This window comes from Syngnathus typhle, linkage group LG10 (assembly GCF_033458585.1).
Source record: "Syngnathus typhle isolate RoL2023-S1 ecotype Sweden linkage group LG10, RoL_Styp_1.0, whole genome shotgun sequence".
In the NCBI taxonomy this organism is placed as follows: Eukaryota; Metazoa; Chordata; class Actinopteri; order Syngnathiformes; family Syngnathidae; genus Syngnathus; species Syngnathus typhle.
This window is the reverse complement of record NC_083747.1, coordinates 1423631-1653309: the sequence shown is the minus strand read 5'-3', so window position 1 is coordinate 1653309 and position 229679 is coordinate 1423631. Positions and strand designations below refer to the sequence as shown.

At 46.3% G+C, this 229679-nt stretch overlaps 16 protein-coding genes and 4 long non-coding RNA genes across 30 annotated transcripts; 9 read left to right on the top strand and 11 right to left on the bottom strand.

Moving 5' to 3' along the window:
- Nucleotides 1-1122: 1122 nt before the first annotated feature.
- Nucleotides 1123-8955, bottom strand: prdm1a (PR domain containing 1a, with ZNF domain). The gene is made up of 7 exons (XM_061289798.1): nucleotides 8732-8955; nucleotides 6698-7018; nucleotides 6100-6219; nucleotides 5449-5701; nucleotides 3420-4318; nucleotides 3214-3342; nucleotides 1123-3139 (listed from the first exon to the last, which is right to left on the bottom strand). The coding sequence occupies exons 1-7, from the start codon at nucleotides 8756-8758 to the stop codon at nucleotides 2687-2689; spliced, it is 2202 nt and encodes a 733-aa protein (XP_061145782.1). The 5' UTR covers nucleotides 8759-8955; the 3' UTR covers nucleotides 1123-2686.
- Nucleotides 8956-22044: 13089 nt separating this feature from the next.
- Nucleotides 22045-41807, bottom strand: LOC133160523 (uncharacterized). Its single transcript, XR_009715918.1, has 3 exons — nucleotides 41429-41807; nucleotides 27803-27910; nucleotides 22045-22150 (listed from the first exon to the last, which is right to left on the bottom strand). It is a non-coding gene; the product is annotated as an uncharacterized LOC133160523 (long non-coding RNA).
- Nucleotides 29628-32951, top strand: LOC133161015 (uncharacterized). Its single transcript, XR_009715985.1, has 2 exons — nucleotides 29628-31068; nucleotides 31619-32951. It is a non-coding gene; the product is annotated as an uncharacterized LOC133161015 (long non-coding RNA).
- Nucleotides 41808-43899: 2092 nt separating the features above from the next.
- On the bottom strand, nucleotides 43900-51720 carry tlr18 (toll-like receptor 18). Its single transcript, XM_061289039.1, has 7 exons — nucleotides 51564-51720; nucleotides 48720-49718; nucleotides 47460-48642; nucleotides 46596-47004; nucleotides 44727-44857; nucleotides 44185-44355; nucleotides 43900-44112 (listed from the first exon to the last, which is right to left on the bottom strand). Exons 2-7 carry the CDS (start codon nucleotides 49706-49708, stop codon nucleotides 43963-43965), a joined length of 3033 nt encoding a protein of 1010 aa, XP_061145023.1. The 5' UTR covers nucleotides 49709-49718; nucleotides 51564-51720; the 3' UTR covers nucleotides 43900-43962.
- A 2180-nt stretch (nucleotides 51721-53900) lies between these two features.
- si:ch211-113g11.6 (uncharacterized protein LOC559008 homolog) lies at nucleotides 53901-65876 on the bottom strand. The gene is made up of 14 exons (XM_061288240.1): nucleotides 65617-65876; nucleotides 63792-63931; nucleotides 63179-63241; nucleotides 62575-62670; nucleotides 62387-62492; nucleotides 61351-61458; nucleotides 61152-61291; nucleotides 60905-61083; nucleotides 60710-60818; nucleotides 60440-60647; nucleotides 58803-58918; nucleotides 58416-58588; nucleotides 58182-58237; nucleotides 53901-57319 (listed from the first exon to the last, which is right to left on the bottom strand). Exons 1-14 carry the CDS (start codon nucleotides 65726-65728, stop codon nucleotides 56973-56975), a joined length of 1953 nt encoding a protein of 650 aa, XP_061144224.1. The 5' UTR covers nucleotides 65729-65876; the 3' UTR covers nucleotides 53901-56972.
- Nucleotides 65877-67962: 2086 nt separating this feature from the next.
- On the bottom strand, nucleotides 67963-74203 carry lingo4b (leucine rich repeat and Ig domain containing 4b). Of its 2 annotated transcripts, none has more exons than XM_061288234.1 (3): nucleotides 73985-74203; nucleotides 70791-70887; nucleotides 67963-70719 (listed from the first exon to the last, which is right to left on the bottom strand). In XM_061288234.1, the coding sequence occupies exon 3, from the start codon at nucleotides 70705-70707 to the stop codon at nucleotides 68893-68895; it is 1815 nt and encodes a 604-aa protein (XP_061144218.1). In that variant the 5' UTR covers nucleotides 70708-70719; nucleotides 70791-70887; nucleotides 73985-74203; the 3' UTR covers nucleotides 67963-68892. The 2 variants fall into 2 exon arrangements, with proteins under 2 accessions (XP_061144218.1, XP_061144219.1); XM_061288235.1 differs by lacking the exon at nucleotides 73985-74203 and adding an exon at nucleotides 71615-71724.
- A 56-nt stretch (nucleotides 74204-74259) lies between these two features.
- LOC133160524 (uncharacterized) lies at nucleotides 74260-79581 on the bottom strand. The gene is made up of 3 exons (XR_009715919.1): nucleotides 79269-79581; nucleotides 74884-75313; nucleotides 74260-74434 (listed from the first exon to the last, which is right to left on the bottom strand). It is a non-coding gene; the product is annotated as an uncharacterized LOC133160524 (long non-coding RNA).
- On the top strand, nucleotides 78913-81964 carry ctsk (cathepsin K). Its single transcript, XM_061288238.1, has 8 exons — nucleotides 78913-79076; nucleotides 79561-79687; nucleotides 80223-80345; nucleotides 80417-80569; nucleotides 80815-81033; nucleotides 81116-81281; nucleotides 81350-81458; nucleotides 81542-81964. Exons 2-8 carry the CDS (start codon nucleotides 79562-79564, stop codon nucleotides 81639-81641), a joined length of 996 nt encoding a protein of 331 aa, XP_061144222.1. The 5' UTR covers nucleotides 78913-79076; nucleotide 79561; the 3' UTR covers nucleotides 81642-81964.
- Nucleotides 81965-82053: 89 nt separating this feature from the next.
- ctss2.1 (cathepsin S, ortholog2, tandem duplicate 1) lies at nucleotides 82054-84293 on the top strand. 2 transcript variants are annotated; one of them, XM_061288237.1, is made up of 8 exons: nucleotides 82054-82259; nucleotides 82573-82703; nucleotides 82766-82888; nucleotides 82953-83080; nucleotides 83154-83391; nucleotides 83552-83717; nucleotides 83797-83899; nucleotides 84074-84293. In XM_061288237.1, the coding sequence occupies exons 1-8, from the start codon at nucleotides 82247-82249 to the stop codon at nucleotides 84171-84173; spliced, it is 1002 nt and encodes a 333-aa protein (XP_061144221.1). In that variant the 5' UTR covers nucleotides 82054-82246; the 3' UTR covers nucleotides 84174-84293. The 2 variants fall into 2 exon arrangements, with proteins under 2 accessions (XP_061144221.1, XP_061144220.1); XM_061288236.1 differs by having other exon boundaries at nucleotides 82057-82259; nucleotides 82953-83105; nucleotides 83167-83391.
- Nucleotides 84294-88468: 4175 nt separating this feature from the next.
- Nucleotides 88469-92125, bottom strand: onecutl (one cut domain, family member, like). The gene is made up of 2 exons (XM_061290159.1): nucleotides 91117-92125; nucleotides 88469-88779 (listed from the first exon to the last, which is right to left on the bottom strand). Exons 1-2 carry the CDS (start codon nucleotides 92123-92125, stop codon nucleotides 88469-88471), a joined length of 1320 nt encoding a protein of 439 aa, XP_061146143.1.
- Nucleotides 92126-109844: 17719 nt separating this feature from the next.
- On the bottom strand, nucleotides 109845-113692 carry hormad1 (HORMA domain containing 1). Its single transcript, XM_061289212.1, has 15 exons — nucleotides 112986-113692; nucleotides 112615-112759; nucleotides 112465-112528; nucleotides 112345-112381; nucleotides 112215-112235; nucleotides 112107-112133; nucleotides 111969-112036; nucleotides 111740-111888; nucleotides 111497-111654; nucleotides 111354-111422; nucleotides 111219-111276; nucleotides 110925-110974; nucleotides 110613-110699; nucleotides 110191-110247; nucleotides 109845-110123 (listed from the first exon to the last, which is right to left on the bottom strand). The coding sequence occupies exons 1-15, from the start codon at nucleotides 113016-113018 to the stop codon at nucleotides 110043-110045; spliced, it is 1104 nt and encodes a 367-aa protein (XP_061145196.1). The 5' UTR covers nucleotides 113019-113692; the 3' UTR covers nucleotides 109845-110042.
- A 15-nt stretch (nucleotides 113693-113707) lies between these two features.
- Nucleotides 113708-115491, top strand: ensab (endosulfine alpha b). The gene is made up of 3 exons (XM_061289213.1): nucleotides 113708-113902; nucleotides 115056-115178; nucleotides 115272-115491. Exons 1-3 carry the CDS (start codon nucleotides 113846-113848, stop codon nucleotides 115440-115442), a joined length of 351 nt encoding a protein of 116 aa, XP_061145197.1. The 5' UTR covers nucleotides 113708-113845; the 3' UTR covers nucleotides 115443-115491.
- Nucleotides 115492-118896: 3405 nt separating this feature from the next.
- On the top strand, nucleotides 118897-122790 carry mcl1b (MCL1 apoptosis regulator, BCL2 family member b). Its single transcript, XM_061289260.1, has 3 exons — nucleotides 118897-119479; nucleotides 120051-120301; nucleotides 120444-122790. The coding sequence occupies exons 1-3, from the start codon at nucleotides 119041-119043 to the stop codon at nucleotides 120558-120560; spliced, it is 807 nt and encodes a 268-aa protein (XP_061145244.1). The 5' UTR covers nucleotides 118897-119040; the 3' UTR covers nucleotides 120561-122790.
- Nucleotides 122791-125352: 2562 nt separating this feature from the next.
- Nucleotides 125353-143532, top strand: tmod4 (tropomodulin 4 (muscle)). Of its 4 annotated transcripts, XM_061289256.1 has the most exons (13): nucleotides 125354-125468; nucleotides 128219-128328; nucleotides 137080-137152; nucleotides 138391-138487; nucleotides 139637-139817; nucleotides 140264-140420; nucleotides 140510-140629; nucleotides 142129-142221; nucleotides 142296-142426; nucleotides 142493-142600; nucleotides 142674-142817; nucleotides 142879-143023; nucleotides 143386-143532. In XM_061289256.1, the coding sequence occupies exons 5-13, from the start codon at nucleotides 139716-139718 to the stop codon at nucleotides 143406-143408; spliced, it is 1023 nt and encodes a 340-aa protein (XP_061145240.1). In that variant the 5' UTR covers nucleotides 125354-125468; nucleotides 128219-128328; nucleotides 137080-137152; nucleotides 138391-138487; nucleotides 139637-139715; the 3' UTR covers nucleotides 143409-143532. The 4 variants fall into 4 exon arrangements, with proteins under 4 accessions (XP_061145242.1, XP_061145240.1, XP_061145243.1 ...); XM_061289258.1 differs by lacking the exon at nucleotides 138391-138487 and having other exon boundaries at nucleotides 125353-125468; XM_061289257.1 differs by lacking the exons at nucleotides 125354-125468; nucleotides 128219-128328 and adding an exon at nucleotides 136654-136931.
- A 481-nt stretch (nucleotides 143533-144013) lies between these two features.
- Nucleotides 144014-146000, bottom strand: scnm1 (sodium channel modifier 1). The gene is made up of 8 exons (XM_061289261.1): nucleotides 145691-146000; nucleotides 145450-145520; nucleotides 145291-145379; nucleotides 145113-145207; nucleotides 144946-145049; nucleotides 144778-144872; nucleotides 144565-144685; nucleotides 144014-144503 (listed from the first exon to the last, which is right to left on the bottom strand). Exons 1-8 carry the CDS (start codon nucleotides 145739-145741, stop codon nucleotides 144389-144391), a joined length of 741 nt encoding a protein of 246 aa, XP_061145245.1. The 5' UTR covers nucleotides 145742-146000; the 3' UTR covers nucleotides 144014-144388.
- Nucleotides 145385-147713, top strand: lysmd1 (LysM, putative peptidoglycan-binding, domain containing 1). 2 transcript variants are annotated; one of them, XM_061289263.1, is made up of 4 exons: nucleotides 145385-145561; nucleotides 146227-146555; nucleotides 146748-147019; nucleotides 147195-147713. In XM_061289263.1, exons 2-4 carry the CDS (start codon nucleotides 146373-146375, stop codon nucleotides 147349-147351), a joined length of 612 nt encoding a protein of 203 aa, XP_061145247.1. In that variant the 5' UTR covers nucleotides 145385-145561; nucleotides 146227-146372; the 3' UTR covers nucleotides 147352-147713. The 2 variants fall into 2 exon arrangements, with proteins under 2 accessions (XP_061145247.1, XP_061145248.1); XM_061289264.1 differs by lacking the exon at nucleotides 145385-145561 and having other exon boundaries at nucleotides 146023-146555.
- Nucleotides 147714-147841: 128 nt separating this feature from the next.
- Nucleotides 147842-148868, bottom strand: tnfaip8l2b (tumor necrosis factor, alpha-induced protein 8-like 2b). The gene is made up of 2 exons (XM_061289265.1): nucleotides 148551-148868; nucleotides 147842-148472 (listed from the first exon to the last, which is right to left on the bottom strand). Exons 1-2 carry the CDS (start codon nucleotides 148866-148868, stop codon nucleotides 148230-148232), a joined length of 561 nt encoding a protein of 186 aa, XP_061145249.1. The 3' UTR covers nucleotides 147842-148229.
- A 4761-nt stretch (nucleotides 148869-153629) lies between these two features.
- LOC133160991 (soluble guanylate cyclase 88E-like) lies at nucleotides 153630-158446 on the bottom strand. Of its 2 annotated transcripts, none has more exons than XM_061289146.1 (17): nucleotides 158246-158446; nucleotides 157885-158065; nucleotides 157688-157820; nucleotides 157382-157556; nucleotides 157223-157314; nucleotides 156786-157043; nucleotides 156562-156706; nucleotides 156314-156436; nucleotides 156128-156248; nucleotides 155926-156055; nucleotides 155718-155864; nucleotides 155454-155600; nucleotides 155218-155374; nucleotides 154837-154946; nucleotides 154662-154751; nucleotides 154475-154590; nucleotides 153630-154317 (listed from the first exon to the last, which is right to left on the bottom strand). In XM_061289146.1, exons 1-17 carry the CDS (start codon nucleotides 158403-158405, stop codon nucleotides 153954-153956), a joined length of 2649 nt encoding a protein of 882 aa, XP_061145130.1. In that variant the 5' UTR covers nucleotides 158406-158446; the 3' UTR covers nucleotides 153630-153953. The 2 variants fall into 2 exon arrangements, with proteins under 2 accessions (XP_061145130.1, XP_061145131.1); XM_061289147.1 differs by having other exon boundaries at nucleotides 157885-158089; nucleotides 158153-158384.
- Nucleotides 158447-163099: 4653 nt separating this feature from the next.
- On the top strand, nucleotides 163100-164036 carry LOC133160920 (uncharacterized). Its single transcript, XR_009715970.1, has 3 exons — nucleotides 163100-163274; nucleotides 163390-163465; nucleotides 163993-164036. It is a non-coding gene; the product is annotated as an uncharacterized LOC133160920 (long non-coding RNA).
- A 251-nt stretch (nucleotides 164037-164287) lies between these two features.
- sema6e (sema domain, transmembrane domain (TM), and cytoplasmic domain, (semaphorin) 6E) lies at nucleotides 164288-228079 on the top strand. 4 transcript variants are annotated; one of them, XM_061289034.1, is made up of 22 exons: nucleotides 164288-164346; nucleotides 171382-171474; nucleotides 189471-189558; nucleotides 205841-205905; nucleotides 212708-212922; nucleotides 214980-215094; nucleotides 215361-215418; nucleotides 215861-215917; nucleotides 215998-216099; nucleotides 216163-216253; nucleotides 216321-216443; nucleotides 216528-216616; nucleotides 216698-216915; nucleotides 217042-217173; nucleotides 217331-217486; nucleotides 217874-218050; nucleotides 218160-218294; nucleotides 218675-218752; nucleotides 220014-220072; nucleotides 220689-220739; nucleotides 222259-222399; nucleotides 225887-228079. In XM_061289034.1, the coding sequence occupies exons 5-22, from the start codon at nucleotides 212754-212756 to the stop codon at nucleotides 227107-227109; spliced, it is 3174 nt and encodes a 1057-aa protein (XP_061145018.1). In that variant the 5' UTR covers nucleotides 164288-164346; nucleotides 171382-171474; nucleotides 189471-189558; nucleotides 205841-205905; nucleotides 212708-212753; the 3' UTR covers nucleotides 227110-228079. The 4 variants fall into 4 exon arrangements, with proteins under 4 accessions (XP_061145018.1, XP_061145016.1, XP_061145017.1 ...); XM_061289032.1 differs by lacking the exons at nucleotides 164288-164346; nucleotides 171382-171474 and adding an exon at nucleotides 181151-181414; XM_061289033.1 differs by lacking the exons at nucleotides 164288-164346; nucleotides 171382-171474; nucleotides 205841-205905 and adding an exon at nucleotides 181151-181414.
- The last annotated feature ends 1600 nt before the right edge of the window (nucleotides 228080-229679 follow it).

Sequence of the window (229679 nt, the reverse complement as noted above, 5' to 3'; positions counted from 1 at the left end):
GCGCTCGGGGGCCTTGGGGGAGGTCATTACTTGATGATTGGCTCCTCAAACAACTAGTCTTGCTTCCTTACACTGAGTAAGGACGGGATGAGGATGAGGATGATGATTCAGCCTTCATCCCGTCCGCCGGACCTCCGCGACGACTTCCATCGTATTTACCGTAAAAATACCTTAGGGGGGGGTGAGTAGGCTGGAAATCCCTCCTGGAAAAGTACATGTGTGGACATGATGTGGCATTTTTGGACATTTAAGGATTTATCCCAAAAGTTGTTTTGAGAGTAAATGTAGCTAAGCCAGCTCTGAGTCTGCTTGCTGACATTTGGAGAAGCAGGTCAAGTTGTAGCCAAAAGTCATCTGGGATACGTTGGGGCGACTGTGTAAGAGGAGAGGCGGTTGTCAGGTAAAGTTGCGTATGCCGTCCGGCGGCATGATGAAAGCGCTCGGTCGCGGCAGGCCTCGGGAGGTCCGTGTTCCATTTCCTGCCGGACGCCAGAGCAACATAAACGTTGACGACTTTCTTCTTCCTGCCTCGTCATAAAAAAAAAAAAAAAGAAGTCAATTGTGAAGACGAGCGACAGCAAATGCGAGCAGTCAGCAAAGCGAGGACAGCTGCTACTTATTATTATTCCCACTCGACTATTATTAGCTTGTCCGAGACTCACATGTTGCCATATATGCGTGATACTTTTTTTTTTTTCTTCAATATTTGTATGTGGAAATAACAATGGTCAAAAGATACTTTTTATTCAAAGATGGCTAAAGTTATTTTGAACTCAGATTTAGAAACTTAAGTTTTTGATGTTTTAGTTTTTAAATTGGACCTGCTTGCGCAATATGGATTATACCATGTGTTGTAATTTGTAGTGATGATGTTTTAAAAAACAAAAAAGTCCAACTAACCTGCAGCTCATAAAAATGTCTAAATATATATATTATTATTATATTATATACATATATTGAGAGTAATCCGCCCACTGTGGAAAATGTATAATTTGGCTAATAAAACTACAATTGAAAAAATAGATATAAATGTGTTTATTCAAATTTCTCAGGGAGAAATTCTGCTGTGTACCTTTTTTTTTTCCTTTTCTTCTTGTAGACGTCAATAACAACATGCCAGGGTTTGGATTAAAAGCAGTGAACATTTATAATAATTCTCATCATAATTTACACATTTGGACATTTTTGCACATAAATAAAACAATCTGTAAACCAACCAGCATGTAAACACAGAGACACACACACACACACGCGCACACTGAGTTTGTGGAGTTAAAGCTCACGAAGAACAGACGAGACACTTTTTGGTCAAGAGGAAGATGAGAAAGTGGGCGGGGCCAGTGCATAAGAAATGTGCTTGAGGGAGGGGCCAGGATTAAACAACGAAAAGTCCCTTGATTTCTTCTTCACATTCTTCCCGCTTTAGGCGTTTGCAGTTTGGAAGTCCTGTCAACTTTGGTTTGGAGTGTCACATACGGACAGTGGTGTATTAAGAATACAATAAAAATATTGATTTCTTTCAACAAAAAAAAAAACGTGAACCAAAATGAGAATTTCAAATAAACGAGAAAAATACATTTTGTATTCATCTTGAAAAGTAAAATGAAAAAAAAAATCACATTTAGAACAAAATTTCACTAAGATTTTAAAAATTTAGAATTTGGAGACAAAAAAACTAAATAATTGAAAAATACAAAGAAAAAAACAAAAAGAACACGATAAAACTCAAAATGAACAAATGTGAAAATTAAAATAGAATTGCTAGAAAATAGCCAAACCAAATTTTGAAAACAAAAATAAAATTAAGAGTTAGTATTAAATTTTTTAAAATGAAATTCATTTTTAAAAAATCCCTTCTTATAGTTCTGCAGTTTGGGAGTCCCGTCAACTTTGGTTTGGAGTGTCACAGACCGTATTCATTCAATTTAAAAAACATTTTTGTAAGGTAAAATTGAAGTGAAATGTGAATATTACAAATATGAAATGGAAACAACCCATGACAAACATAAAACTTAAAAGCAACACAACGTGAAAGGACGTCTTGTGTTTGGAAGTCTGGTCAACTTTGGTTCCGAGTGTCCCGTCCGTCTTACTGAAAATGTCCTGACAAGTAAAATAAGTCCAATGAAATACCCTAAGATTCATATGAAGAATACAATAAATAAAATAAAATCCAAGTCCCTTCTTCACATTCTTCCTGCTTTTTGCTTTCCGGAGGTCCATGCAGTCAACTTTGGTTTGGAGAGTCACATCCACATCCCTGACAGTGTCATCGTTATCAAAAAACACAAACAAAACAAAATGACAAAACAGGTGCTACATGTTGCCAAGCTGCGCTCCACTTCCGTTTCTTCTTCTTCTTCAAGTAGCCGAAGAGTAAATAAATAGAAAAAAAGGTTTTGTCTTCAGCCTTTCCCTTGACACACACACACGTTCACATGCACTCTGAGGTAACTGTTGCGACGCACACACTCGCCCTTTCTTCCTGTCGTTTCGATTAAGTAGTAAAGGGACACAGTCAGATTGTGGAATCATTCTTGTAAACCCTGAAGAATGTTCTGGAAACATCATCACCAGCTAATAAATTAAAGTGTGGAAATGGGGACCTTAGTAGGGTGATTGTCAAATTTGAGCCCTGAGTAGCAAGTCCCTGAAGTCGGTACCCCTTCCACCCTCCCTCCCTCCCTCAAGGGTCCGCCTCCTGCTTGACGGCAAGTTCGCACCGCACCTTAATAACCGAGGTCTGGCGCCACGCCGTTCCCAGAACCTGCTTCTCTAGGATGGCGTCCAACTCGGCTCCGCCTCGGAGCCTCTCCAGTTGCTCGGCGTGCTCGCTCATATCGAAGCGTTCGATTTCCTCGTTGGCGCGTTGGACCTCGTCTGCGGCGGCGGGGTGGGGGGCGTCGACTGGGCAGTAGCCCTTGAGGTGGAGGCGCAGGCTGCACAGGTGGATGTAGTGACGGTGGCACTGCGGGCACTTGTGTGGGCGCTCACGGGAATGCAGGCGCTTGTGGAGCTTGAGGTGCACAAACTGCGTGAACTTGGCCGGACACAGCTTGCAGTGGTACGGCTTCTCGCCCGAGTGAAGGCGCAGGTGTGTCTTCAGGTTGCTGGTGCTGCTGAAGCGCTTGTGGCACACCTGACACACAAACCCATATAAGCCCCCCTGATATAAGGCTCGCCCTCACCCCCAAACGCTGCCGAAAGCCTCACCTGGCACTCGTGCGGCTTCTCTCCTGTGTGGACCAGGTAGTGTTTCTGCAGGTGGGCCAGCTGCGTGAAGCCCTTGTTGCATGTCTGACACTTGAACGGTCGCTCGCCGCTGTGGACGCGGAGATGGACCTGCGCCAAAGTAAAGCGGTGGTCAGATAATCCTTTCTGAGAATAGTGACCATCCTGAGAGTCATTGGGGTCCTTACCTTGAGATTGGAAAGCTGTCCAAAGGTCTTGGTACAGACGTTGCATTCATATTTGATCTTCCCGTTGTGCTTCTGGAGTGGGTAGGGCAAGGCCTTGTAGCCGGCGGAGCCGACACCCCGCTTCATCTTCACCAGGTTCACTGCTTCCTCATCTGAGTCGCACATCTTGACGGGGGACCGTTCGCCGGGTACCCCTGCGGTGGGGGATCCGCTGGACGGGGAGTGGTGCCCGGCGTAAGGACGGTGCACAGCTGCCTTGTCCTTAAGGGATGCGGTGGCTGAGAAGGCGCTAGTGGGCGCTGGTAGGATGAAGTCCCGTGGGGGGTGGCCGGCCTCAGACATCACAAAGCGACGCCCGGCTGCGTCCGAGGGCAGGAGCGGAACATGGGGCGGCAGATAAAGCGGGTATATCCTGGGGTAGACGCCGCCCCCGGGTATTGGGTAGTGATGTGGCAGGAGGTAGCGAGAGTAGGACGCCCCTGGGGGGTAGAAAGGCGATAGCGGAGCGGCGGGTAACGGCGAGTAGTTGTGGTATGACCCGAGTCCCCCCGGGTAGAAGGGTGCAGACGGGCTTCCCTGGGGGCTGCTCTCCGGGCTGCTCCTCGCCGACGGGCTGGGCGTGGCTGACGATTGGTCGCCGGGGGAACGGGGGTAACCCAGAGTGCCCACCTTGAGGAAGTCCTCCGGGTGCCCCCTAAGGGCTGGGTAGAGGGCGCGCGGGTACAAGGGACGCTCTGGGCTGTAGGCGCATCGTGGGCGTGGGCAGCTGGGCTCTCTTTTGGGGACGTCCCGTAGTATGGAAAGGACACTGTGCTCTCGCCTGGGGGGCTGAGGGGTGACGGTGGGCGAAGGCGAGGGGTCCGACGCCTGATGCTGCTTCACCTCCAACAGTGACTGCTCTGCAAGGACAGGAAAAGTCAAATCAATAGAGGTCTTGACGGATGTTTACTTTTGGGGAGATAAACGTGCATTAGCGTTCTCAAAGTGACACGCGCTTGACGGACGAGGTGAGGATCCGGACAGGAAGTTAGGGGTGTATATGTGCGTGTGTATGTGTTACACATTTTGTTACCAGTGAATGAGGTAAACACACTAAGGTGCGGGCAGACAAAAAACACTTTAGCGCCACTTTGTATTAGCGTTACTGCTTAACTTTATTAGCTTTGTACAAGCTAAAACCGCTCGACGTTAGCTAACACTGGTTTTACACCGCAATGCTGTTTTACTGCTGTTTTGGCTAACGTTGCTTTAACGCTGCCGTATATGCGCTAGCACTTTGTTAGTGAACACTGCTTTTACTGATGCTTTCTTTATATTAGCTAAGGCTGCTCTCTCTCTCTGTCACACACATTCTGGTGAGATGAAAGCAAGGATTAGCAGCCCAAACTCTTAAAAGCTAAGACATGTCATCTCTCTGCTAAATGGCCGCCATCTATTATGTGTGATACAATGTGTGTGTTACCCCCACCAACACACACACACACACACACACGAGTGAGTGAATGAGTAGTAAGGCGTCGGTGAGTAAACATGGAGGTTATCAGTTAGCCTTCCTCCTCATCCTCCTCACAAACCTAAACAAACATGGCCGCCATCTTGGAGATTTCAATCTGTCAGCAGCTCAGACAGGAAGTTCAAGAGAAGGGGAAAGGTGGGGAGGGCGCAATGGGGGCCTTGGGGGGGGGGCTCCCTTCTGTTCTTTTTAAGTGACACACACACACACAAAGCTGGATGGTGTGTTTAAGTACTAACACTACAAAGACGCTAAGAGGAGAAAGTGCCATCACACACTTGTACATATGTGTGAGTGTGTGACAAATGGCTACTTTGGGGTCATTAACCTGCCCCAAAATGCTGCTTTTTAATAGCTTAGACTATCTTATGCTGTTTTTATGTTGATGTTTTTTCTTTCCTGCCAGTTTATAATCGCTAATGCTACATTAAGGTAGGTCAATATCAGCTAAAGCTGCTAGCGAAGGCTGTGCGTGTATCTTAAAGTTGTGAGCCAATCACGCGCTACTTTACTTACTGAGCTTCTGCATCATGAGTTCCCCGGATGGCGGGTAGTGTAGTCTACGAGCGTAGTCGAGGCAGTACCACACCAGGAGCTCTGCGCCGGCCGGCACGGGCCTGACAGTGTAGAAATAAACGTCCAGGCCGTTCTGGCAAGCCGCCACATTCTGCTCGGCCGCCGAGTGGGCCGGGTTGACGTAGCGCATCCAATTGGAGCGAGACTCGTCGAGCCCGTCCACGAAATGGTGGAAGTCGCCATCGGCGTATATCTGAAGGCAGAAACAAAAAGACGTGATTAGCTTTGTGTTCACTACAGTTGCTAAAAAAAACTTTTCTAGTACTTTATTTGAGGTCAAACTACAAATATCGGCAAACATTTACATTTAATGACCGCTTTTACTGTGTTGTCCACAAAATGGTGGAAGTACCAACACGCTTAGCATCATGACACACGAAGAGCGGGATGGAGGGGGGGGTTACTTCCTGGACGTGACAAAGTGGGTCAGCCCATCACTGTTGCGGACTTACGGGAAGCTTCCTGTGACATCACTTCTTCCCCCTCTCGCTTTCTCACACGAGCCGGAGTTACTTACACTTCCGGTGACAAAGGCGCTGATGTCACAGGAAGTGGTCCCCCCCCAGAGTCCCTTCGCACACATGCACTCACCCGCCAGAAGTACTTGCGGTTGGCGTCCTTGGGCACGCTGTCGTTTGTGTAGATTTGCCCTACCAAGGGTCCGAAGCGGGTCCCCTTGGGGATGTACTCTCGGCTGCACACGCCTACAACCTGCACACGAAGCCAAAGTACTTTTTAGTCGAGTGGGCAAATAAAAGGAAACAAAACAAGTCTGTTCTTCAATGTCATGAAATCGATTACAATTTGACTATTAGCCTGGATATCTATTCGCCACGGTCATGACGGTTTTAACGCAATCATTCCAATCCGCCGGACTTTCCCTTCTTGTTTGCTATCACTTCTCAGCTTCCTGCGGATAACAAACACCCTGATGAAATAATCCATACCGTCACACTTTTTGACTGCAAGGGGGGTGTCGATTTATGCAATCGAGATAACTTCTGTTATTGGCAAAAAAGTCTTGTGAATGAGTGTGAAGGATTGGTTGAGGATTGATCGGCTCCCTCTATTGGCGGAAGGAAGTATTGTAGCTAGCCTGACTCCTTCCATTCATGCTTCTTTTTTATTAGCTAGCGCTACTTCGGAAGGCTGCTTTACGTTAGCTAATATGTGTGCGCTCGTGTCTTACCTCTTTTCCGTCCGCTGTGTGTTTGAACATGAGGTTCCGGGGCAACGAGGCTTGTGCCCTGACGCTAGTACTTTTCGCGGCGTGAGGGTCCGCCTCCGGCCCCGCCTCCCACATGGTATCCTTGACAATGTACGTGCACTTCTCCTCAAACTCGGCCTCGGTCCAGCGAGTCATGTCGGCCTGGTCTGTTGTATTTGCCGTGTCCATGTCCGTGTCTGGCTGGACGCCGTCTGAGGCCATCTTGGCGGCGTGGTGAGCGTCGTCCTGCTCCATGGTGTGCACCTCCTCACTGGTCAACATGGCCGAGCTTTGAGAGGTCGCCTGAGAAATGCACAAGGTTTAGTTTGACTATGACGAATAGCAACAAATTGTCCGTTTTAAGAATAAATAAAAATAAATACATCTGTAGTTCTCTTTGAAAGACATAACAATGAGTGATGATTTTTTCGGGCCGATGACGACAATGCAGTCGATGACTTTCAAGTGAGTCAGACACGTGAAGAAGACGGAGGAAGTAAGGAAGTCAAGAGCAAAGGAAGTGCCTCTGACGGAGTCTGACTAAATTTGGAAGGCCGGCAATTCAGTAGCGGCGGTGGGAGCACAAACAACACTCAGGAACGAAATACAAGTCAATCTGCGTTTTACCTCGTTTTTCTCAAAGCACTCGAAATGGGGAACAAATATCAAACAAAATATGACTTTGAGTTGTTTTTAACTCATATTGCATCAGCCCAAGATGCAAAAAAGCAAAATAAGAAAAACTCCATTTGAATGTCAAAATGTCATTATGAAGTTAAAATGCATACAGCACAGCATTACAATATACCAAGTTTAATAGAAAATATTACACGGTTATTTTAAAGTCAATTTACGAATGAGTTCTGAATTCATTCTTGCGTGCGTGGAAAAAGTCTAATGACATAATGGGATGCTAAAACGAATCAAGCTGCTCTATTTGAAGTGGCTCGACATAAAAACATTCAAATTCAAACCTTAATCACACGAAAGTTTCCTTTTTTTTTTTTACTTCCTATTTTTGTCTTTGTGTCAGTCAGAGTGCACACTTTTGTCTTTGCACGAAATCCTACACAAAGGATTTCGTAAAATATTAGGCGGCTGAATTCCAAATTTCAAAATACTAAATTAGGCCATTTCCCTGGAATTTTGAGCTCTTTTAAAACATTGTAACAAATTCACACAATTCTCCATTTCAGCAGTCCTCAATAATGCATTAGTTGTTTATTCAAAAGTCCATTTTAAAGATTAAAAAGCAAACCTTTTCTTGTTCATTTTGTTCGAAGCCAAAAGTAAGCAGTGCACAATTGCCACTGTTGAACTTCAAAAAAATTCTCAAGTACACTCTGTGAATAAAAGGACTTGTAAACACAGCATAAAGTCACAATAAAGTCTTGAAACTAAATATTCATTTTTTTCTTGCCCTTATTGTGTATTTTCTCAGCAGTTCACACAAATTTAGTTAAGCTGACACAAAGCGTAAAATAAGACAAAACTTTTTAGGCCTCCTGAATCTAATTTTGTGTACTTTTACAGCTTTATACATTTTTCTTGTCTACAAATAATAAATTACCGCTTGAATTTTAAATGAGGGAAAAGTCAAATGCAAGCTTAAAAGGCATTTTTAAGCAAAAAAACACATTTAATTCACTTTTTCTTCCTCCATGTAGTATTACAATTTGACACTTTACGCTTGTCCATAACTCATAATTCATATAAACCTTTAAAGCATGTTTCCCTTTAAACATCCAAACACTAAATATTCATTTGTGAATTCCCAATTTCCTCAGCAGTGAACACACATTTCTTGTCAAAAAAAAAATTAAAATCCAATTCAAGCCTTAAAAACTCTCAAGTAGACTTCTGCCTAAACATCCAAAACCAAAACGCACTTTTCAAACAATCCCCCAAAGTCCAATTCAATTCTTAAACTTATTCTTATTTTTGCACATTTTGCTCCACGCCAAGAATAAAACATGCGCAAAAGTCCAACCATTAAAAAGCGCTAAAAGTATTCACCATATGGTTTTGGTCCCATCCACACATAAGGACGTCTGGTCCGGGCCTCTCAGTCCGTGCGAGTGTGTGGCGTGGGGGGGACAGGTGCACGCCGTCCTCTCGTGGCTGTGGTACTCCGCGCTCGTCCTCGCGTGCGTGCGTTTGTGCACGCGTGTGTGTGTTGCCGTCGGCGCGCCGCCTTGGAGTGTGCGAGACAAGGCGACAGACTCCTGCTATGTTGCGAAGAGGGCCGGCTCGCTGGAGCGGGGCCACGCCTCCTCAGAGGCCTGACCACGCCCCTTAGAGATTGGGCCGCGCCCCCCTCTATTTTAGGTCACGCCCCCTGGTCCACAAAACATGTCAACATGTAAATGAGTTGTTTGCGAGGAAGATGTTAAATGCAATTTTAGAAGAGTTTATTTTTTATTTAATTTTTTATTAATCCGTCCTTGCTTTTTATGTAAAGTAGTGATTTGGGGGTTTTAATTGAAGTGATTGTTTCACGTTTAATTTCTGTTTTTTCTAATTTACTGCATCAGTCCGCCCTTTTTATTATTTTATTCCTGATTTTTTAATTTCTGTCATTTTTTATTGTAATTTATTCATTTATTATTTGCTAGCATGTCTTTTTTAGTTTTCCATTGTTTTATTTATTATTTATTGTGGTATATTATCTTGTTGATTTTATGTCATTAGTTTACAATTGCTAGTTTTTATTTGATTATTTTATTTTATTTTACTTTGTGTGCGTGTTTTCAAGTCCTCTTCAAAAAGATGAGCAACTAGTGTGTGTGTGTGTGTGTGTTAGGGAAGCGTTGAGTCACACGCGCTGTCACAGGAAGTCCCTTTCTTCCCGAGGAAAGCTCACGCACGCGTACACGCATGTTACAACACACACACGCACACCGTTTTAGAGGCTGCCTGTAGGGGGCAGCACTGGTCCTCAGCGCTTTTCTTTCTTCCACATCATGCATAATCTCACTTTATCGTGCATGTTTTATTGTAGTTGACTTCGTCTCCTGCACTTTCTCCGCTTTTTTCCGTCATAGTATTCGCAAAAAATGCTTGGGTTGTGTTATATGCATTCAAAACAAGTCATTTGACCCCCCCCCCCAAAAAAATGCATGTGTGAAAATAGCATTACTCCATAAATGTCCGTCTCTTTAAAAAAAGACATCAATATAATTTGAGATCATCATCAAAGTTTGAAAGAAAATGAACATTTGATTATCTTTCTTACATCCTTACCGTCATCCAGAATATTTTGATGATGAAAATGAGGATCATTTCAAACATCACCTAAAAATGCACAAAAAATAATTCATTCATTCATGCTTCTACCAAAAAGTTTTCTTTCAAAAGTCAAACCTAAACCTTTTTACATCATTTATTCCGCACAACACATGCTCCCAAACACACACCATGTTCAGGTTCCTCCTCAAAGCAGATGACACATGAACGCATGAACATGCCATGCACATGGAAAATCAGCATGCAAAATAGAAGCGGAAATGGAAACCAGAACTCGGCCCAAAAAATAGAAAGGACACACTCATGCGAAAGAGTAAAAATAAAAACGTATGCGTGTGATGAAACGCGGCCATGAGAAGAAGAAAACAATTATAGCGAAAAAGAAGAAGACATAGTCAAGCTCTTCTTCCTCCTCCTCTTCCTCCCTGGCTGGTGACAGAGGGTCTGACCACATCAATGGCTGCCTACTGCTTCCTGCCCCAACATACACACACACTTACAGATGTGTCCACAGCTGTCAGCCAGCAGGCCGCTAGCATGTTGGCTAATGCTAACATATACCCAAACTGTATGTACAGTCATCCCTCGCTATAATGCGGTTCCATTTCGGTGCCGTCACCATATCGAGCAAAATATACTTCCCATCACGCAGTGTAGCTTTAGCCTTTAGCTATCACATGCTAACACATGCATCATCCATCCGTTAACTGTAAATAATAATTCTGCAAATCACCAAAGTGTATTGAACAGAAATAATACCAAAAGAAGTGAATTGGCCCTTTGGGAGGGTGAGGGGTCGGGTAGCTGGGGGGCACACAAACAATCCCCCAAAAAGTTTTTTTGTTTGAGATGCATGCCTGCAGGACATGATGAGAGAAGCGCTGTATATTCTACATGTAGCTAAGTAAGGACTAAGACTAAATTATAAACTAAACATTCAAATAAAATAAAGCAAAACTTGTCCAAAAATAAACACTTGAATTAAATAATAATTTACACAAGAATTCTAATAATATCGTAATTAAAAAAAAAAGCAAGGGGGCGAGTGAGAGAGAGCGAAAGCCATAGCGCAACTTTCGTCCTCTCGTCTCCTTTCACCCCCCACCGACTGCGCCCCCCCCCCTTTCAGGTGATCTGCTGAGTCCCAAACATGTTAATTGCAGCCCAGAGGCCATTTGATGCCACGCCAAATCACTGCGAAGGCTCAGCCATTGTCCAACTCTTCCTTTGTGTATTTGTGCGTGAGTGAGGCCCAAATTCACTTGGTGCGCGCCGGACCCTCCGAGTGTGTGGATACAAGGAGTTAATCCCTCAATGGAGAAGCCATTAGAGAGAGTTAAGCAGGTTAGAGCGACCATGATCCCCCCCCCACCCCACCCCTCTCAGCCTCGTGGCGAGCGCCCGACTCGGGACTTCCCGAAAACCAATGGCGTCTTGGAGATTGGTGGGGGGTGGGGGTTAGGATCCTACCCCCCTCTTCCTAATCTGGCCAATCCACCCAACAGATGGCACAAACTTGAGCAAAACTCACAGCAGACACAAACAGGCCCCCACCACCTCACTGATTCAAGTCCCCAATTAGGATCTCGAGCTAATCGGCGTCCTCAGCACGCAACAACCACACACACGCACGCACTTCGTTAAAAAGCAACATGCACACTTCCTGTGCGAGGGTCAAGTCAGGTGATTTGTCCACGGTCGACATCGCGCTGATGAACATTAGCCACGTAATAATGTTAGCAATAGCTGAAAAACATGCTAAGGCACTAAAATACATTGTTGAAAGATAATAAACGGACTAATACCGAAGCCACCATGTTCTGTTAACAAAACACGATAGCCGTTAGCATGCTAACGAGTGTCTTAACAATCATATAGCTTGCGAACACGCTGTTTTTAGCCTTTAGCTGTCAAGATTTTCAGAGAAATCGGAATCATCTACTGAAGCTCTGCAGTTGAATGAAACCTTTTACACTATGGCCCTTTTAAACCAAAACCAGATTAAAAACAGAGCGCTAGATGTGACGGCAATGATTTCCTGGAGCTAATATTCCATTAGTGTTTTTTTGGCTATGGTCGTGCAACCCGGTCATCACAACAGTCATGGCTGCGTCACACGTGCGCGCCCGTGGACAGATCCCAACAAGGAAACGCCAACGCTCCTCTCTCCGCACTTTAGCGCAGACAAAACAGACACTTCCCACACACACACGCACGTACCGCAAGCACGTAAACATGTTCCAGTAAATAACCTGCGCTGACTCATTGCACACACACTGACACACACACACACAAAGCAAGTTTTTATATTGGGTGTCAATTCTAAACAGATTTGTCGCTATCAAATCAAAATATAACAATCGAAATTGATTCACACACACACGTTCGTGTGTGCCTTTAAGAGGCGTGGTCTCCCGAGTGACATTTTACGTATTCACTTCACGCGAGAAGCTGGCTTGTAACTCGAATTTCGGGCTCGCAACACGAAGCGAAAAAAAAATCAATCTGCCGACGTTTCATCTTTGTGGGCGTGTACGTTTATTTACTTGCATAGATAATTTTTTTTGTGTATTTATAATATTCCGATGTGTCTTTCATGATTATTCCTCCTTGTCACTTTATTTACGTTGCTTGTGTTCCGCCGCATTAAGTGCTCTTCCTGTGTGTGTGTGTGTGTGTGTGTGTGTGTGTGTGTGTGTGTGTGTGTGTGTGTGTGTGCGCAGATTGACTGAGTGGTCATTAGGAGGTTAAATGGGGCCCGTTGTCCAGGCGGCGTGCTGATTAGGCTCGGATGGGGTCGGGGCTGCCGGGCACCTGCCACAATGGGCGCGGGTCTCATCCATCAGCGCTGACCCCCCGGCCATTGCGGTTGATCCCGCCCCGGACAGCGTGCACGCCCTCGAGATGGGTTCGGGGGGGGGGGGGGGGGGCGCCTTCACCCACCCAGGAACTGACCAGTACGCTTAATAACTTTCAACACCAGTAGAACCCCCCCTCCCTCCCCACTTGGCGCCAGGATTAGCCACACTGGCCTCTCCTTGTTTGGTGACCCCGACAAATGACCCAAATTGGGTTCAATATTGCTGTTATTGCTTTTTCTTTCCTCGTCTGGGAGGAGCCCAACAGACAATGACGATCGCATGTTGACTCGTTCACACTTAAATGCAAGTGAATGAAGACTTCAAATATTGAAGATTCAACTGAAGCGCCCAAGAACCTTTATTCCAGCGGTTCAACCAAGGGTCCTCAACCCTACAGGTCCAGAATCAGCATGACCTAGCGACCTGCAGGCCACGCTGCCCCTTGGCGCCACTTAGCAGGGGTAAAGAAGAAAATGCTGAGCACGGCAGTTTCCTCGACCTGGACCTGATTTGAAAATATCACTTTTAAGATTCATCTTAATGAGATTGAGAACAAAACACATCCATTGTACTCTTTGTCACAAGTAGCTACGATGCTAGCTAGCTAGCAAGCGGCAACACGACACGTGAAGAAAATGTACGACACATGGCACAAGCATCATCCCAAACGTGTCGTTGGCATCAAGCCGTGAGCTCCAGACAAAACACTCGCCAGAAAAATCAATAGCGACATAATCAGAACCCCCCGCCCCCCCCTAAATCCCCACCACCAGCACCCCAAGCTGTTAGCCACAAGCCAGATTAATAAAAAGTATTAATAACAAAACATACAAATTAAACATGTGCTCACTATATGACACAGTTGGGCCAAAAGACAGTGGGGGGCCCCAGTTTGGGTTGGGGGTGCGTGAAAAACTCGCAGTTATCATGAGGACAGAAAGACCTTTGGATATGTGTGTGTCAGGGGAATCACACAAAGACACAATCACGCACGTTTGGTATTGCTAACCCGCTGACCTGCTAGCCTTGAAAAGTGAAATGACTTTACTACTCTTTCACCTTTTTACCCTCAGATTGCTTCATTGTCGCCTCCTCGTCTTTATTACCACTCTGTACCACACTGTGTGTGTGTGTGTGTAGCACATTACACAACAAGGTTAGTGACTTTCTTCTCCCCAAGGCCGACGCTTATTTTTAGTCCCGAAAGAGAGTCCTATAAACACACACCCTCTATAACACCTGCTTGATAACAAAAATGACACAACAGGAGATAACGCACAACAACGCAAGAAAGTGGGGCTGTGTTTGTGTGTGCGTGAGATGAAGTGGGACACTTGTGAGCACAAAGATATTCGACCTGTGTGTCCATGTTACCGCCCAAGTGTAAATAATCTCTTGTCTGTGAGGCAGGCTGGAAATTTTACTGAACTACATTGGCATTAGTTTTGGCGTACTAGTTAGCATTAATTTGATGATTCTTTATAAAATAAAAGTAATAAAAAAGCAGACCCGAACACCAGTTTCATCCATCACCAGGAAATTGTCCATCAAAACATGGAGAAGGACCTATGCGTAAACTTGAACAGGAAGTCAGCCATTTTGTTTTTAAGAAGCCATTTTAGGGACATTTTGTAAATTTGAAAAAAACATGACCAGTCTGGGGTTGAAACTGTCCACTGGTGCTAATATGATTTATTTTTATTTTTTAAATGTGGAAACCCCGACCGATTCTCTTGTCACCTGCCGAGCCAGCCGCTCAGACATTTACGGTCAGGTCAAACTTGATTTATTTCATGTTTGTTTACTTCTTTGAAACCAATCCAAGGACCAGACCTGTTGGTTCGCTCCACACCTGATGTAAATGATTGTGTTGAGATTCAAACAAAAGAACACAACAAGGAACGTATCTTTAAAAAGCATCAAAAAGGTCAACAAACCCTGATGATGTCATCAAACCTATTGTGTTACGTTCAAATCTCCCATCAGCTCATAAGCTCCGCCCTGATTGGACGCCCTCCTTTTGGAATTGGAAATGCCCAACAATCGCGGAGTGGACTGGCTAACATTGTAGCACTGATACACAAACACACACGCACAAACTAACCGTACTGCGGCGCGTGTCGGCTACAGCAGGAAGAACTTTGGCTTCTGTCCTATCCTATTGGCAGTCTTCCAAGCCAGACACACACACACACATGCAAAACCACCCAGCCAGATTGAGGGAAGCCTTTATCTGAGGCTTGGCGCTAAACTGAATGCTCATGTGTGTGTGTCTGTGTGTACGTGGTCGGAGAGAGTGGGCAATAAGGAGGTAAAGTTGAAGCACAATCCAACAGGAGAGAGTAAACACTGATAAATCCCAGCTGTTATATATGACTGTGTGTGTGCGTGCGTGCGTTCATTATCGTGCACACACCCATGCACACTAAAACACTTCCGAGCCCCCCCTGAAACCTTTCCATCACATCCATCGTCCCACACACACTTCCACTACTTTGATGAGGTGAGTTTGTGCATGTGTGTGTGTGTGTGCGTAGGGGGGGGGACCCTGATCTGTTTTGCGTAAAGATCAGACGAAGGGGTCTCTTGGGCAAGACGGAAGTGGAAGCCACACAGCTTGAACAAGAGAGAACAACATGCTAACATAGCCTAGCGTCGAGACATTCCATTTTCGAATCCCATTAACAGATCCGATTCCAGATTTGCGCCAAATGTTCTTCCCCGGGGGTGTCCCGATACTTTTGTTCGCACATTTGTATGACGTATTCGATATGCAAATAAGCCAAAGGACCTAACTTGTTGATTTGTTGTCTTCCTGTACCCCCACGCTGGAGGCCTGTCGCCACGGCAACCGGCCTGGTGACACATCCCGCCGTCTGGCCTGTGGTTTCCTCTCAAGTGGTCAACATTAATGCCCCCTCCTCACACACACACATTTTAAAATCTCTCTTACACACACGGTAAAGACATACACAGTATCAAGGTGAATCATTCACACGCACACACATTAACACACACAACAGATGTAAACGCACACAACTCCGGATCGAGCCGAATCCTTCTCACACACACACATGGGCACACACATGGGCAAACAGCTGCTTGCAACATGCAGAGGCAGGCAGTCTGCAGAGCACTTCCTCCTCAACACGTTTTATTCATTTGGGCTTCATTCAAGCCGACAGAGCACTTTCACTACACACACACGCATGCACGCACAGAGCCACAACAACACAATCGCTCAGCAAAGCAGATATCCATGACCCAGCACACTTGGGACTCACTGACGCTCTGTAAATATTTACAGGAAGTAGACGGGTCCATTGGAGACGGATCGTCCTCGGACCCCTCCCCAAACACACACTTTAAGACCCCCGGACACACACTCACACAGCCTCATCTCCGGTCTTTCCGATGTACCACCGGGATAGATGGATCAATCATGAACACACACACGTACACACACAAACACACACACAGGAGCGGACAAGGCGTTGATGTGATACCCCTCTGGATGACCCTTCACCTTACCCCTGAGATTCCGGCCAATCACGGGTCACCCTGGCTCGTGACCAAACTCGGAGTTGTTAATGAACAAGTTGCAAGTGAGCACGCTTAATTGCACACATACTGTAGGTACGCACATATTGATAAATACAAGTAGACACTCTTGACCGATACACACACATACATGTAAATATATGCACATAGATACCATATATACAAACATTTACACGTACACGTACACACACGCACTTCCGTGACTGCTTCATCACGCTGACCTCACGGCAACCTCCGACGTCAGCTCTGACCTCAGGCTACGCGTCCTCCTCCTCCTTCTCTTCCTTCTCCTCCTCCTTCACCTCTTCTCATCTTCACAGATGTGTCCAACAACGAGGCGCTCTAAAGCCATTGGCCGGACCTGTTAGGCATTAACTTGACTTTGGGCTTTTTTGTCCAAATAGTGCCAGCAAAGTAAAAACAGCGGCACACTCATCTTCCATTGATTTTGGTGTCATGAAAATGATGCCGAGTCCAACAAAAACAACAACTGCAAATAATTGTGTCTTGTCTTTGTAGTTTTACTTTGACATCAAAACTTGAGCTCTGAGATTCATTCCTCCACCTCGCGCCAACTTGGCGGTCCGACCTGTTCAGTGGCGTCTTCGGAGAGGCCCGATATCCTTTTTACGAGCGTGTCGAAGCATTCCTCGGCGCTGTCAGACCGGATGTAACGCACCGCTAATTAAAGGGCGACGAGATACTGGAGGCTTTTCCAGCGCTCCTTCATTAACCCGGGCTGCTCAGGACAAATCAGGCTTGCAGAATAAAAAAATATTAGCCATGGCTCATTTGATGAGTGAGACACAAAACAACATGAGATTGTTCTTTAGCATTTGATGCCCCCCCCCCCTCCAAATTCCTCAATACACACTAGAGAGTCAACACAGGGAACCCCCCCGATTGAATCTTAACCACATTTGAGCTTATCAAGCACTTCCGTCAACAGTGGTAGCTGGCGCACACAAACTACTTCCCCTTTGGCTTCCTCTTCCTCCTGTCTTGTCATCAGCGCCATGGAGCCCCCACTTTACATTTCCACAGCAGTGGGCCGTTCTTATCTGAACTCTAACCTGCGATGGGCTCAGATAGCAGCCGGGGTTCACACTCAGACAGCTCGCGGTATTAGCGTTAGCATCAGCGGCTATTTTCTTGTAATGTTTTGTATCCTGGTGGAAATATTTGACTCACTAATGCTCCTAAAAAAAGTTACAAAAGAAAAAAAAAACCCACTGAATTAGGTTCTACCAACTGACAAGAAATCAGGTAGACGTTTCTAGTATGACACACTTACGGAAAAAGTCGGCCATTTTGTTTTGAATCTGTTTCGTTGAGCAAATTCAAGGGCTCGTATTCTTTGACAAACTCAACGCAAAATTTTATTTTCCTCTGTCATTTATGAAGTTTGTCTGTGTGAGAGTGTGTGTGTGTGTGCGTATGTTGTTATGTGTTAAGCAATACAGCAGGTCAAAGGGCGTGAGTGAGTGTGTGTTCATACCTGGAGGGTAATTACAAGCTAAGTGCACGGTCCGGACAAATTACAGAGGATCTCACACACATATGGACACGCACACTCACAATAGGAAGTATGTCACCAAAGTCCACGAGAAAGCGATAAGTGTAACACACACACACACAGTTTAGCTAGTTAATATTTAGTTACTCGTGAGACTGATGAGTTTAACGCAATGAAAAGTTGCACATGTGTGTGTATGAGTGATGCAAAATCACGTCGACACACATCCGCACGCAAACACAAAACACACACACACCGTTATTAACTGAGTTGAGACGCGAGCGGTCAATCACTGACAAAACACGCGCGCACACTTTATGGTGTTGGAACAAGGTGAGCTCTGTTTGCACACACAAACACACACGCGGTTTGTGAAACAGAAAGTATGAAGGCCAAGGGCTCGTGTCCTGCTGCACCTTTGAAAAATATGCTAGCAGGTCACGCACATCGTCATCCCACGTGACCACGTTTACAATTTTTCAGTAAAACTCCGATTTGGGAATCCGTTTACACAAATGCGTGTCTGGAACTTCATTTTGTTTTTCTTACACTTTTGGTGACTCCCTTTTGTCACTGTGTGTGGGTTGTGTGTGTATCTAGGGGGGGGGGGGGGCAGCTGAGGAGCCAAATTGATTCTAATTGGGAGAACACACAGATTGAGTGGGAGCGCCACCCACCATACACTAGTGCAGGTAATGACACACACACACACACAGTAGAAATAAGAGAGAGGAGACACCAAGTCTGGCTCCGTATTTAAACTTGCCGTGTTTGTCTTTCTCTTTCACTCGTCTTTATTGCTCTGCTGTTTATCTACAGAAGAGCAGACATGGCTACTCTCATTTAGTAGGGTTTTCCGTTTATAAAAAAAAAAAAAAGGAGCTCGAGTATCTTCAATTAGTGGCCAAATTGGTGACAGTTGTCTGGTTTAAAAGTTCAGAACGTTTACTCAGACATTTTTAGAAATTAATCGGAGGGCTGGCTATCCAGCATGAACATATGAATTTTATTAATAAAAATGTTCCAAATGAAAGAAACATGCTAGCTAGTGAGCTCCATTAGCTAGCTAGCAAGCTAATGGGGTTGAGTTCAGAGTGAGAGTGACAAAAGAGGTGCGAGCTTTTTAATAACACCTCTCACACGTCGAGAAATGCAGGGAGTGGTGTGTACGTGTGTGTGCACGCGTGTGTGTTTGTATATATATATATAAACACTGTACATTCACGTACGCGTGTGGTTTTGTTAGCGCGCGTGGCCGGGCGACGACCCGGCCGTGACCTTGCGGCTCTGTGTCGTCCGTACGAATGCTTTCAAGCTTCTTTGTTGCTACGTGTGTATTTGTGTGTGTGTGTGTTTGTGAAATCCAAGGCGTTTGAGTGATCCCAAGCGAGCGCTCATCACCGAGTTCACCTGTCGCGCGGCATGAAGCCCAAAGCAAGCAGGGTGGCAGCTGAAGAGGTCAAAGTGCGTCGCAGAGTGTGCGTGTGTTTATGCATGTGCGTGTTTGTGTCATCCATTGTTATTTTTCTCTCCTCTTTTCGAGACCGCTGGGTAACTCTAGCCTTTTTATAGGTGCTCTTTTGCCACACACACACACACACACGTACACACACACTGCTGTGTTACATAGCAGTGAAAGCTGCTGCTGTCCATCCTTAACCCCTTCCCCCTTTCCCTTGATCAGCCACACTATAGATCAGCTTTCACAAACACACACACGCGCACACACACTACACACACACACACACATCCATCCATCCATCCATCCATCCATCCATCCATCCATCCATCCATCCATCCATCCATCCATCCATCCATCCATCCATCCATCCATCCATCCATCCATCCATCCATCCACTTTTGACATTCCATTGGTCTTTCTTGCTTCACAGACACACAAATGCACAACCAGAGTGTGTGTGTGTGTGTGTGTGTGTACGTGTGTGTAACCCTTGTCTGGGCCTCTATTCTTGTCCTGTGGCAGGGTTCAAAGGTGACAGCATTTACAAGCTGCAACTGAATACACAAGTCAAGGTGAAGGGTGGGGTCGCGGCTTCTGATGTGTCTCGATTTATTTGAGTGAAATTGTGTCGTCGTGTGTGTGTGTGTGTGTGTGGCATTGTGATTGTGTGAAAGGGATGTGCAACTGTCAAATCACACGTATGAGTTTCTAGCTACAAATGTAAACACACACTTGTGACGGGCTCATCCTGGCCACGCTCCGGATCGATTCCCAGGGCAGCTGTTGTTCAGACAGGTGTGTGTGTGTGTGTGTGTGTTTGGATGAGGTTAAATATCGGAAACATGAACGAGTGTGCGTGTTTCATGTCAAGTGACCGAGCCAAATTCGTGATATTGTGTCAGCGGAAATCTGTGTGTGCTCACGTGTGTGTGTGTAAGTGACACATTACAACCTCATTAACACTTCATTTCTCCGCCACGCATACGAGCAGCACAGCGGTGGTACGACACACGCTGGCGGCGGGCGGGCCGCTACAGCTTGCTTGTTTTTCTGCTTCCTTTTCTTCGCCTTGTGCTTATAACGGACCGCGTATCTATTTCGTCCTGATCTTAAAACTAAAATGCTTCCCGTCTACTTGTTTTAACGCCAAATAAATGAAATCACCCATCAAAAACATCTCGCCTGTTTATTGAGGGACGGATGGATGGTCACGACGTGTTTATTTCGGACCAAAAGTACTGTTCTAAAATGTCGAAACTTAAGGCCGGTCGCCAGCGTGGCCGCTATACCCCGAGGCCGGAGAGGAAGTTCTTGGGCGGACAGTAGATGTTATCTGGCGGCGCGTCATGGGAAGAAAAAAGAAAAAAAAAAACTTTAGTCAGTCAGTCGGTCGCCTTCGGGACGAACACACAGGAAGGATGCCGTAAGTGGCCGTTTCCATGGAAACGGCGCCCGCGCCCTCACCCCGCCGCAAGTGAACTTTTTACCCTTGACGACGACAACGCCTTGACGGGCCCCGCCTGCCCCGCACCCCCGCCGGCGCCGCATGTGGTCCGAGCTCGAGAAAGTGGCGGACGTAAAAGCGCACTTCAAACGCACGTTGGCTTTCAGCGCATGACAAAACATTTCCTCGGCGGCAAAAAGCCGCTGATGGATGGAGCGTCCTGAAGGTTTATACGGGCCCAGTGTTTGGACTGCGGCCCCTTGTTAACGTCCTCTCGGCTACAAACACACTGACATGTGATTTATAGAAATGAGCCATTGGAGGAAACACAGCAGAATAAATCAAACGCACCCTTTGGAGTAAGTTCCTCCACACCAAATCGAAAAAGAAGAAAGTGTGCCAGACTGATGTGTTTCCCCCCCTTTTTTTTCCCCCTATGATCTTTAAAATATCTCCACTAAAAGCCTGGTGGTCCAAAAATGTCAAAAACAATCCGGTGAAGAACATTTTTGTATTTTATGAAGTAAAGCGCATGCTTCCACTGTGAACAAGTGGAGCCGCGAGATTGCTAACCAATCAACCTGATCGCTAGCTAGCTTACATAGCGAGCTAGCTAGCAAACATAGCGAGCACGCTAGGTAACATAGCGAGCAAGTTAGCTAACAGCGCGCTAGCTAGCTATACACAGCTTGATGGATTGATTGATTTTGTTACCATTTATATACTAATTATTCCATTTTAAAATGCTAAATTGACTTCTATTTTACCAATATTTATCATCGTATTAATGATAATGAATCAATTGTTTGAATATAAGAATTATTAATGGCATTATACTCTATACAATTTCAGTGAAGAAGGCTAAATCAATTCAAGAAATATTACAGGACACTTGATAATCTACTTAAGTAGAGATAATCTTTTTTGGAGGTTTTTCTGGAATCTTCTCTGACAAAACCAGGCCTGACGATAGCCGCTTAGCCCTTTGCCGCAATGTGCCCGCAGGTATTTGTGTACGTGTGAGAGATAGTGGTTGACCTTATAGGCTGACAAGTATTAGCAGGTTAATATCATCCGTAAGGTTGAGAAGGGTGACCTCAGTCACCCTGCAAACTGTCCACCGAACCTGATGACCCTCCCGGACCCTCGCCCCTTCCTCTCGAGATTACACAGAGTGGGCGGGACTTAGGTGATGAACTCTGAACCTTTTGGAAAGTAGAGAAATAAGAGAAATGTGTACGAAAAAACTACTCACAGGAAGCGCCGGAGATGATCAGAGGGGTCTTAGAGGCTCAGAGGGGATCAGGGGACGAGCCTCGTGAACCCATTGCGACCTTGGTTTGCCCTCCAAACCCAGAAGGGAAGAAAAAAAACTGTCACCAGTGATTCTTTATAGCTGTTATTTATTTTGAGCTTTATATTTCTAAAAAGCGGTGAGATATCACCCTGGCGTCACTTTGGAATCAGGTTCAGTCACACGCTGGTTTCTAACGCTGATGAAGTCGCTTCCTGTCACCAAAGGTCCTCGCAAAAACAGCACCGTGTGTCTTTGTGCACAAGTGTGTAAGTGTGTGTCCGGCAGGTTTAATCAGGGAAGGCCTTGTCCGGGATAAATTTGTGGCCCCCAGCCTCCTAATTCATCCCGGGCCCTGCTGCCCGGCCTTGGGCCACTAATGAAACTTGCCAAGGTTAACCAGAGCCACACACACATTCACACAAATACACACTCTCCTTCCTTGTTGCTAAATTACAAAGCACTGTTAGCCAACATGGCCTCATGCTCATGTTGATGGATCACTACACTTGTGTGTGTGTGTGTGTTTTCCCCCCCTGCTCAAGGACATTTATTATATTAGGGGTTTCACCGTCAACATGTTGTGAAAGTATTTTATAACGTCGGCCGATTTGAAAGTTTATGCTTTGACGTGGACAAACACATGCATGATGTCAACACCAATATTATATTACATGTAAATCGTTTGTGCATTGTGATTCAAACCTACGGTCCAATTGATTGTGCCGCTCCTTGTGCTGTACCAGCGTTGGCCACCGGGGGCAGTATAACACTGTCATGCAGGCACAAAACTGCTTCTTCTACTGTGACTCCGAAATATTCTAGATACTTTCGTTGTAGAAGATAAAGAATATACCTGTGAGTATTATTATACGGTCTGTTTACATGTCGCCCCATATTTGCTTTCAAATCATCGTTGCTTTTAAAACAGTGACCGTCGATGCTAACCCTTAGCATGTCTACCATCCAAGAATTTTACTACAAAATGAAATCTGTTCTAGTGAGAACAGCGAGCAATGAAGACATCTAGCGGAGGAGAGAGCGAGAAAGTCGACATTTCCCAAAGGGGTGCTGACGGACATCATTCAGACTTGATTAGCAACTGTCAGACGAGACTAATCAGTGCGTGTAAGATTTACTGCCGGGTTCAGAAGAGTTTCGGGCATGATCAGATGCCTAATCAAGCCTCGGGACACACACGGTCTGGTCTGGTTTAGCTCTGCATCCGTCCATGCTAACAGGTTGGCAGTTCAACCGCAGGTTATAGGTGAGGCGTAATATTTCCTCACAGACGTGACTTGGCGGTGACTGTTAGTCGGTTTGGCAACAAGGCCATCATTAACGGGCCGGAGACAGGTTTTTCCTGCCGGCGCCGGAGCCGCCGGGCCACGCCCCTGCTTAGTGTCCTCTCTTTCATCTCTTCGACTGATGGGAAATCCCCCGGTCAACCGACCCAACCTGTTGCTGAATCAGCGCTCAGGTAGTCCACGTCAATCTCACGTGGGACTTGAGTCATTGACGTAAACAATTCAGGTGACTCTGAGATCATGAAGACGTGGCGGGGTTTTTTTACCGTCACGTGGCCCTCCTCGTGGAGTCTCTGTTTTGGCTGACAGGTCATGCAAGGTGGAAGAGAATAAATAACCTGCTGGCACTTTCCAAGTATGAATGCAGGTTAGGAATTCCGGGGTTGTGCGTGTACCCCCCACTGAGTCCCTGAAACCAACCCTGAGGGGGGGGGCAAGCTGTTGCAATCCACCAGGGATGTTACGGAGCTAGTAAAAACACAGCAGATTGTTTTCGTCATTGTTTGGCTAAGCCACGCCCCTAAATGTAAACCGGCCAATCGGGCGGCAGTTTGTCGTACTCTGTGATACATACATGAGTCCATTTTAAAAGCTAACGTTGGATGCTCTCGTTGGAATCCGTCAGGAATCTCCAGGCAGCATGTTAGCTTCGTTGAATCTATTGGTCGAGGGTGGACCAAGAGTCAACTAGTAGTCTCTTGGGAGCGTAACATCTCCTTCAATGAAGAAGTTGGAATGTGAGACAGGCTGGCAGACGGCCACGGCCGAAGGCTTGACGCCTCCTGCCGTCTTTTCCGCCTGGCAGCGGGGAGAATTTACGCGCCTCCTCGGGGGTCCTCCTCCTCCTCCATATTGGCGCCGTGCCTCTGGCCGGCCGTAAAGCAGCAGCGGACTTTCCAGAGAGAGAGCGCAACATACGCCGCCTAGCCCCTCCCGACCTGCGACATATGTTTTACTGTCTGTCTGAGCGTTACGCGCACATACACACATGAGCACGGACGCACGGGCCTCCTGCTAACACCCCCTCGGGTCAAACAAATCCCTTTCAAATCTGGCCTGCAGCCGCTTCACGGGGGGTAAGGTGGGGTGGCGGTGAGCACGCCACTCACTGTGTGTTTGGGCATTCCTTGACGGTCATTTAAATCTGTCATGCTAATGTACTTAAAAAGTGCTTCCAAAATGGAAGTTTCTAATCATTGATATACTTTTTTTCTTATATACACTTGCTAAACCCCTGGAGAAGCAAATTACGGCTAAATTTCTGATGACGTTAAGCGATGCTACCATTGTGTAGCATTTGTAGCTCGATCTTTTGTCCTAGCTTGGCTACGCAAGGGTTCAAACGAGATCAAAGTTGGAAACACCCATCCTACAAGCTCTTGTTGTCTGAAGGAGGCCGCTGTCATTGCGACAAAAAGATTAGCTAGCTGCTCGTCTGCTAACGTTAAACGTCGCACCCGACGGATTTTGGGCTGCGGTCGATCTCGTCTCGTTTGTCCTTTTGCGCCATTTGAGCAGCTTAAGAGTCCGACAAACAAGGCGTGTTGTGCTTGTTTTACTGCCTGCGTTTCTAATCTGAGTCTAGCTAGCTGGTCCACGCGCAGACCGGATTAATTAGCTTGATCGGCAGCCCCTACTCCTGACAGAAGACCCCCAAAGTATAATCTTCTCGCAGATGTCTGTCTGCAATAACAACATACAATTCAATTACAGACTTTTTAATGTCATGTTAAAAAAAAAAAAACACAATAGCCAATTTTAAAATTTAAGGCGGGAATATTTTGCAGGCTAACGCAAATATTTGAATGAGATTGATTCCAAAATGAAAGTAAATGCTATAAAATTAGCTTAAAAAAAACTAAAGATGGCTTCCAAAACATCAATGATGGCTACTCAATGAAGTCAAAAGTCTTATTAAAGGTGTTTAGATAGATGAAAGAGGGCTGCTAAATGACAAAGCTGCCCATGCTAATGATGCTAATAACGTTGACTTTGAGGTGTGAGGCTTGAAAGGAAGTTTAGGCAAACGCTAACAGCGGCCCGTCGGCTTCCATTGTCCCGCCGCTCATTAATGCTAATGCTAGCTGTTTGCCCACAGCGGCAACGTAAACGAAGCTCAGAGTGAAGTGGATTGACCCGAGTGTGTGTTTGTGTCTGTCACTTTGATCACTTGTCAATATTTTGTGTTACGACATAGCGCTCGGTCGGAGGGCTTCATTTCAAACGCTTTCGTTCTCCCCTTTTTGCATGTCTTCATTTGCAGCATTCAAATGGCTTTTAAAGGACTGTTATGGAAATACATATTTTGATATTTTAGCAAATTCAGTTGTGGAGGAAAAAGGGTGTGGCGCTATATGCAAATGAAGCAGCAGTTCAAAGGGAAATAATTTGCAAACTTTGATTAAGATCGATTGCATCAAACGTGACCAAGTTATGCAGTCAAACAAACCCCAAAAAAATTCTGTGCCCTTTTAACTTCATTAACTTGTTTTACATGCAAATTTCAACTCAACAAGTTTTCAACTGCACACACAGACACACACAAACACACACAGTATTATGGGAGTTTTTCCAGGTGTGAACCATCACTTGTTAATTTTTTTCTTTTGCTAAAATTGAAATCTTGACCAAACTTACATTTGTCAGCGCTCAAACAAAGTTAATCGTGAAGATGCTCAATGAATTTTTTGTCTCAACTAGATTATCGTAAATCGAGGTAGCCCTAGCGAAACTTGCTGTCACTGTACTTCCTGTGACGGGGTGACGAGTCAAAGTCGGCGGCCCCCGACCGTAGACCCCGCCCCCCCTCTCCCCCACCGCGATGGCGGCTGACCTCTAATGATGATGGACGCTGCTGTGGCGGAGAATGGCGTCATTGTTCCAGGTGACATTCCTGACGGTCATTTGGGGCCGCCCCCTCCAGGATCCATCGAGGCCCCCCCCGAGTCACCCGCTACCACCGCCTCTTTCCATGACAAAGAAGCGGGTCACCTGACGGCCCGAATTGACCCGCTTCACTCGGCAGCCTCGCAGCTAAAGTAAACAAACTGTTCATTCGGGATGATTCGGCAGAACGTACAACGGCGCCGTATAAATTCCTAACCTGAAAGTCCTCCTCCCCCTCCCCCCCCCCACCCTTTTCCTTTCTTTACACCCATCCTTCACTTTAATACCACACCATCAAAAGTATTGGGACACCAACAGGAAGGCAAAATGAGCATTGTGTATTCCCCTAATCCACATTAAAATCCGCTCGTTTTACTAAAAGGAACATTTCAGGGAAGAGCGGTGAAGAAAGTGGTCCGTCCGGCAAGTGTGAAGAAGAAGAAGAATTTTGGAGGGAAGCCTGTCTCCATCAATGGAATCATTCAGGTTCTTATCAGGTGAGGTCACCCCCCCCATGTGACTACCTTCCCCGTTCACTGCCTTTTGTCCTCCCGACAATGTGGCCGTCAGAATGGGTGAGGAGGGCTGAATGAGGGTGAGGAAGGAGGGGGTTGTAAAAGAGGGAGAAAAATATGGTGTTGATCCCTCGTTCTTTACGGAGATGTGCTCCAGGTAAATAGAATAGCCCCTCCTTTTGCTTTGTTGTGGTCCCACAATGAGGAGGTTTGTGTGTGTGTGTGTGCGTGACCCCCTCACTCGACCATCCCAAAATGTTTGCATAAAGAAATTACGACCCAAAGGTGTTAAAGACCCCCAAATGTGCAAAGGTGAGAGCAAAACAGGACATGAACAAGACCCAACTTGAAGCAAAAAAAAAAAAAAAAAACGAGGGTTTGCAGCTCGTACAAGATAAGAATCGGACTCCAATCCATTTTTCCAGGTCATGGTGGATTTTCCTGAACAGTCCATGCAAATGACTCAGGATAACTTTCAAGTCATCAACCGTTAAGTATCATTTGAATGTTTTCTTATTCCAAAATGGAAAACTCCAAATGCGCTGAAAAAATCGGTCAAAAATGCACGATACAAAATTTCCAATCGATTTCCCTGTCTACAAATGACCGTTTATCCAATTTTAAAAACCAAAGTGAGAACTTCCAGCAACCTCCACGCAACGCACGCTGCCTGAGGTTAGCTTAACGGTTACCCGGGGAGGTTCACAGCTGTCGCGGCCCCGGGGAAGAGGCGTCGATGGGGGGGTCAGAGATGACTACCTGCAATCCCACCTGCTCCCCAGAAAACATCACAGAGTGAAAGGTGACGACAGCGGTCCGCCGTCCCGCACCGAGTGGCGACTTTGAACGCGACGCATTTTCCCTTGCTTATATTTTGCATGGTTCTCAAACCAAATGATCATCAGGCAAGAATATTTCCCAGATGCCTTTATGATATGGGCAAGTGTTCCACAGGAATGTTAAATGTGAAAGGGAAAGGTTCCATTAAAGCTCACCTGTTCTGACCCCTGCAGGCACTTTGGCTTCTTTTCATTCATTCCCTCTGTTTCTTCTTCTTCCCTCCATCAGCGGCCCGGGGCCACGCTTTGAACTCACGCCGTCCTCTGTGTGAGCGAGAGAGCGAGCGAGCGAGAGAGAGTAAAGGTTTGTTATATACGCCATTTGGCCTCAGGTGTTGGGCCGCCATTGTTTCGGCTTAATTAAAACTGGCATGGAAGTAAAGGCCTCTTTAGTGGGTACTGGATGAGTGTGTGTGTGTGTACGTGTGTGTGTGTGTGCGTGAGACATCCCTGCCAGCAATTCAGATCTTATCTCAGCTTTTGTCAAAGCACCTACTATTTGTGCGACCGTGTGTGTGTGTGTCCGCCATTGAATTTTATTTCCTGCTGTATAAAAGACAATCAGCATTCCCTCACACACACACACACAAGTTTTAAATGAGAGAACCTCAGCAACCTCATTTTGGCCGTTTCTTCTTCTTCCCAGAGAAGCTCAACAGCCAATCAGAGAAAAGCAAGAGCGCAAGAACCGGGTCAAGACGAAAATCCCAGCGCTCATAAAAGACAGAAGAAGAGGAAGCAAGAAAAAGAGAAGAAGACCAGAACAAGAAAAGACCAAGAAAGAATGAAGAAGTACGTACTGTCTGTACCGTCGTCTAGAAAGTGACTCAGGGACAAACAAAAAGTTCTGATTCACCAGGAACTGCCCAATATAGTTTGAATGTATGACGCGCGCACACCCAAGAATGGAGGCCAGGTAGCACACAACGCCACACACACACGCACACACACGGACGCACAATGTCAGAGAGCGAGAGAGTCGGTCCTGCTGGGCGGTGTAGACACAACCCCGCTGTGGCTCGGCTCGCTCACAATAGCATCAGCAGGGAGGACACGCCGCTAATCCCTGTTAGCATAACAATGCTACAGCGGCACACCTCAAGCCTTCAGCACACACACACAAATAGAAATACACACACTGTAAACCTGTAATTGGGCAGAAGGGGGGGGGAAAAAAAAGCACTCACACACACAATAAACACGCTGACACAAAGTGTGTGTTAGGGTTTACTACCTATTAGCTACCTGTTAGCTACCTGGCTTATTTGACATCCACAAGGCCGAAATGTAAACTTTGTTGTCGCAAAATATTTGAACGACTCATTCTTATCCCTATGAGATGTTGCCACGGTTACAAGGATGAGGGAGTGGCGTGGACGGAAAAGCGCAGAAAGCTCCGAGTGTACGTTTGCTCTGTGTTTACCTCCTAAAAGCTCGGGGAGGCTTTCATCTTAACCTGTCCCGTCACACCCACTACCCTAACAAGTGGCGTTATTTACGGCGGCTGTCTCGGAGTGGAGCACTTACGCATCTTCTGAGTCAGACGGGAGGCTCCAGAGGAGGAAGGTGTGCTCGTACGTTTCGTCATTTACCTGACGGAGTGCATCATTTACTTCAATTCATCTCACCGCTAATAATCTTCAAACACATGACGAGAACATTTCATCAAATGATGCGGCGGGTCAGATCTGGCGCCCGGCCGGGCCTTGAGTTTGACACCAGTACTTTACAAGAAGCGACTCGTTAGCATCATGCGTCTTGGCACGGATACAAAAATAGATCGTAAGAAACGATTTTTTTTCATTAGGATGTTAAGCGAAATGGAAACACATTGTATTTGTGTGTGTGTGTGGTGACAGTAATCTGATTACTTTAATCTGATTACAAGTGTAAGCAGTCAATGAGTTCCGCCCAAAAGTTGGCAGACGGGCAGGGTGACCTACACAAGGGCAGGGACGCTCGTTGGGGGGGGGGGGGGGGGTCTACGTTTTTGGCACGATTCGAACCACGACAAGCCGACAAATGTCACATGACAAGCGTTGCCGTGGTAATCTCCATTTTGTGACTTTTGTACTGCCGCACATTCTTGCTTAATGACTGCCGGCTAACTTTCCCGTCGATGTAAACACACCAACTTCACCTGGAGAAAACACACACATGTATGAAAACACACACAAACACACACACTTGCTCTCAAGCGTTATCCGTTTCAAGGCCGAACCGGCCGTAAATCTGCACTGACAGGACACACACACACACACAGACACACTCACACACATACGTGTATGTTTTTTTTTTCTAAAAATCGACTTGCTGCCTTTTGTCCGTTTTAAAAAAAACATTTTAATTTTCATGGACTTATTAAAAACCAGGACATCATTTCAAATTGGCAGTGTAGAAAATGCGCAAATGCGAATGAATTACGTTTGGGGCGTAATGTCCAAAAATGTCGATTATCGTTTTTAACGGGGATTCTACACGATTAATCCACGTACCAAAGATTTCAATTGTGACGATAATCGATTAGTTTTCCATCAGTTGATTAATTGGGTGCACCTCTAGTTTGGATGGAGCAATACATCGCTATCATGCCGATATCGTTTTTGGATTATCATCTCGGATCATCTTCATGCTGCTCAGGGGAAAAATCTTTCTTTCACTTTCTGCACGGCGAAGTCTTCTAAACATCTCCCAAGCAGCATGTAAAAATATCTCCACACTTTTTATGTGTCTGTTAACTGGCTGGGTGGGCGCTTTGATTGACAGCTCTGGCCGATTGCTCTCTTCCTCTTTGTTTTTTTCCTCTCGGGCTTCCACTTTTTATTTCCGACATTTTGTCGACTGGAAAAACAACGAGCCGGCGCAACAGTTGCCGCGGGACAAACGCCGTTAGCGTCCCGCCACGCAAAACTCACACGACCGGGTGGGCTGACGGCTCGGGTCATCACGACCCAAACTGTTTTATTGCGTGTAAACAATCCCACGTGTCAGCAAGAAATGGAAAAAGTTTTTTATTGTCTGGCTGTTATCATTTTGTATCATTTTCAGCTTCCCGTCAACTATTTTCGTACTCTTTAGCATATTTAAACCCTTGCTGCGTAAATATTTGTATACCGGCCCCATCTGATGTAAACTGTGCGTTGGCGCCGTAAACGGAACTTGAAGTGGGCTTTTATTTTGCTGGGAGATGCGTGGGAGGTTTATTTTGAAATGCTCCTCCGATGAACGCTAAATATTTGCGTCATCGCGCTCGTTGTCGTCGTCTTCGACTTTCCCTCTGTTGCCACCGCCGCCGCCGCCCGGCCAGGCCCTCAAAGGGCCGGCGTGTCAATCTTCAGACGGCCGCGCCGCTCTCCTTATGGGCCGACAACTGCGCTCGGGATCGCACGGCCCGCATTCTCGGCATTGTGGAGATGTTAAAGGTATATGCCGCTCTCTACACACACACACACACACACACACACACACACACACACACACTGGAGCCTCGTCTTGCTGTTCCACCTGGACTCATCTGCTTAGGAAGCTGAAACACACACCGCTGTGTTAAAATAACCACTTCTGTGTTATCATATGCCATGTGTGTGTGTGTGTGGTGTGTGAAGGCCAGACGTCACACACACACACACTTTTTGTAATCCCACACACAGTCTGAAGTCACAGCCTGAATAAGCACAGCGCGGCAGGCCTAGCGTTCAAAATGTCAGCGGGTCAAATACAGTAACACGCACACACACACACACGAGGCAACCTGAATCCAGCAGCATTGTCCTGGGGGGCTGACAAGATGCCAGCAGCTGAAGAAGAACAGAAGATGGACAATAGAGGAAGGAGTGAAAGGAGAGATGCTGGTTCTTTGCCAATTTAGGAAATGGTGGCAAGTTTGTGTGCGCGCGTCGATGATTTAAAAAAAAAATCAGCATATATGTTACGGCATTAATTAAAGATGCGCTATGTTTCCCGTATCGGCAGATCTTCCGTGTGCAGGAAGCGAAAGACAAGTGAGAGGCGTTACGTTTCACACCTGCAGGTGTCCAGTTTGAATTTTTCATGACGGCCTGCTGGAGCGACAACCGCAACGCAATGTCAGGCCATCGGCCAATCAGAACACACCATGAACTCTAAGCTTTTTTGAATGGGTTTAAATATTGACTGCATATGTTCATTGTAACACATTGACCTGCATCCACACACACACACACTTGTCATTTTTTCTGTCTGTTACCGATGGTGCTGATACTCTCTCCCTCTCTGGGTCACAGATAAAAGGCTTCAGGTAACCTAAGGACCTAAAGACACACACACACATACGCATACACACACGCACACAGTTCTCGTTAAAGAGTATCTTTGTCATGACACTGACTTGTATCTCATGTGAAATGGCTGAGTGAAGACTGAGCCATGTTACACTTTGAAGTCACACACACACACACACGCAAGTGCGTCTGCCGATGAAGAAAGTACGTCAGCATTACAACGTGAAAGGAGAAGTGTGTGTGTGTGTGCATGTTTAGTGTTGGTGTGTCGGGACGGCTCCAATGCATTTCCATGGAGACCAGTGAGTGAAAAAAACTCCCAGATTTAATCATAATCATTGCTGCAATGACACAAATGAAGTTGAAAAATGTTACGTGATGACGCAATGGTCAAATGTTGCACTTTCGTAGCTCAAAAGCAAAACATGAAGTTTAATGATAAAGAAACACAATATATGTGACTAAATATGCATTGTTGTAATTATTTGTACCCAGAATCACCTTTACTTTCTTTTTTTTTGCACTTTTTTTTTTTAAACAAGTCATTGCAATGCATATCCGGAGTTGCCTTTATATTGATGTTAAATTTTTCAGTCGAAATCGAATAGAAATGATCATCCACAAAGCAATGAAGTTGCTTTTATTATTTTATTTATTGTTATGTCATTGTCTGGAATATTTGTTTTTCTGATACGTCTCCAGGATACCTTAACTAAAGTTCAAACATTGCAAATGTTAATGCGTCTGCTCGTGCAATCTATTTTGAGCAAGTGAAAGATCCAAAGGACTTCTAATTTTTTTTTTCACGTCTGCTGCTATTCATAACTTTCTTTTATTGCCTTGACCGTTTTGCTCTAATTATCTCACTTCCTCGCCCTCATGTCGCCACGCTGACATTTGAGTGTGTGTGAGCTGACGCGTTTACTGGCGCCCCAAAATGTCCCACTTTGTTTTTCCTGCTTAGTCAGCATTGAAAGGCACAACACATCACTTCTCTCTGTTATTTCAATAATATAACATAGGAATAAAGAAATAGATGGACACAATACACTGTGTGTGCGGGTGTGGTGTATTTTGGGGGTCCCTTATGATGTGGCGAGCACATCCGGTAAAGTGTGTAGGAGGACAAATGAGAGGGCGTGTAGTAATTGGAAGTCAGAGCTCCTTTTTTCTTTCATTTTACACGCTTCTTTCTTTGACTTCACGTCTGCGCGTGCATGCGTGCGTGCGTGCGCGTGCACGCACACAGTCGCCCTTTGCACACTCAGAGTAAATGACAGGAAAAAAAAGTGAGAAGTCAACTGTGGAGTGAAGACAAAGCTGAAGTTCTCACTGAGGTTCGTCGCCCGACTCGCAGACAGACCACGCACACGCACGCGCGCACACACACGTGCACACGGGACTTCCTTCCCCCCCGTTTGACTGAATTTGCAAAAACCTTCACTTTCAACACACTTTCACTTCATCTTCCTGCAGATAAAAAAAAACACAACACAAAAGACCCACAAAAAAAACGTTGATTAAAAACGAAACTTTGGATTGGATAATATGAAAGTAATGAAGGTGAGGAACGAGAAGCCCCTGCACAGACGTGACGACATTTCGGCAAAAAAGTAAAGAACTGATGAGAATTTAAAAGGAACTCATGAGGAAGTGATTGACAAACGCTGTGAAAAGTGAATAGTGGGGTAAGCGAGTGAAGACGTGCCTGAGTGCGTGTGAAATGTTGCAACAAGTATAAACAAGTCAAAAACAAATGGAAACGTATTTATTTATACTGCTGTCTATTTATTTATTACGCGAAAATATTTATCTTACATCCTTAGTAATGACAAAACTTTCCAAATAATGTCGAGAGGATTATTCTAAAATCAAACTAAGATTTTTTTTTAAAGAAAATGAAAAACAGTCATAAACAATTTTAAAGAAACTAGAAAAAAAAGAGTGAAGGTCCCAATTAGCAACACGTTTAAAAATTGCAAAACCAAAGTAAAACAAAAAACACAATCAAGAAAGTAAACTATATATTTTAAAAAAAATGGCAAGAATCATAATGAAGAGTAAAAAAGTCAACAACCATGTTAAGAACCCAGTTAAAAAAACAACTTTTTTTTAAAAGGCGAAACCAGGTCGGAAGAATTAAGAACCAAGTCAGAAAAATAGGTAAAGAAAAAAAAAACTAAAAACAAAATAATAATAATAGGTGTGTGTTGTATAATTGTTATTGTAAATTGTGAAACACATCCGGGGTGAAAGGACACGAAAGGTGAATCGCGGGAAAAGGAAAAAAGATGGACGACGAGGTAGAAGATGGACGACGAGTTAGACGAGAAAGAAACATTCAAGTGGATACAGAAAGTGTAAGTTGGCGAAAGTATTCAGCAAAGATGCTTTTGGACATGTTGATTACGATAAAGTTGGTCGGTTGAGTGAACTAATCAGCGGAAGACATCACTGAGTGGAATTAGCGGCTAATGCTAGCGCACGAACGTTGCTAAGCAACTAGGGACAAGCTAACGCAATAAATAAGGCCTGTGTGGAGAAACGAAGTGCCATGGAAGAGAAGGAGCCAGCTGGAGTGGACCGTTTGAGATTTGGAGAACTTTGTCGAGTGCTTTGCTGACATCGCCTAGTGGGCTTTGGACCCGCCCCTTGCTGTCTGGACCACCGGAGTGAACTCGCATCATTGCAAGTAAGGTAAACAAAAGTTTATTTTTCCAGCAAGTGATGAAAGTTTTGAAATGATGTTTGATGAAATATTGAGAAGATGCATTCATAATAAATAGAGGGACTGTTTGGAAATTGAATTAAGCTTTGTAGAAGAAAATAGCTCGGGTTAGCCACCTCTCGCTACATTACGTAAGCTAGAGAGGCGGTACATCAAGAATAAATCACAAAAATAACAACGAGTAAATAAGTCAATGTTTTTATTCTGTATTGTTTTGTTTTGTTTTGACGGCGTTGACGCAGACTTACGAAAACGCCGCAAGCAGCGTTGGGAAGTGGGCCCGCTTGCCGCCTTTCGCGTGCGAAAAAGGAGGAAGTGCTTTTTGGGGGGTGACGTTATTTCTCCCGCAGACAAGCTGAAATAACCTTCAGTTTGTATTTTTGACGTTTTCTCTGGACCCAAAAAAGCAGAAGTGTGCGGCAAAACATTTTTGTGTGAGTCATGCTGGCACAGCGCTCTTCTTTTTGCTGTTTTATTCCCAGCACGGCCATGAGAGCTGAATTTCTTCTTGGGGGAAAGCGGGAAAACCCAGCCAATGTCCTGAACTGAAGCTAACATGCTAACATTTATTCGGAATTTGGCCAGAAAAACCAACAGGAGGGAATCCTAGATTCAAAACCAGAACCTCACCAGACGTGCTAGTTAGCCACTTTATTAATCTTCACATTATGAGTCACCGGTGCAGCTCAAGCACAGTTAGCTGCTAAATGAGCTAAATGCTAATGTCATAATCCCCCAGTGTTGAGTCACTGCACTCGGTTATCTTTGCCTAATCTGTGCCAATGAAATGTTGGTTGTGTGTCTGTCCGTGTGTGTGTTTGTAAAGTTGCCGATTGGGAAACAATCGTCGTAGATTGGCGATGTACGTTGGGTTTGCGTGATGAAATACGACAAGACTTTCCCATGATTCATTTCGATTCAATTAAGTTATTTTACAAGACGCTTCAGTCAACAGGTTGCTAAACTAGTTAGCAACGCTCTTACTGCAAAGACTCCTCTGTAAACAAAGAAGGACTTTTACGAGGCTAAAATGGACCGTTATTGTCCACGATGCGGAGGTTGGACACCACCGAGCAGCAGCCGTGTTCCGCGTCGGGGCCCGGTACCACCGCCCACTTACACACCAGATTGTTGCGGTGGGCACGTTTGAGGCTTCACAGCTCTTTGAAGGCCACCATTGATGTCGAATGGTTGCCAGACAACATGAGGAGAAGACGGCTGGTGGAGGATGAGGCGCCTTGTAGGACACGTCCAACCAGCACGAGCGGTGTGTGCTTGTGTGTGTGTGTGTTTGACTCGCATGTAGCGCCACAGGGGTCCTCGCTGTGGGCATGTGATGTGTGGGCAGTTTGTTCCTCAGGCCCGGAAGAAGCCGGCAGGAAGTGTGAAAGGTGGGAGTTGAGTTAAGGGAGCCCCCCCCCCCCCCCACCCTAACACACTTCTCACCACCTTTACCCCGCCACCCCCTCGTCTCTTGATAGCACCCTCGCACCATTGCGTGGTGAAGAGGGGGCTGCGAGACCACCCAGACAAACTTGTGCTAAATTGGAAGTCACATCAAAAGCTTGTTGATCTCGACAAAGTGAAAAGTCATGTCGCAACGGTCAGAATTTGAGGGAACGTTCTTTCGTGTCAGTCATCACGGTGGCCTATTGCTTAGCACGACAGCGTTCTGAGGTTCTGGGTCCGAAAACACCATAGTCGGATGGATTTTTCACGTCAACTTTTCCTCTTAACTATCTTCCTCATTAGTGTTGCGTCATGTGACCCGCTCTAAAAACAACGTTCTATATTGGACTTTCCGAGAGGAGGGGGGGGGGGGCTCGAACACAGAACTGGGAGGGCATGGATGACGGGCGGCGGGGAAAACTGATCAAAGCTGGAAAGAATCAGCGCGACCCAAATTAGAGACCAAGAGCGGAACCAAACGCTTGTTTCATGACAGACAGACAGAGACCGCACTCGTGTCATGTGACCATCACTCACAACAGTCAAGGAAGGCACACGCACACACATTCATGTCACCATTTATTATGGTTGACGCACAAATAACCGGCACATTTATCAAACATCAATCGGACTCTTGACATACTTAAAAAAAAAAAAAAAAACCCGAAAACGTTCCCGATCAATTTTTCCTGTTCCGAATGAAAATTTTAATGAAATAAGACCGTTTTCATGACAAATAAATATATTCATGTGTGCTGATGACCGCAAGCATTTCTAGGCTAAAATCTGATGAGACAAAAAATAAAGGAATAAAGGAAAAGAAAATATGTAGTCAATAAAATGTTGACCAGTCGACTAAGGTGCTCGCCCTTCGAGTCTCTCTCACCTGACTGTTGCCTGTACGGCCCTATTTTGAGTAGGACATGCGGAAGTAACGTTGCCGGGACTTTCCGCCGCTCGCACCCCTCCCCGAATCAGAACAGCGGTCAGCTGAGTCAGCAGGTTGCACTTGAGGTAGCCCCCACGTGGAAGGAACAAACCCCGCGGCCTTTACACAATCAGGAGGCCTTCGAACAGACGGTGGCGTCGCCAAGCGTTTACCCGCCGACGTGATTACGCAAGCCAGAACGTCTCCAAGTTGACTGACAGGCGGGAGCGGTCGCCGCGTCACCCTCCGACAAGCCAGAAAACACATTTGAAGTTTACGAGCGGCCGCGGCGGCCGCGTGTCACACTGACATCCAAACGTCTTGTTCGCATTAAGCGCAACGCTCGTCCCGTGCGAGAAGCTCCGAAATGAAAGCGCCGAGACGAAATGTCAAGAGAGTGAAAACAGGCACGCCAAACCGCCATTGTTCCCAAAATGAAAGACAACATGGCTTGAGGTTTGCTTTCCTCGCGGGACACCAAAGCGGTGGCGCGGACGCCATGCTAGCTCATGTCTTCCGGATGCGCCCATGTACCCACCATTTGCCTTTTGATCACTCGTTTGGAGTCCATTCCGATTTCGAGGCCTGCCACAAGTGTACCGGGGACACGCCAGTAGTACACACTCGCACTTCACACAATATTTGACATTAAACTGTTTAAGCGGTTAGTCCAAAGCCTTGATGTCGTTGTTACTTGCTAGTGCGAAGGCTAGAAACTAGTGATGGTTAAATGAAGTTTCAAATTTGCTTCATGATGCAGCTGTGGCACTTTTTTCAATGCTTAAAAACCTTTATGTAAACCAACAGTGCTGTCTAAAGAGGTAAAAAACACAACTGGTTCATGAAGCAATATTGAAGCTTCATTTTCTTGTCAAGCCTCACATGATCGCTTTAAGCTGATGTTTGAACAATGTTTACATTTCGGCAAAAAAATAAATAAATGGATGCTTACTAAAATTCAGCTAGGAGTGACCAAAAAAAGCACACATTGTCTTTTATTTATAAAAAACCCCGAGCGAGTCTTTTTGTGTCCTCACATAGACGGGGGTGAGTGAGAATAGGAATATTTTTAAAATCTTCTTTCAATAAGAATACTACATTGGGCGTTGACAATTGTTTTCAGCACAATAGGCCCGGAGAAAATTGTCTCAACAGAAAATTCTTAGCCCTATCACCCAAATTCTAATTTGGGAATTGTGCGGTTGGTATTGTCCTGCGGCGAATGGGGCGCGGCAGCTTTCGATTGTATCTCCCGGAGGGTGACTCAACTTGCGGCGCCACGCTCGACGAATGGAGGCTGAATTAAGTGTGATTAGCGCTTAGCCATACTTGCGTTCGCTAACAGGTTTTGGCGGCCAAAGGTGAGGCGGCGGCCTAGCGGGTGGGCGGGGTTCCAGAAGCTTGCGGCAACTCTTGTCTTACTTGGCTCAGTGACAACGCAAACGTGTAAAAATGAACTCCGTCTCTTTACTGACACCTACTGGTGAGAGCAAGTACTGACTTTAGAGGACAAATGGATTCTGCATGAACTTTCTGGCTAGCACAAATGATTTCCATTGACTTTGCCACTTTTGAGGTTCACGATTGTTGGGAAGTTTTACAAATTCCAAAACGATTTTATAACGATTGATGAAAGGTGTTTGGGCGTGGGCGATTTCATATTGTCAGCTTGACATTTCCTCATGGCGTGACAAAAATAAATCAAGATTGAAGGGATTAATCTTGTTGACAGGAGCACAAAAGTTGGGAGGTGTGCCAGACGGAGACAGTGCAAAACAGTCATTATGACATAAGGCATTGCGTAACTTGACGGTGACGCATCACCCGAAACATCTCAACCTTTTGGCACTTCAGTAAATAGTTCAGCATTCCCGACTCGTGCGGTTCTTCTTCGTTCTTTGCTCGGTCGTTTGATGTCGGCGTCAGTCCCGAAGTCGGCAGACAAACGTGGCGGGTCAAATTGACCCCGTTGTCTTGTGACACTCACACAATCATCAAAGCAGCCTGACTACAGGGCACGGGGAGACTTTTAAGTGCAGTTTACCTTCAGCGTCACTGACTGATCAGCTTCCTTAGCACTCACGCCACCGGAACCCAGCGCACACACACACAGACACACAATGCAACACCACCCACCATCACGAGTGATGTCATTCGAAAATCAGCCTGAGGCCTCAAAGTGTTAGTGATCTAAAATGCTCGCTTCCTCCACTCGTTGTCATGATGCTGATGATGATGTCTCGCTGGAGGAAGATGTTTCATCATCATCATCAGCAGCCTCACGGCGAGGAGGGAAAGTCAAAACAAACAGGAAGGAGGTCCGACATGTGAAAATCAGACTGGAAGTCAGGAGCGAAAACAACACGAGAGGAGTGGGACTTTGGTCATGTGACCGCAAGATGCTGCCCTGCTGCCACATGGCACACACACACACACACACACGGGAAGTTGACCAACAATTGGTTTTGCAATCGTTTAGCCACCGCACAAAATGCTAATCGCGAGCGTAAAACCAACCGGCGTCGGCTCGTCGGACATGTGAGATGTTCGCTTGTCCACTTGTGACTGCCATAAATTATATTACGGACATTTCTTGACTTACGAGTACGCCAACTTACAAATTTAAGGGGTCAGCCAAGATTTGAGTTACGAGTGATTTTCTGCTCTCATTTTTTAATCACAAGCCTTGGATGTGCGTGTGTGTGTGTTTGTGCGTGAGTTATGGCGTCCCCGCTACACGTGGACACCGACGTCGCTTTAAAGTCCATCTGGCGGCAGCCTTGACCTTCAAAGCCATGAATCCTTTTTTCACCGCGCTGCATATTTCCTGTTTACGCTCACCAACAAGGTCAGTAAACACAACACGGCTTCCCGGTCGCTATGGTGACCCTTGCCCCGCCCCCTGTTGAGGCTGTTCAGGTTCGATTTTCAAAAGCTCGTCGAGATGTAAGCGTTAATGACGTGCGCGATGCGTTCAGGTGCAGAAAAAAAATTCAGTCAAATTAGCATTCGTGGAGGGGCACGTAGGCGGTCATTAGCGTGAGGATGTTTGTGTGTCTGCAGGATCCTCCAGCGACAAAACACAAAAACCATAACAGTAACGCTAAGTGACTGTCTCCTCTCTTATTTATAGGACTGTTTATCACATACACACACACACACACACACACACACACAATGGGCTGCCAAATGTGAAAGTACTATTTTCAAATTTTATTTGCGTCGATATTCAAAATATAATGTAAAATAATATAAAATATAAATATTTTAAAAAAAAAGACATTATGGTCCCATTTGTCAATCCCGCTGCCCCTTATCAAGGTCTCACGTCGCTGGATGTCGTACACGTCGTCGGTCGTGCGTTTGTTTGTGGCGTGGAAATGAGCCGACCAATCATTTCCCAACATTGTGAGCGTTTAACTTTCACGTGCAAAGTGTGAGAACCGTGCGACACATGCACGAGGCGTCACAACACAATGCGTCCATTCAAGTGCCACATCCTTCCTTGCTTTTTTTTCTTTTCTTTTCCCTTGTTTTCATCAATGAATCCAGCACCTGCGCTACTGCACAATGACACACACACGCAGAAAGTGGCCACTGAGTCAAAACAGATTGTGTGAGTGTGTGTGTGTGTGCGCATATTTACAAAAGTACAAGGGATGATCAGAGAAATGTGAAATAAGGAGTCGTGCAATTCTTAAGAATGATTCGTAACAAATGTCAGAAGATGCGACTGCTTTTATGGAAGAAAATGTGTGTGTTTGTCTGCTGCTTGTGCGTGCGTGTTGTGTGGCTTTTTACGAGTGTGCAGCTGTTTGTGGTTGTGAATGTACAGTGAGTGTTTGTGTGATGTTTATGTTGTATGGTGCTCATTTGTGTACTGTGTTTTGATTAGTGTGTGGTTTGTGTGAGTGTGTATTGTTGGCACAAATGTTTGTGGGTCTGGACATTGCTGTGTGTTGTGTATCTGCTCGTGTGTGACTCTTTGTGTGTGTCTGTTTGTGTCAATGTGTGCATGTGTAGATTGACACATCTGTGTTTTGGACGTCGCTTATGTTTTGGTTCTTCAAGTGTTTGCTTTTTTGTATTTGTGTGTATTGATTATCATGTTTGTGCTGTGTTTGTCTGTTTTGGGGGGATATTGTGTGCGGGTGTGTGTGTCCGTGTGCGTGTCAGTACTCTGAGAATAACTCTGGAGCAGGAAGTCTAAATCTAGCCGAGACCGGGAAGAAAAGTGTGTGAGAGGAACAAACAAATGAGGAAATCCTCCATCCAACCCCCCTTACACACACACACACACACACACACACACACACACACACACACACACACACGGAAATGCAGATGGGGGCGCTGTCAGTCCGTAGCTCATTGAAATGTATTTGAATTGTGCAGTCGTGCCTTGAGATAAGAGTGACCTGCATTCGGAGTTGGCAGTCCGACTGGTACTTCCTCCTCGTCTTCTTCTTTTTCTTCTTCTTCTTCTTTTGTCATTTGTTCCAGAGCGCAGCTGCCGAGCAGACAGGAAACAGATGCTCACGGCGTCCGTCTTCCATTTCTCTTCCCCCCCCCCCTTCTTTCTCTCCACTTCCTCCTTTTCTCACCATTTTTCTCCCTCTCTTCCATCAGAAGACAAAATTTCAATAGCGTTCAACGCAACACGGCAGGCGCGGCAAACATGACGGCCCCGTCGTGGTCGCCATCTTGCTGTATTCGCCATTGCCTTCAAAGCCCCTCCGCCGAGTCGGCAGAAAAAGCAGAAGAAGAAAAAAAAACTTTCCAGCAACACATAGTAAACCTTGGAAGTGTGCGGAGGCCGGAGCCGGCGGGAGGCCCCGCCCCCTTTATTGCTGACCTCTGTCAGGGTTTTTTTTAACGGCGGCGTGGCCGGCCGGGTCACGGTCGGTCGGCCGGCCGGCCTCACAGGCCTTAACGACTTCCTCCCATCCCAATAAAGACGAGATGTGTCGTGATGAATGAGAGCGGCGCCGTTCGATGACCAGCAGGTAACCCCTGACACGGGAAAGATGAGCGCGATGACGACGGGAAGAAAAAAATGTAAAAAAAAAAATCCCTAATATCTGAGAAATAGCAGTTTTTATCCCCAAAAAGTATATATAATATATATATATATATTATAAATTATATAATATTATTATTATTATTATTATATTATATAATATATATAAAGCATAAGTAATATTTTTGTCTTGCATAAATATGAGTACTTTACTATTTATTTACTTTTATATCGTTTATCCCCACAAACACAAATATATCTTTTAATGCTCTCAAATGATTCATTTGACACTTTTGAAGGATGATGAGATGGATGGGCGTGGCCTACGGGGGTGTGACTTTGAGTGACAGACGGCATAATGTGGCGCCCGGTTAGCCTCCGTGTCCCCTCGTCAACTTCCCCTGCCCGGATCCCCTTTCTGGGGGTCACAGTTCACCCATCAGGATGCCCCTCGGTGCCTGATAATGCACACACTCCGTGTGTGTGTGTTGGGGGGGGGGGTTCGAACCCGTGCACTGTCAGCAGGGGTTGAGAGGCCTGACAGCCACCATCAGTCTTTGCCCGCACACACGCCGAGTTTGTGGAGCCTCGGGGGCTCGCTTGTCCTCGCGTTGGCCCGTCCGTCCGCCGAGCGCTTGCACTGATGACAGCTAGTTTAGTCAGGCTGCTTAGTTTCATTCATCAATCATTTCGTTTATTCAGCAGGAATAAGGCTTGTAGTTTGGAATTTTTCTGTTAGCTTTGTTTTTTTTATTAGTTTTTTTTTAATTTATGGAGTTTGACACTTTCACGAGTCGTTTGGTGAACATTTCTGACGCTCGCGTGCCGACATGACGCACCTCCGTACGTCGCCGTCGTACTCCCGACGTCAAAGATTTGCTAATAGTGGAAGTTGTAAAGTTGCGCGGTGTTTACGTGACGAAGACTCTCCGCTGTTAACCCTTCGCGGTCCGTCAAAGCCCCGGTCACTGTTTACGAAAGGTCGAGAAGAGGTCCAACTTTGAATTTTCAGATCTAGTATCAGGTCACAGCAAAGGCCAAGTCCACAATGAATGCGTGTGTTGATGACTTGGATGGAGTCTTGGTGAAGGAGTCCAGCTGCCGGCTGAGGAAACAGGAAGGAGGTTGACATCTGCGATAAGAACTCAATGTTGTCTTACGTTCGGGATTAGCGTTCACCCCTCCGGAGAAGGTTAATGGTCCGCACCAGCCGGCCGCATTCCTCCGCGGCGGACTTTGACGCAGCCTCACCTGTGTTTGGAGTTTTTTTTTTTTTTGGGCCAACCCGTAAGAGGGATTTACGTTTGGGCGGAGTGCAAACGGGACCCTCGGATAAGGAAGGCGCGAGGTAAACATTGACCCGAACGCTATCGCCGCCTTGTCCGCGTCCCATCTTTCACGGCGAGGGGAAAACTGTGCAAACAACTCCGATAACTCTCTTTCATAGTATCGTTCGATAACCGCCACATCCCTCCGGGCCTGACTGGTTTTTCCCCATTCTTCCACGCCATTTGATGATAAATTTGACACCTACAGCAAAAGATTTCAAAGATACTATATTTTGAAAAGAATGCTGCCAATATGGTGAGAGTAAACAAAGTCACGTGATGTCTGGTGCTCTGTTGAAATGGGGGGCCGGTTTGTTTACCACGTGAGACTGAGCGTGCCGACATGTCGGGACACAGGCCATCCTTTCGGCTTCTACACTTGACCGCGAAGCAGAAAACGTTGGTCTTTTTATAGACTGTGTCGCCATCTGCTGGTCAGTTGGTGTACTGCACACGCAAAGTACTCTGACTTTTCCTTTGCCAGTTTTTTTCCCCTCCTCATGCCATAGACACTGAAAAACTTCAGACGACTACAACTTCATCCAGTTTGAACATTTTTATTAGGATGCAGACAACATAACTTTCACAATGTCTATATTTTGATTTAATTCTTGCAGGTGCCTTCAAAGAATTCATTACAAGCCACAGTGAGCGCCGCAACCAGAACCACAAACTCCTGAAAGTCCAGCTGTTGGTCGCCGTTCTCATCCAGGTCAGACATAATCTTGTCAACGGCGGACGCGTCGCTGCAGCCCTGAAAAACAAAAAGCTGAACGCGACCGTTTTGTCTGATTGGAAGGGGGGGGGAAACAAAATGGCCACTTACGGACATGAAGTCGGTGAGCTCCTCCTGCAGGAGCGTCTTGAGCTCGGCTTTGCTCAGCTTGTGCTTGTCGCCCTCTTTAGACGAGTACGAGTGGAAGATGGTGATGAGACCCTCGATGGCCTTTTCCAACTGACGGCCCATTTTGTCAACACGCTCGGTACCTGCAACACACTAACGCACAATTTAACACAACTATAAAGACTGTGATGGGGGTGGGGGGAACTCACTGCAATCTTGCATCCTAAGCAGGACACATAATTTAAAAAAAAAAAACAACAACCGAGGTATCTTAAATCTATTTCGCCTTTTTCACACAACCACACGGCAATTTCATGCAGAGCACAAAATGGTTTCCAAGTAAATCTTCACATCCTCTCCTAGCTTTCGCCTCTTCACTTTTGGATGCGGTACGTATCCCAGGGGTCAAATCCTGCTCAGCCGTACTCCCTTTCACACTGGTACCACCCAGCCTCTGAAGCCGGGTCGCCATTATCAACCCCGTTCCGCGATACCTTTCAGAATCCGACGAAGTGTAATATTACCGCGACTGCATGCTTTTGCACAGCAACACAGCATCCTGCAATCAGATATTTACACATCAGCGCCGGCACCAAAAATCGGCCAATGGCGACAATTGTTTCCAAGCAGATGTCACGCCGCTTTCCGCCATTACCTTCGATTCAGGCGCCGTACTGCCTTGGCGACCGTTCAGCATTGGTTACCTTTCACATAAAAAAAAGCAGCACAGGGTAAAGTTGGCTTAAGCTTCCAATGAGATGCTTCTGTCCTAATAGGGATGGATGGATGGATGGATGGACGGAGCAGTATGAATGCTCCGATACTACGTCACCGATAACACTTTGTTATATGTATTGGAGCGAATGCCGTGTATTTGATTCAAATGAAATATTCATCACAACCGCAATCCGTAACAGCGTTATCACATATCTCTGTCAGAGAAAAAGAATCGTATTGTTCTTCTCACAGCAACAAAGCATTTTCTTCACCGGTTGGCACCGCGGGACACCCGAGAAGCTGCAACGCGGGGGGTTCGGAGTCATATCACCTCCAAATAAAAGAACGGAAAAAACACAGCAAAGTGAGCCAGCCTCACGCTGAGCAGCCGAGACACCCCCCTGAAGATCTGAATCCACTTTCAGCTCTCTACATATTTTATGAGGGTGCAGAGCACTGGTAGGAAATAAAGGAGAAATTCTTTAAGGAGGCTTAAGATGATTTTTTTTAATCGTCACTTTCAATGATCTCAAACGATGTCATCAGCATAAGAGTACCATTCGACAAAACCTAGAAGTGAGCTGACCTTTTGGAGGTTTTATCAGAGGCAAAGCAGAGACCTGACCACACCCGTCCGTGTGCAAGGTTTTTTTCAGGACATGATGTCACCGATTCAATTCTTACAGGTAGAGATGCGGAAAATATTATTCATTCCTTTGGGCTTTCAGTATATCAATCACAAGTTTTCATATTTTTAAGGATGACCCCGCTTCAAGTTTGAGAAGAAGACAAACATCCCCCCCCTGCCACAAGTTCATTAAATGGCCTTGAAATCTCTTACACACACACCACCTCAAATTAAACAACGGCACACTTTCAAAATGCCTCTTAAAATCTTATTTTCATCATGTTTCTTGAATACAAAGAGAAGCAAACTCACCTGACCACGAAGTTAACAAGCCCAAGTGTGTCCAGCTGGCATGTCATCACTTATGAGCGTTTCGACCTGCAACCTGATTCATCTTTTGAGTGACAACAGCGACCCCTCTGGTCACTGGTGGTATGACGCGTCAGTAAAGTAGCACGTGAATGAAAACGGGAGCACGATAGTTGGTTCGTTTTTATCGTATGAATAACCGCGTTGCAATTCCACATTTTTATTCAAGAAGACAGTAAAAAAATAAAATAACAAATGTCCAGCATTTTACAAATATTAACAGATGTAGAAGTATATTTTAATTCTGCTATGATCCGGAAGCGCCTGATAATTAATTATTTATATATATATATATATATATATCCTCCCGCCAGCCGCGGTGCTCAAAAAGCGTCATATATATATATATATATATATATATATATATATATATATATATATATATATATATATATATATATATATATATATATATATATATATATATATATATATATAAAATATGCATTTCTGATTCTGTATACAAAATACTTCAACAAAGGCAAGGCAATTAATACTTTTCATTTTTCTACCGGTAATAATAACGCCAGTTTATGAATGCAATTTAAGGAGCATGTAGCTTAAGCTGCAAATCTGTTGGCTTCACCAAGCGGGGGTCCAATCCTTTCAGCATCCCGGCATCATGTTCACGTCGGACCTTTTGTCTCCAGACGTTTAGGTTTACCGAGGGAAGTGCCTCACGCTACCACAGGGATTTGTCTTTCGTTAAACACTCCGTCTTTAATGTACTCCGCTTCTCCATCAGGATGGGCCACTTCCGGCTCCCTGACCTCCGTCGTCGACTGGCCCCCCACGGACCATTTCTTGCTTCGGACGCTATCTCTGGTGGGTCTGCCCAAGACGCTCCTCAACTGTGTCCAGAAGAAGGCCTGCTGATTAGCCTGCTGAGGCCACTCCAGGTAGGTCTTGGTGCTCAGCATCTTCTTCAGCTTGCAGTATTTGCTCGGCAAGGAGCTCGGGTCGATGGGCTCCTTCACCACCAGGATGACGTCGCTAAATGTTTTGCCCATGGCTCGCTGCTGAGCAAAGTACAGCTCGTAGTTGCACCACTCGCTGTTCACAAAGTTCCGCGACAGCACAAATATCACCTGCCCAGAGAAACGGGAACAAATCATTTATAAATCAAAAATTGTTTAGTATCCGTGGAAACTTTGCTTGCTAGTCTTAGGAGCAGACATATTAAAGTGGTGCCTTGAGATACGAGTTTAATTCACTCGTGTCTCAAATCATCTATCTGTATTGAAAGTTTTTTTTTTTTTGGTAAGAAAAATGCCACTCAATATGATATAAAGTCCTCTTGAGTTGTTACTTACAAAAGGGACGTAATAAAACTGCCCACTAGGTGGCGATGTTGCTCTAAGTTTATTTCAAACGAGAGGGGGAGACTCGCCATTCCTTCTCTGTGAAGTCAGCATAATGTGTCAAGACTTTATTTTATTTCACTTAAATTCAGTTAATGTTTTTTGCCATCCAATTCTCAAACTTTGAAACTGGTTTCGCTTTGAGGGCACACCAAAAAAAAAAGACAACATCTCAGCCTTACCTTGCGACTGCTCTCGATGTTCTCAATGATGTTGTCGATAATCCAGCGTCCCGGCATGAAGTCCCTCTCGTGTATGCACAGTCGGTAAGGGTTCCGGTTGGTCTCCAGGCACGGCAGCAGATGTTCCCTCACCCATTCGGCGTCCCAGTGGCTGTAAGATATGAAGGCGTGATAGGCGAAAGGTCCGGCTTCTCCGGCGGCTCGCTCCTTGTGTGCTCTGTATTTGGCTCTGATGATCTGATACGTGGCCTTGGTGTACCACGGCAAGTCAAAAATGTAGCAGGTAAGCATCAGGATGAGGATGACGGCCGCCGTGGTGGTCACGCTGATGATGATGACCAGTCTGACGTCGCACGCCACCTCGCTCGGGAGGTATTTGGATATGACCGTGTTGAGAAAAGGCTCCGGGTGGTAGCACTTGTAGTTCTCGGGCCAGTCCGTTAGGTTGACCCGTCCTTTGGCCTTGGTGTCCTCGATGAAAGCATGGAGCTCGCAGGTACAGTGGTACGGGTTGTTCCCAGCTCTCAGGTCAGAGAGTCCGGGCATGAGCTGGAATGATTCCACGCTGATGAGACCAAAAGAATTCCCGTCCAACGCCAACCTGAACAGCGACGGGCTCTCCCACTTGGACGGGATGAACTTGATTTTGTTGTCGCTCAAAAGCAACTCCTTCAGGTTGACGGCCTTCTCGAAGTACCTGACGTTCAGCTGGTCTAGGTTGCACGAGGACAGGTCCAGGAAGTGCACGGTGGTGGGCAGACAGTCGAGGCCTTCCGTGGTGAACTGGTTGTGGTGCGCGATGACCCTGGTGATGTTCTCTTGCCAGACGCAGCCTCGGCTGCTCTGGGCCGAGCCCATCTGGTTGCGACTGAAGTCCAACACTTGCAGCCGGCGGAACTGCCTGGTCAGCGCCGCCAAGTCTCTCAAGCTGACCAGCTCGTTGGTGCTCAGGTTGAAGGTGTGAAGGCTGCTCATGGAGCCCCTGTAGTCGCACAGCTGGTTGAAGACGTAGTCGTCCCGTAGGCGGTTGTTGGAGACGTCGAGGACCTCCACGCCGTTCATCTCCACCCAGGCGTCGCAAGGAACAGAGTTGAAGTAGACGTAGCCGATGGACAGGCGCCTGATGTTGTTGAACCAACTGAAGCGCCAGTCGAAACGCAGGATGTCGGGATTGCTGATGTACCTGAACGACATCGGGAACCGCACGCTTAGCGTTTTAGCCATCAACGAGTCGAGATTTGCCGAGCCGGCGCATCTTACCAGAGATCCAGCGTTTCCAGATGCAGGTTGGTGATGCTGGATTCGGCACCGCTGTCGGTGAACGTCGGCGAGCGTGCAAAGTCGATGTACTGGAAGCGGACCCTCTTGATGGGGGCCTCCTGCAGATTGGTCAGGGCCATCCTCAAGAGGTTCTCGTTGAACTTTCCTCTGTGGAAGACCAACTGGTAGGCCGCCACGCGGCTCAAGCCCTGGAAGATGTCTTCGTCTCCCGTGTAGTAGGAGAACTCAAAGAGGTTGCGGAATTGGATGCCGCCGAAGGTCTTGTTGGCGAGGTCTCGCAATATGTGACGGAGAGTGCCAGGCCGCTGGTCGACGGCCATGTCGAAGCCTATCTGGGCGGTCTGGAGAAGCCGCAGAGTTCCAGGCTCGTAGTAACTTAAATTGGAGGAGCATTTGATAGCGAAGGTGTGTAACTTGATGTTCTTCAGTGAGTCAAAGTCTTCCTTCTTCAAGCCCTCCACCAGAGGGCCACCCAAGGACAGAACCCGCAGTTTGGCCAGCCTTGAGAATCCCTCGGCTAACGTAGCGCGCTTGTAAAGGTTGTTGGACATGTAGAGAAACTTCAAGTTCGGCAGAGACGTCAGCACCGAGGCGGGAATCTCGCCCAGGGAGTTATTGAAGATGTTGAGATGTTCCAGCAGATCGTTGTTCCGGAACGCGTCGTCGTGGATACGCGAGATGTTGTTGAACTGCAGCTTGAGCACGCGGAGGCGAGGCACATGCGCAAAGTCCTCTTGACGGACGGCTTGGAGTCTATTGTAGGATAAGTCGATGTCCTCCAGTGTGGATGGGAAATATCTCCACGGGACGCTCTCCAGCTGGCCGCCCAGGCAATTTGCCACGCGGCCCCCGTCGGAGAAGCGGCAGGGTACGTCTCCCGTGGTGCCGGTTAGCGTCGATGGACTCTGGGTTGGTGACGCGTGTCCTCCGTTGAAGACGCCACTGAGGACGATGAAGGTCCACAACATTGTGACTCACCTGGAGATGTGCAGAAACGGCAATATAATATGATCTTATTAAATCGGGCCCCAAATGGATGGAAAGTGTGGAGAGTGTAATACGGAAAATCATTTCTAATCATCTCTGTTGGGCTAATTAATGTGTCATCAGAGAAAGTGTTGATTTGGAACCACCTCGAGTTGCCATGGTAACCCGCCTCATGTGTGCAATGCCCGTTGGCAAGATATGAGCTCTTGTTTATCCCGTTTCTTTTCCAACCACTTTCTGTTTTTGTCTCCGGCATTTCTCGACCACTTTGCCAGTTGGCACACATTTATCCACTTTGCTCGCGGCTGGAATCTTTCGCCACTCCTTGTCGAAACATTTATGTGCAATTAATCGAAATCCAATTATCATACTTCAAATAACCGTTAACGAGAAATATAAAGAATGGAAACATTATAGTTGGAATATTAAAAAAAACAAAATGGGTGTGTGGGGGGGGGGGGGGGGAATAATAGTTTTTGAAAAATAGACTGGAGAAGTATTTGGCCTTGGCCTGGTTTGTTATTAACTTGCACGGCAGCAGCAGCGGCAGCAAGAGTGATTCATCGGAAGGAAATTTGACGCCATTTATCAGAAGCGGGATTGGTCCGTCCTTACGTGAATGACACTTTGAAATTGCCGCACCTCCTTCAATGGAGTGGCAGCTTGCGAGAAACTAGGTCACATGGAGCATTGTGTTATTGTTTCCCGTCATGTGGCTCGTGCACTGTGGCGAAATGGTAGGTCATTAAGTTCACACTGAAGCTATAAAATGCTCCAGAGGAAATTATTTCCAATGGAACGACCCGGAAATGAGCTTTTGTGACGTTTTACTTCCTTTTACTTTTTTATTATTTATATATTCTTATATACTCTTATTATTTATCGTTTGCGCCTTCTTGTTTTTATGTTGTGTCGTTGACTCGTATGTCTATCGTGTAATATGTCTCGTCACCGCGGGATAGAGAAAACGTCATTTCGGTTTCTTTGTGTGTCTTGACGCGAAGAGATTGACAATAAAGCTGAGTTTGACTTTACGGTAGCACCACTAGAGGCCGCCAAAACGGACTGCTCCTTCTGAGGCACATAACGATAAAGATAATCAATGCCAAAATAATTGTTTCAAAAACCTGCTGTATTACGTGTGACCGTTTGAACTTTCTGCACAAGCAGCATTTGTGCTAGCTAACCTGCGCGTGATACCTAACAGCATCCTGTTTTGATGGCTGCTTATCTTAAGCACCATCTATAAGCAGACGGCAACTTGCAACGCCGCGTCGTCAGATCTTGTTATGATGTCAGGTTCGTTGAAATATTAGCGTGTCAGAGCTTATCTTTTCTTGAGGTTTAGCTTTAAATGTTTTTTTTTTTTTTTTTTGAATTGCTGCTGGCAACGTGCGAGTCGTGCTTGTTGCTCAATCCACCCGCCCAACGAATGATTGAAGTAGAGTTGACTCGGTCACAACCATTCATTCATTCATTTATTATTTATTTTGTTGTTGTTTTTTTCAAAATACTTACAACTTTCAGCTTCAAGATTTTACTCTAATATATATTATGTCTTTTCCTCAGACATTTTATTTTCCTTCTAATAAAAAAACCAAATATTTTCACAGCAGTTAAGCCAATAAAATAAACACTGGAAAAATTCATAGGAATGCCTAAGTCACTTATCAGTCATTTATTTTGGACTAGCCCCGTCCGTCTTTAAGCCGCGTTATGGCTTGGAGCCACCAGTTGTGCAACACTACTCCGACTCACATGTGCGTCCATCCATTCAACAACAACAACTCAAATGATGATCGAGTTGCAGTAATTCCCGTCTAAAGTTAAACTCACCTTCTCAGACTCGGTCGGTCAGTTGCTTTCTCTTTCTCCCTCAGCCGTGGTCGCTTGTTTGAATCGGGGCCGTGTGTCAGAGCAGTTTGTATCTATTGGCCGAGCTTACTCCCTTATGTCCTCATGCTCCCTCCTCTGCGTGTGTATTGTGTGTGTGTGCGTGTGTATTGTGTGTGTGTGTGTGTGTATTGTGTGTGTGGTGTTCAGGAATGAGGAACAGCCTCAAAAATGTGACTTGGTTTTTTTTTTTCCCTCGCTCTGCTGACTTTACACAGACAATTGAAAAGTAGAAGTATTGCCTTGCAACACCCAAACGTGCTTTATTTTTGCCATGATTCGATTTTGTAATGTATTAATCACAAAAGCACGAGGAAATTCTCTCCTTTACAACATTCCCAGTGAAACTTTCGGTTTGGTGAGGAAAAGACTAGACTGATTGACAGAATTAAAAAAAAAAAGCCTCGAATAATGTTATTACCGTAATTTTCGGACTATAAATTGCACCGGAGTATAAATCGCACCAGCCATAAAATGGCCAAAAAAGTGAAAAAAAAAACATATATATGTATGTAAGTCGCTCCTGAGTATAAGTCGCCCTCCCACCCAAACTATGAAAAAAACCCGCGATTTATAGTCCGAAAATTACGGTATGCTAAAATATATGCCGATGTGATTGTGCATTGCAGAATAATTAGTGAGCAGCGTTGTATGTATAATACTATGCACGCATTAATAAGAAATTTTTTTTGAACACAATCCATGGCGCAACAAATGTAGATTTACAGGCATATATTCTTTATCCTCTGCGAAGAACGGCTAATATTACCGCAGCTCATTTCATTGGGGAAAATAACAAATTTTGAGTTACAAGCACAGTCGCAGAACAAACGATACATCAACACTAGCCCTGATGACGCAGGCGTCCCGTTTTAACTTCTAGACGTTAGTTTTCCATGTGACTCATTTTGTTTCTCTCCCTATCAGTGACACACGTCTGCCAGGTTGTTTTGACATCCATCTTATCGTTATCAGTTTTGTCTCACGCATGCTCGGCTTACGTCTTCCATTGTTCTCATCTTTGTTTAGCTAACTCACCGGTTCCTATTGCAGTTTATGCAGCATCAGCATGGTCGATATGAATACAAGTCATCTCGTTGTGTTCGAGAAGAACCTTTGACATTCAACATGCACCGCACATTTCTTCATGAATATACTGTAGTCCGTACCGGAATCAAATATTTGGGGGCGGGTACTGGCGGGAAAGGTTGGGTGTGGATCATTAACCAGCCACGCTAAAGGTCAACGTGTTCTTCGTTCGGAGACGTCCGACCTTCATTGGCCTTTTCCTCCAGACTTGTTCACTTCAAACAAGCTCTTGTGTCGGAACCAAGAGTATTAAATGCGGGTCTGAGCAAAATGGCTCTGAAAATTGTATCATGTTTTTCTTGACAAACCGATAGCACAACATAGCAGAGCAGCCTCGTCGTACAGGGACATTCCTCTGAGGACAGAAATGTCGAAAATCTGGACCGAGAGGGTCATTAGTTTGAAAAGGTCGTGGAGAAAAATGTCCCATTAAAAAGGCCCTGTCTAAACAGAAGAATGGCTTTTTAAGTCCTAAAACCTGTCCCCCAAAGATTGCGACAGCAGGGCACAAAAAGTTGGTATGCAAAACGCTCATTTAGCAGCAACACCTGGCAGCAACAACAACCGACCTGTTGTCGGGCGGGCGACACACCTGATGGAAACAAAGACGAAGATTCACGCTCTACAATTTAGCCCTAATGAAGCCTTTTGAATTCATGTTAAGCAACATCAGGCACCTTCTCAAAGTGGAAAACAAATTCAATTGAGGATAAGTGCTTCTGTCCGTAAATAAATGAATAATAGATAAGATCGACGTGACTAATAGATAAGATCGACTCGTGGCGCAACCGCTTTTCAAAGCTCTTTGTCTTTTGAAAGTACCTTGAACTTTCCTTTGGCATTCGGATTGAGGTGATTCTTGCCAGCAGATGATGATGGAGCACCCCCGATGCGAGAAGCCTTTAACCATTTTGTAACCTTAGCAGTTGCCACACAGCACGTCGGCTTCACGCTGGCCGCGATCGTCACATGAGAAAATATCGATATTTGACCTTTCTAGAATAAAACTAAGTTACTGTTGTTGGGTAAGAGGGGAGATGATATGGGGCAGAAATTGGTTCCCAGTTTTAAAATCGAATGTTGTTCGAGCTCGCGAGCTATAGTTAGCGAAATAGCTAGCTAGCTGTAACTCAATATAGCTCCATCAATGGAAACGTAAAAAACGAAAGGTCACTTAAAGTTCTGGTGTTGTCAAGTAAAGAACATCTTTTTGTTTATAGTGTAGTCACATTTTATTAATTTTCACCGCACATGTCGAGGTTAACACATGTCAATAAGGATTTGTTACATGAATATCTATTGCACCAGATATGAGCTTTTAAAAATAATAGCATCATTAATATATTATGACGAACATGAGTACCGTAGAAAGAGTCGGACACAAAAAAAACAAGACAGCGGGCACGTTTCACGTACATCACTCGAGACCTCGGAGCAAAACGACAGCAAGCCACCTCATCCGCATAAACACGCCGCGAAAAGGAACGTAACAAAGATGGCGGGCCGGCAGCCATTTCAAGATGCTTGGAATCCAAATCTGACGCTAGCAGTAACCAAAGCAACACATGTGGTTGAGCGAATCCGTTTGTTGAGTTTGTATTTGGACCACACGCAGGTCCTGACGCGACTACTTGCAGCACTGAGGCTTCGTGGCTAGAAAGAAGCTTGTATCAAAAAGCTTAGGTTGAACTTAGTCGTCGGAGAGATACGTGACGCGGGTAGCCGGAGGTGGGAATAAGTTAAAAAGTCCAAAATAATTCTGAAATCTGAAACTCCACATTTGAAGTAAATCTCAAATTATTTTGGCAAAAATCGAGTTCATGAGGTGGCTGCCGCTGCACTGGTTAGTTGCCAGGTTTGTGCGCAGTACATACAAAAATTTACTTTTCTTGTCACATCATCACGAAATGCAGATTTCTTTAAAAAAAAAAAAAAAAACGTAAACAGACAAGACTTGTCAAGTCACGTAGTTCAAGTCGGTCATGAATACCAAGTTTAAGTCGAGTTTATCATATTTGGCCAGGCAAGTTCTAGAATTAGCAACTTAAAAACCCTGTAAAGTGAAAATAAATGTTGTTTAAATGTGACACAACTAAGAGGAATGTTATAAAAAAAAAAACCATGCCAAATTTTGATGATTTAAAACAAAAAGGATGTAAAATGAGAATTCAAAATGCATTTCTTCTGAATAAGCAAAATCTCACTCCGCCCAAAAATGCCTTCAATCTTGTCGAGAATCTTTTTTTAGTCGGGGGGCTTGTCAGTGACCTCACCTCCCTGCTCAGGAATTTAAATAATGACTCTGAGCTATAAATTGTAGCGTGCAGGAAAGATTTATGGAATGTAGGGAGAGCTAGCAAGCTAACAGTATGCTGTCATGCTAGCAAAAGCTGCCAGATAACCATTTAGGTAAACAAAGGTGCTTAAGCTTTTCCTGGGCACTGTTTTATCATTTAATTATAATTGACTATAATGCCCATAATCTAGTACTACTGTCTTTGCATGTTTGTAGCAATTCGGAAAAAAAAGATTTTATTTTTAAATTAGAGATACATTTCGGAATCCACTTTACAGGGTTTTTAAGTTTGACTCAAGTCATCAGACTCAAGTCCCCCCCCCCCCGAAGCCGGCAGCCATTTGATTGGATTAACACAGTTATGGTTTACATGCATTAAAAGGCAGAAAATGTTGAAGATGTTGGCTCAATGCAGCTTTTTACCATTCGACCTACTTTTAAACGCTTTCGATATCGTCGCCGCACCGCCAGCGAGCAAATACGGCCGTCTCAATTCGCACTGCTCGTAATCTCAAATAAATGTAGAGCGCGGCGAGCCGGCTCCTAATTAGCTATTAATGACAGCCGGGCCGCAGCGGACGACTCGACACGACCGAATGATAATTTGTCGGCGCTCTGGAGAACATTCTAATCCGCTACACGACTCTTCAGTCAGAGACGTAATGTTCTTTCAAGCTCAACGTAAAGTCGGAGACGAACGTACGTGAAGCTTCTGTCCAGGGACTAGCAAGTTTGTTTTTTTATCGCAGCTTTAAAACCAATAAGAGAAACTAACAGTTATATATCACATTCCAACGATGCCGTTTTAAAAAGAAACATCGAGACAAACGCTCACGTAAAGAGGCAGCAATGGTAGAAATCAGCACTGCAGGCAGCAATAAAATACGGAACATCACAAATCGAAACACAAGCCTTTGTTTTTTTTTTTCTCCTGGTAAAAATGTTGCCCTTGTAACGAGGTTTGCGTAAAATCACTATTTTCGACACCTTGATCGCATCTTTGCGTTCTTCATCTTAGTTTGAAAGGCTTCGGCGATGATCTTGTTCGACTTTGGCCAATCTGAAAAACGGACTTTTGGTTTTCGTCATCCATAGGCGCCTTTCTGCTCTTGCTAACTTTGCGAAGGCGTTTTCGCACTTGATGTAGTCAAAGCTGTGACCAAGGTGTCATATCTGATGGCGTCTTGTTAAAAAAGATGCCGCAAAAAAAAAAAAACGTCCTTGTCTGAAGAGGAGGTGCTGAGACACAGTGATGGTCGGCAACGAGCTCTCGCTCATCCTCGTGACTTCCTGTCCGAAAAATAGATGACTCTTCCTCCCAGCGATGTTGCCCGAGTCCCAGCGATCGCACTCTATTTGCACAGACTCCAAAATTGTGCTTAGGAGTTGATGTCCCAGAAGTATTAAAAACTTTTTCTTTTTCTTGAAAACTACCAATGAGATGTGATGCAAGATGTCTGATATAAGAGCAGTCGTAAAGCTTCACATATCCACAAAGAAGCACAATCTAAGTCAAAAGATCCAAAGAAACCATCGTAAAGAATCGGCCTGGCATTGATGTTTTCTTTTCAACCCCGTCGGATAGGTTTGGTTAGTGCGAGAGGGATGGTTCACAAAGAGTCATCATCGGCGCTGGTACTAAATGTAGGTGGGACCGCGTAGCGATTTAAAATCTCCAAGTCATTAGCAAAAAGCTGAATTTTAGATGATGTCACAAATGGGGACCCTCGTTTGAAGATGGAAGACAAATTCCATGTTCGAGTTTTGGGTACTGATTCGAACGTGACCAAATGGGGTTCCCCGACTTTTTCGGTCCGAGGATTCCTTCCGAAGATACACTCTCCCCAAAGGACCTTCTCATCATCCGAATGAAAGAAAACTACCATGCGTGATGTTTTGTGAGCCAAACCTCCCGTATATCCTGTTACTGGGAGTCATTAAGGATACGTGGTTAGCGCTAGCCACGGTTAATGAAGCCAAACGGCGGCCGCGGCCAGCAGCAGCGACGGCCCGACGGTCTTGGCCAGCGAGGCGGCCAGCAGCCGGCCGTGGTTGACCACCTTGAAGGAGATGACCTCCACCTTGAAGCCGTCCTCGGTGGCCATGCAACGGAAGACGCCGTCCCTCAGGGGCGTGTCCAGCGCCGGCCCCAGGACGCAGAAGTCGCCGGAGAAGAGGCAGGGGTAGTTCTTGACGCAGTTGTCCTTCTCCCAGCGGTAGGTGGCGTGGAAGGAACGCACCGGGCAGGGCAGGAAGATGGAGGTGTTGGAAGGCACCAACACTTCTTTGGGGGAGGTGCGACGCAGCTTGAGGGCTGTTGGAAGAAAGATGCTCTATGCTCACTTGTTAGCGATGGTTTAACCTATGAGTCATTGAGTGTGAAATCACCAGAGGTGGGTGGGAGTAAGAGTTTGTCAAGTTTCTCGGCTTAACCTTCGGAAAATCAAGCAAGTCGAGTCCCCGTTGAGTTTTAAGCAAGTCGTGGGAAGTCATGCCTAGGGTTGAATCGTAAATGAAAGAACGTGTGACGGAACTCATTTCGAATGACCATCCCTGAACTCCCTGACAGCTAAACACCGACGGAATGTCAACTAAAAAAACAACATTTGAGTCCTTATCACCTAAAAACAGAAGTAATATTTTCCTCTTTAGCTTGAGCAATGCTCTATTTGGAAGAACAGCTCATTAATTGCTTCGTCGTTTCTGAGCGGGCTTTTTTTGGGGGGGGCTAATAAAGTCATTGAGTTGAGGAAACGGCTGTAAAGCAATTAAAGCGCCTCGGCTGCATAAATACAAAGACTCCGAAAGTCACAGAGGCCGCACTGCGTCAATTTACAACCCGGGAGACCAAACACTATCAATAAAAGTGAGTTGTTAAACTGTAAAATCAGAACAACACGCTGTTTATGCGACAAAAAAATGCGGAGGGGTAAAAGACCGATTTCCGAGAAGTGACAACGCACGTCATTGATGTCAACGAGTCCACAGTGGCTTTCTATAGATGTGGAAAAACGAGCTGGCGGATGCTTGTCGCCAGTTGCGTTCTGGATTCCGAACTTGACCCGATCCCGCCTGCATGTTTTTCCGACTCAGCTCAATTATGTGATACTCATCTTTGGCCCGCCGGTTTAATTAAGATACAGAGAGAGCAGATAAAAAAAAAAAAAAGAGCTCACCAGCAGCCTCCCCGCAAACCGACGAATTGGATTGGTCCAGATTCTGAATCAGCGACCTGTTCCGAGAGAACACACAAAGGACAGATTGCTTTAAAAGGCTCTCGGAACGTAATTAGAAGCCTTGCGAGTGTTCTTTAGAAACAGCAAGACACTCCTAAATTGCTGCATGGACATTTTATGGAGGAAAAAGCGTTAAGGACCGAGCGCTGTATGGCTTTGAGTGTGCCGACATACCCAGACGTGACGTTATATCCCGGCGGGATGGCGATGCACCTCCTCCTGGCCTTGTCCCAGCCGCAATACGGATCCCGGGAGAGGATGCATTCGCGGCACGTGTCGCCGTAGCGACCGCAGTCGGCCAGCGGCAGTCGCTGGACCTCCATCGCCGTGGCAACGTACAAGTGACCCTACGGCGAAAGCGCGCCCACCTTTAACATCCAATGGCTTTGCAATTCATTGCTTTTTTTTTTCCAATCTAGCTAAGAGCCGTCTTGTTTTCAGACGGTCGTCTGGTTTTAGCGGCAGCTTTGTGAAATCTCGAACGGAATAGCAAGTAGCCTCATCCATCTCTGTAAGAGCATAAAATATTGATTCACAAGATAGCAGAGTGCCCCGACGTACCTTTTGGGGGTTGATGGCCATGTTGAGGACAGGCCCCTCATTGCGGAACATGGAGTACTGGGAGATGATAAACACCCCTTCGCTGCTATGAAGAACTTTGAGGACCTTTCCTTGTTCTGTTGGCGAAGAGAAAGCAGACGGAACTTTTGGAACATTTCCATTCGTAGGTGGAAGTGCACCTACGCGTTCACATTTTTACATCTAAATGTTCACCCAACCATCGAATAGTTTGCTAGCTCAAGGCTAAGACGTAACGCACAGCTAGCATACAGCGTACAACCGCTACGCTAACACCACCTGCCTGAAATGACACAACAGAGACCGAAATCGGCCTAGTTTCTCACAAAAAACGTAGATTAGAGCCGAAGCATTTGATTTGTAGCGGTCCGACGAATAATCCCAGAGGGAATATTTGTGTAATCTGTCCTTTTTTCTCCCCGTTGCTTCTTTCTTTCATTCGACAATGAGGCCTTTCATCACATTCCCAGCCTGAGCTGTCCTAACTTTTTTTTCTCCCTCAAACGTCAAAAACTCTTTTGATAAGGTTTTGGAACGCTCGTTTTATCCGCTTTTATTCTATTTCCGGCTCTGTTATCAAGATAGCGGATCAGTAGCAGCAGCAGCAGACGGGGGTGAAAACGGGTGACAGTGCAGAACTTCACTTGAGCTGCTGAGTGGACACATTGGGTTTAGTCCAGCAACGGTTTTTATTTGAAAGCTTGCACTCTTGGAGAAAAAGCCCAAAAGTTACATTGGGGGCTTTAGCTCGGGCGGCCACTTCAACTCTTTGAGAAATTCAAACGGCAACGGCGCTTTGGTCGTGACGATAATCTCGCATAGATTAGAAACAAACCTTTTCATATGGTTCTAAATCCTCCCGATGGCCCCCTTGTGGCCAACTCCTCCTCACTAAAACACTTTTCGATCTCTCTTTTGTGACCGTATATGCTTTTTGTAACGTCAGCAACATTTGGAGACAAACTGATTTCTTTTAGCCTCCGTCGTTAAACCGACCCGTAAAATTCGGTTCGACTGTGCGTGGACATGTCAAGAAGCTTTTTGAAAGTTTCGATTCTTGTCCTTCCCAGTCGCCCGTCGATGTCGATTGAATTTGGCGTCATCCCGTTTACGACGGTGTGACTTCTTGGCCGTCGATTCAATTTCTTGCACGTTGGGTCGTATCACTTGTTTTCCCCCATCAGATCGTCTCCCTCACTGCCACACTTCATTCCGCCGACAGCAAATTGTTTTCCCGTCGGCTATTTTTAGCCAGTCTCTCATATCGGACTGACGGCGCTGCGAAATTTGCTTGCAGACTCTTAAGCCGATAGATGTGACATCTCCCGTGTACACCAGAGCGGCGGGAGAGTCATGTGCACATACGACTTGTCATTGTTGCCATGGTGATCTCCCTCAGGCGCTAGGCAATTTTGTCGGTCCGTCTCAGAGCCGCCGCCGCGGCGGCTGCGTGACGTGCATGTTTGATCACGTCCAAATCAAATATCAGCTTGCTCGTGGTACAGAAAGATGATGAATGTCACGGACAAGAACTGACTTAAGAAGAACTCGCAAGAACTGCTTTGTTCTTCCCAAATCTAATTTTGTCTTGAGCGAGTCTAAACCGACACCAGCGTTACCTGTTCCAAGGTAAAGAACACTGTAGTGCTCATCGTTGACGGCCAGGACGATGTCGGCGACGGTGTGCGTGATTTGGTCGTCCGTCGGCAGGTCCAGCGGGGCCACGCCCACCGGCCGGATCACGTCTTCGATTTCCGGGTGGTATCGGATCACGCCCAGGTTTTTCAGGTCATTCTGGCTGGCTGCCGAGGAATTCTTTCGAACGCACTGCGAAGAGACCAAAACGGAATCGGAATCGACTCGCGAGTGCCGGAACCGCAGACGCTTACCATGCCGGGTCGATTTCCAATGAAGGAGTTGCTGTAGCCTTTCAGCTTGGACGTGGAGAAAGCCTGGTCGATGTCTTCTATGGAGTAGGCGCAGATCACAGTTCTGCCCCTGGAAGAGAAGGTCCAAAACACGCAAGACGGCCCGATTGACAGATGATCGAACGTACAAGAGATCGGATTCCCGTCGGTGCTCACCAGGCGTTGGAAAAGAGCCCGTACATTACGCCGGCCCGCTTGTCCTGTGCGGTCAGAACCACCGCCTGCTTCATGCTGTTGTACTGCTGCTGAGTGTTTCCGGCACCGCACATGACCCGCGCCTTCATGAAGGTGGTCCACGAGTCGGCCAGCAGGTGTTTGATCCCGCCCTCGTCCACCTGTAGAACAAGAACATTGATCCAAAAAATGTCTCCTCTTGACCCAAAAGGTCATTCCGGAATATTACCGTGCAGATACGTCCGATGCGAGCCCGGTATGGCTCCTCGTCCACTCGGGCGGTCTTGTTGATCTCGCTGAAGAAAAAATAGATCTCCTCCTTGTACTTGAGGGAAGACGGCATGATGGCGGCTCCGGCAAACTGAGGGTCTGAGATGATATAAACATCACACGCGGGATCTTGGACCAGCGCCTGTCCTCCTACTTACTCAGCAACCAAACATTTTCCGTCTTCAGGAGCTTCTGGGGCCCAAAGGTCCGACGTATGGAGCCGACGTGACCGCCCACCGCCGACATGGCCGAATACAGGCTCCCATCTGAGAGCAGAAGCGCATCAGCAGATAAGCAAAGGCCAAAATGGTGCCTGATGGATGATGGAGGGAAAATGTGGATGCAGAGACTCAACATTAAACACAGAAGCCCCCCGGGGGGCTTAACGCAGTAAAGATGAAGTAGATGAAGACGAAACACAGCCAGGCTGAAGAAGGCAGCAGCCACCGACACTCCTTTTCAGTTTCCATAGCGATCGTCACTAAACCAGAAATAATCCAGAAAGATCAAATGTCATCGAATTTGACCTAAACGCATGCCTCAAAAACTCACTGGGATCCCTATAGAGGGAAAATAAAGCTCTTCTAAATTCCACAGACTCGACTGAGGAGCTGAATTCATTGCGTTCTGTGACCAAGCTTGTAAATCAATCAGAATACCAAATCAATAATCCCCTTTGAGATGAATCGAAAAGAAATCCTCCAGACGTCTCTCCTCTGCATGCATATTTCATGCTTGATGTCAATGCTTTCATTTGACTTCTCCCGTCTTTCTGGCGTCTTCGCCTCCAGTCGGCCATTTTAAAAATGACTTGGAACTCGCGTCACCGCACTTTTTACAATCGTCCGGCCGATGAGACCACATGACACGCATCGTACAAAAATACGCTGGTGGTGTCATAGCGGTTAGCCTCGCTAGCATCTGGTTAGTCCTAAAATATTCATACCGGCGGCGAGGAACGAGGACAACGACGCAAAAGTGGAACTCGGTCTTCGTAGTGGACGAGCGTTCAAATCTCGTTCGGTTAATAAGATGAAAATGAGAAGCGAGGAAAGAAAAATACGTTGACCTTGCGAGACTGATGAGGAACATCTGCTCGTTATTCGCTCCAGCGGACGAACAGAAATGCTTTTCTACGCGGCTGTGACGTCGACGGCGTTCGCTCGCCGCTACGCCGCACACGGGTCGCTTTACCTGCGGGCAGGGTGATGGACTTCTGCGAAGGGTACGGCGGGGAGATGTCGGAGGGCGACCCGATGGGCCCCACGCCCTGGATGTCGCTCAGCACTGTGTCGTTAACCTGCGCGGACACGTTTGGCGTCATCGGCGGGTTGCGACAGAAATACAGCCAGACGTCCTCGGGAAATTCCCACGGCGCTTACCAGCATCCAGCAGCGGGGACTGCCGGCATTTGTCCCGCACACGATGAAGGTGTCGTTGACCTTCTCAATGACCGTGATGAAGTTGTCGCACTCCAGCTGCGAGGCAAACGGACGAACAGGAGTCAAAACAATGACGCCGAGTCTGAAGATAGGCCGGGATGCAAACATGAGGATGAGATCGGATGGACCTCCCTTTTCTTTGGAACTCGGCCATTTATTGTGAAATGGATTTTGGGTTCGACTCAAGCCGTCATCCTGAAGACAGACAGCGGGCCGGGCCGCCCCTCGTCTTCCCCCGACTCATCTCATCACAAAGCTGCAAATCACGCTTCGACACCTCCGCCGCCTCAGGCTGGATTTATTTCACTCGTTTCGCAAGAATCCAAATAACACGGTCAGCAAAGGATGCCCTCGCGAAAAGCGAGTTGAGAGCTTCGAAATAACACCAATGACATCATCGACTATCATTGCCTTGGTGTTGATGAGAAAAAAGCCCTCAGGTCCCGAAATGATCCATAGAGGTCATGACAAATGTGGTAGACTGGAAAGTTCTGATGATGAAGATGCACGTTGAAGCCTGGAGGAGAAGAGCGAGCGCTTTTACCTCAAGAGGCGCCGCCTTGGCCTTGCAGGTGTCGATGGCGGTCTGGTCCGACGGTGCCGGGATCTGTTGGAAGGGTTAGCGAAGTGCGCCGGTTAGCATCTGTGTGTGCTAATTGACGAGTATTACCGTATTTTCCGGACTATAAGGCACACCTAAAAACCTAAAATGTTCTCATAAGTGTGCCTTATAGTAGTCCGGTGCGCCTTATATACGGACCAAATTCCTAAATTGAAACTGGCCCGAATCATTGTGTCATGAAATCAATCATAAGTGGCCCGCTGAAGACTATGAATCATGAATCAAAAAGACTATGGATTATTATTTTGTGATTATAAACTGATTTGTTACGTCTGAAGTTGAAATAAAAAAGATAAAATGGAGAATGATTTGATTTGGATTAAAAATCTGACATGATGCATTAATGGTGCGCCTTATAGTCCGGAAAATACGGTAGTTGACCAAATTGTAAAATCGAGCTTCTGAACATCAAGCACTTCCCTCGTCGTACTCGTTAGCATGCCAATTCTTAGCGTGTTGGAATTGATTTCATATTTACAACATCATGAATCATGAATGAATAAATAAATAAATAAAAGTGTGCGCATTAGCTTACCTGCACGTCGCGTACGCCTCGGTTGCTAAAGGTGAGCACGTAGATGATGGCTTGGCCGCCCACGTAGAGCATGTCGCTGCCTTCCTGGTGATACATGCTAATGTAGTTCTCGGGTTTGTCAAAGTGGAAGCGAGACGGTTCTGTTGGGGGGGAGATAAATATTCAACGATCACTTGGAGCGCTATAAATGATGATTTGCCATTTACATGCTGAATAATTCCCCTTTTTGTAAATGAACCCTTGAAAGAAGATAAGCAGGAGAATGAATGTCGGGAGCTGTCATGATTGCCGTGCTCATTAAAAATGTACAATGGTACAATTGTGCCAGGTCCTTACCGAAATCTTTCAGCGCTTAATGAGATTCTCAAGGGGGGGGGGGGGGTTAATCAGCTAGGAGGGCTACAAAGACAAATATCTTTATAAGCAAGCCGTAATGTAACAAGGGAAATTCATCGTGGCCCAAACTTTTGGCCCAGAAATAGTTCAGCTATAGCATTTGCGAGTCCGACAAAAAACTCTGCAATAATATCGTTCCGTAAATGTGTCCATCAATATAATATATGATACGGACACATATGGTCCGATATGGATCATGTGTCCAGATAAACCAAAAAATAAGGCATGCTCAAATTAAATTATTAATCATCAAATTATCTTCCCCCATTAAAATGAATGCAAAAGCCATTCATCTGTTCCGGTCCCTTCAACCAACATTTTTTGGGCAGAGGATAAAGAATACATGCCTATGTGGATTGTGTCATTGTCTGCCTACATGTGTTGCCGCACCACTACACAATATATTGTATGTTTAAATTGAAGTGGGAATGGCAGTAAGCAGCTTAAAGCGAGCACTTAGTTTCTTTTTGGAAGAATTGTTCCTCCTGGTTTTCATAAAGCAATGCAAATATCCATCTGACCTGGTCGAGTGAGGACACGTGAGGACTTGACGCCTCTGTAAGCTCCTCACATCTCCTTCTAAATGCTTCACCTTGTCGTCTGCTGGAATTGTGCACTGTGTGTGTGTGTGTGCGCGCAAGCTCTGCATTGCAATGAATGTTGACCGCCTTGTACGTCGTCTTTCGTAGCGTATTTGTCTACGCTCATTTTAGGATTGGGGGAGGTAGATGATCCAGAAAATCCACATCCAGCCCACACACACACACACACCACCTCCATCAGACATTAGCAGGATGTGTGAGGTGTAAAAATGTGTGAGTGGAATAAATAACGACAAAGAGGACGGGAGGGGGGGGGGGGCTCCACACAATCCTTCTCCCCTCCTCCACGCACACGCTTAAACACACACGTGCACACACACACACAGATGGGCGTGCATGTGCATTTCGTGTTCTTTTATGGCTGGCGTTGGTTGCTGCAGCCGCCTCGCTGGTCCCCGCATTGCAGCCCCGCAAGGACGCGGTCGGGAACAGCGCGCCGCCTCCACACGGCCATATTTCACGTCAAGGGTGCAGCCTTTCGTGTGTGTGTGTGTGTGTGTGTGTGTGTGTGTGTGTGTGTGTGTGTGTGTGTGCACGCGCCTGTGATTGACAGGCGTCTCGGTGCGCTAATTGCGAAAGCGCGCACGAAGCAGCCCGCGTGCCGCTTGAGGTTGGCTCAGGCAAATCTTCACAATATTTCTCGCGTCACGTCGATATTGTTTTCTTTTTTTTCCTCCAGCATTTAATTAATTGAATTGACTTAGAAGCAGCTGGGGGAGGGGCCATGTTAAGAACTAATCCATTTGCCTCCCAAACTCATTTGGTGGATAAAATGATTCAAAAGTGGGATTAATGCTTTTCGATAAGAACAAGACAGCTGTGCTTACCGTGCACCACAAATTTCAGCCTGGCCGGCTTTGCCATCACAGCCGCGCCAAAAATCCCCGCCAGAAGGAGGAGGACGTGATGATGGAGTGCGGTCCGCATCTTCACGCTCATCGTCGATCAAAAGACACCTCCAAAAATGGAGAGGAATGATGAAAAAAATCAAAATCCCAGCCTTGGAATTGCTCCTCGGTGTTAGCTTCCTTCCTTTAGCGGCTCTGTCGCGTCCTCAGTGCCCGATGCTGCCGGCTGATGACTTGGATGAGTGGTGGCGAGATGAAGAAGAAGAAGCTCCACCTCGCAGAAGCTTGGCAACAATTGGCTGCACCACACGCACACACACATGCACACACTACCTGTTGATAAGCTTTTAATGCAAATCGCCTTAAAACGGCATCGAGAAAAACCTGCTTGTCATTTGCACATATTAAAAGTTTAGCTAATAATCATGTGGCGTATATATGCCTGCTAATGTAGATATAATTTTTTTTTCAACACTAACGGTGACGTCATAGCGGCGAGGTCGAATGCATCGTCAAAAGCATGCTATTGTGAATTAATTTATATTTTGCTGTTGTTGCAGTGACCAAATCAAACGTTTTCTTCTCCTGGAGGCTCTGCAACAAATCTGAGGAAGATCTCCTGACAGGTAGAACATATTTGGATTGTCATTATTATGGATGGACTATATAATTCATGTTTTAAAAAAAAAAAAAAAGGAGGGGGGTCTATGACCTCATTTGGGCTCATCATTGGATGTGATCATTTGAGCCACTAGATGGCAGCAGCATCAACATTATGATGAGTCCCTTTCCTCTGATTGGTTACTCAATTGGTTTTGCTCATTAGAAAAGAGTCATTTTGATTCCCAACCAAAGACGACACCATTTGAATGCTAAAGTGTGTTAGATCGTATTATTGGACAAATAATTAGTGCACGGATATGTACATTTATAATCACACACTTTTTGCATAGTGTACTTTCGATTTCTTCTTCTCACTTGTAATTCGGGTCTTCATTTGCAAATGGTCCCCGTGGCCGACCTGGGTGTGAGGTCTTGCGTGTAGCCACTCTGAAGGGGCCAAGGCCACTAAATCCAACCCTCGGACGCGCCGCCTCCAACGGGAGCTAGCGGTCGTATTAAAATAGGCAATTCACGCGGGCCGGGCCGGCAGACAGACCTATGGAACAGATTGAGACAGTTGAGAGGTAATCCAAAGGGTTTTAAATCCCCACTCCTGCACGTGATTATAGGATGTTTTTCATTTTTCTAGGTTATTACTGCCCGGGGCATGAACGTGCTCTCAGGCTGCTGCTGCTGCTGCTATCTCGAAATATGAGCTCAAAAGACAAAAATAGTCCTCAATAAACTTACTAATAGAATGTGACGAATCCAAACGTTTTTTTTGCTTCGGTTCAGTGGACTTTGTGCTGCTCTTTTTGGTATGAGCGCCTTGGTCACTAGAGGGCAGCACGCGGATATATTATTGCACATGGCTATTACCTGTCTACATGTGTTGCTCCATCGTTTGTGTTCCTATATCCGTCATCCCACCTTTTCACTAGCTCATCAATGATGTTTCCTATTATATGTTAGCATTAAGCTAGCAGACGCGACGTGTAAATCTCTCTGTCTAGTTTGACAGTGAAATGATCTTAACAGCTTGAAGTCTTGATACATATGAAGTATCTCTTTACATAACACATGAAACCTACGAGGTCTAAATTCCGTAAAGGTCCCCAAATGGTCTTGCATCCTTGCTGTTGTGCAGGCCACTTTGGCTCTCCGTTCCAAGTCCACCGAGTGCAGATTAAGTGCTTTGCTTATGTAAGCCGGTGTGCTTCCCTTTGTCACTAACAACAAAACAATCTCACCGCAGGAAGATTTGCTTTTAAGATGATTAGATCTGATTCTTTTTTTTTTTTTCCTTCCTATCTGCTGTCGGACAACAACGAGAAGACAAGGCAGGAAACGCACGTGTCAGATTGAAACATGAGACTTTAATAGCCATAAAGAGGGTTTCTTAAGGAAAAGCGACTTTTTAATGTTTTGTAGACTAATGATTGGGTGCCTTTTTTAGCCATCAAGTGTGAAATTGAAATTGAACAAGCAAGTGCAGGGTTGCCTTCAGATGCAACTTGAAGTATCCCAAATCATCTTTTTCCATTGAAATGAATAGAGAATACAATGAATCTGTTCCGGCCTGCCCCGAAAACTATTAAAAAAATGTCTCTTTTTAAATTGAAAAATCAAACTTTGATGTTATAAAAACATACAACAATGAGAAGTAAAAATAATTCTAATAAAAATAATGATTAAATCATAAAAATGCTGAACCATCTCTGCCGATTCCTTTATGGATTTTCACCACAACAATTCGAGAGGGCTTCCAATGAATTATACACTTGTGAAAAAAAAACACCACTTGTGGATTGTTAAAGCATTTAATAGTTGTCACACATCAAAAGTAATTGTCAGGCTGATAGCCTAATAGCATACAGTCTTTGCCTTTGCAGAATAAAATGACCTGGATGATCTACACTGACGTAAAACAAAACAATTTATAGCAAGCAGGGTAATAAAAGTAAAATACTGACGCACTCATGCTATTAGGCTAACCGGCACGCGCGCACTAAAGACCTTAATATTTACAAAATGGTCAAACTTCAGAGCATATTCTCGTCTACAGTGAAATAAGCGAGGCACGTATTCTCCAGTGTGGCGCAGGTACAAAAATAAAAAAAAGTATGAAAAAAGATCCTGACAAATCTGCTTAAGCTTCAAACGGTAAAGGGCACATTCTTATCTACAGGAAGCATCGGAGCCGCTGATCGACTCCACCTAGAGTATTTATGACTTTTTTCTTTTCTGGCTGCTGTTCACAGTGAGCGTGTCTATTCGTATTGGCAATGAAAGCATTACAAAATGGCCGCTGAAACAAGCACTTGAGAGCTTTTGTAGAGCCAGACACATTTGCTTCTGAATGTGTTTGCATGTCAGCGGAAAGAGAGAGTGGTCAAATGTTTATTGGTTAAAATGGAAACAAAAGAAATTAGTTTGCTTTTACAACCAAAGTGAATTTGTCACTTTTAGACTCATTTTCTCAACACTATGGCGATTAGGGATACACGAGTCGGTTGGTTGTTGCGTTTCATTTGTCGTAGCTTTCACCTGTGAGGAGTCGCTGGACCCAAAAGAACTCTTGCTCTTGAGTTAGGACAAGTCCAGGAAAGTGTCTCTGAAAGACGTCCTGAAACCGGTGAGGCTTGGCTGGCTTTAAATGAGTTTCATGGTGAACCTGCCGCCGTCGCCGCCGTCCCCTCCGCCGCCCATGGAGGAGCGAGGAACAAAGTCGATGGTGGCCGTGTGCTTGATCTGGCCTTTGCTCTGGCTCCAAAAGAACATGAAGATGAAGCAGATGGCCACCGAGCTGAGGAAGGACAGGAAACCCATGGTGGTGGCAATGATCAGCGTCTTGGCGTCAAAGGGGTACGGCTTGGCCTGTTGGGCCGAGGAGTTGGTGGCTTGAGGGATCAGGGGCTGTTCTAACCAGTCCTCCTCTGGGAAGAAGGGGATGGTCCGGTTACGCTGGCCCCCCTTCACGTAGAGGCCGACCGTGATGCTGTCGTTGCCGGCGGCGTTGCCCGCGAGGCACTGATAGGTGCCGCTGTCGTGGACCTGCGCGAACCGCACCTCCAGGGTACCGTTGGGCAAAGCTCTGATTCTTCCCGCTGGAGAAATCACGTTCCTGTGGGATGAGATCCAAGTGATGGACGGTGCCGGATCCCCATCCGCCTTGCAGGTGAAAAGAACGGTGGTGCCGTCCTCCACCCTGGCTTCCTGCGGCCTACGGTCCAGGATCCGAGCGGGCCGGCAGGTGAAGACCCTTGTCAGCTCCTTTTCGGAAAAGTCCCTAAATTCCCGCTGCTTGGCTGCGTCGTGGGACGAGCACGTGGGTTGCCGTCCGTCAAAGTTCAGGCGTAATCGCCGACGGACCACCCAGAGCAGACGGCAGTCGCAGGACAGGGGATTCCCATCCAACCTCAGCACCTGAAGGTTCCCCACCGAGTGCAAGGTGCTCTCCTCTAAAGTCGTCAGCTGGTTCGATGTCAAGTTGAGCATTCGCAGCGAGGCGAGACCCTTGAAGGCCCCCGGCTCTACTCGCAGCAGGTTCCCGCCGGCCAGATGTAACTCTTGGAGTCTTTGGAGGTCCCGTAACAGATTCCCATGAACAACAGTGATGGGGTTGTAGGACAGGTCCAGGAAACGCAGGTAGGCCAGGTGACGCAGAGCTGAGTACGGCACCGTGCTGAGGTTGCAGCTGCTGATGACCAGAGCGCTCAGGTTGAGTCCGCTCAAGCTGTTGCCGGCTACCGTGTCCAGCGAGGGCCAGTTGGCCAGGATCAGGGTGTGCAGCCGGTGCAGTCGGCGGAAAGCGTTGTTAGGCAGCGTCGTAACGGTGAGGCGCAGCATGCGGAGGTACGTGAGGCTCTGCAGGTGAGACAACGCCTCGGTGGGAATGGACGTCAAATTACTACGATTGATGTTGAGCTCCTGCAAACTCTCCAAACCAAAGAAAGCTCGCTGGGAAATGAACACCAAGTCGTTCTCGTCGGCGTCCAGCGTCTGCAGATTCACCGTCTCTCTGAAGGTGTAGTCCAGGAAAACCAGAATCTCATTATGGCTCAGGTCGAGATATCGTAGACCGGACAGGCCAGAGAAAACACCCACGGGGAGGATCTTGAGCCGATTATTCTTAATCCGAAGCGTCCTGAGATTCTGTAGCCCCTGAAAAGCTTCCACCTCAATCATGGAGATCATATTGTCACTGAGGTCCAGATCTTGAAGTTCATGGAGGCCAGAGAACTGGCGGCGCCCCACGGTCCGAATTTTGTTGTAGGTTAAATCCAAATGCTTCGTGTCGCTGGGAAAGCCCTCCGGGACGGAGTTCAGATGTTTGCCGGAGCAGATGACTTCCTTAGCGTCGGGCCGACACGAGCAGCGAGGAGGGCAGCTCCCTGCGGAGACGTCCAGTCCCACCTGGAGCAGGATGCCCCATGCCAGCCATCCACCCAGAGACTCGGCAAACATCTTACCCCCTTTCTGAAAAGACACAAAGAAAGGACGTCGTTTGGTTGCCGATGTACAAGTAGAATTTGGACGACGAACAGTACCGTGTCAGCGCCCGGGTGCAGAGGATCATAACCAGCACCGGTCAAGTTGGAGTCAATCTCGGGTCTGGCGGGTTCAGGTCATCCCAGCTAGCGTAGCCTAGAGCAAACAAAGAGAGACGTGCGTCGACAGTCAATTCACGAAACACTGAAGTTGCTTCTTTCATTAAAACATGAAATGCGCTAATGCTAAGTCGAAAAGATTGCAGCTCTGCTTAGCTTAGACATGAATTCAAAATGGCCGACACTTCAATATTAGCAATCTCCTGTTTCATTTTGATGGCTTTCAATGCTATCTCGCTTTTTAAATTTTTTTAATGAAGACACTTCATCTCGCCAAAAAGCCCCCTCGGAGGCGTCGATGTGAAACGGAGCCCGCGTTGCCGGCAAAAGCTGCAAGCGGCGCCTCCAAAGGTGCACATGAGGCCTCCACGGGACGCCTTGAGGCGAGCATCTGGCACTGGACCAGCCCGTATGAGTGTCATCTCGTTACATTTGGAAAGAGTTGAATCAAGGTTTGCATGCATGAGGCTTTTTTGAAACCCGATGCACAAAACAAAATCCCCATTGAAGACACCAGAGCACAAACTTTGCCTTTTGTCCTTTGTCCCCAACTCTGCGCCAGACATTCCCGCGGTCTCGAGTTGTGATCCGGTCTGATCCGGGCTAGTGAGAGACACGGGCTGGCAGGTGTGTGGCATCTCAACAACTGCCAATGACTGATTGGTGTCAAAGCCCCCCCCTCAAACTCACTATGCTGCCACCGGGGGTCACAACCCGCCATTTTGTCAAATCCCGCCGGCCGCTTCACGACTTCCTCTGCTGACCTGCCGTGCGACGAAGCCTTTCCGGCAACAGGTGCGTCGCAAACGTAGCCGCTTGCCCTCCGGAAAACGCCGACCCGACGGTTGTGTCTGTTGTGTGACACTTGTGATATATTTAGCCGATGGCGGTGAGAACAACAAGAGGCTCAAATCCCCAATTAAAGGAGACTCGCATGTACATTTTGCGTGCCTCTTTTTATGAGCTTGTGGCACCTGCCGCAGTGGGGGGGACCCCGGAGACCTGCAGCATGCAAGTAGCAAATATTTAAAAAAATTAAAAATTGTTGCCTGCAGAAATGAGCAGCTGCTTTATGAGCGTCACAAAAAGTCCCTTCCCTGGGGATGAACTTTTACCAGCCTGCTGCTTGATGTTACAAAACAGACACAAAGATCACGCCAAGTGCTGCATCAAGAAGAACCAAAAACCCAAACAGTCGCGTGAGAGCGCAACCGAGACGAGTCCCGTTTGAATCTGCTGCGTCAGCGATATTAATAATAGCCGGCATAAATGAGGCGAGGGATTTAGTCTCAGCGCAGCACCACCTCACAAATTAGGTCGTCGTGGCAAATTGACCCTTGCGTGAGGAAGGCGGCGGGCGGGCGGGCGGGCTTTCGCAGGCGAGCCCTGGCTCTTCATTTGAATTTGTTTCGTCGTTCTTCTCTAAGGAAGGAACTTTTGATTGACACATTAAGATTTCTTTTTTAAATCTGATTGGACAAAGCTGTCAACGGCAGTGGAAGCGTCTTGGCGTTACCACGGCAACGCGTGACGCTCCAATCTTTTTGAAAAAAAACAGATTAGGCCAACGTGCTTTTGCTTTTGTTTAATCATTTCACCGTATTGCTTTTTGGAGAGCCCTTCATAATCCTCTTAGCTGGTCGTTATTTGTGCGAAAAGGCCCAAATGGTGCCACCTCCTCGCCGCTATACGTCGATGACATCATCGCTGAATGCATGAACAAACAAAACCCCAGACCTTGGTTCAGCCATGTATTGGGGTTACCAGAAGATGCTATGCTAATCTTTGTTAGCCTGTCTATACTTTAACATTAAGCTCAGAGACTTTTGTTAGATCAAATTGCAGGATTTTGATGAGCACCGGCGGAGCTACTTTTTTTTTTTCCCTCGGGGGGGGGGGCCAAGCAAAGAAAATTTCTAGTTTTAAAAAGCCCTAAAAAAAATCTACAGAAAACGCTAATAAAGGTTTCTTATGGGGGATGTGAGGAAAAAGTAAAGAAAAGGAATCAGCTGCCTTGTCACGGTTCAAATATAAGCTTTCTACGGTGTCCCAAAAGTCCCAAAAGACTCCTGCTAATGATGATGCTTGGTCGCCAGCCAGACGCTCAATTTAATCAGAGCTTTTTATGCGCACAAAGCGTTTTCATGATTCATTTGGAGCATTAAAGTGTACATGAGGCGGAGGGGCGCTAATAGCTGCCAGGTTGCTAACGGCTTCCTTCGATCTGCCAATGACGAACGGCGACAACTTTGACTCCTTTCCTTGCTCGCATGCGTCACACCTCGCTCCGGGAAAAAAAAAAAAAAAGGTGACGTTAGCTCGATGATTACCTGACAAGAAGCTCTCGAAATCTGAACTTCCTCAATGAAAGAACTAGCGTAACTTGTTTTTTTGCACACCCTCGTTTTCGTACGATTCATCGAAAAAGGCGTAACTCGTTTCTCAAAACCGATTCACGTTCATGCAAAGTTGTGTAAGAAGAGGGCATCACATCAACACATACCGTAATTTTCGGACTATAAGTCGCACCGGAGTATAAGTCGCACCAGCCATAAAATGCCCAAAAAAGTGAAAAAAAACATATATATGTATATAAGTCGCTCCTGAGTATAAGTCGCCCCCCCCCCCCCCACCCAAACTATGAAAAAAAACGCGACTTATAGTCCGAAAATTACGGTGCATCCTGTGCGTTAAATGTCCATTCATCACTTAATTAGTCATTTATATTTATTTCTCACTATTTTCTGTATGCAAAATATAGTTCCTCTCTATAATCTCTTTTTTTTTTATTGACTGTGCTTTTCAATTCAATTAAGAGATTGATGCCAAAAAAAATAAAAATCGATATAACACCTGAAAATGAGATCTTTATTCCAGTTGCTTGCTAAATAAATTAAACTATCCGGATGATGTCATTGTTCAGCCAACCTTGAGAAGAACTATTTGGATTAAACCCAAAGTACATCAAGCGCTGTCCCAGTTCTGACTCAATCAAGCGTAACATGACCGACCGGCACGTCCATAAAGCTGATTTAGTAGAAACGCAAAATAACACAACACAAAGCTGTCTGCTGCATCAGCTGCGTGAAAACAATAACAACCGCCATAAAAAATAAAAAAGAAAGTCTACGTACCAGTTTGGACGAGCTTCCATGGCAGCTTCTTTCACCTCCACTTTCTTGTCTCTATGATGTCCACACGCGCCCCTCGTCCTGATTTACTTGACGGAACCTCCGAGAGTCGTCATGATTGGACCACGGCGAGAATCCAGGTCGACTTTGCCTGCGTGCGTGCGCCCGTGTGTGTGTGTGTGTGTGTGTGTGTGTGTGTGTGTGTGTGAGGGAGAGAAAGTTGCTGCCGCATCTTCATCCCCCTCCTCCTCCCTCCCTCCCTCCCGTTTGAGGCGGCAAGCACGTGATCCTTCCCGTCCGCCAATGGAGACACGTCATACGCTCGTAACACAACGGCGCTGTTTGGAATCAGCTTCCAAACTTCTGGCGAGGGAAATTCTCACGTCTGAATGTCAAAATAGTCCAGGTCCCTTAATCGCGAGGTGAAGCATCTCGTTCTTGGCCACCTGACACCTACGTGACGGGACACACATAATCAGAATATGGTTGGAAAAATCCCCAATCTCAGCTTTAAGAGGATTTGTTTGTTTTTTTGTGGATGTGGCGAGGTGCTTCATTGACTTCTTGGCCCGCAATGAGAGTTAGTCAATTGTAGAGATAGTTGCTGCAAAATTAGGGCGCGGGTCTTCGAGCATTCTATGAGGGCCTTCGTAAACACAGCAAATACGAAATCCAAACAGAATTATTGAAGCTTATGCATGTTATTTCTTATTCCACCACTAATGCTAAAAAAAAATGGTGCCGACCATAAATCATAATTAATCAGTGTTTTGATGCATTCGGGGCCGGTCGGGTCCAAATGCACTCTTGTGATTCTCCATTATTCGGGGGCTTTCAAATCCGGAGGGGCTTAATTAAATTCGGCAGAATTCAAAGTGAGCAACCGAGCGGTGATCTTTCACCTTTTCTGTCCGGATCTTCAAACAAACAGCAGTCAGCTCAACAGGGAGCCAATTAGTTTCAAAGTCAACACATACACACACATTGTGCACGCATCAGCATTGAGCTTCATGAAAGAAAATGTAGAATCTTCAACTAGGAAAGTCAAACTGATGGTTGAGCCTCAGGATCTCTTTTCTGCTTTGTAGACACAAAAGCAAGAATGGGCAACAGTCACCAAAAAAAGAAACACTCAGAGAAGCTGCTGTCGACCGCGGCTCACGCTCACGCGCAGACACTGAATGCCTGCCTCCGTTTTTAAAATGTCTTCTGGCATGTGCAGAGACATTTGCATGCTGAGAGTGAGTCCCGCATGCTGGTGGGCGGCTGTGGGGGTTGTGCACAAGGAGGTAACATCTGGCCATCCTGCTGCCATCTACAGGCTCCGCCTCCCTAAAGAAAGATGAATTACATGTAGGGATTAGATCCTGCCTCGTCCCTCAGCGTTTTATTCAAAGCTATTCGGCGATACGGCCTTGAAATATCTTTTTTTTTTTTTTCGGCAAACGCGATCTTTAATCAGTTTTAAAGTTCAATCATTTAATATCGTAAAATGAGAATGGCTCAAAGAGTAACGGCGTACTCCTGCCGGCTCTGACACACTCGTTCGTCAAGTAGAGGCGCACAGGTGAGGCTGGGCGACCTCGGTAAAATGTTTACGGCTTGGAAGCGCATACCTCGGGGTCAGAAATTTTCCGCGTGGGGATAAATCCCTGCTTTTGCAAGGTAATCTGTAAATGGGCACCATGGCTTACACCGGGCTCCCTTCTTGACTTTCGTTCCGCTCATATCGTCTAGTTCTTTCAAGGACTCGTTTCTTGTTGTTTTAAAAAAGAAAAAAAAAAGTTGTTAGCGGGTCAGGCGAGTCATTAAATGAAAAATGAACGCTTAGCCAAATGGCTACGTTAGCAACGCTGGCGTGCTTTTGTAAACAAGCTCCGCTCAGTTGGCAGCCATGTTGAAAGTGAAAGCACATCAGCCAACTTTCAAACCCCCAAAAATTCAATTGGAAAAATAAACAATCCATTGAGCAAGCCAAGATGGCCGCCGGCACATTTGGTGAAGCATGTGACCTTCAGAGCGTCACGTAAATCCCGTCATCATGAATGAAAGCCGGGGCGACGTTGAAAGTCGCAGCGCTAATACGCCAAGAAATGGACCTTTTAAATCCACGCTCGGGCCACAGCTGCCGCCGTCTCTAATGAGGCGACATGTCAAGCGCGCCGCCACAGACACACGTGTTTAATTCGTGCACGTCAGCGCTTTCACAGCTCTAAAAATATGAATTAAAGGCCAGGAGTGTAGCGTAGCCAGGCCGTGACGACTGCTAATCCGAGTCGGAGGCCGATCAGGGCGGATCGAGAGTCAGAAAAATTCTGAATGTGTGTCGCCAGCTTGTTTTGTGACTTGGCCGGGGCGTGATTAGCGGGGCTTTCTCTCTCTCTCTCTCTCTCTCTCTCTCTCTCTCTCTCTCTCTCTCTCTCTCTCTCTCTCTCTCCGGCCTCGGAATCCAAAGTAATCTCAGCAAACATGACGGCACATGTGCTCACCCACATGAAGCGATTAGACGCCAGGGAGCCCGAATGACTTTATTTTGTTCTTCCGCCGCTGTGGTACTCTGGTTCCGTCGTTGTTGTGAAGCCAGAAGATAAGATTGTAGCCGGAAAATATGCAGAGGTCAAAAGGTCACGGCAGGTGAAACTGAGGGGTCTGCCGACTGGTGGCGAGAAAGACAAACCATCCCAGAGTTGAAGTTGAAATTAGTTTTGTGACCTACTTTACGTTACGGGAACTTTGTGTGCCTATTATCTTCCCTCCAAAATGTCTGCCGCTCTCCACTGTATTTAAAAGCTTCTATTTTTGATGAGACCTGCCCTGAATCATTTCTGAGTGATGCACCAAGCTATAAAGCGAGGGAACTTCCCATGATGCATCTTTCTCCTCCTTTCCGTCTCACAGTTAATATTCTTTTAGTTACCGTAATTTTCAGACTATAAGTCGCACCGGAGTATAAATTGCACCCGCCATAAAATGCCCAAAAAAGTGAAAAAAAAAACATATGTATATAAGTCGCCCTCCCACCCAAACTATGAAAAAAAACGCGACTTATAGTCCGAAATTTACGGTAGTTAGTTCTGCGCGACTTCAAAACTGCTTCCCTTTATTTTTTGTCATCGTATTTTACTTGGTTTTGCATTCCTCCGACCTAACTTAACGCAACTAGCTTAGCTGCGCTGTTGTTAGCATTTAACCTGGATTGTCTGGATAGAAACTGACTCGACTTTTCCCATCAATGGTATTACATTCAAAAAGTCATTTGGATGTTTTTCCATTTTTTTTTGGGCGTAATTTCCCGTCGTACACAATCAGAGGTCAGGAGGTAAAAAAGGCCAGCGGCTGTAATCCGCCGAGGTCAAAACAAGCCTTAAACCCTCTTTGGTGTCTGCGCTTGTCGTTAATCTGGCGAGCGGGCAGCCGCTGAAAAGTGCTGTCGAAAAAAAGCTTCTCGGCAATAACGTCGCTCGTCTTACGTAAGGTCCCTGGCGACTGACTCCCCCTATAGATCGCTCTAGCTCGGGGAGAGCGAGTCCACTTGCTCAGCAACAGGAAGCTGATGATAAATTTCGTCTCATCTTATATAATACAAGTATAAAGTTTTTTGTTTTGTTTCTTTTAATAATTTGCGCCAAGGTTGCCATCCCGCCGCCTCTGCGGGCCGATCAGTCCGCCATCTCATCATCTTAAGTGCCGTCGCTTTGGGACGCGGAAAAGTAAATGAAAATGAAGCGTCATCAATCAAGAGCCAAAGCGAGCGCGGCGCTCCCGCGGGCGCCACTTAGCATCGTTATGCCACCGAGCTCCTTGGTGACCTTGAAAGGCGGGAAAGCTTCGTCATCACTTTTTAGCTCTAAAAGCATAGCGGCCATGTTGCCATAAATCTATATTTTTTAAAAAAGATATTTTGAAGAGAGCAGAAATACATTTTCAACAGTAAATGAGGCATGAGAACAAAGTCGTATTGTTTTATGAGATTTATCAAAGGCGCCGTGAAAGAACAAGTGTACCTAATAAAATGCCCTGCCCCAGTTTTGCTTGGCTCGGTGTGTCAGCTCTCACATGACCGAGACGGTCTCCTTTTTCTATATATTTAGACATGTTCGCGTACAAATCAGGCATGTGACTACCGCCATGAGGAAGAACTAGCGTGTGGCCTTCATTTTGTCTCCATTCTATAAATGTGCTTGTTTCCATTTTGTGATGACCACCTGAGGAAATGTGTCACTTGATGTTTTTTCATCATCGGCACGCTAACGTTCACGGGACACTTCATTAGGTACGTTGAGATCCGATGCAAAGATTCAGCCGTCGTTTGACGATGGCATCAAATTCGTCCCACCGCACCATTTTTACAGATTTGCAACAAAATTAGTACCGTAATTTTCGGACTATAAGTCGCACCGGAGTATAAGTCGCACCAGCCATAAAAAAACATATATATGTATATAAGTCGCTCTTGAGTATAAGTCGCCCCCCACCCCCACCCCCCACCCAAACTATGAAAAAAAACGCGACTTATAGTCCGAAAATTACGGTAGATATGTCTATCATAACAGAACGCATGAAAAAGTCTCTCAAGCCAATCCGGAAAACTGAACAAGAAGCCAGACATTTTGTTTTTGAAGCGGACATTTTAAGCAAATCTCTCTGGGTTTGTTTCATCTTCCACAAGATCTCAGTCCTGTCCGTGTGCTACAAAACTCAAGGTACTATGAATTTCAATTTGTCTGGAAAAAAAACGATTGCTTATTGATAGTTCATGGAGCGCAATGAACCCGTGATACAGCGAGGCAACAATTGATGATGTCATACATCCCAAACATCCTCAAAGTATGATGTTCTCTTATTTCAACCCTTCCTGTGTTTTTTTCCAGCTCGTCAGCAAACGTTGTTTATAATGAAGCACGCTGGCCCTCCGAGTGAAACCAGATGTCCTCGTCTCACAACTCCTCCCAACTCCCCGGACCCCAAACTCCTTTTGTACTTCCTCAAAAATTCCTCTACATATAAACCAGACGCTGACCTACTTGCACATTGGACCCGCCCGGCGTCAAAACAGAACCACTTGAACGGAATCTGACCAACTTCTGGACTTTAGGTATGGCAACTTTTATGTTTGTACGTTTGACTTTCTGCTCTGCGAATGTTGTTTTGCTTTTAATTAGCACCACATTTCGGAAGTAGAAGAACCAAAGGGAAAACAAAATAGACTCGGTTAAAAAAGTGCTGATTCAGCTTCTGTATTCAAACTAAAGTAAAAAAAATAGACAAAACTTCAAAATATACTTACGTTCAAAAGAAAAAAGAAAACATTTTTTTTGAGTGGCGCCAGACGACCTAAAAATGTATCCTCCTTGTTGGTTGCCATGGATACAGCCACCCCGGTTTATACAAGCAATAAGACCCGCGGGCAAAATCCTACAACAAAATATGAGCTAGTAAAGAATGAGAATTTCTAACCAACTTGAGGTCGACAAAAAACAAAGAACCGAACTGACTTCAAGTATGCTAGCAAGAAAATGACAGACGGAATGCAAATGATGCTAACAAGCATTCTGATGGGGCATTTTTGCTTTGTGCAGGATGTGGCAGCGTTGCCTGAGCGTGTTTTTGCTGGCCGCCTCGGCTCTGGCCCGCCTGGATCAGGTGACCCTGGACAACCAATGGGAGCAGTGGAAGATCACGCACCGGCGGGAATACAACGGCTTGGTCAGTGTGTTTGTATTCCGGCTTCCTCTTTGAACAATTGTTCCCAAAGTTTCAAAATTCCAGGGCCGTGCTTAAGGTGTGGCCAACAAAGTTGCATCATTAGCGAGCTAATATTTTTGAAGCGTCATTTTCATTGTCAATCATGGATTTCAAGTACTGATTAGGGTTTTAAACTGGGCTTGAGCTTTACCTTTCTAAAATGGCTGCTGATGTCTACTACCTGGTGTGGTTTAGCGAGAGTCCCAAAGTCACACAGGCTTGGTCTTTATTTGCCGTGTTTTGCGCTACTAAAGAGGGAGGATGTCCCGAGACTGCGATGTGATCTGCTTTTAATCGTCCTGATTAAAAAAATCCAGGCTGCGCCATCAAGCAGTCATTTGGGGCTAATTAAAATGTCAATTTGACCCATTTGCCCAGATGGATGACTTTCAATTTGTCTGCTCCTCTCTTAGTCTGCTGAGTCTTAGAAGCAATGAGCAAGTCGCTTTTTTTTCCCATCTATATATATACTTTGTGTCCTCTTCCTCTCGACCAGGATGAGGAGGGCATCCGGCGGGCCATCTGGGAGAAGAACGCGCTGATGATCGAGGCTCACAACCAGGAGGCGGCGCTGGGCCTGCACTCGTACGAGCTGGGAATGAACCACCTGGGAGATATGGTGAGAAATGAAATATTTATAGATCGATATAGATCAGAGCCGCAAGACGCCAGAATGCGCTGTGCTTGCAGACGTCGGAGGAAGTGGTGGAGAAGATGATGGGCTTGGAGATGCCCATGACTCGGGAACGGGGATTCACTATGAGCCCCGAGGCGAAGACCGTCCCGCTGCCCAAGTCGGTGGACTACCGCAAGATGGGCATGGTGACGTCGGTCAAAGACCAGGTGTGTCATCTTCACAAGTCACGGTCGTCATTCAACACACACCATAATGACAACATGAACTTTTTTTTTTTTTTTGGAGATGAAATTTAGGTTTTAGGTTTTTTGTCATCATGAAAAAACGTCTCTGAATAAGCAACATTCAAAAAGCTTCACATAATCCAAGCCCAATATTAAAAGGGAGGAAATACTGACACCTACTGGACAAGTAGAAGAATGCACTTAACAAATCAAATTTCTTTGCTCAGGGTACATGCGGCTCGTGCTGGGCCTTCAGCTCGGCGGGGGCCTTGGAGGGTCAGCTGGCCAAGACCACGGGAGAACTGAGAGACCTTAGTCCTCAGAACCTGGTGGACTGCGTGACAGAGAACAGCGGCTGCGGAGGAGGTTACATGACCAACGCCTTCAAGTACGTCAGGGACAATGGCGGCATCGACTCGGAGGAGGCCTACCCTTACGTGGCACAGGTGACCTTCCGGAGTGGCGACAACTATCTTCTCAATGCTGGACATCTTGAGATCTTTTTTCCTCTGCGCCGTCCCCCCGCAGGCGCAGATGTGCCGCTACAACTCGTCGGCCGAAGCCGCCGAGTGCCGCAGCTACAAGGAAATTCCCGAAGGCGACGAGCACGCCCTGGCCGTGGCGCTCTTCAAGGTCGGCCCTATCGCTGTAGGCATCGACGCCTCCCAGGGGACCTTCCAGTTCTACCAGAGAGGTCAGTGAACGCCAGCCACATCGGAATCCCAACCTGGTCGCTTCAAGCCGTCCTTGTCACATGACCAGGCATTTACTACGACTCCAACTGCAACAAAGACGACGTCAACCACGCCGTGCTGGCGGTGGGCTACGGCGTGACGGCCCGGGGCAAGAAGTTCTGGCTCATCAAGAACAGGTGTGAGGTCATCGCCGCGTGACATCATCACGCTGTGGCTACGGCGACATTTTTTGAACGGTTCACATTTGTGTTTGCGGCAGCTGGAGCGAGAACTGGGGCAACAAAGGCTACATCAAGATGGCGCGTAACCGCGGCAACCTGTGCGGCATCGCCAATTTGGCCAGCTACCCCGTGGTGTGAGCGCTCGACGCTTCTCCTTTCTCGTCCGTATCTCGTCCCTCGACTCCATGCGTGATGTTTGCCCATCTCCGCGGCGACCGGTTTTCATGTCTCTGTGGCTGTTAGCTGCTGTTAGCTGAAAGTTCTTTCTGGACTGGAAAGCGCGCACATACGTGGCGTCGCTGGCCGACGCAGTTCTACGGGACCCCAGACGTGACATAATCAATCGTCCTTTTGTCATGTGTGAGGTTTCGTACACTTCAGCACTTTTGTTGTGATCCTTATTGTTATTCATGTGTAAAAAGTCATGTTTTGTATGAAATGAAATTAAAGTTCTAAAGGCAGTTTAGTGACGTCATTCCGGTCTACTTGTAGTACACGCAGAGGCCACTAGAGGGTGATGTTGGTTATCTTTTTTGACTCACACCAACGGGGAAATGACCTGAAAGGAAGTCTTGACTGTTTTTTGGCTGTCTTCTACTTTTTGCCGGATCTAGGCGGTGTGTTAAAATTACTTTCAAATATTTATCGCTGAATATATTCACTTGGTCGAGGAAGAACTTGAGCAACGCTTATCTCTGTCTTCATCGCTCTGGGGAGAAAAAAAAAAGCCCTCAGCCTCTGAGATGCTTCATGCAGGCAAGTTTGACCAACTTTACCAAACCATTCATCTTTATTTGTGTTATTTGATTAATTAAATAAATAATCGGAGATGTTAGGGTGCTCAAATGATTCCAATAACGAACTTAAAATACATTGTTGTAATGGAACGGGGTTTTTTTCCACGTTGTTGCTCAAGTGCCGCCAGCAGGAAATGAAGCAAGTCTACTTTCATTTTGACACTCAACTGCCACTTGAATGTTTCCGATACACAGTTGATGCTTTCAAAATTTCAACCAAACATTTTCAATTAGTTTGTGGTTAAAATGTTTTTAAAAAAAAAAAAATGTAGGAGGCTTGATGTTACTGGGCCTGCTGCTGCTCTCACTGCACACGGTATTGGCGGCAGCCATGTTGGACATGGACCTGGATGAGCACTGGACGCTGTGGAAGAAGACGCACGGCAAGTGGTACCGCAGCCAGGTAAGTCGTTATTTTTTTCAAGTGAACCTCTTGACAAGTATTTTGCGTCTGCGGCCTTTCAGCCGGAGGACCTTCATCGCCGAGGATTGTGGGAAAAGAACCTGATGCTCATCACACTGCACAACCTGGAAGCATCCATGGGTCTCCACAGCTACCGGCTCAGCATGAACATACTTGGAGACCTAGTGAGACCCTATTTAGAATTTTGCTCACTGCTGTCATTCATCTTTTGCATGTATCCCTTTGTAGACACCTGATGAGATCCGTCAATCTTTTGCCAACTTGACTCCTCCCACCGACTTCCACAACCGGTCTTCTGATCGGCCGCTTCGCCAAATGGTTGACATACCCGAGTCTGTCGACTGGAGGGACCAAAAGTACGTCACAAGCGTCAAGATGCAGGTGAAGCGGTGAGAATCTGTCCAAAACTGGAGAAATGATCTTCACCAGGGCATCGTTGCAGGGTTCCTGTGGTTCTTGCTGGGCCTTCAGCGCGGCGGGAGCTCTGGAGGGCCAGCTGGCCAGGACGACCGGGCGCCTGGTGGACCTGAGCACCCAGAACCTCGTGGACTGCTCGGGCAAGTACGGCAACCGAGGCTGCTATGGCGGTTTCATCGACGCGGCCTTCCGATACGTCATCGACAACGGCGGCATCGAATCGGAAAAGTCGTACCCGTATACGGGCAAGGTGAGGATCGGATCACATTAAGACAAAAAACATTCTACATTTGATTAAATAAAGAATCAATTCGAATTGATATCATTTAAAAAATATCAAACAAAAATGAGCAGCAATTTGATTATTCATTTCTTTTTCAAAATATTGTATTTATTTTTGTCTGGTTCAGTCCGGGCAGTGTCGCTACAGCGCCGCCCAGCGCGCCGCCAACTGCTCGAGCTACAAGGTCCTGCCCGAGAACGACGAGGACGCTCTCAAGCAAGCGCTCGCCGTTATCGGACCCATCTCGGTCGCCATCGACGCCTCCCGGCCCACCTTTGCCTTCTACAGCAGCGGTGCGTTCAATGGATTGTCACTCTTCATCCAAAATTGAGAAGTCAAGATTAGGACTTCATAAGATACGAATATGTCTAGGCGTGTACGACGACGCGTCATGCTCGAAGAGCGTGAACCACGCCGTGTTAGCGGTCGGCTACGGAACGTTAGATGGGAAACAATTCTGGCTGGTCAAGAACAGGTACACACCATATTTTGGATACAATATGGCCACTTCATTAGGAACAACATCTCCAATTTTAATGACTTTTAAAAGCATAATGCCCAGTTGTTAATTGTGCTGCTGTTCCTACTACCACAGCCACACCGCGCCACCGTGTGGTCAAATGAAGTAACTGCATCTCTCTCTCTTCAGCTGGGGTGCTTCGTTCGGGGACGGCGGCTACATCCGGATGGCTCGCGGCAAAAGCAACCAGTGCGGCATCGCCATGTTGGCCTGCTACCCCGTCATGTAATCCACAACATTCAAAATTGACATGACAAATGCTAAATTGCAAAATGGAAGCTTGAGAGCATTTTGTGGTCTCTGTTTGGATGTTTTGCTGCTTGATGAGGCAAGAGTTACAATAACTTGACATTGATTCCAATTTCTGTTAGCCTTCTACGTTAGCATCATGTTAGCAATGCTTTTTTCTATTTAACTAAGTGAAGCAATTATGAAACTAAGTTGACTTCAAGACGTTCAGAGAGAGAGCAGAGCACGTGTTGGGTTACAAATGAGTGTTTTTATTTTTTCTACTTTTTTAGTGCAACATCACAACAAACAAGTTTCACATGAGGTATTCAAAGGGATTCTCTTGAGTTGCTGTTAGAAAAGAAAAGGAAAAGGAAAAGCAAAATTCCCGCCACGTTCGCCCAGGGAACGCACTCAAGTCAAATATTCGCATTCCCCGCGGCGCCGTTTTTCCCTTTGGAGCGAGAACTCTGGGAGAGCGAGGCTGGCTTCTTCTTACAAACGTGGAAAAATAGCTTGTGTCTCCTACTTTGATTACGGGATGACTTTCTGGGGAAAAGTCCCGTGATTCCGGCTTTTTTTTTTTCTTCTTTGGGGGAAAACAAGGAACAGGCAACGTTGATTACAGCAAGAACCTCCTTGCTTGGATTGTCACCTCCTTCTTTCGTTATTTTTGGTCTTGACAAGGGATTTATTTACACACAGAACACGGATGGACGGGACGGAAGCTTTGGCTGGACGCGGGCCCACTAGGGCGCCGCAACAGATTGATTCCAGCTTAATTTTTTTTGGTTGGTTTTTACATTTTTTGCACATAAAGGCATGAAGTAGAAGATGACCAGACGGATGACAGACAGACAGACACCCTGACAGCATGGAATTCTTTGGTTACGGAATATCTTCTCACACAGTTGAGGTAGATGGTCGAGTCTTTGTGTACAGAAAAGCGGGGGGGGGGGGGGGGGGGGGTGTTGGGGGGGGCACGGTCGAGAGAATCATTGTCTCAGTTCCGCTTCGACACAACGATACTTTTCATTATATTACTTCCATCTTTGGTTATTTGATTCATTTTTTGCCCTTTTCTCCATTTTGACCCTGAAAGACTTTTTCATTTGCATCCTCCAGCCACTAGGTGGAGCCAGTGGGATGGAAGAGGGGGGGGGGGGGGGGCTAGAATGTGCAGTCAGCCGGCAGCACACCGATTGAAGGCCTTCCCGTATTTATTCTTCAAAAGAGCGACAACCCGGGCTGACCTTCGCTCATGCTCTCAATTGTTACGCATTAAACATTTAAACAAGCCCCTCCCACCCTCGCCAAAGCCCGCCGCCGGTATGTCCGACAGCGTACATCCCAGAAAATACCCGCAGAGAAGGACTCCTTTGAAGTCTACTGGAAAAGTCAATGACCTCCTCCGAGGCCCCCCCGAATCACCCCTTGCCCCCCCCCCCCCCCCCATCTGTCAAGTGCACACAGTGAAGGCCTGCTTGTCCGCAGAGACGCAGGCGGACTGGGAAACGGATGCGATCTTTGGTATTTTCGTAAAGCTCAGACAACCATGCGAGGGGTTGGGGAAAACATTTGGGGGGATTTATTCCATATCCTTCATCTCCACCTTGAGGTCCATGTACTAGTGCCCTCCTTGTCCTCACTAGTAACCCAATTAGTAGAGCAACTGGGTCTTACTAGCCACCTTTGGCTTACTCGTTGACAATTCAACCTTAAAAGTAAATGAATGTGCTGCATAAGTCATGCTAAGCCCAACCAGTAAGAAACAATTGTGCACTGAATTGTCCCACGAGTGAGGACAAAGACTCGTGGATATCAAATCAATGCTCAAAATGGCTTCCCGTTGAGGAGCTCCTGATTCCTGGACCCCTCAACCCCTTTAGAAAATGAGATCCGAAGGGGAGAAAGGTCGGATTTTCCGACCTTTTGAGGGCTCTTTCAAGAGGGACTTGGAACTGAGACTGTGGATGAGGACAAGGGTGAGGTGATGGTGGGTTGGAAGGGGTGGGGGATCACAAGCATGCAGGACCCCCGAGGAACACGAGCATGTGACCTTGAAGACGCATGTGGAAGGTGGACGGAAGGGTCCCGACCGAGCCGGACACCGACGGACGGACGGACGGGCTCCCCCACCACATCACCGCTATTATTGTCATCATCAATATTATCAATATTCATATCACAACATTCAAATAAGCTTTGGCCTCGAAGAGCTGAGCACGCGCACACAAAGAAACGGGGGCCAAGCCGTCAAGACATTGTACGGAACACCACGGGAGGGGGCGGGGTCGGGAGCAGACCACTTGCAGAGCTCCGGTTCGCACGGTGCATTGTGGGTAAGAAAAACTTTTGAATGGACGCCGTGATTTGGACGAAGTTTGCTTTTTTAAAAATAATAATATTGTATCTATTATTTAAACTGACCGCCCCATGCTGGCTCACGATAGTTAAGATTAGAAGATGGACGGTTCAGATAATGGATGGACGCATGGAGGACATTTTGCTCAACACGACGATGACACAGGTAGGACATTCGTCATTATTTCACGTCCAATTATAAAATGTGCTTGTAGAGCACCGACGGTTGTTTTATGTGCATATTGACGAGAGAGTGAATGTTTGTCTTCAATTACGATGCGTCACAACACTGGCAGCAAATAACGCGATGTTTTGCTCACGTGACCTAAGGCAGCGAGCGAGTTTATGATATTGACATGTGGAAATGTTTCTTGATTTAAATACTGGCCATGACTTTCAAAATGTGCTGATTTTTTTTGTCTCTCGTTAGTTGCGCATTCTTACGTTTCAACATATTGATGAAATAAATATGTTTAATAAATTTACAAATTAATTGAATGTATTATTATAAGTCCATACTCTTAGCTCTCCGGGTCCTTTTTTCCTTTTGTGAAAGATGAACAGAGGTTTGCAATGTTTTGTAATATTTTTTTTTCTTTAACATCAACGTTCAAGCCTCTAAAATTCTAATCACGCCTCGATTCCCCGCGCATGCGCAGAGGAGTTCTGCAAGTGTCTTAAATTGTAGAGAGGGACGTAGGAATCAAGGGGTCGGGTCGGGTCAGGTCAGGTCAGGGGGTTCGAGCCGTACATTCAGGGAAGCAAAGTTCATCTTTGGTATTACGATGGGATTCTACAGCTAAAAGTGCCCATCGGATTCAAAACACAGACATCATAAATAAACACGTCGATCGTATAGTTGGCGTCAGTCAATAAATAGGCAAATAAATAAAAGGAACTCAACAATAAATAGACAAAGATAAATAGAGGATGGGCTTCAGTTGGCCAAAAAGGCCGGCGAGTCAAAACCCGTTTCCTTTGCGGACCAAAACCACCGGCGTGTGCTTGACATCTGTACAAAAAAAAAATCCGAAAGAACCACATTCCTTCATTGTAAAAAAAAAAAAGAAAAAGTGTGTGGCAAACAGTAAGTGTCAACCCCCTCCTTCAAAGACCTTGAATGGTTTTCAAAATTGTTGGGTTCTGTCCTGACCTTTGTGATTCTGTCAAGGCCAAGGAATTAGGGGGAGGGGGGGGGGATTCTGCATGTGGTGGCGAAGGAGGGGGCGCTCCTGTTCCTGGGAATGATTGACAGCTGCGAGTCGAAGACGCTACTGAGGCCTCCGGATGATTCCAGGCTCGCAAGTCCTGGGAGCCATCGCCATGGAAACGCATGCTAAATCGGGAAAAAAAAGACAAACTCCACATCTTCCTCCACCGTGATTCCCGAGGAAAGGCGGGGGATAAACAAAATGGGAGGGAGGGGGGGGCGTCTGATTGAGGGAAAAGTCACCCACGAGAGAAAGAGAGAGCTCTCGGCGCATGTGAGCAAACCGCAGCTCCTGATTGGTCAAGAGCGGGCGAAGGCGTGGAGGTGCACCAAAAGTATGCTTGCTCCTGATTGGTGGAACCTCCCGCCGCCACTCTCCCATCTAAGATGGCGTCTTGAAAAGGATAGTACAGTGGTAGCTCCACTCCGTCACCAAGCTTCAATGAAATGAAATTGTGTTGTCATTTCTTTTGTGTTTAAATAAAGAAAGAAACAATAGCCGAGTTTAGTTGACTGGAAAGTTAAGGTACCACTGTACGAGCCAGACGACCCGCTCCGTGCTCGTATGACTGCGGCGCCCTCTATCTCCACTCCAGGGCACCCGCCCCACGCTTTGGTTTCAAATGGTGGCTCACGGCTTCTTCGGCGCCTCCACGAGGACATTTCACGCCGGCCGATCACTGCTCAGACTCGGCCTCGTGTCCCCCTCGCCGCCGCCGCCATCAGGCCGTAGCGCAGGACACGGCCGAGGACGAGGCGCTGGATCCCGAGGACCCGGTGGAGGACGGGCGGCCCTCGTCGCTCCACTTGTTGACGTTGCGGCGGCGTGCGTTCATGAAGAAGTTGCTGACGGTGGAGAGCTCCAAGCCCAGCTGCTGCGAAATGGTCACCTGCAAGTCCTTGGTGGGCCGGTGGTTCTCCCGGAAGATGGCCAGCAGCGTGCGGCGTTGGAGGTCGGTGAACACCAGCCGGGTACGCTTGGGCCCCTGGTTCCGCTCCAGCTTACTCTGCTCTTGCTCCTTCCTCTTGCAAGCTACCAAGAGGAAAAGGCAACGGAGAGACAAATTCAAACCAAAAGTGCAGGCGGATAACGAGGACAAATGGATTAAGTGCGGGAAAGCGGATTTGTCCGAAGGGAAAACGCTGAGGTCGGCAAAGCAAAGAGACGAATCAGCAACTTGTGTCGGTGAAGGCATCGGCGCGCCTGTCTGGCTGAAGATTCTGACGGGCTCGCCGATGCCTTCAGTGACACGCTAACTGAAATATAAGGCCCTACTTTTGAGTCAAGATTTGATGCAGTGATTAATCGGCAAAATCATTGAAAGATTAATCGAATAATAAGATAATCTGTAGTCACCTTTCCCAAAATACTCGTGCAACCCTAACACTACCGGTGACGAGTAACAGCGCTCCCTTGTTTGAATTCCTGGATTGCTCATGTCGATAATAAATATTGTAACTGCATGGTTGAAAAATGCCAGTCGAACATCTGAAGATGAGCGAGTGAAAAGATTTCATTCGGCTCTTTGAGGAATGTCTGCAGACGCCTCAGCTGATTGGCTGGAGAGAGATAGCAGCTCAGTGTGACCTTCAAATACGCACACACACACAAGCGCTACATTAAATAAATGAAAGACCCGCAATTGATCCGCCTTCATTTCGTCATCCCCAAACATCTCATTCCAGGTTTCTCGGTCATTAGTCGGGAAACGAGCGTGACCTCAGCGCCGCCTCGTTCTCCATCTTTCTCCCCGGCGACACCGCAACAACCTTCGGACATTAAAAAGCTTGTCTCGACGACGAGACTCTCCGACGGCGCTAGCGATGATGAAACAATACGATGCTCGTTTAGCGTCATGATGAACAAAAGTGCTCGTGCACAACCTGTGTTATTATTTTTTTACACATGAAAATTGGAACTTTACACAGGCTAACGAATAGCATCCATTTAAGCAATGCCTATCTGACCACAAATAGTGCAGCAACACACATAGACAGACAATTTCACAGTACTCGTATATTCTTTATCTTCTGCAGAAAAAAATGACTGCGTCACTCTTCGTTTTCCTTGCACGAGCTAGCTTAGTTAGCTAAGCGTATTCTGTACAGTAGTGAAATGTCGTCATAAAAACTGCAACACAATAGCGACGGCTAGTTAGCGTGCAGGGAGAATTTAGGGCCTGTTGTGGGAGGGATGAGGGGGGGCTTTGGGGGGTGCGCCCTGGCCCACTTCCTCCCTGGCTGGCCATGGCGGTGACCATTAAGCAAATGCTTGCTAGCACTGTAATGGTTCACAATGGACGCGCTATAAATCGGCGGTGGCGGGCCGACATAAATATCTCCCCCCCCTCGGGTGTCTTATGATGGTGGGAACAGCCGCTAATCGTGATGTACGCTACGTCTCGTGTTGCGCAAACGTGATGGAGAGCCCTTTAGCGCCCCCCCCCCAACCCAATCCCTTCCCCCCACCTCAGGGTGGCTCCGGCCTTCCCCCCGCAGCCCACGCAGTTGCCCCCCCCCCAACTCCCGCCTCCCTCCCTCCATTGCTTTGTGGGCCAGCGGCTGATAGAAATTATTGATTAAATGTGAGCCGCTCAGACTCGGCCAGGCTGTTTAACTCTTGCGAGGCCGCACGGCTGAATAAAAACAACATTGCTCTGAAATCCCAACCTGCAAATGGGCCGCAATTAGTACGGTTCAGTTGTATTTAACTTTTAAAGCCATTTTTTATTCTGAGCATTTATTTATTGAGGTACAATTTTTGCGCAATACATTTTAAATGAGAGAGTGCATGCTTACAAAACAATCTTGAATCATAACAATTAAAAATCGAGCAGTGGCCCGCAAGCCGGACTTGGGGTAGCGCTCGTTTTGCATTTTCATCCTTTTCCGATCGCCGCGTCCTTCACTCGGTCCCGATGGCCTCTTCCAAACGCTCGAGGGTGTCGTGGCGCATATAATTGAACCGTGGCTTAATCCCGAGCTCACCGGCGGCTCGTCGTGTTTGGACAAACGACTGGGCAGATAAACGCTTCTTTGACAAAACAGCACAGGCGAGAGAGGAGACGCCTTCCTCGGAATGCTAATTCCCGTCTGGAAATGGCGGCCGAGGCGAGCTGCTCTTTCCCATGGTAATCAATACACACTTGTAATTAAACAAAAGCGGGATCGGGCCACGAGGAAGGAAAAACAACAAACCGCCACCTCGGCAAGATTCTGTGAACGACAGGGTTCTACTGGGGATACTGGGATTCCATCTTTTTTTTCTGAACATGGAACATCATCCATTCTTTCTGCTATTTGGGACATGGTTTCATATGAGAAACGTCATTCCACGTTTTTGTATCCACGTGTGTGTGTGTGTTCTCACCCTCCAGCCGAAGCGAGGCCATTCTCTGGAACTCGGGCTCCTGCAGCCACCGGGACATCCTCTTGAAGGTCTCGCGTCCGGACTTGAGCTTGGCCCAGGGTTTGGGGTTCCTCAAGAGGTCCGAGAGCGTCCCTTGCGAGCGGCACAGGACCCGCTCGGCAAAGATGGCCTGCGGGATGCTGTAGCGCTTCAGCTCCGTGATGATCCTCTGCGCCACGTCTCGGGTGTTGATCTCCTCGCCGCCGCCGCCCCCGCCCCCTGGGGAGCTGCCACCCAGGCCGCCGTCCCCCTGGGAAGATGAGAGGGAATGCAGGTGGTCCACGATCTTGGCGGCCTGCTGGCCGGGGTGGTGGTGGTGGTGATGGTGGTGGGCCTGGTAGTGCTGGCTGTAGATGTGAGGGTGGTGGGCCGCCCCGTCCATTTTGTTCAGCTGGTGCCCCATGGCCATGTCGCCGGCGCCCAATCCCGGGGGCGACATCTCCCGCCCAAACTCCGAGGTCCTGCAGAAGAGGCTCCCGCCGTGGACGTCGTAACCGCCGTGGAGCATCTGTCCGCCGCCCCCGCTGTTGGGACTCCCGTAGCCGTGCATGGAGCCCAAACCCGAGGAGGGCGGCGTCATGGCGAGATCTTTGGCGTAAGGGTTGTAGAAGTTGGCGGGGAGGCCGGCGCCGGTGGCGCCGCCGCGATCCTCGCGCATCAGCGTGAAACTCCCGATGACATTGCTGACGGGGAGACAGGGGTGGTGATGATGATGATGGTGGTGGAACTTGTCGTCGAAGGGCTGTAAGGGGGTCAGGGTGGTGTAGGTGCTCCCCGACGCCGACGGGGAGTCGCCGCTGTAGCCCAGCGCCGACATGGAGTGCTCGAAGGTCGGCGGAGGCGCCCGCGGCTCGGCTTCCAGAGGAGGCCCGGCGCCGCCCAAGGGGGGCCGGGGGAAGGCGGCCGAGAGGTCCCGCGAGTGAAGCTCGGTGTGGCCGTGCAGCGACATCTCTCCCAGACTCCCGTCCATCCCGGATGGCTTTATCGATGAGTGGGAATGTATTGATTTGCGGCGGCTAATTAATGATGTGAGCGCCGTTAAATACTTCCTCGTACTTCCGCGTCACCCACGGGAAGAGCCTCTTCAAGAGTCCTTTTGTGCCTGTATGGAACAACAGGACAGTTACCGACTTTTTTTGGTCATTTTTACACCAAATGAAATGTTTACAATGTTTACATCACGTCATTGTTTTGGAAAAACTGCTATAACTGATCATGAAGCCCAAGAGTTCCCAATTGTTTTTGTTGACCGCCTTTACGACACCCTTGGCACACATATTTGTTGAATTCACTTAAGACGTGGTCACATGGGCTCGGCAGCGGTGTCTCATCACTCAAACAAGCGTTCACAATTGCAGGTGAGCTGGAGTCAAGCCAGGGGACGGCTCACCAGCCAATCACGTCGCTTAAAAGCATTCACATTGTGGATCATTAGCATCAAGCTCACACTTGCATTTCGTGTGTGAAATGAAGGTCACAGGTGAGCTGGATGGAGCCTGTCCTTGACTTTTCTTTGCCAAGAGAAGTGGGATACACTCTGGATTGATTGATTCATTGATTGATTGATTGCTACTCAACGGCAAGGCACAAATGGACAAACAAGCACTAACATGGACGCAAGCTGGCTGTTTTTGGAATTGGGAGGAGATGCGAGATTCAAACGGTGAAAGTCGGAAACGTGACTACTTCAGCATTCCGACAACAAAACCAGCACGTTTCACACCAGCGCGTCCGAATCCCTTGTCTCGCGCACGCGCTTTTTTCCCCCTCAAATATTGAACCACATTTATTGGTACTTGCGGGTAAAAATGCGGACAAATGAGAATAATAATGAATAAAAACCAAGCGATTGGAATTAAACAATGAATGAAAATGGTGCGTTCGCGGTCTTACCTTCAGCGCGCGTCCGCGACTTCTGCTGAGCATCTCCTGCATTGAGCGACGTGCACACGCACGGTCCGAAAACCTCCGTCAAGCTTTTTGTGTTCTCCAACCCCAAAAAAAGAAGATACATATGCCTTTAATCCTTCGTTTTCTTCTTCCCCCCCACTCGTAATTTTGCTCCGCGTTCGCCCGCGTTGGTCTTAGCAGCTCCGCGGTGCTTTTTCTTTCATTATCTGCCGAGATCTTCCTCCTCCTCCTCTTCCTCCTCTTCTTCGCTCTGCCAGCCACTTCATCGATCTCAGCAGCAACTCTTTCTCCTCCTCCTCCTCCTCTTCTTCCTCCCCCCCCCCCCACTGTTCCCCCTCCCCTCGGTGCGTCACCACGGCCTTAAAATCTGACAGATGTGCGATGAAATTCCTCCTCCAATTAACCCTTTCTCTCCAGGGTGTGTGTGTGTGTGTGTGTTACATCTCCACCTCCATGATGAGCCCCCTCCCCTTAACCCCCCCCCCCCTCCCACGCACACACTTATCTTAAGTTGAGTCTCATCCTTCTCACTCCAAAATCTCGGAGCCAAGCTCTTGAAATGCACTCTCGTCGAGACACTTGATTAGGTACACCGTCCGATGCAAATGGAGGAAGAAAATGGTCTTTTCTTTCTTTGAAAAATAAATACATTTATTCAACAATATTGTACGGTATCATATATAATATAATAATTAATAGTCGGCGTTGATTAATTTAGTGCCGCACGTGTTCCTAATGTTTTGGTCACTTACATGAAATATATATTTTCCCCTCGTATTAGATAGCATAGCTCTGTGTACCTAATTTAGTGACCCGTGTGAACCGCCTACATGTATAATTGCATTATCTTTTCTAAGACAAAGGGCGACCGACGCATTGGAGCTCTCATTTGTTCACACTATGCATCTAATTTAATACAATATGTCGATACCATGTGCAGATGAATAAAAAAGAATATAGTGTATATTATACATAATAATAACTCTACTTCATTTATTATGGACATTGTGTTCTATCTGTAATATTTTGGACACACACAGTGACATGTACAATATGGATTATATACTTATATATGATGTACATTTATATACATTTGATTCTAATATGACTAATATTAAAAACCGTATAAAGCATTATTTTTATTAGCCATTTGTAATTTTTAAAAAGGCATATTTTAGGGATGATTCCGCCAATGAGCTTTTTGCTGAATTGCTGCTTTATTCTGTTGTGTATTAGAATTTTCCTCATCGTAATAATCCAGTCTTTTTTTTTCACACGTGATCATTCAATCGACGCTGCGCGTGCACAGCAGATGCCGTCCGATCGATCCGCGTGCATGTGCACCAAGGGGCGTGCACGCGCGTCCGGGCCTACAGGGAGAAATAGATGGTTCTGGAAAGCTCCATGATGGGGATTGGGGTTCAAAGTTCAAGCACACTAACTTCCAACATGTAAGTTATGGGTCATATTTAAATAATTTTCAATTGAATTGTATGATCGATGAGTGTCAGGTTCCCCCTACTGGCCGAAAGGTCAGGAAGATGTCTGCGTGACGTTACACGGATAAAAAAAATATATTTTTGCGGGGATTCATTTTGTCCTCCGTTTTATTACAATTCAAAATTTATAGTGAAACAACGGAACAATAATCGTTTATCAATCATAATAAATGATCATTTGTTATGCAATTAAACGCAGAGATTGCTAAAAAGGTGTTTTTACACGTTCTATTCAAATCTGCCAAGTTGGCTATTTTTAACCATACTGCGTATTGATTTTATATTTAGCCTATCAATGTTATTTTCACATTTATCAATTAAGGCAACCTTTTTACCGATTCCTATTCATCTTTATATTCACATTAACACGTGTTTTTCCAAACACACACACACACGCACAAAAAAACACAAGTTATTACAAGCACTGACTTTATTGTCATAATAACCAATTGAATGACATATATCATTTTTTTTGTGACTTTAAATGCAACAAAAGAACTTTGTAAAACTAAAATAAAATGTGTGCAATTCATCAATAACATTTCCAGTCGGCAATCATGTTCTCGTTCACTCCACTATATTTATGCACAAATGAAAGGTATTTTTATTGTATTTCATTGGTTTTAGATTTTACAAGCAGAGCAGTGGAATTTAAAGTTGACTTGCTTTGTGGTAAAACAACATACACACATCTCTTTGAAAAAAAAAAAAAGTGAATAAATATAGACACCTTCAATACGTCTATTATTCCCAGGCATTCAAATGTTACATTTGACTAAAATGATCCGTCAAAAAAACGATGAAACAACGATGTCAAAAGTGAGCAGAAAACAAATTTAATTTGCTGTAAAATAAAATGCATCGTGCAAGAATGAACGACACTATTGAAACAAATAAATACACTCAACTATTTTATTAATCCAGATTCCAGAAATACATTCAATATTATTACGTCAAAAGAGACATTTGCATTTCTTTCGTTAGATCAAACATTCAAGAATATCCTTCATTTCCCTTCCAGCCCTTATTTTATTTATTTTTCTAATGTCTTCTGCTTCACTGAGCAATCAATAAAACGGCACGTGCACGCGCGCACACGCACGCGCCAGTCAATACGTGAATTAATTGCACTGGATTTCATGTGAGAAAAGGAACAAACGGAATCGCCGAATATTTTTTTTTGGGGGGGGGGGGGAGTAAATTCTCGTGACTTCACACTTCTATTGATCAGCTGAGAAGGGAACTTAAGTGTGATTTACATTTTTAAAATCAATAAACTCTAAAAAGACGGCCCAAAAACAAGCTTCAAACAAAAATATCACGACTCGTTTGTACATTTTAACACAGACACACACACGCACACACAGCACGCACACACACACGCAGACACAACTACAATGTCTTAAAAAAACGCAGAACAATTGCAACTTTATTTGAATGCATTCAGATCCGTGTTTTTTTTTTTCTTCAGTAAAGCTCGCGCACGCGCACGCGCTCACGTGCTTCGACCGATCAACTGCTGCTGCAAAAAACAACCAAAAAATTCATATTTAGAAATATTTAGGTGATTTTCGTTTTTACTCGTCGCGTTTCGTTTTTTTTCTTTTTCAATTCATTGTAATACTACAGCTTTTTTTTTTTTTTTTAAACTCATGTATAATCCAAAATATTGATTTATGGGCCGTCATTATTTCAATTTCAACTAACATGTAGCTAAATGAATTGGTCCAAATATTAGAAAATGATAAATAAGGCAAATCCTAGTGTTCTTTTATTGTGCAGTACGGATTCAAATAAGCACAACAATAAACGAATATCTGTCTAATCGTGTCAAAAAAGTGAAAAAAGCACTTTTTATTTTCCATTTTATTTGTGTACCTAATGAAGTGGCTAGACTAAGCGTGTGTGTTGAGAGCGCAAGTATTAATATTCAGCATATTGATCCATGCATGTTAAACAGCTTCTATTTGTCCTACTACTATTTTCATAGAAGATGCAATATCCATTTGCAAATTGTGTGTGTGTTTGTGTCTTTCCAGCTTATTAAATATGGAAATTCAATAAAAAGTTAATAAGATTAAACAACGGCAACATTAATCAGCAACAATTTGAATAGTTCACGTTCTGATTTGCATTCCGCCCCTTCCCTAGTGCATCAAAATAATCAATATTTAGTGAGATTGACACACATGCATAATATTATACCTTTATAAAATAAAATAAAAAATCTTGCTTCTAGGTAAAAGAAAAGAAAACAAAAATCCAGTCAAAATGAATATCAATGAAGCCATGATATTGTGAAAAGGCTAAAAAAATAAAAAATATTACACATAGTAGAGCAAATGAAACAAAAATAGTCCAAATGAATGAAACACAAAAGTCAATTATAATGGGTTAGAGCATGCTAAAAAGAAGGGGGGGGGGTTGGGGAAGCATATTGGACATATTTCGCTTGCATCACCATCCAACAAACATATACCAAATATAAACATAACCAAAATATTAGATGACGTAACAAAAGCTGGTCAAGACCAACATGAACAGAACATGCTAACAACTCATTAGCTGTAACGAACATACTGTATATATTTCACCTGCGTCACCAGCCGACAAGTTAACACACACGTCAAAGTAAAATGAATATAGTCTATACCTGTCCTACATTATGACAAAAAGAGAAATGAACAGGTTAAGCCCTATACATGTCTACAAATACAGAATTATGCTAACAACACGCAAGCTATCTGGTTAGCTGAAATTAGCATGTTGGAAGTTTTTCACTCTTTTCATCACCACTGCAGTGGTGCAAGAAGGCAATTAAAATATGAAATATTACATTAAAAACAAATCTATTTGTGTACAGAAACTGCAGCATGCTCACAACTGATTACCTGGAAGTAACAGATTGGATGTATTGTACCCAACAAGGAAACACATAAATCAATGCTAAATGAACATATTTCTCCAATATTATATTAAAAACTTCATGAAAATAAACATGTAAGGGTCAATGTGAGCAGACCCAACAGCATGCTAACACACAAGCTAATTGGTTACATGCTAGTAGCATATTGGGCATATTTCACCTGTGTGCCCTGCCACCAAGTCAACAAATAGATCAGTGTGAAACAAATATATTTCAAAAACATAACATTAAGGAAAAAAAAAATCTGATTTCATTGAACATGGCAAGGGCAATATGAGTACAGACAATGTAGCATGCTAACAACACACATGCTAACTGGTTAACCTGTAGCATATTGGATATATTTCACCTGTGTCATCCATTGAAGTCAATGTTAATTAAACAAACATATCTTTACAACATTCAATTTGAAAATGTAAACATGTCGAGGGTTTGCCGCATGCTAACTGGATCATAACGTATATTGGACATATTTCCCCTGCGTCAGCAGCCCAAAAAGTAGCGAACACCCCCCACCCGCCCGTGGAGCAATGGCGAATATTTCAAGCGCTCCTTCGGGTCATCTAAAAAGTCATTCCTCAAAGTGTTTGGCCTCCTAAGGCCTTCCCACCCTTCCTCCTCTTTTTCCCCCTCTCCCACCTTTTCACGCATCCTCGTCTTGGTCATGGCCGCATGCGTGCGGTTCTTCCCGTTTTGCCCCTCCAGCTCTGCATCTCAAATCCGCTCTCCGTGTGCGTCCGAGGCGAAGTGTGCGTGCGTGTGCGCAGCCTGGTGCACAACTCCTTCCTTGCTTCCTTTCCTTCCCCTCCCTCTCCATCGCTCCCTCCCTCTCTTTAATCAGCATGTTAATAAGAAAGGTAACTAATCAATAGATTCAATGGCCTGGATTGATACCATCTCCATCCGCGCACCCCCGCTCGTGCTGCAACACACACACACACACACACACACACACAAATACGTAGAGCCGTCCGTCCGTCCGTCCGTCCCCACGGGGGAAATTCGTTGTAAAAAATGAGATGTTTCGAAATATGTTGTGAGATTCTGCCTTCAAATCTGGGTTGAGCATGTAGAACCTGCGAGTTATTTCAAAACATGTTTTGAAATAAAAGAAATAATCAAGGAGTGGTTAGCACATCCGCCACGCAGTTTGAAGGTTCTGGGTTAGAATCTTTGGCATGTTCTTCGAGATGGAAAGGAGAACCTCCTGATTCTTACTTTGAATCGGGTTGGGCAATTTAATACAATGTTTGTGGCGGAAATGAAAAAAGATTTTCCCGGGATGGTTGCTCCTTTTAAGGAGGTCCATCTTGAGAATTTGACCAGATGAGAATCATTTTGGATTTGCGGAAGGCTTGAGAATTTGGAGCTATCCTCAGAAGACTAACGATATTTGTTTTGGGATTCTTGTCAAGACACACTCAGGTCCTCTTCCGCTTCATTCATCTCCGGAATCTCACTTCCTGGTTGATGCGCAAGGTCTTTCCCGTTCAGACCCCGAGGCCCCCCGGCCATGCTTCCGAGTCGCAGGGGAGGAGAATATTTAAGAGCGGCAGCGGCGGGCTCGCTTAGGGGCGAAAAAGAAAGACGGAAACATCAGTGGCGCTACCAAAGCTATCATCCTCCTTCACCCCTCAACATTTTATTAATAGACTGAAAAGTTCTCCCTCTCCTCGGGATATGAAGATCCCTCACATGAGAAGCATGGCACGGGATGAAGGCGGATGGAGCAGTGAGGTGGCCCAACTGGAGCTGCCGGTGACCCTTCGCTAGTCCCCCCCCCCCCCTCCACCTCCCTCGCTGTGCCTTCTGGTAAGTTGGCTGGCAGTGTACAGTGGGATGTGTAGATCTTTTTACATTCATCTCCCTCTTTACACCCCCCCTCTTCTTCTGGATCATTTTTCAGCGGCGGCCGAGCGATCGATCGATATGTAGAAGAGCGAGCGTCGTGCTGGCTGGCTGGCGCTATCATGTATCATTGTGGAATATGGCCTATAGATTATGGCTACTTCATGTTTACAGAATTATTCTTTTGTTCTGGGGTCTTGACAGTACTCTGGAGGGGAGAAAATAAAAAGTTTGCATTTTTTATGTTAGCGGCTAACGATAGCGGCGACACTAAAAATGACTCTTTTTCCTCAGTAAAAACTTTGAATTCATATTTTTTGTACTCTTTTATACAAAACCAATTTTAATCGCTAGCTGAAAACATGCTAAATGAAATTAGCTAGGAACTTTTAATCACGCAATCGATCAAAACCGTAACTGCTGTGTCATCCACCACCGAGGAAAATAAAATAAAATATTTTTATATTATATAAAAAAAAAAAAATATATATATATATATATATATATATACACGTATATATATATATATATATATATATATATATATACGTATATATATATATATATCTCGTTTTAATCCCTCCGTACTATTTATATATATATATATATATATAAATAGTACGGAGGGATTAAAACGATGTCATGTGGAAAAAAAAAATACTTAAGTACGTGGAGAAATGAAGTATTTTTTACTTTTGTTACCTCTGGCCAGCGCCGATCAATAGTTCATATAAGCTGGCTCTGGATAAGCACCGTAAACATTTGCAGTTTCTTCCAAGGAGCACTCAGCACACTCTGTCCATAAAAGCTTCCCGCTTTTATTTGGCCGTAATGGCGGGAGAGCAGGTAAAAAGATGGCGGCGCTCTGCTCTGCTCTACTCTGCATGTCGGGAGGCGGGCAGAATCCCAAAGGGGTCCGGCTGGAGAATGACCAGTGCCCCCTCCTGACCCCGAGCGCCGCTGTCACCCTCCATCACCCCGCTCTCCATCTCGGACGGTGCGGTCACCTAGCAACCGGGGCCAGGGTTGGCCGCTCGCGGACCAGAGGCTATTGGGAAATCAATCGATACGCCTCGGCCCCTCCTTCCATCCTCCCCCCACCTCAGCAAGCCTTGTTACTCCCAAATGAAGACGATGCAGTTTTCCACACGTATGCGCATTCATCCTCTCTCCCTCCACCTGATGCTGTCGGCGCTAGCTAGCTCTTAATGCGCTAGCACCGCTAGCGTGAAAATTGTTTTGCTCTGAGGATGATGGGAAAAGAAATGCTGATGTCGGGTTTTTGGCCTTTTGAGGATGGATCGGAAATTTGATTCTGAAGGCCTAGCGCGGATTAGATGGATCTGGCAACACATGACGTCAAAGGTGAAATGTGATTGGACGAAAAAAAAGCGAGCGAAAAGGTCCTGACCGCTCACTCCTGATATAAATAAAGCAGAGGTCCGCTGTTCCCGGACAAGAACAGGCTGATGTATCTTTCCCGACAGCGGTCCAGCTGATTTTGGATCAGGAGGTAGCGGTCCTGCAATTAATCAAATTTCACGCCAGCTTTTTCTTTCATGAGGACCGAATCGAATCGCTGACTAGCCGCTTTCTCATTTCTGGAATTCTCAGCACATTCGAGTACTTTGGTGCAATAACTCTGACCCCCCCCCACCCGCAGCAGATCATCCGGGTCGGATGGTTCCGCTTGTGTTTCTGAAACTCGGGAGTCGGTGAGCCATGACTTGGGGGTCCGCAAAATCATTTGCAAAGCTCTGTTATGATTAGGACGTATCGTGACAGAAATTCCGGGGCCTTCCAGAAAGTAGCGGCGAGGGCTAGAGATCCAAAATGGACCTTAGGACATATTAGGGATATCGAAACGTGATTTTGAAGATACCCCTACTCTTAAAATACTCTTAAAAATACTTGAGAAATATATATAATGAAAATAATAAAATAAATAACAATAATAAAAAATATATTAATAATAATAATAACTTAAAAATACTCAGCACCCTCAACTAGAGGAGGATGGGTCAGTGCCATCACTTTAAAACAGAAGGCAGGTGGAGAAGGGGGTGATGATGAAAGGACAGAGGAAGACGAAGAGGAGGAGGAGGAGCAGAGCAGTGGCAACAAACCAGTGCTAATCTCTTCTTCGATCAGAGCCCATCAGAGTGGACAGCAGCTAAGAGCTCAAAGAGGGCCTGCTGCTCCATCTGGACATTTACAAACAACCTTTAAGGAGCTTGCTTGGAACATCTGACTGCTCCCAGATCCCAATCTCTGCTACTGTGTCTATTTCCCCCAAATCTCAACCACAGCGGCCCTTTTTGAAAAATCTACTTTGCTGTCAGCGCAAGAGCAAAAACAGCATCTGGAATGGCTTCAACGGACAATCCTTCATTTCATTACAGGCGACCCAATGAAATTCCACAGCTTATCTTCACGTTAATGTCATCATGTCAAAGATAATGTCATTCGAAGAAATCTTCGACAGTCTCTTGACATTTGAGGAGAAAATTCAACATGGGGGTCATTTTGATGGCAGACAGCTGCAGTGGCCCCACCTTGAGATGGGCCCACTAAGAAGATGACGCTGGCTGGCCGGCTCGCTCTCTCTTTTGGAGGGCCCCCAGATGGTCATCCAGCACGTGGCTGAAGCTGGATTTGCCAAGTGACCTCCTCCCAACTCCCAGCTGGAAACTGTGGCCAGGTCACTGATCTCTGAGCCTCTCGTGACCCCCGCTGAACCCCCTCCTCCAAGCCACCACTAAACTTCTCCTTTTTAGGACCAGCTGCCATCGTAGTGGTAGACCCACCAAGGGAGTGTCCAGCTGCCTTCTCGGAGTCCGCTGGCCTTTCACTGGACACCAGAGACCCCGAGGGGGTGGGGCATAGAGTAAAAAGGATGGGCTGGACCCCTACAGAAAATAAGAAGGTTTGAGGGGGGGCACAGAGGCGTGACATTGACACGCACGACAGGAAAGAAGCTTTTAACCGTAAAAGTGGAACAGCCGCCTCAGTAAATGCGCGTGTCCCTCATTGTCCTCTTTACATGACCAGACCAAGGAGGCGGGACCAAACTGAAACCAGAGAGCAGAGGGAGGGGAACCAGTTGTACAGTCGGATGACTTGGCATGAGGGTAAAATGGAGCGGGGTGGGGTGGGGGTCTTTGGGGGAGTTGTTTGTACGCTAGCGCCTGGCTGGAACTCGGCTGCTCACCGAGAGAAGAAGCTTCTGGGTTGGCTTGCCTGGAGTCAAGTCGATAAATCAATAGGACACACGTCACTGCAGGCCCAGAGAAGCCACATGAAACTGTCATTGATCGGCATAAGGGGGGGAGGGGGGAGAAGAGGGGGTGTCGGTGGGGGAGGCAAGCCAGGAGCCCAGGGGTCATCTTTCTAATCTCTTACTATTGCATCTCCTGCTCTTCTTCCTCCCCCCCCTGACCAACGAGGTGGACCAGGAGTCAAAGGCCGGGGTTCTGGCCGGGGTTCTGTTCTCTTCGGAACACCCACAGCTGATTGGGTTCCGTCGCTATGCATCGTGACTCCGCCCAGTGATCGATACGATGCGTGTCGGAGCGGGTGCAGCACTTTTGAGCTCGCTGATTTGTTTGTCTGTTCAACCTTGACCTGGTCGGTGTCTTTGGACCTGGCTGTTCCACTTCTTGAGACTCGCGGACACGCGCTCAGCGGGCTAATTGCCGCCGCATTGATCACGCTTACTCGACCTCAAAATTGGGGTCAAGCACAAAAGAGTCAGGAAGCAACTGCTGATTTCACACCGGCATCTCTGCAACGGCCAGCCCGGCATTCCCCGTTTGGGCTCCGGCGCCATCTTTCCAATGACTCGGCTATTAACGTTGTGTAATTTGTGTCATTGTGGACTTTTTTTGCCTGACACGTTCATTAGCGCAATAGGTGCTCCGAGCGGACAGGTGCAGGATACATGGCAACCCTCTGTCTTTCCCCGGTGGGGTTGCCATGGAAACGGCTGATAGAGTAGGCTTATCGATCGTCGCGTCCACCCCGACCCCCAATCCCACCCCCTCCCCTCGCTCCCCGACCCGACTTTTTTTCCGCGGTGATGGGCGTGGATCAATAGTCTGTATATTGTATGCTCCTCTCGCCATGGGAGGAGGAAGGGGGGGGGGGGGGGGGGGGCGAAAAAGGATTGTAAAAATTGCAAGTGATCGTATTTAACGCGGACAAAAGCAGATAGGAACGCAAGTGACTTGTAAAAAAAAAAAAAGCAAGATTATGGAGGAAAGGACGATGTGGCCGAATGAGCTTTTTTTTTTTTTCAGCGTTGTCACACCGCGTTTGCTCCTTTCATGCCCAAACGGGGCCTCCATTGAAATGGTCATCGCAATTAGCCATCAGAGAGGGTCAATTCACCTCTCTGAGAAGGTGTGTGGGGGTGGGGGGGTTGCTGTTGCAGACCTGGGGGAGCTCGTTTAAATCTCGCCCGAGGGTTCCCTCAAGCAAGGGGGTCACGGTTGAAGTCGGCCAAGGTGGGCTCCGCTAGTCCAGGTGTTTCTGTCGCCCCGAGGCACGGTCATCACGATTCCGAGAGAGAGAGGCGCCCATGAAAGGGTGGCGGACACAAAGGCTTTTGAAGACGTGTGGAGAAATTAGCCCGTCAGCTCAGCCATGGTCAACAACCTTGGAAGACACGCCCACCTTTTGCCATAAGCACCCTGTAGCCCCCGCCCCTCCCCTCCAGAACAGCTTGATCCCAAAGCTCACAAGTCATCCTGCCCGTTTTCGATCTTAAAAAATACAAACATGATAAAAAAGTACAAAAATTACTCCCTGAGAAAATATTAGTTTAACTTCACCTGAAGTACCGTAATTTCCGGACTATAAGTCGCGTTTTTTTTCATAGTTTGGGTGGGGGGGGCGACTTGTACTCCGGTGCGACTTATAGTCCGAAAATTACGGTATTAACACTGCTAAATTTATCCCAAAATATTAATACAATATATATAAAAACATAACAAATGCATATTTTCATTCAGAATTGTTTTACTTCATATAACACGGCTGACCGATGTCTGTATTTCTGCATCAAACACTTTGTGAGTAAGTCCACTCTTCGAGGAGTGTAAATACATTTGACTTACTTTCCTGTCATCACACCGGCGAAATAAGATTAGCCGCAAGCGTGCTAACGAGAAAGGAAAAAAAAGCACATCGTCTTAGCTGCACTTAGCCTCACAATACGTCCAAGCTGTGCATTTCTCTTCAAGTACACACACAGCATATTCTATACAATCTCTCTCTCACACACACACGGTCAATATGTTTGGTGTTGACGGGGAGGAATGTGCCCCGAGGCTCCCATATAAAATTAGCAGACCATTCCCATGTTGGCTCCCTTTCATGCCCCCGCTCGCAAAGCGCACCAACGCCAACTGTATCAATAATTCAGCCACAATTTAGCCCGAGCGAGGCCCACATGTTCCAGGTCAGTTGCAACACGCGCTGTCGCCTTTCTGGTCAAACTGTCTCCACGCTGACATCTTGCTTTTCTAGTTCTGCAAACTGACAGCTGGCTACATAAGTGCGTTGAGCTGAGTTAGCACGTTAGCCACACGTCAACTGAAGTGACGTCCGTTGCTGCTGTAATTGCAGCCAACCGATTTAAGGACGACAAATCCGAGTTGGAATCCACAAGAGCTCAACCACGTAAAAATGGTTTTAGCATTTGCGTGAGAAGAATGAAGTAGAACCCAATGGCCATACCTGGAGTTCAGCAAGGTTCCACTTTGGAACCCTTTGACTTCTACATTTTGGGGCCTTAGCCTAAATTATTTTGGAGTGAGGACTTGAGGTTGACAATGGGTCTCCTTCATTCAGGATTTCTCCTCGGAATCCTTATAGCCTCCAACATGTCTTTGGGGGTTGAACGGCTCCCCCCACGCAGCCAACAACAGGGCACGTCTTCAAGGAGCTTTGGGCTGCTAATCTGCTTGGCTGTAGCTGAGATGGAAATGTGTGGCGGCTGTGTGTGTGTGTGTGTTCGAGCGGTTGTATGCACTTGCCCCTCGGCCACACAAAAAGGCCTGGAGACAGCCCAATGCTCCAAGGGCAAGGAAGTCAACCTCTGAAGGCCAAATGCGGCGAATGTCCTGAGGCCCGAGGTGCTTCCTCATGTGGTCCAAACAGACCTGCTGTGCATGAAATATACATCCAGACACGCACACATGCGATGGTTTATGCTGGATTCAAATTCTGAATTTCTGAACCGTGACCGACCCGCAAACCACTTGTCCACCGTGCTGACCAAGAAGCTCCTATTTCCCGCAAAAACAAAAGAAGACAAATTGTCATCAGATTGTGCCTGTAAAAACTCATGTAGGGTAATGCGATCATCCAAATACAATATGGGGGGCCAAAGTATCATTAGGCAGCATTTCGCCGTCCACCTAGCAGCGTATCGATACCAAACCACAGGAGGTATCATCGCCATTGATTATGTGTCTAATTCTGTTGGATAAAAGGCGGACGAGAGTCGCTCCGGGCGGGATGAAATAGCAAATCGGATACAAATAAAACGCGACGCAGTTGCCGGGACGAGTTGCTCGGAATGATTACGCCAGAGGAAGACAAATACGTCCAAATGAAGGAGGCTGTCCGAAGTAGCAGTAGTAATGGCAGCAATAATTCCTTTGGACAATTTTGGTGTTTTTTTTTTCAGACACGTTCACGTCGGCCATTTAGGAGGATCAATAATAGGTCATAGAAGAAGTCCGAACAGGTTAAGTGTTCCTCGCAGAGCGATGTGTGCGAAAAAAAAAAAAAAAGACATAAAGCGCAAAAAAGATTTAATGCTTTCGGGACCTGGCCGTACTCGTTCGGCTATTGATGAGCGGTTGTCGCGATTGGCTCGCAAAAGCAGGTCGGAGAGCGACACCGGCGTCAATAATTCATCGATCATTTCATTTCAAAAGATGGATACAAACTTGAATGATTACGACCAGTGAGGTACTTTGAATTCAATTACCCTTCCGCCCTGATCTTAACGCAGCAAAGTTGAAAAAATACGATGACACCATTCTCAACTCAAATATTAAGCTAGCGAGTTAGCGTAAATATGCAATGTGTCATTTTACCCTTGAGAGCCAATAAAAACCTCCATGGTGTTAGAGGTAGTATGACGTACGGAAGTGAGGCATGGGCCCTGAAAAAAGAACACGAAGACAGACTAAACAGAGCAGAAATGAGAATGATCAGATGGATGTGTGGTGTTTCAATGAGGGAAGAAAAGAGCAGTGCAGAGCTGAGACAGAAGATGGGAGTGGAGGCCATAGTGGATGTAGTGAGGAGAGGCAGACTGCGATGGTACGGACATGTAGTGAGGAAGGACGAGAACGACTGGGTGAAGAAAGTTATGTCGTATAACGTAGAGGGAACAAGACCCAGTGGCCGACCTAAAAAGACCTGGCAGGTGACCGTGGCAGCCGACATGGAGGCACTCGGCATCAACCACGAGATGGCCATGGACCGTTCCCGGTGGAAGAAGGCCATATCGAGAACCCAGTCCAACCCAGCGGCGCCTGGAAAGCGGACTTTAAACCGATGATGATGATGATGATGATGGTGCTTATTTTGATGAATTATTCACTATGCGTCACAATATAAAGTGAATTGAGCTCACACACTGCTCGTATCTCAAATTCCTGCTCTCAAGTCAAAGCAAGAACTCGAGTTCTTCGTCATCCGTGATGTTCCTGATTACAGCGTGTCGATAACGCGGCGAGGAGTTAAATGAGTCGCTCGGCGAAGGCCCCGGCGCCGCTACCTTTCAAGGTCAGCGCCGACACGACGGATGATTCCCGGTCTCGCGTCAAGGTCAAGCGTGACTCTATTTAGAACAACTCCGTAAAGGTTATTTTGATTGACAAAAAAAAAGAGAAATAAAACAAAATGGGATTTTGTAGTGAATCTCTTCCCAAATTTATCTGGAATAAGTTCACGTAGCGGACAAACGCGGTCCGGCCGGACTTGTTTGTCACAGCTTCACGTGAGGACACAGCAGAGGTCCATTGATTTTGGGCTCTCTCTCTGGGGAGCAGAAGGCTTTCCGTGCGTATGGTCGGGCCCGCGTGGTGTCCGGCTCAATGCGGCGCCTCGGGGGCCGCTGTGACAAACGCGCCGTGACCGCGGCGCAAACGCACAAGGCGGCCTTTTGTGAGGCCTTGGCACGTGGCGGGACGCTTTTAGGACTTCGAATTTCAAACTCAAAGATAAATGTCATTCTTCACGATAAATGCCACAAAAGAGGTCAACTCTGTTTTTAAACTCAGTTCGAACCTCATATTTGAGACTTGAAGCCCACACCCTCCGACACGTGGCGAGAGGATACACTCCACTCCGAGTCAGTTAGCGCCTCATGCCGATCGTCACGGACAATGGGGCAAGGGCAAGTTTGTCCCGCCCCTTTGCTCCCCCCCCCTCCCCCCAAGGGAGACACGAGCCGGGGGCAGGCCGCTCTAATGGCCCAAGCGTGACATTTAAACCCCTGCCCTGCGGTAGTTTCAGGGGGGCTTTAGTGGAAAGAGGGAGCAGTGAACATAGAGAAAGGAAAAAAAAAAAAAAGAAGGGTGCATGAGGCAAGGCTCACCCTGCACACGCGTGTCCCCCCACCCCCTCTTCAGTTGTGAGCTAGCGGGGGCCCCTATTGTTAGCGGCCTGTCCCCGAAGAAAAGCCCTTTTGCGGAGCAAACAATTCAGCTGTCCACTCGGATCACAATGGAGGCTCATCCCGTGGCTTTTGAGCATCTGCTCGGACCTGCCGACCAGCGTTCGTACTCGCACCTCGGCACGCTAAGTCCCGACTTTGCCTGCCCACCACCACCTGCTCTCTGCATGGGCGCCTTTGAGGGTTCCCGTTTGCAATCAATAGCGCTGATGAGGACAAACGGACAGATTTTTGGGGGGGAATTTTTGCATCCCAGAAGCCAACTGTATGAGCTGAGCGTGACGCTTGTGTGAAGAACAAGAAACAGGCAGGGCCTCTGTCTCAAAGCCTCTTGCATTGCCCACTATCGCCCCCTGGTGGAGGGACACAATCAAGGCAGTCCAGCATTCAAAAAAATAAATTTGCAAAGTAGCCAATTCCAATTTACAGGAATGCTGATATTTTTTACCTTCATGTACTTTATATTTCAATCAAATATCATTTATGTACCTCTACTGAAGCATATTTAGACCACCTTTTGTGTATTGGCACATTTTTCCAGGAGTGCTTTAGCAGATTTTCCGGTGCGCCCACTCGAGCGGGGGTGCGCTAATCAGCTCGCAAACATTTGCTGCCCTTCTGGCAATGTCAGAGGGGTCATAGTTCTTGAGCTGGATGTCCACTGCATTGCTGCCGCCACCCCCCGAGCCCCCCCGCCCCCCTCGGGGGCCCACGGGCCCTGCAGGCACAATCACAGAAGCTGCCTTTAATCTCCGCTGAGCCTGGACTGAGTGGAGCTGGCTGTCCATCAGGCCTTGACCGCACGCCGGCCGCCCGGACCGCCGCTATTGACCGAGACGCGCGGCGCCGCGCTCTGATTGGTCAACTGCCGTGTTTGCGCAGCTGATTGATCGGCCTGCGCTGCCCGCTGAACGTGTGTCCCTGAATTTCATTTCAGAATTCATTTGCGGGCAGCGGTTGTGTGTCGAAATGAAATGTGTGAGTGAAGGATTGTGGGTGAGGACGGGCTATTGAAAAGTACAAGACGGCGTTAAAAGTTGCTCGTATTTACATCGCGTGGGAGTGCCGCATGATGCTTTTACGTTTATGGATTTTATGTATGTTTTATATTCGTGTGTGGTTCCCGTACACGTCGCTGTTGTAAAACTGGACTTTCCCCGTGGCGGTTCTAATAAAGTCTTATTCCAGCATTTCAGCCTCTCACAAAGATGTGCTGTAACTATTTCTTGGCTCTATCATGCCTTCTGCTTTATGCCCGTCGTCTTAATAACGTTGCACGCGCGCCGCCGAGAGACAATAAAGTAAACGCAGCGCTCCGCACAATGCCGTCAGCGGCCATTTGATGGAGTCCCCCCCACCCCCAGACAGCGAAGGGGCTGCTGCTCGGATATGCATCACAAAGGCTTTCCTGCGGTATTGATCGGCAGCGGGTTTGGCCAGTCTATCAGCAAATGTTCCTCTCTCCGGGAAAAACAATAGGAGATTAAAAACGCACAGGAGCTCAAAGGTCACTTGTCCTCACGTCTAATCCACTTTCACTTAACGGCTTCATTTTCAGTCGTCGGCATGCAAATGCTGCTCGTTTGGTGACTTTAGCGCTCGCTGACTGGTGGGAGTGCAAAATGAAGAGATGGATTGTGATCGGACCCGAGCTTAGCTTGCGAGGAATGATGGACTGAGTTGTAGCGATACGCTTTTTAGTTTTCCTGATTTTTTTAGGGGGCTGAAACAACTCGCACAATTCTTGCTGCGTGAGCAAAAACGCTGTTGACATCATCTACCGACGACAGTGACGGCAGTCAGTAAAAACGATTTGAACTTGTTGTTTATGGCAGTGCTGACCTGCAGAAGTCAAACATTTCAAATGGTACAATAACAAGACAGTGAGAACCTCACCAATACAACAACCAAAAGACAAGAAAACTCTTCCAACTGCTAACGCAACAAAGTTCTCGTGCGGTATTTTAAAAGACCTCACAGGTGGGGGGAAAAAAAAGAGACGAGCTTACACGTTCTTTTTGGACTCGCTGAACTTGCGTTTCTTCAGAGGTACCTCCTGACTGTTGGGGATGTTGTACTGGCGAACCTGATGGGAGAAGATTTGAACAAGTGAGCTGAGCAAGTGAGTGTTGTTAAGAATGTGTCCTGCTTACCATATTTTTCTGGACGGGTGCTTGCTTCCTTGTGCTCATCGTTGCCTTTTTCCGTTGCTGGCAGAAACATGCGGCACCGTGTTAGGATCACCATAAATGACTTCACGAAAGGTCTTGCACGTCGAAATCTTGATCGAGACAGTCTTATGTCATCAGAAGAACGCCTTTCGCGTTCTATTTTTGTACAGAAACCTTCTTGTCTTCCGCACATTCGTTTGTGTCTTTCATTCTTGAGACAGAAAATATTTTTGACTTACCTTCGAGGTCTTCTGCTTTAATTCTTACACACAATTTCTGAGGAGCCTTCATTTTAAATTCTTACTCCTAAAACTCTTTTTTTTCTCTTTGGCAAAAAAAAGTTTCTCTTTTTCTTTTTGATTGAGATTACTAGCGCAAATGAAAGAATGCAAGGATACACTAACCATGGTGTGTTGAATGACGCGTCCGCTCCTGGTGGTCATTGTGGACGTCTCCATGTCGGATGTTCTCTTCAGCACAACAGTCTCCATCTGAGAAGACTTGTTCTTACCACCGCTTTTGAATCGTACAATTGTTGCATTTTTGTAGCTGCTTTTCATTCACACTTTATGAAGTGTTTTTTAAATCTCGTGTTGTGTCACTGCTGAGTTTAAGGTTTGAAATATCCCACCCCCCCTTTGATGAACTGATCTCGTATTTCTTGTCAAGCATCCTTTCATGAACAACACCGGTAGTGATGACAATGTCACGCTCACCGTTTCAACCTCACAAGTCTTCTCATGGCAGGTCAGCTCAATCTCTTGTGCTGATGAAAAGGGGGAAAAAAAAACATAAACCAGTGTGAAGTCTTCTTTTTTTTTTTTTTTTTTTGCAACTTCCAAGGGAGCTGGTTGTTTTGGGGGCTAAATTTCATCCATTTTTGACACTTGCAAAAATGAGTGTATTTTTCGAGCATGACAACAGGATAGAACAATAATGTTAAAATAACAACAATAATAACAGTCTGTTGCTTTGGCCCTAATTAATAAGAAACACTAACAAGATTTTACCTTCATTGTCTATTTTGTCGTTTTGGGGCGTGTTGTCCACATGTTCACTGAGAGACTCCTACAGGTGGTGAGATTAGCAAACATATGATGTCATGTTCGTTGACAGCGAGTGGCAAAATGGCCGCCCACTGTCACCTGTGACAGGCTCCCGTCACGTTTTAGCCGAAGGCACCATCTGTTTCTCTTTCTTGTGCTCTCCTCCACCTGTGGGCAGGAAGCAGCAGATGTTACTGTCGGTCCCGGGCGGTGTGTGAACCGCTCTGGTTCCCAGCGCTCACCGGCTCCAGCCTGTGTCTCTCGGTGACCATGTCCAACTTGAGCGAGTGGAAGGGCGTGGCCACCTCGCCCATCGTCAGACTCACCGGCTCCCGCTCAAACACCAGCATGTTGTCATCACCATCCTTGAAGCCCGGTGGCTGGTAGTCCTGCGGCGTAACTGAGCGCACGGCGTTCCGATCAGAATTCAAAGGAGAGATCCATGCTAATTGCTAAGATCATCTAAAAGAACCGGAGCCATTTACCATCATCATAGTAGGTCAGCGTCATACTCAGGAAAGTTTTGTTGGGCAGAGGGCCGAGGTTCTGCAGAAGCAGGTAGAGCTTCCTCACCAGCAGCATGCTGGCCTTCTTTGTGTTGCCAAAAGACACGGCAAGATCCTTGTTTTCATTGCTGATGGGGAAAAGAGCTAGAATGAGCAGACAGAGGGGTGAGGTTGATTTTGGGTCATGTTGCTCTTCCAAAAAAAACACCTGGCAAAGTCCAACTGAGCCCCTTCTGTGTTGTACTGAATCCTGAATTGATAAAACTCGGTCACGTTCTGAAAAAGGAGATGTGTCAGATGCGTTCCTGTCAAGTGCTCAATGTCGTTTGTTGTGCCATCACCTTACCTGAGGGTTGTCGGGCTCTGACGAAACCTGCAAACGTGCCGGAAGTTGACGTCAAATCGCCATTGACATGACTTAATAATTTCACCGCCACAAAAAAAACAAACTTACTGTGATAATGACGGTCTGCAGCTGGAGGGGAAAACAAATGAGATTCGGTATGATGCAAAATGTGAACCAATTTCATTTCCATAATTATGTGACAAAAGCCAAAGGATGAATATTGTTGAATGTGTCTTACATATTTCATCTGAATGGCATGAAAGCATCCCATAATCCTTCGGAGGGGAGCAGAAAGAGTCATGAGCGGAGACATTCCGACATGCCTCTTGTTCGGAAGTGGAAAAATGCGCACATTTACCATTTGACAAGCTGACAGGCGCCGGGACAACTGCGTTCCTCTCTGAGGATCATCACTCTCTGATCTGTTGGGAAGAAACTTGTTGATATAGACTGAAACTAAACACTTAATGATACATTCATCGTTTTATTGCACCCTCTATTGACCGACCTTCAAAATATTTGATCCCGTAGGCTCCCTCAGGGAAAAGTCCTCGGAGGTACATGATGCCCGACACGCCTATGGCCAAAAGATTTTTGATGACAGTGATGGACTGCTGCTCGGACACAACCTGATTGGGCATCAGGTGAGTGTTCTGCGGAACAAACACACACTTGTTTATTCACACAGAACCAACAGTGTGTATACAATACCCATATAGCTTTTATTATTCAATGGCATATACATTTGATTATTTAATGGCTTCAGTACTTCTTAATAAACAAAAAAGCATCACATTTATGATTGATTATAGACTTGGTTAAGTTACATCATTTAAACACATTAGTGTTAAACATGAAGTCATTATTGATTACATTTACCTTAGATGTCCTTATTTGTTGTACACATGTCATGTTTTCAGCGAAACAGAACGTAAACAGAGATCTGGGGGGGAAAAACAAGATTTAATGAACAAACCAATTAGCTCATTACGTTGGTTTAGCAAATTGAGCTAACACATGAGCTAACTAGTAAACCGTTCTAAAACTCATTCAGCACTTGTGTATTTAGCTAATAAGATTGGACCCCAAAAATATTTCGAAAATTAAAACGATTTATACAGACGAAGGATGAACTTTACCTGGAGAAAAAGTTCAGTTTGAAAATGGTTTTGACTCGGTGAGGAAACCGCAAAACACAACGGCAATGGTAACGTTTGATTGACAGGTAGCAAAAATTAACAGGTAGCCAATCAAGCAAGAGGGGCGTTGCTTTCTTCAGATACTACAAGATCATGACACTTAAAAATCTCCCTCTCCCGTCATTACATTTTATTTGATACGTTCTTGAAATAGATAAGAACAATTTGTAATTCAAAGTGAATATCCATTATACATTTTTGACATTCAAATCACATTTTGTTAGCTGTTGAAGCAGCGTTGCGGAGGCGTCGCTTACGGATGTCAATGTCGCTAACCGATTGGACAAAAAGATGGCCGCCATTGTTGTCCGGGCAAGCGACGCTTTACCATTGGCTACTGTATGTGTCACTCACAAGTACGACACGCCCCTAACAGTGATGTCATTTCTGAGCACGCCATTTTTGTTGGGAGCAGTTCTGTCTCAGAAAGCGAGCATTAGATTGTGTACAGGTACGTCGAACTGTAGCTTTTATATTTTTTAAAAGCTTCTTGGCTTTTCTGGCCACCGGACCACCCGCTCGTCCCGCCACACTCACAGAATGTCGTCAGAGAACCTGGACTCGGACACTCAGCTGGACTACGAGGACGAAAAACAGGTGGGTTTGTGGTTGCTATCTATCTGTTGTGGGCTACCTTATCGCGTGCTAGGCTAGCCAGAAGAAGGCTGACGTCAAACTAGCATAAACTTGTGTGACGTCGGTGTCATAATAAGTGCTCCGTGTTCTGTGCTCATGTAATTACATGAAATGACAATGTCTTGCTCCAAAGAGCTTCGTGCTTTTGCTGCGGCAACAGCATTGGCTGCTCTCGTGTATTTGGCTGGGGAGCTGAAGCTAGTCGGGCCTCTTGGATGGGTACTGACAGGTTGTCTTAAAAGTTGTTTTTCTAAATGAAAAACTCAGTGTTGCTTCACGAGCCTCAAGCGTCAACTGCTGACGTACGTCGACAAAACAATGGAAATGGGAGAGATAAGTGAATTTCATCCTGGTGACGTCTTATTATTGACAATGAATCCAATGCAGTTTGAGCATCAATGCAACATCGCTGAGATCCAGTTTAACGTTCATGCACTAGCAGGATTACTTTTTGTAGAATAACCTTCTACATGTGTGACATGTTTGTCTATATCTGTAGACTGTTTTAGTGTTGTCATCTGCAGGCTGCTAGAGCATGTCACTAGTAGGACACAGGTCACAATTCGTGCACAGTTTTCCCTCACTAGTAGCATGTGGTTGTCCTACTAGTGTGCAGAAAATCAGTTAGGTTAGGTCCAGAAGTATCTGGACAGTCTTTTGCTTTCTTTCTCTTTGCAGTGTGACCTACTTGGTTTCAAACAGCTCAACACCACATTGTATATGCTAAAATAATAGAGCAGAATCTCTTCCAGATCTAGGCGTGTCCCGCCGGCCCCAGGTGACTAGCGGCGCTTAAAACCCGTCGCTTATCAGACTCGTCTGTCCTGTGTGACGGCTGCTTAAGCCGTTCGTTTTCTTCACTAAAACCATGGTTGCATTATAAACTGGAAAACAGTGTCAAGTAGGTCAATGCGGCTTAAGACGCACTATAAACAGTACACACAACAGTTAGCGTATGTGACAACAGATGAGATGATGACATCGCCGCCTTATCGTTTCATCGCGTCGCCCAATGAGAATTGACAAGGCACGGTTCCGGTCCCGTCTGGATCTCCCCGTCTCCTCCGTGTTGACAGAAACGTGCGTTGATAAAGATGCCGACTTGTTCCCACAGGACTCCCAGGAGAAGAACGCCAACCCGGTGAAGGCCGAGGAGGCCAAGCTGAAGGCCAAGTACCCCGGTCTCGGTCAGCGGCCCGGCGGCTCCGACTTCCTCATGAAGCGGCTACAGAAAGGGGTAGGACGCATCGCTTGCGTAACACAGATGTGTCTTTCCATGCTCAGTTTACTGGGAAGTGCTAATATGGCCGACTTCTCTCTCGCCGCACAGCAAAAGTACTTTGACTCGGGCGACTACAACATGGCCAAAGCCAAGATGAAGAACAAGCAGCTTCCCGTGGCAGGGCCCGACAAGAACCTGGTGACCGGCGACCACATCCCCACGCCGCAAGACCTGCCGCAGAGGAAGTCGTCCTTGGTGACCAGCAAGCTCGCCGGCTAGCCTTCGCCATCGCACCTGGAGAACCCCCCCCCCCCCCCACCCAGCCCCCTCCCAGCTTCACCTGTACCCCCAGCCCCATGTCGTCCCCCCCCCCCCCCCCTACTTCCCTTGTCATCCGCAGGCAGCATCCAGGCAGACTTGTTGTGTGACATGCTAGTTTGTGGGGTGGAAGGAGGCGTCGTCCTCTCCTGAGCACAGCGCCCCCTACTGTGCACAGCGCTCCACCTCTTTGTCTTGGCCCGTCCGTGTTCCAAGATGGTTGCCATCGGCAGGTGTGCGGCTTGGCCGGGGACATTGTGCACTGCTGTATTTTGGTGATTGATGTGCGTCGGGGACTGAGGAGCCCACCTTCACGCTCCAGGATGCGGCGCGGGGTTCGAACGCGCGCACGTCCTGACTTGCTCGTATACCAAATTTGCGACGCGATGGGAGTTCACGTCGCTTTACTTGTTGTTCCCTCGGAAAAACCACGCTGCATGATTGTATCCGACGAGAAATCCTAACAGGAGGGGCGGGGGGGACCATCTTCGATTTTTTTCCTTTTTTTTTTGTCTTTTGCTGTCCGGACAATCCACAGCGCCTTCCGGTTGCTGAACTTGATCTGACTTATGCTTTTTGCGAGCAAGCACCGTTGCACTGGCCGCATGCTCTTCGCAGTCGTGCTCACACAGGCATGCCTTTGTGCAGTTCAAGTTGTGCGCTTTGAGCAGGAAATTGCGCTGCAGAGTGGCAGGAAGAGTGTGGTTTTTTTTGTTTTTTGTTTTTAATAATCCTTCCTGACAGACTTTCTCTCTTGGAGACTGGTGGCCAATCGTGCTTGTGTGCTTCATTACTTTGGTTACAGCAACATCCATGAGATATCATTCGGCTCCAGTGAACAAACTCTGTTCCTATTTCAGATTCCGTACGGGAAGCCAATTGAGAATTTATTCGATATCCTCCATGTCCATCTTAGTACACGCTTGAGCCACACTAGTTAGACAAGTCAGCACAATGGCAGACTTTTTTTTAACTACTAGTATCGATTTGAATGGGAAAATAAGTTGCAATTTTAAAGGAATCGAATTGTTACATTTTAAAATGTGCTGTCGTCGAATCGCAGCACAGCCCATAGAAGCCATATTGCTTATTTGAATTGAATTCACTTGTGTCCTAGGCATTACCTACAATAATTGCAAGATTATAGATAATATTATCTCCACGTCTTTGAAAATCACAACGTCCCTTCACCGCCGTGATGTTTGTTAAAACGGCAAAAGAGGATATCGAGGATTTCGAATAAAAGCTCCAACTACTTTCCATAATCTGCAGCGTGTCCGTAACCTGATCAGAAACCAGGTTGGCTTCTTTTTCTAAAAGTAGGCCGTGGCGTTCCCGCGGGGATTCGCTCACACGCCCACTCTGAGCAGAAGCCATAGACGTGCCGTGACGCACCGTAGACGCCTCAAGCATGTCAGAGCGCTTTGCATCTCTCACAAAGCTCGATTTAAAATGTGCTCGACGACGAGGGCGAAGGAAGGCACGTTGTATTTGGAAAGCCGTTTGAGCAGTTATGCAAATAGTTGGCTCAATGTTACCAGTACGCTCTTGTTTGTTGCTAGCTAGCGAGCTAGCATCACTTCATCGGTTATCCGGCCATACATATCAAATCAAAACACGGCAATACCGCCACCTAGAAAGTTCTGTTGGTCTTGAATTTTACAGACAAGCCCTCGTTTTGAAAAAACGTACGTCGCGACTATATACGTCGTTGGGAGTAAACAGTCGGAATCCAGTTGACTCGGAACGTAAAGGAGTCCAAATATGTCACTATGAGTACTAGTAGCACACAGTTGTCAACTAGTACACAGTTTTGCCTCAATGGTAACACATCCAGAGAAAATTGCAAGATGGCCATCGAATCCATGTTAAAAACGTCTCCCCGTACAAACTTTGTGTGAATATGTAAATAGACTCGTGTGAATGTGCGCACGTATGTACGTGATTCAACGGCAATCGCCAATCTGCTCTGCGGCGCCGTCGCTGCCTCTCTGAAACACGTGGAATCGACCTCAACGCCAACTGTCGCGTTGAAGAGAAATTGCGGGCGAAGAGCGGCAACGACGAGGTCGCCTTTAAGTCGCGGGGCCGAATGTAAACGTGACGGCGAACGAGCATCACCTTCATCTCTGTTTTTGTGCTCTCCTCCCCTCTCACAAGTATATACAGTATATCTAGATTTCACCCTGGCCTGGCATCGCTGCAGGGAAACCAGAGGCCTCCATGCGTGAAGGACAAACATATTACTTTAAAAAATAAATAAAGGGTTTACATGACAGGAGAACTTGTGGGTAACACTGGAAGAAGAACTTCTTCACAGAGTGCTCGGAATGTTGATTTTTGGTGGGGAATCGCAGAGAGAGTTTTTTTTTTTTTGCCAGTATTTGAAATAAAATTTTACATTTATAAATCGACTTGTTTTTTTGTTCACATCACTTGACATGAATTCAAATATATTTACGGTGCTAAATTACTTATGGAACAAGAACACAAAACTAATCTAACATGTTTGTTTTTAAACCTAACGAATTAAATTCTTTTACATAAAGTACATGTACAGTAGGGATTTAAAAAAAATCAATAGATGCTTCTCCATTCATGACCTATAACCTGCACATTTTTTTCTAGACTTCTCGAGAAAGTAAAAATGAACTGAGATCACGTGATAGTTGTTGCCACTATCCACCACGGGGGGGAAGCAAAACTTAATTTCCAAAGCGTTAGTCACTAACCGCAGACGGGAAAATCTATGGAATGTTTTATTTGCAAAAAGGGAACAGTGCGTTCTGTGCTGTCTTCAGACGTTTAGTCACGACGTTTAGTCACGTCGCCATGACAAAGCCCAGTGTTGTCAAACAAATAGATGTAAAGATTCTACTGTAATACATTAAGATATATATATATATTTTTTTATTTTTTATTATTGAATCATTGCACAAATAGTATCAAGTACGAACGGGACAGTACATTTTTAAAAAGGTCCGAAAGTGTATAAATGTCCAGTGTCAAATTTAACGCAAATTGAAAAAAATAGAAGAAAAAGATTGATTGTACAGAATGCACAATGTGTTCGACAGGAGTTTTATTTCAAGTACGTATGACTTTTTTTTTTGTCCCAAACAGCCTAAATTGAATGCCCAAAATCGATCATTCAATAGCTCACAACTTTACTGTAAATTACAGTACACTATAAACTAACAAAGAGAAAAAAAAATCAATCATTCAATAGCTCACAACTTTACTGTAAATTACAGTACACTATAAACTAACAAAGAGAACAAAAATCCATGAATGTTGTTAAATGTGTTTTAATCTGGATCATCAAAAGATTTAAAGTATGTACGTTCAAATTTTCTTTCCTTTTTTTTTTTTTATTGACGTCACAATGACGCAGCCATGTGTATATATCAAGCCCATTGGCTCACTCCACCTTTTGCCTGTGGACATCTAGGCAGATATGGCAGAGTAACTAGAAGTAATACTAGCTTTTGTTCAACTAAGTGACTTTTTTTTCCCCGCACTTAACGCGAGAAACCAAGAAGAAAGAGCAACCTTCAAGATGAATGTGATGCAGACCACGAGAAAAGTTATGAGTTGCATGTTTCCACAAAATGGAGCCGTGGACGGCTCGGTGCACTGCGGCTCTCCCCCCGTTGCCACTGCTACTGCGGCGACCTTGGACCCAGTAAACGGCAACAACGCGGCCGCTAAGCAGCGACCGAGCGCCCTAGAACTAGTCTCTAAGGGCACCTTCGCCGCCATGAACCACCACAACCACAGCAGCGACGCTTCACCGCCGGATTCGCCTGACTCCCAGGAGCCTCCCAACGGCAACTACCGCGAAGACGCGATGGACTCCGAGACTAAGACCCTCATTAGCCGCTTCCTTACAGACTTTACCGGCCTGTCAAAGGCTCGTTGGAACGAAAGCAAAGCGCATTCTACCATGAAAAGAGTCGTGGCGAGCGTTTTGGAAAAGCACAAGTACAAATACAATGGTGAGTTGGCTGTTTGCTTTTCTGCCTTTTTGGGCGGACGTTTACTGTGGTCGCCATTTTTATTTCCACACAACCAGGAAATGTCTACGTGCCTTCTCTAACGTCTTTTTTTCCAACATGGATTTAAGTCTCAAATTTTTACTTCCTAATCATTTGAATATCATTCAAAGGCAACGGACATTGTTTACACATCATTTTTAGTAGCTTGTTCCAACCAATGAGCAAAGTCACTCAAAAAGGCAAGAATGAAAAGAGCACACTTCCTGAAATAAATGTAAGTTCGGGAAAAAAAATACAATCTTGTAAACTAGACTTTGTATTTACTAAAGGTGTTGTCGACAAACATTTAAATGTCCCTCTGAGGCTTATGGGTGAGACATAGTTCTACAAGTGAGCAGTTTTAACTTGAAGGCAAAAAGCTCTACAATAAGGTAACTGGGCTTTTTTTTAAAAAAAAAATTAAAAATTGCCCTTTTATTTACTCAAGGTAGCATGACATGAATATTTCATTGAATTTCCCTAAAGCACATTTGTGTTAACCAGACTTTTTTTTTTTTCTCCCCACCTCAAGGTATCGTCAACAAATTGTCTCTGGACGACCGAGGGGACGATGTGGGTTTTGTCAGCGAGGTGGCCAAGAGCCTGTTTTCGGACGGAACCACCAACTGGGGTCGTGTGGCCAGCCTGGTGGCCTTTGGAGCCGCCGTGTCCCAGTACCTGAAGGAAAAGGGCCAGGCCCACTGTGTGGAGGCCGTGGCCGAGGAGATCTCTTCGTATCTTCTGTCGCACCAGCGCAACTGGCTGGTGAATAACAACGCTTGGGTAAGTTAGTGAGTCATGGCTGACTGTAAAGCGATTGTGTAACACGGCAAAGTCGACGTGTCAAGCGGCCTGTGCACTCCCACAAGCAGTGAGTGTAATTTTTTTTTTTTTTTTCCCCATTTTTTTTCTTTTTGCTCTTCAGGATGGCTTTGTGGAATTCTTCCGGGAAGCCGATCCTGAGTCAACATTGAGGAACACTTTAATGGCATTTGCTGGAGTGGCTGGCATCGGTGCCACATTGGCCCTGTTGATCAGGTGAATTTCTTGGACTCTAAAAAAAAAAAAGACTGTCTTTTGAAACAACATTGACGGTGGAACACGTACAAGCAACGTCCACGTTCCCCTTGGACACGAAAAGATGGGAATTAAGTCGCCGTTTATGGCAGCTGCGCGGTCCGACCTACGATTTAGTCTTTTCACCGTTTGCTGTTCAACGAGTTGAATTCATCTAGCAAATATTTAATTTACAAAGGAATTTATTTTTCTAATAGATGTAAAAATATATTTCACGCAAACGTTTGATTTTTTTTTTGCTTGTGTTTTTGTTTTTGGATTGAGTTAAATTTGCGGGTTGAAGATGTTTTAACTGCACCGGCATAGTTGTAAGAATTTGTAGCAGAAAGCACCCGCCGCATCTTCCGTGCACGGCAAAACGACGATGAAACTCATTTTCATAAGGCTCATTCCGGAACAAGCCAGCATTGTGAGTGGAGCTCGGAACATTTGCATCGGTGTCGCTCGGCGGGTTCCCCTCATGTCAGATCAGCGCCAAGAACTTTCAGAAGTACGGTGCCCTGGAAGCTTTTGAGTCTCGTGCAAGAACATTGTTAAGGACTGAGTTCAAAGAGCGTTAACAAAAACAAACTCTTGAAGAAGACGATGAGTCTTGGGCAATGGCGCTGGCCTGTAAGCCACCAGGAGAATGTGGAGATGGAAAAGTTGGTTTAGTTAATAAAAAAAAAAAAAAAAGGAACATGAAATGCTTTTGTTGATTCTGTCTTTCTGTTTGAGGACTTTTTGTAAATGAAGAAGACGTTTTTTTTTTTTTTGTTTCACCCACGAACCACTTCCGCTCTACTTCCCATTTATCACCACAGCACAGTTTCTTAGAAATAACCCTCCCCCGCCCGCCCGCACCCCATATAAGTTAGGATTATACAACGGCTCCATTAGACCCGACAATGCGGCCAATATATCTGCCCAGGAGCGTCGCCGTGTTTGTTCAAATCCTCACGGTTGTCCTGGGTTGCAACCTAAGTAGAAGGAAGTCTGTGTTCTCCATGGTGATGATCAGTGATGTCTGTTTGCGACACCTGGGAGCAAAAATAATGTCAGTTTGAAGCTCTGGCAATGACCTTGATTGGTTTAAATATGAATCCTTGAGTTAGCCTTGGATTCCTGATGAAAGCAGCTTCCTCATTAACGTCAAAATATTTCGTCAGCCACCAAGGCAACAGAAAGACTTGTTTGACATAGATTGTAATTTTACCATAATAAAATCTCGTGATCCTTTGACTTAATTTCCAAAGACTTATCCTGAGACTTTTTGAAAAACATGTTGGTATTCTTTAATTATTGTCAGCTGTTTAACTTAACTTAGGCATGGTTAACAATAATCTTGTGATACTTTGGACATTTCGAGATTTAACATTAACGAGTTTGCCAGACTTGGACATACTTTGCGAGACTATGACGCATTTTGTTACCTTTTCAGATTACAACATACCTTTTAGAAAATGTAAAATTTCCTACATTGTGACATTTTGTTCGACTTTCTTGCGAGATTCGAAAATTCTCCCGAGAGTTTCGCAAGACTTGGACAATCTCAATCTTGTGACCAATGCTTCCTTATCTTCCCTTTAACGTAGGCTGTGATAGTCAGTGGAAACCGGAAGTGACTCGTATCAATACCGTGCGTGGTATTAAAGTACTTCTGTAGAAAAAAGTCACCATCTCAGACGTGACCGTCTGAACAAGGAGACTTTGTGGAGTGACGACATTCCACAGCTTCCGTGACGTATCTCTGAAATGCACAAATGACGATGATTACCATGACGTGAACTTCTTCCCTGTTGTAACCGGCCTTGAGCTGTTCTACGTTGAGGATGTTAGCGAGACTCCGCAACCAAATCCAAATTTGAATGTAGCCTTTGCCAATGATTCCTCATGTACCATTTTAGTGTGGAAGGCAAAGTTTGAGCTAAATTTGCCATTTTTCTTAGAATTGTATGAAAGAGGTTAACAAGATAAATGACAAGTGAATTATTTGTCAATTCCTCATTTCTTTAATTCTTATAAATGTTGAGCTCTGAAAAGATTGCTATGCTAGCTAGCGTAAGCTAGCATTTTGGCAGAGTAGCGTAAGCTAGCGTTTTGGCAGAGTAGCGTAAGCTAGCATTTTGGCAGCGGTCCATTGTTTACCATTGATTCTAAGACCGCATTGTATTATTTGTAATGGAAGTATCAAAAATAAAAATTATTTTAACTTCTGCTGGCTAACAGTTACTGAAAACAAAACAAAAAAGAACCTTTACGGTCGAGAGCGCCAAACAGGAAGTGTTTCTCAAGCCGCATTGCAGTGCTGGGAGCGTTTGCAGGCGCGGTCGCTTTGGAAACAATCGAGCGCATAGTTCACATTGTGATTCTGTGGGCGGTGTAGACCGATTGTCATCAGGTTCAAACTCGTTCTTTTACTTTCGAGCTGAGTATTAACTTCCAAAGTCTGTATTCAGCATAACTTAGTCTCATCTCCCTGAGGCTGGTAGGCAACTCAAAAACAAAACGACCAAGTGAGTGCTGGTAGGAGTTCCTAAATTCGATCAGGTACTATCGAATGCATAGAAAGTGATTTCCAAAACCCCCCGAGTGGTTTTCTTTCTCGAATGTAATCCGGCCCAAGTCAACAGAAAAACGAACGGCTGTGTTCTGACATGTGATCCCGCAGTTTCCCATGCAAACCGGTCTGCTGCAGTTGGTAATACGAGCCGTGAGGATCGGCTTCCTGGCCCCGCCATGTGCATCGGGCGCTCGCTGGCGACAGGCTGCCCCCACCCTCTTCTCTTTAAAAAAAAAAACAACAACCTTCGATTCCAGGAAGTGGGCCGTGGCAATAGTTTATCTTTAACCCGAGCACTCAGCTGCTCTTACTGAGAACTTTGATGCTCCAGCTCGGAACTGCGAGCGCCTGAGCGTGTCGATAAAGACGATAAAAGTCGGCCCTAGCGTGGACGGACGACTGCGAGAGAAAGAAAAAGTCTGCTTGCGCTCGGCAGTAAAATGACACAACTAAATGCATTCACACAGACTTGTGAAAACGGGTTTAAAAAAAAAACAGGATGGATTCTGAGCACCCCATTCCGCTTTACTGCTGAAAAAAATGTCAACAATTCCGACGTGTTGCTGCTTGTCACTTCCCTTTTACTGCAGCGCGGCCTTTAGCCATGTTTGTTTCACTTGTCTGTCACTGAAGGCTGACATGGAGCATAAACGTAAATTTAGTGACGCTTTAAATAGTCGCTTCAGAAAGTCCTGGATGAAGGCTCTTGTTTCTCACGCTGATCCATGTCATGAAGTCATCTTAAAAAAAAAAAATCCGCGTGATTTTTTTTAACTAAGCTCTTAAAATAAAAATTTGAAAACAATTCCTTGCGTCGTAACGATTGGGCATGAACAAGAATATTAATTAACAGCCACTTTTTGTGTTAGAAAGCCAAACTAGGGTTAAGAAGTGAAAAAGTGAGGGCAGGGAAAGAGTTCTGGGTGGTTCTGTTGCGTGGTTATGTAATCCTGGAATGTGGATCGGTCCCATGCAAGCTGTCGCCGGGAACACTGTGTTCCGGAAAGGAAGAAAACAGCGCCTGACCTCACCATGGGTCACCCGTCTTTGTTGACATCCGCTCCAGAACTCTTGCCATTGCCGCAATTGATTGCCAGGACTTTCCCAGTAAGAAGTTTGCAAAGAAAGCCAAGCATGAGAAAAAGAGAATGCACAAGCGTCAGAATTGGTTTTGGCTTTGTTCCTGCTTGGCTGGTTGGATGAACATGGATGAGAATGCGGAAAGGTGACATCTTTGGCTCGTCAATCATCTCCAACGTGCACAAAGACACCACTTCCTGCTCTTCCTGTCTTAGGTGGAAGTGTCTGAATAACTTGCACAATGCCGTTGGCTCGTTTGGATCATTATAATCCGTAGATTTGAGATACAATGCTTGCATGTGAAATGGAGTTGGCTGCAAACTACCGTAAATTCCGGACTATAAGCCGCGACTTTTTCCCCAAATTTTGAACCCTGCGGCTTATAGTCAGGTGCGGCTTATATGAGGAATTTTTTCGTAATTTTTGTGATGACTTGATCACTTTTATACACTGCAGTATCTTGAAGAAAAAAACAACAAGAAAAATACTATTTTGAAACACTACTATGGCTGCTGCTTATTCTGGCTGTGTTGCTTGTGACTATTATGAGCTTTAGTAGGAATGCACGCTAGGTGACCTGCGTCAAAGGGCTCTAAACCCTTCGTCACAGGCAATGTTGAGAAAGACATGTTAAAGTATGTTATAAAAACTTTAAAAAGGCTTTCTGTGAACGGTCTTTCTTTGTAAAAAAAACGCGTGTGCACGTGCGGCTTATAGTCCAGTGCGGCTTATATAAGAAAAAAACTAAAATATCCCCCAATTTTAGCTGGTGCGGCTTATAGTCCGGTGCGGCTTATAGTCCGGAATTTACGGTAGTCCTTGGTGCACCCCACTTTTGTCAACCGGGATATTTATACATCAGCAATTGCTGAATGTTTGTATGTAAACTAAAATTGGCTGAGAACCAGTCCAGGCTGCACCTCACTTCTTCTTTCCAAATAATAATAATAACGGCAACATCAATAATAGCTCTGAATGACTTGACTGTATCACGTTGCTGTGTTTTTTTTTTTTTAGGTGGACCACAAGGAAACATTTTGTCAAGAAATAACTTTTTGGTTTGTCTGTGAGGAAACCATTGCGGGTCAGACTTTAAATATGTCCAGTTTGTTTTCTAAAAGGGGACAACCTGCCTCTGTCTGAGCTTGCAAACAACAGCAAAACTGGATGCTGACTGGTTTCCCGTGGTCCACTCTGCGGGCGCCATTGAGCGGTCGCTGACATCTGTTTGGACCGGATCGACAATAACAAGTAAGCAAGTCATACGCGTTTTCTCCATCAACAGGTTATGAAGAATGCTGAAACCTAGCTTAGATGTTTCCAGCTAATTGCTAATGCTATTTAGCTTAGCTGTTTCCAGCTAATTGCTAATGCTGTTTAGAAAATTGTTCATTGGAGTTTAAATGTACGACGGTTATTGCGCAATTAGTGAGACTTCCTTCAACTTGGCTACTTGCTTTGTCACTTCCTTCTTCAAGGCCCTTTGTGTTTTTTGTTGTCGTTCCTGATTGTCGATGTCTTAGTGTGAGAAAGAGCGATGGAGAGGCGCACTTTGGTTTCATTTTGTGCAACTTTGCGGGAATTTTTTTCCGGAAACAAAACTCGAGCTCCCCACAGACTCCATGACGTCATGGGGAGGATGTGGCCGTCGCATCTGAGAAGTCGGTGACCCGCTTCCTGTATGGTCACACAGGGGAAGTATATTTCCATTGCGTTGCATTGACGTGACGGCGGCGGGCAGACCCGGACTTGTTTGACCCCAGTTTTCCCAGGTGGTCTCGTTTTTGTAGCCCGCCTTTTCGCAAATTCCAAGCCTCACATGTTTAAATATTCATTCTATTCAAAGAAGGCAAAAGTCGTTTTGGAATAATGTCCTCGTTATTAGCATTTTCTATGAACGAAGGCGTCGAAAAATAGATTGATACGCCATGGAAGATTTTATTCATTTATCTCGCGTCAGTCGTCATCCGCCTTCGGAAAAAGCTCAGCATGCGGCGCCGCGGCCTCCGTGTGACCGAAACAACGTGGAGTCATGCATTTTTACCTCACGTGTTTCTGCGCTTTCAGCTGAGCAGATGATACGTGTTGTTGTGCTTCCCATCTGATGACTTGTTGAAGTTCAAAAGATGAGCTCACCCCCGAGAAGTTAATTATAGCGCCCCCTACCTCCCCCCACACTGGCTTTAAAGCTGTGCTCACTCAGCGCTTACTCAGCAACATAATAGTTGCCCTTCTGCTCCTCGTTTAACTCAAAAGAGCAACTCTGGCAGAAGATGAAAAATGTCGCGTTAGCAACACGGAGCACTTTCGAAGCGTTCGCCTTCTTGAGAATCGCGTCACCGCTACTCCGCTCGAGGAGACTTGTGATCGAGAAGTCCAATTTATTCACAGGGGACATTTTGTTTAGGCCTCGGGTGCTGGACCGCTGCTTCATCGTGACTAAGCGATTTATCAGTCGGAACAAATCGACTCAAAGAATCATACTTTCAAACAAAGGATTCTATGAATCGTTTAAACGAGTACTTTAATGTCTCACACGTATTGGGCCGATAACGTGATGGCGCTGCGGGTGTTTAGTCGGGTCTCGTGTTGAATTTCTCAAAGCGATTTTACACGCGTGTTGACATTTAAAAGCCATTGTTTTGTCTCCACGTCAATGTGGGTCACATCTTTCATCCTCCCCCGTGGATGACGATAACCACCATGATGACGATGATGAAGGTGACGATGGGGGGGGATTACAGCGCAGACAAAATAAGACGGCGACAAAGACGAGCGGAACTGCGACGCCAAATTGTTGAGCCTGCTGTTTTGACTTTGCCGTTTTCCCAGACACAAAGAAAAGGTTACCGAAAACACCAGATAATCTGGCCAAATAAAAAAAACAAAAAAAAAACTGCCAGATCAGGAGTGTTTTATCGATGCGCTAATCTGCCTTTAAAGTATCTTAATCCTGCTGTATTACGACTTTAATGAAAATTCCTTAAAACCAAAGAGGTTTAGCTCCTCGTAAACAGCTCACACGTCTGTCTACCACTTGTACTCGACAACACTTTGATTAAAGGCTTTAATACGTCCACTTGACAGACGGCCAAGCTAAAGCTAATAAATGCTCCTTTCTGAAAATCGAAACAAAAAAAAGATTTCTGTCTTGGAAAAGGCAGCGCAACAATCATAGCAAAATCATCCAAGGAAAATGAAATCATCTCGTAGTCAGGTCGGTCCTTTTCGCATTTTCATCCCCCTCATCAATGCTAATCCAAGATGGCGGCACCAGCAAGGCGACATATTGGATTGATAACGACGGCAGTGTCGCCATCGCAATCAATTCACCGTTACCGAGTCTTTCCATCTCCAACGCAAGCTCTCGGGGAACTCGCTGGAAATCCCGATGTTTGTGACAGAAACTTCATTTGAATCAAAAAGTCTTGGGATTTCCACATGTGCTGTTTGATCTTTATACTCGAGGCTTTGTTGACATTTGGATATGCTCATTGTGGCAACAGCTTTCATGGATTAGGGAAATGAAAACCTTATCGGGACTATAAATCTCGATAATGACATATAGGTGGCCTTTCTCGGGAACGACCAATCCCGTGAGCCGCTGTATTTATTTCCTCGGGAAATTCATCACAGCTCAAATTAGGCCCTCAGGTTTTTGACATTTAGCCAGTTTTATCGCATCTCTCGCCCAGATCGCTTCCAATGACGTCTGTTTGGTTTGGACGCCGCCACCAGGTGTTCCATTCGGCGCACCTGCGTCTTGTTTGCTAACCCACGCCAGCTGCTTTTTACTTTTGGTCGAGCACCTGTGATGTCAAGTGACTCCATGACCAGTCAACCCTGTCATTTTCGTGCAAGTTTGCCAAACGCTGCATGTTTGTTTAGCTAGCAACCTTGGGTACGGCCTGGACTCGATGCAAGTCAATGTCGGGTCAGGTTAGGGCATTTATAAATACAAGCGTTCGCAATCGTGTTCACGCCTGTTTTAATGTTTGCAGCCTATCCCGATGTTTTTTGGAGCGAGAAGTCGGTTACACCCTCGACTTTGGTCGCCAGCCAACCGGAGTGAACTAAGACAACAAAGCAATCCACCTCATTCAGTCCATAGGTGAGTCCAAATGACTTTTAGGACGGGAGATGCCGAGCCAGGGCGCATTTCTAGGGTGTATATATCATTGAAAGGTCTTGCTAATTATCTTTTTCTATGATAACACGTCACTTTGTACCACCGCTATCCGTTAACAGATAAAAAGCGGATAGCTTATCTCAGAGGGCAAACTTCACTTTAGCGCAACAAGCATAAAACGACCTAACGTGCAAATAAAACGAAACACATTTAAGGATGCAATTCAATGAATTGTTTAAGGCAGTGTAAAGCGGATCCTGATTCTAACGGCTCGATTTGCAAAACTATTGCTTATTGCGATGGGAGTTGAATTGCGTCGCAAATCCGCCGAATGACGACTTCTCGGAACGGCTCGTATCTCAAGGCACTATATGGACCGTATACCACCATCCAGTGTTATCTACACAATGTCAAAGATGACGACATGGGCAGAATTCCATCTGTCTTTTGTAGTTTGAACCAGAGTCGCGTGAGAAAGCCTCCCGTGTGCCAGAACTCACATTTGGGCAGGGAAAGATGATCGGCGTGAGACATTACGAGAAGGGGAACAGGTGAAGGGAGAAGGTGGGGGAGACATTGTTTACGCCAACCGTTGCGTTTGCTTCCCCAAGCAGATAAACGTTTGACAACTTCCCGTTTGGTGCCTCGGAATGTGAATCACGTGACCCTTGCTGCTTTCTGCACGCAAAACGGTTACGTTGCGATTGCCGGTCAATTTGACCATGTCGTCGATCTGATGCTAAGCTACATTAGCACTGCTAGTCAGACCCCCAAATCGTAGTCGATTTAGACACCAACCACTATAAACTTTCCTTATCATGCTAGCATCTGATTTTAGGCATCTATTGATTTGCCTGTTTTGACGACGTAAAATTGTTTCCAAATGTAGCAAGTAAAAGTAAAAATTCATCCTAAAAAAAAAATGAAGATACATAAATAAAACTGGAGCCAGTCGCTGGTTGTGATTGTTTACACAAACTCAGGCAACCTTTTGTAACCAAAGTGCCGGTGTGGGCATGGCGGGCAATGCGGGAGGCGACATCTCGCCTGACCCTTGCTGTTGCTACGGCGTGCTCGTTAAATGTGCACGACAAGTGCTTGAACTCTCTGATCCGTGTCAAGAAAAACAAAAGCTTAGCATAAAGGAATGCTGAGAACCTTTTGAATGGGCCTTCACTACCGTCAACACTTTTGAGTGTGCACACGGGTTGGCCTGGTAATTCTTCGGCCTTTAGATGTGTATCTAAATCAAAGTGCAATGAGCTCGATACCGATTAGTATCTTCGTAATCGATCTTCGTGGCGGTATGATAAGACAACAAAACAATGCAGTGACTCATATTGTCCAATGTAACGATAGTCAAATGCATATATTCTTTATCATCTGTAAAAAAAAACAAAAAGTCTAAAATTACTGCAACTTGCTGAGTCGCATTCAGAAACCTGCTGGATTATACTGCCCCTAGTGGCCAAGTCACACACACCAGAAATAGTTGCAATGAGTTACAGTAATGTCTGGACTATAAACCGCACCAGAATATAAGCTGCGGGTGTGTTTATGTTTAATTTACATATATAAGAGAATATGCACATATCGTCCAATATTGTAAAAATCATGAAAAATCCATTGATAAGCTGCAGAGTTCAAAGCTTGTGCAAAAAGTAGTCCAGAAAATCCGGTCATCGTGATGCACAAGGTGTTTCATTCTTTACATTTTACTGAAGAATTGTATTAGTCTTTGTTTAGAAGTCTAACAATAGAGTTATATTCGAAAATATTTTGTTTTACTGCGGGGGAGGCTGTCCAACCGGACCAACTCCCAGTGTTGACATTTGCTAGGCCACGCCCCTAAAAGAAACCGACTACTTTGCATACAGTTGGATTTTTGAACTATTTTCTCTATTCTATGTTATATATTTAATTGAATGCGTTTGCTGATTTCTATATTTAAAAAAAAAATAACAAAGGCGTTTTGGGCGAGCTGGGACGGCTCACCGACATTCCAAATCATTTCAATGGCCAAAAGATGAGCTGAAACGACGCTTGGTCACAGAACGTTAACGCAATTTCGGAAGGATTTCATCTCTGCATATCTTTCGTAACAAAATATGTCAGGAGCGTTTCCTGGCAGAGAAGCGTGGATCACGCCAAACAGGAACAGCTTGACCCTCAGGCTATGCTGAATGTCAATAAAGCTTTTATGTACCTGCCAGGACATGTGACATCCGTATGTTCCTTTTTTTAGTCTCTGAACTTCTCGAGTTTTTTTCCATATCCATGCTTTGATTCGATTTCTTTTTTTCTCCATCATTTTGATCATTTTAAGTATTTAAAAACAACCTCGGCAGGAGAAAAAGAAACCAACAGCCGTATCTGTGGGAAGGAAGCGTTCTGGAATCCGAAACATTTCAGGACTCTTGTTAATTATTCCAGAAACTGCTTTCTGATTCTATTTGACTGGGTGTCGCAAGTGCAGCATTGCTGAAATGTTTCTGATGCTTCCTCATACTTGGCCGTATGAGAACGTTGCGGTCGAAACGAAAGTCAAAGAACAGCCAAGTTTTCTTTTCCTCCTAAAATAATGAATCCACCTCACAGTAGAGATCATTGTTCAGAGATTGAATCTAAAGGTTGGCTTCAGCTCACCTTAATAGAACTCTAAACTTTTTATTAGTGTTTATGGATGCTTTTGAGGGTCAAAATTGTTCCTGAACAGAGCGGTTCAGGGTCCATGTGAGTCCAAAAGTAAACTGCTTGCTTTTGCCACGTACAAAGTTCAAAGTTTACATCCGGTTGTTTTGCTCTTCCTCAACTGACTCACATTTGGGCTGACCAGTGTGTCATGTGACAACTTGTCATGTGACTCAGTTTCCTGTCCACCGTGACTTTTAGATGACTGGAGTTGATTAAAAGTCAGATAAAAGTGATGACTGAAAGAAAGATGATCAACTTTAAAGCTAAATGGTGCTGGTCATGCGAACTTTGACTCCCCTTCCCACGCACGCACACACTTGCGTACTGGGAGTGGAACAAAGTTCCCGGCAAGTTTGCTTTGAGTGCTAGTTTGAGCAAGTTAATTTCTCCAAGGTTGCTAAGGTTAGCATCCATGTTGGTTTGTTCATTTTTAGCTTGTTGACTTTATTTTCTTTTAGGAATGTTGATTTATCCTCTTTATAGCACCATGGGAGTCATTTCTTCTTTTAGCATTGTGGGAAACAAAGTTTGCTAGCTTGGTTATTTTAGCTTGTCCGCTTCCGCTTTTAGCGACTTGTTTGTTCCATTTGCTTAGCAAGACTCGTGAATGAATGAAAGAAAAACTTCCTTGTTTATTTGTTTCATTTTGTAAAGTCGTGCGTGTGTCGGATAAGAAGTCATTTTTATGTTCCCATCAGGGAAGGTCACATGACACGCTGCATGCTGGTGCTCGCCACTGATGTCAATTTTAGTCAGACGGGTATTCTGATGCCAGTTGTGAAGTTTTCTTTCTCACGCCTCGTTCACGTTTCGGAATTTTCCCACCCACTCCTTTATTTTGATTTCATTCGTCACCATTTTCGTCTTTAATAATCAAACGTGTCGAACATGTCGATACATCATCGGATGGCGATCGCGCCGTTGTTTGTGTGAAACGTGTCTTAACATTGAGCACCGCTCCAGTCAATAAATACGTCCTGACATTAATTTGAAGATTGTTTGAAAGCGGACCAGCAACTTTGCTGCTCATTGACGCGTTGAAACAGAAAAAGCAGAAGTCGTGGCAGCGTAGCATGTCCATGCTTAGCGGCGCGTGTCAACTTTCGAGAGCGTTTTCGAGAGCCGAGGAAAGTACCCGAGTCTCCAAACTCTGTTGACCTTGACGGGCCTGAAACCATCCTAAAAGCCTTTTTTTCGAGTTTAGCATGCTCCAATCAATATTTGAATCGTGCAATTGACTACATTGATTCCATAAGATGAATGACAACGAAATCAGCAATTAACTAGCAACTCATTTTATTTAGGTATAGTCAATATTAACCCTCATTGTCTTTGTGTCACCTGCATCGACAGCATAGCATAGCGTAGCAGGAACGAGTCGGTGCTAGCCCAGTCCAGTCTAGTTAAAGCAATCAGCGACAAGTGACGAAAAAGAGCCGAGTCGTGGCGAACCTCGTCGCATCTCCACGCTAACCAGGCAAATTTGGATGGTCGCGGATGATTGATCGCAATCACTTTTTACTTGTGTCCAAGCCAAACACACCAATGGCTCTTATCAGCACGCGCACACACAAACATGTCAATCAGTAACGTTAGCACAAACACGTAATGCTGACTCGGTGCTTCAACTTGTTTTAGTTGGTCGTTAGCCGAGCTTATTTATTGTGTTATTTGTTTCTTATTTATTCATCACTCATATTTATTTCTTATTTATTGTTTGTGCCTTCTTGTTTTTAATTTTGTGTCGTCTACTTGTATGTCTATGGTGTTCTATGTCTCGTCACCGTGGGATCGAGGAAACGGAATTTCGGTTTCTTTGTGCGTCTTGACATATGAAAGGATTGACAATAAAGCAGACTTTGACTTTGCAGTAAAATGGCCCTCCCTTGTGATATTTCCACTTAATTCATATATATATATGACTTTATTAATTAGAATAGTGTCTATCGACAAGCGAGCTGCATGGAACATCTTGTTTTTTTTCCTCGTTGCAGAAGCTGCTTTTACTGACTGCACAAATATATTTTAGACATTTTTTTTAAAACCACTTTTTTTTTATGCATTCTTTGACTTGGCTGGAACAAAAATATTTTGGTTTCATGTGATGAAAGAAGTCTGTGGGCTCACTCCTAGTGTGCGTGCGTGTAAGTATGCGAGTTCGTGGGCGGCCATGGAATTGCTTTTGTCCATACACATGTTTGTATCTGTCGTGTGTGTGTGTGTGTGTGTGTGTGTGTGTGTTATGCTCTACTTTTTGACATGTAAATGCATGGAGCATTATGGCTTAGCTTCCATTGTGCTGTCGCGCTAACACCGGCGAATACGCCTACGGCTGGGGATTTTTGCTAGACTTAAGAGTGAAATAGAAAGCTTTTTTTTTTGTCCACAGTCGTGTCATTTTTGTCTGTGAGGAGGCGTTGTGATTACCCCTGGGGATTTTTGGTGGACTTATAGTGAAATAGAAAGTGTTTATTTTTTTTTGCATGTGGCTTTTCATTAGAGCGTTAGTGTTTTTGCATCGCTTTGTTCCGTGCGCAAAAATATGCAGCGAGGCCATCGACGATTATGAACGTAAAATCGATTTAGAACATATCTTGAATATAGGACAAGTCCACAGATGGGGGGGTGCACTTTATTGAATTAAAAAAAAAAAAAAACGTGCTCATTGTTTTGCAGCTAAATATAGACTCCCGTCTGCAAATGCACCGCACAACTTGCCGATGTGCCTAATTGAGACTTCAAAGTCAACTTAATTAGTTTTATTCTCGCATCTTGGCTACTATCCTTGAATGATGGCAATGAGCTCGCATTCTGTTTTTTTGAAGGCTAGGCACCTTTATTTTTCTAGGGAACTCAAGGTGCTTCACAGAAACCAAAACATTTTGAAACATAACAAAGCAAAGAGAACCAAAGTAGCTTACAGAAGAAAATAAATCTGAAGTGATTTGAATTACATGCGGCGTAACCGCTAAATGCTGCTTCACCATTTTTCTTGCGTTAGAGCTATAAGAGCTCTATACGTAGCCGCCATTCGTTAGCCCGTCTATTGTTAGCATTTCGCTAAAAGGATCAGCTAAGCTAATGTGTGCCCACCATTTTACAACATTGAGAAAACCCCTGCAGATATCAGTGTTTGATTGTTAAGCAATATAAATAAAACTAGTTTTGGAAAAAAAACAACAACTTAAGTACAGTAAGAAAGATTTTGTACTCGGTGACGTACTAGCATGAAACATCTGGCGGCGAGAGCACGCCTGGACTTGTTGGCGCTTACATAAGAGCGCAGACGGCAACCCAGCAGACATGAGCGCACCCCGAGAGTCACGCGGTGATGAAATGTTTCGGCCTGCACACATGCATAAACATTTAATACACACCCTCGCCCTTGTTATTTTGTATAAGGCCGGTTGCTAGGCAAAAGTCACAAGGAGCTATTCTCTTTTCCGTGTCTCACTTCTCTCCCTGATTTCATCACTTTTCGAATTGGATGTGCTTTGTGCACGTCTTCTGGTTCTTCTTCCTGATTTTGTTGCTTTAATTCTGACACTATTGTGGTCATCCTTAGGCTAACTCGATGTTACTTGGCTAGCTAGTTAGCTATATTTAAATTGGATTAATCAGTCCTTGTTTGAATGCTTGTTTGTCTATCAACTTGACTTGTTGCCCTCGGTATTCCAGGAGGCCATAGCACCCCCTTGCGCTTCTCTGTTTCATAGAGTGATAAAAAAAACGAAATAAAAAAATCGGGAGGGGCGTCGGAGTGCTGACCGGGCACTTCCTGTTTTGACACTTTCACATTCGTTGTTTTCATTCGAGCTCGCTTTCCAAACTTTATCAGAAGTGCCTCCACATGACCTCAAACTACATTAGGTGCCCCCCCCCCCCCTTTCCCGCAAAGCCCCCCAATGCCCTCGGTGTGTGTGGCATGTGCTTTGGCCTGCTGGATTCTATTCAAGGAGGGAGAACAAGGCCCCCCAGTGTGCTCTGTTTTGCACATTCCTGCAGCTTGACATCAGCCGGCTGCAGGAAAGACTCGGCCTCGCTCTTTTGCACGGGGGTGCCCGAAGGGGCGCCGTGAATGCGGGGGTGGGCGGCCACAGTCTGGCGGGCCGCCTCGACGGGCCCGCGATGGCAACAATGCAATCAAAGGGACGCTTTACGCGCCACATGTTGTTTGCCGCTTCGGGTTCGAGGCCCCGCCGTCGTTAAGATGGATTAAACGTGCCCCCCCCCCCTCACTGTCACCGCATATGGAAATTGAGGTCATATGCTCATTGTAAATATTTATGCTACTCAATGTGAAACACACGCACGATTAAGTTGCAGAATACCCAGAATGCATTGCGCACATCCCATTTATTGATCAACTTGGTAAATTCTGTAATATTTCCCGTATTTATTAGCATTTCTTTCCATTTAGTGCGTGTGATGTTTTTCCACGTATTTCCGTTTCTTCCGACAGTGACAAAGATTTCCATTTGCGCAGTTAATGTCCGGCCACGTATCGACAAACCAGCTCTCAGACTTCACTTCTTCTCTCTTAGGTTCTGTTTTGACTCTGATGGATTTGCTTTGGAATTCTTTCCCTATGCGCTCATGTGCTCTGTGGGTATGAGTGTGTGTGTGTGTGTGTGTGTGGGTGGGATGGGGGAGGAGACATCAAAGTGGAGGGGAAATGGGATCCCCCCTCCCCACCCGGGTGGGACAAAGCGGACCTCGGCGTTGAGAGACAAAGAGAACGTGATGGCGCTCACGAGAAGGCCGGCTGGGCTGCCTGCGTCCATTCACATTTTCAGCCATTCATGTTTTTAACAAGACGTTCGAGACGGAGGCTTTTTCTTTGTCTTGTCATCTGCTTCTTTTTATCCCCCCCTATCTATCCCTGGTTCATGTTCATGATGGGTTATCAACATGACGAATGATTGGGCTGTAAGCTGAAAAACAAATTTTCACTTTCATTCCAAGCAGAAGGGAGAAACGCATCTGTAAAGTATTATGGAAGTCCTGTTGAGCATCCCGAAAATACATTCCCAATACTTCCCAAAATGGATCCATTTTTCAGCATGTTGCCGAGATGAATGTGGAGAATATTAAACACGGGTAACTACGTGTTTCGCCGTTTGTGTTCCTACTTGCTATGGTAACATCAACAAACGTACATTGTGAGAATTCCGAGGAAGACTTCATGTCCCCGACACGCCTGTGGTTGGCATCATTTTCATGACAAACCAGCTTGCCTGCTCTGGTGCCCGACCGCAACCTTTCTTTGAATTTTTGAATTGCCGCCTTGCAGGACACGATATGGCCTTTGCATACCCATAGAGCCTCTGTTGCACTCTCACACTAAATAATACACGTGTATACACAAACACACATACAAACAAACCTATCTTTGATTCTCTTTGTTCCCAAAAGACACACAAAGGGAAAAATTAGCATTACTGTACAGACTTTTGTGTCCTTCCCTAAAATGTAGCTCGTCTAGGGTGACTCCTAGCGGCGGAATGTATATTGCAAGGCGAAGTTTTTGGTCACCTCTGAGGAGGTTAAAAGATTGCCCAAAAGGTGACCAGGTATCATAGCTGGAGAATACTTGGTGGAGTTATTTTGGGTTGTGTTTTGTTGAATTGTGATATTTTGTGTTGCTGTAGGCTGCGTTGTGTGTTGCGCTACATTCTTTGTGTTGCACGACATTCTTTGTGTCGTGCAGCGTTCTGAAATGTCGAAAGAAAGGATTCCGCAATAGCAAAAGCACGCAAGTTAGGACAACTGCTTGTGCAAGTAATCTGATGACATCTCGTGTCAGGATTTGCATCCATTGATTTTTGGCGTCACATTTTAAGGCTTTGCCATAGGTCATCCATCGACCGCTGTGCAAGCTGACATTTCAGGTGAGTCACCTTCTCGCTTGTACAATTTGTTCTTGGCTGTTGCTAGCAAACATGAAGCAATTAACGTCATTTGCAATGAATGCCATTTTGTGCAATCGTGTCATAATGTACCAAAGGATCGCAATGTTTTTTTTTTTTCCTCTCATAGCCTGTTGTATCATCAACATGGAAGTCTCAACGGGGGACGCCGCATCAATTTGAAGCATAGAAGAAGACACATGGTAGGTGGCAAAGATGTCTGCCAAAATACCCAATGTTGCACTAATCCCACAAAAAAAGTGACAAGATTAGGAGTGTTATTTGTTTCTTATTTATTCATCACTCATTTTATTTATTTCTTATTTATTGTTTGTGCCTTCTTGTTTTTATTTTGTGTCGTCTAATTGTATGTTTATCGTGTACTGTGTCTCGTCACCGTGGGATGGAGGAAACGGAATTTCGGTTTCTTTGTGTGTCTTGACATATGAAGGGATTGACAATAAAGCGGACTTTGAACTTTGAACTTTGAGTGTAGCAAAAAAAGTGTACTTTGGAAAAATCCTTTTTGTACTGAATCCAACCGCTCCACTTTAGAATATCAATAGACATCAATTACTACATATCAGTCAAAGTTTCAGAACATCACCGTAAGCATAACACTGAGTTCATAAGGAGGATGAAAAGAACAAAAGGTTCGGGCAGGGCACAAAATATGTGAACTATGTGTTTGTTATTGTAGGTAAGGATGCACGCAATGTTGTCAGGTATGTTTCGTGGTGACAAAACGTTTGTTGTTGTTTCGATACACAAGAACGATACGGTTATGTAAAAGATGAAGGAGGCCAAAAGTCAATGCAGGACACACCCCAAAAAAAAGAAAAAAGTCAAAGAACTTTGAGACAATAATAAAAAAGATGTTCACGTCAGAAAGTTGTGTGAATGCAAATCTTGGAGGTGGTAATAAAAATGTGGGTCACAAACTAAGGCAAGAAAGTCTTGAGAAATGTTGCCAGGTGTGTTTGACAGCCGCAAAATGTTCGTGACGTCACGGTAAGAAATGGGGCATGACGGGGGAAGGACGTCTGGTAATGGGGGAAACACCAAAAAACACACACAAAGCGTGAGAATGTCAGCGTGGGGGACACACTCAAAAAAAAAAAGTGGTTAGCGTTACTGTCAGTCGGAAAAGTTCAGTCATTGTGGGACAAAGTGAGACATTTCAAAATGGCAAGTTTAGAAACTCTGAGAATGTCAATATGGGACACAAAAATGTGAGAATGTCAATGTAGGGAAACAAAAAAGGCAAGCGTGTCGATGTCGCACACAAAAAAGTCATTAAACGTCAAATCGTCTTTTGTAGCGACTCGTTTTGGCCGCTAGGTGTCAGTGTTTCTTCTCAGGTGTACTGCACTTTTCATGTTGCTGTCTATCCTGAAAGTTCTGTCTCTCTATCGCCCTCTTGTCTCTCCCAAAAATACAGCGGTGACGTCACGAGAGGTGGGGTGTCTCGGATGGTAAGGGGTCCTGGACTGGGTGTAGTTTGTGTCTCAGTGGAGGCTTGGACGCTGTGACTTGAGGTAGGTGAGGCCCAGTGTTGCTTGTGCAGAATTTGAGACAGGAAAAATTGGGAAACATAAATCAAATGCATGATGATTTTGAATGGAAAAATTGACGAAGGATTATAGGGATCAACATAATCAGATGTTTTTGGCAGAGTAACGAAGATATTAGAAGTTGAAGATGAAGGTCTTTCCACCTTCTGAAAGTTTCTTGAAGATGAGGGGTTTTTATTTATTTTAGTTTTTTTTATTTGATATGTTTGCTTTATATTTCCAAGTTGATTTTGATGGAGATTTTGGAGGTTGAACATGTAGGCTTTTGGAAATAATCATTTTTCAAATTCAAACATCTTTGGACCTTGAAAATATTTGGAGGATGGCTTGTTGAATTATTTGGAAGGTGGACAAGAAAGGTTGATGGATTTAGTTCTCTTGGCTGTGCGGTCCGGTCCGGTCCGTGAGTGTGTGTGCGCGTATGCAAGGTAAGGCGCTGAGGCTTGACGCGGCTGCAAGTAGCTGACTTGTCAAGCTAAAATTAAGCCCAGCGTGATTTGGAATTTTACACTTGGGCGCTAAGACCTGCACCGACAGGGACAAGACAAAAAAAAAAAAAAAGAATCCGAGAGCGTTCTTTCGGGAAGCGATTAGCTTTGGTGACTTTTTTTGTTTTAAGAAACTACATATCGATATCGGTAGCGTACCTGCAAAGCGTCACCTCCGGTTTTCAGGCCAAAGCAATCGTCTGATCTCCGGCAAACATGATTGGCTGACATTAGATGATGCGATTGCTTTGGCCTGGCTCGCCGTTGGGCCCAGAAGTGATTGTTTGGATTAAAGAGGCTGCGTGGATGACAAATGAGGGTCCGCGGATGATAAACGAGGCTGCGTAGCCTCCCTGCTATTCTTAGCGGCTACGAGCTGCGCTAAAGGTTTCCAGTTACTCGCGCCTCATTCGATTTCCCGCTTCCGTCATCACTTGGCCGCGCTCCTGTGCTTTGTGACGTCACGTGATGTGTTAAGTGGCTTCTCTATGCCATGTCTGATACTTTGGTTTCGGTTTTTGCACCGATACTGAGTCACGATACCACTAGGAAATAAAACCAGACCGATATTGGGTTGATACCGGTACTCACCCACTTAAAATTTTGTTTTTCTACTGTCCCATAGAACCCCGCCATCACGGTTCCCCCATACAAGAGCGAGTGCATGTGAGTGTGCGCCTTCCCCCTCTCCCCAAGAGTCAGTCATGTCGGACCCCAGGGACATCGATGAGGACGCCATCCTCAAGGGCCTAAGTCCCGAAGAGCTCGACCAGCTGGATTATGAACTCCAGGAGATGGACCCCGAGGTAGTCACGTGACTTGAGTGGAAAAGAAATGTGTTCCCTTGAGAGTTTGAATAATGACACCGAGTTGTTCTCTAAGTCTAATCAGTGAATTAGAACTTAAGCTAGCTAGCTAACTGTGCGGTAATGATGGAAATGGGCCAAGTCATCAAAAGCACCAAAACTGCTTAAGCAAAATGAAAAAAAATAACTGCTTAAGTGAGCTAAATTAAGCTAGGCTACATTAGCTTAACAGTTTAGCTAACTGATAACTAAGCTAGCTTTCATGTCCATTGATGCCTTTAATAGAGAAAACCATCAAGTAATAGATTGTGATTTTGGACCATTAAAACAACTGCTTGACTTTAAATCTAGGTCTTGCTCAAAAGTTGAAGACCTACTTATGATTTGGGCATATGTGACCCGTCTTGTCCCATAAACATGACCTCCCCTGTCCGCCGTCCTCTCAGAATGCCTTACTGCCAGCTGGTATGCGACAGCGTGACCAGACAAAGAAAAACCCCACAGGACCTTACGACCGTGACGCTCTGATGCAGCACCTGGAGAAGGTGGCCATGGAGGAACCAGACCAGGAGGAGCTGGTGCCTTTCACTGGGGAGAAGAAAGGTGCCTGACACTTTCCATTCATTTTCTGACACTTTCTGTCGTCGCTTTTCTAGGCCAGCCACCCAATAAAGACTTTGCTGTCCTTGTAGGAAAAGCTTTTGTGGCCAAAAAGGCAGCCGAGATTCCAGCGCACGAGCAGGTCATCTTGGAACCCGAGCTGGAGGAAGCTCTCAGGAACGCCACCGACGCCGAAATGTGCGACATTGCGGGTGAGACCACGTCTTGTTTGTCGAGATGTGTCCCGACGTCGGGTGTCACCCTAACGCGACCCCAAACAATCCATAGATGTAATTGATGGAAGGAAGAACAAGCTTCCTGCTGGGTTTTTTTTTTGTTAACCCCCAGCATGCCGGCACATCGACTGGACTGACCCACATATAAGTAACGCCGGGACGTCCCATCAGCCACGACAGACATGCGACGGGATCCGATTCCCCGAAGTCAGCAGCTCAAAAATAAAACGCGTCGGGGTGGAGCGGCTTCCGCGGGAGCAAGATAGGATATCTTTGTAAAACACACGGCCGGCCGTTGACAGAAAAAGACCAAGACGGCCCCGTGGCGCATCAATTTGATATTTAAGTCTATTAATTTCTTAAACACATGTTCTGGAATGATGAGCCAGCTTTGGGGGGTTCAACTGTCGCTAGCATTAGCATAGCCTTGGATTTTATGCTTCTGTTTAAAGCTGGAAAAGTTAAGGACCAATTATTTGATTCGAAAGGTTCTGCACAGAAAAACAGACAGACCCACAGAGCCTGGCTGCCTGGGGGCTTGAATCTGGACCGGGTCCAGATGAGGATTAAAGCTCAGTTAGCTTCCGTCAGCTTTTTGTTGAGCTTTTCGGCCAGTGTGTCGGCGGGGGATGAAAAGCTAGCGGAAAAAACAGCGAGCGCAAGTGCAGATCAGCAATGTAATTAACTCTTTTATTTACAATGTTAGCATCAGTCGCCGCTCCCCTGCTAGGCTAGCTCGATCCGTAAAGCTAGTAGGGTTACTGTCAGGGCCACAGCGGGTGTTTATGGCTAAGCAGGCAGCTGTCTCACTGGCCTGCCTTTTCCCGATGGGGTCACAAGGGGTGGGGAGGATTGGGGGGGGGGGGGGGGGGCAGCAGTTGGTGTGTGACACACTTTGATGGGAGGCAGTTTACAACATGATAAAAAAAAAAGAAAAAAGTGCTGCCCCCTGCTGGTAACAACAGAATTCAGGTGGAAACTGCTATTCTTACCGATATTCTAGTCTAAATCATCAATAAATAAATAAAAAGTGCTGCCCCCTGCTGGTAACAACAGAATTCAGGTGGAAACTGCTAACCTTACCTATATTCTAATCTAAATAATCAAAAAAAATAAAAAATCACAAATGACCAGGTGAAAAGATCAGTGGGCACAGAACGGACCCCTGAGGGCCTGGATAGAATGGAAAGACGAAGACCGTTCCTGACCAGAGTTCAAATGTCTGATGGAGAATTCCTCCGTCCACTTGTGAAGGCCTGGCCGAGGTCAAGAAACACCAAAATAGAACGTTTGGGATGATCCGCGCTAAATTTAAAGCTCTTGCTTACGTGCAATTGAACATCAGACTGAACTCTTCAGAAGTCAGCTCAGCGATTTGCCTCTTTCACATTGTTGTGATGATCCACAAATATTTCGAGCGTCCACTTTTTGGTCTTCCACCTGGATGACAATTGAATGTTTTGTCGCCCTTGCAGCCATCTTGGGAATGTACACGCTGATGAGCAACAAGCAGTACTACGACGCTCTGGGCACCACCGGAACTATCGCCAACACCGAGGGCATCAACAGTACGTAGCCGTAGCAGCAAGTGAGCTCACCTTCCGTGCTGGAGATCATTCAGCTCTCCTATGTGGACCTTCAGGCGTGGTGAAAGAAGACCCCTTCAAGATCTTCCCCGACGAGCCGCCCAACCCCACCAACGTGGAGGAGACCCTGGAGAGGATCCACAATAACGACAGCGGCCTGACCCAAGTCAACTTTAATAACATCAAGGTGAGGTGGCAAGGTTTTGACTTTATGGATCTGGCACCTTTTTGAACATCCCGTGGACTGTTTCAGGACATTCCCATACCGACACTGAAGGAGATCTTCGAGGCCATGAAGGGAAACTCTCACGTGGAGGTTCTGAGCATCGCCGCCACTCGTAGCAACGACCCCGTGGCCTACGTGAGTCTGGTGAAACGGTCAGGAACACCAACGAATACGATGGTAGCTGAGGTGGCCTATTTGCGTGCGTCAGGCATGTGCGGAGATGCTGCAGGAGAACACCAGCTTGCAGAGTCTTAACATCGAGTCCAATTTCATCACCTCCGACGGCATGAAGGCCGTCATTAAGGCTATGGCCAGTAACGCCACGCTGGTGGAGCTCAAGATCGACAACCAGGTTGGACGCACGCGCGCACACAAACACACACACACACGACTCCAATTTCATCCCATTTCAGCGACAGAAACTCGGCGACTCGGTTGAGATGGAGATCGCCGCCATGCTGGAGAACAACTCCAGCATCCTCAAGTTCGGCTACCATTTCACGCAGCAAGGCCCGCGCGCCCGCGCCGCCATGGCCATCACGCGAAACAACGACATGCGTAAGAAAAGCAAAATATCTTTTCTTTCTATCTCGAGACAAAAATATGACAGGCCTTGTTCGAGTTTACTCTCAATTGTTCGTGGCCATTTTATGCATTGAATGCCTCTGCACAAACTAAGAATATTTTTCCAGCATGATTTTTAGTTAAAAAAAAAAAAAAATACTCATCTTCATACAAATGACCTAAAATTCAATGTAAAGTTTGTGCATTGATATAAGTCAATGGGCATTGTGCTGTTCCTTCCTGTGTGCGCACTTTGGCCACTAGGGAGCAGTATAATACAATAAAACTGACATACAGGCGTCAAATTGATTGACAAAACAGAATTTGACACATCTTCGTTTGCTTTGTTTGTTTAGTCCGGCAGCAGAGGCTGAGATGAAGGGTGGAAGAAGTCGTCCCTTGTCACGCAGAACATCTTGTTTTAGGACAGGTGACATGATTCATCATCTCATTTGAAAGGGGAGGAGCGTCTGTAAATACTTTCAATAAAATATTTATTCAAATCCTCTTTGTAAACATTTGCACACCTTTCATTGGATGAAGAAAAATGACAACATTTCAAGTCGGGCTGGGGGGAAAAAAAAAAATCGGATTTTTGTAAATAAACTTTCAGCTCATATTGCCCATCCCTAATTCCGTGATTTCCGCACCTCTGGCACGTGGTCTGCTAAGGTTTCATTTTAATCACGCAAATCTCCTTTAAGTCACTTGTGATCCTCGCACATCCCACAAGCACCTGAGCTATTTTTATCCCGCCCGGGCCGCAAAGTGAAACGGATCCGGACGGCCGGGTTTGGGTTACGGCGTTCCACATGGAAGAGGAGCTCGTTTGCGCCCTCAGCGCTTTACGGCTACTAACAGCTGTTAACCTCTCAGCATTTCCACAACATTCCCTTCTCTTCCTCCCCTGTCATGTTTTTCATTTAAAGTGATGGCAGCTGACGGCAAAATTTGTTTGCTGATTGAATCATTTGGAAATGTTCACTCACTTAAGACCTTTATTTGTAAAGCGCAGTTTTGAATTTGTCAAGTGTGTTTTTTAGCTTGCAAAAAGAAACCACTGTTGAAAATGGCTGCCTCAGAAGGTCCCCAACCGGAGGCTGCCTGGTGCTTTGGACACATTAGCGGCATTGAGAAATGTCCCTGACCCTCGCGTGCTTCTCTAAGTCGACGCCACTTTGCTAATTGGTGGAATCACGACCCAAATTAGCACCCGAGTAGCTCCGTCCACTTCAGGTTTACACTTAAGCTGAGCGGGGATCCGGAGGGGTCCATTTGATACACTCAAGACCTGCGGCCATTTTTTTTAGGTGTCGTGTCACATCGGAGCCAAGTCCCATCCAGTCCAGGAAGTCGTAGTTAAGGTTTAAGAGAAGGCACGGTTGCGAGCGAGGGAGGCTCGTCCTCATCGGAATCAAACTCGACACCTTCGTCTTTAACCCATCGGCCGCATCGATCTTGCAGCCAGCCGTCGCTACGGGAAAGAGAATCCATTTAGGGCGTATACCGCACGTGACATGATGGAGGCGGTGTACCTTTTTAGTTTGACGTAATGCTCCAGCTCGAGTCTCCTCTGGGCCGACATGGGCTCAGATGTCGGAGTCGCGGACGGAGGATGCCCTCCTGTGGTGCTTGATGATTCAGACCGCTCGCCGCCTGTGAAAATGCACGATGATTGATGGATGAGATTAAAGTCTTACATTTTAAGATCATCAAAAAACGGACCGCTAAACTCGAATTAATATTACCCGACATGCTAAGAGCATCAGCTGACTCTGCAGCTCCACAAGGTGGCGCCACATGTTCAAGTTGGCTGCTTGCTGGTCTTTTTTCCGTTTTGGTGCTATAAAAAAAAAAAAGTTGAATTTCTTTTTGGGGGGTTTTGCAAGACGGTGTTAAAGATGAATTTGCCATGCCTGGTTCTCCGATGGCAGCTGTTGTATGGGGTTGTCTTCAGCAAAGCGTGATGGGTCAGCTTCCTTGTTTGCGCCAGTAAAGGAGCTTCTGAACTGGGACCTTCCTGAGAAATACGACAAAAGCTCATCTGAGTTCATACTGGGAAATGTAGTTTTGTGTTGCCCACCTGCGGTTGGTCCTCAGCTCTGATGAGGTTTTCTTGTTTCCTTTTGGTTATTTCATGCTTAAGCCGCGCTTTCTTCCCATAGAATGCCTTTAAACCTAAACAGTGTCAATATTTTCACACCAATCAAAGCTTTGTTTGACTTTGAGCCGGTTACAATGCAAAAGAACATTTTGTTCACCTTCAAGATGTCTTCTCCCTTTCCTGTGGACTGTCAGCATGTCGACGGTGTCAAACACAGGGCGGTAGTGGCACACAAGACAAGTGTACCTCAAAAACAAAAATGGGTTTGGTGATCACGTGATCAAAGATGGCCATCAGGTAGTCGCTGTGTGGTTACCTTCCATTGCTCAGAAGTGCTGCTTCGTCTTCTGGTATGAAATTTGACAGGAGATCTGCGACGCGACGTTTCTAGAGTTAAACGCAACGAAAGTGTCGACGACCAACAAATTGTGAGTAGAGTTATATTATTTGTATGCGTGTGTTATGCTGTTGTGATGCTAGCAATTAGCTTACTTTGCACACTGCAATGTGTACGCATCGATTGATAATAGCACACATGATATCACATGAATACTTACTTTGAGGATATTGAGCTGACTCTTGTCGTTACCTTCCCGTTTAAAAGACATGTTTGTACAGCAGTGTCATTTGATGCTAAAGTAGTAGCTTCGTAACACAGCGGACTAGCCTACGAGAACTGTGGCGTTCACGGTGAATGGTAAATTTAAATTTCGAAGTGGACGTCAATTTAAGTTTAGAAGTGGACGTTTTCCGAATTGAGCAGAAATGGCCGCAACTGTTGATCGACTGTAACGTTTTGCGTTTGAAAATTGTGAACTACATTGTAACGCGGAAATGGGTCCATTCAGCTCCAATGTTAACGTGTGTCCTTGAAGGCATCATGAGCATGCGCAAAGCATTATGGGAAGTGTCACTTTTACAAGGCAGCCATGGCAACGTATGGCGGGCAGCAGGCAGGAGACGGCCGGCCTAACTTTTGTCTTTTTTTTCTGCTGGATGGTTCCGCCCCTTTTGTCTCTTTTTAATTTGCTTTTCTTTTAATGCGCCTCTCCTTTACCTTTCTATATCATGTTGACTCGACTTTTTTTTCTAGGTGACGTCACGAAAGTTCCCTCGCTCGTCATGGCGGAGCGCCGATGAAGCAGTTTATTTGTTAATCGAACAAACAGCCATGTTTGCTTCTCTACGATTCTACGAAAGTTGACTTGATTCGAGTGATTACTTCCGCTCCTCGCCGTCATGTCGGCGGGGAAGGAGCCCGCGGACGCCGGTGGGAACGGCCTGTTGCGAGGCGGTCGGAGCAGCAAGTCTTACGGCAGCCTGGTCCGGTCCAATGTGTCTCCGGTCCGACGGAGACCCATCGAACATTGCATCCAGCCCGGCGAAACACTTCAAGGCCTCGCCCTCAAATATGGAGTCACTGTAAGTACTATCCATCTCATCTGCCTACTCTACTTTTATTACTATGATTATTATTGTTATGAAAACATGTTTTTAAGAGGAAAAAATATTTGAAATTAGTGCAAAAAATGCATTTGCAAAACTTAAATCTGGTTCAATTTTTTAGCAAATAGTTTATCCATGTGTATTCCGACAGCTGTGGTTTTCTTTCAGACAGAGCAAATCAAGCGAGTCAACCGTCTGTATACCAACGACTCCATCTTCCAAAGGAAGTCCTTGTCCATCCCTGTGCCGTCACGCTCGGAGGCTCACCAAGAGGAGGAGGACCAAGGTGAACGCTTGAACCATGAGCTGTTCCGGGATGATAAGAGCCCGACGGCGAGCCCCAAAGAGTTGACGGCGACGGATTTCTTAAGCCGATTGGACGGCGTTATCAGCGAGTCCAAGCGGGCGGCCGCCAGGAGATGGCAGGATGCAGAGAAGAGGTCAAAATACATTTGGACATTCTGTCTGTCTGTCTGCATTTCTGTCCGTGTACAGATGTTTGGTACCATTTTTTTTCTTTTAAACCCGCCCAAGTATTCACTATTACTCACTGATACCGAGTACAGTCACTGAAGTGTTTAATTGAATGCTTTTTCTCTCTCTCTCCTTTGTCAGGCTGGCCGATCTAGAGGCGCTTTGCTCCAGCAGGATGAACGAGCGTCCGGCGGCGGCGCCGCCGCCACCGTCGGCCGCCGCCGCCGCCGTGCCGCTCACCGCCACCAAGCTGACAATGAAATTGCGGGAGCGAGAGGACGACATCTTTGAGCTGTGAAGCCACAACGCTAACATAGTCTGACACTGAACCTGGGTATGCTTTGAAATCTATCTTTTTAACACTATTAGATCCATATGTGGTATGCGCCTCTATGCGACATGTCACATGGAGGCAAGTCACATGGTGGCGGTCACATGATGGCGATCACGAGAGCGTGCCTCACAGGCCCTACATGCACAACAATAGGCAATAGTGTTCTCCGCTTATTAACTTATTCACCAAAAACTGAAGCTTTTTGACACAGAGCACATGAGTATGACTAATTCATTTAAACATGTTGAGATGGAGGGAGGGAGGGAGGAGTGTGATCAATCTGTCTATGTAGCTTTTGTAAAGTTTAATAAACAGTCTAAAAAGTACACCGTGAGTAGTAGTTTGTTTGGGAGTCCATCTAGTTGAATAACATTAAAATAAATTCATCTGCTCTGAGATCCTATAAATGACCTACGCATAATGTAAATCATTAAATAGACAGCTCGCACGAGCATTGATGTCACCTTATTGGCTTTATTATCATCATCGTTCTTACTATTAATATTTCCAAACTTCTGTAGCTTCAATATGATTTTCCTCTTGCTGATACAACATCCTGACCGCTAGATGGCAGCATTGTATCAGCTATGTATCTGCCGCTTCTTCCTCTTACCACGGAAACTTGGGTCCTAATCCATAAGTTTTAAAACAGCGTGAACCACTTTGTTCTAGTCTGACCCGTTGTCATAACGACACCTCAAAAAAAGAAGAAGAAAAACCAATCCAGCAGATTTTTTCCCAAGTGGAGCGTGCGGCGGGCACTTTCCCTCTTTAGGTCAGTGTCGATCGATCGATCGAGCTTGAAGAGTCAGTGTGGTCCCAAAGGGGAGACCACGAGTTTGTCATATTGTCCCATCTTCTATAAGCTTGTTGAGTCCCTTGCAGATGTGCACCAGGTGGTTCCGGAAAGGCCCATCGGGCTGGTAGAGCCGGGTGAGCAGCTCGGGGTCGGCGTAATGATTGAAGACGTGGTTGATGCGCCCGTGGGACTTTGGCGTCAGGTGGCTGTTGACCAGCTTCAGCAGGAGGTCCCTGCAGCCCGTCAGGAGCTCCGACATCACTGTCTTCTCAAAGGTGAAGTCCACCTGTGGAGCAGCACACGCCACTCTTTTGTCATTTTGTAGCAGCAAAATGATATTTTCTGGAAGATTCCGAGTGCCTACCTCATAGAAACTGATAGCGGTCATGGCACCCTGGTGCAGCTTCTTTTTGAAGTCCTGGGCCAAGAGCAGCTCCTCCGTGCTGAAGCGGTTATTGCGAAACAAAAGGCCGATCTTGACGGCGATCTTGATCAGGTCCTTGAGCACCTTGTGGGCTTCCACTTTGTTGCCCGTGTATTCCTTGGAGACGCGGTAGAGCTCATCCAGGATCTCGCTAGTGGTGTCGTCGATAAACAGCTGGACAGAGGCCTTGGTGGCCATGCTGCTCAGGATTTTCTTCTGGACCTTCAAGGCCGTGTCCTTGGAGTTGAAGTGGTCCATGGCTGGCTGGAAGTGAAAAAGTACAAACGTTAAAGATGACAAAAAATGGCTCGTGCAGATATTTGGGCGCCACCCATTTTGCATTTTATGGGTTTCCCCCTCTGGTTTATTGGTTATTTTCCTTCCTTGTGCAAGAGCCAATTTTTATTTTTATTTTTTTAATAGAGATGGCAGGTTTTGAGCCAAACAATGGTCCGAATATTCTCGGTGGCATGAGGACAGGTAACATTCTCACCGCCACTTGCCAAGTAAAACACACGATGACAGGAAAACGGGCCTCAATGGAGAAATTGAAATTTCTTTTTGAACATGAGATCAACCAAACACAAAATAATTTTTTCACATCATTTCATGTTATGCCAAGAAGACAAATAAATGTTCAAAAAAGGAGAAGGAAGAAGCTAATGCTTGTTTTTTTTTTCCTCCCCCTTTTTATACATCCTAATTCTTAACATGGTTGCTGATAGCGTTACATCATTGTGTGACATCATAGTCCACCATTATCAAGTCCACTTTAATATTCGGCCTTGGCACTAAGATGGCGCAAAGGATCCTCCATTCACTTCCAAGTGGATTCTCGGCACCAAGATGGTACCAAAGCGCTACTTTTGCCTCAACCAATCTCCTCCACTCACTTTAATATGATTCCTTTAGCAGCACCAAGATGATGCCTGAATGAAGATCCTCCACTAACTTCAACATAGTTCCCTGGCACCAAGATGACGCCAAATCCCTACTTTTGTCTAGCAAGCTCCTCAAATCACTCCCCTCCCCAAGATGCTTTAAACTAGCACTACTAGTGTGACCAGTGAGACCTACTGGCAAAAACAACGCTAACGTGTCCCGTGGAGGCTTTTACCCTCCTCTGGGATCGTCGAGCTCACTTTGTATCCAAAACACACACACACAGACACCCAAGAGAGGTCATCAGCCCTGGATGTTCCTCCCTGAGGTGTCCCACACTTTGATGACACACCATTAGGAAACTCACTATCTTCTTGAATTTGACTTTATCCTGTCTGAGGAAGGAACGCGATCCATTTATATGCTTTCGTTGCCATGTTGACCTCGAGAGAGAAAACAACGTGGCTGTCTGCTGGTTTTGGTGCGAGGAAAGGTGCTAATAGTGCAATCCCAAAACAAGTTCTATTTCCCCAAGTACTATATCTCTATTCTGGACTGAGTGTCCAGTCCAGGATGAGTTGTATCCTAGAGAATGTATGAAGCTGCTGTGTGCAACTTCTTGCCTGTGCTGGCTTGTTTCGGGGACGAGTGACATAGCTGAGGCAAGCCCACGCCTGTTTGCCGCACACGTCGTCAGCACATAATATGTGTTCGTTTACGTTTGCCTTTTATGCGCGGGAAAAATCTTCAAACTCTCTGTGATGTCACAATGGCTTGATTTTTTTCTTGAACCCAGTACAGTCCTTTTGTTAGTTCAGTTGTCTTTAACTTTAAAGTCCAAACATTTAAGCTTTTAGAATGTTTTTTTTGGCAAACATATGGCGGTAAAGTCCTTTTTTTTTTTTCTCGCTCACATCTGAACGAGACTATCGCTTCCTCAAAGCATCTCGACTTGAAGTTACGAAAGTGCAAAGCGGACATTGCGCTCTTGCTCAAGTGGACATTGCTCAAGGCCGCCGGCTGGCCACGCCCCTCCGGCGGGAAGTGAAACTGACAGCTGACAGTTGGTTTGCGCCGTCGTCTCTCAGCATCTCCTACCCAATAAGCGAAGCGGGCCGAGTGCAAAGTCTTGAGTTGAGCAACTACCTGCGCGTATCGCGTACATGAGGAAGTGCAAAACTATTTGTAGTTCATCCGACTGCTTCCATTAGCCTGCTGGAATGTTAGCGAGCCAGCTTACCTGAGTTGGCGGCGTCCCCCCCCCCCCTGCTCCGGTCGTGGTCGACGACAAACAGCACGGCTGGCTTGACCTCAACGCTTCATGGTAGCAAAAAGCAGCGGCCCGGGCGTCTCGGCACTCCGCCTTGAGATACTGACGACTTGTACTTCCTTGAGGAACTCAACGTGCATTGACACACCCCTCAGTGCTCAAGCGTGTGCGTCTCGCTGAGTGGCTGCTCGTAGATTGACATGTAAAAGCTGCGGCGGCCCCGCCATCAACGCGCCGACTGCTGACGTTGTAAAAGTCTGCCTGTCCTGACAAGTGAAAGCACAAAGAATGTAAGCCAGAGATGCAGCAGCCTGAAAGGGGAGCGGCTTAGACCTTTGTGTGTGTGTGTGTGTGTGTGTGTTTGTGTGTGTGTGTGTGTGTGTGTGGGTTCACCTTGCCCGGAATGCGGTTGAATGTGCTGCGTTCACTTTCTGGCTTTTATCGAAAGCAGAAAACGTGACGTAGGTGGAGATACGTTTATTGTGTATTTTGTCGTTTTTTTTCCCCTCAAAAGTACAACTACGCTTTGACTTGAGTTTTTCCCCACTCAAGAGCTTTAACTCATTTTTTTTTTCTCTGATTTATCATAGTTCGGGGGTTTTCATTTTAGTTTTTATCTTCTGTATCGGTAGCTGGTATCAGCAGCCTCCTCAAGTACTCGATACTTTAAAATACAGACACCCGGTAACTGTGGCGCCACCGGTTTACGTTGTCCGCAATTCAAAGTCTACGTTTCCATATAAGAAATAACGTAGCAGCATGGCGTCGAAGCACGTGGACCTCACAACCGAGAAGCTCGTCTTTTCATTTTATAACGTAGGACAAAGCCAGAGTGAAATCTTTGTGGGTTTTATTTATCAAGTGTAGTGCACAGCTATGCTTCCAAACTTCCTCTACGAGATGATACATCTGGAATCTTTATGAATTCATGAGCTGTTCGCCCCAGAAAATATAAATAAATGTGGAGTTTACAAATCCTCGACTCTGTTTGGATTATTTATGAAGAGTGAGACACCCGATTATCATGTGGAGACTCACCTGCAAAAATCTGCATTACAGAGAAACGATATACATATTTTTAATATGATTTTACGCCTCCCACACATTTAGTCAGAATGCATGCCGGCATATATTACAATCTACTCGATAACGTATTTCTTCTCTCGCGCAGTTCTATAAGTTCTACTAAGAGGCCAAGCACGCTTGCAGTTCCGCTTCATAAAATCCTCGAAAAGATGATCCGTGAATTCACGAGCTGTTCGGCCCCAGCAAATATAAATGAATACCAAGCCATAATATTAGTTAACAAATCTTCTACTGTGGTGATTATTTAAACACGAAACTTCAGCAAACATGAAATCTGTAACGGTATGGCCCTGTATGCAGGCTTCGTGGCGTGGACACTGGGTCCATTTAGCCCCTCCCCACCAAAATCTAATAATTCCTTCCAGATGTTGGCATTGGAGGTTCCGCTGGGCTCCAGCTGCCGGGCTGAGAGGCCAGCGGTGCCGTGCCCACCGAGGATCCCCCCCGCTCGAGTACACCTGCCTCTTTGTCTCGCCAACCCAAACGAGCGAGTGGCTGGGCCCCAGCGGGAGGAGGCCGGTGGCTATGGCAACAGGCAGGAAGTAGTGCTTAAGCGGTTTCCTGTCGGCCTCCGGTTTATCGCGTAATGACATCTCACGAGGAAACGTCAACGGGTGTGTGACAATATCAACAATATCTGGGTGTGTTTTGGTGTGTGTGCGGGGGGGGATTCTGTTTGTGTGTTTAAAAAACTGCCAAACACTTTAGTCCACATTTCTGACTTAGATACTGAGTTTCAAACTTTAATATTTTTCACAATTTTGCCCACATTTACAAATGCCAGTTATGGTGTACCTAATGGAGTGTCTGAGTGACGTCACAGCTCAAACAGCCAATCGGAAAGTGGGGGTAAGGGCGGGTATGGCACTTTTCACTTTCAGTTAAGTTTTGCCCATGATTTTTCCCTAATGAAGTGGCCTGTTATTAGGTACACTTGAAAATGGCGGTGTACCTAATGGAGTGTCCGAATGACGTCACAGATCAAACAGCCAATCAGAAAGTGGGGGTGAGGGCGGGTGTGGCACTTTTCACTTTTATTTAAGTTTTGCCCATGATTTTTCCCTAATGAACTGGCCTGTTATTAGGTACACTTGAAAATGGCGGTGTGCCTAATGGAGTGTCCGAGTGATGTCACAGATCAACCAGCCAATCAGAAAGTTACCCTCGTTAAGCGCACCTGCGGGAAAAGTTTTAGCCTCTTTCACGTTCCGCAGGAGCTAAAACTTTTCCCGCAGGTGCACTTAACGAGCGAATCAGACGGACACTCCATTAGGTACACCGCCATTTTCAAGTGTACCTAATAACAGGCCACTTTATTAGGGAAATAGCATGGTCAAAGGTCACAGGTGTCAAGCTCTAGTCCTCTGGGCCGCGTTCCAATATGTTTTCGCTCGTTAAGCGCACCTGCGGGAAAAGTTTTAGCCATTTTCACGTTCTGCAGGAGCTAAAACTTTTCACGCAGGTGCACTTAACGAGGGAATCGGCGGGTGTGGCACTTTTCACTTTCCGTGAATTCCCTAATGAAGTGGCCTGTCATTAGGTACACCTCACGGACACTTCAATAGGCACACTATACGAGGTAGAAAAAAGAAATGAATAAATAAATAAAGTGTAATCTCAAGGATTGTGAAGAGATTTCGAGATGGATAAACAAAATTGGCACTGTGGCTATTGGTTGGACCACCTGCAGTTGTAAATTGTAGGTTTTGTTTCATAATTTAATTTTAGGAAATGTCTGCTAATTAATTGCAATTAAGTTGTTTTTTTAAAAAATAAGCAAATTCTAATAGAATTATTTTATTAATAAAATACGATGTTTTACACATGCCCTTTTTTGCCAATGCCCATTCATCTGAAGTATGGAATGTGGCCCATGATTACAAAAGTACGTAAATGATGTCAACACATGCACAGTGGCTGTACATCCATGTTTATATAAATACAATCTAGCATGTACAAGAAGAAGCATCTTGTTTCACTCCAAATGGTAATCATGTCTCTACATCTAGTAGATGTCATGTCTACACTCAAGTCAAGCCACGATGTCACAGCATGATAATGTGAGATTGAGATGTTCTGACATTTTGGCGATGTCAGCGGCCGGCTCACAGGAGGCTACACGAGGCGCTCTTTATGGGCATGTTGACGGGCAGCTTGGCATACTGCTGCCTGAAGCTGTTCCTCTTAATGTTGAGGATGGGTCCCGGGTTCTCCGGCTCGTCCGCGGGCGGCGCCGGCGCCGACGTAGCGTTCCCCGGCCCTGCCTCAGCCTTGGCGCCCTTGTTGTTCTTAGTCTTTTTGGACTTCTCCTGGAGGTCTCCCGGCGCGGCCGTGGGCTCGCCGGAACCCTCGGGTAGCGGCAGGGTATCCTGCGGGAGGTCGCTGGGGCTGGGTTTGCCCTCCGCTTGCTCCTCGCCGCCGCTGATGGGCTGACTGGATGACATGTTCTTGGCTTCGGTGCTGGTGGAACTGACACACGTTGTGAGAGGCGAGATTTTACAAACACAAGTGGATACGACGGTGGTTAGCCTTGCTAGCGTTGACTAATTCTTAAGTAGCTCGGGAAAAAGGAAACTCCATTTTCTTCAATTTGGGATGTACTGTGAACGTGAAGTCCTCCACTCACCCGTTGGAGCTTTTTTCGTCCGAGTCCTGCTCGCTACTGTAGCGCAACTCTGCCGGAGTCTTGAAGGAGAGATCTTTTTTCCCTTTCAGCCAGTACGTCTTCATGTAGCCTTTACCCTGTATACAAGCGGTCGCTAACGAGTGGCTCGATTGTGACGTTTGAGTGATCCCAAGGAGAAGGTGTTGACCTTGACAAAGATCTTGCCTCTCTCCTCGATGATGTAGGGCTCATGTTCCAGGTGGTCTTTGGTGGTCTGGCTGATGTGTATCTGCATCCCCTGCTCTCACACACGCACACACATACACGGTTTCCAAGGTCCCCGGCTGGAGAATGAGTTAAGTCATGGATGTCAGTGCAGTCACCACGCCGTTGCTCTCCATCCTGGAAGCCGTGTTGACCGTATCACCAAAGAGACAATAGCGAGGCATCTTTAGGCCCACCACGCCGGCCACCACCATTCCTGAGTGGACACCTGCAAAGCGGCAACGCTAGCTCCATGGATACAATAAGCACAAGTAGAGCGAGCGAGTTCTGTCGAAATTGTGGCTCCAGCTATCGGCATCAAACGCCGACCCCCTGGCCAGAAGAAAAAGCTTTCATGCTTCACAAAGGCAAGTCGCTGTGCTTACATCATCTTCCCCAAAGTCTTTTTCAAAGCTTTGAAAGCCACGAGTGGTGCGATCCAAAACTTTGCTGACTCAGCAGTGTAAATGAGCGATCGATTTGGAACAAAACAAACTCACCGACTCGTATCTGGATGTTGTCCCCGGTGGATGGATCCTTCAGGTGGTCGATAGAGCTCAACATGTCGAGAGCCATGTCGCAGATGTGATGAGCGTGGAACGTGGTCTTGTTGGGCACGCCCGCCACCACCATGTAGGCATCACGAATGGTTTCCACCTGCACCCACGTCCATCAAACCGTCTTGAGATTCACCGTGTCTGCCGTAGTCCAACCTCCCGACTGATGAGGAGCCCACCTTGTAGACGTTGTGCTTCTCGCTGAGCGTATCGAAGACAATGTAGATCTCGTTGAGCATGTCCACCACCTGCATGGGGGTAATGTGGATGCAGATCTCGTTGAATTTGACCACGTCGCTGAACAGGATGGTCACATCGGGGAAGACCTGGAACGGACCGACCAAACATTCCAGTCGTATAGCACCAAAGGCAAAACCTCCTTGAACAGGTTCTGCGGTGGTCAAGGTTGGTCCCAGTCCAAGGTTGATGGACCTCAGGCATACCTGGCATGTCTCCAAGGCGGTGATTCCCTTTCTGAGACGGTCGGCCACGGCTTTGGGGATCATGGCGTACAGCAAGGAGTCTCCTCGCTTCTTCTCTTCATCCAGCTTCTTGATAATCTCCTGCAGCTGTGCATACTTTTGTTGCTCCTGCAAGAACCAACTTCTACGTCAGCCTGCAGTTTCACCACTTCCTCTCTACCTTGCTCACCTGATCCAGCGCTAGCTGCAGCTCGGCCGACTGCTGCGTCCCGGCTAGGATCAGCTCTCTGCTGGAGTCGTGCAGGTTCAAGTCGTTGACGTAGACCCCCATCTTGATCATGTCCTCCACTGTCTCGATACTGCAGACAAGATGGATGGAGGTCACCTCAAGGCCGAGCGAGGGAGTGCCGAGCGCCCGGCGGTGGGCTTACATGGGCGTCCCCAGGAAGATGAGTGAGTCCCACTGGGGTACGTATTTCATCTGGCCCTTTAGGTGGAGAGGCTTTTTGGGGGGTTCACGCATGTCCTCAAAGATGGTCTCGCTACATTTGCCTGAGAGGAACACGAGGTCGAATCATCACGTGTACTTCAAGCGTATTTCTCGACTCTGAGCTTACCTGTGACGGTCTGGAAGGCCAACAGCTCAATGTCTTCGCCTCCGGAGTTGGCGGCGCTATTGTACTGAGTCTGAGTGCTGCTGTACTCCTGATCCGTGCCTTTCATCTCCTCAGACATTTGTTCTACACGGACCACAACCACTTGTTCAGAAGGTCAACTTAGAAGAACGTGACGCAACAATGACCAGCTTGGACATTAGCTAGTAGCTAACTGGGCACCTTCCAGGTATGCTTTACGGGTGCCGTACCTCTTTCTTCTTCCCTCTTGGCCTGTTCGCTCTCCTCTTTCTCTTCAGGTTCCTCTTTGTTGAGTTTTGGAATGTTAACTTTTTGTTTGCTTTCCACCACTGCTCTAGAGACCAGCTCAAACACATTGTTCAAGTGGGTGTAGATCTGAGTGGGGAAGGGAGGGGGGGACGTTAATGAGCAGCCAGGACGCTAACGTTGGAGACGGGCTGGGGCCGATACTCACGTTGTCCCAGCTGAACTCCAGCATGGGCCTGACCAGGGTGAACTCCTCGTTCACCTTCTTGCCCTGGAGGTCAGAGAAGACCTCTTTGAGGCCGTCGCCAACGCGGTACATGGTCATGTCGCGGCGGAAGATTACGCTGAAGGGGAACATGTCAAAAAAGATACCTCGCTTCATGGGAAGCTTCTCATAGCTCGGCGCCGTCTTTTGCTGCGGCATGCGGTGCTTGAAGGCCGCGTTGTCAAAGTTCATCTTATATACCTGACGGGGGGGGGGGGGGGGCGGGCACAGATGATTGTCATCATTTGGATACCGGATGGCACGCAACATAATTGCCCCCGCGGATTTTTGGGGGGATTTTCAGATTTCCGATTTCCGAACGGCCGGCGGCTCCGTTCTCGGACTTAGTCCGATATTTCTGTGATGCTGTCCATACGTACCACATAAGTCATCTTCTCTGTCTCCTCTTTGGACAAGATCTCTACTTCAATATCTGTGTTGTAAAACTGACGCCCCACCTGGGAGAGCTGGCCTGCAGGGGGCGCCGATGCAGGTCAAAACACGGAAACCTGGGCTTTGACTTAACGGCGAGCGGAGACCTTTGACAAACTGCGTGAATCCTTTGCGCGTGCTTCGGTAGTGCAACGTCAGGCTGGTCTCGCACTCTTCCTCCACGCAAAAACTCGGCGGCTGCACTTTGGGGAAAGAGAAGCGGAAATACTCGTGCAGGTTGTCCAGCTCGTTGATGAAGTCGCGCACGTTCCGACCCAACACCTGCCGGAAGCACCACATTTCTCTCCTTCAAGATATTTTAAATTGGATCTGCTAGCAATGTCTCAAAAGGTTCATGCTAACGAAAGAGTCGGAAGAAGAAGGCTAATTCATCGAATGGACGATGGGCCGACCTTGAGTATGCGCTCGTAGCCGTAATTTCCGATCCTCTTGACCATGTAGACTCCGAAGGCGTACATCAGCTCATCGTGTGTCTTTCCCAGAACTTCGCCCGCCGCCTTGGCGAGACGCAGGATCAGGTTGTCGCTGAAGGAGAGACGCCGTGTCAGTTTGCGACTTCCGCTTGTCCGTCGTCTCGTCCGTCACCTACTTGTACATCTGATGCCTGACAAACTTGAGGTGCGGGATTTCGGCCCGGTTCTCAATCAGCCGCCACACGTCCTCGCCGTAGGACTCGTTGATGTAGTCGTTGACCGCTTCCAAGTACAGGCCGTACATCTTGGCGGCGCTGGTGGCGCTAGGGACCTCCGTATCGCTGTCCGACGTAACTGCTATTCTGGGGGCAGAAATAAAAGCTGGACAGGGGCGGAGGGGGTTAGTTCTGCTGAGATGGACCTAGTGCATGAAATTGGGCTCACCTCAAGTGTTGCTCGACTACCTTCTGAAAAACCCAAGCACCGGGTTCAAATGTGACCCATTTCGAGTTTTCAAAAAAACAAAACTGTTGATACCAAAATGGTTGACGGCTTCTTGATCCAAGTTGTCAGCGGATGACAAAACGAGGCAGGCGTCGGACAAAAGTCTTCTCACCTGCAGAGGCTCAGCCCTGTGTCGTCTTAGGCTGCGAATGCGTGAGGCTGAAGCTCGCTGCAGAGCGCCGTTCGCCAACATCACCTGCACATGACAGGAACCAACAAACGCAGACACTCCACTGTCAGGTCAACAGGCGGGCAGGTCCAAAATAGACCAAGTGACGTATGTTTGTGTCAGCTGCCAAACAAAACAAATCCACTCCGACAGGCTTTCCAACACACTCTCGTCTTAATTATTCAAGTTAAAAAGGAAATAACTGAAATTTCCGGCTCGATTCAATGTGTACGCACAATAGTGACTTTCGATTTCCAAATTGCAAAATAGTGCCTCTGACCTGGACATTTTATAATTCAAGTTTGTTTCAAGCTCACGCATTCTATGAAATACTAGACTGTCTTTAAGGTGCGTGCTCGATTAAATATTCATTTAAACTGTTCATATTCTATTAAATATGAATAAAAGGACTTTGGATTGCACTTTTTTTTCCTGATCACATGTAAATTGAACAACTACCTGATCAAATATTCATCAGTGTTCAAACGGAACGTTTTTCTATCTAATGTAAATTAGCGTCTTTAAAGCGCACATTGGACATGCAATGTGACACGCATTTTTAACCAAATATTAATTAGTAACTTCAAATTGTTACAACATTTTCTATCAGTTGAATCTTTTCTAGGAAATCTTTGAAATGCACATTTTGTGTGTGTGAGTGAGTCCGAATTAAACAATGGACATGCAGTGGAAATCCAGCTCTAGGAGTTTGTTTTGGGTTCCACTAGGGGGCACTGTTGGCACAGCTTGGTTGTTGCCTCTGCAGAGGAAGGCGTTAAATTAAAGGTGAAGAACAAGAAGAATGGGCGTGACCTTTTGGCAACGACAGATAGACGTGAGCGTAACACGCCAAAAAAAAAAGTGCTATAATTGTTGGCCGATGTTTATGGGGAGTCAGTTGCTCCTCATTTTCTATTTGACCGTTTTCTTCGTTCAACAAACAAAAGTGCACCAGCGGCCATGACTCTCCTTGCCCACCTGAGAGATGCTAACACGACACTGTAAAAAAAAAAAAAAAAAAAAGGTGTGACAAGGTAAAGGAATTTTAATGGCTTACCTTCTCAGTGACAGAATAGCATGTTAGCTTGTCCTCTCATTCAATTGAGCTTGTTAGCGTTTCTTTTTAGCGCTGAGAGACATTTTCGAATGTCATCCCACTCAAAGAACAATTTTAGAGCTTTAGTTTCATCATTTTAACTTAATAGCTTATTCTAGTTTAAAATGTTACTTTGTTACTTTTAGCATTCTACATTAGAGTGTTAGCTTAGCATTTTAGCGAGGACTTTTGTGTCTTGGCATGTCGTTTTAGTGCTTTAGCTTTTTTTTTTTCCTTCTTTCCTCTAAAATCGCCGTTGCTTCTTTTAGCGATCTGAAAGGAATTTTAGCTTGTTAGCATGTAATGGCTAAGCTTCAGGCGGGATGTTCTTAGAGTGAAGTGGTTTTTAATGGACAGCTAGCTGGTTCCAAGGCGCTAATGAGGCTAACGGCTTAGCGGGTACATTGACCTCCCCCTTCCCGCCTCATCGGTAGGTGTCGGTTGTTAGCGGCCCGCCGCGGTGCCACTCGGTACCTCGCAGAGATAACAAGGTGGCCGCCGCCTTCATGAGCACGAGCGGCTGAGTCAGTCGTTGTCGTTGAGCAGGTGGATCTTTTTCGCCGCTTATCCGTTGACGCGACGCCCTTATCGTGTCTGATTCCCAAAGGCTCCTGTGCTAACACTGATAGCGGATTTAGCTTGCTGTTATTCAACCGGTGGGATAAGCTGCAAATAATTATATATTTTTTCGTGCGTAACGGTTTTGCATTTTAAAAGAGGAAGCAATTTCTATTTTCCATGTTAAAAAGTGTTTGCCAACTAAGTCAGTCCTTACAGTGAAGCTAATTGACAAATTTCCATAATTGAAAAAAAACATTTTTTATCAAAATAAACATTTGGACTTTGTAAAAGAATATAGTGTTAATTTGAATTCTGACTTGAATAATATCTAATTCTACGCTACCACTACATATTTAACAATCCAAATCAAGCCCAAAAAAACGCTTTGTCTATAAGGTGGATAAAATAAAAGAGAACATTTGATTTTTTTTTTCTCATTTTTTATTTCTTAAAGTGCAATCATGCAACACTACTCTAACCATCACATTCACTTGATAAAAGTGTTCATCTTCTGCCTGCGGGGAAGGAAGTGAAATGAAATCTTTATGATTGATAACGTTTACAACACACCTCACCCGTCTACACACGCACAAACACACACACACACACACGCATGCACGCGCACCAACTCTCTGCATGATCGACACTTATGCGTGCAGACGTCTTTCCTTTTTGCCCCGCTGGCCTTTTATTTGTTTAAGAAATACGATTTTCTCCCTTTCATTATAAAAGTCTTTGGATCTTCCAGGTGATGTGCATTCTGATGTCTAGCTCTCTCACACATACAGTCCATTTCAGTCCCCGGGTGCCGCCGCTGCCGCTGCCGCCGCCTATTCATTGGTTCACATGGCGGCTGTGGGGGCTACGCTAGCTGAATGCTAACGAGTTGGGTGCTCTTTGGGTTGCATTTATTGCTCCTCTGTGTGTTCTCCATCTCCAGCACCCCCTCTCCACGGGCCTCCTCCCGCCCCGTCACAATCCCCCAAACCCTCCCCACCTGACAGCATCTTTATCTTGGCTGCTTCCCTCCCTGCTCAGCTGCTTTTTGTGTGTGTGTGTGTGTGTGTGCGTGTGCATGCGGGCACGATAATGCATCGTACTAGAATTTTAAAAAAGACGTTACAGTCAACGCCAGCTGTTGGCTGAGGTTCCGAACCAAGACCTGTAGCCAAAAGCACAAATTGGCCAATAGGGGATGTGAAAAATGTTATAAACTTACAAACACATACATAACATAATCATATTTCAACACAATTGCAGGCATGTCTAGAAAATAGTGTACTAGGGGTGTAAATCGCGGGTTTTTTCACGATACGATATAATATCGATATAAAGAACTACGATACGATATTTGCCGATATCTTAAAGCCTGCTGCGATTCATTCACGATATATCGCGATATAGTGCTCTACGATCGATATTTTTTTTTTTTTAGTAAAAAATATAGAACAATATCCTGATTTATAACAATTCATACGCGAAATCAACAAGGCACTGCAAACTCTTTATTTAGGAAATTACAAGAGTATTGTAGTGTACAAATTGCTTACTTTAACACTGAACTTTGATGTCGTGTTTTTTCTTTAAATGTGCGGCGAGATTTGTGCTCCCTGAATATTTGATCACCGCATGGCAGGATTTACAAACTGCACGTGTCTTAGCCGTTGAGCCATCTTTTCTTTGGAATCCAAAGTGCTTCCAAACGAATGACTTGAAGCCTAAAGGGGAGCAAATTTCCTCGTCTTTTTGGACACTAGCCATAGCACCAGCCCAGGAGCCGCGGACTAGTTGCCCCCTCCCCTTTCACGCGCGTGCTCTGCTCACAACACAACAACGCCGGAAAGAGGAAGCAAGCAACAATGAACTGGATTTCAAAATAAAGTCGCGTCTAATGTCCGAGGTCAAACACGGCGATATAAATCGATGTTTACCTTTAGCATCGATACCAATAAATCGTAGAGCATTATATCGATTAATCGATGTGTATCGATGTATCGTTACACCCCTATAGTGTACCTATTACAGTATCCGTGTATTGTGCCTTTAAGAGGCGGGGCTTATGTGTGACATCAGGCAATTCAATTAAAGGTTTTTAGTTTTGCCATTGCAAAAACTGGATCGCCATCTTAGTGTCACCAAAAAAAAAAAAACAGATCGTCGTCGGAGTTAAAATCGAGGATGTGCACGTGACCAAGTGTTAGCTTCCACCTAGCTTCTCGTGGTCGTTGCGCCCGCTCCGAGCTACTGCGGCAGCTTAAAAGGAAAGTGAAGCGAGCCAGCGAGCGTTTTTGCACAAGAAGGAGGCGTGCATATAAATATTCCATTAAGTGGAGTCGGCTCCATAACAGCGTTATGTATTCAGCGTGGACGCCTAAATGAAATTATTGGGGGGGGGGGAGGGAGGAGCTGCTTCCTTTTCTAATACTTTTCCTGCTTTGGCCCCTTGGCCTCATCACAGGTGACACTAATCCAATTTCAGCAACAATACACACACACACACAAACACACACGTTTTAAAGGTCACCGGAGACGGTGTGAATTTAAAAGCTCACACAAGAGAATCCATTTGAATCAATAGTGTTCTTCCTCTGCCAGAGAATAATAATATACTATTTGTGAGGAGGAAAAATGTTTTGACCTCGCGTGTTGGACGCGAGAGCGGCACGGCGCCCTAGTGGTTAGCTGTCCGCCTCGCAGTGTTTGAATCTCGCAAACACGAGTTCGCTGTATAACAACCGTAATCCCACCCCGTCTCGATAAAATGTCGCGCCAGCAGTTTGGCGGGGACGCGCCAGACGCTTTCTGTGTGCCAAACACGGCGGCTCACGTTAGCGCTCTTTAGCTTGGCAGCGTTGTCGTCTTTGATATCGCTGCCTCCTGTTGGCGCATTCGCGCAACATGTCATTGTGGAAAAAGTCACAATAAACGCACAAAACGTTCCGAACCACGTTGTAGGCGTGTTTATGGATTTAAAATGCCGGAGCGACTGGTCCAGCAGGTTTTTTTTTTTTCTTCCTCCATCAAACACAATCACAAATGTATGCAACAACACGTCATCACCTTTCCCACTGTGTGTACGAGCAGGAAGTGAGAAATAGCACGCTGATTTATTAATGCACACACTGAAATTGAATTCATTTTCATGCTTCAGTGCTGATGGAGAAGTGGATCATGATCTAATAGCGTGTAACACACACATCCGCGCACGCACACAACGCTTGCGATGATAAACAACAGTAGGTGCCGCCGCCGAGTAAATTGTGAATGATTGTGCTCATTTGGACACTCCAACGGCACAGCAACAAGGCACTCTATTTTTATCAAGCCGTCATGATGTCGCTTCTGTTGCAGGGGCCGAGATTGGAGTGTCGTGGCGTGGCGGCAACAACACAAATGCGATACTTCCTCTCCCGCAAATGAAGCAGATGTGAGTGTTTTTTGTTGTTGTTTTTTTTTACTTATTCCACTTTAGTCTTATTCCACTTAAGCAGTGATTTGTTTTTGTTCAAATGTAACATTTAAGGCTCTTTCTATGTTTGAGGTCACACTTTAGTTTCAAAGTGACGACTGTTGTTGTTGTTGTTGCTCTTTTAATGTATGACGGCGTGTCCAAAGAAACGGCAGCAGCCGTCGACTCCCGTGAACTTCACGCCTGCCCCCCGTTCGGATCGATACCGTCGTAAAAACGTGCCAAGGGTCAGCTCAACAGCGGCAAAGGCGCATTATGGAGACGTTATTTAAAAGTCGTTAAATGGGGACGTTATGATTTTTGTGTGTAGACACTAGTGGAGACATGATACGAAATGATTGATCAATATGGAGACTGGTAAAAATATTGTAACAACCTTATGATTCCAAGTCTGATGATGATGTTGACCTCATTGCGAAGACAATTTCGAGACACCGTGGAGCGCTTCCCGTTCAACAACCGATGTGGTCGTTCTTTTTTTGCAGGAGGCTCTTGAAGGTGACGTGAGGATGAAAGGGACATTGTGAATTAAAGATTAAGATTAAGATTAAAGTCCCAATGATCGTCACACACACCTGGGTGTGGTGAAATTTGTCCTCTGCATTTAACCCATCCCCGTGTGATTTTAATCCATCCCCTGGGGGAGAGGGGAGCAGTGAGCAGCAGCGGTGCCGCGCTCGGGAATCAGTTGGTGATCTAACCCCCCAATTCCAACCCATAATGCTGAGTGCCAAGCAGGGAGGCAATGGGTCCCATTTTTATAGTCTTTGGTATGACCCGATATTTGATGAAGCAACATGGCGGCCACCAGTCGGAAGCCCCGGTGTCCAATCAAGCAGGTGACCTTTTCCTTTTAAGCGACGCGGTGCACACTTCAAACATCCGTCTGTCCGTCAACACATGGACGCACACACACTTGGGCGAAGAAAAAAAAAAAAAAATCAAATAAGCGCATCATGAAGCGTGTTGTATTTGTACACAAGTAGCGCGTTTGTACTCACTTTCTGGCGGAAAGTTCCGGAGCGGTCGCACGGGTACGCTTAGTGAAGGTGTGAAGTCTTGGCAGGCCAAAGAGGGATAATGATTTTATTTCAGCGCCCCGCAGGTGCATTGTGGGTGTCGGCACCATTGATCTGGGCCGAACGATAAGAAAGGCGGGCCGGCGACAGGCTGTTAACCCGCCGAGTCGGGAGCAGGAATCTATTTCCCGGCCTCCCGCCCGGCTCCGTATCTCCCGTCGGTGCAGCTGTCGGCTTCACAACTCCCTTTTTTTTTTTTTTTTTTGTCCTCTAATCTGCTGTGAAACGCCATCACTGGCCGGGAGGAAAAATCCGCTTGCGCGGAGGTGGAATAAATGTCCTCCGCCGGGACGGAGCGGGGACATCTTGGTCGTGTGCGCTCTGGGAAAATTAATAGATTTTCAAACGCACCTGAGCCGCGACACGTCTTTTGAAACAGCGGCAATTGCCTTCGATCCATCTTGCACTGCTTCGACTCTGTCCTCCTAATGCTAATAATGTTCATAATACAATATCATATAATACAATAATGTACTTTTGAAAAACAGAATTGTGCCACGATTAATTCGAGAGTAAGGATTTTTGCTGTGATACAATTTAATTACAACAAATTAACAAATTACAACGTGAATAAGCACCCCCCCCCCCCCCCCCTCCGAGTCAAAACGAAAGGAATCCCCAATGAAAAATCCAAAAGCAATTCCACCTGTGACACTTGAATGTAAACAAACACCTGTCTGCCCCTTCGCGGCATCCATAATGTAAACACCATCTGCCCTTGCACTCGCGCACGTAATGTAAATGCGCGGCCATTTGCGCCCATGCAAACACACACACACACACACACACACACACACACACACACACACACTGGGGCTCGCACTGCCTCCTGGGCCGTAACCGCTGCATAGCGCGTGTGAGGGTAATTGAATTTGACCCGTGGCTAACGAGGGTGGCGTCCGTCTAATTGAACGTGACAGGGCATCGGCAGTCCCACTGACCCCTCCCCCTCCCCTTACCGCCCACTCCCTCCCTCCCGCCCCTCCTCTGGCCCAAAGTGACTTTATCCCCGAACGCGTTCCCAGGATGTTTGTCATTGTGAAACGTCTCCGTCGAGCGGGACGCGGTGGCTGCCTCGGTTACCGTGACGAGCGGGCGGAGCGGTGAGGTCCAAAAAGGGGACAGGCGTGTACAGGGCATCAATCAGCGCCATCGCTCTCCTCCGGGCTCCGTCGTGTCCTTTTATGTCCTGATCAGACTTAACGCAAGCGGACGTGATTGGTGGAGTCCTTAAACGCAGCGTTTTGTTTGGAGATTCACCTTTGTAACTTCACCTTCTTTCTCGTCTTCTGTGCAAATGGGGAAGCGATTAGGAAAAAAAAAAAACCTTTTCAAGATTTCCAAAGTTCACCTTTTGGCCATTTTTCAACTCTGTTGTTCCCCATCCTTGTAGAGGTGTCTTTATCTATTTCCGGACCCCCCCCCATTCCCACCCGGTCTCCTCACCGTCCCTGATCCGGGCCGTGCAAAGCTGCTCCATCAGCTCCCGACGCTTTTATCAGCGGCGCCAGACTTCCCAAGGAGCTGAAACACCCAGAAAAAGACTCCATATTTTATTCTTATCCTCATTAGACGTCTGAAAAAGAAGCCGCCGCCGCTTCCCCCGCACCAGACCTCCTGCTTTTGTCTTCTAAATCTGCCTGGTGGGGGTTTAGGGATTGGGTTATGATGGGTGAGAAATGATGGGGTGGGAGGGGGTTGTGTTTTTGATAGAGCCGCCGTGATCCTCTTGACTGATATGCTGAGGAAGAAGATTCAGGCCAGGATGAAAAGGCAACAAATGTTCCGCCGAGGATCCTGGAGGGCATCGGGCAGACCAGGACGCTCATAAACACAAAAATACACAAAATCATAAACGTGGATACTCGGAGTCGACACACTCCTGCTCAAATGACTAAGATAAATCATCTGAAACTTTTCCCACCCTCAGCGCAACCTCTAACCTTTACAAAGCAATTGATAATAAAGTACCTACTGGTACATCTGAACTTTGTTACGGATTAATCAAAGGCGCTTAAAAGGCCACCAGTTGGATGCTGGCCGCTATCTAGAATGTGCTTGAATGTCATTGGCTAATTTTTAACAGCTTCACCTCCTGTTATAAAAGGGTGTGTACACTTATGCAACCACTTTTTTTCGCCAGGTTTGAATTTTTTTCTATTTTACATCCCATATTGACAATATTTCCTTTTTTTTAATTGAGGTTTAGTACATCTTATAGAGGGTGTGTATACTTATGCAAGCAAGCATTTTTCCTTTTTTTTTTTTTTTTTTTTTTTTTTTTACATCCCATATCGACAAGATTTCTTTTTTTTCCAATTGAGATATACATCTTAATGGTCACAACGATGAAATTATTTAATTTTATTTATCTTTTTTACATGACAAAAACCTTTTGTGTAGGATTTTTATAGCCACAGTAAACAACCATACAGTCTACATCAATGTTTTACGCGTGTGCCCGCGCGCACTAAACTCTATTTACCGAAAATGGATTAAAGTGCAAGTTCGCAGCAGCGTGTTTGCGCTGTTTTTAACGACGCTGACATTTACGTTCATGTCGGTGTTTTTTTATGCTAATGGGTGTCAACAAACGACAAACTGCGCTCGTGTATCTTTACGACGCTCATATTAATGTCGAAATGTCTCTATTAAAGTTCACGTCCATGTTAACGTCGACAAACAAAAATCTCTTTCTGTTTACGTAACCTTAGCGTCACCTTCATTAATTGTATGTGCGCGCGTGCGTCACACAAAAAGGAAAACACTTGAGGTGAAGTGCACACGCAGCGTTAGCGCCGTCTGTGCATTAGGCTTGATTCATGTCGTATTTTCCAAATGCTATTAGCGCAGAACAAGCTTTTAGACAAGTCGAGGCTCCGGAGTGGTCACTGACGCATATCCCGGTGATATTATGGGATGCTCATGTCGCTATGGTGACACAAAGCCCACAAAGCATGAAGAAAATTGAAAGACAACAACTAGTAGAAGCGAATTAGCGACACCATTTTGTCATATTCTGTCACAGACTGTTCTTGGGTTAACTGTGAGACAACAATAAGTAGCTTGATGCTAAGCTAACTGTAAACGGCGTTAGTCGAAATTCAATTTAGATTCATTCTTAGCAGCTTAGCCAGTGTTAGCCTGGCTTCGCCTGCGGTGACATTTTGATTACTTTTCACCGATTGGCATGCTGCTCTTGTTCAAATCCTGCCAGACCCAAAAACGTGTCCTGGTGTTCTTTATGTGTCAAGTTTCACAAGTCAAGCAACAGAACAAAAAAAAAACATTTGAGACATTTGCGTGACCGCCGGCATTAATTCCAGAAAGCGTTGCGGCGAGCGCTTTTGACTCTGACGTTCCGTCTTAATTCCCACGGCAAGTTTTTTTTTTTTTTTTTTTTATTCCAAGTGCCGTCCTTGAAGCGGACCCTTCACGCTCCGGCTCGCCTCCGTGGCCTCGAGCCGGCGCGGGTGTTCCGGTTTGATCCGACGCCATGAGAGTTTGTCTCGGCCTTGGCGTCTTCAGACAGAAGACGTCTGCTTGTGCAAAGCCGTGCGCCGCAATTAAAGTCTGCAAGGCTCATCAACGTCACAACAGAAATATTGTTTTTGTTTGCCACCAGCTTCTGACAAATCAAAAAAATCTGTCAAACCGGGAAAAACATGTACGCCCCCCCCCCCCCCCCCCCCCCGCTTATCATTAACTATCTTAAAAGCGCCGTTGTTCCATTTTCTGGCACGCTAGGCGCACTAGTGTGGCCGCAGCCGTGGTAGTGGTTATGATTTGTGTCGTCTTGGCGGCCGTGCGCCAAATGTCTTGTCAACAGAAGAGTTACGCTTTGTGTGGGGGGGGGGGGGAAGTCATGAATAATAATAACCTGATTAGCGCAACACAAGACTCGTTCCCAATCCAATGTTTCAGTCTTTCACTCAATCATTGATTTATTAATTCTTAGTGTATTGTGATGTACGGCGTCCATAACCTCCGGATGACTCCGGCGCGTTTCGATTGGCCGTTTTGTTGCCGACCGTCATGGCCGCCACTTGAGCGACAGGCCCCGAATTAATTTGCCTTTGAAGAAGATCTGCTTAGCGGTCGGTGGCAGCGGTGGCTTTCTTTTTAAATGTTTTTTTTTTTCCCCCCCCTGACTCAGCTGAAAAAGTAACGGCGGGCGAAGCGCGAGTGGGAGTGAAGACGAGCTGTCAGCCTGAACGCTGTTTGCTCTGCATTCATTATAATTCTATTCAGAATAATCACACAAATGTCAAGTTTGGAAATGTTCTTCCACTTGGTGGGGACGCGTGACCTTGACACGACCTAGTCGAGTCTAAGTCTCCTAACCAAATCCTAAATAAGTGCCGGAATTTTCGGACTATAAATTGCGTTTTTTTTCATAGTTTGGGTGGGGGGGGCGACTTATATACATATATATGTTTTTTCTCTCTCACTTTTTTGGGCATTTTATGGCTGGTGCGACTTATACTCCGGTGCGACTTATAGTCGGAAAATTACGGTATACGACAACAAGCAGGACATATTCAAATAAGATTCAATCTGAACATTTGACATCTGCAGAGAAGCAGAAAGTGACGCTCCAGTGGGAAATGTTACGAAATATGATTAAAGTCGTCCGGGATTTGTAGTTTCATTATTTATACCTTCATAATACCTAATAAAGTCAGTCCGGCTGTTGTTTAATGTCGCCCCAATGGCGCTTTAATAATTGCAAAACTGGATATTACACGTCATACGTGTCACATCATATATTATACATACAAAGTGTATATTTCATATTTTCATATAATCATGAGCATGTATTCCTGTATCATGTTATTCCCCGTATCCACATGAATGATTCTATGCACATATGTTTTTTTTTTTTTTAGATAATATACCTGCTACGTCGTGAACGGGATATTTTCTGAGCTTTCTTCATCTTTCAATTGTCATCATGAATATTGCATCAAGTGATTACTGCGCCCTCAATCTAATATTCATGTTTTTAATATCAGCCGCGGCCTCACTCAATTGTCATGTTTGTCTTTTGGGAAATTACAAAAAGCACCAGATACTTGCTTCCGTCAAATGAAACACATCCTTCATCGCAGATTATTATTCATAACACGCATTATTCATCGCGCACATTATTCATCACGTTATTCCCATTGAAGGGGCACATCTGCCCAGTCAGCACTTTTTGTCTTTTTCAACGCGTGATTGCTTGAACATCAACTAATAGAACAATAGATCATATCTGGGATGTATCTACATTAATCAGCATTTTTTTTTTTTTCCTTGCTTGTGCCGTAACACGCATTTTAAAGTGCTCCTTGAAAAAGTGTTTTCCTGTATCCACCATCATCCGCGCGCGCGTGCTGTTAGCGTGATGGGAATACTCGATTAGCGCTGTTTTGGCGTGTTAGCAAAAACGGCTAATAACTAGCTGTCCTTCGGAAGGTCAAAGACTCGCGTTAACATTCCGCCGGCGTTTCTTCTTGTCTTTCGAATGACGTCGTTTGAAGCGTATAAGCGGCACTGTCCGATCGTGCACCGCCTCAGAGTCTCAAGGTTCTGGGTTTGAATCTGGTTTCGCGTGGGTCATTCCTCCCGCATTTCCAAAACGTGCGAGCGTAAATACGTTTTACGCTCGCACGTTTTTGTAATGCGGGAGGAATGAACCACCGAACTATCCATCGCTGTGAATGACACTAATTGGTGACCAATTGAGGGCAAGTCCACTTGACCTCGCCAGAGCGACTCTCGCCGTTCACTTCTGCGTCGACATTTTAGTTGCGGAAGCTGCTTGAGAACTTCCTAAAAGGTTGATCGTCGTATTTGTTTGTCTTCCGGCAAAGTTCTCGCATGGTTTAAGCATTATTTCACGCTTATGGTTCACCTAGACGGTTATTCTCATATTTTTATGTTTTTAATACGCTGCTGAATTGAGCAAACGGTGAGAAAAGTGAGTATTCCATGCTAGGAGGCAAAGTGAGGACATAGATCACATTTCTTTTCTATTTCCATTTTATGAGACAAGACAGAAGCTCCCCGGCAGTGTGTCAAATGTGTTAAAAACAAGAAGAAGAAGAAAAGCTTTATACCAGCCAGCACTTCTTTCTCTGACAAATATGATGTCATGTCATAAAAATCCAATAATTTATTGTTACATGCTGACAAAGTGTTTAAGAACACCGCACAGGAAGTTTGACTCAAACAATAACAATGTTGATTTAAGATCCTCCTGAATGTGTGTGTGTGTGTGTGTGTGTGTGTTTGTGTGAGAGAGTGAGTGTTTTCCTACGTGCGTTTGCACTTGACATTTCTCGACAAGGTCACACTTTTTACTTAGTACACAAAACACACATTAGCAGACACACACACACACGCGAACGACGAATTTGGGCACACCGGTAACGAGCAATTAACATGGTGATCTTAATGTCCATGAATTTATCTTGCTTTAATGAATGTTTGCTGATTAATGGCGGGCACACACACACACACACACACACACACACACACACACACAACATCAAGTGGAGACGATAATTTCAGATGCACCTTGGAAAATGGAGACATTATTTTACTTTACTTCCTGGTCGAGTCACATGACCCCATTCTTACCGCTATTACGCCATGCTAGGTGGCTACATGCTAGCCTGTTAACATGTTATTGAGCTTGTTCACCTCACTAAAAATGATCCTAAATGATCTTGTTGTGCCTTAAGCCTTTAAAATCCAATATGACAACATTTGAGCTGTTTTCTCATTTGCGTTCTTGTCTCTCCTTAGGTCCTTATGAGCTCGCCAAACACATCAAGCAAGAACCCAAATGCCGATTGGTTGGCTTGCCTTGGAAGATGTCCCAAGATTCATTTTGGGCTGGTAAGTTTTCACCAATGACTGTTTTTCGAAAATAGTGCGTTCCGAGGAAAACGGTACTTGGTAAATTCATCAGCCCTTCCTTTCTTGTATTTGTATGGTCACCTCATGCCTAAACCTGACGCGACAAACAAAGGATTTGGAACATGTAGCGCTTAGCATTTTAGCATGTGATTCTTCTAGCCTGTTTCCCGTCACGTAAAAACGGAACCGAGGTTTTCCCGCTGTGTTGTCTTCCCGTTGTCATCCGAGAGCGGGTAACCGTCGCGGCTAATTGTTGCCTACCGTCGCCGCAATTTGCTGAATTGTGCTTTCAGCTGCTGACTCGCTCCACGGCGCCCCGCTGAGGCCGTGGGGGGAAACAGCTGCACTCAGCAGGTCACTGATCCCCAAAAAAAACAAAAAGCCTAATTGCTTTTTAATGTGCCCCACTGCCGGAGTGTGTGCGTTCGCGTGTGTTTGTGTGTTCACAGTTTAATGAAGTTTAATTAATGCGGGTCACTTTTCGTTCATTGTGTTTTTTTCCTTTGAAGTAAAAATACGAATAGAGCGAAAAACCCCATTTATCATGGGGGACACATTCCACATGGTTTTGAATATGAGTTCCATATTAATTGTGAACTGCTGCTGCGTGTCATATTGCGTGGTCGCGTAGCATTGAGGCTTTTGAGATTTGCCACGCGTGAAGTCAAATAAGGCCTGAATACGAAACTCATGGCCTGCCACTGATATTCTGAGAGTCAAACAACTCGTTGAGGGCAAAGCCAAAGGACATTTGTTTCATCTCCATCTGGCCAGTCTGGTCACATGACATCCCCTTTGTTGCTATTGAGCGGCGGCGCCCATGGAAGCAGACGCGATGAACTTGCCGGCCAATGATCATAATAAGCCGGCGCTCGGCGACGGAGACGAAATGAACATCACGCAAATTGGCGCTTGAAAACAACGCGATCGATGGCCGGAGAGTCCTTCATGCCGAGAGAGAGAGAGCAGCGGTATTGATGTCGTCATGGCGACGCTCGTGGGAAGTAATGAAGTTTCAATACGTTTTTTTTTGACTGTACGCTGGTGCCTTGGGACACCGGTTACTTGATTCCAATAAGGAGCCGTTTGGCAAATAGCGGCGGATTCGATTTGCTTGATCATTAATTACGCGACTCAAACAAGGGACGTTTTTATTTGTTTTCATCTTACCGGGCGACCCGAAGTTTGTCTTCTTCTTCTTCTCTCGTTGAGTCAGCGGATTCTCATGCCGGCACATCGGCGTAAAAGCGAGCAAAGTAAACCAAAATGGAAGGAGACTTTCTCTCTCTCACCTGTCCCCCGCACTAAACGCACTGTTGAACCAACTTGTGACCTGTTACCCCCCCCCCCCCCCCTTCCCCCCGGCATGCTAATTGCTAACAACAATTAGCGGCACATTTGTTCAGTCATTAGTGAGGAAAGCTGATGAGCTTTTTGCTTGTAATTAGCCACCAGCGCAAAGCTGCAGACGACTAATGATGGCGCCCCCCGGAGGACGATTAGGGCATTGATTGTCTTTTCCTCGTTTCAGAAAACAAGCGGCTGTTCTGTTTTGTTGGGTTTGTTTTTGGTGGATGACCTAGAAAAGCTTTCGGGACACTTGAGATGTTTAATGCCAATCCCGGTTCAAGTTTAGCGTGGAAATCAACAAATGGATTTGAGCTTTGTTTTGAGTTATGGATGCGGTCCGGGAACAAGCCAACCTTGTATCTCAAGGCAGCGCTGTTCAGACACTTGATTAGGTACACTGGCTCATGACATCAAAATTGAGCGAAGATTGAAACATGGGCCTATCCAAATATTAGCAGAGGCTTTTTTCTTATTGTGAAACGAATGAGCAGATATCTGAAATGTGTTTGGATCTTCATGATGAGGAATTTGGCCTGCAGGGAGAGCTTTTACGAATATGAAGACTCAGCAGCTAATTATTTGTTAGTGTTGACGATGAAGACGCTTCCTCGGGAGAGTCTTCCTCAGGCTGACGGCGTCTTACTCTCCGCCGCCGCCGCCGCCGGAATACGAAAGAGCCACCGCCGACGGAATAATCACATCACATCAGATCATAGCTCACTTTTTATTGCTGCAAATATTAACACCTGCAGGCGACCACATGGAATATTCAAGTACTTGGCTGCCGAGGAGAAGCGGGAGGGAAAAGAAAATTATAGCAGGGAGGGAGAAGAGAGAGGAATGGAAGAGGAATGAAAGGATGATGGATAGAAGGAGATGGAGGTAGAAGAAAAGGTGGACGACGATGGTTAGGAGGAGGGGGAATAGAGAGAGAAGGAGGAAGAGTAGTGCAGTGAGGAGGGATAGAAAAACCAGCAAGATGAAGTGAAAGAACGAGAGGAGGACTAAGATGATGAGCAATCGAAAGACGAAGCCCAACGGGAGGAGGAAGACGATTTATGCGAGGAGGAAGAAGAAGGTCAGAGTAGGATGAAGACGTTTGAAGTCTTAAATGTCATGTCGGCTGCGAACAAATCGTCCTTTGTCTCGGGGAATCTTCTTTGTCAAGTCAAACAAATATCGATCAATAACACTCGCGGAACGCTTTGCGAGGCACAATTAGCGTTTTGTACTCGATCCAAACACAAGCGAGAGGCTATAAAAAAAAAAAAGCAAATATAAGAATCAATTGCAGAGAAGGTTGAAAACTGACCGCTTTCCCAAGAGTGTATTTTGTTGTCGTCGTTGTCGTCTTTATTGTTTGCTGCTTCTTCGGCACATTGCGGGGAAAGTCGAACTGGTCATGCGAGTGGGATGTTTGTCCTCATGGCTCTCATGTCCATGCAGCACTTTTCCGAGATGGCATCATGTTGTGATGTGATAGCGCCCGCGAGGTTTCTCCCTTCCCTGCTCAATTAAAATTATGAAGGGGGGGGGTAGTGGGGGTCCGCGGCGGGGGGCTCGTTTAGTTTCGTGATGAGAACAACTTTGACTCCCACACTGCCTCCCGCCTTTCGACATTCGCACGCCCCGAAAGTATCCAGCGGAGGAACTTATACACACACACACACGCGCGCGCGCACACACACACACGCGCGCGCACGCAGAGTTCATTACACCGAGGCTCCCACTAGTGAGTTGGAGGGCGATCTTTTGCCTCCCCCTTCCCTCACTAATGGGAGTGTTTGGGGGAGCAGGGAGGGAGGGGGGGGGGGGGGCGCTGTGTGCGCGTTGGATAGTGATGGAGGATGTGTTGAAAAAAACCACTCCAACCTACAAAGAGAAGATGTTTGCACAAAAGACCCCTGAGCAAAAGCTGTGTGTGTGTGTGTGTGTGTGCTTGTGTGTGTCTTGTTGCAGCCAAGGTGACCTTCGCTTTCTCTCTACGAGCAACACGTTATGATTATAGTCTATTCTTATACATATTGGATATATATCTTTCATATTAATAGTGTATCATATGAAATGCTTTTGTGTGTCTACAAACACATTTTGCACAACTAGTAGTTGCGTCACCTTCTTTTGTGCATTGGAGTAATATTCGTGTCACTAAATTTTCATTTCTCGCGAGGATCACGAATTGGACACCTCTACCTCTGTCTTGAATTTGAAACCCTAAGCCTTGTTGTAAACCCAAATTCTAGTTTGAAATAAAATGCGGCTTGAACCGCTAGTTTGACCTCCATCTCCAGTTTTAAAGCCCAGCCTAGCTTGCAACCTAAGTTTGAAACACTAACACCAAAGTGGAAGCGCAAACGGCTTTTCTTAGGGCTCACTATTTGGCAAGCTACAGCTAATGCTTGCCTTTCACATATCCCGACGGCGGGCTCACTATTTCGCAAGCAGTAGGCAACTCTTGAATGACATGACGTCAGCCTGAAGGTCACGTGACATGTCGACATGTTTTTTTTTGGTTTGTTTGGTTGTCGTGAAGCAGACAGGCTAACGTTAGCGCCTGCAGACAAACTGCGAGCTGCTGTCCGTCACGTGCGTGCAACCCATGTCACTTCCCTGCAGGGGGGAGCATGAGGCTGAACCTCCCGCTCTTGTGTGGCACCTTAATTAGTCTTTTCGGTGCACGTGTGTGTGTGTGTGTGTGAGGTTTTGGGGGTGTCATAAAAGCGCACGTAGCATGAAGGGCGGCGTGTTACATTGGGCCACAAATGGGGCAGATTAAAATGCTCTGATGAGTTATGGGTCGTTAAAGGCTTCTCAGGCTGCTAATCAGAACCACATTTCCTCCTCCTCACATACACGTGTGCATGCACACACACAGAGGGGCACACACTCTCACCTCATGACAGCTTCCTTCCTTCCTTCCTTCCACCACCTGTGCTTCCAGTGTCACCTTGCGATTGACTGGCTCGAGTCTCTTTGGTGCAGAGATCTTGCTAAATTGCCACATTAGAGAAGTGTTGTTACGAACTGATTGCCATATAGTGAGATCACACTAAGCGACAGATGCTGTTTGCCAAATAGTAAGCCGACCCTCAGAATAAGATATAACATTCAAAAATAAAAATAGCTGTGTGCCAAATAGTGAGCCCATTGTCAACATGACGCGCAAACGTTATCTACTGCTTACCGAATAATGACATGACACTCAAAGATATGCCAAGCAAATAGAGCATGCATAAGTTGGGTACCGCTTGCCAAATAGTGGACAAACACTCAAGTAGAGGATATGTGAGCCTTACTTACCTCTTACCAGATAATGATCCTCAACTTAATAACAACACAAGCGAGTCTTATTCCCAGCTCGCCATATAGTGAGCCCGTACACGCAACATTATGACACGCAAGCCTTAACTCCCGCTTGCCGAATAGCGAGCTAACACAAAACGATGGGACAAGCAAGAGTAAGCCAATACTAAGAGGAGCTAATGCGCAAGTAGCGGTGGCGGCAGCTTGGAGTTACATCCGAGGAAATCCAAGGTCACCCCAACGGAAACTGGTGCTTAAAAAAAAAAAAAAAACACGCAGGCAAGGGGCTGAGGGACCGTTTAGTCAGGTTGCTTTGGCAAAAATAGACGAGCCGAAAATCTCGCGCCGTAGCTTTTGTTGTCAACGCGGCCCGTAGCGCCGGCGTGGGCGCAGCGCCGACGCTCAATTCACCTTCACCTCCACACACATACACAAACACACGCTACTCTAAACGCACACACACACACATGGCATCGACTACCTGCGAGCGTGCCAGACGCAAGGTGAGGACTCCTCGCTTTGACGTACAAGGCTGTCTTTGAATAGGGATTTGGCGAGAACTCTCGCTTTTCTTCGAATCTCTTAAAGACCTGGCAAGTGGCGGGTGGCTCTTATCTTTGTGCAGGTTCATTATTTACCAAGCAGGAGCTATTCACGTTTTTTTTTTTTCCTTTGAGGGTGAGCTTTTCCCTTCCTTCGTTGCTATACTCACTATCGTTCCGTGCGAGCTCACTTTTTTGATAAGTGTCAGCTAACTCTTGCTCGTCTTATCCTTTACGTGTCAATGTTTGCACGTGGGCTCACTTTTTGGCAAGCGGTGACTCCGTTCATAAAATTCGTTCACCTGCGAAGCGGACCGATTATTTCGGTACGAGTGTGAAAAGTCAGCAGATTTGCTCGCAGTGCTAAAAAGTCAAGCGAGCGCGACGCGAGCGGGCAGCCAGGCCAACGACGGCCGACGAGCACATGAGCAAACTGGCCGTGAAGGAGCGTCTTTGTCTTCGTTTTGCTTTCATCGTTGTCGTCATCATCAGATGATGTTTTTGTCGTTAAGCACAGGGATGGAGGGAGCGTCTCTCAGGACATTCAGAATGTTCTTCAACTCTTCCATCCCACCCACCATTTCACGGAAAAATATGTAAATGACGTCTTTTTTTTTTTTTATTTGATTACCGTAATTTTTCGGACTATAAGTCGCACCGGAGTATAAGTCGCACCAGCCATAAAATGCCCAAAAAGTGGAGAAAAAAACATATATATGTATATAGGTCGCTCCTGAGTATAAGTCGCCCCCCCCACCCAAACTATGAAAAATAACGCGACTTATAGTCCGAAAATTACGGTATAATTTCAAACTAATTAGCCACACTTTTTGAACCTCTATTTGTAAACGTATCACTCGGCTTGTGACTAAAAGAAAGACTTTCTTCTTTGGCCGTTTTGAAAGCTTTATTGGCGTCCGTCTATGCGGACCAAAGACCAAAACCACATAAAAATATGCGTGTTTGCGTAGCGTTGTTTCTCCCAGCTGAGCCGAACTTAAAATTCTACAGGCTTGGTCTGCTGAGCACAGACACTCACTAAGTTAAAGTGTGACTCACTGGAGCTTCTGGTCCCAGCTGAGCACTCCGCCGCTAGCTTATTAGCATACTCGCGTCTTTGTGTGTGTATTGTATGCGTATGCATGAGTGTATAATGTGGCGCTCTCGTGTCGCTTGTGCCGAGCCCCTCCAACAATCTGCTGCGGTAATCGCCTCACTTGTCATTTGGACGGCGGCCTTCTTTTCTCAGAGAGCTTTTGGAGAACACTCGGGATGCCGATTAGCGCACTTTAACATCTTGGTCCACGTTCACCTTCTTCTCCTCCACCTGGCCAGTCATGAGGTGCGGGAGACATGGTGACCAGAAAAAAGGAGACTCGGGTCACATGACTAAGTCAAAGTTTTCAAATTTCCGACTCGTGACTTGCTTGGCCTAAGATTAGGAAAGACGTGCCTACATTGGATTTCAAATCATCTTTGCTAATTGACATGAGTGCAAATGCCATTAATCCACTCCAGCCTTTCATAAAATAGCGACAAAAACATTCTTAATAAGAAAAGTCGCAATTTAAAGTACTATAAGAATGTATAGAAATAACCTAATTCCTTAAATTGTAAAATAAATAAATTAAAGCACTACTGCATTCACTGTGCTGCTCCTGATAGTGTGCACACTTTGGCCACCGGAGGGCAGTATTCTACATTCATACGTCGTTTATATACACAAAGAAGACGGTGACCACTGCTCAATAACCAACAGATAGTATATAAATGTATACATATCAATGTAAACTTGTGAGTATTGTTATTTATCTTTTCATCACAGTAACTCGGGTCATGTTTTTAACTTGACGGTTGAATCTTCAGACGACTCATGACTTGCACACATGACTTCCTCGCTCCTCCCTCCCTCCCGGCCCGGCTCTGCTAAAACCTCAACATGTGATGTTCCCAACACATCAGTAGTTGGTAGAAATGTCATTATAATGGATATGTGTGATGCCAGAAATTTAATTGGCATAAATCGTGGAACAAGCTTGGCGGCGGGAAAAAAAATTAAAGTCATAAGTCGAGGTACCAAATCGTTTCCTGTTTTCCAATACGCGTCCACGCCTTTCTCCCTCGATGTTTCATTCCGGAGCTTGGTTGGCGTCTCTGAAATGCATCTTATGAGTACACCGGTCTGACCTTTCACTTTGCGGCGTGACCCATCCGTCCTCCGACATCGATCTGTCCGACCGCCGTCCCGGAGTTGACCTTCGTTTTTAAGCGAGGAAGCCCGCCTTCCAATACTGAATCAGTTCCTCCTCTCCATTAACTTCCCGTCACCTCCTCCTTGTCAACGTCCATGTTCCATCACGGAGATTCCGTCAGGTCGGATTGTCGCGGGGCGGCCGTCTCGGTGATCATCTCCGCCGGCGAGGCTGACGTGTGTAGACGTCCATAACTCATGAAGGCCGACGGGCTGTGTGTGTGCTCTAATGGAGCCAAGACATTAGACTAATTGAATGTTTGTCATTTGTTGCAGATATTAGTCAGTGTCCAAACAAGGCCACAGACCGAATTTATCCAGCCTGTTTTTTTTTTTTTAAACCTCCACTCGAAGCTACATTAGCCGCCGCATCCGTTATCATCGTCATGGTGATCAATAGCCCACAAAAACACCAGATGTTAAAGCGTAACGGGAGATTTATTGAGTGGAAGGAGTAGTTTTGTCAACCTAAGTACACACCGAGGATGCATTCTCAACCTTGCCACCTTCCCCGGATAGGCAAAAACATTCAATTAAGAAAATTTGGAGTTTTTGTCATGATAGCTTGATAGGTCTAACACAATTATGAAAAGGCAGGAACTAGCAACATGTCATTTTGTAAGCGTATATACAAAAAAGATTTTTGTGAAGCCATGCTACAGAATTTTGGCTCATTTTCAGGTCCATTTTGCAAATGAGAACTGATCCATTTCTTTATTGATACCAAATTGAAACCATATGGACTTGACAGACGGAGAACATGAAGTTCGGAAAATCGGGATTGTGTTTGTTTTTCGTACACAGTGAATGCGCCGCACCTTTTTCGATGTGGAAAAAAAGCTGCAAGCACAAATGACTCCCGGCGTGGCAATATTTCTAAGTGCGCGCTCCTTCTCCTCTTGTAACACCAATATTGTTTGTAGCGGCATCCCGTAATAACATCCCCACGGTGCCCGCTGTTCTCCAGACAAGGCTGGCAAAGTGCCGCTATGAATACATTGAAGGAATAAAAGTGGTTTCATTCTAATGGGATGGAGCAGCTGCGATGGACTTTAATGAAGTGTTGATTAAATATGATCAGTAGAAAACCTTTTATCACGTTGTTTAGGATCAACTCGTGTTTTCTTCGAGGACTCCATTACTTTTCCTCCCCCCCTTGCTTTTGTGTCATCGGTGACGGACGGAGATAAGCTGCCGTCTCAGGCTCGCTCGTGATTGTGCCCACAGAAAGTAGCCGCGAGCGGAGCTTTTCCGCAGCTTCGTGCAGTCCTTACGTAACGGCAGACGCGCCTTGCCCGCCCGTTTATCCGCAACGTGCCACCCAATGGCGTGAACACAAAAGGCAAACTGCACCAAATCAGCACGCTTGAACCAACGCGGAAAATGGGATTTACATGCATGAATTACGGGCAAGTTGCGGGTTCTTCGAGCCGCGTGTCTCGCCACGACGAGCCCTTTTTATTTGACATCTTTGACGTCCAGTTAAAATTCACAAACGAGCCTTTCGATACAATTCGGCGCAAAACGCCGAGCCCAATTACCTTACCAAACGGGTTTTACACATGAAAATGATTTTGCCGAGTGCTGGGTCAGGGGGCCTCCGATCCGATTTGCCGCAAACCCAAAACATAACCGTGTGAATAAAAGATAAATGTTCGACATTGCACGTGGGATGTGTTTTGTAGCAACGGATGTGTCTGTTTGGCCTTGGTGGAGGTCTTTGCCGACCGCAATTGCGATTGTTTTAACAGCTTGCGTACGCAATGACGCTCACTGCAAATGCAATTCGGCGACAAAAATAATGGCTGGCTTTGTTTGTTGGGAACAGTGTTTTCATTGTGCAGCAGAGTAGGATAGACATCAAATAAGCACAAACAAATCTGATATACCTTTCATTTTTGGAACCAAAAAAATGGATGATTGCCGACAGAGAAATGATCTCTTAAAATCAACAAATTTAATCGCGTTAACCGAGCTCGGTAGGTGTTCTGTCCGAATTTAAATCGGTCTTTCTTTGCGCTCGGATTGGCTGGCGTCAGTCCAAACAGGCCGAGCGCGTCAGACAATTAACATCTGGACGAGAAGTGAGCGGCGCTAAGAAGAAGGGCGGGACCGAAACCGATTAGACCAATCAGAAAAGGAGACAAGTTCGCTCAACCTGCCTGTGATTGGATCGTATTATCCGTCACTCAATAAAAGGCGTGGTCTCAGCCGCTGCCACTGCTTCTGGTCTCGTCTCCGTCTAGTTGGCTCGGGTCTGTCAGAGCGCGAGGACGGACACTTTTTGGGGATACGCAAGTACGCGTGGAGCACTAACTCGCCGAAAGATTAATAACAAGCCTTTATCAGTTGAACGTCACGTCACGGCATGTAACAGCTACCAAGTGAGGAGCTAGCGAACAGTTGGCAAATTTGGTGCGCGTCTTCGTCGCGAGCCTACCGCGAGCTACGTACGCGACCGTCAAGAAAGAAGGTAAGACGAACCCCCCATTTTATGTTCGCTTCATTTTCCAGCTTTGCTTAAACTCTCTTTTTTTGGGGGGGGGGGGGGGGTGGCTCTGTTGTTGTGAGCCTGCCTGGTGGCGTCCACGTCCGCGCTCCGCAACTTTGCGCACCGACTGTGACGCTAATGAAAAGCATCTGACTACACAATGTGTCCACTCAGCACCGTCTAATGAGCAATCGCTTGTTTTTGCTCTCGGTTCTGAATGTTTTCGTGGCTCTCTCGCGCTCGCTCGCTCCCCTGGACCTGCCCGGTCCAAGCGGCTGGGTGAGCTCATTGTTTTCACAGCATTGTTCTGCTGCCGCACAAAAGAGCAAGCGAGCTTCCACTTGTGCGATGGAAGAAGATGCTGAGAACAGGTTAGCTTGTCATTGTGCACGAGCCGACTGTGCGCGTGCACGTCGAGTCACCGCTGCTGCATGCTGTGGCAGACGTTCAAGTTGTCACCTCATTCCACGGAGAATTCGCCCGACCTGGCTTCTCCGTCCGCTCCTGCTGCTGCAGCAGTGACATCACGGCGGCGGCGGCCAGCTCGGGTTCCGCTCCGAGCGAGCGTCCACTTTTGTTTTCTTCCATTTGGGTTTCATCCCATTTAGCGGTCCATCAAGTTGGTCTTTTCGGATCGTGCAGACACAGTGGCGAGACGTGAAGTTGCCACTTTGACCTCCAGTGGGCTTTGAGCTGATTTAATCCACCTTTTAAGAAGGCCACTATCATGTCGCAGTTACAGAAGCGATCGATACTCCATCGAAAGGCAATTTTGCGGGACGTAAATGTGCTGTTGTGGTTCATCTGGAGCACTTTGCAATGTTTATCTAATGTGGCAAAAACAGAGGACGGGCAAAGGTTGACATAATTGAGGGCCGGCACTCTGACCCCGTGAGGACAGATTTGAAAATGGTTTCGACCTGATGACGGTGACTTCAGGTTTTGTTTTTAGCATTAAGTCGTTCACTTGACCGTATGGTCGAATTTGCTCACATGGCTTGCAGTAACTCACAAAAGTGAGCACACCCCTCACGTATTTGTAAAAATGATCTTTTGGTTCATCTTGTTGCAAGAGTGTTAACATTTTGTGAGCTCTGATGTTGACGTCACGTGACTTCCTCTGGTTCTGATTGGTCGACGTCCCAGGCGGCACAGCTAATGGCGCGTTAATCCCTTTGTGTCATTTTAGTTCCCATCCCCGACGTTGGGTTTTTCGTTTCGGGCGTCCTCGGTTGCAGATGGCACCTCCTTAACGGCCCTCGGGGTAATGGCGGTTGAAATTAGGCTTCAAAGCAGGGAGGACGACCTGGGGAGGGGGGGCGGGCTCCGGGTAGGTCCTTGGGGAACATGGAGTCGTATGAAGTGCCTTCCAGGTGGGCCTCAAACATGGAAGCATTTCAAGCTCCGTAAAACGGGACGGCATTGAGGGGGCTTTTAAAGACGCGAGGAAACGGCCCCTCGTCGCCCCCAGCAACAAGGTGGCCAATCGGAGCGTGTGACTCTCTGAATATCGATAAATTGGGAGTGCCTAGGCCAGGGGTGTCCAACTCATTTTTGTCATTAAATATTTTAAAAAGATAAATGCTAATAAACATTCCTAGTGACGCCAATTTGTAATTTCAGTGTTGACACATGCACAACTTGTCTTTGCGGGCCGCATAAAATGATTTGGTGGGCCGTATCTGGGCCCCCGGGACTCGACTTTGACACCTATGGCCTAGGCCGATGTCACAAGAAGTTAGAACCCCCTGTTCCTATCCATTTTGGAATTTAACCCCCGCCCCGCTTTCCTCGCACGCCAGCGGTAGCGGCTTCCCCTCTTCCGACCGCTCGGTGGTTAGCGCCCGCTCGGGGTTCAGTCCGAGGCCGAGCGGGGAAAGAATGGCGGTCGGCTCTGGACCGCAAAAGCTGGCTGAGTGCCAGGTGTCGGCCAGTCCAATCCAGAGGGGCTCGCTTTCTGCGGCGGGGAAGCTTTAACCCCTCGTCGGCGTGATGGCCCGCCAATCGATTTTTTTAATTTTTTTTTTTTTTCGAGCCCTTGCGGTGGTGTGGCGGACCAACCGAGTGGTGCCGCTTGACGACTCGTTTTACAATCCGCATGGGATGAATCTGGACTCTTCTTGAAGATAGTCGAGTCTCCCTATTGTCCCATGGGGCTCGTCTCAATGGGGTTGCCAGGCGGGGCTGCCGGATGAGCGGTTTGCATAGCAACCACTTGCTCACCTGGCGAAACGGCTCATTAGTGGGCGCGCACATTTTTAAAAACAAATCTGTGTTTTGGGAAACTTAGTAAAAACAAATAAATAGGAGCCCAATGTCAATGAAACGTTCCCTCTTGTCCCAACTCTGACATCTTTGTCAGTGTGAGGACAAGTGAGGTGATGCGCCATGGTCGGGAACCACGGTATCCTCGCCAGGCCACCGCAGCCTCAACGCCATCTGTCAGAAGCGCCTTAAGCGCGTGAGATTGGACCGCCCGTATGTGGCGCCTTGTCGGCGTGATTACTTGCTAAGTGCTCTACCCACAATGCACCTCCTCCACGTTTATTTAAAACCCGGACAAGAATACGTCAACGCGCTCGCCCGCCTAACGGAGACGCGGCGTTGAAAAGTGAAAGCCAGCATGCGAGGAAATAGCTGGCGGCCATACACTCTCGCTTATTGATTTGCTTTGTTGCGCCGCGTCAACTTTTCCAGCTCCCGCTGCTTTGATCACATGCTAAATGCAAAAAGAAAAAAACAAAATGGACGTTTTGATGATTTGCTTTCTAATGGCGCGACTTAGCGTGAAGGCGGATCATCTTGAAAGCGCTGTTCAGCATTTTCAGGTTTTTAAAAAAAAAAAATTATAAGGAGATCATTTGATGCTTTAAACTGAGATGTCTTGTACGTAATTTTCCTTTCACTTGTTTCTTAAACACACAAATCGTTAGCCCGTTAGCGTAATGGCGCCGATGTTTAGTTTCCCAGATTAAATGACAACTCCTAGCAAGACGCGGTGTGATGTTATCTCATTAGTGCTTCGATGACATCAAATGTCAAAGTGGCGCTTTCAGGAAAATGACGGCCGCAAAGGTCAAAGACGACACAGGTCGTCTTTGGCTCGGATGGATTGACTCGCTCGATTGACTGACGGGTCGTGTCACGAGGGGTCGCGGATTTGTGTGGAAAAACCCGGTCGGAAAAGAAACTCTGAGGGTTTGATGAAGACGAAAGCGGTCGTCACGTCTCTGCGAAAGCAATTAGCATAACAGCGTGAAGGGGAGGAGTCACGGCGCCGTCTCACAAAATGAAGCTTTTTATGGCCCGCAGATGTGAAACCAAGCAAGAAATTAAAAGTCCAAAATGACTTTTCTCTTCTCCGCACACCCCCGCCAGCGCCCCGTTCGTCACGTATCTCGTGTCATTCGTCATCCAGAGGCGCCTTTGCGCGCTTTAACCTTTGACCTTGACCGCCATTCATCTTCTTATTGCGCCTTAACAAAGACATGAATCGTCACTCATTTAAAACCGTGCTGGAGAATGAGAAATTTCCATTTTGCCGAATCGTGACGTTGCGATCGGTCGAGGTCGAGAAGGCTCGCGCGCATTTTCCGATCTAATCAGATAAGCAAAGATTTACGTGGCGCTTTCGTTTCACAGGCACGGCTGTTCGTAGTAAAATCCATTTTATCGTCCGTCCTTCGAAGGCGAGCGTCCGCGATTAAGCGTGGAAGGTGTTGAGCGCGTGTGCGTGTTGTGTCATATTTCTTTTTATGGCCGTATTTCTTTAACGCCGGCCATATGTGCGCAATATTTGCCTTGGAAGCCAGCGCGCTCCTTCTCAGAACTCCGGGCTGCTTTCCATACGTCTTGGTCTATTTTTAAACGGATATTTCAAGGGGGGGGGGGGGGGGGGGGCTTCGCTCTCTGTGACATGAATTCCAGCAGGCAGACATCCAACAATGCAAAAACAACTCGGGCACTTCTGACTAACGTGTCAAATGAATACTTATAAGAATAACAGACTTTTGATTTCGCACCTTTTTTACTTTTGTCTTTCTTGTAATGACTCCATCGGGATCCAAATGTGTTTCGTTTTGGTCTCGGTCCATCTTGTATGATTTGTTTCTTTTGTGATCCCAAGTGAGGCCCCCCGAAAGTATTTTCCGCAAAAGATAGCAAATGACATTTTCCAGATTCGAATGTGGTTCTGCTTGTGTTTGTAGGAAAACTTCCATCGACTGAGTAGAGTTCACTTCGCTTTGGTACAGTTCACATTTTATTTTAAAGCGCTCCGCTAAAGCCGTCAACACTGATTGCTTGGTCGCTATGGGACACATGTCCAAACACAATTAACACGTCAGAGCTGGAAGAGAAGATCTATAATTTAACCATCTGAAAACTGTCAGGGTGACCTGACATTTCCCTAAATGGCGCCGACATGAAGGGTGGTTTAAAAGACTGGAACAAGTGTTTTGGTGAGCTTTTGGATCTTAGCAATTTGCTTTTTTTTTTTTTAAAGTTGAACAGATTCTGACAAAATCTTTATGAACGATGGGGTCGGTAACCAAGATTGAGTTCATCTATTTATTATTTCATGGCAATAATATATTAAATTCGAATTTGTATTCTCGTCGCTTCATTCACAGCGAGGCGTAGCTAATACAAGCTAATTAGCGCTAATGCTAGCTGTATTTATTTGCATGGATTTCATGTGCTCTCGCTGGTATACGACGTCCCGCCGTTCACATTGCAGGCTTGAACCCGATCGGAACCGAAGCGATCCGCTTCATGGAAACCCGACGTACCCTCGCGTTGTGTAAATGTCGTCGATCCCACTGCGGGAACGAGCTTTCGTTGTGTTGACGAGACAATCTGAGTTGTGTCATTGACACGCGGGACACGTTGCATGGGCGTCTTTTACTTTTAATTAAAGTCAATCTAATCTGCTCGACTCATCTGTGGCTCTTTTCCAATCACACGTTGGCACACATCAAATGTTTGCTGTCAACATTGGAATGGCGTCATCGTGCTGCCATTGATTGTCTATCAATTATGTGGGTGACCTGTGTGCCTCCCAATTTTTTTTCCCCCATAATGCCTTAAACGTTGTTGTTTGCCGGCGCCACGACTGACCGCAATCATAAAAATGATCATATCGCGGCTTTGTCCTGCTTCTTTGTCTAATCAGCGCTTGATTGCCTCCAATCTGATTTTAAAAGAGCGCTTGATTGTTTTTGCTAATCGTCTTTGCTTTGTTATTGCTCGATGAATTTGATGTCTAAACAGAATCTGCCAAGAACCTAATTCCTCCCTTCCATTGAAAGAAAGAAAGCCTCGGCCCAATTGTCGAATGTCTCGAATGATTAGAGCTGGACCATTTTGGAAAAATAATATTTTTTTTTCCTCCATCTTGAAAGAATATGAAATCATCAAGTCAAAGTCAAACCAGATGATGAGCGCCATGGTTATCAGCGACGATGTCATCAGAGACGTATCCCGACCGACTTGAACCGGCTCACCCCGATTGGATCGACTCATCTCGTATCGTTTCATAATAGACTTCCCTAATGTTTTTTCTCATTCAAACGGCAGGAACGATAGTCCGAGCTGCTCTTTTAATCAAATGACAAGAGCGAAGAGGCACAGGTCGCCCGTTCGCCGCCGAGCCCTTTTTAATTAGACCCTGTTTTCCTAATGAACCAAGTGTCCGAGTCCATTTGGCTCCCCGCCTGCGGGGGCAGCGGTGGACTAGCGATGGGGGGGATGTGCTAGCCTCTTTGTCTCCACTCCTTATTGAATGATCTAGTTTTTTTTTTTGTGCTATATCTGGTCCTCACTGACATTAGCATGATAATGCTCTCTGGAAAGAGCCGCTCGCGCTTATTACGTCCCCGAATGCACCATCAGTTAAACTAACAGCCTGAATTCCGACATTCATCTCGGCTATCATGGAGTGGCCTTCAACGGCACCGGGGAAGCCAGATGACGGGCCGCGTCTTGTAATTATGCTATGCTAATTCGCCCCCCAACTCCTCCTTTTACACTTTCCGAGGTGGGAACAAGGCTTCCCGACGCCTCTCGTGTCACGGCCGACTGAAGGGAAAATGAATAAATGGGTTAGCGGAGAGCTGCTGGAAGGAAGGAAGGAAGGAAGGAAGGGGAGGGGGTGAGGAAGGAAGGAGGGAGGGAGACTGCTGTCGGGAGGGCGAGGTACAGCTGGAGAGACTTCCCGCGAGGTGGCAAAAGATGGGGCCACCTGGAAACCCTCAAAATGGAAACTTTGTTATTGTGAGCGACACAAAGAGGATGGCTGCTAGCCTCGGTAGAATCCGAGGAATTTGTTTGGACCTTTCCCGGACATTGCCAGGCGATCACATGGTCGCTTGGCTTCTCGCCACTCATGCTTTTCTGCCATGTTCTTTTTTTAAAGCCAACGGTTCCGCAAATTCCACCGACTGACGTTTTTGCTAAGTGGAAGGAACATGCGCGATAAGTAAGGATTGCGCAACACTTTGCTCTCGGTTTGGACTGGAAACATCGACTGAAGATTCAGGGAAATTGATGTTTTATAGGGTTACAACAACGGGAGTCAACCGACAGCAAATTACAAAATGGCCGCCCTTTGTGTATTTTCGCTGCTCAGCTCATTTTCTACAAACGGAATATTCAGAATACAATATGGGGATGCTTGGATCAAAGTGCTGTAAAAAAAAAAAAAAAAAGGCACGTAGGAGGAGTCAAACTGTATAAATTAATCCGTATGTATAATCCTTTTATACATATATTTTAAAGCTATGTATTGCAATTAATAGGATTCACACTATTCCGCTGACACGAGCAAAAAGCAACGGAGTGGAATAATAGAATTGTCTTAAGCTTCACCATCACACCGCCCGCAGGCTTGATCTCACGTGATTGTCTAAATCTCCCTGCAAGGGATCGCCACGTCGTCCAAGCGGCTTGCTAAGCTTCCGCTAATAGCGTCTAAGAGGATGTCATGGAAAAGGCACTTTTTTTAAGGACACTAGCGAGTCCATCACAAGCGAGCAATGGCAAAAGTCAGCTGGCGAGGGGAGGCCAGGTCATGTGACCACGCGCCCCACAAGTAAAACATCCGGATCCAATCGAGCACATCCCCGCTCCAATTCCAACTTGCGGTTTGGAAGCTTTTTGGCAGGGATGTCGAGATGACACAGAGCGGGCCGTGATGGATGACGAGCGAGAGCGAATCCCGGCGGGTCCGAGTCGGCGAAGCGCTTCTTGGTTCCGCTACAAAGCTCTGTTGTACAAAATCGCCTCCGTGTGTGTGGAAAGTCAAGTCGCCACGTCCAGAAGCTTCTTGTCATTTGAAAGTCAAGCCGATCCTGTCCCGTCCCGTTCTCGCCTTGTCGTTCTATTTTACACCAGTGACTGTCAACCGCTGGTCCGCGGACCTTTAGTGGTCTGTGGCGGTATTGCAGATGGTCAGCCAAATTGAAAATGGAAAACAATTTATAATAATAATATAATTAATATATAATATAATATAATTGAATAATTTTTGAAAATAAAATTGATTTATTTTTTAGACTTGATCTATTTTCCGGCTAATTATGTGAATTATTTACCCATCCAAATGTAGCTGAGATTCCCAGATTATTCTTTTTTAATAACCTGAAACGCTGCACCGCGGGTCGTCTAATCGGGACAATGGCGTTGTTCCGGCCGGCCGGCGCTGCTTGAAATTGCCTCCCGCCGGGGTCAGAACCTCCATCATCAGCGCGTTGAGCTGGCGATCCAAGTGACTCCATGCTCCCGACGGCGTCTCCCCGCAAATGGAAAATGGTTAACGGAAGTTTGTCGCACGGATTTGGCTACGCTACGGCCGCTGCACGGAATTTGTCAAATTTAACCCCATCCCACCTCCCTATGTCTTTGGTTCATGAACTTTGAAGATTATTTTACTGGTTCTTTTATCACAGACACGTTATTTAGGTTGAATTACCTGACATGTTTCGGCGTGACACATTCTGCGTTGAAAACTGGCTAACCTAAAACTTTTGTTTCTCCGCAGGACCTCTTTGTGGTGGACCCCTACCGTGTTGCGACCCGCTCAGGGCATGTTTGCACATGGATGGATTCAGATGCTGAGCTGAGCTAAGGTAGGCATTTGAAAAGCCGATTTTGTGTCATTAGTGCCGGTGGAATGTTTGATTCGCTGAGCGCCGCCGCGTTGGTGCGCTACACTGATCCTCTTTGTGCTCGCTAACTAAGATGCATACAACAACAAAAGGAAATACTTACGCTGCTTTGGAGACGCGTGATGACTCTATCATGTTGGAATATAGCAAATGTAGCAGAGGGTTAGCATACCTTCTTAGGAGTTTTGAAATAAATAACTAAATAAATCTCCTTGCATTATACTGAAAAAAAAACTTCATACCATATTAAAGTCTAAATCCTAAAACTGTCATAATTTTCCCTGGGAAAAAAATATTCAGGTTGGAAAAATAAGCATATTTTATTTTAAAAATTTCATAATTTCCCTGAAAAAAAATATCTACGTTGCAAATTTATGCATATTTGATTGATTTTTTTACTATTACAATACGTGGCATTTTAACAAGGTGGAGGGAGCGCTGTTGCCCGTTGACAAACGCGTGTCATTCACAAAATGAAATTATTGCCGTTATCGCTCGAGGCAACTGCGTTCCGGAGATTCGATCGCACACCGCGATAAATACGCTGAGTCATCAGGCGCTCATGTTCGCCAAACGACCACGCAAAGGATTAGCGGTTAAGCTCATATGATAGTGTTGAAAATGACGTTAGTTGAGTTTGTGTGACTGCAGTCGGCAATCGAGAGTGGCCAACTGCTCGTCTCAGACGGACGGGCGAACGACGCCTTGGTGCCGTAATCCATTTTAATGTAAAACCGTGGACGGCTTCGTACCACCGGTCCTCGCTCGCGGCTCGTTGACGGGTCAGTGAGCGCCGATGACGGGTCGCCCCGCGGGATGATGGAAAGCAGATGGCGGGCTGGATGCCGCCCGCTGTGACCTTCAACGCTGCGAAGAAGAGATCATCATTGGAGCCAGTAATGCCAATCAAGGCTTCCGCTCGTACAGCAGGAAACAAAATGAGCGTCTGGGCGGAAGATCGGTGGACACCCTGCTCAAAGACGATCACGCTCACTTTTGATTGATAGACAGCGATTAATGAATCCGTTAATTATTGTGACACGGTGACGCACGGAGATGTTGTTGAGATGATGACGGGAGCGGGGGAAGTGGACAGCTGGAAGGAGGCTGCTGATGTGGTTATGACACAGAAGGAGGTGTCAGATGTGCAATCGGGGTGAGACGAGTAGCGTTATGAAGAACAGCTGGCTCGTGTGCCGCCTGCCACGTGAGCCTCCTCAAAGTCCTCCCCCCTTGGGGTTCGGATCCGAGTCGTACGTGCTCAGCGCAGGTTTAAAGACGCGAAAACCTCTGTGGTGGGGCCGAAGGGCCTGACCCAATATGGCGTCAGATGAAATCTCAAAAATACATCAAACTAATGGAGTGTGAAGAACATCAACATTTTTGTCAAAGGAAAGTCGAACCAGATTGTGTATGACACTTGGTTTAATCCAAAAATGATAAAATTTGGGAAAGAAAAAGATTCTGTTTTATTCCAAAAACAGAAGTGTTGTGTCAAACGCGAGCTCCTTCCCTGGTGAGCTTGTTTTTTTTTTTTGGTGTGCTGTCAGCAAGGTGCAGTAAATCTTCTTCTGTGATGGGGGGGGGAAGAAAAGCGAGTGTTCTCGTTAATCCGCCGCGTTCGTGACCGCAACACGACTGCTGACACACACAAAAACCTCGCGCAAATGGCGCCCGCCGCCGTGGTCCTCTCGGGAGGGGTGGCGGCGGCGGGCTAGCCGGGCTAATCCCGCGCCGGTCACGGCGGCGAGATTGCGGCGCACTCAGAGCTCCTCGCCGGGACCACTTCAAAGTGACGCCAAGGACGAGCGCGTCTTTGTGAGCTGGATGCTAATGAGGCCTGGAAACGCCGCCGCGCCGTTCACCTCACTCTTCCTCTTTTTCGGAGGTGAGCCTTTGTTGCTCTCTTAAGCTTTATTGACTGCGCCGAGTGCCGAGGCAGCGTCGTTCATCTCGAACCCTTTTGAGAAGACTTGAGTTATCGCACCATCTTTGAGGTCTTAGGTTCACGTTTTGGAATGGACTTTTTGAAGGGCGGAAACAAGGATTGATGGATGGGTAGGATGCCTGCGACTGCAAATGTTAGCCATGTTAGCTTGTTGTGGTCACACTAGGTGACTCCTATTTAACTTTCACAAGAGTGGAAGGAAGCGGCAGCAGCTGTGTGGACAACCTGCGCCATGTCAGCTCACAGCTGCGACGCTTTGCGTTCATTAGCGCGAACTCGAGATGCTTTTTGGAGGCGCCCAACAACTCTTTTTGTTGCTTCAAGTATCAAAAGAGGCAAAAGGCTGGCAAGCAGGCAAGCAGAGCTGTGTGGAGGCGGGAGCTAAGCCTGTTTTTTGTTTTTTTTCCCAAAATCAATGATTGATGTTGGCTCCAAACAATTTGTGAGCCTATTATCCTAATTTTTAACTTACTGTTACCAAATCAATCAAATAAAAACTTTTGGAACCGTGAGACCTTAGCATCTATGCTATAACAAATTATATTGTAAAGGCTAGTAGTGCTAGACTGACTTTTAAATCATTAAAAATTATAATAATAATAATAATTCCCAGCCACCGCGCTTCCCAAAATGTCGATCACGTTCATGTAGAAAGCACAAAGCTGCCCGTCGCTTGCTATTGATGTTAGCATCTCCACGATTGGATGGTTGCCCCGGTGATGACCCCCCCCCCCCCCCCCACCACCACATACGCACACACACATTCCCCTTCGTCAATGATTGCGAGCAATCATAAGCGGTGTTTACCGGTTCCCCAGGCGAAGCATTAAAGCCGATTGCGGCATTAATTGTCCATTTGGACTCGCTAAAGTTCGGCTCGTAGCAGACTGATGATGAAATGCGCTCTCTTTGTTTTATTGCAACAACAAACCAAAGCTTAGCAACACGTCACCGTCGTCATTTAAGCACAAATTCAGCCTTTATTGGGGTTTTTTTCTTCTTCTTGTTCCAAACTGCTCTTTCAATGAGGTCTGTGTTTTCTTTTGCTGACTTTTCTAGATTGCACAACTTGTGTGTGTGTGTTTGGATAAAATATGGTAACCCAGTTTGATGACTCGGTTGCAAAATATGGATTTTTGTGGTCAATTAGCTGCCAAAACCAATTTGACCTAGCAAAAGGAAATTTAGTCGTGAGTCGACCCACTAAAAAAATCAAGCCACGGCCCAAATACTTGAGGATGATATTTGGTAGGCCCACAGAAAGGTTTCCCAATTTTGAATCTGCCATTTTGAGGCTCATTTTGATGATGTGTGATTGCTAGACAGAAGGAAGACGACAAATTGTAAATTGTTCTCCGAGCTCATCAGCGTGGTCTCGTTTGTCCTCTCCTTGCGCTCTCTTCACCTTGCCCACGTCGCACGGCGGCTCCTCGCCATTCCACCTCGTCGTCTTTGTTCATCTCGGCTCCAGTCGGAGGCGTCCTTCCCGCGAAAAGGTCGCCGTAAGAGGAAGGCTCTTTGCTCGGCTCTTTTCGGGCACTCACGCCGGCGTCATTGTAATTACGGGCGAAACGAGACGCTCCGGGAAGTTTGGTGAGCGCCGCCACGGTGGGCGGAAGCGTCATTACTGACAATCTTGCCGCCGTGGCTAAGACGCTATGATTGGTGGGGGAGGAGGAGACGACAGAGGAGAAGAGTGGCGTGCAAATTGGAGGCTTTTCACCAGCCGCCGTTTGTGACGCCGCGTGAAATCAAAGCTGATGTCCGACAGCTTCCTTTCCGCCCTTCACGGCCAGCCGTCCGCACTCTTCAGCTCATGCTGGCGGCATCCCACGCCAACGTTTTTTGGGGGGGAATGGAGTTCATCTAAATCTATGAAGCTATATAAATAAGTTTTATTGATTTTTGCTCAGTAAAACATTTTCTTTGCGGGAATCGTGGCCCCTCATGAGTCCAAACACGACGTTCAGAAATAAGATGATAATTCAGAATATAGATCATTGATAATAATGAAAGAAAATAATTCAGAAATAAATATTTTTTTAATTACTTAGATTAAAATTTAAATTAAGTTAAATTCTTAAGGACAAAAACAGTCCAATGTTCGGCCTGCATATCTTTAGTTGGAAGATGTAAGAGAAGTTTTATTCATTTAATGTTTTTTTTAATAATCTGACAATTAATCGCTTATCAGAAATATATATTCAGCTAACTATCAAAATCGACATCAGCCTGGGAATGAAAAATCTGTCACACCTGTTTTAAAAAAAAAAAACAAAAAAAAAAAAAACATGGTGTTTATTATTGACTGCTGTGTGCCCAGTGTTTTCTCCAAGGTGAAAAACGTAAAGTAACTTCCGTGCTTTGACGCCAGACGCACTTGAACAAATCAGTTGCCCCCCTCTCTCCCCCTCCCTCCCCTTTTCCAAATGCTAATGCAGCAGAAGGTAGCTGCTGCTGTCGGAGCTTGTGATCCGTAGGTGAACTCTCGTCTCTGCAAGGACAATTTATGGAAGCTCACGTGGCGTCGGAGGCTTTGGCACAGCGGGGACGCGCTCGCGTCCTTGCGGTTCCATTCTGGAACACATGCTGGAACAATCTGTGCGCAACGTCCAAAACGTCTTCTTAATCATAATAACGATGAACATGCAGCAACTGGCGACACGTACGTTCTTGTCCGAGAACCGCAAATATTCCCTTCCTATGCGAGCGTGCTCATTTTGCGCGCGTGTGCGGTCCATTTGGCGTTCAAGTTGGATCACGCCGTCTTGAACGTTCATCAAAGTGGCGTGACACACGTTCGCACCGCGCCGCTTAATCCATTTTTGTCTCCCGGCCGCTTAGCGAAAACAAAGTTTCTTATTGGCAGCAGCGGCGGCGGGCGATGCGTCTTGGCGAACTGAACTACTTTTTATTTTTTGCTTTAACATTCCAATGAAAAAAACAGCTAAGGCCTGTTCGAACAAGATTTGTGTGTGTGTGGAAATAGCTTTGGATGCGTTTCACCACTTGATGAAGATATCAAAGATGTGTTGCAATGCTCTTTCATTTCACCTTTGTTACGACTTGCGTGTATCTTGAGTATTATCTTTATCTATGAAGTATTTACCAGTGCTACACTTTAACACAGACATCAGTAATAATCCACTGTCGGAATTAGCGTCGGTGTTTCGAATCAATCGGTATGCTATCAATCGGATTCGACGTTTTGTACGATACTCCGATGTAATACGATGCACCTGTGTGTGTGTGTGTGTGTGTTAGTAAATGTGCAAGTGCGCAAAGTAATCATCCGACAAGGGTACGCGACACAACGGGTTGATTAGCGCAGCTGCACACTTCAGCGTGCATGTTGATTTTGTAGACACACACACACACACACGATCTGCTTATACAGTCAACATCGGTGAAAATCGGCATTATAAAACCTCCTTTTTTTATTTTTTTTATTATGATACAGATTTAGCCCTCCTACTTGTTTTATGCGCAAACCCAAACTGACAGAAGTTGTACAGTCCAAACATCTTCAAGCTCCGAGCAAGATTTGCTCATTCCAGCTTTGTCAGCTTTTAGGTGCACCCCCAATGTGACCCTGGCGTGAACGTCGCTTCAGAGCTGGTGAATAATTCCTCAGGAAATCTCCAAGCCCCGTCCGTCTTTTCATCTCTTCCTTCCTTCACCGGGTCTAATTGACTCGTCATCCTGGCTCACTCTAATTGGCTTCTAATCGCCGTTTACGCCCGTCTCCTACTCAACTTGTCAGTCAACCTGAGTGACGCTCCACTGGGGTCACATGCAAAGCCCATTTAATTAGGTACACCCCCCAAGTACCCCGTAAAATAAATACCGTAATTTTCGGACTATAAGTCGCACCGGAGTATAAATCGCACCAGCCATAAAATGCCCAAAAAAGTGAAAAAAGAACATATGTATATAAGTCGCTCCTGAGTATAAGTCGGCCCCCCACCCAAACTATGAAAAAAAACGCGATTTATAGTCCGAAAATTACGGTACATAAAATAATCCACAAAAATAAACTAGTACTATGATCCCCATAATATTTCTGTTCATCTTTTTTTTTTTTATTAAGACAACAATTTGCCCAGAGAAGGCTCACAAAGTGCTTTAAATCATTCTACAAAACATAAACACACCCATTTACAGTAAATAGAAGAATTGTCGTTAGTGGAATGAATATTAAAAAAAAAAAATTGAACAATAACGGGAAAAAAAAGCTTACAGTCTTCAAGAACATGGCGACCTTACTTCTCCTGGAAGTCTGTCGGCTTAGCTCTCCAACCGGTTCCCACGCTCTGGTCAGTAAGATGGCTTCTCCCTGGCCATTTCTCTCTGGCTTTACGTCCTGAACCTGACGTGTCCAATCTCTCGACACTTCCCTCCCGCTCGGAGCGGGATTAGCATGCGCTTCCTGTCTCTTATCTGCTTTCTTTCACGGCGCTCGACACTTCTTTTTCTGTCTTTTGGAAGGCGTCTCGCCGGCCTCCCCGCTGCGTCGAATAATGCCGAGCGACCGGCGAGGGGGATCCTCTTTCACGCGGGAGAACACGACAACGTTACGGCGCCGTGAAAGCCACTTGACTGACTTCCCTTGAATCTTGCACGCCATCTCTCTTTATTGTCATTTTCAAAGAAAGCCTGAAAATAGATACAATTCTCTTCGGGGGTAATGGGAAAATTGAATAAAAGCCGAGAAATTGTGGGGGGATCTTTTTGAAAATGCACATTAAATTTTCATTACTTTGTATCAAGTAAGAAAATTGAATCAATCAAAAAGGTCGAGGCAAAAAGTTGACCCTTTACACGATTCACATAAAGAGTGTAGCAATTTGGGTAAATGCACTTGGGAAATCTTCAAATTTGCAAAGAGTCCACAAAATATGTCAGCTTTGTCGAAAAAGTCAGAAGATTTGCCCAAAATAAATTGAATAAGTAAAGCCTGAAATTTGCGTGGGAAAGTAATCACTTCAAATGGCGAAATAAAAATGGTGAAAATAATTCATGCATTTTGGGAAATGCAAGCCACATTGACACGGGTTCCTTCTTGAATGCACACATTGGCCTCCAGGGGGCAGTACAACAGACACATGTCCAAAGATTGACACAAAACGACGAAATATGATGCAGCAATAGATTTTTCGATATTTCTGGCTCGTGTTGCTCAAAACGAAAGAAGACGGAAGTACCAGTGGCATCACAGACAAAAGGGAAATATTCTAAATTGTAAGTCAGGCGGCCATTTTAAAAATGACACCACTTCCACTCTGTCATCGCAAAACAGCCCAAAAGAGAAAGCAGCAGTCTAATCCTTTTTTTTTTTCCGCCTTCCTACATCAGCCCCCACCACCCTCCAACAATATTGCAGTTTGTTTTCATGTGTTCCAGCTGAAACGCATAAAAAAGACAAAGTGGAGTCATTCATCACAGGCCCAACTCACGCCGGGCAAAAACAAACGACTTACACGGCAACGGCAATCAAACCCCGCCTGCATCTGCCCTTTCATATTTTCTCATTGATTCTTGCACTATTATTGCTATCTGATTTCCAGGTAATTGTGCTGAAAGGTCCAAGAAGTTAATCTCCCCCCCCCGCGTCCGACGCCCTTACTCCCACTCACGGTTTTCATTCTCGCGCTCAAGTAAGAACGTTATCGGTGTTGAATGACAACCGTCAAGATGGCATTGATTTTTTACTCAATGCCCTTTTATGTGTGCCTTGTCCACCAGGGGGCGATATAACAGACATAGCACATAGAAGAGTTTCATATCTAAGTGACTAGAGCACAGTAATTGTTGTTGTTTGTTTTTGAAGAATTTGTGGCCTGTTGTGACTTTGCTGACACAATTTAAAAAAAAAAAGAAAAAGAAATCGTCTGAGCAACATAGACACAGATCCAAGCAAGAAGCGCATTTAAGGGTTTGACGGCTGTTCCCGCCGTGGTGATTTCTGTGCTCCTCACGTTTTTTTTTGTCAAAAGCTGACTCAGCACTTTGCAAGGAGTTAGTAGATGAAACAGCAGCAAGGCGGAGGGAGTTTAAGGGGTTGGGGGGTTCTTCTGATCTAAAGTCGAATCATGGCAGTGTCGGTGATCCTTCCTCCCGCCGGCGGTAAATTCCGATGACATTTGCTCCTCTTTGATGCTCCTGATGATGTTCCCGCCGCAGCCCCCCCCAAAAAAAATCCTTACTCTCTGCCGAGCTTTCTGATCTGCGCTGCCGGGAGGGAGGCTTCATCCTCCTCCTCCTCTTCCTCCTTAACGAAGAGCTGAAATCAGCTCAGCTTACGCCGACCTTCCTCATCGTCCCGCGTGGACGTTGAGGCGGACGATGATGTCACGCCCGTCTTGACCCGCACGCCCACGCCACCGAGCGATCACCTTCATCAGCGCTTTGCCGCCCGCTCGTTCCTGATGCGCACCGGAAAAACCTTCACCCCCCCCAAAGACTGTTTTGCTCAGCAGCATGAAATTTGGCAGGCTTGTGAATCATAATTAGATTCGCGCAAAAATTCCCGATAAGCTGTGCCTGAAAGGACAGTCGTCCGTTTTGTTTCTGAAGAGACATTTGGCTCTCTAAGACCTTCAATATGATATATATATTTTTTTAATATATATATATATATATAAAGCACCTAAGGCCAGTTTCCCTTAGCAACATGAAATTTTGTTGGCATGTGTACCATGATTAGACAAATATAAAACGTCTCAGAACTCGTGTCCGACAAGGCACGGCAAGTCTGTCTTTTTTTTTTTTTTTAACCCAACTGTGTAGCTAGTTTCATTTTTGCAACATGACGTTTGGAAGACATGTCTATAATATCATGGCGAAAAAGACCAAATAATGATTGCGGCATTGAAGTTGTGTCGCATCTTCAAGAGCTGTTCATCTCAGCGAGCAGATTGAGTAAATGTCTTTGAAGAGAGAGAGAGGCAAAGAAATCCATATCCAGTCCGTCGACATGGACTCAACAAGCTCCGCCTCTGCTTCTGAGTCATGTTTTCGCCATCACACAAGAGGTCTTGGCAAGGTCTTGAAGGCGTGACTCATCCTTTAAATGGCTCTTAATCCTGCAGGCAGACAAAAACGAACAGCGTTGCTACGTTTTCTTCAACCCGTTCGCCGCCGCCGTCGACGGCTATACACGACGCATTTGAACCAGGCTGGCGAGTTAATTAGGAATCTTTCTCAATTATATAACAAATTGGCAAACTTTCTGTTTCGCAACCTTTACTGAGCCAGGACATGATAAGAGTGTCCTCAAACGTCTTTGTTCAGCCTGCAGGTACGCTTGCATATGCTGCTTATGACTAAACCAGCACAGGAAGCAGAAAATGTGCTCAGTGATTTTTTTTTTTTTTTTTTTTAATAGTTTCATTTAGCTGTTAGCAACATTGGAATTTTAATCGAGCGCCGGGACATTTTTATATCCCCGCAGTCTTGGTTCATATGAGGGGGAAAAAAAACCCCGTACACGTCAGCCGCCTGGCATTTACACGGCCGGACCGACGGCGTTGCCCTGGCCCGCCCGAACGTCGCCGGGCACAGCGGCGCCGTTGTGCAGGTGCGAGCTTGGCCGCCGGTGTTTGCATGTCAATGATGCCAGGGGGCATGACGGTGCCAAGGGCGGGCAGGCGAGGTAAATAAAGACGTGTTTGCTGGCGGTGCTTGTTATTCTGCTGATCATGCACGCACGCACGCTTCTGTTGCGCTCTCTTTTTAAAGTGTGTGTGACTCAAATCAGAAATTCTGCCAGGGTGGTGGAGTTTTGAAAAAGATTAGGATCATCAAAGTCATATATTAGAAGCGTATGTATGTATTTCTATTCCCGGTGGTGCTAGTGGGGGTCCTCTCAGCTGCCGACCCATCCACTGGTTCTTCGCCTCCAGGCCTTTTGGACAAGCCCACCGTCTGCCTCACCTCGCGCTCACCTTTTCTCCATCTGGCCTTGCCCTCCGGGACTTAACCCATCAACACTGCAACAGCTTCACCAACTAGAGTAACATCTTTTTTTGCCCCCGAGCAGCATGACTTTTTTTTTTTCCTCCCAATTTGCTCAGGTTTGACTGCTTGTGTGAAAACACAATTACTGATACTGTAAATATACTACAAACTATGATCCCAAAACGCATTTATATCCTTATTTATAACGTAACTTTTGATGTCAATTACAAAGAGCAGACCGCAGCGACCAGCCGATGGTTCTTTTATTTCTTTGCGTTGGGGAAAAAAAAGTTTTAGCCTCAAGCTAAGTCGAGTGTCATCATGTTAATTGTCTAGTTTGTGGTCTGAAGGCTAATTAGCAAGAAGGCAATTTATTTATTTTAAACGGCAGAAAACTATAGAGCAATCAACACCGCAGACTCTTCTCCAGCTTTTTATTTTCATCCGTAAAACGAAACAAGAGATGCAGTCTTGAATGTTGAGTAGCGTGTGGATTAGCAATGTTTACTGTCATTGTGATGTGGCGTCACGAAGCGGCGGCGGCGACCGCAAGCGAGTCACGTGCCGTGGCTTTTTTTTCCCCCCCATTTGTCTTATTTGAGTTCACCCTGCCTGAAAAGATGGATGACAAAGAGAGTTTGAGGCTAATGGCACTGGCATCAATCAGGCAGACAAATGACGCGCACAAAGTCGGAAAACCATTAGCAGTGGCCGCTTGTTTCCCAAAAAGAAAGCTAGCTGCCAGGTGGCTAACTCACGCCAGGTTGGGCAGGCCTACTTACCCTCCCTTGGCATCGGGCTCTTTTAGCTTAGCATTAGCATTAGAATGATGCTCACATTGCGAAAAATAAGGAGAAAATATGAATAATTCTGACACAAAGACGAAATGCACATCTACACATAGCAGGAAAATGGCAGAAAAAATATTCAAACCTAAGAGGAAATAGGAACAGGCAAGCGAATCAAAGTATAGCATTAGCATGGTCTGGTTAAAAACAAACAATGGGCAATAACAACTCACCGTATTTTATTTCCTGCTCTTCTGCAACCCCCATTGGCCTATAAATTCCATTTCTTCGATGACCCCAAAATAAACAATAAAATGTGTATTTCTAATTCTTGTAAGGAATCACCTCCATGCGAGATTTGTAGTTCCATTATGAAAAAAACAACAAAAACCAATTCTGCTGTGCTTCTAAATAGAGCAGCCAGACGTAGAAAACAAAAATGAGCTCATCAAACACCTACCTGTCATATCGTGTCGGAAATTTGATTTTAAAAAGGCGCAATAATGTGTGTTTAAATCCTGATCCCAGTCAAAATATCTCACAGCAGTCGCCCACCTAATGCTTTTTGCCTGTTATGCGGAACAAAGAGGATAATAAATTAGTTTGTGCACAGTTGCGCTCCTTAAGTCAACATTTTGTGTGTGTGTGTGCCAAATGTGACCTGCACACATGATGTATATGATCACACATATTAGTCGGCTAATAGGCTGTTAACCTCGCACGCTTGCGGCGCCGTCATTTAAGATGTCCTCGTGATTTATCGGTGGTTTTGCTCACTGGCCTCGAATGCGTGCGTGTGTGTTTACAAGGCCAGTTTGTGTGCGTGCTGAGAGTATCGGTGACACAGGTTGACCTTCTTTTGGGAAAAGCGACGGCTGTCTGAAAGCGACGAGACAAATCGCCTCACTTAAGATGGCGCCATTGTAAACAGCGTGCGGGTGCGCATGGCTGACGTTCAATGCCGTCCGACTCGTACATGCTCTTTTATTTTATTTACAATTTATTTCTAATCAACGTACAAGTTGTTTGCTAATTTAGTTTACAATCGAGCAGTGGCTGGATTAAATATTTTTTTTAAAGAAATCAATTGACCAATTTATTTCATTTTTTTAAAGAAATAGCTTGAGATAATAACAATGATAAATAAATAATATAATAAATCATAAAAATAAATAATACAAATAATGTTTCATAATAATGTAAAAGTTATCCCAAGCAATAATTGTGCCAAAGTTTAGTTAGTAGATGTTTTTGTTCACTTGAGTGCAACTGTGAAGTTCACTCCTCCATAACTCCTCTTTTGAAATAAGATTTGAGGCTGGCCCAGAATAGCAAATCAAAAAGCAAACTACCGCTGCAGCCTTGGGCCATGTCCACATGTACATGGATATATATTTTTGAAAAGTATATCTTCCTTGCTCCAGGGTCAAAATGTTCTACAGCTGCTCACAATAGGGTTAAAAAAAATAATAACCTCTACGCAGAAAAAACACATTTGTCATCTCTGGGTAAAAGATGACAAATTTCAGCCGGCTTGCTTGTCGCCAATGCCGTAGCGTATAGCATACTTCTTTTAATGTACATAAATGCCACTACACTTTTCCGTTTCCAGTGAGCGCCTCGGTCGGAAGCAAAAGACTTTCACAGTAAAAGAAATAATAGTACGAGCCTAGTGAATAAAAAAAATTAATGCCATTAATAAATTTGTGAGTTACGACAGAATAAATGCCTTAACGAGTCATTTCGACATATTCATGACGTCCACAGTACCAATCAGTGTCGGGCGTTGACACGGCAACGGATTCCAATTATGCCGCCGCCGGCAGAGGCAGGTTGAACGGGAAATGACACGTCGGCGCGGTAATCTTGGATTACCCGCGTGTCCTCGCTCTCCCGCGTCTGTCGCACGGATGGCGGCGCACGGCAAAGCGTGCCGCCACGAGGCCTCGGCTGCAGACTTTGATTTGTCAGGATACAAATGTCACCCAGGTGCCTCTAGAGCCCCCCCCCCCCCGTCACCCTGCCGAGACATCATGTGACTTTCTTGTCTCGTTTCATTGCGGCAGCCATTGTTCTTTCTCAATGTCGGTGGGTTTTTTTTGTTTTTTTTCCTCTCCATGTGTCTGTGGGAAATTTTCCACCCGTGAACGCTGGGCTTGTCGTTGTAGCCTAAATGAATACTATTGCAGCCTTTTTCAAGTGTTCCTAATGAAGCGACCAGCGAGAATTCAGAGCTCAATATTAGAGACACACACACACACACACTGTGAGTATGATAATGGTTTCAGGTTGTGTGCGTTTTCAATGATATATGAGCTTTGTTCAGGTCTGAACATTGTGGGCCAAAGTGCTGCACTTTCACTATTAGGGGAACGTGTGTGCATGTGCGCGTGTTTTGCCACCAACCTTGATTGGACCTCACGTGTCACCAAAAGGCCAAATAAATTGTTTGCGTTGGAAGCCGCCCGAGCGGAACGCGTGCAGTTGTCACGGCGGAAGCGGGTTTGTCGTTAGAAGCGTTAAACGGGTCCAATGTTGACATTTTCGGAGCAGATTGGCCATGTTTTTAAAGATGACCTGTGATTGTCCTTGCTGCGTTGGATGGCCCTCGAAAAGAATTTGCCGAGCTTCCTTCCCGTCAGGCCTTTCACTCCGACTCCGAACCTCGCATTGTTTTGCCAACGCGTTCCCGGGAATGCCGCTCCAACAAAAGCCGGATTTGTTTGTGAACGTTCATCCTCCCCGGTGCACGGAGGAGTCACAGAGATGAAGGCCAAGCTCCGGCCCATGTCTTTGTCCACACTCCTCTTCCTCACATTCCAGCAACAATCGGAAGAATGTATTGCTCAGAATTGTAGAAGAGGAACATGTATTAGGCCATTGCATTTGGTACACAGTATGCATAATCTTTTCAAGATAAAGAGCGAGTGTATTTTGCTACCGTTTTAGCATCCATTGAAATCAAAATGGTGTGATTTGCAACATCGGTGAGTCATTGAATGCCTCCTTTGAAAACAAAGAATATTATAGGAAATGGCTCCCTTGTCCAAAAATTAATTTAAAAAAAAATACTCTAGAATGGCAGCCATAACAGAATTTGGAGGGAAAAAAAACCCCCAATTCATGGAGGATTTTAATTGGCCAAAATATGTTTAGAGGAAGTTAACCCCAACATTTTCTTTACACTAATTTGATTAATATCGCTTTTGTAGAATGAGTTAAGCAGCTTTCAAACCAAAAAAATAACATTGCCAGTCTCAGGCCACAACCAATCCCGGCCCAGCTTCACAAAACCGCTGAGCTGTGATCAGTTGTGACTTGAGACAACCTTTTCTTGTCGACTAAGTGGCAAAATGGCTGCCCCCCGAGAAAACAGGTGTGTGTGTGGCGTCTTTAATTCATTCTCCACAATCAAAACCGTAATCACAACAACGTATTTCAACGACTTGGGCTTCACAGAGCATATTATCACAAAGAAAATTCGCGAGCGTGTTTCAACCCAGTTCCTTTTTTGTTTGTGTTTGCGGCGGATGTAGGAGATTGAGTGTGTCCCTGTGTGTGTGTGCGTTCTGACCCACTTTGGGAGCGTTCCAGAACGCTTTCATGATGGCAAACAACCAAAGTGCAGCGGCTTCCTGTTCCGAGCGCCGGTCTATTTGTGTGCCCACGTGGGCGTTTGCGAGCGCTTACGCGTACGCCGCCTCGCCTTCCACGCCTCACCTCGCCCACCCACCTCCCGGACCGCCCGCTCGCCTCGCCACTTATCTTCAATTTAGACCTAATCAAGGACACAGCGGGAACGTTCTTGCCATCGTTGTTGTTGTCGTTGCATGATTTGTTACGGGCAAATGAGACCACGGTCGCGATCAATATTTTCTTTGCACCCCTTTTCATGTTCTTGCTTGACATTTGTCACAAAGCAGGACTCTAATGCTTGCTAATTGATTCTCAAACCCAAAGAAAGTGATCATCCTCCTCAAATGGGGCAGCGGGCCACTCTGAGTCACGTCTGGAGCATAAAAGTTATTTATCTTTGATTTCAATAGAAATGAGCTCACCAAACATTTCTCGCCAAAGTGGAGCCATCCAAAAAAAATAAAAAATAATCACTGTGATTACAGCAAATGATACGAATCAATTTGGTGAATAATCTCCCAAATGTGATGTTTATTTCTTGCTTTTTTTTTTTTAATGTCCCGTGTTGACTGTATAAAATACAAAGTTTGCAATTTCTAAGTCAAATTATAAACCAGGATTGGACTTTTGTCAAGGTTTCAAGCATTATTTTTGAAATGAGGGGTTTCAAGCATAGGTTGGGGTTCAGAGTAGCCATGAGAAAATGAAGCTTCGAATTTGCTTCATGAAACAATTGTACTTTTTGACTCCTCAAGATGGCACTCTATTCAACATTTGGCTGACTTGACCATTTCCGACTCCTTGATTTAAACCAAACTATAAAAAACCTCAACAATCGGTCGGAAACCTTGCTGAGAACTAAATGATCGGTTTGCGGTGTTGTTAGTGTTATAGCTGTGGAAAGGGGGTCGGGGGGGGGCGCTCTGATCGATAAAGCCAAATGAATAGCCCAGCCGTCGTAAAAAGCGTGCCTTTAAACAAGTTGCGTTAATCTCGCTAGCCATCAACCCTTCTCGCCTCTTTCAGACCGGCTAACCTCCCCCAACTAAAAGACTCTAATTAATCTAATCAGTTAATCAATCAGCCGTGGACCTCCCGCCGTAGCCGTGCTAATGGAGGCTATGACAGGCGCAGACCCTGCATTATTAATACCTCAATTCCTGGAGACGGTGCCCCCCACCCCCCCAGAATGCCGGCGGCCAGGGTCCATCGATCAGCTAGCCCTGCAAGGCCTCATGGGAAATCTCCAGCGGTGGGAGTGCAGATGGGAAAGTGGTGTGGATCTTGTAGATGGCTCGGAGGTCAACCAATCGAGAAGTTTTGTAAATGTGTTTGCGGCGGGGGGGCAGCCTCGTTGCGGTTTTACTAGATTCATTTTTTTAGCGCCACGTTAGCCGATCCGCTTGTCAGCTAACGCAGCATTTCATCGCCTCGTTAAATCAACCCGCAGCCGGATCTTAATCAATCAGTTGTCAATCAATGAACAGAACGGACGGTGGTCATTTCCTGCGGTTTAATAAAAATGTCCATCTCAGGACCAAAATAAGATATCAGACAAAATGCCGTAAAATTTCTACTATCAAACTAAAAGTTGCGTTAGCCGGTTGGTTGTTGCGAGCGTGGGCGCAGCGTGGCGGCGTATGCTCGCTAAAAAGATGGCGGACATCTGGTGTGCGCGCCGCGCGAGCCCAAATTGTGTGTGGGCGCAAGTTCAGAACCGACTCAGCATAATGTTTCCTTTTAAGTGCAGTACTTTGATGACTGCTTTTGTTTTTACACCATTTTTGTTTGTTTGTATTTTTGGGGCATGTTGTGACAGCTGAGGTCCCGTGGGGGGGGGTCTTTGGGGGCGGGGTCATTGCTGCAAATGGGTCATGTTCAGTCCTCACACTTTGTTGTTCTTCTTTCTCAGGAGCTTTCAAGACAGCGGGAAAGCGGGGTATTTGACGGCGTCATTGAGTCCAGCAGAACCTGACAGTAAGTCACTTTTGGCACCTCTTTGATGCTTGGCTTCTTTGAGCCCGACCGACTTTTTGCTAGGAAACGTGTACCTGTTCAATGGAGTCATCAATAAGAAAAAAAATGGTCACCTGATTGCAAGACCACGTTAAAAGCCAATGACGCTCAACTCCATTGATCCCGCCCATAAGTCGCCGTCAAACCTCTTTGATTAGCGTGTAAGATAACGCCGTCGCTGGCGTATTGAGCATCAGTCGATTGATTGATGCGTAGATCAATGGACGGACGGCGGAGCTCCGCCAGCAGCGTTGCCCGACAGACGGCGGGATATCAACAACGCGAGCGGAGCCATCCTGGCCGCGTTCCAAACGCTAATCAATAATCAATTTTCCACCTGGCAGCACAGCGGCCGGGAAAACAAATTCTCACTTTTTCACCTCTTGATGGAGAACACAAGAAATGTCCATTATCCTCAACAGATGGCCATCGCTGATTGATTTCGTTTGCATCTTACATGCCAGGAAATACGATTAGCTTGCGGAGTTTTTCCGAGCGTGAAACTTGGAGGAAAACAACATTGTAGGAAGAATGGAAGGAAAGCAAGGCAGAAAAGCCCGTTGAAGCAACAGTACAAGCCATGTGTGATGGACTGAAGGCTGAAAAGTCGATTTCAGCAAAAGTAGGATGAAAGCGCCTTGTTAGCTGTCACGCCGGACTATTCACCGCAACCAGCGGCGCCAGCCCACTCCACGCTGTGGTACAGTTCCCCTCTTTCTCCGTAGTGGCGCCCCCTCCCCCCCCCCCCCCGTGTCACTCAAAGCGAATGAAAGCGCGTAAGCCACGGCTGGAATGCGCCGCGTAGGCTCGGCAGAGTTCAGGGCGCACAATGGAAACGGGTCAAACCGGGTGCCGAGCGTGAACACGAGTGGGCCAAAAGGTGAGCACAAAGGCGCCTATTGTTTGTTCAAGCCTGAGGCGTAAACCCTCGAGGAGGCTCGGGAGGTCGCCCTTTTTCCTGCGCTATTCATCAGGGACATTGTTTGCTCATTGACATGTCGCTTCCTCACCATTGCTAATTCAATGACATTATTTAACGGCTACATATGGCGGCCATACTTCCCCCACCACGTTTTTGTTTTTAGCATCCGAGCTAGCGTTTCCTTGCCTTTACATCGGATGAACTTTTGTTAACCCGCCTGACCCCCTTCGACCCCGCCACCCTCGCCCGCTCGTGCCGGCGTCTGCTCTAACAAATTGGCGGTGGCGAAGAGGCAGATGGCGACGACGAGGAGACGGCTTGTCAAAGTGTTTTTGCGCGGCGGTGGCAACACGTGTTATAAATGCTTCTTCCTCCTCCTCCTGGCACGTGCCGACACACCAGAGACACGCCGCCCCGCATCGGCATGAACCTCACGCCGACATCACCCAGCGTGTCCGCCCGTCAAACACGTCGCTACGCTAGCTCGAACCTTTGACAGCTCAGCTCGTTAGGACGCGTCCTCGGAATGTAAACAAGCTCCTTCCGAAATCTTGTTTACGTTTTTGAAAATGACACGCTGCACTGTTGCCTCCTGAGGAAAGGCGCGTTAATGCGCGGAAAGTTTGAGACAGATTTTTTTTTTTTTTTTTTAAGTCAGCACCATAAGAGCAATAACGCCATTTCTTTTCCCTGACTCACTCCCATAAAAAAAATAAAAACTCATGATGATGCAAATCAATAAGCGTGCACGCCGCTTAATTGCATCTTGTAAACACGGGCCCTTGCTGAACAGTAACCTTTGTTTTGTTTATGTTCATATTCAATTGGATAATGAACAGATGTTTGAGTTGTCTTTTTTTTTCTTCCCCCCCCCCCCCCCCCATGATATTGTAAGTGAGTTGCTGCAAATCTGGACCATGGAATGTGTGTGGGGGTTACGTTCCCAGGGTGCTTTGACATTTTGTGCAGCAGCAGCTGGGACTGCCGAACATCACGTAAATAAGACAAGAAAACATCCTCGGAGGAAGAAGGAAAAAATGCCGTCAATGTGTAGAGAGATTTCAGTCTGCTGACAAATCTTTTTACTTATTCAAATGAAGTTGTGGACAGACATGTTTTTGGAGGACATTTCGAGCAGAACCTCAAGCCTTTGAGAAGGCTTCCAGGTCGCCGTCTTCGCATCCAAATATTTTTCAGACCGTGTTGACTTTGGCAAGACCGCCAGCCTCGCCTGGCGTTTTAATTAGCGAGCGCGGCTCGTCATTGAGAGGTCCAATTAAACGTCCCGCGTCTCAGCTGGAGGGCCGAGACATCTGTGCATCGCATGGCCAAAGGTTTGGAGATGTCCGTTCGGCTTCTTCACTCTCGTTTTTGTGGGTTACTTGACACAGAAGTAAACACACATCCGGACTTTAGGCAGTCGGCTTTCGGACGGGCTTTTTGGAAAAAGAATCTTTCTTTTCCTCAAAGTCACTTGTCACCTTCTTCGGCGAATTGCACGAAAGCATCGTTTTCTCTGCTGTCACTCAAGCTCCTCCCACCAGAGGCATCTTCTTAATGAGATTCTCCAAGGTCCTTCCGAAGGACACAAAAGAGTCCAAAATAGTTCTGTGAGGAGACGGACGGGACTGTTATGCGCCAGGCTTGACGGGAGACAACAGTGGCTCGTGTCACTGTATTGATCACAATTGATCGGCTCCAGGGTTCGGGCGACTAGAACCGGGGTGGCCCGGCAATCTCGTCCTACTTTTTGTCCTGGCCTAGTCCAATATGCTTTGGTTCTGTTTAGTCTGCACGTTTTTCTGCCTTCCAGGGTTAGCTGGACCTCAGAAGTGTGTGATGACTAAATATTTGTCATTTGTTTGTAAAATGTAGTTGGCTAAGAAGTTAGCTTCAAATGCAACATGCTAACGTTTGTTTTCATCGGTATTAACTCGTTTTGTCCATGTAGAGTGGCGATCAGAACATTTTAAAAGTCGAACAAAAATGACCGTCTCCCGCAGTCGCAATCTCGTTAGCATGTGACAGACGCTCGTTAACGGCCGGTGTTAACGAGAGACTTGATTAGTGCGTCAGGAAGCAGCGGGCCTTCAAAGTGGGTGTGTAGAAAAGCTTCATCAAGTCTCATCTTATTTTTGGACTTAATTAAAATGGCCGACACCTCGCTCACCGCATCCTTTGTTGATTGGCGGTCCGGTCCCATCTCTGCGTCTCTTTCCCGTCCTCATTTATACGCTCTGCTGCCCGATGATGTCATCAGCCGCGAGAAGGTCATCGTCCGCTGCCGAGTGTCCCGCGAGGAAGATCTGTCCCCGTCAGACGCCTTTATCCTTCCTCCCGGAACACCGCGTGATGCGCTAGCATAATTGGAAGCTTTTGCGCTGTGTCGCGGCGGTGGCGGGCGGGGTCGGCAGTGGCGGCGTGGACCTCAGACAATGATGAAGTGTTTCATCTGAGCAGGGGAGCGGGCGCTCGTCACGCCGCCGCCGTTTTCTTAACGAGGCCTCTTTCCCGCCAAATAGTGCTCTTAGCGTGTACTCGTCTTCAAATTATTTGTATGTAAGAGCAGCACTTTGTCAAATTGGTCCAAAAGCATCGGTGGTAGGCGTTGTCGTGACAACAAAGCTGCGCCTAGGTGGCAACAGTGAAAATGATGTCGTGGCTTTAAGACGGCTTAGGATTCAAACGACTTTTAGCGAATGGCTACCGCTTACTTAAAAGCATCACGATAATCCGGCAGCAATATTTGCCACGCGTCGAAAAATGATTACGATATGCCGGAAAAACACATTGTGGTCAAAACAATCCGACGATTTCCAGCCACCATTTTGGTGACGCACGTTTTGTCAACTTTCCAAAACATCACAGAGACGCTTTTAGCTCATGACCACGACACAGGATCCCACCCGGGGCCGCCCTGAACTCCGTTCGACCGTCGGCCCGGACACAAATAGAAACTCGGCCGATATGAGAAAATATCGATCGGGAACGACGCGGTTGAGATGGTGGATGAAGATACAAGCAGTATCAGGTGGTGCTTTTCACTCGCAATCTGAATTATTAATGAAAGGGGGCTGGATGGTCACCGGACGGCGCCCTGAATATTTTAAAGTCTGAGCGTTACCGACGGACGGGCCAGTGTGGATTAGGAGTGACGGCAAGCGGCGGTGACTGCTCGTCCCTTTCGGAAACTAAATAATTAACGTGCGATGGGGGGATGAATAAGATTGAAAGTCTTCATCCATCCCCCGTCGCAAGTCGTTGAACTTCTTTTCTCCCCCCCCCCCCCCCCCCCCCTCCTGACACGTACACCAAAATGATGGACGACGTCCTCCCGCTCCATAGCAAATCTGTCATGTTCCGAGAGCCGCGTGCTACGCTATGCTAGCCGCGGTGCCTGCTTATCGATGCTCGGGATTATGCGACCAATCAGGGGAGGCGATCGCATAAGGATGTCATTTTGAGTTTTAGTCTCCAGACTCCATCGGAAAGGCGTGAAGCGGGACTAGAACGCGTAACCTTTGGACAGAGGCAGACGTGCTAACGAGGCGATGGCACGACAAAGCATCTCGGCGTGATAACGACCTGGAGGTCTGAATGTGTGCTTGGCAATAAAAATAATAAGTCTGCAGTCAATTTTATCTTCCACTCTTGGCCGGGACGAGGCGGCCATTAAGAGTGCAATCAGAAGCACATTTCATCTCTTTTATCGTGGATCAGCTGCGGCCAGCGATGAACCGGTGCACCCGGGACGTGGCTACTTCCTTCTGCATTACATCAGCGCATTATGTTGGACCCTGAGCATTTTGGACCCTTGCGTTTATGAACTGCTTGTTGTCTAAACGAAGCGCAGCGGTGCCTTGACTCACCAGTTTGCAAATCTATTTCATCATAATAGTAAAGATTGTAAAGAAATACCGTTTTTTTCCATGTATAATGCGCCCCCATGTATAATACGCACCCTGAAAATGGCATGTTGATGCTGGAAAAAAAGCCTGTACCCATGTATAATACACACCCAAATTTTGACTCCTACTTAAGTCGGTTAACGTAAAATTATTTCAGAAAAAAGATCTTTGGGAACAACCGGATGTTAAAAAAGAAAATTATTATTATTTTTTTGTACCCATGTATAATGCGCACCCCAGATTTTAGGACAATAAATTAGTTACATTTTGCGCATTATACATGAAAAAAAACGGTACAACAAATCTCCACATATTCAGTTTGGCATGTCGAGGCTGTCACAAAGTTGTCAAAAAGTTCAAGGCTAACTGGTGACCTGGAGAGCAGAAAGTAAAAAGTGGCCTGAGGGGGGTGCAAGGTCAACGCCAGAGCAGGAAAACCCGTGACAACAACGTGGACGGCGGCAGGACAGGCTCTCCATTGTGAGTTCGGCACCGGCCGCGGCGCCTCCGCTCATTTGCCTCCGGTCTCGGCCGCTCGCCGGCCGCTAGCATCTGTTAGCTTGGCCGTTGCACCTGCGACAGGAGAAAGTTTGCTAATTAGATTTCCAGAGGTTGACCACGCCGAGGTCCTCGCAGCAAATTGGAAGCGGGGATCAGGGAGCGCCGGCCAATAATTGGGAGCACAAATCCCTCGCGGGCAACGACGGCGGAGCGAAGGGTGTCAGACGGAGTGTCACGCTTCTAGTCAAGCTCCAATTACCCGACTTTGAAGGCGCCTGCCGCATATCCACACCTGCAGACTGGGAAAACGTTGAGAGCGTCCAGGCCTTTTCAAGCCAGGGAGTCAGTCGCTCACCTGCCTGAAGAAAAAGAAGAAACCAAAAAGCACAGCAGTGGATTTCCGTTCTCAAAGCTACATTAACATTGCCAAAAGACAACTGACGCCCAGTCATCCATTTTTTTTTTTTCTGCCACTTGTGTTCATTAGGTTCAGGGATTGCACCAAAAAAAAATCATCCTGCTTTAATGAAAGAGTGAGGAGCTGTGGCCAGATGACAAGGGAGGGGTCGGGACCCTGCACATCATCAGTGCCACTCTGCCGGCTCTCGCGGGAACGTCGCTTAACCTCCAGCCGCCGCCGCGTTGACAGTCGGTCCCGTCTCCGAGTCGGCCGGCGTCATCGATCTTACGCCGAGGTCCCCGAAGCCTCCATCTTAGACGTGAGCTCCCGCGCGAGATCTTCCCGGACTTGACGACACGAGCTGACTGGAATCTCCCCGCAGACAGATCAATAAAACATCCACCTAATGTAGCCGTAACATTAATTAGGTTTGTGAGCTCGTTAAGCAGACATTAAATATGTGCCTACTAATTCAATGAAGGATTTTGGCGCGGTGGGGGTAGTGGTCAACATGTCTGCCTCACAACCTGGGATGGAAAATTGTTTTCGATAAGGTTTACGGGGAGTGATTATGTCTTGACAATGCAAAAAAAAAAAAACGCCTGTGCTGTCTTGACGTTACTCGACTCGTTTTTTTTTTTGTTTTTTTCCTGGGCTGAGCTATGATGTCTGTTTTTCGGCCTGAAGTCGACAAAGCAGGATAAATCCAAGTGAAGAATCTCTTTTTGTGCTCTGAAGCTGATGCAATGTTTTGTGTCTCGCAGGCAGCGAACGGCGTTGTTCCAGAGCCGAGCTCGACACCAGATGAACATTTGTGACAATAGCGATTGTTTATTAGGATTCTTTTTTTGTAAGCGCCGCTGTGGAATGCTAATTGTTCAATATTGATGAGAGCAGGTGGACGTTGCTGTGCTGCGTTGGAATTATGCAACGCGTTTGATGTCGTTCACGGCACCCGCAAAGCTATTCTGGGGCGAGAGGCGGGGCCACCCACAACTGGTAAATCGTTTTTTTTTTTTTTCGTTTTGTCAGGTTGCCGTCATGTGTTCCTGCTGAGTCGTCACTTTGGGGCGTCACCATGAGGCGGACGCCGCCTCCACCCCACTCACCCAGTTTGCTACCCTCGCCCCTCCCCTTCCTGCCGCTGCTGTTGCTGCTGGAGACCGCCGCCTCCTTGCCGCCTCCCACCGGTGCCGCCGCCCCATTCCCGCAGGACCTGGAGCCCATCAGCGTGGTCGGACGAGACGGTGAGTACCTAGGCAGCCCGAGTCGTACACCACGGGGCGGCGTCTTTGTAGAGAAACACACAAGATGCGACGCGCACTCACAAGACCTCACACGTGTGTGTGCGCACAACACGTGTGTACTGAGAGGCACGTGCATGACGTGAACACAAAGTAAAGATTTTGTCTGATGTGCACAACAGCAGCAGCGAGCCTGCAGCAACAAAACACAACAAGCAGGACAGGACAGGATAACAGTTGCATCGAAGAAAAAAAAACACACACACGAGTGACCTTTTATAACCTCAAGTCATAAATAAATATTGACTAATAATTTAAAAAAAAAACTGAAAAATCAGATTGTTTTGTGTGTGCGCGGCGCACTCCCGGTGTGACTAATGAGTAAGATTTAAGCCCCCATTGCACCGAAGACTTGCAAATTCGCAACTATTGCGTTTGGCACTGACAGCACAAAAACCACAGAGCATCACAGTCAAGCGTACACAAAAACCGCCGCTGACCTCCGTGACCTGCTGAGCTCTGAGCGAGCCAGAACTTCACTTTTTTTTTTTTTTTTTTTTACCATGAAATATTTAATAATATATATATAATATTTAATACATATTTATTAAATCTATTTTTTTTTAAAAATTATATATGTATTTAAATAATGATTAATTTTGACCGTTTGTGCAGTACTGGTTAAATCAAAAGCAGGAAGAACGTGTGTGACAGTCCCTCAAGACCTTTGGTTTTCGGACCCCACATCACGGCGCTCGGAAGTGACGGACGGGGCCTAATGGATGGGCGAGCGACGTCGTTGCGAGCGCTCTAATGGATCTCGGTGGAGGCGCGGGCTGGCCATTAGCGGAAGTAGCGCTGTCTGGGCTAATAGGGGCGGCCGGCGTAATGAGAGCCATTTGTCAGCTGAGGGTCCGGCAGGTGACGCCTCCACATCGGGTCCCCTCCGATATGGAGTCCATAAAAATAATCACGGAGTCACTTGGGAGTCGCAGAGTCCACGTTTGGACCGCTCGGTAGATTTGTCGACTTGGGAGGGAAAGAATTGAAGGCGAACTACAGAATCGAAGGAAAAGACTACAAATATGGCTGATGAATTGATTCGATTGAGCAATTTGAGTTTGTTTTTGTTTGTCCAATTTGAATTCAGTCCAAGCTGCGCTTCTCATCTTTGTTGTTCTTTGATCAATCAGAGCAGCAATGCCGGTTCAGAACCCGAGATGGATTCAAATCCAAAAGCGCCGGCCGGCCGGTTCAGGTGAAGGTCCGGGCCTTGGAACCACTTCAATCTTTATAGGCGGTCAATTCCAGACGAGTTTCGGAAGGGAACCCCCGCTGGGAGAATCATTTGTGTTCATTCAATGGAGCTCCCTTTTATGGCTCCGATGGGAGCTTCCGGAACTTTTGCCACTTTGGGCTCTTCCTCTTCCCTGCTTTGAACAATGTGTGCACAACTTCCAGGATGCAAAACAATCTGTGTCACTTGTGTCCTGTTCAACGCCCTCATCTTTTTTTTTTTCTTTCTTCCTTGTCTTTGTTAGTCTTTTTTTTTTTTGTCCTCTTTTGCCTTAGTCTTCTTTGTCTTGCTCCATTTTTTTGTTTTGTTTTCCGTGCAAGCTTTTTTTTTTCCGTTTGGCTTCCTCTCATGTATATTTCCTTCAAGATTTTACTTTTTTTGTCATCGTCTTTGTCTTCTGCAAATTCAGTCTTCATCTTCATCCTGTTCTTTTTTTTGTCTGCAGAATGGGCTTTTTTTTATTTTTAATTAAAAAAAAAATCATTTTCTTCATTAGCAAACTTGTCTTCATCAGCTTTTTAGTCTTTCTTTTTATCCTCATCGTAATTATTAAATAAATGCCCTTGGAATATCCAAACGTTCTCCTCTTCTTCGACCTTCTCCTTACACAAAGGAGTGCAGATTCTGTCCTCCCGTTACTCAGTTCCACTTGATTATTATTTCCTGCATTTGATGATGATGTTGATTTGACAATAAATCCGATTATTAATTTGGAGTGTTCTTTTTTTTTTTTTTTTTTCTCTCTCTCTCTCTCTCCCACCAGCTTCCTACTTGTTCCCCAGTTTCCAAGGCTTGACAGAGGACAATGACACGGAGCGTCTGGGTCTGGACTTCCAGAGAATGCTGAGGATCAACCACATGCTCTACATCGCCGCACGGTCAGTCCAGGCCGCCAGGTTAACTGGAGGATTCCCAGCGCTAAGCTAATTGTTCCCGGGTGTTGGCTAATAATTCCACTTTTCTCCTGATAGATGGTTACTAGAGCTGAACATGTGTTTTCAGTTTTCTTTTGGTACAGTGAGCCTATTTCCATTTGCTAATTTGTGATTTTTTTTTTCTATTGTGTTTACTGCAGCAACAGTGAATTTTCTCATGTTTATGAAAACGTAGCGACATGCTAGGCTAACACGTGCTTCTGTTCCAGGGATCACGTTTTTGCCATCAATTTGGCGGCCTCCACGGAGCAAATCCTCCCGCAGCAGGTGGGAGCGTCGGCCGCCGCGTCGTCACCGGATCTCGCCGCGCTTATTCTCTCAATCTGCCGCGAACGTCGGCGTCTCGTTATTCCGCCGCGGGAGCGTTCTAGTGTTTTCCAATCATGCAATCCGCCGGCTCAGAGCCCCATGCGCCGCCCGGGAAACCGCCCTCATTTGTCAAACACGATTGGACTTAAATAAAACGCGGCGAGCGGCCCACCGCTGCCGCCGCCTCTTTTGTATTGAGATGAGCGGCCAAGATGGATGCCGCCGCCGCCGCCGCCGCCGATTAGTTCGCCTGGTCGCATGTGCGCGCATGCCTAACAATAGGCAGAGCTAATCCATCTCCTGATTTGTTGTTTTTTTTTTAGCTTAGCCTCACCTTAGCTTGACGTCTTCTCAGTTTAGCATCTTGGCATTTGCTAACAGGTTTTGTCTGTTTTCCCAGAAGCTGACGTGGAAGACCAAGGACGTGGATAAGTGCACCGTGCGAGGGAAAAACAGCGTAAGGATCTCATGCGCAGCCCGGCACCTTCGCTTACAAGCATTAACGGCAGATTTTTTTTCTCCCCCTCCTGGTGCCAGGACGAATGTTACAATTACATCAAAGTTTTGGTGCCGCGCAACGATGAGACGTTGTTTGCGTGCGGTACCAACGCCTTCAACCCAACATGCCGGAACTACAAGGTACCTGCCCGTCATTTGACGTCCGATTGTCGAGCGTCGGCGTTCATGTTTTTGTGTCATCAGATGTCGACTTTGGAGCAGGACGGTGAGGAGATGGTCGGTCAGGCTCGTTGTCCCTTCGAGTCGCATCAGTCCAACGTTGGGCTTTTTGCAGGTAAGTGGACATCACAAAATGGCGCCGCCGCACTGTATTTGTGCAAATGTCTGGCGTTGCACCACAGGAGGCGACTTCTACTCGGCGACTATGACCGACTTCTTGGCGAGCGATGCCGTCATCTACCGCAGCCTGGGCGAGAGTCGCCCCGTGTTACGGACTGTCAAGTACGATTCGAAATGGCTGCGAGGTGAGCGCGTGGCGTCGCCCTTGTCCCTGTTGTTGCCGCCACGATATACAAAGTCACACATGTCCGTCCTCCCCTCGACACCAGAGCCTCACTTCCTGCACGCCATCGAGTACGGAAACTTTGTGTACTTCTTCTTCAGCGAGATCGCGGTGGAGTACACGTCGCTGGGCAAGGTGAGACCCGCACGGTCGCTCGGCACCGGCCTCTTATTTTTTTCTTTCCATATTGGATCCTGGCTCTCTGGCGCCCTCTAGGTGGTTTTCTCCAGAGTGGCGCGCGTGTGTAAGAACGACAATGGCGGTTCTCCTCGAGTTCTGGAGCGCTACTGGACGTCCTTTCTAAAGGCTCGCCTCAACTGCTCCGTGCCGGGCGACTCCTTCTTCTACTTCGACGTGCTGCAGTCCCTCACTAACGTGCTTCAGATCAACCGCCGGCCCGCCGTACTCGGCGTCTTCACCACGCAGGCCAACAGGTCGGTATCACGGCGACCGCTCCAGGCCGTGCCCAACTTTTGTCAAAAGTTGTTTTGGGTTGACTCCAGCTCACCTGTGACCTGGAATGTGTACGTTTGTTTGGTCTCTCACCGAACCTCCCGCAGCATCACCGGCTCGGCCGTGTGCGCCTTTTATATGGACGACATCGAGAAGGCCTTCAGCGGGAAGTTCAAGGAGCAGAAGAACAGCGAGGCGGCCTGGACGCCCGTCCCTGACGAGCAGGTTCCCATACCAAGGTGATGAGGCTTCCTTAGCTTAGCCTCTCCTTAGTTGAGCTCCTTATTAGCTTCGCACTTCCTCTCCTTATAAATTCTCCGTAGCCTCTTTTTTAGCAAAGTATCCTCTTAGCTTAGCTTAGCTTCCCGTGACCGCGCGATGGTGTTTGTTCCCCAGGCCCGGCTGCTGTGCTGGCGAAGGCTCAGCTGCCGACCTCAAGTCGTCCACCGCCTTCCCCGACGACACGTTGACCTTCATCAAGTCCTACCCGCTTATGGATGAAGCGGTGCCGTCCGCCAATAACCGGCCACTCTTCACCAGGACCACCAGCAGGTACGGCCAGGAGCACAAGTTCTTAAATGTCTCTGCCATGGGACGATGGGTTTAGAGTTGTGGAAGCTTCTCTAAAAACAGCAGCGCATGAAAAGGCTCAAGGTGCCCTTCAGTCTTTCACTTCAGCCGCTCCATGAGAACTTGCCAATGTGCAGAAGCTTTTATTGAAAAAGACCAGCAAGCAGGATCGATGTGGGGTCTCGGAAGGGAGGATTAACAGGTGAAGGGGAATGAGAGCGAGATGGTGAGGCTTGAAGATCTGATGATTGATTTCTTGGCGTGGGAATAAAGACCCAGACCGAGAAGAGCGTTTCCCAAGAACGTTCCAAACTCATTCCAAGATGAAATCTAGACAGCAACCCGATTGTGATGTTTGCGTCGTCACAGGTTCAAGTTGACTCAGATCGCAGTGGACACATCGGCGGGCCCCAACAGGAACTTCACAGTGATCTTCTTGGGTTCCGAGGACGGCCGAGTCCTCAAAGTTCTCACCAGCACGGATGGAAACAACCAGACGCTCAGCACCACAATCTTGGAGGACATCACGGTCTACAACCCCAACAAGTAAGAACGGAATGTTCCGCCTGTCTCCTAAATTCGCTTCACTTATTTTTTGTTTACGTTGTTTTCTGACGACAGTGCATCAAAGTTTGTTCCACTTGTTCTCACCCAGATGCAACGTGAGGGGGGAGGAGCGTCAGGTGTTGGGGATGGAGCTTGACCGAGACCACCACGCCCTCTTCGTGGCCTTCTCAGGCTGCGTCATCCGCGTGCCGCTCAGCCGCTGCGACGACTACGACTGCAAGACGTGAGTGGCCGGCCGCCTGGAGCCAATCACGAGCCGGAATAGAGTGAAAACAAAATGGCGGGCAACCACATTGAACGGGGGACAAGTGGAAAGAAAAAAGTTTGAATGACGCTTGTTTTTGTATGCATCGCTTTCTATTTTTGGGCGAGGAATGCTCGACTCAGTCAAGCCCCCCCCTCGTTTTGATTTCTCCTCCTTTTGGGAATTGAAGTCCCATCGCATGCTAACGTCTCAGCAGCACGCACACTTTCACTGCCAGATTGGATCCAGCTGATGGATTAGCCGCCAGTGTTGGGGGGGGACATAGCGGAGCAACACTGTACACACATATTTGTAATTAAAACGTTTTTTTCTGCCGCTCTGTCTTGGGTGGCCCGCAGACGCTGCCTGTCCTCCCGGGATCCATACTGCGTGTGGCTGAAGGCTGGAAAGTGTGTCGCCGCCACACCCGGATCCAAGTAAGTCTCCAATGTGTTGGCAGCATTATGACATCACAGTGACATCATCAAAATAGACAGAAATAGCCGACAGACAGCTGGATAAAGGTCAGGCTGTCGATGGACGGTCAAGGCTCGGATGTGCGTGGCGACCGGCTGATTTTTCCACTCCACGTCGGGAGCGCCGTTTCCCGGAAGGCCACTTTAGTGATGGAAAGAAACGACGGTCCCACCAGCGACCCGCTGAGGTTTTTGATTTACGAGCACTTTGGAGAGCGGTAGAAGCGGGCCAGAACATCCGCTGCACGTTCAACTATCCAGACGGAGTCATAACAGAGGAGGTGACATTTTTGGAATGTCAGCAAAGAAGGAGACGTGGATTTGATCCCAACATCTGCTTTGGATCTTCTTGTCGTCTTTTTTGGGATCCAAAAGAGTGAGCAAGCGAAGCGCTGACAATGGAAACTCATGTGACACAAGGTGACATAAGTTGGAGTCAGTCTCCTGAAAAGTTGCGCTGGTGGTTGCCGCGCAAGCTTGATGACATCTTCAACTATTATTTCACCTCTGCCTTTTTGTTCCTGTGACAAAGCTGTCACACGGATGCTGGAAGCTCAACTTTTATTTTTCAAGTTGGGTGTGACGACAACTCTTCTTTTTTTTTTTTTCCTCCCTCTTTGTGGTGCTCTGCAAACGCTGCTCTCCTTCACAGTATATAAACAAACAAAAAAAGTTTTGTCCAGAAACTTTTACAAGTCACAGCAGGAAGTCGGAACAGAAAATGACAGGTGGTTCTGGTGTCGGAACTTTTTGTCTCGATTGCCCACCTGGCTGTCTCAGGCAGCGAAACATCATCACCGGTGATTGGGTTTTTTTTTTGTACAGAAGCGAACTGCAAAAAGAAAAAAAATCACCAGTCAGGTTAAAGACAAAAGACTGACCATGTTACAGGATGTGATGTCATCATATTGCACTTAAACATGGATTATAGGAGCGTCACCCATGGTCGTATTCCAGAATTAAATTTGTCATTATGTGAATAATAAATAAATATAAATGTATACATAATATTTATAATATATAATTCAATACATTTAATTGTGTGAATAATGACCCATGGTCATATTCCAGAATTAAATTTGTCATTATGTGAATAATAAATAAATATAAAGGTATACATAATATTTATAATTATTATATATAATTCAATACATTTAATTGTGTGAATAATTTTTTTATTTTTCTTTGGTAGCTGACGTTTGTGTTTTGTGTGTCCACTCAGAGGCGCCTTTGAACAGGACGTCGAGAACGCCGCTCTTCTCCATCCTAACACCTGTCACGGTGAGTCGGCCATATTGTTTCCTCAAGACATCAACATAAGGCCTATTGAACGCACCGTCACAGGTGGCGGCTCGCTAGTTAGCATGTACTCGCTCGCCTCCTCGTCCAATCCCGGAGTTTGTCTTTTTAATTGCGCGAAGCTGACAGAGTCAGTTTGTCGTCAGTCGGCCGTGAAGAACGTTCCGGGCGAGAGGCTTGTTTTTTCCGTCCGGCGCCGAGACGCATTGCACACGTTCAACAACGTCGGCGTCTTTTTGGCAGCTGAAAGGAAAAACAAATGTCAATCATGTCAGGTTTTGCCACGAGATAGCAGACCCCCAGCCGTTACCGCCTCCCCTCCGCAACCATTTGCATGAAGCATTAGCATGTCCCAGTCGTGCCGTGGGCGTGCTTAACATTTTTCTTTCCAGCTTCTCCTGTGATCCCATCTCCAAAAGTGCTTTTAATCTTCCCGCTCGGGTGACGCGTTTGTCTCAAGTGTCGTTTCGAGCGCGTCTATGCGTCAAGCCGACAACAATAACACAAAACGACAAAGAGATGAGTCACGGCGAAGAGCGGGAATCCTTGACGGGGAAAACTAATTGTAAATGTTTTCTTTCTTTCCCCCCATCTTCAGATGTCCTGGCGACCACTCGTAAGCATAACACGCCTCTGGACTCGGCTTACGGTTAGTTCACACGTTCCCTTACTTCCTCTCCGCAAATGGCCATTTGTTCCTCCATTTTCCGAACGCCGCCCGGAAGCTTTCATTCGGACTGCTCGGTGACAGCTTAAACATGGCGGCCATTGTCCTTAATGGCCTTTATCCCCGGGGAACGCCATCCCCGTCATGTCTCATTTGGCTCACCGGCGCCCGCGGCGTACTCAGAATGGAGTATCGGGACGCGGCCGAGCTGGCCGGCCGGCCGGCGCACCGATACCACCCGAGTGGCCCCGAAGGGAAAAAATTGTTAACGTTTGTCACAGCCTGTCTTGGCAGACGCAAAGCCACATTGTGGGCATCCATTTTGTTTCTCTTGACTGACCGCCAACAGCACTGAATGGCCGCCAACACCACTGACCTCTATAACACAGCTGACTTACTGCGCACCAGCGTGGCTAACAAGATGGACTGACCGCTAACACGACAGACAGATTATTAACATGCTAACCAACTAACCGCTAATCCAACCAAGGCTGTGTTTGGAATCCTTCCCTAATCCGCTACCTGGGCCCTCTGTCGTGAGTTTACCAAGTTGTAGTGCTGTTTTCATCGTGTGTTGTCATGAAATCTTTGCCTGCGGACTTCCATTCGTTCACTTCCTGGAGGCGGAGTTTGCGCTACGCTGTAGCTTTGATGCTCCGGCGCAGTGTTTGATAGCCGCCGTATGCGCCCTGATGCTCGTCGCTCTTTTGTCTCCTGAAAGATTTATCGCGCTAACAAAGCCGATGGATGGCATGAGGCCTCCACTCGGCGAAGCGCCTGACGCCATCTTTCTTCCACTTCCCGTCATCTCAACAATGGCCGCCCGCAGAGAGAAAGGCGGAAGATAAACACCCACCGGCGTATCCAATCAGATAATCCTCCATTGTGTGCGTCGTGGCCATAGAAACAAAAACCTTCACAATAAATCAAAGGGAAGCGCAGATGGTGACGTGGCGGGATGCCGTCGTCTGGCACGCCACCAGCAAGATGACAAACCGAGGCCTTTTTTCCTCCCCTCAAGAGCCATTTAGCACGCTGCTAACAGGAGGGCGCTAATGATGCTATCAAGCATGCAGCGTGTCAGCAGGACAATATGTCTGACATTTGACAAATATTCCACCCGTTCTAGTTGAACTTTCTTTCAAACAGAAAACCGAAATCGAACGGGACTGGCCGCTCCCGGGACGAACGCAACTGATGGCTAACGTGGCTGACTGCTAATTTAAGCGGTAGCTCGCGTGTCTGACACAACTGAGCGCTAAAACGGCTTGAGCTAACAGCTAGCGGCATCGCACTCATGTGAGCTGGCCACCAACTGTGTCGCCATGCTAACTTCTAAACTTCCTGTCAATCTGTTCTAGATTGATTGACAGATTAGTGTACTCGACCGGGCGTGTATCTGAGCGAATTTTCTCCCGAATCAGGAAGTTGATTGACGAGTCACTAATCAATCACTGTGTTGCCCCTCCCCCTCCTGTTCCTCCCTTCGCTGCAACCACAGGGAAGGCCACACCCACAAGCACCGGCCCGTCCAATCATAAGGAGGCAGGTGACCCTGAAAGAGGTCCAGGTCCGGAAGGCCCTCCCTACGAGGGGGGGCAAGGGTCACCTGACTCGGAGCCAATCATTGTGGAGATGGAGGGTAAGGGGGAGGGGCTTATTTCCACGAGGGGTTTGCGCTGCTGGGCCCCCCCATACGGCTGACTAACGCAACAGCTAACACCAGCGACCCGCATTACTAACTCATGCGACTGACTACTTAACACGACTGGCCATCACGGCTAACACAATTGACGCTAACTTAACGTAACCGTGACCCGTGACTTGAGATTGAAGGCTGCATTGAAAAGTCTGGCTAATGTGAGTTTGCTAACCATTACCAACAGCACAAAGAACCACAAAGGAGGAACCCAGCAGATGGCCTCAAACGAATTCCTCAAGAATATTTCATCTTTTTTTAATATGAATATTAATAAGTTTAGCGGGTCACAACGTGGTCTGCACAGAAGCGCTGACTACAGGCTTTAATATGCAAACGTCCGTATGGACCAGACGTTCATTAAATATGAAAAACCTGACCAATCAGCAGTGACGGAACCGGGTCATGTTGCCAGAACCACACGGAATATTGGAAAGGTATAAAAATGTGATGATACGAATTGTTTTTCACAAGCTTTGACTTTAACAAACACTGCGGCTGATTGGTTGCCTGTGGGGTCATGTGACCAAGATTCAGTAGAAGGATCTGCTAATACACAAACTTGTTACATCAATACATGCATGTACACTGCCCATTCGATTTTTGTTTTTTTGACGATACCGACTGGGCCCACGGTGCTGTCCGTCACCTGCTACCCCTCTCCCACCCTCTGTAGTCTTTCCTGCCTGACCTGCCTGCTTCCCCACCCAGCATCTAAGCCACCAAAATGTACCCCACCATGAGCTCCCCACCTTAAAGCTGCAGTCAACATCCAAAGTGACTTCCTCTGTCTTTACGTTTGGATGCTGGAGCAAAGGAAACTTTGTCGTAGTCCCGCTCGAGTCACTGGGAAGTTTGCTCCAAAAGTTCTCTGCATGCAGTCGTGCATGAGTTGTCAGTGCTCTCCATCTAAAGGCGTCAAAAACAACATACGGCGCGGCGCATTCACTTTGAGGACGCTGACTCGGCACTGAAGGCAGCGCAATCTCTCAGATTTGCGACTAGGTCCGACGTGACTGACCACAAACACAAATCAACGCTAACATAACGGATTCGCAGGTGGCTAACACAACCATGCTAACAGCACCGACGAATGGAACTGACGAGCGGCGGCCAATCAGAGTCCAGCGCTCACTTTCGATCCGTCGTTGTTGTTTTTGGTTTTTTGGCATCAAACATGCACAAATGCTTTTGTAAAAAAAAATATTGAAGGAGCTCATCGATTATCTCCCACCTGAATTCAGTTGCTAATTGTGCGTGCGTGCGTGTGTGTTGGGGAATGAAAAGGTTTGGATTTGCTGTTAGCTTGGCGGTGTTGCGCCGCGATTGCATGAGCTCGTAAACAAAGCCTGAGGCGGCGGCGGCGCTGTCAGGATGAAGAAGTCATTAAGGAACAATTACACGCCCTCTTGAGCTCACACTCACTCCCACTAATTACTGAACTCCTTTGACTTTATTAAAAGAGCAAGTCTTGACTAGAACTTCAACTATATTTTTTTTCCCTCCAATGGACTTCACATGACATCACCGCCTCTCAACGTGAGATCTGTTTTTTTGTTTTCCCGATGTGTTCATGAGCTAATTTCTTTGGGTATTTGTTAGAGTTCAAAAACAGCAAATAGTCAAGTTTCTTGATTTTTTTTTTTTTTAATTTGGTAAGCTTGCATGCTTCCAAATTCCATTTGAATATGGATCACTGCCTACGTCAACACCCAGAAACACGATTGTCGACCCCGCCGTTTTATGGCCAAGCGGTTGTGTCGTCTCAAGAACTTTCCGTCACGGAGCGTAAGGAAAAGCTCGCTGAGACACTTTGTTGATGGAAAGCAGAAAGACGCTGCTCCTGTCTGTTTTCATTTTGTCCTCCCATGACACGGCGACGACGTGTGCTGATGTTTGCCTTTTCAAAACCTTTCCCCAAGTGGCTTCCTGTCAATCACATCTTGCTCTTTTTAATCCCCCCCCCCCCCCCTCCTCCTCTCCAACATAGACATATTTGCTCATCCATACTGGACATGAATGCATCACAACCCGTCTAAGGAAGGGAGGATGAAATTTAAACGTGCCGTCACGTGACCAATTAATTCGCCCAAGTTGTCGTGCGTTCAAACAATAGTCGGATGAAGGAAGCGAAAAAAAGATGTTGCTCTTCCTTGCGTCGTCTTTATCTGTCAGCAGACGTCTGACACTTCCAGGCCCGCAAAGCCTCTTGGGAGTCGACGTCGTTGTCTGCCACCGTTGCCATGACGACCTCCCCCCCCCCCCCCCCTTTCTCCTCGCACGTTGCGCGACTATCACACTTTTTGTCTGCGCACTTATGGAAAAATTATCTTGATTCCGCTACTACTTTCTTTGTCTGGCTCACTATTTGAGCAAAAATATTGGGACACAGCGCAAATCATCTGCATCTCAACGTCTCCTCTTAGGAGTGGAGCCATTTGGTCACTCGTTGATTTGAAGAGATAAGAAAGACAAGGAACATGTGAGCGTCAGGGTTAATTCCAGCCTGAAAAAGACGAGAGTGCTACTCCACCGCATATTGTTAATTATTGATCAGTCAGCGTGATGAGTCATCATCTTAACGATCATCGTCTCGTTAACATCGTTTGGACTTTTTCTGCCGCAATTCTGTTGCCGACCTGCATGTTGGCACATACGCACATGCATATGCTAATGAGGGAAACACACGCACACACACTTGCGGGTTTTTGGGGGCGGCAGCGGAGAGGAGGCGTGACACCCCAGATGGTCGGCAGTGTGGACCAAGGTCGTTTATACACACACACACTCACACACTGTGTCAATTAAGTCCATTTTGAGCCTTTTGAGTGGCGGCCATTTTGTACGCTGCTGGAGCGCCGGGTGGCCAACAAAAATGATTGACAGCTCCTGACGACTCAATTGTACTTCTTCTCTCAGTCTTTTTTTTTTTTTTTTTTCCCCACCATTAAGGCTCATGTACGTTTTGTAGCTCTCTGTGCTGAACTCCTTCAATATTTCTTGATGTTTTGGGTGTCTTTTTGTCCATGGACGCCTTCTTAGGTTTTCTCTCTCAGGCCATCCATGTTTGGTTTTATTCCAGCTTCCGCCGCAAATGTACAGGTTGCAAAGTCATCAAAAAGATGAATTGTTTGTAGATTTTCCACAATGCACTTTACAGCCAGCATATTGAAATGGAGTCATCCATTTGCTCCATGGCAAACCATTAAAGTAAAAAAAAAAAAAAAAAAAGAGAGAATGACATGAAATTGCTTCCTTGTACAATAATTGATGTCATGCGGTCTAAAGCAGAATAGAATGTTCAAGTGTTGAGTTTCGGCTGAAACCCATTTAGGGACAAGTGTGTCAGTCCTAAGAAATTGAACGAATGAATGTTACCAAATGTGAAGGCCAAGAACATCATTTGATGTCAACAATTGTTGTTTTTCAGGTGTTCGCCGACCTTCCGAAGTGGACAAGAGCAACCACAGCGTCCACTACACGCTGCTGATCGCCTGCGTCCTGGTGGCCTTCGTGCTGGGCGCCTTCCTCTCGGGCTTTTTGGTGTCCTGCTATTGCAACCGGGCCGGGCACAAGACCCGCAAGCTCCCCAAGGACCCCGAGGTCCAGATCCCGCACGCGCTGTCCCTCCGCAGCCTGGCCAAGCTCAACGGCCTCCTGGAGGGCGGCGCCGGCAAGGAGGACAAGCTGGAGACGTCCTCCCCGAAGATCTACAGTTCTTTGTTCTCCAAGGAGGCGCCCCGGAGGAGCGCCCACCACGGCATGTCCGTGGGGGACCTGGTGCTGCCCCACCACCATCACCACCACCACCTGCGCTCGTCCTCGGAGCTCTCCGGTTTGCCCACGCCGGACTCCACGCCCGAGCTGCCCATCAAGAGCATGAAGGCCTTCCGGAACCAGTGGGAGAAGAACCACAACTGCAACAACGCTTCGCGCTCGCCTTCGGCCCATGTGTTCCCTTACGGGGCGTCGCGTCTCCCCGACGAGCGGAAAGTCTACAACGCCGAGCGGCTCCTGCCGCAACACCCCGGCTACGTCCACAAGGTGATGGAAGTCACCTCATTGGACGAGCTGCTCAAACACATCCACGATGGGAGTGGCGCCAAGACGCCGCAGCTGGTCAGCCCGGCGGCGGGACATCATATCGGCGGGACGGCGGCGGGGCACCTGGCCTACGCTGGCCGCGTCCAGCCCCATATCCCAGAAACGGAGTCGGCGCCGTACTATAGCTCGTCCACGCTGCCCCGCGACAGCCTGACCCGCCGCATGGACGTCCCTCCGGACCCGCCGCCTCCGCCGCACACGTCTACGCTGGAGCGTCGCCAAACCTCGTCCCAAAGGCATTCCTTCATGGGCGCTGGCGGGGCAGCTCTCCCGCGCCATCACAGCTTCAGCCAGCGCATGAGCGCCGCCGGCGGCGGCCACCAGCCGCCACCCCTCCTGGCGCGCATGAACTCCACAGGAAGTTGCGAGGGTCACTTCCCCCTCCTGCCTCCCGGCTACTTGGCGCGCTACAACGCCGCCCAGCAGGACGGGCCTCTCAGGGGCGGCGACATTCGGAGGGGGGCCCCCCTAAAACCCGACGCCCCGCCCAAGCCGCTCTTTATTCCCGCCTCCTCGCCCGTCAGCCCGCACGCCAACTTCAACTACTGACACTGTTTGGGCCACGGAGCCATGCCTCAAGTTGACGTGGGAAATGATCTTTGTACCATATTGGTATTGTTCTCTTGGACGCTACATTGACCGACCTTTCATCGGAGCGGAGTGGAGCGGCTGAAGGCCTCCTCTGCGTGCGACAGCGACGCCGCAACTCCATCATGGACAATGACATCCACCTCGAAATGAATGACAACGCCGACGACATTGACTCCATTTATTAACTATATCAACAGCTCGACTGTCCACGTGAGCAAATAGACGGCAACACAACATTGACAGTGACGCAAAGGTTGCACAAAGCGCTGCGATGCTTGGTTCTCGTTTTCTTTGCGATGTCATTGTGTTTGATAACCAGAATGTGTTTATATTATGCATGTGTGTGTGCGTGCGCGCGCGTGTGTGTGCGAGCACGTGTATACTGTATGTGTGTGTAGAGCCACATACAGTATATACTATCTGCAGTATATATAAATAATATATATATATGTTAATGTGTGTCAAGTTGTGATGACAAATTAGCAAGAAAGTAACTTTTGTCTTTTGCCTTATTATACTCGAACTACCCCTAAAGCCCCCCCCCCTCCCCTCCCCACTACAAGAAACTAAACCACAGCCAAAAACTGTCAACAAATATATTTGGGGATTTTTACTAAAATGACTTCACTGCATCACAGAATCTTGACTTGTCGTTTGGCCACAGTATTTTGTTTCTTTCTGTTTTTGCATCAAGATTCCATTTTTTTGAAGCCCACCTTTTTAGGGCTGAAGCGGATGACTCACTGGCGCCTTTTTTTTCTTCTTTAACGTTTGATTGTCGTTCATATGGACATTTCTCCAGTGGGAACATTTTGGACCGCCTGAGGCCAACATTCCCGTACAAAGTGCAACAACAACAATGGCTGCACTTCTTATTGACACACTTTGTGGCTAATGCTTGTAAATAAAATCATACTGACGACACAAACGTGCCTGCCTTATTATATACTCATGGCAGCACGGATCATTAGAGGATAATGGATTCATATTCAATGATTTTTTTTTTCCCCATACAAATTGATTGTTGGGTGTATACTGACACCTTGTGGTTGTATGGTTGTAGTGCAAGAGGTCCCTTTTTTTTTTTTTTTTTACTTTATTGGACAAACACGCCCATCCATCCATTTTCAACGCCCCATATCCAGTTCAGGCTCGTCAACAACTTGGAAAAAAACAGTTTTTACACATTTTGCAACTATAACAATCACTATTAAATACAAATATAATACAAAAATAAAAAATAATTAATCAATTTGACAACCAACCAATACAGAAAAGGAAATAGAACGGAGAAAAAAAAGAAAAAATATCAATTTACGGTACAATATCAAAGTTGCCATACATGCATTTAAATTGGCGAAAACCTCCGTTGTCTTCAGAGCCTTTATTTTTGCATGACCCCCAAAAGTGAGAAATGTGTCCCATTTAGAAGGGCTGAAAAAGACCCTGCAGTCCTCCCTGAGGCCACCAGAGGGCGACACCTTACCAAACTTCCACGGGCGTACTCACTTCAGTTCAGGGGAACCCCACACACATACGTAACACGTATTGTGTCCATTATACATTCCAAACTTCAACGACACATTGAAGACGAACAAAAGGCAGACTGTTTGAGGTGTCTTAGATGTCAAAGACACCTCAAACACATCAATGACATATTTAAAAAAAAAACAATCCGTCTTGGATTGCGTCCTGTCTCGCCAGGGTGTCATTAGTTATGTAGCTGATTCTCCCAATATCCAAAAATATTTCAAATACATCCAAATATATTTTGACATTTCGAAGACAACGTGTCTTTGACCTCGTTTATTTCGCTGATCCTGCCAATGCAAGAGCAATTATTCAAAGGAAAAAGAATTTTGCGTGCGTTGCGCAAGGGCCGCACCCCTCCCTCATTGACTTGCGCCACATCACCTTGCTGGAGGATCGCCATGGCAACAGGTTGCCCATAGCGACGGGGTACCGCTCCATTGCCGCCAGACAACCGGCACGGGGGCGCGCGCAAAGTGATACGCGCGCGCCAGGGTGAGGTCCGCGTGCGAAGACACTCAGACACGGTGGAGACAGCGGAGCTCGGGGATCGAACCGGCAGCAGCCGTGGTGGCGCCGGTATGATGGCGGGCTGACGTGACGACAACAAACAAGAAAACAAGACTGGGAGCAGGTCAGTGACACGCACACTTGACTCTTGATATGTGGGAGTGACGTGAGGACAAGGAAGGGTATTTGTTTTTCCTTAGCTTTATATATGTGTCTCCACTTTAGCACATTTTCTCCAGCAGCTGTATGACCGTTGATGAGATACATGTTATGCTTTTTGTGTTAATTCAATGATATTTCCATTATCTGTATTTTTTATTTATTTATATTATTTTGAATCAATTTGAACTGTATTTTAAGATGTATTCGATTTTTCTTATATTTCTGTATATTTATATTTTCATCCTATTTTCCATTTTATCTGAAAGGTTTGTTCTCGTCCCATTATTTTTGATCCTATATTGCATGCGTTTATTCTAGTTCCATTG

Bases quoted from the DNA above. Each gene is read 5' to 3' on its own strand.
- si:ch211-113g11.6 (XM_061288240.1), bottom strand. From the start codon at position 65,728: ATGAGCGTGAAGATGCGGACCGCACTCCATCATCACGTCCTCCTCCTT. The intron at 63,932-65,616 runs GTAAGCACAGCT...CCCCCCCAACAG, and splicing joins GCTGAAATTTGTGGTGCACG to AACCGTCTCGCTTCCACTTT. The intron at 61,459-62,386 runs GTAAAGCGACCC...TTCTGCTCTCAG, and splicing joins GTCCATCACCCTGCCCGCAG to ATGGGAGCCTGTATTCGGCC.
- ctsk (XM_061288238.1), top strand. From the start codon at position 79,562: ATGTGGCAGCGTTGCCTGAGCGTGTTTTTGCTGGCCGCCTCGGCTCTG. The intron at 80,570-80,814 runs GTGTGTCATCTT...TTCTTTGCTCAG, and splicing joins TGACGTCGGTCAAAGACCAG to GGTACATGCGGCTCGTGCTG. The intron at 81,282-81,349 runs GTCAGTGAACGC...TCACATGACCAG, and splicing joins CTTCCAGTTCTACCAGAGAG to GCATTTACTACGACTCCAAC.
- ctss2.1 (XM_061288236.1), top strand. The intron at 82,704-82,765 runs GTAAGTCGTTAT...GCGGCCTTTCAG, and splicing joins GCAAGTGGTACCGCAGCCAG to CCGGAGGACCTTCATCGCCG. The intron at 83,900-84,073 runs GTACACACCATA...CTCTCTCTTCAG, and splicing joins TTCTGGCTGGTCAAGAACAG to CTGGGGTGCTTCGTTCGGGG.
- sema6e (XM_061289034.1), top strand. From the start codon at position 212,754: ATGAGGCGGACGCCGCCTCCACCCCACTCACCCAGTTTGCTACCCTCG. The intron at 215,918-215,997 runs GTAAGGATCTCA...TCCTGGTGCCAG, and splicing joins CCGTGCGAGGGAAAAACAGC to GACGAATGTTACAATTACAT. The intron at 216,100-216,162 runs GTACCTGCCCGT...TTGTGTCATCAG, and splicing joins CAACATGCCGGAACTACAAG to ATGTCGACTTTGGAGCAGGA.
- lysmd1 (XM_061289263.1), top strand. From the start codon at position 146,373: ATGTCGGCGGGGAAGGAGCCCGCGGACGCCGGTGGGAACGGCCTGTTG. The intron at 146,556-146,747 runs GTAAGTACTATC...GTTTTCTTTCAG, and splicing joins CCCTCAAATATGGAGTCACT to ACAGAGCAAATCAAGCGAGT. The intron at 147,020-147,194 runs GTCAAAATACAT...CTCCTTTGTCAG, and splicing joins TGGCAGGATGCAGAGAAGAG to GCTGGCCGATCTAGAGGCGC.
- scnm1 (XM_061289261.1), bottom strand. From the start codon at position 145,741: ATGTCTTTTAAACGGGAAGGTAACGACAAGAGTCAGCTCAATATCCTC. The intron at 145,521-145,690 runs GTAAGTATTCAT...GTTTAACTCTAG, and splicing joins GTCAGCTCAATATCCTCAAA to AAACGTCGCGTCGCAGATCT. The intron at 144,686-144,777 runs GTAATATTAATT...GCATTTTCACAG, and splicing joins TGATGCTCTTAGCATGTCGG to GCGGCGAGCGGTCTGAATCA.
- mcl1b (XM_061289260.1), top strand. From the start codon at position 119,041: ATGAATGTGATGCAGACCACGAGAAAAGTTATGAGTTGCATGTTTCCA. The intron at 119,480-120,050 runs GTGAGTTGGCTG...CCCCACCTCAAG, and splicing joins GCACAAGTACAAATACAATG to GTATCGTCAACAAATTGTCT. The intron at 120,302-120,443 runs GTAAGTTAGTGA...TTTGCTCTTCAG, and splicing joins TGGTGAATAACAACGCTTGG to GATGGCTTTGTGGAATTCTT.
- lingo4b (XM_061288234.1), bottom strand. From the start codon at position 70,707: ATGTTTGCCGAGTCTCTGGGTGGATGGCTGGCATGGGGCATCCTGCTC.
- hormad1 (XM_061289212.1), bottom strand. From the start codon at position 113,018: ATGACATGTGTACAACAAATAAGGACATCTAAG. The intron at 111,889-111,968 runs GTGTTTTTTTTG...TTTCCCCATCAG, and splicing joins GCTCAGTTGGACTTTGCCAG to CAATGAAAACAAGGATCTTG. The intron at 110,700-110,924 runs GTGAGCGTGACA...AAGTCTTCTCAG, and splicing joins AGACTTGTGAGGTTGAAACG to ATGGAGACTGTTGTGCTGAA.
- ensab (XM_061289213.1), top strand. From the start codon at position 113,846: ATGTCGTCAGAGAACCTGGACTCGGACACTCAGCTGGACTACGAGGAC. The intron at 113,903-115,055 runs GTGGGTTTGTGG...TTGTTCCCACAG, and splicing joins ACTACGAGGACGAAAAACAG to GACTCCCAGGAGAAGAACGC. The intron at 115,179-115,271 runs GTAGGACGCATC...CTCGCCGCACAG, and splicing joins TGAAGCGGCTACAGAAAGGG to CAAAAGTACTTTGACTCGGG.
- onecutl (XM_061290159.1), bottom strand. From the start codon at position 92,125: ATGGACGGGAGTCTGGGAGAGATGTCGCTGCACGGCCACACCGAGCTT. The intron at 88,780-91,116 runs GTGAGAACACAC...TCCTCTTGGTAG, and splicing joins GGCCTCGCTTCGGCTGGAGG to CTTGCAAGAGGAAGGAGCAA.
- tnfaip8l2b (XM_061289265.1), bottom strand. From the start codon at position 148,868: ATGGACCACTTCAACTCCAAGGACACGGCCTTGAAGGTCCAGAAGAAA. The intron at 148,473-148,550 runs GTAGGCACTCGG...GCTGCTCCACAG, and splicing joins CCGCTATCAGTTTCTATGAG to GTGGACTTCACCTTTGAGAA.
- tlr18 (XM_061289039.1), bottom strand. From the start codon at position 49,708: ATGTTGTGGACCTTCATCGTCCTCAGTGGCGTCTTCAACGGAGGACAC. The intron at 44,858-46,595 runs GAGGCACTTCCC...CCTGAATCGAAG, and splicing joins ACAAATCCCTGTGGTAGCGT to GTAATGGCGGAAAGCGGCGT. The intron at 44,113-44,184 runs GTAAGTGGCCAT...TTTGTTTTTCAG, and splicing joins AGCTCACCGACTTCATGTCC to GGCTGCAGCGACGCGTCCGC.
- LOC133160991 (XM_061289146.1), bottom strand. From the start codon at position 158,405: ATGTTGGCGAACGGCGCTCTGCAGCGAGCTTCAGCCTCACGCATTCGC. The intron at 157,821-157,884 runs GTAGGTGACGGA...TCTCTCCTTCAG, and splicing joins GTCAGGCATCAGATGTACAA to CGACAACCTGATCCTGCGTC. The intron at 154,591-154,661 runs GTCAACACCTTC...GCTTGTATACAG, and splicing joins GAGGCAAGATCTTTGTCAAG to GGTAAAGGCTACATGAAGAC.
- tmod4 (XM_061289258.1), top strand. From the start codon at position 139,716: ATGTCGGACCCCAGGGACATCGATGAGGACGCCATCCTCAAGGGCCTA. The intron at 140,421-140,509 runs GTGCCTGACACT...CTGTCCTTGTAG, and splicing joins TTTCACTGGGGAGAAGAAAG to GAAAAGCTTTTGTGGCCAAA. The intron at 143,024-143,385 runs GTAAGAAAAGCA...TTGTTTGTTTAG, and splicing joins CACGCGAAACAACGACATGC to TCCGGCAGCAGAGGCTGAGA.
- prdm1a (XM_061289798.1), bottom strand. From the start codon at position 8,758: ATGTGTGGATGGGACCAAAACCATATG. The intron at 4,319-5,448 runs GTAAGTAAAGTA...CTGTCCTTGCAG, and splicing joins ACTCATGATGCAGAAGCTCA to AGCAGTCACTGTTGGAGGTG. The intron at 3,140-3,213 runs GTGAGGCTTTCG...TTTGTGTGTCAG, and splicing joins AGAAGCCGCACGAGTGCCAG to GTGTGCCACAAGCGCTTCAG.